A 288,358-nucleotide genomic window follows, 5' to 3' on the forward strand; every position below is an offset into this window, starting at 1 on the left:
CCGTGAGTTCGAGCCCCGCGTCAGGCTCTGGGCTGATGGCTCAGAGCCTGGAGCCTGTTTCCGATTCTGTGTCTCCCTCTCTCTCTGCCCCTCCCCCGTTCATGCTCTGTCTCTCTCTGTTCCAAAAATAAATAAACGTTGAAAAAAAAATTAAAAAAAATATATATATAACATGATAAACACTATCACAAGGTAGTTGAATGGCTTCTCCCAGATCTTTAATGCTGCCAAGATCCAAAAGGCACACAGAGCTCATGAGTTAAGCGTTGTTAAGGCTGAAGTAGCTTTGGTGGGTTTCTCTGGGTCTGTATGAAGTAGAAGCCAATAATAAGGAGTCCCTTCAAGGAATCCATCTGCTGAATGCTTTTGAAATTTTTCCATTAATTTCTTCACCTTTTTATCTGTGATGCCAGGACAGGCGGCTTCTGCCACAGCAATATGTTTCTGGAGTTCTTCAACCGCCTGATTGCTGCTAGCGTTATTCTCATCCTGCTGTTTAAGTTCAGCAAATGCAGGTGTGATTACCATAGACCAATGGCTCAGGGTCTGTGCAAGATCTTGCTTCTTTGGATTGGGCTTCTTTCACATGCTGGTAAAGCTCCATTCAGCAGGAATGTTTTTTTTCCCTGCTGGTGGATTCTGAATCAGAGCCCTCAGAATCAGTTTCATCATCACTGTGCCCTTCTGCCTCCCTTCTCTAAAACTGATCTATCAGTTCTGTCAAATAAGACGTCTTCTTTGAATTTTTTTTTTTACAATGAATTTGTGTTTCAGGAGTTCTTTAGCTGTAGGACAAAATCATGGTTCTTTGTTCAGGCAAGCATCAATAAACTCCTTAAAGGACTTAGTAAAGTCTCCAACAAGAGTTGGGGGATTTTTTTGGAATAAGAAACAGAACTCTCATTGGATGCACATCACAGTTAGGTGGCTCTGCCTTGGATGGTTCAATAGCAGTAATTCCCAATGACCAAATGTCAGCTTTTGAGTTACAAGCCCACCGTTGAAGAAGTTCAGGAACCATCCGAAATGGTATTCCCACAAAGGTATTTCTTTTAATTTGTGTATCTGTCAGCTGGACAGTAACTCCAAAGTCAGCAGGTTTAACATCTCCTTGTTCTGACAGCAAGATGCTGGCAGCTTTTTCTGTCTCAGTGAATTTTCTTTTCTGAACGGAGACAGTGCAGACCTTTCAACATTTCCTTTAGCAGGGTAGCGATCTGGCACTCATCAAATGGACCAGCTTGAGGAAGAGCCAGGGATGAACCACCACCACCCGGGTATTCCATTGTTAATTTTGAACGCTCTAAATATGCTCCATAGCATTTTGTTACATATGAGCTGTCACGCTGACTCAAAACAGCGATTTCTTGCTGAATGCCTGCAGTTTCTTCTTTGGCTCCCTCGGGGCCTGGGACTTTAATAGCAAGCACCTGCTGGGTGCAGTATCAAATTCCTTTGAAAACTTCTCCAAAGGAGACTTTCCCGATGTGTTTTAGTTTTGTGACTAGTTCTTCTGGATGGGCTGTGTTATTCTGCATCCCGGGAACTTGGACAGTCCCCTGTGAGCAGGCCACGAAAGCAACGCTGTTGCACATTGCTCCTGCGGTGGTGGCGCCCTGGGCTCGGACTGGCTCCTGCTCCGGGGGTCGCTCAGCGGCCCTCCCAGGCTTTTTGACCTGGGCGTGGAAGGACACACAGAAGTGGTGTGACTGGGGTGGTGGCACGTCGCCTCTAGCTCAGGGATAGGCGGTTCGTAGCTCAGCTGCCTGGGACTTAGTTTACCTTTCTGACACCCGCCGGCTGCTGCTCCCACGGCAACTCCTCCTGAAGGGGGTTGGGGGCTGGGCGCTGTGTGTGGTGGGGGCTCGGAACTGCCCTTGAATGGTGCCAGTGGTCTATGCGTCGCCGCTGTATAATTACAGGTGTAAAGGAAGGAACGGTTCTTACATCAGAGATGATCTCTTTCACTGTATCAACTTCCAATGGGCCAGTGGTTTTCAAAGCATCTTTCCTGGAACCCTAGCACCTTCTGAACTTCACGGGCGACTGGAAGGAAAGGACAGTGGGCAGAGGTCCAGGCTCCAACTGTAACAGCAATCAGAACAGCTCTAGGCTTATCTGTTTCAAATGCTTTTGTTGTTGTTGGTGGTGGTGGTTTTTTGTTTTGTTTTGTGTTTTTGTTCTATGTATGATTTCATTAAACAAATGTTTGCCCTGCTGCAGCCTTAGGTAAACTCAGTCTTTAGAGTCATTAGTGCCCCCCTCCTGCTCCTTCTCTCCCCCTGGGCCTTTCTGTCCTCCTACACTCTTCATTCCATCTTTTCACCACTGCAGCTCTTGGGAAAGGGACAGATACATTTAGATCCCGCTACTACACAAGGTCCGAAGCATTACCTTTCTAATACCACTCTCATCCAAGTGGAGGACAACAACCGGAAACCGACAAAAGCAGCCCTGAAGATAATAGCAATTGCAACCATCATCCAAGAGACGTGCATTTCTGGTAGATATGGCTATGTGATGTGGCTGGGATGAGGATAATTTTCTGGAATTTTTGGAATTTGCCACGCAAGTGACTAACTGCTCTGGAGGGTCATGAGCCCTGTTCTGAAGTCAACGGCACGATTCCCCATCCTTATTTGGGAATTGAGTTTGAGATGAGCCCTCTCCCGTTTCTATGCTGGTTTCACTCAACGTACTTGCCTTACTAGGGCTAACATTTGCTCTTCTAAGTGTTTCATTTTTCAATAGAAAATATGGGTGACTGCTGGTATGTCTCTGATATTTTGCAACAACAGTCCTTACTGATGTTTAGCTAGTACTTCTCTTTCTCAGCTCAAGATTTGAGAATGTTTAAAAATATATATATTTTTTTACATTTACTTATTTTTGAGAGACAGAGAGAGACACAGAGCACTGGTGGGGGAGGGGCAGAGAGAGGGAGACACAGAATCCACAAAGGCTGCAGGCTCTAAGCTGTCAGCACAGAGCCCGATGCGGGGGCTGAAACTCACAAACTGTGAGATCATGACCTGAGCCGAAGTCAGACGCTCAACCGACTGAGCCACCCAGGCACCCCGAGAATGTGTTTTAATAGACTCCGCAGGTTTTTAGGTGGTGGTGGCGGCTTATTAAAGTTATAGCATTAGTAAGATAATCAACAGGAATATGGGCATGTGAACTTGAAAAAAAAAACAAAAACAAAAACAAAAAGGAAAAGGAAAAGGAAGACAGAAGATATCCCTGAGCATGATCATTTACATAGGTTCTTAAGGAATCACGTCCAACACGCAGGGGAGACAGAGGTATAGAGTACACATTGTCTGAGAAGTTCTAACATGCCTTCGGCTGCAACTGGAATAAAATGCATTCCTCAGAAACCTCCAGGAGAGGAGGTAGTGTGACATGTTCCACACGTGGATAAAATCTGGAAATTACCTTCATTCCCATGGGCTTTCTTTCTGGCCTTAGAAATGTTAATCGCATGTACTAGATTTTGTACTGAGCACACTGCCTGAATGTGTTCACTGTAGTCCCTAGATTTTACTGCGTATAATTCAATTAATGAAGTATTGGATAGATTTTCAGCTAGTACTTTAAGGGCAATTGCTTCTTGAATACTTGAGAGTCCCTAAGAGACATAGAAAAGGTGATTTCATTGCTAAATAAATATGTAATGTAAAGTATCTTGCGGTCTTTTCTTGTTTTGTCTTGTGTTGTGTTTTTGGTTTGCCATACAATCATTTAGCTCTGACATCTTGCCACAGGTTTTGTGTGCAGGTACTCTTTATATGACTTTATATGACTTTAATAAAAATTTCTCTCTGGTGAAGATATCTTGTTTGTCTATCTTAAGTTTATAGCTTAAATTTTATTCAATTAATAGTCATTATTTCCTTGTTCTCAGTTTTTCCTTAGGTAAGGATTTTTTTCAGATTTTCTTTTATAGTTATTTTAATTTTTTAAGATGTTTATTTATTTTTGAGAGAGAGAGACAGAGTGCAAGCAGGGGAGGGGCAGAGAGAGACACACACACACAATCAGAAGCAGGCTCCAGGTGCTGAGCTGTTAGCACAGAGCCCATGTGGCTCGAACTCATGAATCGTGAGATCATAACCTGAGCTGAAGTCGGACGCTTAACCGACTGAGCCACCCAGGCACCCCTCTTTTATAGTTATTTTAATGTCACTGATTTACTAGACTGCCTGTTATCTGGTGCTATGATTTGATCTCTTCTTATGAAGTTTTTCTTGTAGTGATGGGACTTTCTATCATCACATTGTTTTTATTATTCCCTCTTTCCTGGCCATAAAATGCAAGTTGATTGTACATGGACAGCTATACTTTTTAGAACTTGAAACCTCCTTTTGTAAGATTTTGGAAGGCTACAAGAGCTAAGGTTGCCCAACATATAAACTGTTTGACATGGTCAGAGCTTTCTATATTTTTAAGTTCACCAAACACAGATGTTGGCTACGCGTTTGCTACCTTCCTTCCTGCACATTTGTGGTGAAAATTGCTACCCAGATAAGCTGGAATGGAACATTTACTAAGTATCTACTAAGTGTTAACTGCCAGGATAAGAAAGATACATGCCATTTCCATTACTCTTTGTAACAAACCTATATTTGAAGTAATAATATCCTCAATTCACCCATGTGACAGCTTAAGTGTGTATTAAGTGAATCACACGGATTTTATGGGGCTGGGCATTTCTTATGTTTCTAAATACATTTTTAAGACTGCCATAGGGAGATGTGAGCTCTAGGTGCTATCAAACAGCATTTCTGACATCCTGATGTCCTTGCTAAAGCACTATGTCTGAGATTCCATCAAAAATTGGTGTTGCCTTTGATTTGTTCTTTTCTCCTTGTGAAAAGGGGCTGGAGAAAATCCAATGAAGAGGGATATAGATATCTGAAACTTCTTAATGTTTCCACCTCTAATTTTTCTAATAGATTTTCTGGAACTCAATATTGAGGATCCCCTGGGGTTTCCTGGCTTATAGGAAGGCCAGCCATTTATTAATTTAATAAATATTTAGAGAGAACTGTGTGTGTGTGAAATTATTTATTTGCTACGTCTAACTCTCCACTGTCATCTAAAGGATTGGATCCCAGCTGGAAAAGCCAAGAGACCAGCAAATCACTCTAAAAAGGGACATAGAAAATTGGGGGGTATGGCCGGTAAGATGGAGGTTAGAGGGGTGCATGGGGGGAAATGGTCTAGAGAGACCTGCTGGTTGGGGTTGCTAGGGAGTTTTGAAGGGAGATATGCATCTAACCTTCATAGAAACCTATAAAGAATTATTAGTTCCCTTTTATAGCTGAGGAAACTGAGGCTGCCTGAGGCATACAGTTATATCCATGTAAAGCACTGTTCCATAATAGCAGGATGTGTGTTTGTGCGTTGGGGGTGGGAAGGCACAGAAGTGAATGTCAGAAAGATGTCTTTTCCAAACCGTGATAAGGTATATTTAAGGATTTATAATGTTTTATTGTATGAACTACAACATAAAGCCTTTTAATGTGTTGGACCACAAAATCAATATTGAAATACTTCATTTTTTGAATGAGAAAAGCTCTTCTATGGAGTGTATGAATATATTTCTCGTTAATGATTTGAACTTGGGACTATTTTGGGGCTAGTCAGAGTTACAAGTCTTGCTTTGGGGTGGTACTGGACAAGAAATGAGCTTTGAAAAGTAAAAAAGTTAGCAAGGGCTTGAACTCAGGTCTACTGACCCTGAAGCTGATGTTCTTAATGACTGGTCTCACTCAGAGTACAGTTAGACTTACCTCCAGCTTTCCTATCAGAAGCAACCTAATTACCATGCCATCCCCAAGGATGTCATGGCCCCACAGGAGGGGGTCCTGAGCTAATAGGAGCAATGACGAGAGGGGTGTATTACCATCCTTATTTGTTTTAAACCATTGATTAACCAGCTAATGTTTCTTTGTGTTATTCATAAAAAATGCAACGGTAATTTGTAGGTGTTTTCTTTTCATGTTGCGATGTCCTACCTATCAGCAAATCAACCTGCAAAGATTCACTGAGTGGGAAAGGAACGATTGTAGACAGTCTCATTAGGATAATGAGACAACTTTTTTTAAGAAGTAAAATACGTGGTGAAATATAATTTACTAAACTACACCCACTACTGCTTGTTTCAAAATTATAGTTAAAAACCCCACTTATTTGGAATAATGAGTTCCTTGCTGCTCAGTGTGTGATCCTCTCCCCAGTAGCACCGGTATCCCTGGCGGTATCCCCGTTAGAAATACAGAGTCTCAGGCCCACCCAGACAGTCTGTTAGAATCTGCTTTCTAACAAAGTTTATAGGTGATTCGTAAGTACAATACAGTTACAGGAGCTGTGCTCTAAGGCAAATTTAGGCTCTCAGGTGGATTAAAACTATCAAGAATCGTCTTTGCCCTGCCTGAGCTTGCCTGTAACGGCAATGAGCTGAAAGCACATGAACTGGCGATTAACAAAAGGCGGCAAGAGTTAAGTGCTAAGCCAGTGAGTGGTACCAACAGAAAAGGCTCTAAGGGTTCAGAGGAAAGAGCAATCACAGCCAATTACGTCCACCATGGGATTTCAAGCTTCCAGCCTTCAGGCGTTTCAAGTTTTTTTAACGGCCCCTGCTTGCCATTGACGCCTGCAGCCCTAGGGGGCAGTGTGGTATAGTAAAAAATCGAATGGATCTCCTCCCCAGTGTTCCTCTCAGTAGCCCCGTGACCTTGAGAAATCACTTAATAATCCCGCTGAACTTCAGTTTCCTCATTGGAGGACCAAAATAAAAAATACCTTCCTCAGACGGTTGTTGTAAGGATTAAAAGCAAAATATACAAAACGTCCAACACATACTAGGTACTCTATGTCTCTACTTGGTGCCTTCTCCTTGTCTAATCTATACTTAGCAAATTCATACTCACAATGAAGAAAACTATAGTGTTTATTGATGCTCAGAGTGTTAACATGTTATATGGAAGCAAATAAATCTGAAGGAAGTTGTCAGCAGTGGCCAACTTGATGGGCAGCTGAGTTCCCCAGAGGGCGTTGCTGGTAAGCAGTTCCTCCGAATGCCAGCGCAGGAAGGGGAGGGAGAGGTCTAACCACAGTGTTTGCTCCTCGTGGCTGTATTAATTCAGAAGATGCCTTTAGCTTCTTGCTGATTTTCTTACCTTCTGGGGGGCAGTGATAAACCCAAGAGCACGGCTCTGTTGTCGCCATGAGAATGCCCACAGGCTTGGGTCCAAAGCAGTGGTTCTCAAGCTTTGGTGGTACATTAGAATCTCCTAGGGATTTGTAAAAGCTACTGGTTCCCAGGGCCAACCTGAGAACAGCCAAAAAAAAAAAAATCTCTGGGGATAGTATTTTAAGAAAGCACCCCAGGTGATTTTAATGTGTAGCTGAGGTTGAGAGCCACCATAAATTGCGCATTACAGACTTAGGATGACTCTAAACCATTCATTACGGGCTTAGTACTTAAATGCAAGCGAGAGACTTCCACCCCAGAGGCTGTGTCTCCTCTAGCTGTCAACACACGTGGATTTTACAGCTCCTGAGAAAGATTTCAGTGTTAGCTGTTTTAGAGTGTGACAGCTGAGAACAAAACAAAACAAAACAAAACTGAAATAAAAGCTAAGTTTTATACATCCAGATGTTAGATTCTTTTCCCCCCCATTTGAAGGGGGATCTTTGGATCCTGTCTGGTTTCATTCTATATACTCTGTAACATTTGGAATACTTGGTAATAAAGGGTTTATTTCCTTGAAATTTGCTTGCATCTTTTTCTCTCCTTGCGATAGAGAAATCACTTATTTTCGGTCTTTTGTTGGGCGAGAGATTGATTCGTTTTCCCAATATTTGTATGTTTCCTAAATTTTTGATTGGCTCTTTTCACCACAATTAATCAGCAAAGACATTTAAGATTCTTCAAGTGCAATTTGAGCAGCTTAAAACACACTCTTTGGTGTCAGTCAGAAGGAGCTGCCTTCTAAAGCCTAACGCTTCAGAAACAGTAAACATGTTTGAATTCATGTACAGTAAATGGGAATAATAAGAGTAACTTGCTCTCAGGGCTGAAGTGAGGATTTCACTTGTTAACATTTACAAGTGTTATGAGCAGCGCCTGCTGCCTAGTAAGCTCTCAGGAAGCATTAGCTTATTTTATTATTCCAGAAGTTGGGGGGTCAGGGTATCACACCTGTGTTTGGAAATGGGGGGCACAGATGAGTCGGCTGTGTAGCGAAAGGCTTCAAATCGTCCACCTCCATGAAAATCTGAGACTGGAGAATAAACACAATAATGAGATGTTATTTATATAGAGAGAGTTTTATATACATTTACAGATGATCGAAAGAGTTGGTGACATACTGACATGTTTGTGATCGTTCCACCTGTTTCCCCTGGGAGAATGTGTGTGCCAGAGAGTGGCTTGGGCAGTGCGGTCAAATGCTATGAGTAATCAGGAGGTTGTTTTTTTTTTTTTTAATTTTCTTTAATGTTTATTTATTTTTGAGACAGAGAGAGACCGAGTGTGATCGTGGGAGGGGCAGAGAGAATCTGAAGCAGGCTCCGGGCTCTCAGCTGCCAGCGCAGAGCCTGATGCAAGGCTCCAACCCACAAACCGTGAGATCATGACCTGAGCCGAAGTCGGCACTTAACCCACTGAGCCACCCAGGTGCCCCAGGAGGTTTTTGCTCTTATGTTTTCTAACTTCTGTCAAAGAAGACAGAAATCAGTTGAAATAACCAAAACAACTGTGCATCCTTAGCAAATGAGAATGATGTACATTTTTGACATACCAGTTTTATATCATTTTCCCCCACAACTGATTTCGCAGCACATCTTATTAATTTCATGTGTAAAATGTAGCTTGAATCTGTTCGCTTGATTTCTGCTAACACTGCTACAACCCTAGTTCTACCCCGTCCTTCTCTTCCAATGTACAATGACTACAGTAACTGTCTCCCTGTTTCTACTATTCACTAATTAGCAGTCAGAGCAATCTCTGAAAGCGGAAATTCAATCATGCGGCTTCTACACTGTAACCATTTCCATTTCTTTCTAGTGATGTTTGAAAAAAGAATCAGACCTCCTTGGCATGGCCTTCAAGGCCCTGCGTGATCTGGTCCCAGTCCGCTTTTGCAGTCCCACTCTTGACTTTCTCAACATTTTACCTTTCAGCCCCTATGTTCTCAGAGACCAAAATCTCCTCTCCAGCCTTGGTAGGTATACTTCCTGTACCCTGGAATCCTGCCTCCTCTTGGGGCCAATTCTCTCCCTGTCATATTCTTTAAATGGGTCCCTTTCCCTTCCCCCGGGTCATCTCTTCTATGCCATCTCTTCAGAGAGGCTCCTTTTGGTCAGCCTGGTAGGATCGAATCCTTTCCACACACCTGCTTATTATTATTTTCTATTACTGAACCCTGTTCATTTTATTAACAGTACTCTTCACAATTCATTGGCTCATTTCCTTGTTTATGATCTATTCCACTGTATAGACTGAAAGTTCAGCCAGGGCAGACAATGCCTCTATCACAAGGAGATAACATGGCCATTCATGATCATCAAATATCATGGAATTCTTTCCATATTTGGTGGTGCTAATTGTCTGCCACCTGCTATGAGGGGGCTGTCTGCAGTGAAAGCACTCCTACCAACTTATTTTACCCTAGCAGTAAACGATCCCCAATGCAAGCTGTTGGACAAAGTACTGAAGTGATCATAATAATTCTTTAAATGTGTTGGGTGTTTTGCAAAGGGTAAATTTTTCCCACATTGTTTTATTATTTTATTTTAATTTTTATGGTTTGTGTTGAAATCTGAGCTAGATGTATTAAGTCATAGGTGATACTCATGGAAAGTATTGTCAAAGTACATGTTTTCAGATGGTCTGTATTTTTTATTTTGGAGAAATAGGTCATAAACAGAGGAATATTTAAGATATTTGTACATCTTAAAAAGCAACAAAATGAACAAGAATGTACATTAATAAATGGAGCAAAACAGCAACTTTGAGTGTCCTTATATGTCTCTCAATGATCTCATCTCCTTTCTCCCTTCTCCAGAAAGGAATTAGAATTCAAATTTTTGTTATTATTGGCTTGCTTTTTAAAATGCTTTTACCACATAGTATATTTCCCTAAGAAATAAATTATAGAATTTTACTTTTGACCTTTATATAAATGGGATTATACTATATGTTTTTATGTGTCTAGCTTTCTTCTCTCGGTATAACTCTTGAGATGCATCTGAATTGATGAATGTAGGTATAGTTCATCTATTTTTCATGCTGTATAGTATTCCATTGCGAGGTGTATGACACATGATTTTTTCCCCACTCTATTCTACTTGGACGATTGGGTTATTTTTCAGTTTTTTGATATTACAAATAATACTCCTATGAACAGTTTTAGATATATCTGTTGGTGCAAATATATAAATTTCCCAAAGATGTAGACTCATATAGAATCACAAGGTCAGGAGGAATGCTTATGTTCAACTTTACAAGAGAATGCCCAATTATTTTCCAAATTGCACCAATTTAAACTCACTATTATCTCAGAATTTCTTTTGGTTTATATCTTAGTCAATACTTTCAGATTTTTATCAATTTCATGAGAATAAAATGGCATATCACTGTGTTTTCATTTTGCTTTCTCTTGATTAACACTGAGTTTGAATTATCTTTTAATGGCCACTTGTGTTTCCTTATCTGTGAAATGTCTGTTGATGTACTTTGACCACTTTTATAAAGGATTGTCGTTTTCTTATTGCTTTGTTGGAGTTTCTTATATATTCTGGACACTAGCCTTTTAGCAGTTATACATGTTGCAAATATAGTCTCATAGAATGTAACTTACCTTTTACCACCTTTATTGTCCATCTGTGTGTGTGTGTGTGTGTGTGTGTGTGTGTGTTTTCCTGAATAGAAGTCCTTACTTTAAGTGTAGTTGAATTCATTTATCTTTTCTTTATAGTTTGGGCTTTTTGAGTTGTTTAAAAGAAATTCTTTCTTATGCTGAAGCCATAAAGGTATTCCCTGATATTTTTTCCCTAAAAGTTGTACCTTTGATATTTAAGTCTTTGATCCACCTGGGATAGATTTTTATCATTGACAAAGTGAGTATTTGAATCCATTTTCCCCATATGAGTAACAATTGTTTCAGCTTGACTTGTCAGTCCTTTTTCTTGTTTGTTTGTCTATTTAGCTGTGTGATAGTTCTAATTTATATTTGGCTTTTATATATACATGGACTATTTCTGGGCTCTCTATCCCGTTTCATTGGTTTGTCTACCCCTATGTCAGGATGTTGGTGCCTAAATTGCTCTAGCTTTATAATAAGCCAGTATCCATAAGAAAAAAATGCCCCCAGTCTTATTTTTTCCTTCAGGAGTGTTTTAGTTATCCTGAGACCATTGATCTTCAGATCTACATTTCAGAATCAGTTTGGGAAGTTCCACAAAATATACTGATAGGGGCGACTGGATGGCTTAGTCAGTTAAGCATCTGACTTCAGCTCAGGTCATGAGCTTGCAGTTTGAGTTCAAGCCCCACGTTGGGCTCTGTGCTGACAGCTCAGAGCCTGGAGTCTGCTTTGGATTCTGTGTCTCCCTCTCTCTCTGCCCCTCCCCCTCATGATCTGTCTCTCTCTAAAAAATAAACATTAAAAAAATTTTTTAAAATACTGTTCGAATTTTTATGGCAATTGCATTGAATCTATAAAACATTTTGAAAAGATTAATATCTTTTAATACTGCTTGTTTCTGTCCATGAATATGGTATATCTCTTTATTTAGGTCATTAATATTTAAACATTAAAAAATTATTTTCTAAATAAAGTCCTTGCACAAATTTTGTTAGATTCACTACTGAGCATCTTACTTTTGGTTGCTATTTTAAATGATTGTTTTAAAAGTATGCTTTCTTAACTTCTTTTGGTTTATTGAAATAAAATGGGATTTTATATATTGATATTATATCCATCAATTTTGCTAAACACTCAATATTTCTAATATGTTATCTGCAAATGTTTGGGGGTTAACTATGTAGACAATTGTCATCTGAGACAGTTTTGTTTCTTCCTTTATAACCCTTGTTTTAAAATTTCTGTTTCTATTTTGCTTGCTGGGAAAGTATAGTGTGGTGGTTAAGAGCATGGATTTTGGAGTCCGTCTTTCTGGGTCAACACACCTCTGCTACTAACTTGCTGTGTAACCATGGACAAGCTATATAACCCAAGTTTTCTCACTGGAAAAATGGATGAAAATGGCAAAAATGGCAAAAATGTACACCTCATAGGACTGTGTGTGGATTAAATAAATTAATTCATGTAAAGTGCCTGGTACATGTATCCCTAATAAGTGTTAAATGTTATTATTAGACACTCCAGTATGATGTTGAAACGGCATATACTGCGCTATGTTTTTATTTAATCCAGTTTGAAAATACTTCTCTTTTAGTATCTGAATACTTTGTTTTTGTTTGTTTGTTTATTCCTGTGTCAATACCTTGGCGCCTAACTCAATATCCAGAAGGACAGATACTTCCAGTCTTTTTTTTTTCCAGGAGTATTTTAGCTATTGTTAAACCATTGATCCTAATACAAATTTCTTTGCATTTTATAAGTGAAATAAATCATACAGAGAAGGACAGATTCCATATGTTTTCACTCCTATGTGGATCCTGAGAAACTTAACAGAAGACCATGGGGGAGGGGAAGGAAAAAAAATGGTTAGAGAGGGAGGGAGCCAAAACATAAGAGACTCCTAAAACCTGAGAAGAAACTGAGGGTTGATGGGGGGTGGGAGGGAGAGGTGGGTGGGTGATGGGTATTGAGGGCACCTGTTGGGATGAGCACTGGGTGTTGTACGGAAACCAATTTGACAATAAATTTCACAAACAAAAACAAAAACAAAAACAAATTTCTTTGCATTTAAAAGAAACTCCATGAAGTAAGGAAGTTGTATATTACATTTCTTTTCATTTAGTGGTTTCACTAAAAATTCTTAAGTTCCTTTTTTAATTTAGCAAAGTGTAACATTAACATCATTACTTTTGTCCTAAAAAGCACTCATGTCAATAATGTGTGAGTGTTATACCATTGCAGTATTTTAGTTTTACTTTGCTTTTTTTTTAAAGCCTTAAAATGCAGACATTTTTCCTGATTATTAAATTATAAGGTGGCTATTTGTTTACATTTACCCCCATGTTCATCATTTTTGAAGCTCAGAATTTCTTCTTGCATCTTAGACCTCCCTTCTGAGATGACTTTTCTTTTTACTCGTGTTCCTCCTTTGGAAAATTCTTTGTAGTTTCTGTTGGTAGTAAATACTCTCAGGTTTTTTTTTTTTTCTCAACTGATTTTTTTGAAATAAAGTTATCTTGTTTTTGTAATTTTTTGCTATTTTCTTTTAGCATTTTGAAAACATAAATCCATTCTCCTCTGGCTTCCATTGTGGTTATTGAAGTTATCTTTCATTGTTTTTGTAATTTTTTTTTATGCCATTGATCTTTTTTTCCTACATGTTTTTCAGGTAGTCTCTTTTGGTGTTCAGCAGTTACAACATAATGTGGGTTTATCTCCATTTGTTTTTGCATCAGACACTTTGCTGCTGAATCTGAGGACCAGTCTTGCCAATTCTGGAAAGTTTTCCGTCTTTTTTCCCTTTGAATATTTCCTCTATTCTATTCTTTTTATTCTTTCCATATGATAGTCGATATTTTCTACCACTTTGATTGTCTATAGTAAATTCTGGATAATTTCTTCAGATCTATATCCCAGTTCATGCTGTGTCCTATCTGGCTATTTAATCTATAACTGAATTTTTAATGTAATTTTATTTTTTTACTTCTAGAGGTCAAAATTTGGCCTTCTGAAGTGTCTTATTCCATTGCCATACTTTTATTATTTTTCTTAATATATCAAACTCATCTTAACAAACTCATAGTTTTGTGAATCACATTCTGTAGTCTGTTGTTAAGGTCGACCTTTGCTCATGTTACCTTGGTCTTCATGTGCCATGAATTTTGATCATGAATTCATGTCTCTGGGTTATTCTGTCTGGGAATTCTTTGAAGTGTGGGCTTAAAGTAACTTCTCTCACATAGGATTGTGTTTGTTTCCACAGGTGCTAGAAGGTACTACCAACGTGAATAGATTTTCAAGTAAAATTTAGCTTGTGGTTTTGGAGTACCCAGGGATAGAGCTTCTAATTCTAAATGCATGTGAGTATGGGCTCCATTCAGAACTAAGCGAGTAACTTCCCCATCTCACTTTGTCCATCAGGGCTTTTCTGAAGACCACTTACTGCTGTTGTTGCCTTATGGAAGTCCTAACTTCATTCACTTGTCTCTGACATAAAATTTTGCATTTTGCAAGCCCTAGGCTTTGCCTCCTATGATGGGCTGTGATGGGTGACTGATTATATACTTTTAAGTTTGTGGGGGGCGGGGGATAGAGATGAAGTAAGTTTCTAAGGAATTTTGGAATCAAGGCTTTCAGGATTTTGAGGGGCTAGCTGCTGTTAAGATAAGGTTACTTTCAGTTTTAATGAACCATGAACATTTAGGCGCTAAGGCAGCCATGAGTTCCTTGAGGAAGGTCATGCTCTGCATGTTCCAGGTGTCTATCAGTGGGCAGCAAGCTGTAAGGAGATTTACTTTAAGCTCTATGTCTCTTGCCTTTGTTTCCCTCATTAATGGGACCATTAAAACTCAGCATCAAAACCACCAGAGGTTAGCATATCCCCCCAGAGCAGCGCCCACTCTAGATCTTGCTTACCTCTCCGGAAATACCCTTTCTACTTTTTTTCTGACATCAGCAGATTTCCTTTAACTTGCTATTAGCTCAGCCATGTGGTTAAAATGTTGGGAAAAGACTTTTAAACATATTTTTAGAAGGACTTTCTGGATCTCTAGTCTGTTCTATTTATTCTTTTTTGTACTTTCTTTTTGTTTCTGGTTTCTACATTTTAATGATTACACCATTTCACAAAAGTATTACTTTAAAATAAAATAATAGTAGCTAATATTTATTTTACTTAAGTGTCAGCATTCGGAGAAGGGCTCGATATGTGTAATCCAATTTAATGTTCATAACAACCCATCCTGATAGGTACAAAGATTATTTTCATTTCAAGATGGGGAAACTGAGGTCTAGAAAGGTTAATAATTTCCCCCAGCTCAGACTGCCAGACTGTTTTGAAGCTGTACTTCAACTCATGGTAATCCGACTCCATTATAGGTTTTGTTCTTATTAGCTCCCACTTTTTATTGAAATATTTTGAACATATAGAAAAGTTGAAATAATAGTATTATGAACTTATACTCTCAATATGCAACTGTTTTAAACATTTTGTCATATTTGCATTCTGTCTCTGTGTACACATGTATTTCTTGCTGCAATATTTGAAGGCAAGTTTCAGATATGACACTACACCTCTCGATATTGAGACTTCATTTCAAAGTGAGCTTTTAGCTATCTTCAAAGCGGTCCCTTTGGTAAGTTCTTATTGCTTTTCCTGGCAATGGGGGAAAATTCTTTACTTGAGGGGAGGAATTCTGTTTTCTTTGAAATTCAGGGTTTAGCAAAGCACCTGGTACGGTGCATCAATGAATGGTCTGCCAAAAGAGGACCTAGGTAAATACAAGAGGAAAAAAGTTACCTAAGATAAGACATTTGTTCCAGGAAATGGCATGAAAAAGAACTACTTTGAAGGGGCTAGCCATCTTTCCCTGAGGTTCATGTATAGCATCTCACCCTGAGAAGGAAAACAGAAAACATCCTTGTATATCTTTGTGTACGAGTAGTTATCTCCCTGGCATGCACAACTTTGTCCTCCAGCTAGATGGTGACTCCCTGAGTAAAGACTCTGTATCTGGCCAATTGTATGGTTCTTGGTACAATCAAACGAATGAATGAATTTATTCCAATGTACTGTTTATACAGTAAATGTAATTTCTACCTTCGTATTGTCACTCTTCTTGCTACTAAAGCTAATTCTTCTGATACTATTACTGCTTCTGGAACTATTACTATTTCTGCCATCAATATCCCTCTGAGGAAAGCAGGGACAAGCGGGAGGTATTATTCCCATATTATAGCTGAAGAACATTTGTAGTGAATCGGTCTAAACTTGAATCTAGATATTCTAGCTCCAAGTCCGGTATTTCCTCTAGGCCATTCCTTTTGATTTAATATTTGCTGAGCTGTCACTATGTACCAGGAACTACTCTACAGGTTAAAGTAGTTAAGAAACTAAGAGCAGAAGCAGGATGTTTACAGAACTTCTGATTTCACTAACACCTGACATCCATAATAGGACATAACCGGTATTAGTTGCTTTTTGAAACTCAAGCTATTACAAATAATTATGCACATACTAATAGAATGCCAAATATACTTTTATATGAGCATAGATTAAGATATTTATAGGTATCACTTATGAAAATAAGTATTATTTATAAAATGTACTTTGTATGTAGATATATATAAAATGTGTGTGTGTGTGTGTGTGTGTGTTTGTATATAGACTGCAGTGACCTGTGCCTAGCTCTGCCTACCCTCAAGGATGGGGAAGCAAGAGGTGAGGAAACTGATGGGTCAGGGAAGGTCTAAGGCTCCTTGGGGCTGAGATGGGAGATGAGGGCTAAGAAGGAGTGAAGGGATTGCCTTGAGTATCAGCTGGAGTCAGGCTCTCAGTTTTGGGGCTAGTAGGTGCCTGATGTGGGAGTTGGTTGTCAGAATACAGATATGGGGATTGTTTGCACACCTGTTACCTCAACACACCAGCTACGGGGGTTCTGCACATATAGAGGCATGTGTAGAACATTTGCTGAAGACAGCCCATGAAATGGCAGAGGAGCCAGTGAGCATTGTATTGAATGGTTTCAACCAACTGCTGTGTTCTAATCCTGAATCTATCCCTAGATTTATATTATCTTTCCTTTCTGAGAGCCTCCTGCCAATGGACAAACTGCTACTAGATTATTCTCCTCTGACCTCTAAATTGATGTTCGTGGTTTTTTCTTTTTTTTTTTTTATTCATTTTTTTCTTTAACGTTTATTTATTTTTGAGAGAGAGAGAGAGAGAGAGAGAATAAGCAGGGGAGGGGCAAAGAGAGGGAGACACAGAATCTGAAGCAGGCTCCAGGCTCTGAGCTGTTAGCACAGAGACTGACGCAAGGCTCGAACTCATGGACTGTGAGATCATGACCTGAGCCGAAGTCGGACACTCAACCAACTGAGCCACCCAGGCTCCCCTGATGTTCGTGTTTTTAAAGGAAGGCAAACATGATAAAGTTCAGAATCCATGTGACAAATCAATGCTTAATGGTGGTGATCTGGAATATTGGTTCAACATATTCCCTTGAAGACAGAAGATTTGTTCTGTTCTTGGATCTTTATGCTCACACTTGGATATGAATCCGTTACCTCTGGTATTCAGTAATTCTTTGTCTGATGTTTACCTCCCTTATCATCATCATCATCTACACAGCTATTACACAGTTGCAAAGGAACACATATTTAGTATCAGGAAGTAAGTATAAGAACACTACATAACTGCTGAAAATCAACTGTAAATTGGCAGTTTTATTTCATGCAACATTCAGTCTTTTGGCAATAACTATCTCTGTGTAATCTCTAGACTCTCCTCATCAGAAGGAACTTTCCTGGCAAAAATATTATGAATAATATACATGAAATCTTTGAAAAAAAACCTTGGTAATGTCTGTAATTCTTTCTATTCTAGACTTCAAACTTCTTAGAGGAATATCAAATATGGTTGCAGCAACAAGTGTATTCTTAGTGGCATCCTTATTTTATTTTCAAACAAAATGGAAGGAAACCAAAACACTGGCTCAAGTTCAGACCTTAAATGTATTAATGTAGAAATCACCCAGGGCATTCTAGATACTGTGCAAACAAATCAAACAGTAACCATCATCAAACAGTGAGGAAACAAGATGCATTGAGAAATCTTTTATTTAGGCTTTATCCATTTAGGAACCTATAGACTTGATGCTAGGGATACTCCATGCAAGGTAAGAGTAATTGCATGCTATTTTAGGGGAGCAATCAGGTAGCCCTCTGGTGAAAAGTGGCATCTTGGGACCCCAGGTTATTATTTAGTAGGGTCAGACCAGCCAACGTGCTCATCTGCCTGCCACTCTTTATAACCATCTCCCCTGGGAAGGGAGTTAAGACGGAGGGTGGACTTACACCAAGCCTTGACTCTCACTGACTACAGAGTAGAGATGAGAGGATGCTGGAGAGTGAGGGAGAGAAAATAGAAACACACCACTGATTTTTAGATTTTGAATGTTTGAAGTATGTTGGGAGGTGAGAGAGGCTAGGAATGTAGGCCTTCATAAAAGAACTTCATATGATTCTGTTACTTCTTTCTTAAGAACTTGCAGACTATTTCACACTATGGAGTTGAAGGCAGGAAGCTCAATTTTGAATATTTGCCCTGCCACTGAATTCTGGGCTCTAGCTGAAAACTCCTCTCCATCTCCTACATTCGTTGTCTTCCCAGGTACGTGGAGAGAGCTCATCCACCTGGACCACTTCCCAAAGAAAATCAGCTCATGAGAAAAGACAGACTCTCTGGCCCCCTGACTGCCAACAGCATGAATCTCAGGGTGGAAACAAGCTTCGAGCAAAGCTTCTTCTGAGCCCAGTAGTATTCTTACTTAGAACATCTATTCTCCTTTATTGTTCAATCCTTGATTCAAAATGGCCTCATTTGTTAGCTTATTGTTTGTTTTCTGTCTGTGTACCTAGGACGTAAGCACCTGAGGGCAAAGACCATGGGGTGTTTGTTTGTTTTCTGGTTTTGTTTATATATATATATATATATATATATATATATATATATATGTGTGTGTGTGTGTGTATGTATATTCATATATATGTATATTCATATATATATTGTTTTCATATATATTTATATATCCACATATATTCATATATATTTCATATGTGTATATATATGTATGTGTGTGTGTGTGTGTGTGTGTGTGCATAGCCTCTGATGTATCAAAGTTTGGGTGAACAAAGGAACAGATTTTTTTTCTATTATCTGTGCTTCACTTGGGCATCTTCCTTCAGTATTGTCACTTCCTTTTTCAATCCAGAAGAGCCGTGCTCTCTGCAGAGCTGGGGCCCTGTCACACTTACCCTGGCCACCCCCCACCCCAGCTCTGATGAATCTCCCCCCACCTGTGCTTTTTTGAGCTGTGCGAGCTGCTCTGGAAGATGTGTGAGGGCTTGGAGGCTGAGTTGGGCTGAGGTGAGCCGGGGCAGTGCCTGTGACTGACACCCTAGTGTGGCCTGGAATGCTCTTCCCTTCCTGTGAACTGAGGAGCTAGCGTGCTGCAGGAGGCGTCTCTCATCTTGGCCAGGCAGTGGAGTCAGCTATTTCCTGGGTCAATTCTAGCTCAATTTTCAATGTTTGTATTAAAAGGTTAATTGCTTTACACCTGCACATCCCCAGCCTGGCTTCTCCAAGAAAGCTAAACAGTGCAATGAAAGTTGTATTTCTACTCTAATATCATTTCGCTGCATCAAGTGCACAGAATCTCTTTATTGGAGGCCAAATGCACAATCCGTTTGAGAGACAGTTGCTCTTGGCAGCGAGCAGCAACTGCTTGTTCGGAAACCCTTGAAGATATTGCTCAGTCTTTGTGTTTACTGTGGGCTGGTAGAGGACGATTTCTTATTTTCTCAGGGCAGTCTTTAATGAGCACCGGGTGGCTTTTTGATGCTGCCCTCCCACAGACCGTGGGTAAAGGAGGTGCTAGGAATCATACATTTTCAATTGCAGAAGTATTTTGTATCGAACCCTGTCAAAAATAACACTGCCTTTGGGACACAGAAAATCCAATTTGATAGCAATGTTTCTGCTCTTTTCTCTTGGACACATTGTATCAGTTAGCTTATAGTCTTGGACCTCAGCTATTTTTCACCTGGAAAGTGATTTGGGATGGGGTTCTGGGCTGTTGTTGGTGATGGCTTGCAAAACTATATTTATAAGCAGTCTTATCCTAAAATGACCCAACTTAACACCTAGCAGTTTAAAGGGTAGGGAGAAGAAAGGAGGAAAGTAATTAGTCCATATGCTTTTCTTGAAAACTCTCCGTGTGCATAAAGTACTCAGGAATTTCATGAGGACGCTCCTCCATCAACTGTTCTGTACCCCAAACATCCTTGGAAAAAGAAAAAGAGAGATTTGGGGGGCTGCAGGGGAGGTTCTTGTACCTGAAATTTCTACTCTCTAAACTGGAGACAGATGATGGATGAGCGGTTGTTTTCCCAGATAGAGATCTCATCATGAGTTTGTAAATAGTCACTCATATGATTTGTTCATTAATGTATGAGGAAATTGGTTCATTAATGTATTCAACATATATTTAAGTGTCTACTGTGTGTTGAGCAGGACTAAACAGAATAAGACCTGGGTCTTGTCCTCAAGATCTTATAATCTAGTGGGGTATAGAGACAATAAAACATTATAAAGACTAATTCAGATATGTACAGATACAATGTCATCTTGGGGCAATGTTTCTTAGCCTTTTTTACTATTATTATTATTATTATCCTCTGTCCCAAAAGAGGCTTTCTAGACATTTTTTATCTCAAAAACTCCTTCCTACATTAAATTTTAATACCACACATATGTTGTGTATCTGTTTAAGTACTAATGTTTTATCTGTGTCTTATATAAAAAAGGGCAAGATTTTTTGTCCATTTGGGTGTGATGTCACCTCCATTGAGAATGTATGTCCTAAAGAAAGGAGAAGTCTTTTCTCACTCAGGAAAATCCAGTAGGAGCTTATAGAAGAGGGACGTGTTACCTAACATGTTAAAAGATGAGTAGGCATGGGGCGCCTGGGTGGCGCAGTGGGTTAAGCGTCCGACTTCAGCGAGGTCACGATCTCGCGGTCCGTGGGTTCGAGCCCCGCGTCAGGCTCTGGGCTGATGGCTCAGAGCCTGGAGCCTGTTTCCGATTCTGTGTCTCCCTCTCTCTCTGCCCCTCCCCCGTTCATGCTCTGTCTCTCTCTGTCCCAAAAATAAATTAAAAACGTTGAAAAAAAAATTAAAAAAAAAAAAGATGAGTAGGCATACTTTTAGGTAGAAAAAAGGATAGCAGTGTAAAAATGAAAGCAACATGTGCCAAGGTGCAGAGGCGTGAAAAGGGACCATTTAGCATGCAGCATGCATGGGCAGAAATAAACCTCTTTTAAGCTGCATTCTGTTCAAGGTGCTGCTTACCTGACTTGCCTATCATGTGCACCAAGATATTGATTATAATTGGCAGGTTATGCCCAGTCCAGTTAAGTATCTTAACAGTATCTCAAAATATTCTTACTCATGTGGATTTTTTTGGACAAAAAAGAATTGATCAAGAATGTTTGTGTTTGAAATCTGGCATGGAAACTATGTTTATTACATAAAAATCCATGAAAAGTGTGTGTAGGGGGAGAGAGGTAGAGCACAGAGGATTTTTCAGGCTGTGACACTATTCTACATGATACATATCATCACATATTTGTCCAAACCTATAGAATATTCACTCTCAAGAGTGGACCCTAATGTAAGTTATAGACTCTGGATGATAATTATTTGTCAATGTAGGCTCATCAATTGAAACAAATGCTTTAGTGGGGATGGTGATAATGGGGGGAGGTTATACATGTGTGGGAGCAGGGAGTTCATAGGCATTCTCTGTAACTTCTACTCAATTTTCTGTAAACCTAAAACTATTCTAAAAATAAATTAAGTCTACTTTTAAAAAAATCCTTAAAAGCTGTAACTAGAGTAAACTTGTACTTTGTGTGGCTAAGGGTCTAATTATAAGAAGCATGAATTTGGTGTCAAATAGAGTTAGGGTTCAAATTCCAAATACATCAATTAAATTGGTAATTGAATAACCTTGAGTAAACAGCATCCCTCAATTTCCACATCTGTAAAATGGGGGGAAAATCTCTATCATAGATGTATTATGAATACATGCTTACACACTCTTTAAAAATGCCACCTGGGAGAGAGTGGTGCAGAAAGCCTCCCATTTAGCAGGACATTAAGAATACTTAGTGAGAGGTGAACTGACATCTTTGGAGAGTTCTGTGGATAATTTTCTGTAGGTCAGAAAGGAGAATGGGAAATTCTGCCGTTGAAATAAACTTCCTGAATTTAGCAGGGATAATAGGAATTCCAGAAGTCCATTTAGAAGTCAAGGGGGATAATGGGGATTTAATGACGATAATGAAGAAGGGGTCAGATGGTGGTCAGGTAGTCAGATGAGACAAAGTGGATGTGGTTACTGTAATAAACAGCAGAGGTAAAATAGTAACAGTGTGGTTTGATCTATTTTGGCATTGGCTAATCAATCATGGTGTCCTTTGGACTGAAATCAATGGGCAGTCTACTAAAATTGTACTTGATTAAAATAAGTGAAGATCTCTGTATCTTGCAAACAGTAGTCTTGACTTTAGTCACCATGGGTTTGCAGTCCTTCAATTGTTTCCCGGATGGAGCCAGTTCACAGATCAAGAGCCCCTTATATGAAGGGGAGACTAAGTCCCTTTGAGGAAAATCCTGCTATGATGCCAAAAATTATACTGTAAATCTTTCTTTTTAGATTTCCTTGACGTGACCATGGTACTTACCTGGTGTCTGTGCACTGGGGAAGGAGAACTAACTAGACTTTATGGTTTTGAACTGACCCTAAATCTTGGAGACTCAAAACATCTCCATGGTCCACCTATAAGATTAAGGGCTTGAGGAGTTCAGATAATTAATGGAATCTTGGCTTGTGCCCATCTCAAAGTGGGCCAGTTGGTTCCCAAGTCTATCTTGTGGTTATTTTTTCAAGTCTGGAATTTATAGTTATAGGAGACATACTTAGCCACTAGGAGAATTTCCACACTAATTTTCTGACCCATGAAGAAAGGACTGTTTTGGTAGGAAAGATTGCATGGAAGCCACTAGGAAGGCCTGTACCTCCAACTAAAAGTATATTGCATTCTTACAAGGAATGCTGAAATTTGTGCCTTGATCAAAAAGTTGAAGGATGCAAGCATGATCATTCCTACTACATCCTGATTCAATTCACCTATTTCGTTTTTGCAGAGGACAGATGGATCTTGGATCTTAGAGAATGACGATGGGATTTTTGTAAACTTAAGGCAGTGGTGAATCAAATTCCAACTGCTGTTCCAGATGTTTCCCTTGCTGGAAAGGGAAATACCTCTGGCACCTGGTATGCAACTTGGGTAGGCTGTGGGCCCTAGTGATCCACCCAAACTCTAATGTAGGTGTTGCGGTGATTATTTTGAGGATGTGATTAGATAGCCAGTTGACTTTCAGAAAGATAGATTATTCTAGATAACCTGGGTAGGCCTGATTCAATCAGTTGGAAGGTTTCAAGAATAGAACTGAGGCTTCCTTAATGAAAAAAAAGTTCTTCCTACAGATAGCAGCATCAGTCCGTGCCAGTTATGCTATGGATTTGCAACTTTCCTAGCTAGCCTTCCTAAGCATAGAAGCCAATTGCTTGCCATCAATCTCTTAATATATATCTCCTACTGGTTCTATTTCTCTGGTTTAACCCTGACTGATATAGCAACTGATGTAATGAATGCTTTTTCATTGTATGTTTTTTTTTTCAACATTTATTTATTTTTGGGACAGAGAGAGACAGAGCATGAACGGGGGAGGGGCAGAGAGAGAGGGAGACACAGAATCTGAAACAGGCTCCAGGCTCTGAGCCATCAGCCCAGAGCCCGACGCGGGGCTCGAACTCACGGACCGCGAGATCGTGACCTGGCTGAAGTCGGACGCTTAACCGACTGCGCCACCCAGGCGCCCCTCATTGTATGTTTTAATAAATATTATCAGAAGCAGTTTGCTTTCAATACACGAAGTCATCAATACTCCTTCAGTGTACTACCTCTGGATTAAAAATCTCCAATTTTCTGGTATAATCTTGTCCATGGGGACCTTGATTTCTTTGTTATTCCATAAGACACCATGCTGCTCCACTAATTTGATGATATCATGCTAATTGGACTAGTGAGCAAAAAGTAGCAACACCTCTAGACATCTTGGTAAAACACACGCAAAACAGGGTAGGAAATAACTGCCCCCAAATTTAGACGGCCTTCTACTTTGTGAGAGTTCTAGGCATCTCATGGTACGTTGACATATCCCTTCTAAATTGAAGGGTAAGTTGCTGCTTGTAACCCCTTCCTACAACAATGATAGTGGCATAGCACCGAATGCATCCCTTTGGATTTTTGAAGGCAACATACACTCATTTGGGCCTGATGCTCAGACCCATTGATCAAATAACTTGAAGAGCTGTCAGTTTTGAGGAGCTTCAGACAAGAGAAACTCGGCAGCTGGTTGAAAGTGCCAAACTGCTCTGCCACTTAGGCTCTATGACCCAGTAGGTCCCTTTGATGGTACATGAAGTGAATGTGGCAGAGAGGGATGTTTTGTGGAGCCTTTGACGGGACACCATAGGTGACCGACAAAACAGACCTTTCGAATTTTAGATGAAAGCAATGCCACCTTCTGCAGATAACTATTCTTCTTTTGAGAAACAACTTCTGGCTTCCTGCCGGGCTCTACACTTGAAAATGGACCACGAAGTAACCATCATAAACTGCTTGTTACCTGACTCAATAAGATATAATGTTTAGCAGCATTCCATCATCAAGTATAGGTGATATATGTGAGATCAGGCTCGAGCATATCTTGAAGGCTCAAGAAAGTTGCATGGGTGAGTGGCCCAGTTGCCCATGGTCTTCACTCCTGACACATTGCTGCATCCCCCTCATGGGAAGCTCCCCATTAACTGATGACTGAGGAAGAAAAATCAAGGCCTAATTTACAGATGGTTCTGCACAGTATGATGGTATCATGTGGGAGTAGACAGTAACAGCACTCAAAATCCTCTCTGGGATGTCTTTGAAGAATAGTGGTGAAGGGAATCCCCCCCACCCCCACCACCAAGGCAGAATTTTGAGTACAACCCCTGTCTTTTTTTCCTTTTTCTTGGGAGATGAGATGGTCAGAGGTAGGTATTGATCTACATTATTTTAGGCAAGTGGCTAACAATTTGGCTTGGTGGTCAGAGGCTTGGAAGGAACATGATTAGAAAGTAGGTAGCTAGGAGATCTGGGAAGAGATTTGTGGAAATACTCTCTCCAAAACAGTACAAGGAGTTTTATGTTCCATATGAGTGCTCATTAAAAAAAAACCTGAGTAGAGAAGGATTTTATTTGTCAGGTGGAAAAATGGCCTGTTTTGTGGATGTTAGACCATTTTCCCAGACACCCCCATTCTTTCTCATGAGCTCATGAACAAATGGCTATGGTGGCTGGGATGGAGGTTATGCATGGGCTCAGCAACATGGACTTCTACTTACTAAGACTTATTTTTCTACAGCCACTGCTAAATGTCCAATATGCCAACAGAAAACATCAACCCTGAGCCACTGATTTGTCACCAGTTTCTTGGGGGAACCAGGCAGCCACTTGGTGACAGGTTGATTATACTGGACCACATCCATCTTGGAAAAGACAGCATTTTGTTCTCATTGAAATAGACACCCTGCATGTGGATTTGCCTTCTCTGCTTATAATGCATCTGACAAATCTACCATCCATGGATTTGCAGAATGCCTTATTCATGTCATGATATTCTACAAACCATTGCTTCTGACAAAGCAACTCATTTTAAAGGAAATGGGCTTGTGCTCATGGAATTCGCTGGTCTTACCACCATCTCTCTCACCCTATAGGAGCTTATATGATGGGTTGGTGAAATGTCCTTTTGAAGACTCAATTATACCACTCTGAGGGTAATAAAACTTTGTGAGTATGGGGTTATGTTCTCCAGAATATGGAGTATTCTCTGAATTACTGACCTACATATAGTGCTGCTTCTCTTATTTAACATTAAAAGAAAGTTTGTTCATCAGCAGTCACCTGGCAACTTAGTGTTTCTCACACTAGTGAAACAATAGGCAATAAATGAATACATACATACATAAAGAGAAAAAAAAAAGAAAGAAAAGAAAAAAAGAAAAAAAGAAGTGGTTACTATATTGGGGTAATTTATACCATCCAGAAAATAACTATTACACAATTGGCCAGAGAAGTGTACATATGGAATGCTGAAGATTCACAGGGCCACCTTTTAGTACTCCCATGTTCTGTGATAGAAACCATGAGAAACTGCCCCAAACTGACAGAGCCTCTTGAAATAAAAGTCTCTGTCACTCCACAGGCAAGGAACCATGACCAGCAGGCATTCTTGGGGAGGACAAAATCAACATAGAATAGGTAGTAGAAGGACAGCAAATACCAGTATAACTATGGGACCAGTTATAGAATTTGTAGAGGTATGTGTTTTTCTTACTTGTTTTTATATAAATATATTTGTATATGCAATTAACCAATGAAAACATTTCTTTTTCCCTCTTCCCTTCTCTTTCTTGGTGACAGGTTGATTACTGCAACAACTTCTTCTTCCACTAACTAATATACGGTTAATAGTGGTTAATTTTATATCTCAGGATTTAAGTTATAAGATATCAAAGTGAGCATGTGACTCAGGTAGAAGAGGAATAAATTTACCTAGAGATGGATTAAATATATGTATTCTCTTTTAGAGAGAGGGTTAGCAGTTTTTGATCGTGTGACATTTGCATTATATTAAGTAGAAACATATTTTTGCCTTTGCCATCTTTATCTGAAAGTTAAGTATGCCTGAAAGAGTTGTATGTGGATGCTAAGTTGAAAGGGCTGAAAAGTCCTGGATTGTGCTATTGTCAATTTAGGAACTACGTTTTCTAGAATCCCTTGAATGGCTAGATTAGAAGTGCCCCAAAGGGCAACTTGCACAAGATTTAGGAGGTAGAAGTGAATCAGTGGTCATTGCTTTTGGAAGGTTGTAGTGCTCAGATACTGTGACCATCGGATGTGAAGGTGTCTAGTGGGTCTCAGCTGGTCTTCACTCTGTTCCATGTCTAGCTCATCTTCCTAACTGTTGGCCTTGCTGACCACCAGTGGCCCCAGGCCAACCACCAGATGCTTGGATGTGAACCCACACAGGTGGTAGCTGCACAGAAACAACAACTTCCATAGATCCCTCCGTGAGCTCCTCCTTTGTGGTCCTAATTTGGCAGCTAGAAATGTTGGATTTTTGGATTTTTCCACAAGCTCCAAACTACCAACCCACACTACCTAGGCAGGCTGACTAGTAACTCTTGCTCTGACCCTACAAATTTTACTTCCTCAGCATCTCTTACAGAAGCATAAATTCTAATTTCCATAATATATTTCTTTTAAACATTTTTTTATTTACTTATTTTGAGAGAAAGAGAGAGAGAGAGCACCAGTGGGGGAGGGACAGAAAGAGAAAGGAAGAGAGAATCCCAAGCAAGCTCTGCTGACAGCACAGAGCTTGACATGGGGCTTGATCCCACAAACTGTGAGATCATGACCTGAGCCTAAATCAAGAGCTGATGCCTAACCAACTGAGCCACACAGGCGCCCCTCTATAATACATTTCTTCTTCCCATATTAGTCATCATGTCTCTTCTTGAGTGACTGATTTCTGAATGATTATCTTCCTCAAGGACATTGATATTACAATTGTCTCCTCTCTCTTCTGCATCATAAATGATCTCCTCTTGAGTAGATCACTCCCACAGGTGAACAAATATAGTTTTATTCCATTTCAACAACAAACAATTACCCTTAATGCTACATCCCTTTTCAGCCACCACCATATTTATTTGCTTCCAGTTATAGCAAAGTTCTTTAAGACATTTATCTATCATCAATGTGTCCAACTCCTATCCTTTGTTTTCTCTTCTGAAATTCATTTCAATCGGGTTTCCCCCAGCACTTTCAACTGAAATTGATTTCTCAAGTTCCCCAGCGGCTCTCCCAATGCTAATTTCCGGTTGTTTTTTTTTTTTAATGTTTATTTATTTTGAAAGAGAGAAAGAGATAGAGAGTGAGCAAGATGAACAGGGGAGGGGCAGAGAGAGAGGGAGACACAGAATCCAAAGCAGGCTCCAGCCCGTGAGCTGTCAGCACAGAGCCTGACACGGGGCTCGAACACATGAACTGTGAGACCATGACCTGAGCCAAAGTCAGACACCAACCAACTGAGCCACCAGGCGCCCCTCCCAACGCTAATTTCAACAGGCCATTCTAATCCCTCACATCGCTTCACCTGTCAATTGATCATTTTTTCCTTCTTGCAACCCTTTCTTCACTTGGCCAAGGTCTCTGTCTCTGTCTCTGTCTTTCTCTTTCTGTAGAACAGATTGTTTCTTTTCAATCTCTTCTTCTGTTTATTCCTTACTTTTCCAAACTTTATTGGTGGAGTGTCCCAGAGGTCGATTGTTGAACTTTTTTCTTCTTTTTTTACTCTCACCTCTTAGGTGAGTACATTTACTCCCATGGCCTTATTTAATTTCCTGTGTGCTGATGATGCCAAAATTTAAACAGGTCTCAATCCTGGTCTTCAGGATTCTATCTTCATTTGGATGTCTACCAAGAACTTAATAGGTCCAAAACCAAATTCCTAACCTTCTTAACCATCCCCAGTTCTGTTCCTTCCACAGCTTTCCCTCTTCAGTAAATGACCACTTCAGACTTTCAGATGCTTAGACAAAAAACCTGGAGCCATCTTGACTTCTCTGTTTCACAGCCCAGCTTAGAGGCATCAGCAAATCCTGCCAGCTCTCCCTTCAAAATACATCTAGAATCCAATCTCTTCTCACCACTGCTGCCACGGTGGTCTAAAGTGCCATCATATCTTGCCCGAATAATTGCCATCAACTCATAATTATTCTTCCTGGTTCTGCCTTTTCTCTCCTCCTGATCTATTCTCAGGGTAGCAGTTAGAGCCTGTTAACATGAAAGAATCATCACGCCATTCTGCTGTGGAGTTTTCAGTGGCTTCTCATCTCATTTAGAGTAAGATCTCAAATCCTTACAAAATCCTTTAATTACTGGAACAATCTACTTTTATCTTCTTCTCTGTCCTAAAATCTCTGGCTCATTCCATTCTAGTAACACTGGACTTTGTGACATTTTTGAACACGTTAACATACTTTTGCCTCAGAGACTTCATACTTAGGTCCTTCTTGGAATGCTATTTCCCAGGTATCAACAGTGCTTGGGTTTCTGTGCAAATGTCCCTTAATCAATGAGGCCTTTCATAATCACTTTATTTAATGACCAACTTATTTATTTATTTATTTGTTTTTTTTTTTTTAACGTTTATTTATTTTTGAGACAGAGAGAGACAGAGCATGAACAGGGGAGGGGCAGAGAGAGAGGGAGACACAGAATCTGAAACAGGCTCTAGGCTCTGAGCTGTCAGCACAGAGCCCGATGCAGGGCTGGAACTCACAGACCGTGAGATCATGACCTGAGCCGAAGTCGGACGCTTAACCGACCGAGCCACCCAGGCGCCCCTATTTCTGTTTATTTTTGAAAGACAGAGCATGCGCTTGCACACCTGAGCAGAGGAGGGGCAGAGAGAGAGGGGAACAAAGGATCTGAAGTGGGCTCTGTGCTGACAGCAGAGAGCCCAAAGAGAGGCTCAAATTCATGAACCATGAGATCATGACCAAGCCGAAGTCTGACACTTAATCAACTGAGCCACCCAGGGGCCCCCAATGACCACCTTTTTCAAAGAACAAGCTCATACTCTGTGCATTTCCTAACCCCTGTCTGACTGTATTTTTCCTCCATAGAATGTGTGTGTGTGTGTGTGTGTGTATAAAATATCCAATATATACAAAGGAAATCATATACCCAATATTATCCAATATCCAATAATATATCCAATATTGTATCCATTATTTTTAATCCTAGAACATGGGAGTAGTAAAATGTGCATTCTGAAGATCTCCTGCATTCCACACATACTCTTCTCTGACCCAGTTGTGTAATATTTATTCTCTTGATAGTCCAGTACAGAAACAACTTCCCCTCCTCTCCTTCTTTTTGCCTTTCAGTTCATTGGCAGTCAGATGATTTGTCTTTGTTTATAATTTGTTTTTCTTTTGGAATGTGAGTCCCCCCACCCCAGAACGTATGCAGCTCCCCTTTTCTCCCAAAGGACATAGTTTTTACAAAATAGACTTTATTTTGTAGAGCAGTTTTAGGTTCACAGCAACGTTGTGAGGGAGATCCAAAGATTTCCCGTATACCCCTTGCCCCCACACATGCAGAGCCTCCTCCATTATCAACATCCCCCACCAGAGTGGACATTTGTTATACATGATGAACCCATATCGACACATCATTATCATCCAAAATCCCTAGTTTACATTAGGCTTCACTCTTGGTGTTTTATGGTCTATAGGTTTTGACAAATGTATGATGACATATAACGACCACTGTAGTATCATAGACAGTAGTGTCACTGCCCTAAAAATCCTGTGCACTCCATGTATTTGTCCCTCCTTCCCTCCAAACTCCTGGCAACCACTGGTCTTTTTACTGTCTCCATATTTTGGCTTTTTCAGAATGTTATATAATTGGAATTATACAGCATGTAGCCATTTCAGATTGGCCTTTTTCACTTATTAACATATATTTAAGGTTCTTCCATGTCTCTTCATAGCTTGATAGCTCATTTTTTTAAAACTATTTTTTTAATGTTTATTTTTGAGAGAGAGCGAGAGAGAGAGCACGCAAGTGGGGGAGGGGCAGGGAGAGGGAAACACAGAATCCGAAGCAGGCTCCAGGCTCTGAGCTGTCAGCACAGAGTCCAATGCAAGGCTCAAACTCACAAACCATGAGATTGTGACCGGAACCTAAATCAGATGCTTAACCGACGGAGCCACCCAGGTGCCCCAGTAGCTCATTTCTTTTTAGTGCTGAATAATATTACATTGTCTGGATATACCAGTTTATCATTTGCCCACTGAAGGAGAAGTGTTGTTCAGCCTAGTGATGCTAGCTCCTAAAACACCACCCGGCGCATGGTAGGTGTTCAGTACATATTCCTTATCCTCATCATGCAATTATTCTCTCCGTGAATAGCATCACCTTCTGGTAGGTTGTCCAATCTCAGAAGATAAATGTGTACCGAATTTCCAGGGATTTGAGATTCTCCCACCTGTTCTTTTACTTCCACCTCTTGACTGTCTCTTGAATTCATCCTTTCCTCTTCATCCCCAATGTCAATGATAAACTCACTCTTCATCAACTTCTCCCAAAATAGCACATTATCCTCTTGAATTTTCTTTCTGAATTTTATGCATAATCTGTGCTCCTAAAGCACATACCTTATTATGGTGATCTCTTGCTCAAAGTATCCAGCAGATTAAAGTTTAAGCTCATTTGCATATGTTCCCAATTTCTCAAGATCTGATCCTTACAATGGGCGGAGACTTTTGTTCGGCTTCTCTTTTCCTAAACTTCCACCATCTACTCCATGGAGAACTCAAAGCAACTTGTGGCTGTTTTTGAAATAATCAATTTAATCCATTATCAATTCCATATTTAGGAAATGAATTCCACAGGAATCATGGAGGAAAATGGGGTGCTTTTGAAACCAGGGATTGATGGTGTTGGCTTTGGTACTTCTGTGGATAGCAGCTGAATGGTTATTTCATTAGGTCATATGCTAGAACATAAAATCTCTATAAACTCATGGAAGCTTTGTGGTCGTACAGAACTGTGCACAGAAGGATTCTAGAGTCTGCAGAGGAATAGCAGCAAACATGTAGAAACTGGGCTAAACAGTCCTTTAAGGGTCTCTGCTTTAAAGTGTACGTATTGTTCACCTTCCATTTTTACAATACCCATTATCCTTATGTCAGATTTTTATTTTTGTTTGAGTGAAGCAGAAAAAAAAAGATTTTTGAAAAAAAGTATTTAAAATGGCAGGAGGGGAATTCCTTCTGTAAAAAGAAGAGTGAGTTTTTCAGATTCTGTGAGCACCCACTTTGCTTTGAATATTGTGCATATTCTCTCCCTCCCTTTCTCTCTCTCTCTCTCTCTCACTCTCTCTCTCTCTCTCTCTCTCACACACACACACACACACCTATGCACATGCACACACATCTATCATTAAATCTAGGAAGGTGTGGGATAATGTTACGAACCACGTGTATGAGGTAATGCACAGTGAACGGAAGAATGTCAGTCTACCTTCTGAACAGACAGGGAGTTTTTTTTTTTTAATAATAGTTGCAAAGACTAGTAACTAAAGGATCTGATGTAATGAGATACAGCTGGGCTTTGGGAAATTTCATCAACCATTTGATTTCAAGTGATTTCATTCTGTCCTTAACTCGCAGCATTGGGCTTTGATATTGAAATAGGAATAGAACATTGAATCGGATAGTTTTCCTTCTAGTACTTGCCATTTCAAAGAACTTTGCATTATTATTGCATCCCCAGGAAGCAGGTAGGATTAATATCCTTATAAAGTGCTTTGGTTTTCTATTGTTAGAGTATGAGAAATCCTAAAATGATAAATTACTTGGATGTTAGCATAGAGCAAATCCGGGCCAGAACAGTGTTTAACAGTCAGATTTATTAGTTTCCAGGATTATAGTCACTCAACTGATCTATTTTCCTCTTCAGTTTCCTGGGGTATTACACTTTGGGTTCTGTCTGGTTGAAGTTAAAGTCTGCTGAGGCTATTTTACCCAGAGTGAGAAATTTCAAGTTCTAATCCCCATTGTAACTCTTTATAATAACACTAACATTTCTGGAATTCACTTCGTAATCTGTAAAATGAAATAATTAAAATTAATTTGACTAAAGTTAGGGGACTGTTTCAGGTGACTTCTCAACCTTAGGTTAAAAAAATTTTTTTTAATGTTTATTTTTTAGAGCAGAATGTGAGTGGGGGACAGGCAGAGAGAGAGAGAAGGGGGGGAGACACAAAATCCTAAGCAGGCTCCAGGCTCTGAGCTGTCAGCACAGCGTCCAACATAGGGCTCGAACTCACACACAGTGAGACCATGACCCGAACTGAAGTCAGATGCTTCACTGACTGAGCCACCCAGCATCCCTAACCTTAGGGTTTTTTAATCAATGTTGCTTATTCAGGTAGAAAAGAACATGCTCCAGATATGGCACCTCCCAGAGACGTGAAATTGACAAAGTGTTGATGTTCATATTCTTCTCAACAGCACCTTTTTTACTTAAATAGGCAAAGCAATGAATCCCTTTTACAAACAGGACACAAAGCCACTGAATGAATCCCCTATTCCTATATTCCTACTCCTCTGGTACCATAGCTCCTTAATTCCCTTCTTAATTCCTTCCTTCATGAAAATGCTGGGACACTATTCATTTTTTAGTTTATTAATAGTATTGCTCAAGCATTTAACTTTGTTATTTTTATGCTTTACATACAAGACTATGTACCTAATTTTAGATTGGAACTATAAATTCCAAATGAAAACATCTTTATAGAGTTAATGACAACAAAACAATCATACTCACAATATTAACTAATTCATCAAACACTTAGTGCTGTAGGTGGAACTTATATCAGCTTATTTAATCCTCCTAACAGCTTTATGAGGTAGAATCCACAATAATCTCCTCTCCTTGGGCAAAGCAACAAAAGTATACTGATTTTAGTAACTTGCCTATAGTCACAAAACTAGTTATGGTCAGAGCTAGGATATGAAAAACTTTTTAAAACTTTTTAAAAAATATTTATTTATTTATTTATTTATTTATTTATTTATTTATTTAAAAGAGAGAGAGAGAGAGAGAGAGAGAGAGGGAGAGCGCATGAGCAGAGGAGGGGGGGGAGGGAGAATGAATCTTAAACAGGCTCAATGCTCTCAGTACGGGGCCCAGCACAGGGCTCCATCCTGTGACTCTGGGATCATGACGTGAGCAGAAATCAAGAGTTGGATGCTCAACCAACTAAGCTACCCAGGCACTCCTGGAAAACTGGTTTTAAAACCCAAGTTCTTGGTCACTATACTAAATTGTCAAGCTATACATCCTAAATACCACAAACATTCTAAGCCATGTTCATATGGACATATAACTTACACAAAGGAATAGAAATACAGGATGTAGGCATATGCTTTAGAAGCATATTTTATAAATGTGCAGAAGGAAATTATATTTAGGGCCAATGCATATCAAGGGTGGGATTTCCTATGGTTTGGGCTTCACAGTGAGAGTTGATAAGAGTTTTATGTTCTTTCCTGATTGATTAAAGAAGGTTGAAATTCCAAGAATTGTACAGTCAGAATTTGCCCCATTTTCTTCAAGAGCCAACTGCTTTACATACATCAGATTCCAACTGAATAGAAAAGCAACATCTACTTTTGACAGCTGTCCTCTGTGAAAAGCAAAGTAGAATCAATCCAACTATAGCTTTTTTTTTTTTTTTTTTTTGGAGGAGAGAGGAGGAGGGGGAGAGAGAGAGAGAGAGAGAGAGAGAGAGAGAGAGAGAGAGAGAGAGGGAGAGAATCTTAAGCAGGCTCCACATACAGCAGCATGGAGCCCAGTGTGGGGCTAGATCTCATGACTGAGATCATGACCTGAGCCGAAATCAAGAGTTGGACACTTAATTGACTGAGCCATGCAGGTACCCCAACTATTGTTCTTTAGGAATCATTTCCTTGGGAAAGCCTTCCAGGATTCTTCTAGTCTGAGGTAGATGTCCCTCCCATGGCCTCATATGCTGACTTCTGCTGGACTCAGAACACTGTTCAGCAATTGTCTGTGAGCTTGTCTGTTTCCTTAACTGGTCTAACAGACCTTTGAGAGCAGGAGTTGTGTCTTCATGTTTGCAGCCATCTGCTTTGCAGATGCTTTGTCCATAACAGGCATTTAATAAATGTTTATTAAAATGAAATAAAGGTGTGCTGAAATTCGTTTGGAAACTCCTGGAGTTCCAAGAACTCCTGTTATTTCTGTACTCTAGCCATGTCTAATTTTCAATGTTTCTATGGAGTATCTACTTTATGCAGGATAGTATCTGTTATCTACCTAGCATATTTGTATATTGTAGATATTTAGTATGTGTTGTCAATTGAATTATATTGGAATAGGTTTTTCAAATGTATTGGAGAATTGGAAATCAGTTATTTTAGGCTAGGCTATGTTGTAGTAACAAACATGCCTTTAAATGTTAGTGACTTATCACATAAAAATTTATTTCTCAGTCATGCATAATGCACCACAGATCTGGTAATTCTACAGAGCAGCTCCTTTTCAAATGGTGACTCCAAGGTCCAAGCCTATAATATCCCGTAGCTCTGCCATCTAAAACAGGAGGCTTCCAAGTCCCCATAGTAGGAAAAGAGAGCCATGCACTGGTTCCCAAATACTTTGGTTTAGAACTGACACACCTTACTTCTGCTCACAGCCCTTTGGCCAAATCTAGTGATTTGCAAGAGGACAGGGAAATGTGGAAGAAAACAGCAGGAAATGACTCTGCCATACAGGGAGAAAGAGCAAAGTAGGATCCAATGATCAATATTTACGTTTAGTTTTCCGTCTGATGTGTTCATTAAAAAAACGGGAATTCGTGACCTAAAGATCTTGAATACCTGCCCCCACCTCCCCGCCCTCTTTTTTTTTTTTTTTTCAGGAAGGCAAACAGGGTGCAGTTGGGTCCCACAGTGTGGGCTATGGAACTTAGGAGGTGTAGGGGGAGTAAGTGCAGGTCCCCATGGAAGGCCAATGTACTGGAGCAGGCTGATCATCAGCGGCCGTTCAGACATAGGCAGAATCAGGCTGGAGGCAAACTGACCTGGCCGGGCGTACACGTCCTAACCTATTCTCGCGGGATCTCAGGAGTTCCCGCCGGAAATTAGCAGGAGCGAGCTGGGATGAGAAAAACCTGGGCGCCCAGGGGGCTGGCGGGCTCTCCTCCGAGACTCAATCCAAAGGAATCTGGCTCATTCCATTTCTCACACAAAACCCAATCCTCGTGGCCTCGCTCCCTCAACCCAGAGTCACAATGCAGCGGTGCCTCGCCTCAGAGCCCCGGAAAGGTGCATGCGAACGGGGTGTGGCCCAAAAGCCGAGGAACGGAGGCATGACTGAGGCCTGAACTGGGGAGTGAATTGCGCATGCCTGGGCCGCAAAGCCTTGCGAATCCGGAAAGGCCCTGGCAGCTCTGTGGGCGCCGGTTGCCGAGTCTCGGACAGCAGCAGCCCCGAAGTGCCGCCCCATCGCACATCCCTGGTGCCAGTTATTCCACCAGGCAGCTGCGAGGTGTCTAAAATTCATCCCAGGAAACCATTGCTGCCTGTTCCTTGAAGCTTTCCCCTGAATAGCATGCCTCAGAGCATTCTTCTCTCTTTCTGACCCAGCACATCTATCAGCACACTGTGATGGGGAAGATGGCTTTTTCACCCAACCCCTTCACGAGGGGATTGAACAATGCAGTTGTCAGTGAGAGGCGGCCCTCTGCAGTATAAAAACGGGTATGGCTTATTCATTTTATAACTGGAAATTCGGAAAGTCGTGGGTATGTAACGTACAGCATGGTGACTGAAGTTAATAATACTGTATTGCATATTTGAAAGTACTTGGGGGAGTGGGTCTTGAAAGTTTTCATCACAAGGAAAAAAACATTGTAACTATGTATGGCGATGGATGTTAACTGGATTTGCGGTGCTCGTTTAGCAATATATACAAATAGGGAATCATTGCATTATACCCCTGAAACTAATGTTATGTCAATTCTACCTCATTAAAAAGGGTATTGTATTTTATAATTGACAAATATCTAATTCATTAATTGTCATTTAATCATTAATTAATATTCCTTTAATCGATAGCATCCAGATTAATAGTTTTTTGAATGAGTTAGCAAATGAAAGAGACAAATACCAGTTAGAAAGATTTTCAGCTCAAAAGCTGTTCTTTAATGATAAATATCAGGAAATCAGTAACTGTTACTCTTATTAGTTCTGAGCCCCTGATGAGGTCTCCGTCCAAGCAGCGATGTGTGACCTCTCTTCTGTTTTCGAATTCTGGGGAGATTTGGGCAAAAAGAGGCTGGTGATGGACAAGTCTGGTGATGGACCATAGCTTGGTCACTGCTTCTCATCTCAAGAAAAGTGACCTGCCTTCCTTTTATGTACTCGAGAATATTGCTAGTGAAAGCATCTGATCACAGATTTAACTTTCTCATTTGGAGTGCTGAGAGGTGAACTTCTGCAGTTCTTGGGTAGAGATATTAAAACAGAAAGCACACAACAAAGCTCTTATGATAGAGTGTAAGATACAAGAACACTTAAGCTCTAGTTATTTTTATTTGTTGTATCTTATATCAGTTATCTGATAGACCTGGCATAGCCTAGGGCTTCATACATCATGCTTTTGTAGAGACAGGTTCCTCAATCTGTATGTTCACAGCTAAAGGAAACATTGTAGCATAGCAAATGGCCAAGAAAGTAACCTTATCCTGTGTCTTTTGTATTGTCGGAGTTTCCCCAGAGGTCATGGGGAAGTAAGGGCATTCATCAAGACATTTAATTACCAAGCACACAGGGCTGAGCTCCATTTCTCAGGTTCTCATTGGGGTCGTGCCCCTGAAATGGGAGCAGCAATGGCAGTTAGGAAAGGGTGTGCCTGTTTCTCCTTTCGGTGCTGCGGTAAGGGAAGGGGTTGGTAGATGAGACAGTCTGGATTCTTGAGTTACCTTGTGGAGGAGCTGCAGGCAGTTGAATCTCCAGGTCTCTGTCAGACTCTGGTGTTGATGAGAAATAAACTTCCGCTGTGTTAAGACTCTGAGGTTTCAGGGCTAATTGATCACAGCATAGTACAGGCTAGCCTGCTGATTCAGACATGATCTATGCATATCGGACATGCAGATGCACAAAGTTTAAGAGATGTAAGAGTCCTGACAGTCTCCTTTGCCAGAGGCAACCACTGTTTCTGGTTTCTTACCTATCTTTCAGAGATAAGTTATGTGCTAATAACAAAAAAAGTAATAACTGTGGTAATGGCAGCAAACATTTAGTAAGAGCTTGCTGTGACAATTGACCCTAAAAGTTATTCTTCAACCCCAATGGAAAGTAATCTAGGTGAGCAGTATGTGTGTGTGGTGAAGGGAGTTCTTTGTTCCAGTGAGTCATTAAAGGACCCCAACTAAAAGAGGCTTTGCAGTCTTTCATGTGTGTCATTGAGACTGACCTGGCCATTAATATCTGCCTGGCAAAAGGGCAAAGAGCATAAAGGATAGCATGTGAGAGGCTTTTATAGGCCAGGTCTGCCAATCATTGACTAGAGTTCAGTCGTGTCCCCACACCTTAGTGCAAAAGAGGCTGGCAGATATGGTTTATTGTGCCCACAGATGAAGAGGAACTGTGTTTGGCCATCAGCGAGCCGTCTTTGCCTTACTAATGTGTTCATCCAACAGTTCTATGAACTAGGGGCTACTATTATGCCCACTTCACAGATTCATAAACTATTATGCCTATGGCTAGTAAGTGGCAGAGCCTAGAAATGTCTGACACTAGAGCTGGGCTTAGCCACTGTACTTATCCTTTCTTTATACAGAGTAGTATATTATGCACACAGTTTTCTATTTGTAATTGTTTTTTCCCCTTAAGGATATTTAGTTGAGATTATTTAATGCTAGTATATATAAGGCTGTTTATTTATTTATTTATTTTTTGATAGCTGTATACTGTATACATAAATGAGTCATGATTTAAGTACAGTTATGATGAAGATTGTTTCCATTTTTCCCCATTTCAAGCAGTGTTGCAGTGAATATGCTCAAAAGTTCATGTTTGCACACATGTGCATGTATATGGAGAAGAATACTTCCTAGAAGTAAAATTGCTCATCTAGAATGGTATATGTATATTTACTTTTACAGATGTTTTCAAATTTCCCTGTGGTTGGAATATTTTTTATATAAAAAGAATACAGTTTACATTTCCATCAACAAAGTATGAAAATATATATTTCTCCATAGTTATACCACACGAATTTTTCTGCTTTTTGCTATTTGCTAAATTATAAGTAAAAATGGTATTTGATACTAGCTTTTCTTCTATCTCATAACTTTTATTGCTTTGTAATATTTAAGAATACAATGGAAGAAAATGGACAGATTCTTTAGATTGAGGATCCACAGAATACTCTTCTAGGGAAAAAATTGGTATTAAGTGTTATCATTTAGCCAACTCTCATTTATTTTGCAGTAATTGTAACAACATCTCATTTTTCAAGAAAACAATCTTAAGAGAAATGTCAGTAATTTTTCTATGAAAATGGTAAAACCAAACCATAATTTAAAATTGTCTGTCACTTTGGGGATGGCAGCATCCCCTAGTGCCGTAAGAACTTTTCAGAAGGCAGATTGCTCTAAGCACATTTCCATTATGCACAAAATGCACTTCTTCTTTGCTGTGTTGCCTGAGCTGAACACAGGTAGAATTGTATTTCTAATGTGCAGTGAGTTATACTGAAGCCACCGCAGTATTCCCTGCTGCATAGGTCCTGGGGTGTGGTGAGATTGAGGAGTGCCTCTTCCTGTTCCAGTACTTTTTTATTTTTTTTAATTTTGTAATGAACAGCAGTATTTATTGAGCTTTACCGTGTGAAGCTTGTGCTTGGTTCTTAGCCATGCAACACAGTGTGATAAATACCACAAAAAAATGCAAAGATGTATAAGCAGCATATAAATTAGCAACATTTCTTTGTTATGAGTGTATTTTTCTGATTGTTTGTCATTTGTTTGCTTTTGAAGGAATCCCAGCATTAAAAAGCCTTTTGTAATAGTACAAAAAAAATTCAACATTAATTTTTGGCAAAGAGATCATTGGAATTTCACTTTAGAATGGAAATAATGACATCTGAAAACCTTAAGTTTTTAATGATGTTTTGATTTCTTAATCAGATATCAAAAAAAGGATCATTTAATTAGATAATCTTTAGATTTTATATATGCATATATTTAATTTTTTATTGAAGTATCATTGACATGCAACGTCCTATTAGTTTCAGATGTACATCATGGCAATTTGATATTTTTATAGATATGAAATGATCCCCACAATAAGTGTAGTTACTGTATGTCACTATACAAAGTTATGACAATATTATTGACTATATTCCCTATGCTGTATATTACATCTCCATGAATTATATTTTATACCTGAAAGTTTGTGCCTCTTAATCCTCTTCTATTTTTCCCATTCCCATGAGTGCTTCTAGCTCTGGTAACCAGCAGTTTGTTTCCTGTATCTATGAGCCTCTTTCTGTTTTGTTTGTTCATTTGTTTTTTAGAGTCTACATGTGAGTGAAGTCATTATATTTGTCTTTGTCTGTCTGATTTATTTCACCTAGCATAATACCCTCTAGGCCCATCCACGTTGCTAAATGGGAAGATTTCATTGTTTGTTTGTTTTTTTTTACAGCTGAATAATATTCCATTGTATGTATGTATGTGTGTGTTTATAAATATACATATATGTATATGTATTGTTTATCCATTTATGTATGGATGGATACATGGACACTTAAGTTGCTTGCATATCTTGACTGTGTATATAATACTGTGATGAACATAGGGGTGTATATATCTCTTTGTTTTTTGTTTTATACATGTTTATTTGTTTTGAGAGGGAGAGTGTGTGTATGTGCATGTGCACGAGCAGGGCACGAGCAGAGAGAGGGAGAGAGAGAATCCAAAGCAGGGTCTGCACCATCAGCACAGAGCCCTAGGTGTGGTTCGACCTCCTGTGAGATCATGACCTGAGTGGAAACCAAGAGTGAAATGCTTAACTGACTGAGCTAGCCAGGTGCCCCTTGAGTAGTTCTTAATAAAGAAGCCTATTGTTATTGTTGTAGAGATCATGTATTAATACAGAATTAATATCTATCCACCCAAGAATAGGTTATATCTTTTAATTTATTAAGTGTCTCTAGTTTCTTCAGTTGCATTTTATTTTATTAAAAATTTTTTTAATGTTTATTATTTTGTTTTTGAGGGGGGGAAGGGGCAGAGAGAGAGGGAGACAGAGATCAGAGGCAGGCTCCAGGCTCTGAGCTGTTAGAACAGAGCCTGACATGGGGCTCAAACTCAGGAACTGCGAGATCATGACCTGAGCCGAAGTCGGATGCTTAACCGACTGAGCCACCCAGGTGCCCCTACATTTTATTTTATTTTTCTAATGTTTATTTATTTTTGAGAGAGAGAGACAGAGCACGAACAGGGGAGGGGGAGAGAGAGCAGAGACACAGAATCTGAAGCAGGCTTCAGGTTCTGAACTGTCAGCACAAAGCCCACCGGAGGGCTCGAACCCACAAACTATGAGATCATGACCTGAGCCAAAGTCGGATGCTGAACCAATTGAGCTACCCAGGCACCCCTCTTTAGTTGCATTTTAATGTTTTCTTCATCTAAACTTCTTTTGAAGCATGTTAGATATCTTTTCTCTTTGTTTTGTTATTTTTCCATTATATTTTTGATTGGTTATTATTTTTACACAGAAAGCTACTTACTTTTGTATATAAGTTTTGTCCCAGCCATGTAAGAATGATTATTATTAAGAGGCCGTGAATGTAATGTAAGATTACATGGGTCAGTGCCAGATGAATCCCAGCTCTATCACTTACTGGCTGTTATTGTGAGGATTGCAGATAATCTATGAAAAATGCTTAGAATAGTGCTTCATCAGTTTAACCACTTTTCTTAATCAGATATTGGTATAGAAGTTAGCTTGCTTCTCGCTTGCTTTGGATGCTTTCTTGTTTCTATACTTGGGAAAAATTTTAAGATGAATAGGACACATTTTCTTCCATGGTGGGGAACTCTACTTTCATTGGTCAATTCGTTTGGTACTCCAAATCTCCTTTGATAGAATAATGATTATACTAATTTCATAAATGTTATATTCTACTCAGAGTGGTTAAAAAGGTGTCTGAACCAAAATTTAAATCCAGACTTCCCTACTCTAAAGCCAAAGTCAAGATTTAAACATGGCAATATAGTAAAAGATTTATTTGAAAATATATGCCTTTTTAATCACAAAATTTATTCTTACACTTCCACATTCATTTACTTGTGGAATGTTTTTCTATAACATGCTTTAATATAAAATGTGCTTTAATTACACAAGTTTGGTTTATGGGAAGGTCTTAACTGTGGCTCCAAAGGGAGAAAAAAATGAGTAAAAATAGGACTACTGATTTTGACACTTCAAAAAAAATCTTTTCCTCTTTTGTATCTTTCCCATCCTCTATCCCTATTACTATTCATTGTAGCCCATATAATAATACCTGACCTGGGTTACTACAACAGCCTATAAAATGGTCTCTTCATCTCTAATCTTATCTTCCTTAAAGCATTCTCTGCACTGTCGCTGCAGCCATATATTACCAGTATTAACCACATTTCCCCCTTTAGCCAAGTTAGAGCTCATTAGGGCAGCTTGAAGGCTCTCCTCACCTACGTCTCTTACCTCTCCAGCCAAGAATCTCACTAGAATGCTCAAGCAATACCAAATGCTCCAAGTTCTCTTGAGCACACAAAAGTGCTTTTTCATCTTTGTGAATGTGACCCTCATTGCCCTCCTACCTTCTTCTTCCCCAGTAATGAGCACTGTGCTTCATAGACCCGAAGTTCTCAGTAGATGTGTTTCCTGAAAGAATAAACAAATGTTTCTGCTCTTCTTTTTCACAGATCTTTCAGGAAAGAAGTTTTTATTGTGGAAAAGCTTGAGAAGTTTAGTTACACACCAGGAGTCCTGGCTTTTACCAGGATTCTGTCTTTTGACCCACTGTTGGACTCTGGACATGTATCTGTGGGTTTGGGCATACAAGTGTCCAAGCAGATTTTGGGACTGAGACAACTCACTGTTGGGGTAAAATTAGGAGAGCACTGAATAGGCAGGAAAGCTTTACATAATATTTTATTCAAGTCTTACCACCTCCTACAGAGTGGGAATTAATATTTGTATAATACCAATGGAGAACAGTGACACAAATAAATGATATCCAAGGGGAAGGAGAAAAATGCTTCTTATGCAGGGGCCTGAGGAAGGAGGAGGAGAAAAGCCAAAAGTCAGAGTGTCTTCATTCCTGAACCTCTCCCCACACCCCCTCCACAATCAAATCTTTGGGAAGGAGGCAAAGGGTAGGGAAAGCCAGAGAGATTTGGAGTGTCTGGAACAAGGAAGCTTCCTTGTTTCTCATGGCATAGCCTGGAGAAACTGCAACTCTCTTAAGGAAGTCAAACCTTCAGTATATTCAGCATGCATAGCTGCCAGCTGTGGTTGCTTTGAAATGTCTGAAGAAGAGGTCTAGGCAAATCAGCCTGTGCTAGCAGGTTCCTGTGGCTTGTGTGTGTCATCTGGGGAGTGGACCTTTCTCATAGTGCTTGTGGGGTGTGCATAAATGCTAAGAGGACTGCAAGAGCCATAGAGTCAGGACAAGGAGGCTGCCACATGTGGGGACCGACCGTGTGGCTGGAGTCTGGAGGAGGGCCTATCCCTTTCAACACTGGGTGCAAGTTGGAAATGTACGGGACCAATCTCACATTAGCAGGATGATGAGCCAGTTGGGACAAGCTAGACCAGAGCACATTATTGCCAAAACGTCCCTGCCTCAAGTCTGCAAGAACTTAGAAAGTCCCTGGCTAAGAGGTCATCAGAAGGAAGGAGGAAAAAAGATGTAATTTACTGAGATTAAATCCTGAAGTGACTGAGATAATAGCTGAAAAGTAGATAATAGCTGAAAACTGAGAGAGACTCAGTTCTGATCATTGATGAGTTGAAGATGGTTATTACTGTTCAGTGGGCTCAAAAGCAAGATGAGATTTGTTGTTGAAAGTAGTTCCTTTTTTTTTTTTTGCACATTTGAATGGTGGCATGTGTCATCAACCACACTATATTTTTTAATCATTCAGTCATTCAACAACTATTTATTGGTCACCTACTACATATAGTCATGCTTTTTTAAAAAAATATTTTTCAGAGAGAGTGCAAGCGGGGGAGGGCTAGCGAGGGGGTGACAGAGGATCTGAAGTGGGTTCCGTGGTGACAGGCTAATAGCAGTGAGCCCGATGTGGGGCTTGAACTTACGAACAGCGAGATCATGACCTGAGCCTCCCAGGTGCCCCAACTATATTCTGTAATTCTGCTCATAACTCTTGCTGATGTTTCAAAGCCCTTTTTGAAACAACTCTTTCTGTGACCGTATGCTTTCTTGGAGACTCACGTAGGCCTCCTAAGGGCCAGCTCCTGAAACCCAGCCCTACTTTTCCTTACATCAGAGGTTTCTTATTCTTCATGATTCCCCATTTAGTGTTGTTTTCCTGGGGATTTCCATTATTATTTTTCAAGTAATGGTCTTACACATACCACAGGAGATGTGGTATGCCTATGTATGTAAATATCTGTGATATAAATCTGAAATTTTTATTAAGTCATAAACACTGATTCTCCTTGCATTAGCTCTGTGGCAATCCTGCCTTTTTTCCTGGATGTTAAGTTTGATGCAGTGGATGGAGGTTTTTGATAGTATAACTGAAAGCTGGCAAAGGAAAAGCTTCTGCTTCAGCAGAATAAGGTTGAAGAGGTATGCTGGCAGTAGGTTATTTCTCCCGCTACAGGATGGCTTGGTTGTTTTTTGGATATCCTATTTGAAGGTCACACCACCATGGGGAATTCGAAGCATCCTTTATGCCTAAGCAGTGAGAGAGCCAGAGAGAGAAGGGACTGATTGAAATCCCTCTCTGGAGGCCAACTAGAAGAGAACAAAGGGGTAGGATTGGGGTGTGGGGGTGTAGGGTTAAAAGGAGGGAATGGCAGTGAGGAGCAGGAGGGAGTTCCTGGAGGGCTCTGACGGAGAGTCTCTTCTGGTCGGAGAGGGCTTGCATGCTATCCTCCAAGAGACCAGTTGGACTATGACTCCTTTGCAGGAAACCTCCTAGATCTCTGCCCCCGGTGTAGACTAAATTGTTTGAACCGACAGTAAATAACTAACTGGACGCTTTTTAAGAATCCAGCTATGGGCACCTGGGTCGCTCAGTTGGTTAAGTATCTGACTTTGGCTCAGGTCACAATCTTGTGGTTCATGAGTTCGAGCCTGGCGTTGGGCTCTGTGCTGACAGCTTAGAGCCTGGAGCTTACTTTGGATTCTATGTCTCCCTCTCTCTGCCCCTCCCCTGCTCTCTCTCTCTGTCTCTATCTCTCTCTCAAAAATAAATAAACATTAAAAAAATTTAAAAAATAAAAAGATTCCGCATATGTGCTTCATGGACTAAATAGGTTGTAAGATGGTCTTTCCTTCCCTCTCCCTAGCTGATGCCCTGACTCCTTCAGGGTAGAAGGCAGTATGGTGAAAAGTCCTCCGTGGGGCCCCATAACATGGTAGTAGAAATGACATTTTGTTTGCTGAATGTGCTACTCTTCCCTTCCACAGTAAGGGAGTTTGCATCCAGGTAATGCTGTGGGGAGCAGAAGAGTAACAACCACAGCATGGTTTTAAATTCAGTTCAAGAAATTGGCTTCCTCCTCACCCATCTTCCCCTGTCTTATGTTAAGCGTTTGTAGTTGCTTCAGGCTTCAGAATTGTCATTTCATCAAATTATACTTTCATATATTATTATACAATACATAACAATATATTGCCATGCCAAAACTATTTTATTGTTACAGACGTTATGGATATAGAAAGAAAAAAAAACAATAGAATAAAATAAAATCATCTGAAACATTTCAATTCCAACTTCTTGTTTTTTACATGAGATGATGGAACATTGAGGCAAATTCTTTTCTTGTCAGTATGAAGTATAAGTTTCCTAGGACAGTTTTTCTATTTCTTGATTGTGGGATCTATAGTGAGTGTTGTAACCTAGTCCTGCAAAAATACTGTGACAAAAAAAAATCTGAACACACAGATATTTGGGGGGAAACAGGGTACTTTCTACTAAAGACCTGCTATTGGCCTCTGCTTTAATATTCTTTAAGGTTTCATTGGAGGTGGAAGGTGGGTGTTTGAGAATCTTAATTCAGTCTTTTTCTGATTGCATAGACAGAAATTCATGCATAGCCCCTACCGTCTTCCCACAGCCACAAGTCTCCTGTTGCTTTCCCCCCCCCCTTTTTCCCCTTTCATATCTCCTTTTATTAATACTTCTTGATAGTGAATTATTTTATTTTATTTTAATATTATTTTAAAATATTTATTTTTGAGAGAGAGACAGAGCACGAGTGGGGGAGGGGCAGAGAGAGAGGGAGACACAGAATCCAAAGCAGGTTACAGACTCTGAGCTGTCAGCGCAGAGCCCAGTGTGGGGCTCAGACTCATGAACCACAAGATCATGACCTGAACTGAAGTTGGCCGCTTAACCTACTGAGCCACCCAAGCGCCCCGATAGTGAATTATTTTAAAATAGTCACTGTGGTAACTGTCATCCAAACCAAAAGACAGAACCATGCCTGCCATCCCAGAAACCCTTTGGTGAGGCCCTTCACAGTTACAAACACTCCCTTCTGTCATATTAACTATTATCTTGACTTTTATAGTAATTATGTCCTTGTATATATACATTTTTTACCAACAGTGCATCTTTATACATTGTATCGTAGTCTTTTGCATTAAAAAATGATGTCTTTAGATTCTCTTTTAATCTACAGTTTTTCTCCCCACCCCTGTCTCATCCCTTTCTTTTCCTTAAAATTTTCTTGTTAAAGGACCTAGATAATCTGAACTGTCAAGTTTCCTATTGTCTAGATTTTGTTAACTATATATACTTGGCTAAGTTAACATGTTCTATTCTCCTCTCTATTTTCTGAAAATGTGCCACAGGCTTCAGAGGGTTGGTCATACTCATGTTTAACATTTTAGCAAGTCAGTAGAACGTACATATGTCTGATTGTCTCTTTTTGTTATCAGGCATTGAATGGGGGGTGGTTGCAAATGAAGATAATCCATCATTTAAAAAATTGTAATCTGAAATATTTTATAAATAGACACTTGCTCTCATCTGTTATTTGTTTATCCAGTGGTCTAGTCATGTAGGAAAGGCAGAATAAATGTTTCTTTCTTTCTCTTTATTTACATCCTTTGAAGATGATCATTTAATTTTTAATTTAAATATAAATGAATGGATTTATGCATATTTGCTGATTTCAATCCATGGGAATTATTTCCCTTATTGAAGCCAAATTGTCCCATCTTTGACCAGTGGAAACCTCATAAAGTTGTCTACTGAGTCCTTTTAACAGGTCTGGTAGTCTTTGCTTCTTTTTGACAAGGTATTTCAGGATTGTTTTGTACATAGCCTGCCCCGGACATGAAATCAACTATTTGTCCAAGAAGCATTGGCTCCTCTTCATAGGAAAAGACAACTCAAAACCATAGTCTTACTGTTAATAATGCTTTCTAACTTCGGATTTCTTCTTCCATTACTGTTGAGTAGTGTTCAAAAGCTGGTGGCTTGCTTTCTGAGATTTCCTGCATCTGTTTCCTTTTTCATTTCATCTCTGTCTTCCTTGTTCTGTGAAATTTTGATTCACTTCCCACCCGTTTCTTTTCAGCATGTGGGTCTCTTTGAGAAGAGAAGCCTGTCTGGTCAGTTTTATAGGGTCTAGTCTACTCTGTTTCCTTCAGTCCTTGATGCCATTTCCTTGTACTCTCCCACCGTTAGATTGGGCAAAATCCCTCCAGTTTCAGGTGCATTTCTTGTCCTCAGGATCATCAGATACTGTATTGTTTCTCTTTGTTTTCTTCTGCACAAACACTGATACCTTGCAGATCTTGTGGTTGTTAGTGATTTGTTGTCACTGTCTTGAAATTTAGGGTTTGTGGGGGATGTCTTGTCACTTAGCTTGATAGAAATGCTGTCCCTAAATTGTTTTTCTGCTCTGTGTTTATGTGAAGATTTAAGAAGTTTCAAGAACTATGTGGCCACCATATTCCTGGAATATTTCTTTTCTTTAAATTTAAATTTAAATTTTAGTTAACATACAGTGCAATATTGGTTTCAGGGGTAGAATTCAGTGATTTATTTATGAGCACCCAGTGCTCATCACAAAAAGTGCTCTCCTTAGTACCCATCACCCATGTAGCCCCTCTCCCACCTATCTCCCTCAACCCATAGGTTGTTCTCTATCGTTAAGAGTTTCTTGTGGTTTGTTTCCCTCCCTTCTCTTCCCCCTCCTTCCCATATGTTCATCTGTTTTGTTTATTAAATTCCACATATGAGTGAAATCATATGGTATTTGCCTTTCTCTAGTTTCATCCACATCATTGCAAATGGCAAGATTCTATTCTTTTTGATGGCCAAGAAACCAGAATATTCTTTTTCTGATGGAGTGAGAATAGTATGAGAAATAGTGCCATTATTTTGCTTCTTTACATCCAGACATTTAGATCTTTTACTTGAGTTCAGTAGTTTTATGACTAGTATAACTAGTGTTCAGTTGGTGTATAATCATAGAATGAATGAAAAGATGATTACTGGAAAATAAGGTTTTAAAATCATGGGATCACCATAAGCCATATTATTGCTATATGTCGTCCTTTTCTTTCATTTTCCCTTTCTATATTCTTTCTCTTTCTCTAGATAATTCCCTCCTGCTTTCAGGATGGTATATACATCTTTCAATGCTTTATAGCTTTCTTGGAGTAGCTTATAAAGAACCAGTGATGTTCTTCTTGTGCTTTGTCTTAATTCAACCCAAACATGTCTTCAGATAGATAGGTTAGATGCCTCATGGAATCAAATAGTGACTTTATTTGATTAGTCTCATCAAAGATAATTAGGCAAAATTAGTTTGGGTTATAAATATAAATAGCAGTTTGTTTTTGTTTCTCCCCCAGTTTAACTTAAGTTTAGCTATTAAATATTCGGGCCCAGGTTGGAGAATTATGGCAAGAGGAAATATCTGAGAAGGCTGTTTCTCTTGGTCCCTGTAAATAACCTGACAAAGAGACTTGTTGCTTAACCAATGCCTAATGTGTTCATTTGGAATGCTCTGATGCTCAATTTTATTAGGCATTTACAAAACAAAGGCTGTTTTCCCCCTGCATTGTAATTAGCGTAATTAGAGTTTATGTGTGAAGTATCATATATCTACTGTGGAGGTATTTCAGGGTAACAAGGATACTGAATTATCTCACTAAGATTGTTGGTTTAAGTAATTTATTTATGTAGCATATTTAATAATACTTCACATTACAAAATTAAAGTTCCTCCAGTCAAAATAGCATTGAGCTGCGGAATGAATAATCACGGGAATAAAAGGCACAACATAAGGAATAACAGTCAATGATATTGTAATAGTGATGTAGGGGGGACAGCATCATGTATAAACTTGTTGAATCATTGTGTTGTACACCTGAAACTAAGTAACAATGTGTGTCAATGATTCTCAGCCCTTCTCCCAAAGCCCCCAAACCCCAAAATAGCATTGAGTGATTTGGAACAAAAATCTTGCTTGTGCTCTTCCTGCTATTCAGGGCTAACTGAGTCTAATATTTATATATGAAATGGGAAACAGACTATAGCAAGATTATAGAATGATTTTTTTTCCCTGAGAGGCTAACAAGAATAAGCAAAGTGTCATGCCATGCTAAGGTAGAGAACAAATTGTAAATATAGAGAGTGGAAACAGGTTTCTGATTTATATTGCTGCTATCTTTTGGGGATCAGCTTCCATTGTTACCATAATGAGTTATGTTGAAAAGGGCAGATAAGGTTGCTGAGTGGCTGATTGGAGAGCCCCCAAGAGAATACCCAAGAAACTGAGTTGCAGCACATGTTGGAGCAGCCTCTCAAGTGAAAATAAATCCACAGCATGTGGTTTTCTGCCAGAGAGTACTTGCCATTCACTGCATAGTTCATCTGGATAGGTACAAGTGTATTTCTCTTTCAAATCACAAAATGCAAAATGGGAAATGTTATACATTGTGTAGACCAGCACTGGGTCTGCAGTTTTCTAGATCTCATGTAAAAGTGGAATCTAGGCAGTAGCCAGGCATTATATTGGCCTTTTAAAAAATCACATTTTTTTAAAATGCAGTTGAAGTTCATCCGAAGTGGCTCCTGTTATTTCAGACCAATTTTTAATTGATATGCGCAGTCTATTTTCTCTTTACTCCCAAACGCCACTATTGATCAAAAGTTAAATTGGACCAAGTTGCTATGCATAACATATTGTCAGCTCTAACACACTTTTCACCCCCGCCCCGCCCCCCCCCCCCCAGTCTTGGTGCCCTTAATTATACTTAACCACATCAGTGTTCAATTAAATTCACATCAGAGTTAGAGTGCATATGTAAATTTGTTGCTGTTGTGAATTTCAGAGAGAGAACTACTTTGCAAGGACATGCGTACAATTCAGGGCAATAGGTAGAAAATATTGCAGAGGCAGTTGGTGATGTGTGTTGTATGGAGAAGTGGGAGGTTTCCTGTATCCTTTCATTCTGTCTCAAATGGGCGAGATGTTGTGCAACATGTAAAGAAGGCTCAGTGATTATAACTTTTCACCTCTTTCTAGAAATTTTAAATCTCAGTTATTTTTATCATTTACCATGGCAAATATCTTACCCCTGATTGCCACTCTTGCAAATTACTTTGTTCTCCAATTTTGTTCAGTAGCAGAAAGAGCTGCATAGTATTCATTTTTTTTTCCAGATGATTTTCATGAGATGTAGACTGAATTATTTATAACTTCTTCTTGGAAGATTATGACCTAGTGCTCTACTCAATTTTTTTTTGATATAGCTCAGGCAATAATGATTTCTAACTAGTGCACTTTCTATGGATTACTAGCCACTTGAAAGAGTTCAATGTTTCATTAGATTTATTCAATCCTCTTAGAATTGCCAGTAAAAAGACGAGGGCCAGAGGCAGAGGTTGATGTCATTAAAAAGTTTCAAAAATACCTTTGCGAAACTCTTCATATCTGACTGCTAGAACTACAAGTTTCTGCTGAAATTATGGTCAGATTTCCTTTGGTAGAAAATGAATAGGTCATGTTTACAGCATACAACTCTTTTGTATGAGATATGTGAGTGTATTAAAGACCATTACAGACTATATTAAAGATCCACTTCTTCACTGATTTAAACTGGAAATGCCATGGATATCACATATTCTACTACTAGAGATAAAAGTTGATTTCTACTACCCTTTCTTAGTTTCCTATGCATCAAAATTAGTAGTTGCATGGAATAGGAAAACTGTATTGAGATATGAATTGTAACACTTGATAGCTTGTGGATGTCACAAATAACATTTATTTTCAAAATCACTTAACACATGAAAAAAATCAGTAGTCATCTTGAGTCTCTTCATGCTTTTTTTTTTTTCTTTCCCCCAACATGTATCTCAAAGGTAACTTACAGGTAAACTGAGGTTGACAGTATCAGGCAGTAGCCAACCAGGCTTGGTCCCAAGCTGCTTTAGAGCGCATGTCTCTGATGAGGACACATGTATGATAGAAACATGGAACATGGAACTTTCAAGCAAAATATTTTGCTGTCCCTCAGCCCTTCAGCTTACATGTTATGGAGCTGTTGGTGAGAAGTGGCTGTTCTGCTGGGGACCACATTTTCCAAGACCCTCTTGTTAGATTTAGCCGCTGATTGGGTTTAGTAAATGGAAAGGGACTGCAAGTGATGCCCGTGACTTTCAAGCCCGACACGTACTCTTCTGTCCTACTCTTTTCCAGGCTCTTCTTTCCCTCTAGCCAGTTGGGAAGGTGATAACTCCCAGGATGAACTTACAAGCTTTCTGGTAAAGATGGCAGAATTTATGTAATCCTGAGTTCCTATGGCTTCATTGAAGGGCTATTCCTTCTGTTTTCCTGTTCAGTATTATTAGGTGAGAAATCAAGAAATTTTAATTATGTTGGGTCTCTGAAACTTTTGGTTTTATTTGTTACAGCAGCTAGGGCTTCTCTAACTAAAAAAGCATGTGAATTCATCCATGCATATATAGGCAAAACCCAAGAAATGAATTAAAGGCAGGGGGAGGGTTGGCAGAGAGGGAGAGAGAAAGAGGTTTTATTTTGGGTCCTAAGTTGTTGAAGATAACCATGGAAGAAAGGTAGGTTTAATCCATTTCAATTTTAAGGCAAGAAAAGCTATTGTAAACTAGTTTTAGAGTTGGGGGTCAATGTAAGATTCAAGTATAGTCCCTAAAAAAAAAGAGACCAAAAAATTTCAGGCTATCTCCAAACCCCTACTGCTTCTACTCATTAATTCTTGTTTTGTGTTTGGTAAATGAGGGAAATTATAGCATCTTCAGTCACAGGTGTCATATAAGTCAGTCAAATCGCACTGTTGTTTGCTCTTATAATTTCAGTTCGTTATGAATGCAAAGTAGTTTTAGTTAGGGTCCTTCTAAAGGGGAAGTGAGTACTATACATGAGTTTCTTTGGTGCTTTTTCCTGGTCCTAGCTTCCTTGGCCCCAGGTTTTGACAGCGGAATAAATGGGCTGTGCATGAGGCTGTGAAATAAGTGCTGTTAAAATGTGCAGTGTTCAACGTTGAAGAGGAACTGCATTTCAATACATGATAAAATTTCCAGATTACCTTGAAAATTGGGCCTGCTACTGTCCGTTACATTGAAAGAATTCCAGCACACTAAATTACCTGACAAGTTGTGGTGTCTTATGTGCTATATTGATATTGGAGTATTTGTTTTGCTTCAATGGGCACTTAATTATTTGTTTCTTTCTGACAGGGTACCAGAATTAATTTGTAGCATTATGAAGTTTCATTAAACATCCCCTTGAAAGCAAGGGCTGGATCTTGTAACCCTGGTGCATCATCTGAATGTTTAGCCCACAGTTTAAATATATTAAATTAGAGTTATGAGTTACTTTTAAAAGAGAAGAAATGACAGCTTTTCCATCCTCATGGAGATTTCAGGGATGCAAGCTGAAAGGACCGCAACTGTAGGAAATGGAGGTAGTTGTCAGAATCCGGGTTATGATGGGCTCATGGGGACATGGCTTTCAGTAGACACTGGTACCGCTCAGAGGTACACTTTCTGCCTTTTAGCAATTACAAATTATTTTTATGTAAACAAAGCACAAGTTCTGGCAAAAGGTCCTTTTTTGAAAAACAAAAGACGGAATGAGTTGATTCAAAGGTTTTGTACATCCTTGGTGTGTCAAGTTTTCATTAGTAATAATCTATGGGATAGATGTGAATTAATATACGAATATATCATATATATGATATGATATATGATATGATATGATATATTCATATATTAATAATTATGAGCTCTGTAGCAAGAAGAAAAAAAGCCCTAGAAAGTTAAATGTTTTTTATTTAGTGCTGAAATACCAAAAATTTTGGTTTTGCTTCTATCTGAAAGGTAATTGAGAATATCAGAAAGGTAAAATAATTTCCTTTAGATATTCATGAGAGTGCTTTTTTTTCTCTGAAGAAGATGTAGTTGTACATATAAGAAAAACTTACTTTCACTTCCAGAGATACAGTCCTTTACTGGGTAAGCAGTATTTTCTAATCAAAATGACACTAATGGGTCAGATTTAATGGTCAGAAATTTGAAAGCCTAAATGAAGGACTGTTCTTTCATAGAATTGTGTGAGCAATTTTGAAAGATAATGTTGGTGGCGTTTCTAATTTATTTTGTGATGAACTCCTAAAATGCATTTAGATGTGATTCTAATAATGATACTCTCCTGTTACTAAGGATCTCCGAAGAAGCTGGTTTTATGGGAAAATGCCTGTATGAATAAGTCATCCTGTGATCTTCTGAAGTGGGTATTCAGGAGACACGGAAAGGAAAGAAAAGGAAAGAAAAAATACTCCTACATTCATATGGGGAGTAAGTGTTTTTTCCCTATTATAATATCAGAAACAAGCTAGTTATAGATCAAGAAGAATAATGGAGAAAAATGTTACAAAATTGAAGCCAAAATTCAGCCTTTTCTTTGTGCCCTTAGTGGTGCTAGCATGCTATATACTTTATGATGACAACAATAGTCATGACAATAATTATACATGGAGTTGTGATCCAAGATTCCCCACGTGTGCTCCATTTGTCCAGCTTGTTCATTTTGTGAAGTTGGTTTGGACAAAATATTGACAGTATTGAAACCTATCCCCTGCTGTGTTTAGAGGAAGTAGTTTTATATTAGTTCCATAGTTTTATGTGTAGTTGAAAAAGAACGTCTTCTGAAAATGGAGAGCCCATTAAGAATTGTGGTACCTCTATCTGTTCTCCAAGAAGAGCTAACTGATGCCAATTTTGGAAGGAAGAAAAAGGAAGCACATAGTCAGGATATTTGAATCCACACCTCAAATTCATGGTACTTAGATGTTCTTTTCAAAGTTCAGGCGTTCTTATTGTGGGAAATAAACAAGAAACTTTGTCAAATAATATTGTATTAAAATACTGAAGAGTAGCACTAAAATGAAACTAATGGGCATTTTAGACAAAGCGAGACCAGTTACATTTTGCTTACAGTGGGTGTTAATTTTTTAAATGTTTGGATAAAAGCTGGAGATTTTTGTTTATTTCTCACTGGTACATTTGAGATGAAAAACAGAAATCTCTTCTAATATTTCGTAGAAATTAGTGAATGGGATTTTAGTAAGTGGAATAAGTAGTTCTTTATGATAAATTTTGAAGAAACTATTTCAGGTGTTCTTTCAGTTTCAGATACTGTAGGAAAATAAATAAAAGAAATATGGTGTAAAAATAACTATGTGAGTCACTTCTTATACTATTCTACCTGACAGTCGCTATAGGACTATTTTCAGAAGAATTGTTAATATACTACAATCATTTGTAATATGCCCCATTCATGTATACTGAGGCTGTGTTTAAGAGAAAATAAGAATATATCATTGTTCTCTACATAGTAAGTTCTGCAATACAATCTTTTGTATTAATAAGCAATAGTCTATAACAAGCAGCATTTTACTGTTTTGGAGATTATTTTTTGGAAATTTCTTTTGGTTACGGACCTCTGTAAAGAATATTATGAAATCATAGCAAAGCACCTTTGTTCATTTATGAGGTGGAATTAGGGTGGGTATATGAGTATATTTCTTTTATTACACTTACATTTCTCTAGCATTGCTGTACTTTTTCTGTAGATTATTTTCTTAGCTGTATAAAAAGCTGGACAGTGAAAAATACGTGAGTAATAACATGGGAAGCATTCTTACATAATTCTTGTATCAAAATTGTCTATTGGCAAAAAGGGAGAAGCTTTTTACTATAAGAAGAAGGTTTTATTAAAAGAGTAAAAATCTGGGGGCGCCTGGGTGGCTCAGTCTGTTGGGCGGCCGACTTTGGCTCAGGTCATGATCTCGCAGTCTGTGAGTTTGAGCCCCACGTCGGGCTCTGGGCTGACAGCTCAGAGCCTGGAGCCTGTTTCGGATTCTGTATCTCCCTCTCTCTCTGACCCTCCCCTGCTTATGCTCTGTCTCTCTCTGTCTCAAAAATAAATAAATGTTAAAAAAAAAAAAGTTCATAATTAAAAGAGTAAAAATCTGTAATAAGCAAATTATTGTACTATCTTAATATCCTGTAATAGCTCTGTTTCTTAACATCCACCAGGAAATTTTCTCCTGTGATAAAGTCTGTGTTGGACAAACTTTTCACACTGAAGGTCTTGACTTACTCTTTAGTGTAATCTGGTCTCTTACTGGTTTCTGTGGCCATTTGTCCTTTTGCCCTGTCTCCACCCGATTACACCGAGCATCAACTCTGATTGGCAGCAAACACACAGAGATGGAATAATCATTTTTTGTCTGAGTTATCTTTCCAAAGTGCATGTTGGATCATGTCACTCTTCAGTTTATAATCATTCAGAGGTTTCCTCATTGTCCTAAGCTTGAATTCTCAAAGCTCTGCTGGGTTTGCTGTCCTATCAAGTCTTCAAATGATCCTCATCGCCTATGGAATAGAATTTGAGTAGGAAATTCAGCTTGGAGCCAGAGTGCCTTGTTGCCAAATCAAAGATTTTATTTCATCCAGCATGTTTTCACATGAGCTCCAGCCAAAATGAATTCATTGTCATTTCCCCCAAAATGTCAGATCTTTTCTGCTTTCATGATTTTGCTCCTGGTAGTCTGTTCCAATGGATTACCTGGGTAAAAAAGATCTGTGCATATTCAAATTAATTAGATATTGTTAAATTACTCTTCAAAGTGTACCAATTTATGCTCAATAATATGAGCCAGTCAAGGCCACCAAGCAGTGTGTTTTGGCACCAATACTGGGTAAGAGTTCCTATTACTCCATATTCTTCTCAACAGTTGGTAATATTAGATGGGTGTGAAATGTTAACTTGTTTTCATTTTCTTATGCATTTCCCTGATTTCTTGTGAAGATGAGCATCTTTTTATATATTTAATGGTCACTTGAATTTTCTCTTCCATGATTAACTTTAAATAGCATGCTCATGTTTTTCTCTTGGCTTGCTTGTGCTGGATACTGATCCCTTCTAGGTTAAACTGGGTACAGTGTCTTCACCTTGTCTTTTGACATGACATCGTTCCTTTTAATATTGCCATTTGATATGCAGAAATTTCCTAATTTTAATATGGTCTAACTTATTAGTCTTTTCCTTTATGATTATTTTTTGGTCTTTTTTTAATGTTTGTTTATTTTTGAGAGAGAAAGAGCACAAGCAGGGGAGGGGCAGAGAGAGAGGGAGACCCAGGATCTGAAGTAGGCTCCAACACAGAGCCCCATATGAGGCTTGAACCCACAAACCATGAGATTATGACCTGAGCCAAAGTCAGAAACTTAACCAGCTGAGCCACACAGGTGCCCCCTTTGTTTGTTTTTTAAAAAAGCAATATTCCTCTCAATGTTCTAAAATTGTGTTGTCTGTATTTAAGTCTTTAACTACTTATAGAGTTTATTTTTGTTTGTGGGCTGAGGCAGGGAATCCAATTTTTTTTTCCATGTGTCTACTTGTATGAGCACCATTTATTGAATTGTCCCTATTTTCTCAACGTTTTTATTTATTTTTGGGACAGAGAGAGACAGAGCATGAACGGGGGAGGGGCAGAGAGAGAGGGAGACACAGAATCGGAAACAGGCTCCAGGCTCCGAGCCATCAGCCCAGAGCCTGACGCGGGGCTCGAACTCACGGACCGCGAGATCGTGACCTGGCTGAAGTCGGACGCTTAACCGACTGCGCCACCCAGGCGCCCCTGAATTGTCCCTATTTTCTTGGCTGATCTGCAGTGATACTTCTCTCCTGTATGAAGTTACCAGATATGCACAGGTCTGTTTCTGGGCTCTCTCATCCCTTCTGTTGGTTTAGTCATCTATCTCTGCTTCAATATTGTACTGTCTTAAATAATATAGTTTATAATAAGACTTGATGTATGACAGAGTGACTTCCCTATTCTTCTCATACTTCAAATAGTTTTTTGCTCTTTTAATACAAATTTTAGAATCAGTTTGTCAAGATCCAAAGCGAGACAAGTCCATTGGGATTCTGTTTGAAATTGTATTGAATGTATAGATTTCTCTTTTCAAACTGCAGAAAAAAATGGGTCTGATTGCACTTTATTTCCTACCTACCATCCTAGAAATACTTTTGCATCTTGCATTCAAAGAGTCCTACATCTACTCTCTGGAGGCAGCCTTCAGTACATCAAAGGGTATCTGCTCCATTAGGATGACCAATGGGGACTTTCCAGCACTTCCTCTCTAACTAGCTCAAAGGAGGAAAACCAAGCAAGTTTATTCTCTGGTGAGGCACCCCATTAGGAGATCAAATGAAGACTGAGAAAAAGAACAAGTCAGCACAAATCAGTGCAGTTGGGACAGAGGTTGAGATTTCATTTACATTCTTTGCAAGCCTCCTTACTTCCTATCTTTGCCACCATGTAATATCCTTTACCATAGGAAGGGGAAGATAGAGTTAAGAGAAATGGGGAATCATGTTAAGATGGGGAGGGGTGAAGTATGAAATTGATTTATGGAAGATTATATTTCATTGTAATTTTAAAGATTGATCTAATCTATTCATTTTATAATAAATGGTCATACCATTTATAATAAATGGTCAAATGGTGGCTGAGAGAATTTAAGTGGCTTGTTTAAAGTGGCCTAACTAGTAAATAGAAGAGCCTTGATTGTCAAATTATCTGGCCCATTGACCAATGCTCTTCAAATTCAAACATTTAAAAGACTATAAAAGTAATTAATTATTATAATTACTATTATTATTGTATTTTAATTAGAAGAATCTCTGCTCATCACCGTCTCTACTCATTGTACCATTATTTCTGATACTTTCATGTTTTATGAACTTTGAATCTCTCATAGTATAAAACAATGCACTGATAGCTGGCTGGTGCACCTACTGTCTCTCTCTCTCCTCTCCTCTCTCATCATCTATCCAATCTGTCATGGCATAAATAATATAGAAACAACTACTACTTATTTCATGTATGTGGGTATGTACCTGTGTATCTTTTTCTGATTCACCTTAAATATGCTGCTGTTAGGAAAGTATTCATAGGCATTTTTATTTGTTAAATATAGGTTACCTAATGTGAGGTTTGTTTCCATAAGTGTTTTAGTAAATGATCATTTCTACCTGCTTGTCTGTTTTCTGGTAAAATCTGAAACATATCTTCTCTTTTTTATTACTGTTACTAGTTCTTCAGACATAATATTTAACCTATTTACAACAGAAAAATCATGTTTATCTCAATTTCAAAATGATAATATATTTTATTTAAGTGTGCTTTAAAACTTATGTTAGGGTAAAATGGAATTATAATGAAGTCATTTGGTCTAGGAAGGTTGAGTAAGATGGGAATTTGGAGCACATGCTCAGTAGAAGAAATGAAATAGGGAAAGAAATTTCACTTTTGAGGAACAAATGACACAGAGAGGGCAAGACTGCTTTTTTAGGGTAGAATCTTGGGTAAGGTTCCTTTTAAACCATTTTTTTTTAAGGTTGTGGCAGATCCATTAACTTCTCCAGGTTCATGTATTAATAATCTAGTCCCACTTGTCTAACTTAAAAGTTTCTTCCCAGAGTCAGAAACCTACATAGGGAAGGTGACAGGCATTTTTGTCTTTCCCGACTCACTGCTGTCTGAGGCTTTCCGGGTCAGAGAGAAGGATGAGCCAGAACTGGAGGAGAAGGGCTTATCTGATTGGCAGTGGTGTGGTCTGTCATGTGTGCTCTCTGTGAGACGATGCCCTATAGCTGAGCCCTTCTCTTCTGGGGCACTTCTGGGTTCTAGGCACTTCTGGGTTCTGGGGCGCTTCTGGGTTTTGACTTCTTTCAATGCTGGATACTATAATAACCCAGGAAAACATCTTGGCATGTGTAACAGTATACTAAATGGAATATTTCCTGTTGTCTCAAAGCTTTAGAGAAAGCCGTAAAGGTAAAGACAAACATAGTAAAGTATAATACTCCAAAAAGATATGCCAAAATACCTATATGGAAACACCTATGTATGACTTGCGAAGAACTGGCCCGAAGCTAGTTAGGCAACCTTGAACTCATTCCCCAACAGGAGATGGATGGAAAGGGCCACCAGGAGATGGATGAGTAAAGACCGTTGAGTCAAGAATACTTTACGGTGAGGTATAGAAGTGCTGTATGTTGGAAAGTTTCTGCTACTCCCACTGCTACCTCAAGCCAAGTGGTTCCCCCAAGAGAACTGTTTAGAGAGTTTGACATATAACTCTAGTATTTTAAAGGCACAGGGGCTAGTGCCTGAAAAAGTCCAAAATAAGCAGGTAACCAGAGTAGAGTGAAGAGAGAGGGGGATGCACTGGAAATGGTCTGCATTTCCAGCATTTGAAGGAGTTTGGGGGTCGCATTTACCCCATGAGCTAAATGCTGTAAAGGGTGGCCAGAAATGAGTCATCTTGAATGATTTTGACAAGGAAATCTACCTGGCAGGTGCAAGGTACCCACTGCAAGAGTCTGGGTAGGGTTCACATCAGGAAGTCAGGTTGAGATAGGTGAATCAGGGAACAATGTAGTGTTATCAGTTCTAAGGTATCAGGAAATGTTCCGTTTAGTTTACTGTTAAACATGCTAAGATGTTTTCCTGGGTTATTATAATATCTAGCATTGAAAGAAGTCAAAATTTGTTCCTTGGATCAAAGTAGAGCCACCATTGCATAGACAGCATTTTGATGTTTAGAGTTTGCAGCCCTGGGGTTGTGGGTTTTTTGTGTGTATGTGTGTTGTGAGGGATGCATGTATGGTGTAGGGAGAACAGTAATATATTTGTCAGGATTCTCCAGAGAATTGGCTTCTTGTAATTGTTAGGGAAGGGGGAAATTGGTTCATGTAACCATGGGAGTTGTTAAGTCCAAAATCCTTAAGGCGAGTTCAGTAGGCCAGAAATTCAGGTAAGAGTTGATGTTGCAGTCTTAAGTATGAAATCTGAAGGGAAGGCAAGCAGGCTGGAAACAGGCAGGATTTCTGTGTTGCAGTTTGAGGGCAGGATTTCTTAGCTGGGAGATCCTAGTCTTTACTCCTAAGGCCTTCAACTGATTTCACCCATCTGAGACAATCTGCTTTACTTAAAGTCCACTGATTGTAAATGTTAATCACATGTAAAAAATACCTTCACAGCAACATCTAGACTAGTGTTTGACCAAACAGCTGGGCACCAAAGCCTACCAAATTGACATAGAGGATTAACCATCACAGGTATATAACAATATTAGTTCCTCTTTCCTTCTTTATTCTGCTTCTCAATGATGATTGAGGCCAAGGTGTGTCATAATATCCCGAACACCCATTTCCTCTTTTTTTCATGGACAGAGTGACATCATATTACAGCCTGAAACTATAAACTTAATGTGGCTCTGTGATTAACATCTGTCTTCCCTACCAGACTATGGGATGCTTAAGAGCAGATAATGGGTCTGCTTTTAGTTGCTGTTGTATCTCCAGTGCCAAAAGTTATTGTTCTTGGAGAATCAATGAGTAGTTGGAATTGTTTACCCATTTCACTGGGGTTGGAAAGCAGATGGGCAGAGACCTAGGAAGAGACCAAGAATAGGTATTTGGTATAGAGTTCCCCATGTTTCATTTACCAACACCAACCAAGCAAAGCAGCTGGCAGTGAGATGGGATCAAGATTTGCATGGTGAGGAGACCTTTAACAAACACCTTGCTCTAGGACATTGTTTTTCTTTGCCTTGTCACTATATTTTAAAAGAAGCAAAGAGAAATTATGATGAACAAGCAAGGGATTATACCCCTATAATTTATTAACTGAGGATTAAAGGCAAAGTGGAGAAATGTTTCAAAGAACTTTTGAAGCTAAGCTGTTTTGAAACTGAGAAGTCAAGGAACTAAGAAACATGGAGAAAGCATTGTGTATATACCCTAAAGGGATGATGGAATGATCTGAAGGCTATCATGTGTGTTGTGGTCATCGCATGAGGGGAAGTCATGGCATTATAGGAGACAAATCACAGACTTTTCTTCCCTTTTTGTTTTCATATTTTAATTTCTTGAGTTCTTTTACATTATTCTCCTTTAAATACCCTCTTGCTGCCACCTACCAGAGAAACAATAATAATCAATGTAGGATAGAACAAAAATGACAAAATAGATGGGGTTGAGTTTTCTGAAATCAGTATTTTAGGGCCATGAACTTAGCCCAGGACACTCTCCTTTCCCTTCCTCCAACTGCCTTCCGGGGGAAGGGTGTGTGCAAGAGGATGGGTGCAGTGTGGATACCATCATGCCCATAGTGGAGTTCAGAGAGCGGTGGTGGAGGGAAGGTCACACTTACGCATTGCCTGTTGGGTGAAGACACTACAGTAGGTGCTCCATTGTGCAGTATCTCACTTAATCCATGGAAATCAGGCATTAGCACTTATTTGAGAAAACAGGTTCAGGAAAGTTTAGTGGTTTTTGAAGATTCTCAGTTAGAAAGTGGTGGATTCAGCATTGAAACCTATTTGATCTGATTTCAAAGCCTAGTTTTTTCTTGCTCCTCTAACCAGGACACGAGACAATATAGATTCCTTCTTAAATAAGGAATACTGTCGCTCATTCCAAAGGACAAAGTTCCAAGTCTCAAATTGCTGTACTGTGTCTCCCAGGACAAGACAATCCATTCTTTGATATAACAAGAAAGTTACATTTTTCACTTTAATTTATTGCTAGAAGATGAAATTACTCTTAAACATATATATACACCCATGGTACACACTTCCACCCCTGCCATATCATTTATTGAGTGTGCTAAGCACTTTATATACTTTGCATGTATTGTCACCCATAATCTTGCCAGCAGTTCTGTACGGTAGGTAATATTCCTATTTTTGAAGAAGAAAGGGAGACTTAGAAAGGTTATTTGTCTTAGGTCATACAAGTAGTTGAGCTGAGATGGATACCCACATATTTTTGGCTCTGAAGCTAATGCTCTAAACCACTGTATTGCATTCATTCATTTATTCATTCATTCATACAAGAAATATTTATTGAGTGCCTTCCCTGTGCCTGCACTATGCCAGGTAATGGATACAATAATGAAAACCACCAACTTCAGTCCTAAAGAAGTTCATTCAGGTGAGGGAAACAGACACATAAATAGGCAATGGTGACGACATTTAGTAAGGCACTGATGGGTATATATTCAGGGCCATCATATGCAGATATGTGTAGGACCTATACATATTTTCATCATGTTAGCTTAATGAAAAGACATCTAATTTGGCCTTTTTTTTGAGGAGAGCAGATGATAAAAATTACATCAGGTTGGGAGGTATCTGGGAGGAGATGACTCTATATGAATCTTAATCAGTGAGTAAGAGCTTACCAGCTACAGTTAGCTAAAAGAGAGCACTACACATAGGGAGAATTATGTGATGAAAACCACAGAAGAGAGACGAAGTGTAATACATGGGGAAGTGGGGTGGTTGATGGTTGACTTCTTTCAAAGAATAGTTTTTTGTGTGTTAATTTAATGGAGGTTCTTTAGGCATCTCTAATTTTCCTCCACCTATTTTGGAAGCCATTCTGAGTCATGAATTAGTATCTGAGAGAAGAATGAAGAAGGTAGAACGAAAGGCACCACCATTTTTCTCTGGTGCTACTACCAAGTACTTGTGAAATTTTATCTCCTTGAGTTCTCATAACGTATCTTCAAAGCAGAATCCTTCAAAAGAAAGGAAATTGAAGTAAAGCTCAAAGTCTTTGTCTAGTGGGGCGCCTGGGTGGCTCAGTCGGTTGAGCATCTGACATTGGCTCAGGGCATGATCTCAGGGTTTATGGTTCGAGCCCCATGTCAGGCTCTGTGCTGACAGCTTGGAGCCTGGAGCCTGGAGCCTGCTTCAGATTCTGTGTCTCCCTCTCTCTCTGCTCCTCCCTTGCTCATGCTCTGTCTCTTTCTCTATATATATAAAAAATAAGTAAACATGAAAAAAAAACCACAAAAACTTGTCCAATTTAGCAAATTGAAGGAAGAGCTGAGGATGTGAACTCAATATAATCTTTTACTGAAGCCCCATATCTTATTCATTCTCTAATGAGAAGAATATGATTGTTTATATGACATTTTCCTCAACTTTTTCTTACCTAAGTAAGGTGCTTGCCAGAGAAAACCTCAGAATCATTACCACTAAATTCCTGGGTAGGAAAACAGTTTTGTACTTTAATTGTCTGTCCTCTGCATTTGGAGTTTTATTTACTGTATAAGTTTTACGTAAGTTCATAAAAGTCAATAAACTCAATATTCCAGAAATCACTTACAATTTAACATCTAGATAATGAGGGTAACAAAAAGGAAGTTAATTCAGTGTGGGTTTATGATGGTGATTAACTTAGTCCCATTTCTTTCCCTGAAGAGAGGAAGAGTTCAGAAATAAAGCAATGCGAGTCTGCTGCATCCAAGGAGATAGACGCAAGAACAAAAGATTTGTTATGAAACCCTTAAAATCACAGTGCCCTTTTAGCTAATTATGGTAGCTTAATTAAAGTTATTTTAAAGTAATAGTTAATTATGCTTAATTAAGGTAATTATGGAATTAGCCAGGGGAATTTGAATGAACCACAGTGCAGACATGTTTGGCCTCTCAGGATCAAGTATACTAGTTTGCATGGATCCAAAACATCTCCTTGTGTGCATATAGGAGAAAATAGAAAATAAAGCCTAGATTATAGTTTTTACTACACAAAGCCACTACTAACAATACATAAAGTTATACGCATGTTGTTGCAGAGTATACTAGTGTATTTTCAAAAAGTGTAATGTGAGATTGTATTGGATTTGATTTCTTTTAATGTAGGTTTACTTTTGGGAGGCAAAGGAGGATTAAATGTCTAACAGTCAATGGTGTTTATGTTTTGAAAGTCTACATAATCCTTCTCTGTCCATACATTATTCAAATTTACCAGATGCTTTTGGGACTGTGGCTGACTTTAGGAAAGATCTAGCACTTTTTACTTGGAGGTATAATTTGGACTGAAATATCTAGGTCTGGCATTGTTGCCATTCTGTTCTTGATTCGATAAAGGCACAAGATACAGAGACAAAGGTTTAATCTTCCCTGTGCATTGGTAATGTTTGTTAAAAATCTCTCCAGTGCCTTCTTGGCTTTGCTGTGGCTGGAATATATGATTCCGTTTGTTGGGAGAAATCCCAGTGAATATTTTTTATCAGGTCAGTGGTTCTTAAAGTACAGTATTCCAGAATCTTCCAAGTGGTGTGCCTATAGTCTAATTTTAGTCTCTTCAGGGTAATTATTTTTCCCTAGATTAACCTTCCCCATTAGGTTTGTGCTGATTCAAATTTCCACCTAGATTTTCAGGCTCCCTAAACGTCTTACCAGGTTTTCTGCTGAGGAATTATTACTCCTTCCTTTAACAAGGAATATTACAAAAAAGTCAGTGATCTCTGCTTATAACTGAATGTTAAGTAGAGAGTGAAAGCGTACTTTTTATTTATTTTTTCTCTTGAGGGTAGATTACACTGGGATGGAGGAGAGGAACGGAGGCCTCATAGAATCAAGCAATGAGTCCTAATGGGGTGCTTAGGTGTCAGGCTCAGTTCTGCTACAAGTGCTGACATTCACTATTACCTCTCAGTGACTGCATTGGAGGTGGCTGCATTGGGAGTTCCCTAGAAGATCACAGCAACAGAGACTCCTAATAGGGTTTCTTACCTTGTCTAAGACCATGAAACAGTTCATGAGATTCTGTGAGCCCCTCTAGATATGAAGTGCGAAGGATTTATAGGCTTTCATAATGAACATTTTTATCATTGAAAATGTAATATTTATTTTATTCAATTGCCACTTAATAAAAACATATTTTAAGAGTAATACATGTTGGGGTGCCTGGGTGGCTCAGTCGGTTAAGCGGCCGACTTCGGCTCAGGTCATGATCTCGCGGTCCGTGAGTTCTAGCCCCGCGTCGGGCTCTGTGCTGACAGCTCAGAGCCTGGAGCCTGCTTCAGATACTATGTCTCCCTCTCTCTGACCCTCCCCTGTTCATGCTCTGTCTCTCCCTGTCTCAAAAATAAATAAACGTTAAAAAAAAGAGTAATACATGTAAAAGATGAGGAAAACACAACAAAGCAGCACAAGTAGAAATAATCTAACAGATCAGACTGTCCCATGGGCTATTGAGATTGGCTCAGTGATGGTCCTCTGTAGGGTAGGAGCTGAACAGAATCATTTACTGAATTCCTATATGGGTATCCAGCAATGGAAATGCCTTTATTCACAGGGTTGCTAGTTTGACAGGGTATGGCTCGAGAGCTCTTGGTCAGTCTTATTCCAATCCATGTGGACAGAAACTGTACAGAACAAAACACACACAAAGAGAGAAGCAGAGTTGAGAGGAGTGAGAAAGATTTAATGGTGTTATTTGAGCCCAAAGATTTGACAGTTTCTGAACAAATCCATGATCGGCCTTCACAGTTATGTGAGCCAATAAATACCTTTTTTACTTAAGCTTGTTTTGGCTGGGTTTATGTAGCTTGTAGTTGAAAGAGTTCAGACAGTACTTGCTTGTCTCTGTTTCATTGTGAGGTATCCGAGCCTTACATGAAACCCCACTGACCTGAGGAATGACTGTTGTGAGGTTATGGTTGAGCCTAAATGTAAAATGTACACGGAAATGCAGGTGAAACAGAGGGAATTTCTAATATGAGAGAGAAAAAAAATAAGGGAGAGTCAAACTAAATATTTATTAAATACAGAAGGGAAAATGATAATTTTTCAGTGGACAAACCTGGGTGACACCATCTTAACCAAGGATCAAGGTTAGCATTACCATTTAGGACCTGTCAATGTCATGTACTTCTCAATATGAGGCACTGAGAAGGGCTTGCCATCTCTGGTGTCATTTCCAGGAGTGCACAGCTGTGACCTAATTATGAGAAAACATCAGACTAACCCAAATTGGGAGGCGTACTATGAAAATAACGGACTGGTACTCTTTAAAAGTGTTAAGGTGATGAAACACAAGGAAAGACAAGAAAACTGAGGAGACATGACAACTAAATGTAATATAAATTGCAATGTCAATCATCTAATTTAATGAATTCAGTGCAATATCAATTAGATCCTTAAGCAGAAAGAGGACATTAATAGTAAAACTGGTGAAAAGTAAATAAAGTCTGTAGTGTAGTTAATGATATTGTATCAACATTAATTTCTTAGTTTTGATATTTATATTGTGTAAGATACTAATTTAGGGGAAGCTGGTTGGATGTGGAATTCTCCGTCGTATGTAACTCTTTGTAGATCTGGAATTATTTGAAGATAAAAAGTTAAGACACACATTGCACATTGAGAGAAAAAGAGTGGGGGGTTTGACGAGGGTCCTGGAAGTGGCAGAGAAATGATACTGGCCAACCTAGAAAGCTCCGGCACGGGCATTTCCTTAGCTTTTGCAGAGAGGAGCTTCCCAGTGGGGGTTGCTGAATGGAGTCTGTTCCTCTACCTCTGTCACTTCTTTAGGGTCCTGCTTTCTGCCTCATGACTTCATCATGGATTTGGCTAATGTCTGGTAGATCACTGGTCAATATTTCAATATTCTTAGTTTTTAGAACTGTTGAAACTCTAAATTTCTCTTTGTCTCTGTGTTAGTATTTAAATGGAAAGTTGTGAGACGGAAGGCCAGACATCCATATTTTCCCATTTTCTTCATTTGATAAGAATATTTTCTTTTTCTTTTAGTTTTTATTTAAATTCCGGTTAGTTAACATACAGTATACTATTAGTTTCAGATGTACAATTTAGCGATTCAACACTTCTCATCATGAGTGGCCTCCTTAATCTCCATTACCAATTTCACCCATTCCCCTGCCCACCTCCCCTCTGGTAACCATTAGTTTGTTCTCTGTAGTTAAAGCTCCTGTTTCTTGGTTTGTCTTTCTCCCTCTCTTTTTTCCCTTTGCTCATTTGTTTTGTTTCTTAAATTCCACATATGAGTGAGATCATAGGGTATTTGTCTTTCTATGACTGACTTATTTCAGTTAGCATGATACTCTCTAGGTCTATCCATGTCATTGCAGATGTCAAGATTTCATTCTTTTTATGGCTGAGTAATATTCCATTACACATACATACCACAGTTTCTTTACCATTCATCAGTGGAAGGACATTTGGGCTCTTTCCATAATTTGGCTATTGCACATAACACTGCTATAAAATCGGGGTGCTTTTGTCCCTTTGAATGGGTATTTTTGTATCCTTTGGGTAAATACCTAGTAGTGCAATTGCTGGATCGTGGGGTAGTTCTATTTTTAACTTTACGAGGAAACTCCATGCTGTTTTCCAGAGTGGCTGCACCAGTTTGCAGGTAGGAATATTTTAAGTATAAATCAAAAAGCTCTTTATATAATGATTTCATTGGACACAAGAAACTTTCATTATTCTTTATAGTTCCCATGATTAAAATAGCACTTGGAGCACAGTACATTGTCAGTAATTATCTGTGAATGTCACTAAAATATTTTTTGATGTCAGCTGTACATTTTAAATCTGACTAAATAATTATAAAGATGTAGTGAAGTTTATAATGTATATCATTTTATTGAGCATGTAATATGTGCCAGCCACTGTGCTAAATGGTTTATATGCATCCTTCTTTAGTCCTCACAACACCAGCAGGGCACATGTTATTTTTATCATTTTGAAAGATGAGGAAAATGAGGCCCAAAGAAGTTAAGTGACTTGCATCAGCTCAGAAAGTTACTTAATTGCAAGTCTAGGATTCTAACCCTTCATGTCTGACGATGACACTCTGCTTGGTCTCTGAAATTATGTGATGCATTTTATAAGTTTATAAGTGTTATAGGATTTATATGTTAAACATTATGTATTAAAATGAATAATTGTATGATTTTTGTTTGAAAATATACATGGGAGATTATCACATCATAATTTTTTAATTATTAGCAATCTATCAATTTGCTCTGCTGCTCTTATATTTGCTTAAGTTCATTGGAACAAAGTATCCCTTATGTACAATATATTCAGAATAAAGAGACACAGGTAAAGTATATATCCTGTTCAGTCTTGGGTATGGTGCTAAGATTCTTAGGTCTATAAACACACATGTATACACACAGCACTAAATCAGGTATAGTCAGGTTTTCTGTAATATGCAACTATATTTAAGTCAATTTTTGAATGCTCTTAAACACTATTGGAAAACACAAAGTATAGAGTTAAGGAAAATTGCTATAAAACTCAAAAAGCAGATTAAAATATCTTAGGGCTTTGTCTTGATTGTTTTTTTTTATTTTGGTATGCCCATTTTTGTATGTGTCATAAATAAGCACTTAAGGAACTATGTAGGGGTCCTTTTCCTTGCAGTACGTTATTTCCTCCCTAATTGGTCAATGTAGGACAAACACATCATTAAACACACAGAAGCCTCACTATAGCGTAAAATTTCATGTAAGGCAGATCCATTGCAAGCAGTGAGAGCAGTTTGTTCCTTTAAGTGCCAGAAGGACCTTGTTATAGCTTCCCTTCACTTATAACAGAGCCCTTAGCAAGGGTAGCCTTATGGGACCTTTTCAGGATGCCATTTGGTGAAAATGATGATGAGAATTTCTTCTACTTTTAGTAGTCTTGTGTTACTGCTGAAGAATTAGATTTTCTGTTGCTGCAGTGGGCTAGTGTCCAGTTAAAGGATTCTGTGGTCATTCTGAAATGAGAAATGAATTGTTTTATTCAGGATATCCCCCTTGAGAAGCCAAGGTGCTTTGGTGCCATTGGTGTCATTGGATCTCTGGACTCCTCTTGCTTGATGTAAGGTTACAACCACCTGAGCAGGGCTCAAAGGCATCTTCTGCAGCTTGGGACCCATCCAGTGAATCAGAATGGCAAACGAGCGGGAATAGCTGAAATGGAAAACAGCCAGCTGCTGGCCCAACACGATGAGGCTCAGAGTTAATTTGCAGAAAATGAATTATTTCTTTTCAATGTGTGACTCTCTCTGTGAATGGAACATCATGACAGGAAGTGAAAAGGAAATGCTTTATCAGGACTTGGCTGAGTGAGTTATGGGGCAGGTGTGCATGCTTGGAAAACCTGGGACGGATGGATTGGAATAAAATATGATCACTGGTCCAAGCTGGTTCACAGAGCCACAGAGCCATCTGTTAGGGCTCAACCTAGCATGACTGTCAGTCTCCTGTAGGAAGAGACTTAGTATAGGAGTGCAAAGCTGTAGGTATATAGAGAGAGTTCAGGAAAAATGCCCACTTTCAAAAAAAGAAAAACATTAACCACAAAATTAACCAGGGCTAACCATTGGTTTTTAAAGTTAATAGTAACACATGGTCATCCACAAAAGGACAGGTCAGCAATTTTTCACAACTAGACATTTTTTTTTTTCCAAAGAGGAAAATGACTTGGTTAGAATTATGTCTTCTATTATTTTCTGTTACCTTACAGTGTGGACATTTGTGGAAAGGATGACCAAAGTTTTTTCAGGTCAAATTAGGTTCTCAGATTTATTAAGACCAGACGTTTAACCTGTGTAGGTTGGATCAGAGAGAGCCTGGGGCTCCATGTGGCTTAGCCCTAGTCCCTGGAATATGGAGAAAGGACTCTCACAGGCAAGTGTATGTTTAGGGATGCCATGACAGATAAGGTTTAAGCCTATCTAGAATACTCAGTACTGGAGTATTCCAAATTATCTCTGAGGAACTTTCTAAGTATGAAAATGTTAACACCCATCTTTCTCTCTCAGCCACCTCATTAATTCTCTTGTAGTCAAAGATTCCTTGGGATATTACTTGCACTGTACCCCTCTCTCCCCCCCCCCCCCACTGCAATCAGAGGACACAACTCTCTGTTCAGCATGAAGCTCAATAAACAGTTGAATTTGTGAAAGAAAAGCACAAACCTTGTGACTCTATTGAGAAGAGGACGGGCATTTGAGTAAAGCTGACCACTCTTAACACTGCGCTCTTCCTCTGCTGCTACATAGTCCTTTGCAACATATATTATAATTCAATTAATCCTCTAATTCCCACTTAAAAAATTCTCTGAGGTACAGCCTCTTCAGAGGATAAATTACTTTTGTTAGGATTCAGTATTCCTTTGTGGGTGTTGGTGGACCCTACCATTAATGGTCCCTGGAGAGGAGATGAAGAGTTGGGGAGAGCTGGAGATGAACTGGGAGTTTGGAGCAGACGAGATGGACTGTGGTCACGTACAGAACCAATAGTCAGGTTCACAGACATGCAGACACCGATCATGGCAGTGCTTGAGTTAGGGCGCGATGCAGGAGAAACTCAGAATGTTCAAGTGAGTCATGTTGAGAATGTGGTAGGCTCCAGCATGCCTTCATGGACCCAAATCAGTAGTTTGTAACTACTTCAGTTCTCCATCTCTCACCCCTGAGTTGGACTATTCAGCACTCTCACTCAGGGCTTGAGAGACCTCCACTTACGTGATACATGTATTAAAAAGGGGAAAAAAAGATGCATATGCCATCTGCTACCCTTCTGCTTCCATTTCTTTCATTGGAGTGGGATAGTCTCATGGGTATAGGTATATGTACCCTTGGGATGGAAGAGGCTTTATGGGAGATGTGCTTAGCTGCACAGGTGTTTCACATCATAGGTAGGGCTAGAGGAGTAGAGTTAGGATTCAGGGCTGGGATGAACAATCGTCCTGTTTTTCCCAAGACTGAGGGGCTTTCTAGGATGTGGGATTTTAGCATTATAATTGAGACAGTGGTGGAAAAATTGTCCTGCTTTGTCCTAGGCTGATGAGCTTGGGGGTCAACTGACCAGACTGGTGTGGACCCTACTAAACAGAGATAGGGCATTGTGTAGACATTATACAAAATCTCCCCACTTGACTTTTGTGCATCAGACAGATCAGATTCTCTCTAATCCCTGAGGCTGTTCTGTTGAACCGCGTGGGGCTTATTCAGTACTCAGACAGTGACAGAGGAAGCAGGATCTATACTACTGGCTTAACCACTTCATTTTATGTAGGGAAGTAACATTAATACATTAGGACACACATCCGACTGGGTTTCATTCGCCAGTACAAAATTACTTTTTGATTCATGATGCATTTTGATCTGAAACACACCCACTATCAAAATTTTGGTCAGTACTGTGGTCTCAGTCTGAATCGCTCAACAAAAGGAGAGAATATACGTGTGGAGGAAGACTCCCACACATCTGCTTCACCTTTCTCATCCCAAATGCAAGTTTAGACAATCCCCAATAGAACTTTCAGAAATATCCTCTATGATTGTTGTGCAAACGGGTGAATTCAGAGTCAGTAATAAAGGTGAGGGAAGATGGAAAGTGGCGCTCCGAGCAAACCTGAGCTGCCCACAGATTCTGCTGGGCATTGCTGCCTGCATGCCATAGTTTCCCACTGTAGTTTATTCCATTTTTCTCCACGAGTGGCTCTAATGCTCCTGAAGAGCCTGCTGTGTGCAGAGTGGCTTTGTAGAAGGGCTGGATATTTTCTCGTAGAATAGAATTCTGGCTACCTTGGATTTCATGTTAAAGTTCTTTTGTGTACATTCTAAAATACTGTTTGTTTGTTTTTTTTTAATTTTTTTTTCAACGTTTATTTATTTTTGGGACAGAGAGAGACAGAGCATGAACGGGGGAGGGGCAGAGAGAGAGGGAGACACAGAATCGGAAACAGGCTCCAGGCTCTGAGCCATCAGCCCAGAGCCCGAGGCGGGGCTCAAACTCATGGACCGCGAGATCGTGACCTGGCTGAAGTCAGACGCTTAACCGACTGCGCCACCCAGGCGCCCCTAAAATACTGTTTTGACAGAGATTTTCAGTCATCAGTAGCAGTAGGGAGAATAATTGGAAGGTGGACATTTCTCGATTACAGTTTGAGGCTATTACCTAATTTCTGCCCTTAGAATTTATTCAATCATGTGACGTTAGTGATGAAGTCAATCTTTGAAAAATAGTTGGAAAATGTTTTGTTTTTAGTTCATCACCTTTTCAGATTACCTTCAGAGGACGTGGTGGGGCAAAGGCCTTCTTCTGGACTTAGGTATCACAATGTGGCTATGAGCTCCAGAGAGAATTTACCGGAATTTTTTTGTGTGCTAACTATGCAGTACTTCAGTACTTACTGCTCAAAGTGTGCCTGAGGGAGGCAGCATCAGCATCACCTGAGAGTCTGTTAGAACTGCAGCCTCAGGCCCAGCCTCAGACCTACTGAATCAGAATTTGCACGTTAACACAATTCCCAGGTAATTAGTAAGCACATTAAAGTTTGAAAAATAGTACTGTAGAGAATTGGGAGGAAAATGATGGGTTGGCTCTAGCAATGATATATGAATCCAAGCAATCTGTCCTGTAATTCTAAGGTCCCTCGTCCTCAGAATATCTGCCCAAGACTCGATGTATTTGCAGTAGAACACAAATCCTGTTTTAGAAGAGAATTCCTCCAAGCATCAATGTCTGCTGTTTTATGAACATTGGTGCCACTTTTACTGTTCTTGCAAACACATTACTACATTTGGAAGTTGACTTTTGGTCTACTCGAGCAAAATGACAGCTGCAATCCATTTTCCAAGCCATCAGTGCTTTGGGTAAAGTGCTTGTTTTGTTATGTTTGGAAGAGACAAGTCATAAAGGAGCAGAATTTGGAAGGGGTGCGGGCTGCAGTTTCCTCAGGGGAGGGTCTCAATAAACCTCCAGGAAGGAAATAGTAATCATTAGGTAGGTAATTAGGACCTACAAGCACTTAGCAGCAAAAGATGCAATGCCTTGGTATCATACTGTTAGGTAATCAATAAGGCAATGGCGACGCTGTAGTTTGAGGTTGTGGACGGCAGAATTGGAGATGAGACAAAGGCTAGCTCCTTTTATTTTCATGGAAAGCTTTCCTTTTGATCCATGCCAGAATAAGTTTTTTCTAAGATATATTATTATTTTAAATTGAGATACAATTGACAAATTGAATTAGTTTTAGGGGTGCAACATAATGATGTGATAGTTGTATACATTGCAAATGATTACAATAAGTCTAGTTATCACCTATCACCGCATGTAGCTACAGTTTTTTTTTCTGGTGATGAGAACCTTTAAGATCTATTCTTTTAGCAGCTTTCAAGTATACAATACAGTATTGTTAACTAGAGTTGCTGTATTGTACATTACATCCCCAGGACTCACTTATTATATAACTGGAAGTCAGTACCTTTTGACTCACTTCACCCATTCTGCCCACCCTCCCCCCCTCACAGCTTCTGGCAACCACCAATTTGCTCTCTGTTCCATGATCTTGTTGTTGTTATTGTTTTTTGGTCTGTTTGTTTTTGTTGTTGTTGTTTTAGATTCCACATATAAGTGAGAAAAGACATTCTTTTCTGACTTATTTTACTAAACATTATACCCTCTAGGTCCATTTATATTGTCACAAATGGCAAGATTTCCTTTTTTATGGCTGAATAATGTTCCACTGTGTGTGTGTATCTATCTATATCATCTCTATCACTCTCTCTCTCTCTCTCTCTAATCGGTATCCATATCTATCTATCTATGTATCTATCTATCTATCTATCTATCTATCTATCTATCTACACACCACATTTTCTGGATCCATTCATATTTGTATGGACACTTGGGTTTAGGTTGCTTTCATATCTTGGCTTTTGTGAACAATGCAGGGAGCATGGGGGTACATATACGTTTTTGAATTAGTGTTTCTTTTGGAGGAATACCCAGAAGTAGGATTACTGGATCCTAGGGTAGTCTGTTTCTAATTTCTTGAGGAACCTCTATACTGTTTTCCATAGTGGCTGCACCAATTGACATTCCCTGGTGGTAAATTTTTGAAATTACAAAGGCTAAAAACTTGAAGGCATCAGCAAATTTTTCCCTGTTGACTTTGTGTATCCAGGGCCTTTGCGTACCTTTAGAGCTGCTATGTCACATAACTCCAGGGAGTTCCCATTCATCACTATAGCTTATGTGAATGAGGCCTCCAGAGTTACGCAGTACCGCAATTCTGTTTACATTTCTCAATGTGGGCAGTAGGTAAAAAGGATAATCAGAGCTATTTCTTTCATGTAACATCTTTTTAATATAATTGTTCTCAACTCTTGCTGTATATCACAATCATTCTGAGAGCTGTCTGGGGCCTATCGAGTAGGACCTGGAAATCTGTATTTTTATGAAACTCTGGGTAATTCTGATGTGTTGTCAACTCTATGTTTAGTGCCAAGGCACATATTTAAAAAATTAGGACAAGGGGCGCCTGGGTGGCGCAGTCGGTTAAGCATCCGACTTCAGCCAGGTCACGATCTCGCGGTCCGTGAGTTCGAGCCCCGCGTCGGGCTCTGGGCTGTTGGCTCGGAGCCTGGAGCCTGTTTTTGATTCTGTGTCTCCCTCTCTCTCTGCCCCTCCCCCGTTCATGCTCTGTCTCTCTCTGTCCCAAAAATAAATAAAAAACATTGAAAAAAAATTAAAAAAAAAATTAGGACAAGCCTATGCCATCAAGGCATCTGTAGTTTTGTGGGAGAGATGTGAATGTAAATCACACTAATATTTTAGGGCTGTGATAGGGGCAAGTTCCAAGAGCCCTGGAATGATGTGGTAGAGAATGGAGCTGAACTGTTATCTGGGCAGAGCTTTGTGTGTTTGTATGTATGTGCATCTTTAAGCGAAACTGAGACCTCTGTGATCATCTGGGTTAGCTTTCTGTTCTGTGTCCTTCACTGACCTGTTGAGCTCTGACCTCATCCCACCCCTACAGCTGTATGGAATCCTCTGGTCTTCCTCTTTAAACCCTGTTGTTAAGAAATGAGCTACCTGCTCACCCTGAGATATATATAATTGATGATCCTTTGTGTTTTCATGGAGGTTTTTCATTTTAGCAGACAGACCGCAGTGGGACTTGGGGAGTGGCAGCCTGGGTTGGGGAGGTATGTATAGGTGTGTGTAAATGGGAGTGGGAGCCCCCAGAGCTCCTTGTTATCCCACCAGGTGGCTACCTTTTATTACTACATGAGAGTCTGGCTGCAAAATTTAGGAATTTAAGGTAGGAACTGAGGGGTGAGAGAGGAGTATCAGCTGCTGCTAATAGCTTACAGTGGTCATTAGTTGGAAATGAAACACTAATTCAGAGAAGTGCTGAGTAAGAGGAGAAGAGGAAAATTAAGGGAAATGAAACTCCAATGAACAGTTGATCATGTCGTAATTAGCAGTGGAAATCGATGAGGTGAAAATGTCAGCTTGCTCCAAAAGAGGTTTTCCTGGTTTTTAAAATAACCAGTAGGGTCCCATATTCATCCTCCATTTTAGTAATGATTAACATATTCATATTTTTTTGTTTCTTCATCATCACAGGGGCTTTCAAATTACTATTTTCTTGAATGCCTAAAGATGACATTGCCTTATTTTTATGTTACATATGAATAAATGAAGTTTTATGTTTTATATGAATGCCATATATGAGGAATGATCATTGCTCCAAGGCAAACTAGATTCTTGACCTCGATCAAGTTCAGTTCATGGTTTTATGGGTAGTAAAGCCAGGACCTCCATATTTTGGTCTCACAGCTATACAATATGGGCAAGCTGTAGTGACGGAAGAGTTATTTTTTTTTTTAATTTTTTTTTTCAACGTTTATTTATTTTTGGGACAGAGAGAGACAGAGCATGAACGGGGGAGGGGCAGAGAGAGAGGGAGACACAGAATCGGAAACAGCTCCAGGCTCTGAGCCATCAGCCCAGAGCCCGACACGGGGCTCGAACTCACGGACCGCGAGATCGTGACCTGGCTGAAGTCGGACGCTTAACCGACTGCGCCACCCAGGCGCCCCTGATGGAAGAGTTATTAATACGATTCTCAGGCAAGCTTCTCTGAAAGTAAATAGAGACACAGCCATGGGGAGTTCAGCTCTTCTGTATGTGCTGTGACAAGTTAAAGAGTCAAAGATCCTTTCACTTTTAGATTTATGTTCATTTTTTAAATAAGTTTATTTTTTGAGTAATCTCTCCACCCAACATGGGGCTTGAACTCACGACCCCGAGATCAAGAGTTGCGTGCTCTTCCAACTGAGCCAGTCAGGCACCCCAGATTTATGTTCATTTTGGTAGATTATTCATCCTGTGCCTTACCTATAGATTTAGAAAGTGAAGCTAAAGAAGCTTGGAACTTTTCCTCTGAGGCCTCCCTCCCCCGGAAGTAACTGTTGATGGGATGCTGAGGAAGTTCACAGCTGACCTCTTGTGTTGCCTTAGCCTCACCACACCAAGCCACGAATGGCCATGGGTTTCCAGGCTTAAAGTTTTGCTGATAAGGTTGGACAAGTACATGCAAGTATTCCAAAACACTTCAAAATGTATTAATGTCTGGTAGGAGATGAACATGTTGCCTGTCCTGAGATTTGACTTGCAATGATTTCCATGCTTTCCTTTCTTGGAGATGGCATCACAGCAGATGAGAAATACAAAACAAATTTCATGAGCAAGAAGCACTCATGCTCTGAATTATCTGTTTGAGTTCTTTCAGATTTGAAATCAAGGAACCCATATAAGGACGTTGGTAGGTCAGCTAACCTGTGTTGTTTTACTATCAGGAAGGTCAACTGCAGTTTAAACATAAGCCTGACGTATCCCGCTGTTTAAAAGCTATGGGGAAAACACCGCATGACCTTCTGATTTGTTTGTCAAACTTGTCTGAGATGACGTGCATCTCTGCCTGCTTTTATGTGAGAGAGTAGAACACAGCTGGAATTCAAAACACTAAGAAAAATACTCAGGTGAAATATTTGTTGATAGATTTCCCCCTCTCTTTTTACTTTGAAATGAACAAAGCCATCGCTTTACAGCACTGTCAAGATTTGAAAACCCACAGAAAGTAAGATAGAGGTGGTAGTGGGGCATGCTTAGGTACTAAATGAATCATCCATTTAGCAGCAGCTAATTCATCTGTAGAACACTTTATAGGAAACACAAGAAGTCTGGATCTCTTTTGCCATCTTTCAGAGTTAGGGCAGGTCTTCAAAGCAAAAACTTTAATTGCATGGCAAGGTTTGGGATTATACAAATCTAGGCTTCATGAAGATAAGACCACCATAGTAGGAAAATAAAAGAAGTCAATCATCGAACAATATAAATAACATACAAGTGTTTTGAAATCTATCAATAAAAACTAATTAAGTATACATCAGTGCTTATCTCAGGGAATTGGAGCATTGATTATCCATAGTGTATGCAACAGAACTTGGTAAGAGCACTGAAAAGCGACCTCTTTGCCATTTCCCAAAGACCTGTATAATTAAGCAAATGACATTCTTTGATTTCCCATGTGCTGGCCTGGAACACTGAATTTCATAGTTCATTAGAACGCGTTGTTCATGCATTGTTAGAAATTGCAGGTTCCAGCCATGGTGGTGGCTGAAACAGACAGACTCAGGGAGAAGAAGGTAGATTATGAAACCATGTATTTTGGAGTGTTTTTATTTTTTTTTATTATTTTATTATTTTTTTTAACGTTTATTTATTTTTGAGACAGAGAGAGACAGAGCATGAACAGGGGAGGGGCAGAGAGAGAGGGAGACACAGAATCTGAAACAGGCTCCAGGCTCTGAGCTGTCAGCACAGAGCCCGACGCGGGGCTTGAACTCACGGACCGTGAGATCATGACCTGAGCCGAAGTCCGACGCTTAACCGACCAAGCCACCCAGGCGCCCCTGGAGTGTTTTTAAAGTAAAAGTAATAAAGAATCTATAATATGCCTTGATTTGCTTATGCCCTTGTTAATAAAATTTCTAGAGTAACAAGAAGATGTTTCAGTATACTTTATGATAAAGATTTTTTTTAGTGCTAATTCCATCTGTATAATTGCCTAACAATCAGGGGCCACTTTAATTCCATGCTAAGGTTTGATGTATGGGGGAAAATCTCTCTGTCCTACAACAGGTCAAAATTAACAGTTAGTTGTCAGTTTCTATTTTATAGGAAGATTATAATGGGGTAATTGTCGGTGAGGTGTTTGTCTTAATCCTTTCTCTTGACCATTTTAAGATCTCTTTGGTGAAGGAAGCCAACTCAGGAATCAGTAAAAATGGAGTAAGAATTAGACAAAACTGAAATAGTTGTGGAAAGAAAAGATTTAAAACTGTATTCTGCATTGACTATTCACTGTTACCATTTTAGTTTTGGAAAAGGCTGATAATATCCATCCATAATCTCTTTGTAGTCACAGGAAGCTTCTTTCTTATTAATTCTGCTTCAGTAACAATAGTAACTATAATTTATACAGCATCTACTTTGTGCCAGACACTATGCTAAATTTTTCATTCACATTACTCTCTGATATTGAAATCAAACCTTTGAGGTGTATATTGTAATTCTCACTTTACTAAGGAGAATAGTTGACTACACAGTTTGTCCAAAGTCATTGCTAATAAGCAGTAGAGGACTTTTAAGCCCATGTAAGCTTGACTTCAGAGCCCATGCCATTCCAACTGCCATCCATTCCTCCCCACCCACTAAGTTACCCAAGTTTAGGAACAAGCAGAATGAGTAGGTATATTTCTCCTGAGCCCATCTTAGTACATAGAAGTTTGATGTGTGTGTGTGTGTGTGTGTGTGTGTGTGTGTGTGTGTGTGAGAGATAAAAAAAAATGCCTGCCTTTCTCTTTAAAATTCAATGTCATGCATTATTATTAGTTCTTAGAATAGATGACTCACTTATTTTACTACTTTAAAACAGCCAGGGATACAAATGGCAGGACAAATGGTTGCTGCTCATACAGTTTTTCTTAATTTGTGTGAGGATATTTTACTATACTAGTTGTATTTATAGATACAAGAGAAAATACAAGACTAGATGTGATCAGTCTGAGATATGCTAATTATTTATTCTGTGAATATGCATCCACACTATACATAGTAACATTAAAGGAACCTTCACCACACAATCCATCAATATGTAGCTGTCAATCTGTCAGTTAATTACAATTAATGCAGCTGGCAAGGTGGAACTCCAATGCATATTAACAATAGTTTGCATCCTTCAGTCATGGCATTTGAGCCATCATAGACTATGTGATGAATACACATTAAAAATAATGCATCCTTTTCAGCTAAATAATTTTGACACAGTGATGACATGTTTTTCCCTCTTTTTCTAAAGTGCTTATATCATTTCTCTCCTCACTCAGCAAAACAAAAAAGAAAAAACTTTCAAAAGGACTAAGAAACTTCCGACTTAATTTCCATGTGCTGCATTGAATGGTGTCCTAAAAGCAGCTTGGGAAAAGTTTCTTGCTGTCTCTGCCCTGATTTCATTTTATTTTTGTCTATAATAGGCTGAAGTGCTTATTATAAGGAAGAGAATTTTGGCAGAACCTTAAGACAGAAATGGTTAAAAAGAAATGCTGTATATTGACAAATGTTTGCCTCTAAAAGACTTTTTCCTTTTAGTAATTGTATTCACCTAGGCACATGGAACTTTTTTTTGCCTAGTTACATGACATCTGAATGCATAGCCTATGTATGTGCAAGCTGGTATGGACATAGGCAAATGAGATTGTGAGAGCCTGTATTTGAGAAGTCCCACAAACTCCCACAGATGGCCTCAGAGCCTCCCTTACTTCAGTGATGCAAAGACCCTCACGGGCTTCTTTCGGTCCTTTGCACAATGGACTGAACCACGTCTTGGAGTGTCTCACGTGTCCTCAGTGCCTCCAAATGGAGCAGCTACCTGCTCCATCCTCAAGAAACCTTCGCTTTCACTTCCCAACATCTCAGCTGCTTGAGTGGCTCCAGAAACCATGGCCAGATGCTATTCAAACCACCCCATCCTTTCTAACTTCTCCCTCATCTTTTTTGTTTGTTTGTTTGTTTCTGATTTGGATCAAAAAAAAATGTCTCTTGGAAGTTATGAGAGGCAGATTTAGTCTGATCCATTTACACTCTGAGAACTACATATTCCATGGGTACCTAACATCCTCATCTAGGCTCATGTGCTTTTCTGCTCCTGCTCGGGGCAGTCAGCAGCTGATTGTCAGTGAGCTGAAGGTCATTATGTAGAAGTGCCGCTGCTGTGTAATTGCTGGCTTGAGTTTCCTGGCAGCTTGCAGCCATTGGATCTTGTGCCACCCAGAAGCCATTATTAGGAGGTGTACCCAATGCCATCGAGCTCTCACTATCTTAGTCACCTCCTAAGGAGTATGGCAGGGCTCCTCCAAGTATGCTCCAATTCTCTCCTTGGATACGGGGCAGAACTGACCGTGACAGTAATGTTCTTTCCGGAAAAGGCTCAGCTTGCCAAAACACTTAGTTCCTATGCTCTTCTCTGTTTTCACTGTCTTCACTCATTACATTTCAGTAATAGGTTAAACATGAACAAAAAATAAGATAAATTTAGGACTAATGATTAAAACACTGTAAAACCTCCACTCGTGGAAAAAAAAAATTGCATGTTTGATCAGTCTAGTCCAATGATTAAGTCTTTTTTGGGGGATTATTTATAGCAATGTACTCATAAGAATTATTTTCTTTCTTTTTTCATGTTAACGCGTTTACAGTTAAACCCATTGCATTCCATCAAGATTCCTTGTTAAAGGCTGTAACTTACTGTTCTGTCCTAGTCATAGCATGTATCAGTAACCTTCTTGACAATAAATGAATTTTATTTTGATGCTTGCTGTCAGATGCTTTTGAAAGGGCGCATATATGATAAAGATTATTGTGATTCCTCATTGTTAAAAGTGAAAATATAATAGAAGAAAATATTTTCCATTTTTTTATAGTAACTAAGTTGTGGGAAAAGCTTGGTTTTCCCAAACAAAGAAAAATACTATTAAATATCACCTATCTCCTAAAAATTATATTGAGACTCTAATAAAACGGCCATCTAGTAACTATTTATATCCCCTTCAACCATGATCCATGAAAATTGTTCTTTTCATTAATGATCATTTGTTATTGTCTGAATGGAAAGAACAGGGGCTCCTGGGTAGCTCAGTTGGTTAAGCATCCGACTTCTGCTCAGGTCATGATCTCTCAGCTTGTCAGCCGCACATGGGACTCTGTATTGACAGCTTGGAGCCTGGAGCCTGCTTCACATTCTGTGTCTCCCTCTCTCTTTGCCCCTTCCCCACTTGCGTGCTGTCTCTCTCTTTCTGAAATATAAATATTTTAAAAATTTGAATGGAAAGAACAGTATTTTGGGACATAGTTCTTGCAAAGTGACCCTTATGTGTTTAATTCAAAGCATGCTATCTTTCCTTCAGTTGTGATTTATCTATGCCTTGTAATATAGAACAAAGGATAAGTTTTGAATTACACAGCATGAATTATGGTGATCCTCTGGAACACATTACAACCAGAAAGAGCATAATTATTCATACAGGATACTCATTTGCTTAATTTCTGCCTCAATTATTTATTTTTACCTTTGACTTTGTGTGTGTGTGTGTGTGTGTGTGTGTGTGTGTGTGTATGAGAGAGAGAAAGAGAGAATAAAATAAAAACATTCAGCTTCAGAACTTAATATTTTGATCTAGAACTATTTAGAAATTTGCAAACTGTTAGATCACTAATCTCAAAAACCTCATGAATTTCCTCCATTTTAGTAGCAGTGGGAATAAGAAAACCAGTTCAGTCATGGACAGTTTGGCATTTTTCAAATAGGTAAAAAAAAAAAAAAAAAAAAAAAGAAAACTAACTGCCTCAATGCTGATATCTATGTCAAGTCTGTATTTTCTTCCCATCATTTTTTTCTATAATAATCATCTGGAATGAAAAGAAAAAAAGAAACATCTTGTAGTTTGGAAAGTACTTACTTTAAACTCAGTGTACAACTACTTGCACAAAACAGGCCCTATAGTCTAAGACTAGGGAGTCCTAACCTCATCATGCTTCCAGTGCCTTTGAGAGTTTGGAGAGGGCTCAGGTTCTTTGTACCTGGAAGCAAATAATTTTTCTTTAAGGTTTTTAAAGCAAATTGTTCTTTGTTCATTTCGGTAGAGTGTTTTGAAACCCTAAATCTGACCAGAAGATGAGGGAGGTAGGGGGAGGCTCTGTAGTCACCATGAAAAATCCTTCAAGAAGATTTCATCAGTTTGGAAGATGGATTTTTTTGTTGACATTTTTCCTTTCATTTGACTGAATTATGTCTGGAGAAAAAAAGGAAGAGTGAGAAGGCATGGGGGAGAGGGAGAGAAAGAGAACGAAAGAAAAAAACAAGGTTTCTATAGAAGTTTATCTACATAGACTAGAAATGTATAGAATAAAAGGTTAGCCAGTTTATTAACTTTGGGCATTTTGTGGTTGAGAATGATGATTGCTGATGGATCCAATCCATTGAGCAGACGGAATGTACTATGGGTTCATCTTGTACAGGTAGATATGGCCAAAGTCCATTGGCTTCTTGGAATAATGCAAATGAAAATTAGAGGTGGCATGAAATCTGGATATATGAAAAAAGCATTTTACTTCAGAGCTTTAACTGAAATCACTAGCTGGTATGGTATTACTTTTCAACAATTATTTAATTTTTATTTTTTATTTTTTATTTATTTTTTTTTTTTGCTTGCTGTGGGAATCGTGGTGACACTGTATCAACTTACAGTATTTACTTAGAACACTTCACTCCCTCAAACAAACCTCCTGCAGGTTAGTTCTGAGAAGCTTAACATCATCTTCATCACTCTAATTCACTGGAGGAGAATTAAACATGACTGGACCTTGGAAAAGTGACTATAACTTTGTGCTATGATATTAAAAAAACAACCCAGAAAGTCACTGCAATTACCTTATAGGCATACACAAGTAGAGGCAGCTGCCAAATGTATGTGATGTCTGACTGAGCTATAAATCAGCAAAGCATGACAGGCAGTTCCCATTATCAGGGACCTCATGAGACATCACAGTTTCATTGTAGTGGAATTTTGTTATTTTCAGAACCTTGCTCAAATTGTCCAGTTTTCAAGACTACAAATGACATACGTGGCACCCAGTTTCTCCAGAGATAACAAGGCAGTAGAAAAGACCTGCCTTCTTAGAAGTAATAAAAGAGTACAGCCAGATTGTTGGGTACAAGATCAGCATATAAAAATCAATTGCTTGCCTATATCCTGGCAATTACCCATTAGAAAATGGAGTTGCAAAAAGGATCTATTCAAAATTGCAAGAAAACCTATCTAGTATCTGGAAATAAACCTTACAAAGAGTGCAAGTGCTTTAAGGAGAAACATTCAATGAAAAGCAAACTGTAAATATTACATTCACCATGAGATATTTACATTCAACATCACCCACAGAATATACTATTATATTTCAATGTATTTATGTAAAAGAATAAAAATGGACTAGGAGGATATACACCAAATTCATAGTGTCTAGAAAATGAGGATTGCGGGTAGTATTGGATTGATGGTCAAAGGAGACTGTAGTTTTATTTTTGTACTAAAAATAAGACATTTAGTTTTATTTGGGATTTTCACATTCTCTTGCAGAGAATTTATTCATATATTACTTGTGTATTAAAAGTTTATATATGGAGAAAGTATTAGAATAATAGAAACAAATAGATCATAACACTGATTTTGTATGCTAAAAATATGGATGATTCTTATTTTCTTTTTACTTTCTTTTTGTGTTTTCCAAATTTTATTTCCCATTGTCTCAGAAAAATACCTGCTAAAATTTAGTTCGAGAATATTAAGGGCTAAAAATAGAAGGCCAGGCAGAGGAGAAAAGAGCCAGGGGCATGATAACATGCTAGGAAAAAGCAAACCGGAACAATTTGGACACATTGGGCCAAGGTTGAAATTCAATGTTATCACTCTGGAAATTGAGTCAAAATTTTGGTGAGGTTTCCCCAACTTAGTAACTGGACGTAATGATAGATAATTGAAAGGATTAAGGGTAATGAGTTTAAAGAACCTTCTATAGCACCTGCTACATATGAGATTTTTTAAAAGGTGGGAATCTGAGGATGAGAATCTAAAAAAAGAGATGTGAAAAATTTAGCAGTCTTAATCAAGTTATCAGCCTAGGGGAAGCTGAATATCTAGGAAAAATGTATCTTATAACTAGATTTAGGACCATAGACATGAAGAATTAACTAAAAGTGAGTCATATCAAGATACATTAAGTGGTATTAGGATTATTCCAGTAGGAGAAGTAGAGCAAGTTGGAATTCCAACCAGAGGCTGATGGCCAATTAATAAAGACTCTCAGATTCTCTGCTCCATTAGGAACAGCCTATTATTTTGACAGGTGAATAATACCAGCCTCATGATGGTGGTGGTGACATTCTGTATACATACAGATGTATATAAAATATATATGATGGATCGCACTTATTGAATAACCTATTGTACGTCAGCCACTGGTTTAAGAACTTTGCATTCTTAGAGCTTTGCATTAATACCTCACAACAATCTTATATTTATAGATGAGAAAATAGGCCCAGAGAGGTGTAGTAACATGTCAAGGTCACAGAGCTAATGAATGACATCTGCCCATTATTGAGGTGATTCTGAGCCAGTGTGGGAACCTTTATTAGATGGCTTACTCCTAGAGATGATCTACTTTATTTCCTCAACATGGTTAATGATGATTATTATGCCTCCCTTTTCCACTGGTGTACCATTTCTTATTTCTGGTAACTGTCAGATGGAAAACCTGTCCCCTCTAAAACCTCCCCCCTTCCTTCCAACCAGTTAGTACATTATCTGACATCAAGTTTAGTTGCTTTTCTAGGTTAAATAATTATGGATAAAAACCTTTGGTTCCATTGATTAATGAGTAACCAGTACCTAGCTGGGCTGCTTTTTCAAGTAGAATTCCATTTCTTTGTACCTGATGGAAAGCAGCATTATTATCCAGAGAATACCGAGACCATGAATGACCCAGCACTGGGAAGGCAAAAATAGAGGGAGGGAGGGGGAAAAGAAACACTGTAATTCACTTGAGAAATGGTAGCAGGAGAGCATAACTGTGACTGGGCAACCTTGAAAAGTACAATATGTTAAAGGAAGTTAGCAGTAATACTTTTTTTATTGGACAGCTTTATGTAGGCACTGAAGTGATTGGAATCTGGGGAAGGCAGAGACGAAGCCGAAATGCCCAGGGTTGCAAAGTCCTTTATCGAGTTAAGTCAAAATATTAATGGAACTGTTTATGGCTCTGTAGCAAAAGTGGGGTTCATTTCCCTGATGCACGGTGTCCCCTGGGTTTGTCCCGTCACCTCCCACTTCTGCCAGCATCCCTGTCTCTGGTGTGCATCATGAGTAACTGAGTCTTAAGCTTTTCCTTTGCTCTGGCTCCCATGCTCTGCACTCAGGCAGAGCCCTGGAAATCTTATCATACCTTCTACAAGTTGCAATTCCCAGCTAGTTTTAACTGTTCAACCTAGAGTGGAGGCTGAATGTATTTAAAGAGGGATATCAGGGGCTCAGCTATTTTGCAATCAATCAAAATCTTTCATGATCACATTGTAGATTACTTCAGTTAGAAAGAAACCATGGCTGTGACAAGTAGGGGTTATGGCAAGTCCTGCATCCCTCATCTTCTCCTGTCTGGATGCATTTTAAATATGGGATAGATGAATCCTTTCCATAAAGCACGGACATAAAAAAATCAATAATCAATTTACTTTTACCTATGCTGCACAAATAATAAAGCCAAAGAATTTCAGTATTCTTCATAAGAGTTTTCCTTTTCCCCAAATGCAAACTTTTATTCCAAAACTTTTCTTTTAGTGCTATAGCAAAAAGTTAGCTTCAAATAGATGCTAGTATGGTGTTAATTCCCACTGATCTCCTTTTAACAAGTGGGGCTGGTTTGAGGAGCAGTGTTATAGCCACTAACCTGGAGCACAAGGCCAGGGTCCAGGGCTGCGCCACCTTTTTAAGGACACAAATGTCTTATAAGAAGTTTAGGTAAAAATCTTTTCACTTTGTAGTCCTTTAAAATTGAATCCATTGAGTACTGTTTAGCATTTTCTTGACATCCAAGATTCATCTTGGAAATTTCATGTATTGCATTATGCTGAAATGCAATGATTTTTCTCTGGGTGTTTGTCTAAAGTGGTTTACATCTGTACTCAGTGATGCTGGATGGCTATGTCCGAGGTCTGCTGCTCCTCCCCCCCCCCCCATTTCTTCTCTTTTGTCAAATTGTAGTGTTATATTTACTCTCCTTAGTGTGTTCTCCCTTCTGATTTTTTTAAGTATAATTTTGCATAGAATGAGAAACCAGATGACAGAGCATATTAGAAGTAGAAAATAAGAGTAAAGGTAAATGGTGACCGAGGAACTCTATTGAGTAACTTTCATGAACTTTCACTGAATATGTATTGTGTGTTTTGTCTTCCACCTTTTAGTCCTAACAACCAAACTTCTAGAGAAATGACCTGCATTTCCTATCTCTTAGACAATTTCTCATACTCTTCAATACATGGATTGTTTCCCTTTCCTTTAGAAATGAGACTACCTTTACTTTAAAATTATAAATAAAATTAAATTTTCTCTTTTGGTGATTTTTTTTCCCATTCCCTTTGGGGCCTCTTCTTTCTCCCTCCTCTTATGGAACATTTTGCTTTGTCCTCATTTCTGCACACTGTCTTGGTGAGCCATCCGAGGGTGATTGCGTAAGGTCTCTTGGGCATAACATGGGAAAGGAGGATGGCTAGATGTAGCTTTCATGGGCATAAGGGAGAGCCAGAGCTCAAAAGGACTGGTGGTGGAGCAAGCTGTGACCTTGGGGGAGAGAGTGGGTGGCCTGGTCGAGTAGTAACAGGGCAGTAGATGGAAGCTTATCCAAGCACATGCAGATGCTAGAGCTGGACTCAGTTCCCAGATGTAGGCACTGGATGTAATAGAGCAGGGAGAAGGTGCCCAGCAGCTGGCACAGTGGGGGTACTGAGCATACACTTACTACTCCTGCATGGGTCTTCACAAGCTACTTATGATGTGAAGGTGGAGATAATACAATCACTTACTCACATTCAAGGCTGGAGCAGTGACTGGTACACAACTCTGCTAGCCCTCTGGGTGGGCTACCCTCTCTCACTTTATTGATATTTGAGATTGGATCAGTATAGCTTGTATGTCTATATAGAAAACAGAGTTTGAAGAAGGGAAAAGCAAGTACAAACTATTTTATTTAATGGGATAAGTGTTACAAAATGCATGACTGCTACCTTGACACTGATGACTCTCAAATCAGTTTCATTCCAGACAGCTGGGTATAATATAGCTGACTTGTGAAGCACAGTGTGTCCAAAACTGACCTCCTCCTCCTCCCACACTCATTTGGTGGCATCACAACCCACGTAGTCACACAAACCAAAAAGCTGGGAGTCATTCTAGACTCCTCCTTATCTTTCTTTTCCTAGCATGTGGTCACTCAGCCCAGCAGCTCTGACTCAACACTGTCATTTCCTTTCTCATTATCCAACTGCTACTACTCTCTATCAGATTAACCGAATTCCTCATCTGTACTGGGACCTTCATTTTTAAACTTGTCTCTCTTTTATGATGACCTTGGAATGTACTTTCTCTCACAGTCTTTGGTCATACTGATACACTTGTTAAAATACAGGTGACCTTTGAACAACACTGGTTTGAGCTGTGTGGGGCCACTTTCAAGTGGCTTTGAAAAAAAATAAATACAGTACAGTGCTGTAAATGAATTTTCTCCTCCTTATGATTTTCTTAACATTTTCTTTTCTCTAGCTTTATTGTAAGAATATAACATATACATAACACACAGAATGTGTGTTAGTAGGCTGGTTGTATTATTGGTAAGGCTTCTGGTCAACAGTAGGCTATTAATAGTTGAGATTTTGGGGAGTGAAAAGTTACATGTGGGTTTTTGATTGCACGGAGGGTCGACAGTCCTAACCCCCATGTTGTTTGAGGGTCAACTGAATTTGATAATAAGCCTAGAATTAACGAAGTTGTTAAATGAAACAAAAACATATACTTAACCCCGAAGTTATTAAAAATGTGGATAATGCTCCTGTTGGGATCAAGGGTTAAGATTTATTATGCGATATACATGTGTTAGTAAGTGTTATAAATGAAGGCTAGCCAGGAGTGTAAAGACATAAGGTTGAATGAAGACGACTCCAAATTCTAAAATTATGAGTGCTGAAATAATAAATGCAATTGGATCCAGTTAGGGACTAATTGGGATCAGGACTACTGTAATTTCTTGATGCAGGTAAATTAATAAATGACCTGTTATGCTATTTGTTAAATATTATATCAGTTTCACAGCCGAAGCTATTAAGAAAAAGCCTGATAGTTTCAATCATTACTAGTATAGGGATAAGTGGAATTGGTGATAAAAAGCATGTTAGTGAGACTATAGTTTTGTGGCAGAAGCCAGTAATTATTGTCCTTGCTTATAATGGAATTGCTTTTCCTAATTTTATGGAAGTTCCTTTACCTCAACCTATGATATGGTTCTTTACTGAGGGTCCTTTATTATTTATTGAGTGCCTGCTATGGGCTGGGCACTAGGCTGGCATAATGTGGATACAGTGATGGTAAGCTGACATAGTATCTGTTCTCCAACTGAAATCTAAACAAAACAAGCTCCTTTTTTTTTTTTTTTTAAAGTGGGCTCCACACCCAACACGGGGCTTGAACTCATGACCTTGAGATCAAGAGTTGCATGCTCCACCAGCTGAGCCAGCCGGGCTCCCTCAAAACAAACAGCCTTCTAAAGAACAACGGCAGCATACATAATCCTGCCTAACACAATACAGTTGTTCGTATATATAAAGTCCTTTCCCCAAATGGTGAGACCTCTAGTTCCAATAGTCACTGTACCATCTCAGTGACATTTATTCCTCTTCGAGTTTAGTCACAATCCTATCTTGATGTCTTTAACCTGAGGAACAAATTGTAAATTCAGTATCAGCAAAAATTTACATAAAATATTAGGGGAAAAAGAACGTGGTTAATAAATATAATGCGAATATTGTATATATGATACTGTACATATAAAGAGCAAAGAAGAAAGATACATAGCTCCTATAGTCTTTTTTTTTTCCTTTTCCTTTTCCTTTTTAAAAAGGTTTGAGGCAGAGACCAAGTGAACGGAAGAGGGGCAGAGAGAGAGAGAATCTCAAGCAGGGCCTGCACTGTCAATGCAGAGCCCAAAGTGGGGCTCAAACTCAGGGTTTGTGATATCATGACCTGAGCCGAAATCAAGAGTCAGACACTGAACTGACTGAACCACCCAGGCACCGTGCCCTATAAGCTTTTTCTGCACCTGGCCATGAGGGTATAATTGGTACTTATATCATATTAACTATTTTATGTTTTCTTTTTTCCAAAGCCAGTACCTCAGTTTGTTTATAATTTTAATTTAATTTAATTTTTTTAACCTTGGTTAGTTGGGATGACTCCAAACCTCAATCCTGAGGCACTAGGAACCTTGGTAGTCCTGCTTGTACTGGATTATTCTATTTTCCATCAACTTTTGCCAGTAGACATGGCATTACCAGAAAAGAGATGCACTTCTCATTTTCTTTGTGTAAAACAAAATATTGATTACTTGAAGCACCACAAAATCTTCTACTTCTTCTCTTCCCCCTCCCCCTCCTTCCTCCCTCCCCTTCCCCCTTCTCCTCTTCCCTGTCCCTATTTGTTTCATGACTTTAACTGCTTCAAATGCTTTTAAGGGCCATATGACTGCCTCAGCTTCAAGTTCAGTAGAACCAATAAGACAGCTAAACCAGTAAAATCTAAAGTTTTGTGTCATGAAACAAAACTTATGTTTCGCCAATTACATATAACAAGTGCTTCCCCCACCAAACACATGAATCCTATCATCTCTAGAAGAAACTGTACCATGTAATAATTGCTGATCCAGAGCACATACTATGTCGAGTTCTTCACTAGGAGAACACTCCCACTTTGCAAGGTGTTGCCTAGAAGCTGATGCAGTTAACTGAGTCTTCAAGAAGCAAGTATGTTCTGTGAAGTCACCTGCTTTTGTGTGATGATACATGAAAATATAGTAGGTGCCAGCTGTTTAAGCTCACTTTTTTTGGTCCTAAAATGCAGTCCTTGGTCAAGAAGCAGAGCTGCTTGGAATAACATCAATAATAGAGTAACAATAATGGCATTGCAATAAAGGTTTCATAAGCCCATGGATAGTGTTGCTGAGAGAACACTGGTCTTTGTTGCAGTGTAGACAAGTGCTCTCCATGATGACAGTTTATTATAATCATCCTGCAAGCAGATGGCTGGTTAGTTGTTCTAGAATCTATGGTTGCAGATAGGGCACTCAGCAGTTACAGTACCAGATGAACAATGATGATAAGAAAACCATATTGTTGATCCCATTTATTGCATCCACTCATACAACCAGAGCCACTTTTACATGGCCCCATTGATACAACACTGGGGTGGCGCTGAAAATGTGGTAACTGACATCTACAGAGTTGTTCACCCTGTTTACTTGCTTTAAATTTCACCTCTGGTGAATATTTACAAATACAATAGAAGTATTTTCACACTTTGTGTCCCTTCTATAAAGTCCATTCACATTGCTCTTCCCCACGCCTTTTTGTCAGTAATTCTAATTTTTTCTAAGCCCCTTGACACTTAGCCAGTGTGGATCCATATTTCATCTCTTCTTCCATAGGGAGTGGAAAATTGACTGGAACATTCAGTTTTCTATGAAACTGTTCTGACAGTTGCCCTTCACACTGTCTTTTTCAGAGCCAACGAGAGTGTTGGATTTGCATCTACGTGGCTTTTGTTCACATTACCATTGTTTTGGAGGCCTATTAATTTGGTAACTTGTAATTTGTTGTTTTAGGTATATCTATTGATTGTATGGTGGTTGAATAGGGAGGAGCTGATGTTTTTAATTTGCTATCTTCCTACAAATTGTTATGCATGCAACATTAAGCGTTTTTTTTTTTTTTTTTTTGGTATTCATTATAGTTTAACAGAAGAGTGAAATACATTTATTTCACTACAGAATCCATTGAACTCTGCCTTACTTAAAGAAGAATTTTGGGAAAATTAAATTTTCTATTTTGAAAGCCTCACAAAATGGGATTCCATTTTAGAATATCTCATAAAATGTCAACAGAATAAGCCCAGCAAAATGCCCTCCATTTCCTTCAATATAAGTCATATGTCAGGTAAAATGTATGAGCATATGACAGAGTATTGCAGGAAGATTTTGACCTCCACTGTGTGGAGCATTGTGGTCACAGGGATATGTTCTCATTGGTATGATTTTTCTTATTTGTCAACTATATGATGGCTCCAAATTGTAAAACACATCGGTTGAACTTAGTTTTTAACGTGTGGTATTACTTGGAAGATACTGGACTCATAAATTGTATTAAAATCTAAATGGTGTCTTGTAGTCTGTAATATGGATAATATTACTCCAGTGGTGTTTGTTTTATGTTTACTGATTTGTGTATGTGGCCTTCAGAAAACAACACTGAGCTTTTTTTTTTAAGTTTATTTATTTTTCAGAGAGAGAGAGAGAGAGAGAGAGAGAGAGAGTGAGCGAGTGAACAAGTGGGGGAGGGGCAGAGAGAGAGAGAGGAAGAGAGAAGATCCCAAGCAGGCTTTGTACTGTCAGCACAGAGCTGGACGTGGGGCTTGAATTCATGAACCCTGAGATTGTGACCTGAGCCGAAATCAAGAGTTAGACACTTAACCAACTGAGCCACCCAGGAGCCCCAAATGCTGAACTTTTAAAGGGGGGAAAACACTAATAATATCTCTTTTAATTTTTTTTAATTTTTAAAATATATATATATTTTAATGTTTTTATTTATTTTTGAGAGAGAGCGAGAATAAGTCAGGAAGGGCAAGAGCAAGAGGGAGACACAGAATCTGAGGCAGGCTCCAGGGTCTGAGCTGTCAGCACAGAGCCTGACACAGTGCTCAGACCTGTGAACCATGAGATCACGAACTGAGCCGGAGTCAGATGCTTAACTGACCGAGCCACCTAGGTACCCCCCAAAATTTTTTATTTTTTAAATATTTATTTTGAGAGAAAGAAAGAGAGTTTACATGTGGGTGGGGGAGGGACAGAGAGAGAGGGAGAGAGAGAGAATCCCAAGCAGGTTCCATGCTCATCAGAGAGCCTGATGTGGGGCTCCATATCACCACTATGAGATCATGACCTGAACTGAAACCAAGAGATGGACATTGAACTGACTGAGCTACCCAGGCGCCCCATGAGTTCTCTTTCGATAAAGAATTTGTACTTGGCTATCATTTTTGAAACATCTTAATATGCAAGATGGGTTTACAGTTGTTCAAGTGTATATTTCTTTGTACAAATAGTAAGTTGAAGAGAGAGACTTTCAATAGTGAAATAAAATTTCAGTAATGAAATAAGCTTGACAATTCCATTCAACTCAAATATAATAAATGAAATGAACAGTCTACAATTTGTTCTGCTGAAATGCATGTTTATCTAATGTGGATTAGCTCATATGCATTTGGTAAATAGGGCATGATGTCAGCATAACATGGAAGGTAGATGTTATGTCCCAACATGCCAGTGTTTTGTAGCTATCAGATGTAAACTTTTACACAGTTGAGAAGAAAGTCTTAGCAATTAGAAATGCCTTAATAAAATAGCTGAAAATTGCTGCAGAAGTGACTTCCTTTCCTGGAAGACAGTGGCTTTCTGGCTTAGGAAATGGTATGATCTCCACTGTGTGAAGCTATCTGGGGAAGCTGCAAATGCAGAAGCAGCGGGTGAAAATACATTTCTCCAGTGTTGAAAAAATTAATGGAGAAGAATATCCTTGGATCAAATTTTTAATTTTCACATAGTTGGCCTCTATTAGAAATGAATTCTGCAAGGATCGACATCTCAAAGTAGGAAGCATGTGCCCAAGGGTACAAGATTGCAAAGGATGTACTGGAGATGATTTTAGGTGGAAATGCCAGTGGAGGCTTAACTGTGCTAGTGGATTTATCAGGATTGGGATTGGTTTTGTCTGTCATCTGGTTACAGAGTCCTGTGGGTTTTGACTGGTCTGCCACAGTCCTGTTTCTCTCATAAGAACATGAGGTTTCTCAGTAAGGCATATTTAGCCGTAGAGCAGAAATCTCTCTACTTTGGTTAGGAAGGTTGGAGTAAACCTCTCTTAGTGAAAGGGACAGTGATTTGTAAAGTGGCAAATTACTGTAACCATTTCATCTGATAAGCTATTGTGCAGATAAAATGAGATCACATATGTGATTTATAACTTTTAAATCATTTTATTTCTTGTTGGGAAATCTCTCAAGGGTTTCTACTAACTTTTTTTTGGTCATTTTTTAAATATTCAGCAAACCTCTGGAAAGTACTACCTCTTTGTAAAGCACTGTGCTAGATACTGTGGATAAAATGAGCAAAATTGCCATGGTCCTGCCTTTGTGGAGATTACAGTCTGGTGGGGGAGATGGAGTTAAACAGGATAATCACAGAAATTGTTGTTTAGTTCAAAGCTATGAAAGAAATGAACATATAGTATGAGTATATAGTACAGCATCTTGATCTTGACTATGGCATTGAGGAATGCTCTTCTGAGGAAGGGCTAATCACAAATTAGATTAGCCTGAATAGAAGTTAATTAGATGAGTGTGGGTGTGTATGCACGTGTGCATATGTGTGTACACATGTACACATGTGCAGGCTCATTTCAGACATGAGGGCAGGCTTCTTGCAGACAGGGAAGCAGTGTGTACAGAGGACCTATGGTGGAGAAGAGGATAGATCCTGGAGGGAAGGCTTATGTTCCTGTGGTTCCTGGAAGGGAAGGGTGTGACCGATAGGGTCTCGACCTGGCAAAGCCTCATGGTTCATTGTAATGATTTCGAGCTTAAATCTGAGAACAGTGGAACTCACTGAAGAATTTTAAAAGTCATAAAATCAGGTCTGTATTCTGAAAAGACACTTCTTGCTTCTGAGAAGAACAGATTATAAAGATGCACAAAGGGTCTTGTGGAGTCCAGTTAGAGGCTATTATGGTAGTCCAGGACTTTTTCTTCAAGACTGCCATGCTATCCCTGTCACTTTGGAATAGGATGGTGGCAGTGGAAATGCACAGATGTAGGAATTTAAGAGCTATTATCAACTGAACAAACTAAATTGGTTATAAGGGGTAAGGAGAAGACTTGTAACAAAGATTACATCTAGGTTTCTACTTTGAGGAACTGAATTATAGCAGTGTAATTCACTGAGTTGAACACTAGATTTCCGGGAACAGATAGTGAATTTGGTCTTGGACATATGTCTGAGGTACCTTGGAAATTTCCAAATGAAGATGTTGAGCAGCAAGTTAGATATATAGATCTGGAGTTCAAGGAAAAGTTTAACTTGGGTTGGAGTATGAATTTGCAAACACTTGCATTAATTGCTCATTGAATCTATGTGTCCTAATGAGATTGCTAATGGAGAGAGTACAGACTGGAAAAAATAAGAAGGCTGAGCTTCAAGGTACCATTAAGAAGTAGGTAGAGGAAGATGAACTAGCAGAGAATTTGAATGAATAAAGAAATAGGAGGAATGTATGGCATGACTAGAGCCAAGCAAAGTGAGGATTTCGAGAGCCCTCGCTCTTTATTCATGCTAATAGGAATAAATGTTTCAAGTAAGAGGGACAGAGAAGAGAATTTTTATAGTGTAGGTTTCCTGTGCCTTAGTCTCCATGGACAGAAATTGGCAATATTTTAAGTTGTGTGAGCCCAGTATAGACTTGGTTTCTGACACATATAGGAAATCTACATTTTAACCCATCTGTGAGAATTATGTTCAATAAGATGGCTTTCTGATAAATAAGATTTCTCTTTCAGGTGTTTTATATATACAGAGCTGCATTCTAGCTGTATGCCTCTCTACCTGATGCTTATTGTTTTCCTAGGTTAGTTATAATTCCCGTTTGATGTTTTGTAAAACTTAAAAATTGAATGATAAGGCTAAGCACTATGAACACACATAATACTAGACATAGAAAGAGGAAAAATAGTTAATAAATATAGATATATTCAGAAAGCAAGGAAGACAAAATGTATAGCCATTTCTGTCTTTGTGTCTACAGTGGGTTATGTGGCTATACTTGGTATTTATGAGTTCTTTCTTCCAATATCCATTCCATGTTCTTTTAAAATATATCAGTACCTCAGCTGGTTAGATTTCTCTACCTGGTAGAGTGACTCAAAACCTTAATTCCTGAAGGATCAAGGAATTAGTAGTCCTTCCTGCACTGGGTTACTGGTGTGTCGCATTAACTTTTATTCTTTGGACTTTTGCTTTCTGGGTTCCCTATATTCCGTTTCTCTGTTGCAGAGAAGCAACACAATTCTCCCCTTAATAATAAGGATCAATTACCCTAGAAACTTCATAAGCCTCATTTTTTCCAGTTAAGTGGCATGAAGAATCAAATGTGGCTGGGTAGCCATCTCAGCCTCTAGTTAAGAGGAAGTCTTGTCTGCTTCCTGGTAGAAATATCCCTTTTTTGGGAACTAAGACATCAAGAGTAGCACAAAGATGTTGGGACATGGGAAGCAAACACTTTGCAAGTATGTTATTAGGGTTAATAGTGAAGTGAATCACTGCCACTTCTACCACCTAATTCTCAGAAACCATGTGTTGTTTGCCGGTTCAGAGCATGCATTGCATTTTTAGGACAGCACATACAGTGGATATTGTGATGCATCACCCAGATCCTTCCTTAAGGAATAAAATACTCATTCCCTCAGCTGCTGGGGGTGCTTCTGGCACAGAGCCTTTAGCTTTTACCCCTTTTTGGAATTGCTGCAGCTGAAGAAAGCTACCTCTTTCAAGATCTCATCCCTTCCCAGGACCTAGTGCATTGAATGAATGACTGGTTAACATAGGGTTATAAAGGCTTAATCCTCTTGCTCTAGCTCTGGATGATTTTATCTTCAGTACCCTAGACAAGGTTAACTGAGGCTTCTGTTGGACCTATATTGTTAGCTCAGCTTCTGTCTCTGTTCAATCCTGTTTCCTTCCATGTGTTTGATAGACATTGATTCCAAGACTTTCTATTGTGCTAATCAGACTGACAGAATCAGCTTCCCAAGGAGCCCAACCTGCAAGAGACTGTAGCCCACAAGACAACCCAACTAACCAGGCAACCAAGTCTTCAATGGACTAGTCTACTGTTCTATCAAACCACCTGTTTCGATTTTCAGGGTAAGACTAATTAATCCCGTGGATGTGAGCTTATTTCTTTTCTCCTTTTGCTGAGGCATGTGTTCTCTTGTCAGAAGGAATGGCATGTGGAGTAATGAGGGGAATGAAATATTCCCATAGTCTGTATTTGTTGTTGCTGGCAAAAGCATTTTAGGCAGGGAAGGCACAATCATATACTGAATAGGTATATGTTCCACTAAGGATAGATCAATGCCCCTTCCATAATGGAAAAGATCCAATGTAAGCAACCTGCTACCAAGGGGCTGGCTGGTTTCTCTAGGGAATAGTGGTACATTGAGGGCTCTGCATCTCATGGGAAAGACATACAGTGCATTCCAATTAAATTTATGTTGTTTCATATATGTTCAGATTACTTATTTGGAATTATCATCAGAGCTCTTAGAGGCAAATACATATAGATATACGTAGATGTGTAGATATTGTATATAGTACCTTTTGTGCCTTCGATATAAATGTTCTTCCTGGTTTTAAGTTATTTTGTCACTTAGCTATGATAATCTTCAGCGATTTCCAACTATTGTCGGATATTCCTTAATTTTGATTGATCTCCTTGTGATCAGAATGATATAAAAAAACAGACTATGCACTGCCAAAATAAGGAAATACACAAAATTGTTTTTGAATAGGGTATCTGTAACATTTTCCTCTTCTTTTTACTTTTCTGAATTTTTGATTTTTGCTATGAGCAGGTATCTCCTTTATAGTGGGACCAAGAAAATTTATTCCTTCCCCCAAACAAAAGAAAGCTCTTTTTCTTCTTTTTTTTTTTCTCCTATATAGGGGTATGTTATGTTCTAAAACATTTAAATGATACTTTAAAAAGATGGTTTTCCTTTTTCTTCTTTTTTTTCATCCCATGCTCCTGGTGGCAATTTACCATCTGTGTGTGCAGGTGTGGTTGAAAATAGCACAGGAACAACACTTCTTTCCACACTCTTTGGTAGTGACATTTGAATATCTTTGTAAGTTTTTATTATGTTTCTGGCTATTCCTGTCAGTTGCTAGAAAGTGCAATACTTTCACTATATTATTCATTATCTAGGCAATGATTTAAGAATATATTTGTACCCTTTCCATTCTTTCATGAAATTCTATATAATTTTTATCTTGTTTTAGTACAAAGCAGTTGTCTTACTTTGTTACCAAAACTACAGAAATTAATATTCATTTCCTTTATAATGTAATAAATAATAAAAAAAGGGCTATGTACTGCATCTACAATATATATCCCTTCAGGGGTATGTAATTTCAATATGACATCTCTCCTTTTCCTCACAATGATACAATGGATTTGTATCAGTCATTAATGAATGTTCATCAGGAAGCATTCTTAGGGATGTGGCAGGTTGAACTTTTCATAAATTCCAATTTTATGTGACTAAAGCATGAATTAAATGAATCTGCTGTGCTGTGAATCTTGGAGCCTGGACGAAGTATCCATTGCTTGTGGCTTAAGGCTGAATAGAATTTCACTGGATTCCAAATAGTTTCACCAGTTAAAGAAGGTAGATTTCTTTGCTTGATCTTCTAGAGTGATTTAAATAATACAGGTAATTAATTTTTTTAAAATCTATTAGTTTCATGTTTGGTGACCTCAAACATTTGAGGAGATACTATAGATATTTCTTCCATCTTTCAAATGTCATAATTCATGAACTTTGATTGCCATCACAACCTTGCTGTGAAATCAAGGATTATCTATGGTCACAAAAGATAAGATCTTTTGATCTATTTACTGCAGGATACTTGATCTCTTTAAATGGTGTGGAATGTAGCTGCCACATTATGTGTTTAAAAGACACAATTGGCTGAATTCCTGTTGTAGCAATCGTATTCTCCATTTGGAAGTACTGAATCTTATGGAACTTGATAAGCTTCTGTAACTAAAAATTAAATGATTCCCCTAGCCTGAGATGCCTCTTACAAAAAGTGGAAGTTCAAGAATTGTCCCATTTCTCTTGAGGTCTTCTTGGTACAAGGACACCTGAATCCCATTATCTGGCTGAAACAAGCATTTTTGTCCTTGCCTGGGGTAATGGGATTGATGAACTGTTTTGTTTCCAGAAAGCAGGACAACTGCTTTGGTGAGCTGGTGCATAGGACCATACAGTGCACAGCAATCTTTCTGTAGGTGGGAAGGATTTGTGCCCAGTTCTGAAAGAGAGTCATCTGTTATTAACCTACCTTCTTCATGAGGCCTGTAATCAAACTATACCAGGTCTGAAGCAGGAATTTTAAGCACTTTGCTTTTGAATGGATGTAAAGGCTTTTAGATGCTGGATCAAGTAAGAATTAGACTCAAGATAGGCTGTTCCAGATTTTTACTCAAATAGAACTCTTGGCATCAACTTCACTGGCTTAAACTGTGCTTCTGTTGTTGGAAATGAAAAGCAAATCAGAAGACATCAAATGGGAGTCCCATTTTTGGATATACCAGCTCTCTGTTGCTCTGCTGTAGCAACCTGAGAGTCTGAAGAAAGTAGAAGTTAAAGGAGAGAAAATGTAATTATGTCTCTGTGGGCTTGTGAATCTGCTAGTGAAATTTTGCTTTTCTAAAGTAAGCCTTCCTATGAGGCAGCTTTTAGAAATCCTCCCTCTAGAAAATTGCCAGTAAAATGCTATTCTTGTGAAAAATTATATCACTGCATTTCTTCTCTCCCTTTTTAAAGGGAAGATTTTTCTTCAATTGGCTAAGTAGTCACAGGAATTTCACTTAATGTCCATTTTCATGATGTCTTTAAAATATTGAACAATATCTTTTATCACAAGGTTATGAATGGTGGAAAAGTATTTAAATTGAGTAATTTCACTGACAATGTGCTAATAAATGTTGCTATTCAAAACATGTAAAATAATAAGGAGGCTTATTTTAGGGCATTCACGTGTGAAAGGGTAGTGTGCTGCATAGTATGTGCTAATTATAGTGGTCAATCCAACTAGACAACCACCGAGTTGCAAACACTGTTTCTCAATAGGAAAGCACCGAATTTGACTCTAACTGTTGCTCCCAAATCTGAACCACTGCAGTGATGTGGGGGTAGGGACACTGGGAGGTTTCTTTGAGGAGTGTGCGAAGTCATAAAGAAACCCAACAAGAGCTATTAATCTTCAAAATGACTTTAAAAATGCTGTGTAATTCAACTTTGCTTTATACTGTTTGACATCGCACAAAAAGTACCTTAAAACAATTTGCATTGGTAAACAAAAAAAGGGGGGATATATAAAGAAAAAATGAGAAATGGTACAAAGGTTTTCCAATGAGATTTTTAAAAAAATTGATGAAGAAGCTGGCATAAGGAGCCTCTCCACAGCAAAGCTTTGAGCTTACTTCTTACATAGGGCCACAGAAATGTTTTGGGTCTTGCACTGAAAAGGTTAACAGGGGGAAGCCACTAAGAAAGGCATGATGGCACCATTGGCCATATCCCCCCGATTTCACATTTGTGGAAATCTTGGTAGGTTTCATAAGGGTAGCCCCAAATCAATCTGAATATTATGTGAGGATTTCAAAAGGCTGTCCTGAGGAAATGAAAATAGTTGAATAGATGGAATTGAAGATTATTTCCAAAGTCATTTACAATGTCACATATGCAAACACAGAAAAAATATAAGAAAAGAAATATTGCCAAGCAAATCAGATAACATACACACACGCGCGCGCGCACACACACACACACACACACACACACATATATATTTGAAACTCACATTCCTTTTAACAATTTAACTATGGCTTTGGTTCTGGTGATCACTGTATTAATTTAAGTTTTGGAATAGAGTTAGGCAAGCCTGACCCTGGGTAAAAATGAACACTAGTGAAGATTTTTGCTCTGTAGGTTCCTTGTCACTTATCTTATACTTTGGCTCTCAGTTTTAAGCACTCAGTATATTCATGGTGTCCAGGTCAGGTCCATCTGTCACTTGTAGGGCTTATATGTCTTAACACCCAACTTATATTTGAGACTCTCTCTCTCTCATTCATTCATTCAATTCGTTCATGCATAAAGTAACTGTATGTATGTATGTATGTGTATATATACATGTATATATAGGTGTGTGTGTACATCTTATATACACACACATATATACATATATATATATATATACATATATATATATGTATATATATATATATCCTTCCTTTTATTTACCTCATGTTTAAATATGAGGCATTTTTTTTCCTATTCCTTTTGCTTCATGACATTTGGATGATCTAATTCACCAAAAGGTCTTGTTGCATGTTGGTGGATTCATGTTTTGTACCTTCCAGGGAATTCTTGAAGATATGGCCTTGTTCTCCAATGCCAAAATGTTAATCCCCGCTTCAATAAAGGAGAAGGGAGACACATAATAATCATTTCAAATCACCTGTGTGACAGCAAATTCTACCTAAATGTGAAATAGCCTTAAGATTAACCTAGAGAAGATTCTTATGGGAATCTAGATCTTGGAACTTTCTCACTGATTTTTTTTTCTTTCTGCTGAATATAGCTGAGGTGGTCGCAAAGGTTCTGTTATATTGTGGAATATACTTGGATGCTCTTCACTGTAAATTATGTGGGTGCAGTTTGAACCATGGTTTTTAGCCTGAGAATTTCAGAAATCTGAGTAAAGAGCTCTGAGAAACATTGCATGGAAAAAAGCAATCATATAGGACATTGTAAGTAGGATGGCATGGTGGGTGGAATGTCAGATGTTAAGAAATGTGAGTTGTGGCTCTGGCTCACATATGCCAAATCTAGTTTATCCTTTAATCTCTCTGAGTGAGACTCTTCAATTGTAAAATGAGGTGGTCATCAATGCTTCTCTGTTGGCACCTTGCAACGCCATCAAATAACTTAAACCCACTGGATTAGAAGATCTCTCATGCTTTTTCCAGCTGTTCCAAACCTTGATTTCCCACTAGAAATTAAAACAGATTCAATAGGGCAACTTTGACTTATCAATAGAAGATACTTGTGGATCACAGAAACTCTTGTTTTCTGTGACACATCCTTTACTAAGAATCCTATGGTTGAGCTCCTGCCAGGATTTCTAGAATTTAAATTCCTCCAAAGTATTAATAAATATTTAGTATTTTGTCTCTCCAGGAGACAAGCTCCCTTCTCCCTGAATGTACATAAACAAGAGAAACTGACATTGCTGTCTACCTAGGGAATGATTATTCTGTAAAAAGTGCGGTTGGGGCTTTTAGGAATTAAGGCCTTTCTTAGCAGAGAGCCTTGTCTCATGCCTCTCTCAGACAGTCCCGGCTGGGCCAAGTGGACATTTCTTGACCATAACAAGAGGCAAAGAAGGGAGCTATATCTTTGGAGTTTCTCTTTATTTGGACACCGCTTCTGATGTTTTGAGTTTGCCATCTCTTCAAACTGCTCTACACTTTCAGGTCCTCTGTTTCCTGTGATTCTCCAGCTCTTGCAACCCTCTCTTATTCTCTGTGACCTTTCCAGAGATCAGTTTGCAGCAAAGTCACATCCCCTAAGGTAAAGTGCCCTCCCACCGCCCCCAGCTCTTTTAGGCTACCGTTCCTCTAAGTAACAGCTCTTTTAAGGACAGTGTTCAGTTCTCTAGATTAGCTTTGGGAAAGCAAATCTGTATAAATACTCACTGCCATAATCTTAACTGCCCCCTCAGCAACTTTCTATTTTTCTCTGAGGTGGAGAAACGGTCTGTTGATTTCTCCTTTGGCTCAGAGTGTATTCTCAGATACCCAAAGGATTCTAGGATTCTACAATTCTCTCTTTGTGGTGGATAATTCAAGAACCTAGGGAGCTTGGCATAACTCTCCAATTTATATTTACTTCTTTGGGCAAAGCAACACATAACGAATCAAGACTTAGAAACAGCTCTGGGCTTATCATAGTTCCCTGAGGTAATTATGCAAAGTAAACTCTAATAAAGATCATGGGTTATACACATAAGAGCAGCTTAAATCCATGCTTCATTTAAGCTCATTGTGATGAGTGGATATTGGTTGTTTGTTGCCTTCTCCCGGTGGACTAAAAGATTAGCGTTCATTTCAGAGTAGCATAATTTGTTCTTCAAGGGAAGACATTTAAATGATGAAGAAAATCACATCCTGTGGGATGACAGGTGACTTGGACCTTGGACTTTTTAAGTGTGTGTGTTTATAGTTTTTGTTCTCTAATCATTCAAAGCTGGAAGGTAGGAGGGATTCTAATTAGGGATATCTCTTTGGAGAGGGACCATGTATCCTAGGGATAGATGTCTCCTCCATCTCTGGTGCATGAGTAGGAATTTTTTGTGGTCATCAGACCACGATGTAATTTTCCATGAAATAAAGAGTAATTCAGAGTCATAGCACTGATGAAAAGATTGGGAAATTGTCTTAGTCAATTTGGACTGCTGCAACAAAATACCATGGACTGGCCGGTTTGTGACAATTTATTCCTCATAGTTCTGGAGGCTGGAAGTCCAAGATCAAAACATGAGCAGATCTGGTGTCTGGTGAGCCCCCATTTCCTTGTCGATAGATGGAGGTCTTTTTACTGCAACCAGAGATGGTGCAAAGGGCAAAGGAGCTCTGTGGGGTCCCTTTTATAAGGGCACTGATCCCATTTACAGCATGACCCAGTCACCTCCCAAAGGCCATGCTCCTACACCATTACTTTGCAGGTTAGAATTCCAACAAATGAATTTTGGGAGACACATGCATTCAGTCCATTGCAGAAATACAGTTAGGTGTAGTTTTGCTGATTTTGTGGGCAGATTAGTTGCATTATTAAAGGACTTCAAATTCTTGTCTTTGAAGGCCCATTAATGTCAGGCATTGTCTTCCCTAATGCCATTAATTTTCAGGCTCCCATGTCTGTGAGGTACAGGTCAGTTCTATCCAGGCTCCATGTTAATCCTCAGTAAGACAGGAACTGAGCATTAGAAGCCTTATCCACTGACAGATGGAGTCTGGAACCCTGCCACAATATACGTGGCAGTGAGGAATAGACTTAGCTTCTCACACTATGCAAAACACCTCCTGGTCTCTCCCAGGTGTCAGGCAATATCAGTTGGGATCTGGGTTTCTTTGTTCTAATACTTCAGAGATTTGGAACTCATTATCATTTCTGATAGCCAGCCTTACGGTTTAAAAAAACCCAGCAGTATTGATGATGGCTCAGTTTTATTTAGCACATTTACTTAGCACTATGTGGGATGAATTTTTTCAGTCATTTTATGTGGATTATCTCATTGAAATTCTCATCACAATCCAATGAAATATTTTATCCTTACTGTACAGTTCAGAAAATGTAAGCTTTGAAAGGTTAGTTAACTTGCCTGAGTTTACATAGCTGATAAGTTGCAGACTCAGTATTTGAAAACAGATTTCCTGACTTGAGAACATACATTAAGTGTAATTGATTGATTAATTAATTATATAAGGCATCTTTTAAGAAATGTGTTCTTAAACCTATTATTTTTCCCTTTTTTAATTATTGAAGTATAATTGATGTATAATGTTATATTAGTTTCGGGTATACAGCGTATTGATTTGATAGTTCTGTACATTACTCAGTGCTCACCATGGTAAGTGTTGTCACAGTCTCTCACCTGCAAAGTTATTACAGTATTATTGACTATATTCCCTATGCTGTACTTTGAATCTCCATGACTTACTTATTTTATAACTGGAAGCTTGTACCTCTTCTTTTTCTCTTTCACCCATTCCCCCACCTAACTCCTCTCTGGCAACAACCGGTTTGTATTTAAGAATCTGGTTTGTTTGTTCATTTGTTTTGTTGTTTAGATTCCACATATAAGTGAAGTCATATGGTATTGGTCTTTCTCTGTCTGACTTATTTTGCTTAGCCTAATATTCTTTAGGTCCATCCATGTTGTTGCAGATGGCAAGATTTTATTCTTTTTTTTTTTTTTTATGGCTGAGTGGTATTCCATATATATCTCACATCTTTTTTACACATTCATTTATCAATGGACACTTAGGTTGCTTCCAAATCATGACTCTCATAAGTAAAGCTGCAATAAACCTAGGGGTACATATAGTTTTTCAAATTAGCGTTTTTGTTTTCTTTGGGTAAATACCCAGTAGTGGGAATGCTGGATCATACAGTATTTCTATTTTTATTTTTTTTTTGAAGAACCCCCATAGTGTTGTCCACAGTGACTGTACCAATTTACATTCTCACCAACAGTGCACAAGGATTCCCTTTTTTCCATATCCTCAACATCATTTTTATTTCTTGTCTTTTCGAAACTAACTATCCTTACTGGTGTGAAATGATATTTCAGTGTGATTTTGACTTGCATTTCCCTAATGATGAGTTAATGGTGAGTGTCCTTTCATGAGCCTATTGGACATCTGTATTTATTCTTTGGAAAAATATCTATTCAGGGCCTCTGCCCATTTTGGGTTTTTTTGTTTTTTGTTTGTTTTCTTTTTGTGTGTGGTTTTTGTTTGCTTGTTTGTTTGTTTGTTTGTTTGTTTGTTTTTTTGCCCATTTTGTAATAAGATTGTTTGTATGTTCTTTTTTGGTTTGAGTTGTATAAGTTTTTTACATATTTTGGATATTAATCTCTTACTGGGTATATCTTTTGCAAATATCTTCTCTCATTCAGTAGTTTGCCTTTTGTTTTGTTAATGGTTTCCTTTACTGTGCAAAATCTCTTTGTTTTGATGTAGTCCCAATGGTTTATTTTTGCTTTTAATTTTCTTGCCTGAAGAGACTTTTCTATAAGTATGTTGTTATTGGTGATGTCCAAGAGATTATTGCCTATTTGTCTTTTAGGAGGTTTATGTTTCAAGTCTCACATTTAGGTTGTTAATCCTTTTTGTTTTTTGGGGGAAGGAGTATTGGTTAAAAAAATGGCCCAGGTTCATTCTTTTGTTTGCAGCCGTCCATTTTCACCAGCACCATTTATTGGAAACACTGTCTTTTTCCCATAGTATATTCTTGCTTCCTTTGTTGCAGATTAATTGACCATATAGGTGTGCATTCATTTCTGGGCTCTCTATTCTGTTCCATTGATCCGTATGTCCATTTTTGTGACAGTACCATACTGTTTTGATTCCTATAGCTTTGTAGTATATCTCGAAATCTGGAATTTTAATACCTCTGCTTTAATAGAACATGAATTTTAACCAGTCCTCCAGTTATCCATTATATCATAGGGTGCCTTGTATAATGGCCCAGGTGAGAAATTCTTAAAACCAGATAAATCATGTTCCTGCATTTGGTTTGTTTATATCTGATAGAAACACTACCAATCTTAGGTGTACTAACATTAAATTTTGGTTTTATACATTTTCCCTTTGCCCCATTTTGTTTTTCATTTAATAATATTCATTGTGTGTTATGTATTCAGTGTATTGATTAGAGTAATACTTGCAGCTGCTAAGTCTGTCACTGGCTTTACAAAGTAGAAGTTCATATTTTGCTCACATAATTGTTCAATGCTGGGGTTCCTGACTGCCGAGCCTCCTCCCTTATGGTGATTTATGGACCTATGCCTCCTTGATCATGTCAGTCAGCCTTCCCTTAGGTCTGCATAGTCCTCTGTCAAATGGAGAATGAGAGGATGCAGTAGACACATTTGCTTCCCAAGCAACATGGCTGGAAGTGACACTTATCAGCCTGCTTGGCAAGAACCATTCACATGACACCATTTGAGGCAAGAGGACTTAAGGAATGTGATCCTTGGCTTGACATCTGCTTCTTGGAAATAGCTACATACTATGAATGAGTGACAACATGTAGATGTCCTTTTGTAAAATAGTTGGGTATACGTAAATAGTAAAGTTTTTGGAAATAGCAGCTGCAAAGCTGGAACCAGTATGGCTGCATGAATCATAGAAAGCTTTGTGCTTATTGGGCCAAAGTCTCTGGATGCATTATGTAGCTGGGCTTTTGATTTGATATGTGAGTAAGTTCAACCTTTAGGGTTGTGCCAGACAATCTAATGGTCACTTGACGCCTCATATCTGGGGCACTAGACCACCATTTCTGTCCTTATATCTACTGGCTGGGCTCCTCTTCTAAAGTTGATAGAGACACTAAGAACCATAAAGTTGATACCGCCAATACCTGGAGACTTGATGCTGGGAATTTCTTCTATTGATTCCTGGAATGGGTTTCCTTTGGTAGTCCCTGGTTTTCAGTGAGTTCTTACTAGTTGGTTTTCTAAAGCCCTGGCTCCAACTCACAACAGAGAGATGACTTCCCTCATATCTCAAACTGACTAGTAGGTTGCAGTGCGCATCTGGTTTAGCAGATGGTCACCAGTAAGATATAACTTTATTTCCTATACTCTTCTTCTCCTCTGACTGTTCTGATCTAGACCAGCGTCAATGAGTCTTTGGTCCCAAACAGAGAATGTATATAAGCCTGACTCAGTCATTTCCACTTCATGCACTCTTTCCCCCCATTGTTAATGTTTTGTCAGGTTCCCCATACCCCTATCTGTTCATAGACTTGTCACCTCACTAACTCCATGGCTGCTCCAGTCCTTGTGTGTGTTATTTACCAGCCTTTTGTTCCCATCTTACTCAAATCCAGGAATATACTGATAGATCAGAAGAGGGACACATCTTAAGTAAGATCATCCAGTACAGGGAGGTGGTCTAGGTCCATTTGAGGAATGTGGCTTAAATTTCCCCTTGTGATAACAATTCAGTATTCCCAACACGACAATCATGGATATTAGATGAATCAAATTTACTTAACCTTTTCACGTATCTAAACTCCCCAGTTAGGTGGCATTAACTAGGTAGCATCTAAACTCCCCAGTTAGGTGGCATAAGTCATGTATGGCTGGACATATGATTTATTTTTCTCTCATCTTGCAAATAAGGAGATAAAAATGAATGAGAGTACCTAAACCATCTCATACAAATTTCTTTTAGACAGAATGTTTGAGCCAACAAACAAAAATTTCATGCTTTAAAGAGCATAAAGGAAATATTCACTAAAGAGGACTTTCCCTTTTGGATTCTCATCCTGAAGTGCAGGACACAGCTTGGAATATATTCTTGCCTCTGGGTAGGGGACAAGTTGGTAAAGGCTTATCATTTGTACTGATTGTGCTTAATTTTTTTTTTTTTTTTTTTTTTTTACTGTTTTGTCCTTTCCATATGCAGTTAAGTGTCACAAAGGGAACAGTTATTACTCAAAGAAGTAGGGCTTTGTTCTAGGGTTCAGTGTATTATAAGTTCGTGTGGACCCTGAATACATTTCTTTACCATTTGGACTTGAGTTGGCTCGACAATTAAAAATAATGTTAATAATGATGACACCGATAGACCAGCATTGGGTTATGCCACTTGTTTGGCAAACGTTAGGATTTTGCCATACCAGAGGAAAGCCTCCCTGGCTGAGAAATTTATTTTCCATAAGCACTTCATCAATTTTAGCTGGAATGCCAAACAAACTGAGTGTTGCCTTTACGGTGATTTTTTTGGCCCATACAGTTATCTTTAATGTTTGGAATTTGTATGGTGTTAGTCAGGATTATGTTCTCTAGTTCACCATTTCACAGAGCCATTCCACATTTTTCTAGGACATGGAGATATTTTATTTTGTAATCTTTCATGTAAGGGGTTTGAATAAAATTTCCTTGAATACTGTGCTTTATAATAACTTGAGATGTCATTTAAAGAGAAGAGATAATAGAATTAACATTTATTAGGCAGCTACTTTCTGCCGGACACTTTATTTATGTATTATTTTAATTGAAATCCACAGAAAGTTTTTGAGTAAGGCAGTACTTTCCATTTTATAAATGAATAGACTAATAATGTATAAATAGCTCCTGTGTAGTTAGCAGAACGGTGTGTGGAGGACAGGCTCTGAATTCCATTTCTAGAACTTTATTCCTTTCATTCTTAGGCTCCCAAGGTTTATAAAGACTACAGGCAGTAGCATGGCTCTGCTTGTTAAATGAAATCCAACAATAAATATTAGTAATGTGAGGAATAAAAAATTCATTTTGACAACAGAACACATGACTATGTATGCTCCTTTTCTTTTTTCCTTGAACAAAACACCCACTGATTTCAAGGGCACTTTTGTATCAATAAAAAATCTCAATGTAATCTACTAGTCCTTGATTACTAGGTAGGTGTATATATCAAATCATATTTTCTATTTTTCATGTACCCACAGTAAAGGAGGGGTAGGTGGTAATTTTGATGTTTTAATATGATCTTGTTTATGCAATACAGAGGCATGCATGCTGAGTTTTGCAGTTGAAAACAACTAAGGCTGACATAAACACCAGAAACATGGATATTTGCCTGTTATTATACTACCAACACTGCCATTTCCATCTTGCATGAAAAAGATGTGTGTGTGTGTGTGTGTGTGTGTGTATGTGTATGTATATACTTTTATACCTGAAATATATTCCATCCATCACTTACACTTTCTAAGAATCTGTGGAAGTAGTAATACCACACTATAGAACCACTGTCACTGTAAGACATATAAAAGCAGCAAGAGATGAATGGCCTTATTACTGACTGAGGTAAAGTAGATTGACCCCGTGATTCAAATCTGATTGACTTAATGACTTTATTGCATATGGGCAGTGTCAGAAGGCCATCGTGAAACAATCATTTGCCTTAAGAATGTTGCTGCTTTTTAAAAGCATGACTCCAACCTTATCAGAATGTCAGAGTAGCTGTCCTGGCAACTGCATTTGTTGACTGGCAGGAAACCCATCTGTAAGCCAGTGATATGGGGATCTGGCGTCTGTGGAATGTGATTTTATTTTCCTGAGAATAAAGAAGCTATATCCTTTGAAATGAAGAGCGCTGAATTTGTCTTTTAGAGGGTTGTGACTGTTGTGCCTTTTCCCTTAATCAGTTTCTACCAGAACTAAGAAAGAACCTGCCCTGTTCTCTATAATTCAGATGAAGAGAGTTGGGGGTAGGGTCTGACAAAAACATTTAAAACCGGATTGTCAACCTGTTTGATACCATAGACCCCTTTGTAGGCAGTTGAAGCTGGTGGATGTCTTCTCAGTATGTTTTAAAGGCATAAAATAAAACATTTAAGTTTATAAGGGAAATCAATTATATTTAAGTACAATTATGAAAATATATAAAAAAATAAATTTGTGCTGAAGAAATATATGTGCTCTTTGATTAGTGAAGTATTGATGAGTATAAATACTTTTTTAAAATCTGTAAGAACAGTAATATGGAAATACAAGTGATTTCTATTAGTGACAAACTCATAAGTAACCCTAATACTACTGTGATTTGTTACCTGAATTCATAAGTAAGGGGAATTCTAAATTTCAGTTAAATGTTTTTGAAAAATCTGATTTTTTTTCTCATACATTCTCAAATCCTGATTTCTATTCTTTAGCGGGTGTGGGGGGGTGGTCTGTGGACAAAGCCTAGGAGATTGCTTTAGAATGGTCAAGGAGAGAGTCAAGGGATGAGGCTGTCACCATTAAGTCACCATTGGGGAACTTGTGAAGATATAAGAGATATGCATATTGGCAGCATTTGTAAAATAAGAACAAAAGCTTCACTGTACTTCATGATCTTTGGAGGCAGTTTTTAGGATCTAATATTGATTTTTATAAACAAATATTTAAGTTGAGCATTTAAGTTTTATTTCAGGTTCTTAAGAAGATTGAATTCAAGAAAAAGTAATTTCTATCATGTTTATTAAATACCACATCTGATACTATTTTAACTAAAATTGCTGTTGCTGTTTATAGACCCATTTATATATTTATTTATCTGTATACATATATAAGTATCTGGAATAATGTTTGCCAACAGCCAGTAATGATTATAGCCCAGTGGAGATCTGGACATTTGTTTTCTAGAGTGCATGAAATCAGTTCATTATTATTGAAACATTACTTAAACATAGAAGGGAAGGCAGTATATGACAGTTTCTTTAGAATGAAAAGGGGAGATGAAAGTAGATTCATGCACAGAGGAATAGAAGCAGTGGAGGAAGAGATATTGGAATTACAAGTAAAGAAAGGATAAGCGGTAGAATAAATGTTGACAGCAGGCAAAGCAAGGTTATCAAGAGAGTGGGTGCTAAAGGAGAGAGAACAGTTATTTCTTGAGATGAGATCTGAGGCAGTATTGCCCTTAGACTCAGGAAACAGAAGCCCCTTTCCTGAGTTTGGCTTTCCTCAGGCTACATCTCTTTCCATGGGCCAGGAATTCATTGGGTCAAAGGGACGTGCCACCCGGCCCTGCACATGTACTACTTGACCATGCTCCTTTTTTTCTAGGACATGGAAAGGTCTGAGCTGAGTTGTCATAAGGTGGACCCCTTTGCTAGAGTGTATGTCTTTGCCTGAGAGGTGGCCAAGGGATTTTGTTTCGGTGGTGTGTGGATGAACATACAGGTTGGGTGTCCAGAGTGCACACACAAGTTTCTTGAAGTTCAGGATGGAGCTTGGAATGAAGAACTGAACAGGGCAGGCTAAACGCTCGATAGAGCTGGGAGCTTGGAAGCTCTGGCCTACTGTCCTGCTGCCAGGTTCCGTTATAAAACTTGGAGGACTTCACACCTTCTAAATTTCAGCGTGGCCTGTTGAAGCTTTAGGACGATGTTATTGTTGAGCCAAGGGGATAGAACATATTTATTTTAGAGTTTGTTAGATGTATTTCTGTCTTTATTTAAAATGTGGAAATATGGATTTCCATTTCTACTTGTGCCCCAGGAACCAAAAATGTGGTTGTAATTTAGGCGAAGTGTGGAAGACAAGGGCTTTGAAGAGCGAATGTGAAGAATTCATGTTGGATTACCTCCTTGGGCTCAGTAATTCTAGAGTCAAGCTTTTTTGGGGGTGGGGCGAGGGGTGGGATCTTAGACTGCAGAGAACAAGGGCCAAAGGGACTTCGCTAGAAACTGGCATGGCAAGTAGTCAAGCATTAGGAAGAAGCAGGCAGGGCAAAAATGTGAGGCAATATGTACTTTCTTGTGACCTTCTCTGGCAATATTCAGGGGCTGAGGAGTAGGGGCTCAACGCAGTTACTCAGATTCATTCATTTATTTATCCATTCATGTTTACATATTTACTGAGAATTTACGGAATGCTACACACTGTTGTATGTACCAGGGGTACTGTGATAAACACAGTTGACAAAGCCTTGCTTTCCTGAGGCTGAAGTTTTCCTTTTTCAGAATTGCTAGGAATGACACAACTCTCAATGGGCACATAGTAAGGAGAGAAATTGACATAAAGTACCTTTGACTCAGTCATCACTCTATGTAAAAATTATATTCCACTCACAGCATCATAAATGACTAAACACTGCTTAGCAGCCCAGAAATATAGTCCCATGTATTGTCTTATTTTAAAAAAGAATTTTGCCCAAACTATCTTTCAGCCTCTTGCAGGCCACAATTTTCCTCTCTTCTTTTTCTGGATTGGCAGAGAAGCGAGTTAAAGAAAATCCTCCTACGCATTTTCCACTACTACCTTAATGACTATCACTTATCTCAAAACCTGTCTGTGTGTCTAAGTACTTGGGTACATTGTACTACCTTTTCACTTGTTAAAAGGCAAGCTTATAACTGGTCTGCTTTCCTCTGACGTTGATTACTCACATTCTACACACAAGTATGAGAGAAGCCAAAGGCCACAAAATTCCCTGGTGGAGTTCCTGCTGTTGTCGGACTGGGGTGGGTTGTCTTCACTTGTTTCTGTCATGGTGTCATGATAATGATGCTGATTTAACGTAGTTAACTGAAGTTTTAGGTGAGTCTTTTTAAACAGAGTGTATTATCAGGTGCAGCTAAACCCAAACGTTTCATGAAAAGTTTGTTTTGTTTTGTTTTGTTTTTTAACTTCATTTAAAAATTTAAAGTGTTCTAGGAAGACACTGGGCTTTGATACTTGGTATGTGATCTCAGTGTCTCAATGTCCTCATTTGTAAAATGGGAGCAGTGTCTATGCCATACAGTTTGTTTTGTTTGTTTATTTAAATTCCAGTATTAGCATACAGTGTTATATTATTTCAGGTCTGTAATATAGTGATTCAGCAATTCTATGCATTTCTGTGTACTCATCGTGATGAAAGTACTCTTAATTCCCTTCACCAGTTCTCCCATCCCCACACCTACTTCCTCTCTGGTAACCATCAATTTGTTCTCTATAGTTAAGAGCCTGTTTCTCTCATTTCTTGCCCTTTGCTCATTTGTTTTGTTTCTTAAATTTCGTATATGAGTGAAATCATATGGGATTTGTCTTTCTCTGACTTATTTCACTTAGCATTATACTCTCTAGCTCCATCCATGTTGTTGCACATGACAAGATTTCATCTTTTTTATGGCTGAATAATATTCCATCACATATGTGTGTGTATATATACATACATCTGTGTGTGTGTGTGTATGTATGTATGTATATGTATATGTGTGTGTATATGTATATACACACACACAACTTCTTTATCCCTTCATCAGCCAGTGGACACTTGGGCTGCTTCCATAAATTGGCTATTGTAAATAATGCTGTTATAAACATTGGGGTGCGTGTATGCCTTTGAATTAGTGTTTTTGTATTATTGTTTGGGTAAATATCCAGTAGTGCAATTGCTGGATAATAGGTAGTTCTATTTTTTAGCTTTTGAAGGAACCTCCATACTATTTTCCATAATGGCTGCACCAGGTTGCCTTACCACCAACAGTGTAAGAGTGTCCTTTTTTTCCACATCGTTGCCAACACCTGTTGTTTCTTGTGATTTTATCTATTCTGACAGGTGTGAGGTGATATCTAATTACAGTTTTGATTTGCATTTCCCTGATGGTGAGTGCTGTTGAGCATCGTTGCATGTGTCTGTTGGCCATCTGTATGTCTCTTTTGGAGAAATGTCTTTTCATGCCTTCTGCCCATTTTTTTAATTGGGTGTTGAGTTTCATGAATTCTTTATATATTTTGGATACTAACCCTTTATCAGATGTATCATTGAAAATATCTTCTCCCATTCCGTAGGTTGCCATAAAGTTTTGCTGATTATTTCCTTTGCTGTGCAGAAACTTTTAATTTTGATGTAGTCCCAAACATTTATTTTTGCTTTTATTTTCATTGCCTCAGGAGACATATTTAGAAAAACGTGGCTTTGGCTAATGTCAGAGGAATTACTGCCAATGCTCTTTCCAAGGATTTTTATGGTTTCAAGTTTCACATTTAGTTCTTTAATCCATTTTGTGTTTCTTTTTGTGTATGATGAAAGAAAGTGGTCCAGTTTCATTCTTTCGAATGTTGCCATCCAGTTTTCCCAACACCATTTGTCGAAGAGACTGTCTCTTACCCATTGCTTATTCTTGACTTCTTTATTGAAGATTAACTGACCATATAGTTGTGGGGTTATTTTTTGTTTTTTTGTTCTGTTCCATTGATCTCCATGTCGGTTTTTGTGCCAGTACTATACTGTTTTGATTACTGTAGCTTTGTAATATAACTTGAAATCTGTAATTGTGATACCTCCACTTTTGACTTTCTTTTTCAAGATTGCTTTGGCTATTCACAGTCTTTTGTGGTTCCATACAAACTTTAGGATTGTTTATTCCACTTCTGTGAAAAATACTGGTGGTATTTTGATAAGGATTGCTTTAAATGTGTAGATTGCTTTGGATAATATAGACATTTTAACAATATTTGTTCTTCCAGTCCATGAGCACGGAAAATCTTTCCATTTTTTTGTGTCTTCTTAAATTCCTTTCATCAGTGCTTTATAGTTTTCAGAGTACAAGTGTTTTATGTCCTTGGTTAAGTTTATTCCTAGGTATTTTACTATTTTTAATGCAATTGTAAATGAGATTATTTTCTTAATTTATCTTTCTGTGGCTTCATTATTAGTATATAGAAATGCAACAGATTTCTGCACATTGATTTTGTATCCTGAGACTTTGCTGAATTCATGTCTCAGTTCTAGTAGTTTTTTGGTGCAGTTTTAGGTTTTTCTACGTATTGTATCATGTCATCTGCCAATAGTGAAAGTTTTATTTCTTCCTGACCAATTACAATGCCCTTTATTTCTTTGTGTTGTCTGATTTCTGGGGCTAGGACTTGTAGTACTGTGTTGAATAACAGTGGTGAGAGTGGACATCCTTGTCTTGTTCCCAGTCTTAGGGGAAAAGCTCTCATTTTTTCCCTATTGAGTATGATGTTTGCTGTGCATTTTTCATATAAGGCCTGTATTATGTTACAGTATGTTCCCTCTAAACATACTTTGTTGAGGCATAGAATTTTTTTTGAGTTTTTTTGAGTATTAAAATAATTGATGTATTTAAAGCACCTAGTATATTGTTCCCCTGAAATTGCTTGTTAAATTATATGTTACAATTAACATCACTGTTATTGAGCCAACAGATTTTATTGAGCATTTACTGTGTGACAGATACTGTGGCATATCTGGCAACATAACTGGATAAAAGCACTCACCTCACCGAGCTTAAATGTAATAATTACATATAACAATTCCAGTTGTTTTTAATCCAATGTTGTGATGACATTTGCCAGTGTTCTTGTTTTTTAATTCTCTGACCCTATGTAAACATTAAAAGGTATTATCCAAGTGACTCCCATATCACAGATGTATAATAAATGTTTATCAAATGAACAAATAATTAATGCAGCCATGGTGAAAATTTTAAAAAGCTAGAAAGTTTGATAACTACCTATATTAGAGAGAAATATGTGAGATATATTTATCAATATAGGTCTCAATGTATGCTTTAATGGCATTTATTCTGAGTACTATTAAAGAGGCTATAGTAGGAAATACAGGGTAAAGCCATGCTGGTCAGTGGAAAAGAAGGCAGGTCTCCTGTAATTTTACTTATTTTTGAGATACCAGTGGCAATTCTTCTGGGCCATTTTTTTTAAAAAAAGTTTTATTTATATATTTTCTCAATTTTATTGAGGTGTAATTGACATATAACATTGTGTAAGTTTAAATTATATAACCTGTTGATTTGATGCACTTACATATTGCAAAATGATTACCACCATAGCATTAGCTAACATATTTATCACCTCACATAATTATTTCATTTCTTTTTTGTGGTGGGAACATTTAAGATGTACTCTCTTAACAACTTTAAAGTATATACTACATTATTGTTCTGTTGGTAACAAATTCTTTTAGCCTCTGTGTACCTAAATGAGTTTTATTTTGCCTATATTTTTGAAAGATACTGTTTTGTTGAGTATAGAATTCTAGGTTGATAGGTTTTTTTTTTCTTGCCAAGAGGTTTGAAATATTGCTCGATTATCTTCTTGCTTGCATTGTTTCCAAAGTTAAGTCTGCTACCATCCTTATTTCTTTGCTTTTAGGTATATAACATGTTTTTCCCTCCCCCACAACTCTTTTATTAACTCTTTACTCCTGATTTTAGGCACCTTGATTTTACAGCTTGTCAGAGTCCTCTCTCTAAAGGTCTCCCCAGTCAGTGCTCTGTCCTATATACTCATGCCACCTCTGTTTCTTCACCTGATGGAACCTCTTTGTGGAACCTAAAAACTTTCTTACGGCTGTAAGCTGGGGCAATCATAGCACTACTGGATTTAAATTTTATCTTTCTGAGACCATTGTCCTTCAGTTGCCTGATGTACAGTGTCTTTAAAACTGTTGTTGTATATATTTTGTTTGTCTTTCTTAGGTGGTAGCATAAGTCTCATTGCTCACACACTATCTTTGCCAGAAGTGGAAGTATATCCATCTGTGACATTTTGTAATCAGTCATCATATTTGAAAAGCTGCAGTTTTTTCAGGGGCATTGTCTTTTCTTGGACAGAAAGGCTTTATTGTGGAGGGAAATTTCTGAACTTCAGATTTCTATGATATAATAAGGCCCACTGAGGGCTGACAGATCTAGGAATTATAGAAAATCTTGAGACAAAGATTGGTAATTTTTTAAACCAAAAAAATAAATTCTCAAGGGTAAAAAGTAAATGGAGGTCCTGATTTACATTTTATTTTCTAACAAGTGTAGCCATAAATTATTCTGAAACACACGTTTCTGTATTTCTATATTTCATTTTTTTATTTCCAAATTGCCCTGGGACCTTATTTCAACAATGCTTCTATTGCAATATTTCCAAAATGTATTTGGAATTATTTTTTAAAATTTATGTTAAGTTTCAGAAAGTTAATAAAATATACCTTAGTAGTCCATAGCTTATTACCTACTTGTAAGTAGACAGTTTCTATGAAAATATCTAAAAATCATGGTATTGTAATCCTATTTAATTGTATTTATTTTTCCATAATTATCCTTATTATATGTAGCTATTCTATTTTAATTACCTAATAGTTAAAAAATACCTAGGTATTACAGTGTCTAAGGATTTTATGTCTTCACAATGACAACACAACTTTCCATTTATTTTTGATTTTGAAAGTTAATTTACAGTACTTATGCTAAGACCAACATCTGATTTTTCTAGTATTTATAATGAGTTTGTCATATCTATCTATCTATCTATCTATCTATCTATCTATCTATCTATCAGAATACAGAAGCTTGCTCTTTTGTTTATTAAAAAATTTTAAATTGTAGTAGATATATAATATTATTTAGTTTCAGTTGTACAATGTGGTGATTTGACATTTATGTACATTAAGAAATGATCACTTCATATCCAGTTACCATCTATCACCAAAGTTATTATGCTATTGTTGACTGTATTCCCTATGCTATACTTTTCATCTCCCTGACTTACTTGTTTTATAACTGGAAGTTTGTACCTCTTAATTCTTTTCACCTATTTTGCGTATCCCCTCACCCCACCCTCACTTTCCTCTGGCAACCACATTTGTTCCATTTATCAATTTGTTTCTGTTTTTGTTTGCTTGTTTTGTTTTTTAGATTCCACATATAAGTGAAATCTTAGGGTATTTGTCTTTATCTGTCTGACTTGTTTAACCTAACATAATACCTACTATGTCCAACTATATTGTCACCAGTGGCAAGATTTATTCCTTTTTGTGGCTAAGTAATATTCCACTGTGCATATATAACACATTTTTTTAATCCATTCTTCTTTCAGTGAACACTTAATTTGGGAAGCGTGCTATTTTGTTTTTTAAGTTTATTTATTTTGAGAGAGAGTGCATGTGAGCAAGAGAGGGGCAGAGGAGAGGGAGAGAGAGAATCCCAAGCAGGCTCTGCACTGTCAGCACAGAGTCCAACATGGGATTCAAAGTCAAGTACTGTGAAATCATGACCTGAGCTGAAATCAGGAGTCGGATGCTTAACCAACTGAGACACCCAGGCTCCCTGAAGCTTGTTGTTTTGAATGCTGAAAGTTATTTTTACAAAATTTGGGGTAGCATAAATCTCTAATGTACATTTCGTTGCCTTCATTAACAGACCTATACTGAATCCCATAAATGAGAACATTGACTAAAATTAGTTATCTTAACCAGTTACTTCACAAATTTATAAAACAATGATGTTCCCAGGAGCTATTGATATATGTAACATTGTCCCAACACTAAGTTGACCAAAATTTCTATGTTTTTATATCTTTTTGCTTTTACTCTTCTACTTTACAAGTATCACTATCAATTTTTTACAAGCGTATCACAGGGTTACAGTACAAATGTCTTTTGAAATACACTAAGAAACATTGCTTCTACATTGCTTAGTGTGTTAGAAGTTTTACCCATATAATTATGATTTTATTATGTTTTTATTTTAATGTGCATATAGTAATAAAGATATTTGCTCATAGTTATTTGATTAATTTTCTCAAAAGGCTATTTTAACATTCACTCATATGATTGATATGCATACCATTTCTAGGGAAAATAATCTTTTCCAATTTTATGCATGAGAAAACTTTGGGTTACAGATAAACCATACAAGCTTTATCTTTTCCAGTACTTCTAGAATTGCCAATGGAGGCGATTTCAGTAATTTCCTGTAATGCAGGTAAATTACATTGTTGCTTCAGTGTGACTTTATATATTAGAACATTTAAAGAAATCTGGCTATTTCTATTTCCTAACCACTTTTTGTTTTGTTTTGGTGAAGAATGGATTCTAAAGACTCACTATAGAAAGTTTAAAAAATTTTTTTTTCAACGTTTATTTATTTTTGGGACAGAGAGAGACAGAGCATGAACGGGCGAGGGGCAGAGAGAGAGGGAGACACAGAATCGGAAACAGGCTACAGGCTCTGAGCCATCAGCCCAGAGCCTGACGCGGGGCTCGAACTCACGGAGTGCAAGATCGTGACCTGGCTGAAGCCGGACGTTTAACCCACTGCACCACCCAGGTGCCGCTATAGAAAGTTTTAAAAAGTGACTAGAAAATTTGGCTAGGAGGCTACTTGGCACTAATAAAGGATACTTAGATAAATTTTTTAAAGAAATAATCATTTGAGTGTTGAATATCGTCTTTAAGGAATTAAAAGAAAGATTTTCTTAGTTGGAAATTTAATTGTGAACTTTCTAGCAATAAATAATAATAGTTTATTTAGGAAAAAAAATGCTACCACTCTATTTAAAAGGAAAAAGAATACTATTATTTCAGAACATGTTATGAAAATCAGTTTTCCTAGAGTTATCCTTGCAAAAGTTGTTGTTTTAAAAAACACCCATTTCAGAGATGTGCTGACATCAGAGATGCTGAATTTCAAGTAAAGATGGTCTGTTATACAAAGATGCTATGTTATAAACTCAGAAATAAACTTAATAAACGTAAGATAATAAACTTAAGTTGTTAAACTGAAATAAACTTGTAGACTTCAAGTCTACTCAGTCAACGAGAGAAGAAATTATACAATATTTCTAGAGAAAAACAGATTTCCTATCTTTATCATGAGACTGGGTTTAGCCAACTTAATATTAATATGCTTTGAGAATTGACTGAGGATGATAAGGACCCTCTTTCTATATCTAATAATTTGTTTAGTGGAGGTCTCAGACTTTCGCAGGGTTAAATGTTTCAACTTCTTAACCTTTCTAATAAGAACTCAATTTAATTAGACATGCTGTATCATTTGGGTTTCAACTGAATTTTTAAAGAAAATTATGGATGTTTTAACATATTGTATTACAGATTTAAAAATCTTGATTGTGCTTCATTCATTCAAGAAGTCCCTACTGAGAACTTAGTAAATGTCAGATACTGGGCTAGGAACTTCTCAAAGTGATTAAAGAAGTGTAAATTACGTTTCTTGCCCTTGAAGACCTCACTATCTAATGGGTGGGGTGATCAGGAGAGGCACAGAGAACAACATAAGATAAATAATAATTAAATGTCCAAATGCCTCATAAAAGACACATGATATGGAAGTTCAGGAAGAAGGCAATGGTATATCTGTTATAAAATTAATATTTTGTGAATCTTTATGAAAAATTCTGAGTTGACGTAAGTCTTAAAGGTTGAATAGAAACTGGACATATATATAATCTGGCCTAGTAAAAAAATGCATGCCTTTGCTACTTTGAAGTCATTTGAAGTTATTATGTCGTGGAGAGCACATTGAATTAGGAGGTATTTATCAAGATTCTGCACATATTTATCAAGATTCTGCAATAAGCTAGGTATAGGACTAAATCAGCCTCTTGGGCCTCTTAATAAGCTGGTGCACTCAACTAGCAACATAGTATTATGTTCACACTGGCAGTCAGACTCTCAATATACCATAGGCTTTACCCATCACCACATTTTCTTAGCTTTAAGAAAGGATACAGAAGAGGCAACAGTGCAACTATGTGTAGCAACAACATAGTGGAGGCCTTGTATCTTTAAGGCACAGCTTACAAATGTTTTAGGCGCTCCCCACTTAGGATGCATGTGGTCATAAGACAAGAGTGGGTGAGGGCGGGCCATCTCAGTTCAGAGAAGCCCCATTTCTGCAGATATCTTCAATAAAGAAGATTCAATCAAGGATCAAATCCTTAGGTGTCCTTGAGGCAAGAACAGAGGTTACAAATCAGTAATTGATCTTTTCCTTCCAATTTCATCTTCTTTACCTATAAAATGAGGGACTAATTTATATGGAACTTTATAAAAAAATGCTTGCCTTAAATTTTAACATCATTATTTACTAGTAGTGTGAATTTGGACAAGTTCACAACCTAAAGAGTCTCCTTTCTTTCATGGTAAAATAAGTGTGATAATACCTATTATTTACTTTTGTTATATAGTTTTAAATAGTCTAAAATGCTTTTGACTGGATATGGAGAGTCAGAATATTTTAATTTAGGTCTTAAATTTTGTATTTTTCCTCTTCATCTGCAGTTCTGAAAGGATTATTCTTGGTTTCATTTCCATACTGGGTCTAATAGGCTGCTAGGGTTTATTGTAAAATGAAAAAAATTAGAAGGGCAATGGGTTTTAAAAATACATGAGAGAGAAGGAGGTTCTTTGGGAAATGCACAGATTTCCTTGAGTCAGAGAAGAGGTCAGAGAAAGTGGAGAGTGAGGACAAATATAGGTTGCTAGACTCCAAAAGAGTCTGGGAGTTGATGCTTGGAAAGTGGTCTGAGTAGGTGGGCACTCATGATCTGCAGATTTGGGTAATACTCACCAGTACTCCCAAGACCTGTTTTGATTGTCATCAGTAAACTATTGGGAAAGCTCATATGCATTGTCTTAGGAAAGGAGACAGGGGTCCTGGGTCCCTTTTGGTGGAAGGCCTGGTATATGATGGAGACAGAGAATTCCTCCTTTTTTTTGTTTTTGTTTTTGTTTTTTTTTTTGTTTTTTCCTTTCCTGGCCTCAAGAGGTTGTGATCAATCTACGATCTGGCCACTTCAGTTGCCTTGACATTCAATACTGTTTTCTACCATTGAATTTATAGTAGAGAATTTTCCATTGACTACTGAATTGTCTAAAATGATTAAATTGGCCATTTTAGAGGTGTCAACTCAGTAATTTATTAGATTTTCTTGAGATGAAAAAGTGCTCAGTAATTTATTAGACAGATGTAGGTGTAGGGGATACTTTCTATCTTTACGACTCCATTAAAACTTTAATCATAACAATTGTTAAAAAAATAATTACAATACAGTTTCAATACTAAATGGTAATATTTTCCATCAAAAATTTTTCCTGAAGAAATCAGGAAAGTTTGACTAGTTTTAAGAAAACAGTTTTGTTTTTAGTAAAAGGTTTTATGAAAGAATGGAGTCTAGCATTTCCAGCCAACATTTATCTATAGCCTGACTAGATAACCTAAGGGATTTTTTTTTCTTCTTTTGGGTTTCTTTTACAGTTTAACCTATTTATCTCATTGAGAAAAATATGTAAACTAAAAACACATAAACAATTTAGTGGACTTTTTGGGCTGTTGGTAGTTTGCTTAGATGATATGAAGATTAAGACAATATGAAGATTATTTTTATTTCATTCACTTGCATGTGTGGGGATATATACCTTTTGAAGTTGGGTATCCTCCTGTGCTTTGTCAGTACTGTTAATCTGAGCTCTGAAACTCCCATTACATTTACTGTTTCCTTGACTGAAGCAAATCGCATGACAAAGGCACACTGGCCTACTCTAATGGAAGGTTCAGCAAAGTCATGTGGCAAAGAGAATATTATTCTCTAGCAAAGAAGGAGTGAAGGATTGGAAACAATAATCCTTTCTACCATTTTTGGGAAAGAGGTGAATGGCTAGTGCTCCATAAGGAACTGTCAGCTAAACCTAATCATTGTAGACTCAACTAGCTATTGCCTGGGGTGGACTCAGAAAGAATGTGATGTTCTTTTCTCCAGAAATGAGGCAAATCCTGTTTCTAATGCTTAGTGTGTGCATGAGTGTGTGGTCCCCTACATGCATGGATTAGCCCCGGCCAATTTAAATGCCCAGGCTAATCCTCTGGTTTTGTAATTAGGAAAATGGCCCTGGTTCTCAATCCAAAGATATCCCATGGAAATATATCAGCAAAATACATAGAACAGAGATGCCCTGTTTCCCCAAGGCACTTCTACTTTCAGGTTCTTAACTTCTTAGCTTTTTGTATCCCATGCCTGATTGCGATTCTGTACAAAACTACAATGGTAACAGCCTGTCCCAGACTGAATCCCAGCCAGTAACAGCCTCTATCAACCATCTCCTATTTGCACTAGGTTGGAGAAGCAATTATATTATATGCTTAGACTAACCAATGAATAAATACCCTGGAGTCATTTCGAGTGTCACCATTTTCTTTCTATAAAAACTATAAAATTGATCAAGTGAACTCTTGGATCTGTGGGGGTCAGGGATTATAGATGTCTTTGTTATTTTACCATTATAGCCCTGGTCCCTGAAATCCTTTATCTTGGCTGCATCTGGAGAATTAAATGCTGAACCAGTGATGAGTATGAATAAATGACTTGTTTTTTTGGATTAAAAATTAACCGATATTTACAATCCAAAACCACCATAAGCTGGGACCCACCTCTACAGATGTATTTAGTATTCCTATTATAATAAACACTCTTTGGTTAAAGATAATAAGTTTCTTCCTGTTTATATGACAGGTGTTGGGGATTATTTTAGATTTTGACATGCTCCTAAGAGGAAATGCAAACCTGCGCGGTCTGTAGAGGAGGGAGTGAGTGAAATACTTAGATTTGGGGCTATTCCCTTGGCATCCAGGCCTGAAGAAGACTTGCTTACTGCAGTGATGAGCAGAAACTGGGAACTCAGTGAGAGAGACTTGTGAATCCCAAGCCTCAAGTCTAATGCAATTCTGGAATATATTAAACTTGTTTGTGTCACTGTGTCACCGTCATGCTGATACTGTTCTGGGCACATTAGGCCAGTGAAACCACAGACCTTGGCTGCTAGAGTTCCTGCCCATTGCCAGTATGATTAAAGAGAGCCAGGGATTGCCATGGAGCAGGCGTGGAGTTGGTTGTCAGTGCTCTGTGCTTCTAGGCCTTGTCTCTGAATGTGTTTTCTGGAACTCTGGGGCATTTAATCTCCTTAGTATCCATTTCTTAAGCATAGGCTCTATTAGAGAACTAGATTATTTTGAATAAAAAATTTCCTCCCAAAGTGAATCTGGGTTAACTGAGCTCATTTGCCAAGCCCAGGCTTGACCACAAATGTTTTTTATTCAAGTGGAAGATAAGCCAAGGCTTGCTTTCAGAGGCTCCAGAGGGAAGAGCTTTATTATTTCCTTCATGTTTGTAAGATGCATTTGAGGCAGCTTGGAAGAAATCAGACCAGTGAAGAGAAATTATAGGCAGAAAAATTTCAGTCTAATATGAGTCTCCCCCCCCCCCCCCAACCACTGGGACAACCTAACAGATTCTTGAGAGCAATTGGCTGCTCATTACAATTTTCCATAAATATACTATTGGACTATTTTCCATACTGAACTGAACTACATTATTCACTGAATTTGAATCTTAAACTACTTTTAGTTGTGAATTTCCTTGTGGGTAGAGGAAAACCACATTCTAAAACTCAGTGTACAAACCCCTAGAGCAACCTCTTTTCCACTGACAGAAGTATAGCCTTGGGCCCAGGCTGCTAGGACACAGGATCCATCAGAGCTCTTCTCTTCAGGACACTCTGCTCAGGACTCCAGAACTCTCTCAGCCTCTTAGTGACTGCTATGGCTCTGCCTTACTCCAAGGGATTCATTTCAAGATGGTGCAGGGAAGGGCACTGAACTGGCAGGTTAGATCTGAGAGTTCTGACTCTGCCATTTTATAGAACATGAGGAAGACATGTTCTATAGAACATGTCTTTTTATAGAACATGAGGAAGACAATGTTTATCTATACATTCCAAATGTTGGTTTCCTTAAGGTCACTTCTCTAACAACCTAAAAAGGGTGGAAAATGACTTAAGGAGAGCAAGAATAGTTTTTAGTCTCGGTTTATTTTCCTTGTCCTTGCTGTTTTCTTACAGTGGTGTCATTCAAAAGAGCAAAGGCTATTTAGATAGAATACCTAGTTTTCTTTTGTGGATCCAACAGTCTCTTAAATGGTATCCCTGATTCTCATCTTGCCCTCTCCACACTTGTCTCCCATGGTTTTTAGAAGGATCCTCCAACCAGAGAATCTTCTATCTTTGATTCTGTGCTTAAAAGCTTTGATAGTTTTCATTGTCTTTAAGATTAAGTCCAGATTTCTTGCCATAGTTCATAAGTCTGCCCAAGTATCTCATCCCATCTGCTGCATCTGTGCACCTTCCTTTTCTGCATTCCTGGCTAAAATATGCTACATTTATATCAGTTCCTTGAACAAGTTGTATTATTTCTCAACTCTGGGGCCTCTTACATACCTCATCCTTGTCCTTAAGTATTCTAACCTCATCCCTTCCTCTGTCTAAATTCCACTGTTCATTTAGATTTTGGCTTCAAGTCACTTTAACAGCCTTGCTTGACTCCTAGGAAGCACCATGTATTTCTCCTATCACAATACACCGCTGTCTTTCCAGGTATATTTCCTGGCATATTGTAAGCTCTGTGAGGTAAGACTTATATGTGCCTAGCATACCGTTATATTTCCAAAAATGTAGCCCAGTACCTGGCACATTGAATGAATATGTGATGACCTGAGTTTGAACCGTGGTTCTTGAGACTTATTAGCTATGGGGCCTTGGAAAAATTATTTGACCTTTCTACATATCTTTATCTCTAAATATCTTCTTATCTTAAATATCTTTAGCTTTGTATCTTTAAAAACTGTCTTCATCTCATGATCTATAATTCCATTTCTTCTCTAAAATTCTATAGTATTAATATATTTATGTAGCATTTACATATTTACATGCCATAAACTCAGTGTGGCAAAAGCTTACTATTTAATATTAATTTCTATTTTTAGCACCCATTCTGTTTGGTGCAGAATAATATATATATGTGTATATATATATATATATATATATATATATATATATATATAATTGCTAATATAAATATAAGTGGCTTATCATAGGTACTAAGCACATTATATAAGAAAAATCATTTTGTAAAAGTATAAGGAAATAGTATCAGGAAATCACCATTATTTTTCCAATTTATATATTAGGAAACAGAAACACAGAAAGATAATGCTACTTGACTAATGTAATGTCACAAATCCTAGGCATAGCTAGGATTTGAACCCAGAAGATCTGGTTCCAGTGTTGTTGTTCTTAACAATATGTGACAGCACATTCAGTACAGTTAGGAAAAAATCATTTAGTGAATTTCAGGTAAACTTAGTGGAATAATTACATCAGTCATTTATTTTTTTTAATTTTAATTTTAATTTTTAATTTGTTTTACATCAGTCATTTAAATTTAAACTTAGTCCAAGTGGAGAGGGAGAAAACGTGCAAATTTATCATCTTGAGGAGAAGAAAGTATCTTATATCTTGATCTCAGTCTGGGGTACAGTGTCATTCATTCTGTGTGGTCTTCTTCCGTGATGGCATGTAGAAGTGTCTTCCTTCATCTTCCCTCTGACCAGGAAGGTCCATGTATTATCCAATGCTTAGTCTGTGAGATCTCCTCTTGACCCATGGGTTCTATCTTAGAACAACCTCTCCTATGCCTTGGAGAGTCTCAGGACACTTTCAAATGCTCTCTTATTCCACTCTGGTGCCATGGGTATCTCAGGACGTTGCCTCTTTCTCTCAAATTCTTATACCACCATGCACACTACATTTCTGTCATATTCTGCAGGGTTGTGTGGCTTCCACAGGAAACCCAACATTCCTGGGTTTGACTTTGGAAGCAAGGTATCTAGAAAGTGGGTCCACACTACTTTAAGATTCTAAACATTAAAGAAAGCTCAGTGATTCCACTTCATGTGTGAGTTGGCCTGAGATTGTGAGTTCCCTGGGCATAGTATCTCAAACTGAACTTACTTCTGTTCTAATATCTCTTCTTTATTTCCTATATTAATACTTTAGTTTGGAGGAGATGGTCATAGAAATTGGTTTGGACAAGTTATAAGTTATCCCCAATATTTTTGTCTAGCACTTGTATTATGGTTTTATTGACTTGAGGCCAAGACTATTATAATATTTTAAAAATCAAGATTGAGTCTCTTCCTCTGCTTAGGATAATGCTAGCATTTTGTTTTTTACATTTACAATTGAGATTCAGAATTGGAAAATAAAAGAATGAATTTTTAGGCCAAAACTGGGATAAATTACCCCTGGATTCCTGTACTTTTAGAGTCATTCTTAGTGTCTGGTGAATATATTTATTTCCTATGTCATCCAGAAGCCACTGTGTGTCAGTCAAAAAGCATTTTTAAGCACTTGCTGTGGGTACTGCAAGGATAATAGAGCAAGGGTGGATCCTATAGCCCCAGCCCTTGACCCCCTTCTGATATTTCTTAGATGTCAAAGCCTACACTAATACTGTAAAATCATGCTACTTTGTAGGAGTACATTGCCATTTTCATGTGATATATAGAGTAAGGCCTAAAATATATTTTAAGCGCAAAAGTAAATAGATTACACACAGCAGACTGGTTCATGTACAGAGAGGCCTGAGGCTGAAAAGAACTAAGTATCTGATCTCTGAAATGATATAATCTGATGTGTTTGGAAATGACTCCAGTCTATGAAGGATGGAATTGTGAAGACAAATGAGAGAGTCAGCTGCAAATCAAAATGCAAGATAGCAAGTGCATCAATCAGAAGCCCTGGTAACTTAGGGCTCTAGAAAAAAAAAAAAAATCACACATTGAAGATAAGCAATGCAAATGAAAAATAAAGCCGTGCTTATTTTCCTAATATGCTGAGCTTAAGGGAAGAGAATTGAAGCCCAAGGCTTTATAGAGGCAGTCAGGCTTCAGAATATACAATCAACCTAAAAAGGAAAAAAAATATATATGTAAATAGCGTGTTTGCGTGTGGTTGTTTATGTACAAAAAGCCAAACATTTTTCAGGCTAAAAAGAAGGCCAAACAGTAATAACTTTGTTTTTGAAACATTAAGGCCAAGTGATTTGCATTCATCCATTGTGAAATGAAAATAGAATTTGTCAACTGTTCACGAATAGGACATAAATCTTTATGCCACCTACACGGCAGTGATATACAATGCCATGTCAAGTAATAACATCTGGTGGTGGGCAGCTGTAAATAGAAAACTAGACAAGGCAAAAGAGAAATCCTTATGGGCTTCTAGGTATAAGCCTTGGAAAATGGAATATGGACTGTGAGCTTTATTGTTATATGACCAATATTCTATTCAGTATACTGTAAAATATAATTTGGAGTAATGGTTTGTAACCAGGCATAGAGCTGAGAATATCAAATTGTTTCTTAAGAAGAGAAGTAACATTTTTCTGAAGAGATCAGAGAGAAGAACGAACTAAAACATGTTTTTAAAAAGCCCACACCAACTGGTAAAAGCATTTCAGCAACAATATGTTTCATTTCTGATGAAAATTTTAGAAATAAATACTAAGATTGTATCACTGCCAGACACTTGTAGAAATATTATCTATATTCCTGTAGAGGAAAACTGTGATTCCCAAATGTCAAAACATCCTGTGTATTTCACTAAAGTACAGATTTCCTGAGATATTCTCTGTTTATGACAGAGGAAAATAAAGTCTATATATCCTAGAATAAGTTATTGCTGCTCACCTGGTTCACAGTGTATGTGAACAGCAGGCAGACCTCACCGTTGTTCACTTTCCCTAGCCAGAGGACACCTGCTGGCAAGGAGGAAACTGATTTGAACAGATTAAAATCGACAGTGAATATTAAGGTCAGTCCTGTTTTGTCATCCTTACATTTATTTTGCTTTCTCCATGGGAACTAAATGTGGACAAATGGTCTTAATGATGAGAATGGCAGCCTGAACTCTAACGATTCACGCCAGCACTCTGCCGTTCGAAGCACACTGCTTCACGCTACTGAGCTGGGTTTCTTTTCCACTAGCCACTCTGACTGCAGGCTAGTCCAACTGTATCACATCCCTGGTATAATTGGAGCTTGAAAACTGTGGTCTAAAGCCATGCATATGAGACACAGTAATGTCACTTACTAATCACTTCACATCTCAGATCGCATTTTCCTCCAATTAAAATTATATTTACATTATCAGATTTTCATGTGATTCAAAAGTGTGTTAAAATATTAGCTATTGCTACTACTTTGAAAGCATTCTGATGACCTTGATTTTTGATTAGCTTTCCATTATTTCCACATTATGATCCTTTGGACTCCAGTGACCTTCTTTCAAGTTGATCTTCAGAACTGAGTTTCCTGCTATCTGAATTCAGTGAAGTGCTGTTAAGACTATTCTTTTTCTAGCCTCTGTTAAGTAGCAGTAGGCTAGGATCTTTGCAGTTCTACTGAAATTAAACCCTATGGTCTTTAGTATATTTTATGGCACTGCTCAAGATTATATTCATGGCCTCTGATAAGCTGGACTTTAAAGAACTTTTATGGACATATCAAAGTCTGACATTTATTACGTTTTTTCCTCCCTCGGTTTTCTGTGAAATATCTTAGGAACCAATCCGTGAAACACAAGCCCGTTATATTATACTCACTGTCAGAAAAGTGGAAATGAAAAAAGATATGTTTAAATCTACATATCTCTTTGGGAAAAATATTGTGTGTAATCTGGTGCCATCAGGAGAGTTCACTAGACCAGAACCTGTGGGCGACAGTGCATTGTTTTCCAGGGGTTGGTTGCCTATTTCTGTTTCTTTTTTGTCCCTCTGATTCTGTTTTTTTCTAAGTCTCTTTCCTAAACAAGTATAATGTCAGACTCTACAAATAGAAAAATATAAAAATTGTGAAGTAATGTTCTCCTTGAATTTATTGCTGGTTGGAACTTTTTAAAAGTAAATCTTCTTTATGGACCATAGAAAAGACTTCATGGAATCTAGACATTGTATGCAAAGTTGCATTCAATGTGTTGTGTGAGTGTATGAGTGCATGTTTCTTGTAGGGATTTTATTTATTCTTTGTTTCCAAAATATTTATTGAGTATCAATTATATAACAAATACTGTCTCAGCCACTGGAAATAGAGCATTGATGAAAATACTGTTCCTTCCATGATGGAGTTTGCATTCCAGTGGAGGGCCTGGCTTCCCTCAAATAATCAAAGGGGTATGTGACTCCACCCCACCCTCCAGGTGAATACTACGGTTTTATAGCATTAAGACCATTCCAAGCTTAGAAAGAGTAAAGAATTGGGGCATCTGAGTGGCTCAGTCAGTTAAGCATCTGACTCTTGATTTCAGTTCAGGTCATGATCTCACAGTTGTGAGACTGAGCTTGCTTGGGATTCTCTTTATTCTCCCCCCCCCCCCCCCCCCCCGCACATATGGGCTCTCTGTCTTTCTCAAAATAAATAAACATAAAAAAAGGAAAGAGTAAAGAATAGTAAGTGGAACAATTCTTTGGAATTGTCACCTTTCATGTATGATATTTTTAGGCTGCAAAAAGTGCACTCAATAATCTAAGGTATGTTTTCAATATATAAAATATCTCAGAGAGATCACAAATTCAACATGCCTGAACTTGAATTCATCCTGCTCACCCTACTGTACTGGAATTCTCCAGAGAAACAAAACCAAGGCGGATATGTTGACTATATCTATGTCTATGTCTATGTCTATGTCTATGTCTATGTCTATGTCTATGTCTATGTCTATGTCTGTGTCTGTGTCTATGTCTATATCTGTGTCTGTGTCTGTGTCTGTGTCTATATATCTATATCTATATCTATATCTATATCTATATCTATATCTATATCTATATCTATATCTATATCTATATCTACCTATCTATATCTATATATCTCTATAATAGATAAAATAGATATAAGGAATTGGCTTATGTGATTATGGCGGCTGCAAGCTCAAAATTTGCAGAGCTGATGTCCCAGTTTGAGTCTGAAGGCCAGCAGCCTACAGTAGATCCAAGAAGAACTGCTGTCCCACCTCAAAATCTGAAAAGCAGAATTCTCTCTTAATTGAGGGGGAAGGTCAAGCTGTTGTTTTATTCAGGCCTTCAACTGATTGGATGAGTCCTGCCCACATTATAAAGGACAACCTACTTTACTCAGTCTATCAATTTAAATGTTAATCCCATCAAAAAACATCTTCACAGAAACATCCAGAATAATGTTTAACCAAATATCTGGGTACAACATGGCATAGTCAAGTTGATACATAAAACTAACCAATACACTTGTAAATCTCGTCTTTAATGGTAGATCCAGGTTGTGTGAGGTTTAAATCTATACAATTGTTGGGAACCCTCTTTAAGAAAAATAATGCAGGGGTGCCTGGGTGGCCCAGTTAAGTGTACAAGTCTTGATTTTGGCTTAGGTCGTGATCTCGCAGTTTGTGGGATTGAGCCCTGCATTGGGCTCTGCACTGGCTGCATGGAGCCTACCTGCTTGAGATTCTCTCTCTCCCTTTCCCTCTGCCCTTTTCCTGCTCTCTCTCAAAATAAATAACAAATAAACTTAAAAAAAAAAAGAAAAATAGTGCAGCATTAGGCATGAAGTTGAATGTTTATTTCAAATGGGAAATAAATCTCAACAAATTACAAGTTAAAAAAACAATACCACAAACATCACAAAATTCAGAAAATGTCATTATTCTTAGGAGCTGCCTGATGTTTGTAATACATTTCCCCCATCACTTTTTAGCTGTATACTCATTGGTATTTTTTTTTTAACTTTTTTTTTTTTTATTTTTATTTTTTCAACGTTTATTTATTTTTGGGACAGAGAGAGGCAGAGCATGAACGGGGGAGAGGCAGAGAGAGAGAGGGAGACACAGAATCGGAAACAGGCTCCAGGCTCTGAGCTATCAGCCCAGAGCCTGACGCGGGGCTCGAACTCACGGACCGCGAGATCGTGACCTGGCTGAAGTCGGATGCTTAACCGACTGCGCCACCCAGGCGCCCCTTTAAACTTTTTTCTAATGTTCATTTATTTTTGAGAGAGAGAGAGAGAGAGAGAGAGAGAGAGAGAGAGAGAGAGATTGTGGGTGGGAGAGAGGCAGAGAGAGAGAGAGAGAAGAGAGAGAAAATACCAAGCAGGCCCTGCCCTGCACTGTTAGTGTAGAGCCAGACAAGGGACTTGATCCCACAAACTGCGAGATCTTAACCTGACCTGAAATCAAGAGTTAGACGCTTAACAAACTGAGCCACCCAGGCTCCCTCTAACTGGCATTTCTTACAGGACAATGATTTCGTTACATCATTTTCAATAGAAAATTCAATCTTTCATTTTTTTCATTGGTGCATGAAAATTGTGTTAGTATCGAACACTTTAAAATTTTTGGTTGATTTCAATTGGGAATATGTGAATTTTTAAAACTGTTGACAAATTTTGAAAACCTCTCTCAAATTCACTCTTATGTGAATTGTAGGATTTCAGAACATTTCAAGTTTTCTTATGTGGTGATTAATTTTATATACTCTTGAATTGGTGATATGCATTAGTTGGTTTGTTGTCAATATCTGTATTGTGGTGTATCTGTAATGTTGAATCATGAGTTCTTTATTACTTTGTCAATAGCAATATAGTATGTCAAATCAGCCAGAAATTTAAATCCTTTTCCAATGTGTTAATGATTCACTACGTTTCATTAATTTATCAAGTAAGGCCTATTTATTACCTCTGTTTGCATTTATCTTTTTCCTTTCCTGAATAATGCTTTGGGTATGATCTTTTGTTTTTGGTTAGAAGTCACTTTTCAATGTTAGAATAATATAATCTATTGATTTCATTAATAGCTGTCACTTTCATCCCATTACTTTTTACTTAAATTAAAAACAATTAAAGGTGAAAAAAAGATGAAAAGTAGATATACTTTAAATAAGCCCAAATCAGGAGGTTTGTTAATCCTCACTTATTAAAATGTTCCAAAAATTTATTTCCAAGTTGCAAATGCTGACATTTTCCCAGTTGAGCGTTCTCTTAACAGGGTCTCACAAATGCTCATATCTAGACAGTGACATGAGAAAAAATGCTATATAAGGTAAGTTTTAATGGAAAGAAATTGGAAGCTATTTTTACCAATTACAATATCCTGATTTTGCAAAGCTTGAAAAAACATGATTATATGAACACTTTGTTAGGTCTCCAGACCTTGGAAGGGACCAAAGAAGTGAGGGACCCTAAAAATTTGTTGACTTCATGTTAATCTGCCTTTGTGGAATGCCTTCTCTTATTCTCCATGTCAGTGGGCAACATCATGCCAAGCTATGTGGAGCGAATTCAGATACCTTCTTTCTCTTCATATCTAGTTATCAGGTTATGTTAATTCACTCATTCTAATGTGGGTTGCTGCAATGATCTTCATTTTGTTCTTACTGTCAAAGAAAAATCACACTGGATGCTAACAAGGAAGACTTTATTCAAGACTATTGCAGTGTGAGGAGAGATTGAATTTAACTCTGCCAAAACAGAAGGCAGGAGAGTTTATAGGCAGTAAGGTAAGCTGGTGGAAAAGTACTGGAGGATGTGAGTGGGAGGTGGTCTGTGTGATTAGGCCATCTGTGTTTGCTAATTGTGGCCCACCAGGTCAGACTCCTACCCTCCCACAGAGATTAAGGGATAGGAGCACTATCTTTCTTTAGGATTACATTTCAAAGAAATGGCTCCTAGGCCCTTGAAAAAGACATACTCCCTTTGAAACTGACCAGAGGCTTGGAGAAATTTACATCTCAAAGGAGCAAAGAAATAATTTACAATTGCAAGTTTTCTAAAATAAATGCTCTAAGAAAAGGGAGGTCAGGGGCCTAGTCAAGAAGAAATCTGTCTAAAGGTTAACCACACTGAGGGGAATGTTAAGGCCCTTTTGGTCATTAGCTCCTCAATCCTGCCTGTAATATTAAGTCTATATTTCTTGGAATCCCATACAAGCTACTTTATGACAAAATTCTACCTGTATTTTAAATTATTCTTTGTCATCATGTTGATCAGAAATACTCTTTGTTCCTGCTATCCCTCTGCTTGGAATTATCATTCCTCCCTTTCCTTCTGGCCAAATTGGATTTGTTCTACAAAATTAAATTCAGTTATTGCATCAATCAGAATACATTAAGTAGATGTCACTTACAAACAACCCTGAATTTCAGGAGCTTAAGGCAACAAAGTACATTTCTAGTTTATGCTACATGTTCATTGAGTGGGTATGTTGGTGAGATGTGGCTCTAATCAAATCCTTTGCTGGCTCTTAAAGTCTTTTAACACTTTCACATGACTTCTGCTTACATTTTCCTGGCACAAGCAGATCACATGGTTATGTTTTGCCTCAAAAGAGGTGGCAAGTACATTCCTACTTGGAAGGAGGAAAGTAGGAAGAAGGAAACCAGAATAATATGTAAATGGTGTTAAGGACTATCACAGGAAGTCATCAGTGATTATCCATGGACTAGGCTAATGGTTCTAATGCATGGTTACCTTTAAGAATGGTTCCTTTCTCTGAAGCTGATCTTTAAGTTCTGTGTACCAGAATGACCATGCTAGTTGTAAAATAGCAAAAATACAAACATTTTTGTACCAGTAGTAAAATAGCCAGTGCCTTGACCTGCCAGGTCACTCCCTCTGTTCCCAGGCATCTTTGCCTTTTTCCCACATTTCTTCTATCTCTCTGCAATGAGAAATGAGAGTTGCAGTGAGAGTTGAGAAAGGGTCCTTCAGAATCCTCCTCTATTTGTAGGTCTCCATTTTGATGGATTGGTGTCCATGTTCTAAGAGTTAAATATTTTGAATATTGCCCAGCGTCTTTTGTAACAAACATTATTGTAATGTCTACATGTCTGTCTGTCTGTCTTATTAGATTTCAAATTTCTTGGGGCGCCTGGGTGGCTCAGTTGGTTAAGCATCTGACTCTTGATTTTGGCTCAGGTCATGATCTCACTGTGGTGAGAATGAGCCTTGAACCTGGTTAAGATTCTCTCTCCCTCACCCTCGGCCCCTCCCCCATTCACTTGCACGTACATGCTTTCTTCTTCCCTCCCTCTCTCTCTGTCTCTCTCTCAAAAAACGACAACTGATTCCAAATTTCCTGAAGATTGGAATTGTATCCTTTATTTCTGTATCCTTGATGCTTAGTAAAGTGCCTGAATATAGGAGTTGCTCAATAAATGATTATTGAATTGAATTAAAAGTGAATATCCATCTGAAACATCTCTTCAGAATTGAGGAATAAACAGCACAGGTTTGGAACATGAGTCTCTACAGATGAGAATGCATTTGTCAACACTAAAAATTGTCAACATTTTGGGGTAACTGAAGAAGACTGTGGAATCTCTACTTTGTGAGCCTTTATAAGAAGATGAAACCTTTATTTCTCTGAGATGGACTTACTTGTGGCCAGAAAATTTTCTGATAGGGACCCTTAAGATTTTTTCCAGGCCTATACAGAAGTGTAGAAAAAATTTTGTAACATTGAAATAATTTTAATTTCTTTTAAAAGCATATTTTGTGAAGCAATTGGGCCTAGAAACAAAAACGGATTCATTATAATCCATTCTGAATTGCTGTTGAGGTAAGGAAAAAACCCCAGAAGATAACATTAAATCATTGTGGGATTGCTCACAAGGACTACAGAGCTCTAAAACCCTTACGGGTTTATTGATGAAAGACAGTATGATTTCTCAAACAAAAGCAAAAACTTTAGAGAAACCAGAGGATTTGAGGCTTTACCTGAAGTAGTCATGGAAATAAATGTTCTCTTTCTTTCAGTCCATTTGAACTGAGTAAGAAAGAGAGAAGTGCATTTTAATGCTTTTCAAATTCTTTCAGTGTTTCTGCTACTCTAACTTCAGGGAGCTTCAGGAAACAAGGAAATTCCCCCTCTTGACACTGACTGTTACTTTGGCAGCAGTTAATGGTGAACAGTTTGTCTTTAATGTGGTCTAGAGAGAAAGGAGCCTCCTATTGGAATGGGTACAGCAATCCTCTAAGGAATCAGGTCCCATTATCTAGGAAACTCTAGGAAAACATGAGGAAGAAAAAACATGAGACTAATATTCAGTCTTTAGGGTCTGGCGACTGTCAGGTCTGTGATAGGAAGTCCAGTCTGAGCAGAGGTGTGCTGTGGACCATGTCATTCAGTGGTAGATGATCATAGAGGCAGGCTCTGAAAAGCACTTCAAGATGAACAGAAGTTCAAGGAACAGGCTAGGTTGGGAAATTTTTAGGGTGCCATTTGGGTTTGAGGGTTGGGTAGACAGCTATCAGTGATGAGAAAAAAAAGGCTTAAAAAACTTCTGGTATGTTTCACCTAACTGTTTACTTATAGCTTCACCTTGTACTGTTCTTCCTCTTTGTAATGCCCTTGCTTTGGGCACTGAGAAATACCCTACATTGTGTCAGTGGTAAGAATTATTCTGCTGTTCAGTGTACTTTTTTTTTGAAGCTCGTTCATCATGTAATATTATTTCTTGCTGAAATCTGTACTCTTGCATGAGGAAATGCATGGCAATCTCCCATCCCTGAAATATAAATACTTTAAAAAAACAAAAAAAAATTGGCACCTATTGAATAAAAAATTTTTATTTTTATCTCAACTATCTCTAAACATTGCATTTATTTATTTATTTTTTTAGTTTATTTATTTATTTTGAGAGAGACAGAGACCGTGCAGTTTGGGGAGGGGCAGAGAGAGGGAGAGAGAATCCCAATCAGCCTCTGCACTGATAGTGGGACAGGTGCCCCTAAACATTGCATTTGATATTTATTTTTTGTCTCCTTCCTCTTCTTCCCACTACTGCTTGTCTCTGGTTGCTCTGGGGAAGGTTTGGTGTGGGCTGGGTTCTCAGGCTGATGGAGGCAGTTGTTAAATTGGAATGGACGTGGTATCAGGTGATGGGCGGCTGTGACACAAGTGAGACTTGAAGCAGAGATGAAAGGTCAGTAGAGATCAAACTGGACAGACTTTAGCCATGAAAGCTGGCTGAAACCGCAGTTTTAAGGTAAGTTCTATTAATAGTTGTGAAAAAGGCTTAATGTTCTTATACTGATTTGAAAAAAGTGAGCCTATAGTTTGTCCTGTATGCCAGACTTGGATTATCTGGCTCAAGGCATTTCTCTAATGGAGATACCTTAGTCTTAAAAAAAAACTGTGCTTGTTACATGTGGTTTAGTTTTCTGATACCATGTGTCCAGGGTCACAGCTGTGCAGGATGCACACTGCCCAACTCACAGAGTTGCCATTTTTAATGACTACACTGTAAACGACCCCTCTCCGGGGTTATGAACTTTCCTCCGAGTGCAACTTTCCTACCAGAATCCCCTGCTAGTCATGTCTGTGGACTATGGGTTTTCCTTATAGCCCTGTTTTCCCTAGCAGCACATGTACGCAGGCCTTGATAAATATGGCATTCCTCTGAATATTTACTATAATTTGTGTTTTATTTATAAAACACCACCTTAAAATGCTTGCATTTCCTTGGTGCGAGAGTGGGGGTTAGGCTGAATTTAGTGCTTCTCCAAGGTACCTGCTACATGTCCTTTTGTTTATCTGTTGCCCCATTCCTTCCTCTAAGAGTAAATTTAAGAAGGGAATCTTTCTTTAAGGGTGATCTTTTTGGAAAGAGAAGTGGCGGGGCGCCTGGGTGGCGCAGTCGGTTAAGCGTCCGACTTCAGCCAGGTCACGATCTTGCGGTCCGTGAGTTCGAGCCCCGTGTCAGGCTCTGGGCTGATGGCTCAGAGCCTGGAGCCTGTTTCTGATTCTGTGTCTCCCTCTCTCTCTGCCCCTCCCCCGTTTGTGCTCTGTCTCTCTCTGTCCCAAAAAAAAAAAAAAAAAAAAAAGTTGGAAAGAGAAGTGGCATGTTGGGAATCAGTATCTTTTAGTAAGATTTAAGCAAAATATATAGCACCCTATCTATCTTTTAATTTCAAACATATTTATTTTCTAGAAACTTTAAAATTGACATTATTGTTATGATAGTGAACATTTATTAAGCTCCTATAATTCGCTACCAAAACAAAGCATTATGAGTGGTTAACCTTTTAGTATATTGTTGTATATAAACAATGTCTAATTGAAATGATATGAAGGCTATAACCTCTAGTCTTTCCATTCTAGGATACCTAAGCCTGTTTACATTAACAATTAACATTGTGATTAATCTAAATTCTGATGTGAGTTAAACTCCAGCCCTACAAAACCAGAATGCTTTGGCACCAACTGTTATTGTTGTCTGGGTATTTCTAACAAATGCTTTAGAATAATTCCCTTTGGCACCATAGGGATGTGCTCTCTGATAGCTTTATTTAGAATTATTCACATTTCTACTGGAGCACTCCCTTTAGGTTATAGACTGAAAAGACAAAATAATTGTCTTTGGGGACTGTGATGAGTTATTGAGCTCATTTGGTCAGCCCCAGAGGATCTCATTTGGCTTTCAGTGTGCTATACTGTTATGTCCAGACATGAAATATATAAAGAGAAAAAGCATCCCATAACAATCTCCTAGTTCCTACGTCTGCATTCTTCCTGCTATATCCAGAATGTTAGCAGGTGCTTTAATCTACAGAATGAAGACCCCAAACCTCAGAGGCCTTTGGCAGTCTGGGGAACCTCTCCCTGGCTGATGTTACATTGATCACTTTAGATCTCTGATCAGGGTGGGGTCAGAACAAGCCTTAGGAACTTGTACTCTTAGTTCTCCTTATGTTCCACATTTGTGTCTCTATGTGGTTGGGTAATTGGATGATCCCTTAGCTTTGTGAATACACATGACCTATGAATTATTGAAATTCACGTAAGCTTTTGTTCTCTGCAACTTGAGGACATGGGTTAGTTGCACACTATTTAAGGATAAGAAAGACATTTTCAGAAAGCAAACACTAAATTTCTACATTTAAGCCCTGACTCTGAACTCCTGTTGACTCTCATCCCCTCTTGTCTCTATGAGTAGGTAGGTATGGAGCAGAGGTCAAGTAAGACTGTAGAGTTTTGAATTCAAATAGATGTAGACTCCAACCATGCCCCTCCACTTACTAACTTCTTGACCTTAGAAAATGTATTTGACTGACCCTAAATTTCCTAATGTGTATAACTGGGAGTTATTAATGCATACTTAATAAATGTGAGGATTTATTGTGATAATATAAATTCTTGGGACACCTGGGTGGCCCAGTTGGTTGAGTGTGTGACTTCAGCTCAGGTCATAATCTCACAGTGGGTTGGAGCCCCACCTGGGCCTTTATGCTGGCCTTTGTGCTTACAGCATGGAGTCTGCTCTGTTTCCCTCTCTGCCCCTCCCCGGCTCACGTGCTTAAGCTCTCTCAAAAATAAACAAACATTAAAACAATTCAAAAAAGAGAAAGTGTTTAAATGTAAAATGTTAAAACAATCAAAATTAATGCAAAAAAGGTCCAAGTTGAACAAAATATCAAAATTTTAAGTAAAGAGAGAAACCAGCCCTACACTTACATGACTCAACTTTGCCCTATCCTAGCCCTGGAATCAATATTTTACTTCATTTTTTAATAATTCAACACGTGGAAAGGATTTCGTTAGGCCATGTTTTCTTTTTTTTTTTTTTAATTTTTTTTTTTCAACGTTTATTTATTTTTGGGACAGAGAGAGACAGAGCATGAACGGGCAAGGGGCAGAGAGAGAGGGAGACACAGAATCGGAAACAGGCTCCAGGCTCCGAGCCATCAGCCCAGAGCCCAACGCGGGGCTCGAACTCACGGACCGCGAGATCGTGACCTGGCTGAAGTCGGACGCTTAACCGACTGCGCCACCCAGGCGCCCCATGGCCATGTTTTCTTGTATTTACCATCTGAATGCAAATTATAAACACAATTATTATTTTCTCATTTGCTGTGCGCCAGCTGGAATTGTGACTTTTCCAGTTTCCTTTCTTTGATAAGAAGAGTGTTCCTGAGATTCACTGCTACTAGCGTGCATATACTGACCTTGATTTGTCCCTGAAATTCCACCAGAAAAATTCACTTATTCCCTAAATACCGTATTACTCCACTACTGCACCTGTATCCTACAAGAGGCTGCGGACAATTGTAAGGAGGTGAGCAGTAGACAGAACATACAAAAAGCTGGTATAACTTTAAGAAACAGATCTACACTAGGGTATGGGCACATGTCTCTGTGCTTGGTTTCTTTATTCTCATACTCTTCCAGATAATATGCTTTTACTTTTAAGCCATCTTGCTAGAGGACTAGCCTCCATATTCCCTTTCCTGTCTTGAATTTCTCCTTACTTCTTTCTTTCTCTAGCCATAGGGTCTTTAGTAAATATCCCTTCTTTTATTTCTAGTGTATAGAAATAAAATTGATTTTTCAACACCTGTCTTGTATCCTGGAACCTTACTGGATTCACTTATTAATTCTGGGAGATTTTTGTAAATTCCTCAGAATTTTCTATGAAGACAATCATGTCATCTGCAAATAGGAACAGTTTTATTTCTTCTTTCCAATCTATATACCCTTGATTTCTTTTACATGCCTTATTTTACTAGCTAAAACTTCCAACCCTATATTGAATAAGAATGGTGAGAGCAGACATTCTTCCTTGCCTTCTTCTTGATCTTAGATGAAATTAATTTAGTCTTTCACCATTGAGGATGTGAGCAGCAGGTGTTTTCTATATTCTTATTATCAAGTTGAGGAAATTTTTTTCCTCAGAGTTTTTTTTTTAATGTTTATTTATTTTTGAGAAAGAGAGAGCACAAGTGGAGGAGAGGCAGAGAGAGAGAGAGACAGACAGACAGACAGACACAGGCTTCAGGCTCTGAGCTGTCAGCACAGAGCTTGACATGGGGCTCAAACCCACGACCTGTGAGATCATGACCTGAGCCTAAGTCAGATGTTCAACCAAGTGAGCCACTCAGGTGTCCCTCTCAGAGTTTTCATGTTAAAAATTCTGGTTTTGTCAAATGCTTTTTGTATATAAATTGATACAATAATGTGGTTTTTCTTCTTTTGCCTGTTGATGTGATGAGTTACATTAATTGATTTTCGTAGGTTAAACCAGCCTTGCATCCCTGAAATAAACCCCATTTGGTCATGGTGTCTGATTCTTTTTACATATTGCCAGATTATATTTGCTAATATTTTTGTTAAGAATTTTTGTGTTTGTAGTATTCATGAGGAATAATGGTCTATAGTTTTCTTATTTTGTACTGACTTTTCTAGTTTTATATCTGAGTAATATTAGCTTCATGAATTGAATCAAGAAGTGTTTTTTCCTCTTCTTTTTTCTGGAAGAACTTGTACAGAAATGGCATTAATTTTTCTTTAAATATTTGATTGAATTAACCAGTGAAATAATCTGTGCTAGGAGAGTTCTCTTTTTGGAGTTTTTAAATTATCAGTTCAATTTCCTTAACAGTTAGACCTATTCAAATTATCTGTTTCATGTTGTCTGAGTTGTGGTAGCTTTGTTTTTTGAGAAATTGAATTGATCCATTTCTATATTGATGTGTATAGAATTCCCTTATTATCTTTCTGATATCTACAAGTTCTATACTGTCCCAATCCTAGTATTGTAATGTGTATTTTCTTTTTGTCAGGTTTTCTGGAATTTTGTGAATGTTGATGATGTTTTCAAATATTTAACTTTTTACTTGATTTTTTCTATTGTCTTTCTGTTTTCAATTTCAATTTCTTTTTTCTTGCTGTAGGTTTATTTTATTTATTTATTTATTTATTTATTTATTTATTTATTTATTTATTTATTTAGGTTCTTGAGGTGGGAACTAAAATTCTTGAGACTTTACAACTCTTCTCTATTTGTAAACATTTAGTTCTTTAAATTTTCCTCTCAGTACTGGTTTAGCCATATAGTGCAATACAAATTTTGGTATGTTTTATTTCTATTTTCTTTTTTCTTTAAAGATTTATTTATTTGTTTATTTATTTATTTATTTATTTATTTATTTATTTAGAGAGACAGAGGAAGTGGGGGGAGGGACAGAGAGAGAGGGGGAGAGAGAATTACAAGCAAGCTTTGTGCTGTCAGCGATGGAGCCTGATGTGGGGCTTGATTGAATTCATCAGCTGTGAGATCATGACCTGCTCTGAAACCAAGAGCCAATACTTAACCAACTGAGCCACCCGGATGCCCCTGTTTTATTTCTGTTTTCATTAACTTCATATAAATTTTTTATTTTCTTTGTGACTTCTTTGAATGAAGTAATGAGTATGCCTCATTACTGTTCCCAGTTGATTTCCACTGACACCATGGGGTTTATGCTTTTTTTTGCTGGGAGGTAATGGAAGTTGACTCTCCACTAGACTTCTCTGACACCACCCCAGCAGGGAGCTGGCAGGGATCCTTGTTACTACCAGTTGGGAGTAGAAATCCTTCCTCCCCATGTGGTCTCCACTGATATTTCTGGCTGGAGGAGAAGCTTGTTACTGTCTAATAGGATGAATGTCATGCCTTCTATCCAGCTCTCTCTGACACCATCCTGGAAGGGTGTGATGTATTGCTTCTTTATAGCGAGGTGAGTGTGAAACTCTTGGCTCCCCACTCAGGTTTAGTTGGCACTAGTAGAGGTGGGGTCATAATTTTTTTTCTTTTGTATTTGTTGTAGTAGTGTCTTAATTGTCCAAATGCTTTTTCTTTCTTGTTAGACTGCCCCCTTTCCAATCCTTTGACTAGATAAAGTAGACTTTTGTTTTTCCTTTTTTGTTTTCATCCGTTTATGCTTCTGAGTTGCTAGCTTCTTCATCTCCAAATGTGAAATATGTGAAGCGAGAAGGAAATTCAGGGGATTCACCTTTGTTGTTCCTTAGGTCACAAGGTCCCTCGCTGGACTGCCTTCTTCTCTTAAACTCTCAGTTCTATCGTAGTTCTATATGTAAAGTCCATGTTTTTTAGTTTTATTTAGTGGGAAGAATAGGTAAAATTATATCAGTTTCATCTTTCTGAAAGTAGAAGTCTCCCTTTGATGATTTTTGATGCTTTATTTTATATCAACATTATATCAATGTCTTATTTATGATAAGGTATGCTAGTTCTACATGATATTTTATACTAATATAATGAAACTACAACTTTTAAGTTTTGTGATGGTAGTTCACTATTTAAATTGGTCTAGCTTTATAATATATTTTAATATTTGGTTAGATTAATCTCTTTCAAGTTCCTGGTGAACTTTAGAGCTAAAATGTCAACACAACTTCGGACATCATCAAGAACAATATTAGGAGGGGCGCCTGGGTGGCGCAGTCGGTTAAGCGTCCGACTTCAGCCAGGTCATGATCTCGCGGTCCGTGAGTTCGAGCCCCGCGTCGGGCTCTGGGCTGATGGCTCAGAGCCTGGAGCCTGTTTCCGATTCTGTGTCTCCCTCTCTCTCTGCCCCTCCCCCGTTCATGCTCTGTCTTTCTCTGTCCCAAAAATAAATAAACGTTGAAAAAAAAATTTAAAAAAAAGAACAATATTAGGAAACAAATCTTTCTATTAGCCCTCTTTAAAAATGCAGACTACAGTAAGTGTAGTGACATCAGCGGCTATTTGAATTGCCCTTGAAGGATGTGTTAGAACAAGAAAAGCCCTAGAACAGGTAGCCCAAGTAGGTGCAGCTTAGATAATGTAGACATAGATTTACTCAGTAAGTCCCCAAAGATTTGAATAAGAAATAGTCATTGATACCTCAGCGATTTTAGGAGAATTAAGCAGGACTTTTCATATTTGGTATAAAAATAATAGAGCTCTGACTGACGCCTCAATACAACAGCTCACCTTCCATTTGGAGGAATTGGTACTACCACACATAACACAATTTCTCAGGACAGTCACACTTAATTACGTTTTTCCAGGACTGGCCTTTTCTATCCTTTAAAAAACGTATAGTACTTCCATTCCAGTGTAAGTGAAGTGATACATATTTATTGATGTCCAGTAACTCTCTTTCATTGTGGAATTTCTTGGTTAGAAATAAACACTTTTTCTTTTCCCAGCTCCTTGCAATCAACTGCTTTTCTTTCGCTTATGTATTTCTGGGATCAAATTGACAAATCCTATTCAAGTGCCTGTTTTGCCTTAGCATTTAACTTACCTCTGGTCCTTTATACGTTTTGCTGGTTATTCACCTGGCAAAAATCATTCAGCAATTTCCCAATTAACCAATCTGGCAACATGGTGGGGCTCAAAGGCATAACTAACTATGAATGAGAATCTAACTATATCAGAGACTCCATGTCTCTTTTTCACTTACTTGTTTTAAAAAATAAGAGTTGAGCTTTGCTTTGAAATACATTTGACACTTTTTTCTTCTTTCTGGTGAAGATTTCAGGACACTATTGAATTAGTAATGTATGTTAGTATATACTGTTACAGTCATAATTTTAAAATAGAAGTATTCAGGAAGCCAAGCAATTAAGTTTTTAATGTAGAAATAAATATCTTTAGCTTATGTGGGATGAGTCAGTTTTTAGTAATTAGTGTTTAAAAGCTGGAAATTGACAATAATATTGTTCTTTCAAACAATGGTCATGTAACTATATAGTTTACATGAAGATTGAGTTGTGGTAATTAAAATTTGGGGATTGTTTTTATTTTGGTTATTTTATGATTATCTTCCATTATATTTGGAGAATTTAATTCTAACAGTTGGAATTTATGTAAAATTGATTAGAGTGTTCAATTTTTCCTTTCACAAAATATGAGAATTTTGAGTTATAAGATATTATGTAATTAAAGAGCACAATTAATAGTTTGGAATTTTTATATTTTTAAGAAATATCTGCTCATATAAAAAAGACATTTCAGAGTTTTTACAATGACAACATTCTTATTTATTAATATCCTTTTCATTTATATCACTTGAAAGTTATGTTTCAATCATTTGCTTGTGACTGAGAAAATAATTTTCCTAAACATATAATATCCCTGTAAATTAAATGTCTTACCCTTATTGCCATTTGAATTATGATAGTAATTTCTAGTAACCAGTAAGTGAGTGTGTTTTTTTATTTCTTACCATTTATCCATGCAAATAATTAACCTGGTAGCCTCAATTATATACTTTTCTTTAATTAAAAGATTGGAAAAAGTGAATTGTCTTTTGCTTTCCTTGCCACAACCCAATATGATTTCACTAATCTATACAGACTAGTGTGAACATAAGAATAATTCTGGCAATCATTTTATTTAAATTAATGTTTGCAAGAAGTGATTTCCAAAGTTGGAGGAAGAGGGGAGAGGAGATGATGACAAATTCTCCAAACACATGACAGAAAGAAAATACAATTAATGAAAGAATGAAGTACTTCAGAGAAGGTGAAAATGTTGAAAAATGTGTACATTTACATTAACTGGGGGAGGGTCTAATGAATATAGAAACACCGAAATAATGTGCCCATCCTAGGGAGATTAAGTTTACTGTGTTACTGATCCCAAGAAATGACATTGTATCTAAATATAATGGCTAGATAAAATAAAAAAAAATGTTAGTGTAATGAAACCTACATAGAGACTGTGACTCCCTAAACCCATACGTGAATTGAGAACGGGACCAAGAAAGATGCCTTGTTCATGATTTTAAATCAGGCCTTTGAAAGTGACTAAAATGATTATTTCAGAATGTTAAACATTTGTGAATCAAGAAAATAGCCTTATTTTTATCCTCATTAAGCCAGAGAGGGCACAGTTTGAAAGTAGGGGTATAAATAAAGGAACATACACTGTCCTGCATAATGAAATGAAATGAAATGAAATGAAATGAAATGAAATGAAATGAAATGAAATGAAATGAAATAGAATAAAATAAAAACTACAACTGGCAGCCATATAAATCATCAGACAATTAAAAACATACTTATCTTTTTCCTTATGGATCTGGATTGTACTGTCTCTGAGGAACAATCATTTTTACTTTGGGGATTGGTGTGTGTGTGTGTGTGTGTGTGTGTGTGCATGCGCGTGCATGTGGGTGGTTTTTGCTAGGTATGGTGATTAATACGTTACCTGCTTTTAACAACTGGAAAAACAAGTACACTTACCTGAGACCACACTGGTGAAGAGAAGTCAGGTGGGCTGGACTGACATTCACGTTCTGACTGCTCTGTAGAACCTGGTTGCCAAAGCCACCTTGGTTTTTCTTTTGCTGACCCTGTAACAGTTCTTTGTGGACGTGGGAGATGAAATGTTGCAGTGAAATCAATAACTGTATTTTGTGGGGAAGTTTCCTCAAAGAGGACAGAGATTAAAAGATGGAAAGACTGTTCTGTATGGAATTGGTAGAGTATTTATGGGGATAGAATTGAAGATAGGGGAGCACATTTAGAAACTGGGAATATTCACGAGGGATGAATGTTTTATAAAGATTTTTACTTCCTAAATGCTGTTCCCTTTGACTACAAGAAAAGTCATGTTTGCTAGAGAATTTAACTTTTTCTCTTTTAGTTTTTCCTACATCTATTTCCAATGCTTCACTACAATCTGATATGCACTTAAAAACTTGTGTGTATGTTGTAAAGAATAAAGTGACAGAAGTGGAGGGAAATATGTACGACCTACCTCATTCATTCCTGTCTAACATTTATTATACCAATAGAACCTCTCAAAAAGAGTGGTGATCTATTGAAGAGAATGTGTATTTAAAAAAAAAAAAACAAAAAAAATTAAGTAGGGGCCTATGGTAGTGCTGAGGATGATGGAGAGAAGTGGATATATTGATGAAGCAGCTTTTGGGTCATCTTCTGGAAGGTGTTCTAGGAGGGGGATGGGAAAGAGATTGATGGGGTTTCACAGTTAAATAAATATTAATGAAAATTTTCCTCAGCTCTTATCTCGGTTCTTTCCAGTGGTGCTTGACTTGGATAGAAATGGTTCTAGTTATATGAAGCAAATGTAATTCTATTTTATTCTAAAGGAATCACTTCTAATGATAATTTCTTTTCTAAAATACTCTTTCTACCCTAGACATACTTTGGAATGAGTCCTTAATGATTAAAGTCTTTAGAATGTAATCTTTATGAAGGTTTTAATTATGGCTCTTTTATTTGGAGCATCTTTTCTAAAAACAGGAAGAATTAAAACTTCACAGGCTAATTTCTTTTATCTACGATTCATGTTACTTAACTTTGCCCTCGGTGTTATTACAAGGTGTTTCCTTGGTCTCTTGCCTGATATCAGTGTATAATTTATTTTGTTGTTAAAAAACACATTTGGGATGTTTATTTTCTAAGTCAGTTCCCTTATATCCATTGTTAGGACCTTACATAACCTTGCCCTTAGAGGATTTTGATTTAGCTACATAACAAAAGTCTTTCTGTTTTTGTATTGTTTTATCCTGTGGCCTTGTGTCCACTTTGTAATTGTGTATGTTCTATTCCCTGTAGTAGTAATTCCACATATGGGGATTATACACCTTTAGCTGTGAATGCAGACTTTGTACCCAGTCCCTCTTTGGGGAGAGAGTTTAGCTGTAAGTCTTATCATCTCATCAAAAATGCCCCAAACCGGGGCGCCTGGGTGGCGCAGTCGGTTAAGCGTCCGACTTCAGCCAGGTCACGATCCCGCGGTCCGTGAGTTCGAGCCCCGCGTCAGGCTCTGGGCTGATGGCTCAGAGCCTGGAGCCTGTTTCCGATTCTGTGTCTCCCTCTCTCTCTGCCCCTCCCCCGTTCATGCTCTGTCTCTCTCTGTCTGAAAAATAAATAAACGTTGAAAAAAAAAATTAAAAAAAAAATGCCCCAAACCTAAAAAAGATTAAGAAGCCTTGCAAGAGAAAGCCATCTAGAGTTTTTGCAGTACTCAGTGATCCTTGTAAATAGGGATAGGCCAAAATGGTTGAACACAGAAATCCATATGTCAGGGACATCCATTGTGATGGTGAGGGTTGGGGCTGGTGGGGGCAAGAGGAAAAAGATGGGTGCGAGGATAGGTAAAGTCTGACATTGCTTTCTTTTGTGCTTTTTTTTTTTTTTAAAGTACAGTTACTCAGTGTTCATTGACAGTGATATGTGAAACACTTCATTTTTTTGCTAGAATTTGAGATATAATTACAAAGATTTATTTCTAAGAGAAGAAATGTTGATATTTCTATGCAGTTCCTGAACTTGTAATGACATCTGTTTGTTCATTTTTCTTAGCCTTCTGCATTCCTGTTGTGTCTTGGATAATTGGCAGAATTGGTGTAACCCACTATGTACATATAAATAGATTTAAGTGTATTTTTGATCAAAACCTTGAGTTTTCTTTGTGTTTCTTTTTTAAATTTTAAGAGAAACTTGCAAGCAGTCTTTGATGAGTCTATCTTACCCAACTGCCATCTTTACTCTCCTGTATATTGCAAGTATCCGTTGAATCCACTTTTTATTCTTCAAGTTCATCATTGTTGTTGCCTGAGTTTAGGTTGGATTATTCAGTGGCTCCCCAACTGATCTTCCTGCTTATGGCCTAAATTCCATGAATTCACCTGTCATATATCTACAGAACTGAGCCTTCTAAAATGCATACCTAATCTTACAGCTTCCCAGCTGAAAACCCTTCAACGGACTTTTACAACTTCTGTGATCACTTGCAAACTACTTGGCTTAAGCACAGAGGAAGCTCCACGTAAAATAGATTCTATAACTATCTTCAACGTTTACTGCCTTGCACATGAGTCATAGGATCTACATATAGCATCTGGCACGGGTCACAATATGTTATTGCTTTGTAGAAAACAAAACAAAACAAAACAAAACAAAACAAAACAAAACAAAACACCCAACAATAACCACTTCATCTTAATCAATCAGTAGCCAGCATTTAGTGAGCACATACTCAGAAACTGGCATCAAGTTTTGCATTTATGTATATTATCTCATGTAATCACAAAACAGATCCACATAGTAAAAGTGCTATTTTTAGACTCATTTTACTGAGGGATAATAAAACTTGATGATGGATACACTTAGAATAAATGCAAGTAAGTTCAAACCCAGAGGTCTCTGACTCTTCTCATATATTACTTTCTGTACCTAAAATATTCTTCCTCTCCTACATAGTAATCCATCCTTCCTTCCTTCCTTCCTTCCTTCCTTCCTTCCTTCCTTCCTTCCTTCCTTCCTTCCTTCCTCCCTTCCTCCCTCCCTTCCTCTTTTTGAGAGAGAGAGAGAGAGTGCAAGTGAGCAAGGGGCAGAGAGAGAGAGAAGCGGGACTCACCTGTTGCAGTGCTTGAGCTCACATCACAAACCATGAGACCATGACCTGAGCCAAAGCCAGAAGCTTAAAGTCTGAGCCACCAGGTGCCCCAGTAATTCTTTCTTTCAAAATGACCCTAACAGCATCTTCCTTTAGGAATGTTTTCTTTCTTTTTTTTTTTTTTCAACGTTTATTTATTTTTGGGACAGAGAGAGACAGAGCATGAACGGGGGAGCGGCAGAGAGAGAGGGAGACACAGAATCGGAAACAGGCTCCAGGCTCCGAGCCATCAGCCCAGAGCCCGACGCGGGGCTCGAACTCACGGACCGCGAGATCGTGACCTGGCTGAAGTCGGACGCTTAACTGACTGCGCCACCCAGGCGCCCCTAGGAATGTTTTCTAACACTCTTCCCACTGTGATATAAATGACTTTTCTCTGTCTTTCTAAGGAGCCCTAGGAATGCCTATATTATAATATTTTTCATGATGTCCTAATAAGCTTATTAATTTACTTTTACTGTTTGGCCATTTATGTGCTCTGGAGACTACATTTGTAAATTTGTTGGCAATTTTAAGTAGTTGTGTTATTTTATTCTATTTAATTTATTTATGTTTAATGTTTTATTATTTAATTTTGAGAGAGAGGGACAGAGTGTGAGCAGGGGAGGGGCAAAGAGAGTGGGAGACACAGAATCTGAAACAGGCTCCAGGCTCTGAGCTGTCAACACAGAGCCCAACATGGGGCTCAAACCCACAAACCCAGAGATCATAACCTGAACCGAAGTAAGATGCTTAAGACTGAGCCACCCAGGAGCCCCAATTGTTGTATTATTTTAGAGTAGCTTATTTTCAAGTCTAGTCTCCAGACTAGCAGAATTAACCTCACCTGGGAATTTGGAAGTTCAGATCCTTGGATCTCACCCTAGATCTACTGAATCAGAAAATCTGGAGATAGAGACGAGCAATCTTTGTTTAGATTAGTCTTGCAATAATTTGATTTATGTCAAAATTTGAGAATCACCTATGCACTGGAAATTGATTTCTGTGACCTTAATCCATTTTTTTACAGCAGTCATATTACTGTCATATAGGGTCTAAGTAGAGATATTCATAATAAATCCCAGTAACATCAACAGTGTTGTCATTGTAAATGTGAATAATACATTTTGGCCTAAATAGTCTTGGATAAAAACTCTTTGCATAATATTATTACCAATTATGGATAAAGGGTGATAATAGAAAACCTTGTGCACTGTGGCCATTGATACCTGTAAATAGATTAATTGGAGGCATCTTTCTCTGGATCATCTAAATATGATCACTTTCAAGATTACCAGATATCAGATGATGCAAGCTGCTGTGACAGTTTCTGGAATTATTTTACTGGTGTTTTTGTTCCTTCCCTCTATAAGTGATGCTTCTTTTGTGTAGTCTGCAAATTACTTTCTTGACCTTGCAAATAGTACACTGGTGCACTTTTTATAGTAGAAAAGGCCAGCGGTGTTGATAAGAGTGGTATCATCAGCTTTCCCAGCAAGTGTGAGTTTGCTGTCAATCTAGATTGAAGATCAATTATATTTTACAGAGTAGACGTTGATTTTTGAAATATTCTCTCTGGATAAGACCTTTACCTGGATCATTAAAGGTCACATTTGGTTTAGCCAAGGGGCACTGAAAGAATGTCTTACAAGATAACTTTGCTATGATGCCTAGTGTGTGCATGTGCATGTTTGTGTGTGTGTGTGTATGTGTATGTGTGTGTGTGTATAAACAGCCTCTTTCATGTGAGACATTTTCAAATTTGCAGAATTGAAATAAAATAGTCTTAATATATATGGCTCAGCAGTCTACAGAAAACATTTCTGGTCATTACTTTTTTAACTGCTCCAAGTTAGTTTATGTTTCCCCTATGTTTGCACCCATCCCTCCCCATCCCAACATGCCATGCTTACTTCTGGTACAGTATTTATGAGACTATATTATCCACACTACTTAATTGTTTAGATTTTCAAAAAGATTCTAATCTCTCTGAGGGGAGGAATTATGATTTACCAGTCTTTCTAATCTCTCACCAAGTATACAGTAGCTATTGGATAAGTATTTGTTGTTGAATATAATGAAGTGAATCTGTGATGTGAACAGCAATGTAATCATCCTCTTTTCAGTTTTGTTTATAAGATTAATAGATTAATTTGATGATAAAGGATTTCCTTACAATTTGTTCATGATATAAAACAACTTAGTTTTAGATGAGGTAGGGGACTTTACTGGTGTCCATGATCACAATATAAAGGTTTCCTATCATAATTTCATGACAAAATAAAATAATTATAACTGTCAATCTTAGATTTTATACTAGCTTAATAAGGTATTAAACTTACTGATGTTCTCTCAACAATCTGTTGAAGCTTCTAGGTGAAGGCAAATATATTTTGGCACATTTAAGGACAAATCAATAAATCTTATTTTAGGGAAGAAAGGGTGGTATATTTCTATTTACATTTTCACTAGTATTTTTCACCCTTCCATTCACCCCAGGCTGGTAAGTTATTCTGGATTGACAATAGGCCACTCATGTGTTCTAATCTAAGAGACCCTGATGCTTCCTTTGAGAGTGTCATAATTTTTTGAAAAGTAGTGATATGAGTAACCAAAATAATAAAAGCCTTCAATTCAGTTAAACTCAACATTTATTAACAGGCTCCTACAATCTAGGCACCATGTTTATGAATCCATATATGATTAAATCATACTATCTTAAATGATGTAGTTATCATTAAGATACTCAGAGATACTTAATGGTATCATTATCACCAAGATATACAGAGCTTAATGGGGAAGACAAACATGGCTGCACCAATTTGAGTTGCTTTATTTAAATTATTGTATTGATTCTTCTATCCTATTAATTATGATACAGTATTCCCTCTCTGTTGTATTTTTTTTCCCTTTCCTGTTTTGCATCTTTCTTCATTGTGTATTGCTTTGTCTTCTTCAAAGGCACTCACACCTACAAGCCCATTTCTTCTTTGTATGAGATGTATAATATTAAATTATGCAGATAATTACACAATTTCAGATCTGTGTTTTAACCCCCTTGGGAATAAGGAAAATGGATAACCTGGCTGCTGTCCAGATGTTATCACTTAATGGACTGTGTTCTTACCCAGTTCAGGCAAATTCATGGTTTACTGCTGCCAACCTAGCTATGAATTGCTTTAAAAGTGGTCACAATTGTCGTAGATGTGTTCTGAGTTTTTTCGAGGGAACCACTCAAGAGGTTAAGGTGCTTGTCCTAAAGATAGGGTTATAGGAAAATAAGATTTGTTACTCCAAGGCTGTTTTCACTTCAATAGAGATGCTCTGTAGGTTTTTTGTAAGCTTATTACCTGTTTGGTTTAAGATCAAGGTCCATGGCACATTATCCATTACAACATTTTGAATCTAGTTCTTTAGAATGAGCAAAGGTAGCCTGGGGAAGGCAAAGAGATTTGGGTCCTTCCTTAGAAGTATGGAATGTTTGATATGTAGGAAAACTTTGAGAGTCTTTTCCTGTACCAGTGAATTAAAGATAGTAACCGACTTAAAAAAGAAGATCATAAATAGGAAATGCAAGTTTCTATAGAGGAAAATTTGTACAGATGAAATACTGAGTAGAAAGTAAGAAAAATATGGAATAGAATTTGATGTTTAAAAGAGAAATCTTTATGGTCAAGGTACTTAATGACAAAATGTGTATTTTTCCAGAAGAATGTTAAGAAAATCTTTTTCTTCAATAATGAAACTTTGGAGCTAGGAAGAAATCCAAGGTATTATTTTTTCCAACACTCATATTATATAAAAGTGGAATCTGAGACTGAATCAGCCCTCTGACCAATTGGTGAATTAGGGAATTTGGGGGAGCTCAAAGGGGAAAATTATTTAATCTAACTGCCCATCTGAGGCTTGAATCAATTTTTCACTAAGTATTAGAATTTGAGGTTGGAAAGGTCACTGTGTGGCTTCTTTGCTGTTCTTTGATCTGATATATGAAACCTTTCCATGGCATTATTCTTAAGAGATAATAAAATTGCCATTTAACACTTCCTGTTATTTGTGGTAGTTATGTTTTATAAAGTCACCCTGAACACTGAATCAGTGCCCCTAAGGGAAATACAGGGACAGGTTCCTTCCAGCCTCTGGTCACATTTTTGTTAAACGGTCATTGCATAGTTTTCTTTTTTTTTTTTTTTTAATTTTTTTTCAACGTTTATTTATTTTTGGGACAGAGAGAGACAGAGCATGAACGGGGGAGGGGCAGAGAGAGGGAGACACAGAATTGGAAACAGGCTCCAGGCTCTGAGCCATCAGCCCAGAGCCCGATGCGGGGCTCGAACTCACAGACCGCGAGATCGTGACCTGGCTGAAGTCGGACGCTTAACCGACTGCGCCACCCAGGCGCCCCAACATAGTTTTCTTTTATGTATGTTTCTGTTTAATAATTTTTAAAACTTATTTATTTATTTTGAGATAGGGAGAGAGCATGAGCTGGAGGAGGGGAAGAGAGAGAGGGAGAGAGAGAATCCAAAGCAGGCTCTGTGCCAGATGCGGGGATGGAACTCATGAACCATGAGATCATGACCTGAGCCAAAATCAGGAGTTGGATGCTCAACCAACTGAGCCACCCAGGCTCTGCTTGTGTGTTTCTGTTTAAAGATACCTTATTTAATATGTATTGTTGATTCATTAACATTTAACTCATAGCCAAAAGCACTATAACCCAGGAGGATTAATATGTGTATTTTCTCCATGGGACACATCACAGCCTTCTTGTGCTTAGGAACACTAGAGAGCACTTCGGTACTGTGTTTGGGGAGCCATTTTAACAGCAAAATCACCATCATAAAGCATGAAAATATGAAATATGTGGCATGAAATAGACTGAGAAAAGAATACTTGTTTACAGTAAAAGAGCTGAAACAAAAAGGCCGTAGGTTGCTTGTTCCATTTCAACTGGGAACGTGTGCGGCAGATGACTTCAGTCTTTCACAGCTCTCTGTGTGAACATGCCAATGAGTGACCATGACTGTGGAATCAGTGCGAGCATTGATTTTGGGGCTACAAGTAAATTTTAGCAAGTAGGTGAACTCGCAAATTCGGAACCTGTGAATGATGACGTACACTGCCCACGGTGGGAAATGAATGGAGTTGAGGCCGACTACTCACGTCCCCCTTTGAATACCCCACCTTCCTATGAAATCTGTCCCTGAGCACTATATAAGTAGGTTTAAAATCTTCATCTCCTGTAAGCCATTCAAAGATTTGAAGAGAGCCACCGCCAATCTTGTTTTCTAAGGTATTTTCACCATTTACTCAACTATATCCCAATCACACTGAGTTTTATAATTTCCTCATGAATTTGATAGGACCCTAGGAAACTATTAACTCTGGATTGGTCCATTGTCTTGAATCCTCTGCCCTGATCCACCCCAACCCATGGAAGTTCACTCACTGCAGTAACCGTTCAATGAACAATTACCCAATAAACAAAGGGAAAAACCCTCTAATTAAAGAAAATTAGTCATGGGGCGCCTGGGTGACTCAGTTGGTTGAGTGTCTGACTCTCGATTTCGGCTCAGGACATGATTCCAGGGTCGTGGGATCAAGCCCTGTGTTCAGCTTCAAGCTGAGTGTGGAGCCTGCTTAGGATTCTCTCTCTCCCTCCCACACTGCTCCTCTCCTCTGCTCGTGTGCTTTCCCTCTCTCTCTCTGAAATTTAAAAAAAAGAAAAGAAGAAGAAAATTAGTCACTTTTGTCTTTTATTTCATCTTTCAGAGTCAAACCCCACCTGTTTCCTCTGGAAAGCGACATAGTGGAGCCAAGGCCTGGAATCTGGGTCTCTTAAATCCCAGTTATGTGTACTTCCCATCACATTATGCTTCCCGCAAAATAGTTCTGTAAAATAATATTCAGTTTCTAGTTGAAATTTAAGAATATCTTCAAAAGATTAACCCATTATATACATTTATTTGTAAAAGAGGCATCTTACTATAGTCTTGGTACTTGATGACAAAATACATATTTTTCCTTTATAGTTTCAGGTTAAAACAACTCCCTTTCATTGGTGTTTTCCTTTGGTATCTCAGAGAGGGCTATTGACTGGAGGGGATCAAATAGACTAGCCCAGACTGGAAATGTGGGTCTTTGGACCAGTCTGTCCAGCAGGTATGTTTCATTGGGCCCACAGATTATTGCTATTCACAGAGTATTTAAGTTATTTATTTAAGTTATTATCTTATTCTTACAGTTAAGTTTGTGACTCCTATTTTACCAGCTAAAATAATTGGTATTTTTTATGTCACAGTGCCATAAAATATTTTCTATCTATGCCAACATATCATAGTATTAAAAATGTGTAATAGTATAGTATTTGGGAATCTTGTTGCATATTATAGGTTGAGCATAGTATTCTTACTAATATTTAGTTGGAAGGAAAGGTCTAATTAAGTTTATACGTCATTAATAAAAGCCACTCTCTTTTGTGCTTCCTATTCTTGGCAGCTTTTGTATTACTCATTGTCAGTTTCTTCTCTGTAGGTGAGCATCTGGAGGCAAGCTTCAACACTTACCACCTCCTCAGGTGAGTTATAGGAGCAATATTGAAATCATTTTGCATTTTCAAAGGCATGCCTTCGAGCCTCTGTGCACAGTGCTCAAGGCATGTTGTTGAGTTTGAGGAGCATACAATCCAAAGTCCAAAAGTCATTGCTACTTTGCTTCTTATTCAGTCTCTTCAAAGCATAGCCTTTGTTTAAACACAGCACAAAGCCTGTAGACAATGGGCAGCAGCTCAGTGAAACAGTGGGGAGAGGAGTAAGATCTGGACCTAAATCAGAAACACTAGTAACAGCAGTGGCAGCACCAGCCACATCTGCAGCAGCAGCAGCAGCAATCTCAGACCCTTATCAGCCCCTTCCCCCTCAACATCAACGAGAGGATGGGACTGCCTTCCTGGCTTCCATGATTGTCTTTATGGGGACTTTAGGAAATTTTTTTATTTTTAAGAACACACTTGATGTTCATGTCATAATTTTACTTTTACTCAGGTGTTTCAGTGAGGGAGCAAGCATTCCTTGTGATATAATCCATAGCGCTGCCTTCTCTGAGCCAGATACTCACCACCGTGGTTTTGACATGTATGTGTATGGAGCTTGATTATTACAAGTCCAGACTTCTGCTGTGTGAATGAGTTGTAAGGATTAGCTTTGTGGTTGTGCTTTAGAAATATGTGGTGATGCATATTCAATGACTTTGTGATGGCGCTATTGCAAATAAGTCATGTTGGTTCATGGATATTAGCCTTTTACACAATATGATCATTAAATACATGATTGTGATGTCAAAGCCTCATTTATTTTCTTCTCTGTGTCATATTGGACATCTACCATTTGTTATGGAAGAATTGTGACTCTAACATTTCACCAGATTGGAGCACAGATTATATCTCATCTTTTGTTATTAAAAAAATTTTTGCCCAAGTGAATGATTGCTTTCTCTCTGGGCTCATCTAGTACTATGTGGAAGTTTCTTGCAGCTGTTCTTAAATACAAAATTTAGCACCCATCACAAACATTCTAAACCACACATGAACATGGAGTAATTTTTACATTGTCCTTTGGTCAGAGCCTTTTATTAAACTGAAGTAATCAAACATATCTAATAGCGTTGGGTCATTCTAGTAGGGACAGTGGTCTCCAGTCATTTTTCTTTGACCTCTACTGCGTAAGCTTAGGATATTGTACCTGAAGTAACATCCAACCCCACAGTCACAATTAGAGTAGTTTACACAACCACAAAGCTTCATTGCTTGCTTGTGTTACATCTTAATTGTGGGTCATTCATCATCTACAGCTCAGTTTCACAGTGTCTCTACTAAGCTGACAAAGCAGCCCCTCTGTGCAGCGTTGCAGGGCTTGTGGCAGAGAGAAAGAAGAGACTCGCTAGATTTACAGTGTCTCTTAAAGCTTCTCCTCAGAAGTGACATATTTTACTTGGACTCATATTTTACTGTCTAAGCAAGTCACTGTAAGCATGCCTGACATCAACAAGGCAAGGCAGTACAACTGTTCCACAGGGAGGGGCATAAAATATTTGGAAACTGTAATAAACTCTGTCTTAGCCTACTACATGGTCACAAAAGTTCACTCATCTCCCTTCTGCACCTAAAATACATGAAATGATAGAGTTCTTCTCTAATAGAGACAATCTAAAAGTTCCGTCCTATTAGGCTCAAAGTCTGGGATTATATGACAGTTTCCACATCAGCTGCTGGTGTGGTCTTTCTTGAGCGGGAGATTTATTAGAAAAGAAAGAAACACACAAAAACAAGTCACTCCTTCACCCCCCATATTCTCCTACATAGTCGGTAGAAGAATAGGGACTGCATATGACAAATAGCTCCATCTGAAAAAGAAAAGAGTGGAAGGCACAAGAAGTCACCATAACAATTCTGAAATCATGTTGGGATGTGTGATGGGGACCCCTAACGCGAAGTTGGGAATAGTTCTCGCTCATGCCCCCGTCCATTGCTCTACATGACTCTTGGGACACTTGACTCCATTCTCTTGGAGGCCCCTCCGTTTTCATTTATGTTCTTCTGTCATGCTAGCGAAGTAATTGGAGAGTATGCTATGCTTGAGGACTGAGCAGCTTTCTTAGTCGGCTTCCTCCTCACTGAACTCAAAGGAACATTTCAGTTATCAAATAGTCACAGTCTCTCTTCGTCTAGATTCATGACTCTTTTGATGTTGCAGTTCTCTTAAGAACTGAATCAGCTTTGGGGCCCCTGGGTGGCTCAGTCAGTTAAACATCTGATTTTGGCTTAAGTCATGATCTTATAGTTCGTGAGTTTGAGCCCCGTGTTGGGTTCTGTGCTGACAGTGTGGAGGCTGGACTCTGCTTCAGATTCTTTATCTCCCACTTTCTCTGCCCCTCTCCTGCTCATGCTCTGTCTCTCTCTTTCTCAAAAATAAACATTAAAAAAAAAGAACTGAATCAGCTTTTTATTAATTTGTTGATAAAATCAGTGTTGATTAACAGCTATACCAACAGCTCCTTTTGAGACATGCCTGTCTTTCTCAACTTAGTCATGGCTACAGTATTAGTTTTCTATTGCTACTATAATGAATTACTACAAAACTTAGGGTTAAAAAATATCCTTGGGGCACCCACCTGAGTGACTCAGTCAGTTAAGTGTCTGACTCTTGATTTCACTCAGGTCATGATCTCAACCGTTCATGAGTTCGAGCCTGCCTTGTTGGGGGGCTCTGCACTAACTTAAAAAAAATAAAAATGTTAAAAAAAATCCTTAACAATAGTTAATAGTCTTTTTTTTCTTTTTTTTTTTTTTTTAAGACAGAGAGTACACATATGTGCCAGTGCGGGAAGAGCAGAGAGAGGGAGGGAAAGAGAGAGAATCTCAAGCAGGCTCTGTACTCCTCCATGTGGGGCTTGAACTCAAGAGCTGGTGAGATCATGCCTGGAGCTGAAGTCTGACCCTTAACCAACTGAGCCACCTAGGCACCCTGAGAGAGAGAGAAGAGAGAGAGAGAGACGGAGGGGGGGGGGGAGGGGGAGAAAGAGAGAGAGAGAGAGAGAGAGAGAGAGAGAGAGAGAGAATCTTAAACTCTTGAGACGTGGGGCTCCATCCCCCGACCCTGGGATCATGATCTGAGCCGAGATCAAGAGTCATGCTCACTGACTGAGCCCCCCAATAATAGTCTTAATACCAGTTTGTCATTGTACAGGTCTAGAGGTCAAAAGTCCAAAATGGTTATCACTGGGCTGATACCAAGGTATTGGCAGGATTGTGTTTTTTTCCCTGGAGGTTCTAGGGGAAAATCTGTTTTCTTGCATTTTCCAGCTTCTAGAGGCTCCTTGCATTCTTTGGCTCATGGCCCCTTTCATATTCAAGGATTACATTTGTATCTCTCTGCTTCCCTCATCACATTTCCTTCTCTGATACATCTCCTGTCTCCATTTACTTACAAAGACCTTTGTGATTACATCAGTCCCATTCAGATAGTTCAGAAAAATCTCATTTTAAAATCCTTAGTTTAATCATATTGCTCTGTAAAGTAATATATATTTTCACTGGGGATTAGAAGGGACATGGACATATTTGGGAAACATTCTGCCTATAACAGGCACCTTGTAGTTGTTGGATGTTCATAGGAGAGCCATACCTTTAGTCTTTTTTTCTTGAACCATTTTGTAAAACAGAAGAAATTTGCTGTTTACCGTCTTAATTAATACATAGCTATTTTTTCCTTTTTTACAAAAAGACTCTAATTTGGTCTTTAAAATGAAACTGAGTTTTAATCAGCCTTTATTTTCAGATTTATTATTTACCAGTTAGAAATAAAGACAACTTGCATCTTGTGCTTCTTCAAGGCCTGAAATTTCTACTCTCTTTTGGCTCCCCATACCTCTCAATTCTCTTGCAAATTGGCCACTTTCTTCCCTCTGTTCATCTTCTTGTAGCACCTTGCCACAAGCAGCCAATAGCAACCAGTTCATGCTAGCAATATTCTTTTTCCTTATTCTTTGTTTGAAGTCACAAGATGATCAGGTATGTTATCTGCCCTTCAGCTTAGTGGAGGGGACAGTTCCACCAGATATTTGCTCCTGTGTGGCACAGATTGTTTTCTTTCTCCAAAAATAATTTTCCTTTCTAGTAGCCCAGTATCTGGCACTACATATTTTAGGGTATTGTTCTGGCTGCATTTTGTTCTTTGTAACCATTTCTGTGTCTGGTTAGCTTAGACTAAAATAAATTATGGTAACAAAGAATGTGGAAATTTCAGTGGCTTTAGCAAAGATTTATTTCTTATGTTTGGTACCTGCATATCATGTTTTTTCGACTGCACCTTATATCTACATCTTTTTCTCTAAGTTTGAGGGTTGATGAAAAAGCCCCATCAGGGAAATTCTGGACTTGTGGCAGAAGGAAGCATGCAAAGTGCCTTCACACTTCTGCTGAGAGGTGGCTTGTGACACCTCTAATGACATTTTTTTGGTCAAAGAAACTCACATGGCCAAGCCCTATATTAAGCACCCAAGGATCTGAGTCATGGTCCTTTCCCTTACTAACTCTGACTGTGGGCAATTTTCCTAATCTTTCTGAGATTCTGGTTCCTTATATTTAAAATAGGGTTAAGGATGTCTGCCTTGAAATTGAGTTAACTTGACATTGTATATTGTGTAATTACCAGTCTAGCATAAGACTCTTGAAATATATGGTCTAATAAACTGAGCAACATGAAGGATTTTACTCAGGGTAGACTTCTCAAATTTTTAATGGCAAAGAGGAATTGGAGTTGATTAAAAAGAGGAAGGAAGACATTCACATGGAGATTAAGCATTAGTGATGACACAGGTTGTAGGAACATGTATATATATATATGTATATATATGTATCTCCTATATAGTACGGCCTTTTAAGAAACATTAAAAAATTTTTTTAATGTTTTTATTTATTTTTGAGACAGAGAGAGAGAGAGCATGAGCAGGGAAGGAGCAGAGAGAGAGAGGGGAGAGACATAATCCGAAGCAGGCTCCAGGCTCTGAGCTTTCAGCACAGAGACTGACATGGGGCTCAAACTCACAGACTGTGAGATCATGACCTGAGCCAAAGTTGGATGCCCAACCAAGCCACCCAGGTGCCCCTAAGAAACATTTTAAAGGACTAGAGACGCGGCTGGGGAGGAACAGAGGAATGAGTTTACTTAGATGGACCTAGTATGTGATAACTGTTCAATATCCATATTTACTTCTATTGCCCTAAGATTGGATATGATATTTCTGGGGCAGAATAATTACTTATTACTTAACTGGGCCTGTTTTCTATGCCTAAATTTCCCTTTTTGAGGTTAGTGGGATGAGGGCCGGATGTCATCCTACACACTGGGAACTGCCCGCTACGTGAGGAAGCCTAAAATTAAGAATCTGGGGCTTCTAAAGAGAGGGAACAGCTATTGGCCATACCCTCTTGGGAGATGAAGAGAAATCATTGCTCCCTACTAGAAACAAATTCTTCTTAAGGAGGATCATGAGTTTTTATTGTTTGGAATGTAAATATATGTCTCTAGTGGGAAGAAAAGACCATTATCTCTGACATTTCAACCCAGGGTTTGTTTAGGGTTTTATTCCCCCTTGAAATGTAAACACTTCACTCCTAGAAGGTAAATCTTTCAGAGTTTCAGGATCAGTTCAACTGTGATTAAGCTTTGTCTTTTAGCCCAGGTAAATTGCAGTCAAATTTGCTTAGCAAGCACAAAAAAAACCTAACTGCAGAAACATGAAATATGTTCTTCAGAGCCCCGCAGTGTGAGGTGAGATAGTGCCAGGGCTGAAAGGTAGTGGAGGGAGTATTTAAGATGGCAATAGCAACAAAATGCAAATCCTTGTGGAAGAGAAATTTTGTGGTGAAATTAAGTTTGTGTTACGTTATTTTCGTGTTTGTAGAAAAAGACTGATCAGGGACATAAATTTTGAGACTGTGTGGAAGTCTTGGTTTGAGACATTAAACCCAGATAATACAAAGGGCATAGAAAAAAGCGAAGCAAGGAGTCAAATACATTTCATTTACTGCTAGAAGGAAATGAGTACGTGGATGAACACAGTTGGAAAACTTTTAGTGGGTGGTCAGGTCACTGGAATGGGAGGAGATAAGAATCCACGGGTTACCAATATGTCAAAAAAACCGATTTAAAAATGACAATTTTTTCATTGAAGTATGACACAAAGTATTGTATTAGTTTCAGATGTGTAATATGATGATTCAACTGTGGTAGAGCCCCCCCCCCCCACCTCCCCAAACCTCAGGAATATGGTGGAAGCCTCAAGACAAGGGAGGGCAACCTGGCTACGTGCATGTGTGTGACATTCCTCAAGGCTCTGTAACATAGACTGCCCATTCAGACTGTTACCATATATGGAGACAAAGGAGCAAAAGTTGTACAAAAGGCAACCCCCCTCTGTGCTCTGGGCTCAGGCTTTTGGGTATTAGCCTGCTGAGCTTGTGCTGGTGAGAAAAGCTGCTTCTTGGAAAGAAAAGCCTCTGTGTCCCGACCCTCTCTCAGGACTCACTGCTACACAACCATTCTATACATAACTCAGTGCTCATTAAGATATGTGTGCTCTCTGGATCTTCTTTATCTATTTCACCTCTCCCCCTCTCCTCTGGCCACCACCACTTTGTTCCTTGTGTTTGAGAGTGTTTTTTTTTGTTTGTTTGTCTCTTTTTTTGTTTGTTTGATCATTTGTTTCTTAGATTTCACATGTGAGTGGAAATCACATGGCATTTGTCTTTCTCTGATGGACTTACTTCACTTAGCGTCATACCTTCTAGGTCCATCTATGTTGTTGTAAATAGCAAGATCTCTCTCTCCCTCTCTTTTTTAACGATTAAGTAAAATTCCTGTGTGTGTGTGTGTGTGTGTGTGTGTGTGTGTGTGTGTGTGTGTATACACATGCCACATCTTCTTTATCCATTCATCCATGGCGAGACACTTGGATTGCTTCCACATCTTGGCTATTGCAAATGATGCAATAATAAATATAGAAGTGCATGTAACTTTTCCAATTAGTGTTTTTGTTTTCTTTGGGTAAATACCCAGTAGGAGAATTACTTGAGCATGTGGTAGTTCTATTTTTAAGTTTTTGAGGAACCTCCATACTGTTTTCCACAGTGGCTATACCAATTTACATTCCCTCAGCAGTTCATGAGGGATCCTTTTTCTCCACGTCCCTATCAACTCTTGTTTTTTCTGGCCTTTTTGGTTATAGCCATTCTATCAGGTATAAGGTGATATCTCATTATGGTTTTTTCTTGCATTTCCCTAATGGTGAGTGATCTTGAATATCTTTTCATGTGTCCATTGGCTGTCTTCATGTCTTCTAAAAACATTTTTTTCCTGCTTTGTTGAAGATTAATTGCTTATATAGTTCTGGGTTCATTTCTGAATTTTCTGTTCCATTGATCATATTATATGTTTGTTTTTGTGCCAGTACCATACTGTCTTGATCACTATAGCTTTGTAATATAACTTGAAATCTGGGGTTTTGATGCCTCCAGCTTTGCTTTTCTTTTTCAAGATTGCTTTGGCTATTTGTAGTCTTTTGTGGTTCCATACAAATTTTAGGATTATATATGTTCTAGTTGTGTGAAAAATGCTGGTGGTATTTTGATAGGGATTGCCTTAAATGTGTAGATTTCTTTGGGTAATATAGACTTTTTTTTTTTTTTTACAATATTTGTTGTTCCAATCCATAAGCAAGAATGTTTTCCCATTTCTTTGTGTCATCTTCAGTCTCTTTCATCAGTGTTTTATAGTTTTCAGAGTACCAATCTTTTACCTTTTTGGTCAGGTTTATTCCTAGGTATATTTTTGGTGGGTTTTGGTGCAATTGTAAATGGGATTGATTCCTTGATTTCCCTTTCTGCTTGCTTCCTTATTGGTGTATAGAAATTCAACAGATTCCTATACATTGACTGTGTATCCTGCAACTTTAGTGAATTCATGTATCGGTTCTAGTAATTTTTTGGTGGAATGAAATTTTGCCATTTGCAATGACATAGATGGGGCTGTAGAGTATTATGCTAAGTGAAGTCAGTCAGTCAGAGAAAGACAAATACCATATGATTTTGCTATTATGTGGAATTTAAGAAACAAAACAAATGAACATAGAGGAAAAAAAAAGAGGCAAGCCAAGAAACAGACTCTTAACAATGGGGAACAAATTGATGGTTACCAGAGGGGAGGTGGGCAGGAGGATGGGTTAAATAGGTGATGGATATTACTGAGAGCATTTGTGATAAGCACCAGGTTTTGTGTGTGAATCACTAAATTGTATGTTGTAGATGAATCACTAAATCCTGCACCTGAAACTAAAGTTACACTGTATATTAACTAACTGGAATTTAAGCTAAAACTTGAGGGGTGCCTGGGTGGCCAGTCGGTTAAGTGTTGGCTTGATTTCTGCTTAGGTCATGATCTCACGGTTTGTGGGTTCAGGTTCCACATCAGGCTCTGTGCTGACAGCACAGAGCCTGCTTGAGACTCTCTCTCTGCCTGTCCCCTGCTCATGCACTCTTCTCTTCTCTCTCTCTCTTTCTCTCTCTCTCTCAAAATAAGTAAACATTAAAAAAAACTTTAAAAAAACCCAGTTTTTTCTCCATACTTGAATAGTTTTTAGAAAGACAGAAAGAGGGAGATAAGGCAGTGAAATGGGTATGTTCTTAAAGGATTTGAAACTGGGATAGTGCATATGTCCAGGTTGTGGAGAATGGGGATGAGGAAAGGTGGGTTTGGAAACTCATGAAAACATGAGATGAAGTAGGTAGTGAGGTGAAAAGGAGCAACATCATATACAGTGGTTTACTGATCATAGAGAATCAAAGGCCAGGAACGTAAATGCTTAGGGAGTGAGAAGAGATGAAAAAGAAGAAAAGATAGAATGACACATGAATGTTTATAAAATGATTGTGGGAAGAAATGCAGATGGCAAAGCTAGGGTCAAAACATTTGGGTTTTAGGACTTAAAGTTACACACATACACACAAAAACAGCGTTAAGATTTTATAATCTTTCTATTTTAAGATGACTTTTTTTAAAAAGTATTTATTTTGAGAGAGAAGGAGAGAACATGAACACACACAAGTGCAGAGAAGGAGTAGAGAGAGAGGAAGAGAGAGAATCCCCAGCAGGCTCCTTGCTGTCAGCGCAGAGCTCAATCTCAGGAACCTTCAGCTCATGACCTGAGCAGAAGTCAAGAGTTGGATGCTTAACTGAGTGAGTCTCCCAAGCATCCTGATAACATGTTTTATCTTTAAAAAAAAACTTCAAAAAATGTTTTTAATATATTATTGAGACAGAGAGAGACAGAGCATGAGCAGGAGAGGGGCAGTGAGAGAGGGGCAGAGAGAGGCTCAGCAAAGATCCCGGCACGGGGCTCAAACTCACAAACCAAGAGATCATGACCTGAGTGGAAGTTGGATGCTTAACCGACTGAGCCACCCAGGTGCCCCAACATGTTTTATCTTAATACCAAAGTAATACATGCTAATTAATGGAAAGAAAAATGTTGATGGAAGGAATATAAAAAAGAATAAAAGTTTGTCATAATCCCACTACCTAAAGATGACAACTATTAATATTTCCATATTTTTTTCTTAAAAAAACTTTTTAAATGTTTTTTTGAGAGAGAGAGCAAGAGAGCGAGCATGAGCAGGGGAGGGGCAGAGAGAGAGGGAGACACAGAATCCAAAGCAGGCTCCAGGCTCTGAGCTGTCAGCACAGAACCCAACGCAGGGCTTGAAGCCACAAGCGAGATCATGACCTGGGCCAAAGTCAGACGCTCAACCGACTGAGCCACCCAGGTGCCCCTCCATGTTTTTTTTTTAAATCTGATCCATATATGTTTACCAAATGGCATTATATTTCACCTACATTCACCTACACACTTGTAAGAAATCATTTACTCTTGCTGTTAGATGTTTTCTACAGCATCACTTTGAATAATACCTTTTGTCTTTCCTAACAGGTTTTGCAGATAGTTCTTTTCTCCTGAGGTGAATAGAGTGGAAGAAATAAGTACATAGTTACATTCCTCCACTTCCAGGTCTAGGTCATTACAGTCAAGGCCTACTACTTTAAGTTGCTGTACTTGGCTCATCACTCATGTCTGTTCAGATGTTCCCACAGACAGTTCAGGACAATACCAGAATTCTTCCCTTTTGTGGGAGGGGGAACGTTTTCCATATTTACAAATAATGTTCTTTTTCTTTTTTTTTCAAAAATTTTTAAATCTTTGTTTATTTTTGAGAGGAAGAGAGACACTGCAAGTGGGGGAGGAACAGAGAGAGAGGGAGACACAGAATCTGAAGCAGGCTCCAGGCTCCAAGCTGTCAGCACAGAGCCCGACAGGGCTTGAACTCATGAATTGTGAAATCATGATCTGAGTCGAAGTGGATACTTAACTGACTGAGCCACCTAGGAGCACCACAAATAATTTTCTATATGCATTATCCATTCTATTTTCATACCAGCCCAGCAAGGTAGATATTAGTATTATTTAAATTTTGCAGATGAGACACTTAAAGCTCAGAGAGATGGAATAACTCTTCTAAGGATGTGCAGTGCATAAGTAGTGAAGCCAAAAGTGAAATTTATGTTCTCTTTCTTGAAACTCCATTCTTGTTCTTTTACTCCCTAGAGGAATAAAAAGAAAGGATTATTTTTAAAATAGTCTGAATCTCATCTATAAAATTGGAAAGATTGCAAATGTCATGAACCCAGTAACTCACATATTAACAGGGTAGTTAAAACAGCTGGTAGAAATGGACAGAAAACAACAATTGTAGAAGCCAAATTTGGAGGTCAAGTTTCTATTTGGCACATTTGCTAAATCATTGTCTGATGCCCTCACCATTTTGTCCTAAAATATGTTTCCTGCCCCTGGTAGTTGGTGTTATGGTGGTAAATGAGGGGGTTGGAAGGAAATGTCACAAAATGTCACACTCCCAGGGCTTAGGCTTGTTATTGGGCCTGGAAATGGTATCCCATTCCCTACACTTGTAGGGATAAAATTCCTACGTACAGCTTATCCTGGGAGTTGCTAGGGACATGGAGAATAACAGAAATTATATCTATTAGAATCATAAGGAACTTAGGACCTGGCAAGTGATATCTTGATTTTATGTGCTGGCGTCATGGAAAAATTAAATTTAGTATCATAAAGCCAAAGGAAATGCTAATGAGAAGTTATTACCTAATAATATTTGCAGAGCCTTGACAGGTATTGAAGGGAACATGGAGGTGGACACACTTCCTGTTCAGGATATAATAGCTATAAGAGGGCTAGTAAAGCATGCTCTTGGGACAAAATTGCTTATCAGGATAAGGTTAATTACCTGTGTGAGGACATTGACAGAAGTGACATTGACAAGAACAGAAATGCAGAAGGCCTTGAAAATCATGCTCTTTACCTGCTTGGAGGAAGAAATACAGGGAGATGTAAAACGAAACCATTTGCCACAATGCATAAACCTACCTCTCTTTTCTCTGCTCCCATCTATTTCTAAGACTGAAAAAGGACCGTTCTTTTTTTTTTTATTTTTTAAAATTTACATCCAAATTAGCATATAGTGCAACAACGATTTCAGGAGCCTTAGTGCCCTTTACCCATTTAGCCCATCCCCCCCCCCACAACCCCTCCAGTAACCCTCAGTTTGTTCTCCATATTTTTGAGTGTCTTCTGTTTTGTCCCCCTCCCTGTTTTTATATTATTTTTGTTTCCCTTCCCTTATGTTCATCTGTTTTGTCTCTTAAAGTCCTCATATGAGTGAAGTCATATGATTTCTATCTTTCTCTGACTAATTTCACTTAGCATAATACCTTCCCTTATGTTCATCTGTTTTGTCTCTTAAAGTCCTCATATGAGTGAAGTCATATGATTTCTATCTTTCTCTGACTAATTTCACTTAGCATAATACCCTCCAGTTCCATCCACGTAGTTGCAAATGGCAAGATTTCATTCTTTTTGATTGCTCATTAATACTCCATTGTATGTATGTGTGTGGTATATATATATACCACATCTTCTTTATCCATTCATCCATCGATGGACATTTGGGCTGTTTCCATACTTTGGCTATTGTTGATAGTGCTGCTATAAACATGGGGGTGCATGTGTCCCTTTGAAACAGCATACCTGTATCCCTTGGATAAGTGCCTAGTAGTGCAATTGCTGGGTTGTAGGGTAGTACTATTTTTAGTTTTTTGAGGAACCTCCATACTCTTTTCCAGAGTGGCTGCACTAGCATGCATTCCCAGCAAAAGAACCATTCTTAACTGTACAGTTCAGTTGCATTTCATTTTTTTTTGATGTTTATCCTGAAATTGAAGACAGTAGGGACCTTAGAAATGATTCACTAAAAACCTGAATCCAGTCCAGCATATCCAAAGTGCAGTGTTTTAGAATCTTTCCGGATTGACATTGGACACTGTGTAACCATTTATTACTCTTTATTATGGAAGGCAGTAGTCTGTGAGGACCATCCTGACTAAAATATGTTCTTTTTTTTTTTTCTTCAAATAGAATGCCAAATAGAATTGGCAGTGCTCCCTGAAAATTAATTCGGAGTGTACGTAACTATTTTAAAGGCTGAATTTACATTACATATTCTTTCTGAACAAGATAGCATTAGACCACATAATACTGCAGTAATAAAAATGTATTTGATGTTAAATAGCACACATTTATGGAACACTATTTTGATCTAGGCACTGTTCTAAGCTTTAGCACGTATTAACTAATTTTATCCTCATAACACTTTGAGGTGGGCACGATTATTATTATTCCTCTTTTATAAATGGTAAAAGTAAGACACAAAGAGATTAAGATTGTCCCAAATTACACAACAGTTATGTAATAGAGGCTAGGATTGAGCACAGAAAATATGATTCCAGGTCTTAAATCCTTAGCTTCCATGCCCTCTTACATCTCTGGGCACATAGTCTTAGCTGTTTACCTGTATGCAAATTACAACGTTTATTTTCCCATTGTAATACATTACTTGACTAACGGATTTACCATTTATAGTCAAGTAATTGTAATTGCAGTACTGCTTATTCTATTCTTTCTTTTGCCTGGAAGGTAAATTTATTTCAGACTATATCACACTGACATGTACGTATAGAAAATATGGCAGGAACGTACCAGGAAGTAAGGAGTTTTGAAGTCAGTGATGTAAGGCTTCAAATGCAACATGTATAATTGCTGCGGTTCCCAATCTTATTATTGGTAGCTTCCAGAGTCTCTATGCTGTCTGTTTGCTCACTAAGGTGATATTATCTTTCAGATGCTCAAATGTGAGGCTCAAACATTTCAACTCTACTTCTAATTAAATCATTGAAATACATGTTTTAGCATATATGTAGAACACATTTCTGATGGCTTTGTTGGGCAGGTTAGTTAGCTGGGCAATTAGCTAGCAAAGCAGGAAAATCTTAGGCTCAGCAATCAATTTCCATCCCAGGTAGAACATTTAGTACAATTCTGTGTTTGGCAATTACTTAATCTCATTGCATTGCCCTTTACCCGTATGTAAAATGGAGATACTTCTCAACTCCTCACAGGTTGTGACAATGAGAACAATGTTATTATTAGGACAGGTTCTTCAAGTGGATACTGCTTTGATTGTTAACGTATCCATTTATGAATGATTAATGATACTGAAAATATGTGAGGCTTTGTTTTATAATAAAACATATTAATTGGTAAAAGAACTGGATTTGAGTTCAGAAGAATATTTTTTAAAAATGTTGGAAATTCCTAATCTTTCTATGCATGGTTTAGAATCTTGATCAGTGGTCTCATACATGTGACCTTTACATTCTGTTATTATAAAACATATCACTTTGTATTATATTTAATTTCTTTACATGTAGGCCTATTAGATATGACTGTGAACTCTTGGAGAGAAAGGAACAACACCCATCAATCTTCCTAGCTACAATATCTGGCACATAGCTACAGTGCAGATGCTTGTTATGTGATTGTGTAATAAATGAACAAACCAATTTTAAGGACTCAGTGTAGGTATCAGTTGAAACACTGTGTTATATTGGAATACTGTAATATCAGTTTTGTGATAGTACATGTAATTAATCATACTTAACCGAACTGAGAATAGCGTTGGCTATTCTTGTTTTCCTGTATACTTCATGCAAGCTAGGCTCTTTTGGGACATTCATGCCGAAATAATGTGGTTATGTCTTTTGGTAATGAATGGATGTTTTCTAAGGAATCGTATTAACAGAGTAAGTGATTCAACTGAAGAAAACAATGTATAATGCTCTAAAGATTAACCTAAAGAAAAGTTTCTGAGGGTAAAAAGCACATTGTTCCATTATTTAAATTAAGTTGCCATAGTAATTTTCTCAAAAGTTAAATCAGTGATAATCCTATTTGTAGTACAGATAATTGATAATTAAAATGCTTGGCAACGGAGTTATAACCCAAGAGGCAAAAATTGTGTACTTTACCTGGCACAAATAAGGCTATAATGGGAGAAAATAACATTTCTGTCATTCCAGTCTGACTTGCATGTGATAACACTGGAGTGTATGATGGGTCATGTATTAAAATTAGGGGTTATGGGGAGAAATAGAGACTTTAGTATCATTATCCTTTTCAAGAGCTAGCTCTCAATTAGTGAGATGGGATCCATTATTTTTCCCCCTGCTTTACTCCTGTGGCCCATTACCTTTGCTCTACCTGAACTGAAGAGAACATTCGGGGATTTGTGGCAATCTACTGAAATTTTTATAACCTGAATTGACTTTTCAGGTTCAGCCAGCAACACCCAGGATATTAAACTGACACTTCTGAATTTCCCAGGGCAGCTAGCACACATCTGCTCTTCATTTCCACACAGTTTATAGAGTGACTGTTTTCTAAATCACAGGGGTCTGCAGAAAGTTGTTACTGACAGGATTTCTGAGAAGAAGAGTAAAGGTGTGACATATGCCACAGGATTGTCCCAGATCCTTGATAATGTTGGCAATCAGGCTGTTGGAAGATCCTGCACCATTATTGGCAGGCCGGTTTCAATCTGCCTTCAGTGATGCTGAACAATTCAAATAGGAGAGGCAAGAATGACCAAAGAAATGACAGTAGTGAAAGTGGCATTGTTTTAGGAATGATCTAGAAGAAGTTGTTCGGAATGAAGCAGAGCAGTCAGTGCAGGAATGTGTTGTGGTCCAAATGTCTTATTCCGTGGGGGATATAGAATTGGGTACACACTTTGACATTGGCAAGATTCTGAAAACAAGGTTAGTTTCCCAGATGAGGCTTCAAAAGTCATTGAAAGCCATTAAAATGAAAGTCATTAACATGAAAACCAGTAGCATGTATGAATAGGGAAGCTATATGGAACTATAGTTAAAACTTGAGATTAGTTTTTTACTAGTTGTATGACCACGCACAGATTACTTAAGTCTTGGTAGATTTTCATTTTTTCAACTATAAAATGATTATGAGAATAGGACCTTCCTCAGAGATTAGTTTTGAGGGCTAAATAAAACAATGCAATACAGTACATAGAACATTTCCTGAAACATGTGAAACACTCGAGAAATTTTAGTTATTATCTCATAATGAACATAAGATTATGATTGTGTCTAAAGAGAAAAGAGCTGCCTGGAGAGTTGTTTTCAGTTTTGAGAAATGAAAGGAGAGATGCAAACAATCACTACCTAGTTGCTCAAAGAGCTGTAAAACTGATCACATTATGTATGATAAACCCATAAGACAGCCCAATTTATTCCACTAAGTAATGAACTTATATTAACAGACCGTGTAGAACAGTATTTTGTTTGGTACTAAGAAATCCCAACAGTTGAGTTCATTTTCTTGGGTTCTAACTAGTATCTTGAGCTTGTATTATCTTGAAGATGACCAACTTTAGGGGAAAATGTTTTTACTACTTTGACTTGCCAGATGCCTGACAAATACCCAGTTCTGTATCAGAGAACTGACAAAGTCAAAAGTGTTTTCATGATACTAATATGTTATTTGCCTTTTTTCCCTTTCTTTTTAATTTTTATTCTTTCTTTTAAAGTTTACTTATTTTTGAGAGAGAGAGAGAGAGAGAGAGAGAGAGAGAGAGAGAGAATGCATGCATGCCTGAGGGCCAGAGAGAGAGGGAGAGACAGAATCCCAAGCAGGCTCCATGCCATCAGCACAGAGCCTGATGTGGGGCTCAAACTCACAAACCCTGGGATCTTGACCTGAGCTAATGACATGAGCTGAGATCATGAGTTGGACGCTTAACCAGCTGAGCCACCCAGGCACCCCCTCCTTTCTTTCTTTAATAAACCCACTGGGATTTTCCAGAGGCTCTGTGATGCATAATGTGGCAACAACATGAAAGACCATCTAGTTCTCTATTAAGATAGATACTACAGAGAATTGCAAAAATGTTAGACAATACAACTCTGCTCACTAAAGTGTTTGGTTTTGGAAAACGTAGTTTTTCCTTTTTATGAACATTTGTTATTTATGTTACAGTAATGAGTTTGTTATTGTTATTTTTTAAATGATTACATATTTTAAAAGTTCTCAGCTGAACTGTATATCAGGAGAAATATCAATATGTAAAACCCAAATAAACAAAAGCTCTTCAGAGTCCTCGGTAATTTTGACAAGTATAAAGTGGTCCTGGACTGAAGAATTTGAGAACTGCTCTTAAAATGAAATGTTTGTGAATGCAGGAACATTTACACAGTTTTGAAAGCTTCTCAATAGGACAGAGAGAAAAATGCTAACCAAGATCAGAGATCGCATTTTGTTTTGTTATATTCATATTGAATGCACCTTTAGTGAACCTCTGTATATATGAGATACACAAATGACCTCTTCACATCAGCCTATGTGCTAAAGTAGCTAAACAGCTGTCTTCCTCCTCGGCTCTACCTGTCTTTGGTGCTATCATGGACCCTACAATTGCCCATTTCTGGGCATTCATTTGTTATTCCAGTACTTCATATAAAAAGCAACAGCTAGGGGGTGCCTGGGTGGTTCAGTTGGTTAAGTGTTCAACTTCAGCTGAGGTCATGATCTCACATTTTGTGAGTTTGAACCTCGTGTTGGGCTCTGTGCTGACAGCTCAGAGCCTGGAGCCTGCTTTGGATTCTGTGTCTCCCTCTGTCTGCCCCTCCCCTGCTCACACTATGTTTCTCTCTCTCTCTCAAAAATAAATAAACATTAAAAACAAAACCAAAAAACAATGGCTAGGCACTTTGCCACTTCCTGAGCCAGTAGAGGTTGAAAAAAAAAAAAGGAGGTAGGTCTTTGTCTTCATAGAGCTTACAATATAAAGCAAGAAACAGATGTTAAAAAGAAAGTGCATAAATAAATATGTAGTTGAAAATAAGTATAAATGCTAAGATTAGCGTGTTTATGAAAGCCAAGCCAACATCGTATGGAATGTTTTTTTACTGTTCTTTTTATTTTAAGTTACTCAGTCTAGGTCCAAATTCTGAGTAACCCTATTTGGTCTAATAGGATATATTATTATAGTAATGTCCCCAGTGAATCCCTCTTCCTCTTATACCTTTATGTAGTCTTTCCCACATGATTCTTAGCTTGGCAGTGAATCTTGCCTTGGCTAATAGAATACAACAAAGACTTGAAGAATGCTTGTGCATTTTTGTGAGCAAACTCTCTTAAAACTGGTGAATTATAGAATGTGTGACTCTTTTTTAAAAATGTATTTATTTATATTAGAGAGAGAGAGAGAAAGAGAGAGAGAGAGAGAGAGAGAGAGAGAGAGAGAGAGAGAGAAAGAGAATGAATATGATTGGAGGAGGGACAGAGAGAGAGGGAGAAAGAATCCCAAACAGGCTCTGCACTTCCAAACATGGAGCCCATGGCAGGGCTCGAACTCACAAACGGTGAGATCATGACTTGAGCTGAAACCGAGAATCGGATGCTTAACCAGCTGAGCCACCCAGGTGCCCCTAGAATGTGTGACCCTAAACAGAAGGCAGGACCACCTTCCACCCTGAGCAGCTAGAATGTAGAGCATGACTTATGCTGGGTAATAATGACCTAATAATTACCTCCTAATAAAATCCATCTGAAAACTTGGTAGCTGCAAACAACACTCTTTTTATTTGCTCATATAGTCTTACAATCTGGTGACTGATACCTTTTATTTATGGGAAATTATAATTGTCATCACATCTTCTTTTCTCTTTCTGGAACTGCGGTTTGTTGTATGTTAGATATCCTAGATAGATTCCCTAATTTTCTATCTTTTTTCCCCATATTTTTCTACTTCAGCCTTCTAAAATATTTCTTTTACTCCCTTTTTCTAGTTAAATTTGGGTTGGGGTCTCATTTTTTTTTTTAATTTTTCTAAGAGCTATTCTTCGTTTCTTTTATAATGTCCTATTTTTATTTTTTGGTTATAATATTTGTACATTTTAAAGGATATTAATTATACTGTATTTGGTTATTTCATCTCATCCTTGCATTACTTTTATTTCTTTTAAGTTACTTGGTATGTTTGTCCCTACATTTTATGTTAAAGACTTTACTAAAATGTCTGGTCATTACTGTTCTTGATACCTACTTAAGAGTAAACATTGAAAAGATGATTGGAGGTTCTGAGTATTTGGGTAAGGATTATTTGAAATGTTGGTTTTGCTCGAGGATGGTAGGGTATCCAGGCTTTTCACTGGAGACTTCCACATCAAGATCTGCAGTTTTATGTATATATGTATGAATCAGGAACTTCTCTGGTTCAAATTCTCCAGAATATATACCTCCCTCTTCCTGTGGTTATGGCACAGTAGCCAGACCTAATGAAGATTTGGAAACTTGTATGTACTTTTTATACAAATTTCAAACAATCTCGCTGTCTGCAGTTCTTTACCCACCCCCATGAACTCTGTAGTACCTGGTTCCTCCATTCCTTGGAGGAACCAGCTAGCTTCTTGTAAATGTACTCTTCCGCTAGCAGTTTGAGTTGACCTTTTGCTGTGAAAATTTATTAGCCATTTCTCTGAGTTCAGTCTTTATATAGTTTAGTTTCCTACTACAAATGTTTTCAGTTTCGTTGAAGATAAGAGTAGGATTTTTGTTCCTTGTGCTTATTAATTTGGGAAGACTTGAGAAAACAAGGAGTGAAATACTCTAATTTTAAAACCCATTTTATTAATTGTTTTTTTACTGCCTATTAGATAAGTCTCTGAGCATGGCATATGGGCCCTTCAATCTGACACTCTCCCACCTGCCCAGCCTTCAGAGGTTATATATTTTTATAGGCAACTTAGTCACATGTAGCCTGAGTACCAGATTTACTGTTAGCATTTGTCTGAACAATTCATGCACATTTCTGGCTTATTTTCTTATTCTTCTGCACCTTTATTAGTCCAGCTGCCTAGAATGCCCATGAGACCAAATCTCTGGCTCATTTCTTTATCAACAGGGATAGGTCTCTCTTCTGTGTGCTCACAGAACACAACCAGTGTGACAACTACAGGATTTGAAATTATGTTTCCTTAAATGTCTTTCCAGCTAGACTGTGAAATTATTGAGGGCCGGGTTGTAGTTAATTATTTTTATATTCTCAATGCCTAACATATGTTTTGTTTGTTCATTTAATTTTATTTTAGATTACCTTTTTTTAAATTGAGGTAAAATTGGTATGTAACACTATACATTGACCCTTGAACAATGTGGGCTTGAACAGTATGGGCCCACTTATATGTGAATTTTTTTCAATAAATAAATTGAACATGTCTTGGAGATTTGTGACAATTTAAAAAAACTTGCAGATGAACCATGTAGCCTAGATATTGGTAAGACTTCCAGTCAACAGTAGGCTACTGACAGTTAAATTTTTGGTGAGTCAAAAGTTATTCATGGATTTTCAGCTCCTCCCACATTGTTCAAGGGTCAGGTATACAACATTATAATTTGATATCTCTATGCAGGAAAAGATGGCCACCACTAAAATCTAGTTACCATTTATTACCATACAGTTGACACCCTTCACCCATTTTGCATAGGCCCCATGCCACATCCTTCCCCTATGCTGACCACCAATCTGGTTTCTGTATCTATAAGTTTGTTTTTGTATTGTTTGTTAATTTTTTTTAATTACACAGATGAGTGAAATCTTATGATATTTGTCTTTTTCTGTCTGACTTACTTCACTCAGCATAGTACCTTCAAAGTCCATCCATGTTGTTGCAAATGGCAAGATTTCATTTTTTATGGCTGAGTAGTATTCCATTGAATATATATGTATATACCACATCTTCTTTATCCATTCATCTATCAGTGGACATTTGGGTTGTTTCCATTTCCTGGCTATTTATAAATAATGCTGCAATAAACATAGGGGTACATATATCATTTTGAATTAGCATCTATGTATTCTTCAGATAAATACCCAGAAATGGAACAGCTAGATAATATGGTAGTTCTGTTCTTAATTTCTTGAGAAATCTCCATACTATTTTCTGTAGTGGCTGCACCAGTTTGCATTCCCACCAACAGTGTACAATGGTTCCCTTTTCTCTACATCCTCACCAATATTTGTTATCATTTTTGTCCTTTTGATGATAGCCATTCTAACTGGTGTGAGGTGACATCTCATTGTAGTTTTTATTTGTTTCCCTGATCATTGGTGATGTTGAATATTTTCCCATGTGCCTGTTGGCCATCTGTATGTGTGTTTCGGTAAAATGTCTATTCAGATCCTCTGCCTTTTTAAAAATTAAGTCGTTTTTTGTTATTGAGTTGTATGAATTCTTTATGTATTTTGGGTATTAATTCCTTGTCAGGTATATGATGTGTAAAAATCTCCTCTCATTCAGTAGGTTGACTTTTCATTTTGATGATGATTTCTTTAACTGCACAAAAGCTTTTACTTTGATATAATCTCGTTTATTTATTTTTGTTTTGGTTTCCCTTGCCTTTGGAGTCAGATGCACAAATGTATTGCTAAGACTAATATTGAGGAGCTTACCACCTATGTTTTCTTCTAGGAATTTTATGGTTTCAGGTCTGATATTCAAGTCTTTAATCCACTTTGAATTAATTTTTGTCTGTGGTATAAGATGGTGGACTAGTTTCATTCATTTGCATGCATCTGTACAGTTTTTGCATCACCATTTATTGAAGAGACTATCCTTTCTCCATTGTGTTCTCCTAGCTTCTTTACAGTAATTGTTCATATATATGTGAGTTTAATTCTGAGCTCTCAATTCTGTTCTATTCATCATTATGCCTGTTTTTATGTTAGTTTCATACTGTTTTGATTACTATAGCTTTGTAGTATAGTTTAAATTAGGGGACGTGATATGTTCAACTGTGTTCTTTCTCAAGATTGTTTTTGCTTTTTGGGATCTTTCTTAATGTCATACACATTTTATAATTATTTATTCTAGTTCTGTGAAAAATGCCATTGGAATTTTACAGAGATTGTATTAAATCTGTACATTGCTTTGAGTACTATGAATATTTTAACAATATTAATTCATTCAATCCATGAGTGTGGACTACTTTTCCATTTATTTGTGTCGTCTTCAATTTTTTTCATCAGTATTTTAGTTTTCAGTGTACAGGTCTTTCACCTCAGTTAAATTTACTTCTAGGCATTTTACTCTTTTGGATGCAGTTGTGAATGGGATTATTTCCTAAATTTGTCTTTCTGTTAATTTTTTATTAGTGTATAGAAACACCACAGATTTCTTGGTGTTGATTTTGTATCTTGCTGCTTTATTGAATTTATTGATTAGTTCTCACAGTTTTTTTATTGGAGGCTTTTGGGTTTTCTATATATAGTATCTTGTCATCTGCAAATAGTGACAGCTTTACTTCTTCCTTTTTAATTTGGATGCCTTTAATTTCTTTTTCTTGCCTAATTGCTGTGGCTAGGACTTCCAATACTGTGTTGAATAAAAGTGATAAAAGTGGGCATTCTTGCCTTGTTTCTGATCTTAAAGGAAAAGCTTTTAGCTTTTTACCATTGGGTATGTTAGCTGTGGGTTTGTCATATATGGCTTTTATTGTTTTTAGGTGTATTTCCTCTATACTCAATTTGTTGAGAGTATTTTTTTAACATTCTTTTTTTAAATGTTTATTTTTGAGACAAACAGAGATTGCGAGCAGAGGAGGGGCAGAAAGAGAGTGAGAGAGAGAATCTCAAGCAGGCCCAGCACTGTGAGTGCAGAGACTGATGTGGGGCTTAATCCCACAAACCGTGAGATCATGACCTGAACCGAAATTAAGAGTCAGCCATTTAAGTGACTCAGCCACCCAGGCACCCCTGTTGAGAGTTTTTATCATAAACAGATATTCAGTTTTTTAGATGCTTTTTGTGCATCTGTTGTGATAATCATATGATTTTTGTCCTTTATTTTGTTAATGTGACGTACCACATTGATTTGCAGATATTGAACCATTCTTACATCCCTGGAATATATTCTGTACGCTTGATCATGGTGTATGATTCCTTTAATGTATTGTTGAATTTGGTTTGCTTATATTTTATTGAGAGTTTTTGCATTTTTGTTCATCAGTGATATTGGCCTGTATTGTGTATGTGTGTGTGCATGTGTGTGCACGTGTGTGTGTGTGTTCGTGTGTGTGTGTGTGTGTGTGGTGTTCTTGTCTGGTTTTGGTATCAAGGTAATTCTGGCCTCATAAAGTGAGTTTAAAAGTGTTCCCCCCTCTTTAGTTTTTTGAAAGAGTTTGAGAAGAAAAGATGTTGATTCTTCTTTGAATGTTTTGTAGAATTCACCAGTGAAGCCGTCTGGTCCTGGACTTTTATTTGCTCAGAGGTTTTTGAATACTGATTCAATATCCTGACTAGTAACCAGTCTGTTCAGAAATTCTGTTTCTTCCTGATTAAGTCTTGTAAGATTATATATTATTAGCAATTTATCCATTTCTTGTAGGTTGTCTAATTTCCTGTAGGTTGCTGGTGTAAAAATAGTAGTCTCTTATGGTCCTTCGTATTTCTGTAGTATCACTTGTAATCTGAAAATAGTGAGAGTTTTACTTCTTCCTTACCAATTTGGATGCCTTCTATTTCTTTATGTTGTCTAATTGTGGTAGTTAGGACTTTCAGTACTATGTTGAATAAAATTGGTGAGAGTGGGCGTCCTTATCTTGTTCCTCTTCTTGGGGGAAAACCTCTCAGTTTTTCCCCTTTGAGTATGTGGGTTTTTCATATAAGGTCTTTATTACGTTCCCTCCAGATCTACTTTATAGAGGGTTTTTATAATGAATGGGTGTTGTACTCCTTTGACATTTATTACAAGGATGGTTTCATGGTGATGAACTCTTAGCTTTTGCTTATCTGGAAAACTCTTAATCTTTCTTTCAATTCTGAATGATAACCTTACCTGGTAGAGAATTTTTGGTTGAAAGTGTTTTCCTTTCATCACTTTGAATATGGTGTGTTGTTCTCTTCTGGCTTGCAAAGTTTCTGCTGAAAAATTTGCTGAAAGCCTTATGAATTTTCCCTGTATATAGTAAGTTATTTTTCTCTTGCTGCTTTTCAGAATCTCTCCTTACCTTTAACTTTTACCATTTTAATTATAAGGTGTCTTGGTATGGATTTCTTTGGGCTCATCTTATTTAGGACTCTCTGGGCTTCCTGGACCTGTGTGTGTCTTTTGACCCTTTTTCTTTCTCTTCTTCTGGGACTCCTATAATGTGAATGTTGTTCTGTTTGATGTTGTCCCAAAGGTCCCTTAAGTTATCTTTATTTAACAAATTCTTTTCATTTTTGCTGCTCTGTAAGGGTGAGTTCTGTTGCTTTGTCTTCCAGGTCATTGATCCAATTTTTGGCTCCATCCAATCTCCTTTTGAACTCCTCTAGTGTATTTTTCAGTTCAATTATTGTATTCTTCAGCTCTGTAACTTCTGTTGGAAATTTTATTGTATTTTCTCTCTATTGAGGATCTCACTGTGTTCATTTACTCTTCTTCTGAGTTCATTGAGCATCTCTATAACCATTACTTTGAACTCTTAATCCGTTAAATTGTGTATCTCCATTCCATTAATGTCTTTTCCTGATGTTTTGTTCTTTCATTTGGGACATATTTCTCTTGTCTTCCCATTTTATTTGCCTCTCTGTGTTTATTTCCATATATTAGGCAAATCAACTACCTCTCCTTGTCTTGAAGGAGCAGTTGTGTGAAGGAAATGCCACATGAAGCCTAGAAGCACTATCCTCTGTGACCACCAGAGCTAGGTGCTCAAGGGGTGTCCCTCGTGTGGGCTGTGTGCACCCATCTATTGTAGTAGACCATGTGTCTGGCATGTGTGTGTGCAGGACTAGTGCCTCTTTGTGATGCATGGCCATGTGTGCTGCACAGGGGTGGGTGGGCTTGGTTTCCTGCTGGCCACATCACATGGCCATGCTGGGATATGATGGGTGACTGGGACTGGTGCCCAGCCTGGCCATGGATCACAGCTGTGTCAAGGCACAGGTTGGGCTGGACTAATGCCTGTCCTGGCCATGACATACAGATATGCTGCAAGGGGTGGGTGGGGTTCTTAGCTGAGTGTGGTCACCAGCTCTAACAGGTTAGAGGGAGTGTTCCAAAATAGCACCCTCTGGTGGTGACCTTAGCAAAGTAGGATGAGGTTGAAATTATGGTGCCTATCAGTGTCTCAGGCCCTGGGAAAAGTCTCAGTATTTCCTACCTCTCTAGCAGTCACTTCAAGATTAATTAGTGGGTGCCCTTCATATATATAGTCAGAGGACTATTTCCAATTTGGTGTTTTGGGTTGGATCCTGGGGTGGGCGAGTCTGCACAGGAGTCCTTTAAAAGCATGTTTTTCTTGTCTTGCAATTCTTTGGTTTTCCTGGATGTAATGTTTGTTGGTTTCAAAGCCTGACATTTAGAGTGCTTGTCTTTCTGGTGCAGGATCATTGATGCCTGATGTGGAGCTCAAACCCCCCACTCCTTAGGGAAAAGTTCCATATTTTGTTATTACCCCCAAAAGTTCTATATTTTTGAGAGATCCCTCCTAATTGTGGATCACTGTAGTTGGCATTGGGGTTTTTTGGTGAGATGGTGTCTTTGCCTGTCCTAGTCCTCTCAGTGCTGTTCTTTTTGTTCTTTGTTGTAGAGGCTTTCTTCATCCAGTTTTCTGGTCTTTGTCAGAGGAAATTGTTCCATTTGTAGTTATATATTTGTCAATCTGTGGGAGGTAGTGAGTTCAGGATCTTCTATGTCACCATCTTGAACCTCTCTCCTGGCATATGGTTTTAATGTGTGTAAGATTAGTTAATTAACAAATTAATTAATTAATTAAAACTTTGAAAGTTTACCTTGGTTATTCTCCCTTGGAAGATGAAGTTCTGCTATAGTGTAGGTGTTATCCATCAAGGCAACAGTGATTATCAGAAACGTCTATGGAATTTTAGAACTGGAGGTTTGGATTCAGTTGATCACAAGTGGGTCAGCACCTGCAACTATGGTAGATTACTGTGTGCCAGGCACAGTACTAAGCAGTTTACATGCATTGTTGTTTGCAGTATTCAGCTTCAATGTTATTTTGGTTAATTTTCAACTAGTCTCACGATGTTTTAATTTGTGAGTAAAAATTTTAATAAGGCTACTTAATTCTATAGTTTCATTATAACATGAATTTTTGTGAAGTATAGTGATCAAAGTTTGGTTACAGGTTCATATTCTCTAATTTTTCATAGGCTTAATTGGTGTTGGTTTTAACTGACTGAACGCTCTTGAAGGCATGTATTATAGCATTAAATCTCCCGTACCTATTACAGTATTTATCAGTGTTCTTCAGCACCTGAGACAGTGCCTAATACACAGCAGGGGATCAGTAAGTAGCTTTGAATGAATGAATGAATGAATGAATGAATGAATGAATGATGTAGAATGATGTCTTCATATAATGCAGAGTGGGGCTCATAGTGCTATATATTTTCAGAGCTGAAGTGGTAGGGAAAAGCCCGTGGAAAGGATGAGATTTTAGTTGATGTTTAAAGATTGTAGGTGTTGGAGAGGTGAAGAGAATAGAGGTGTAGCCTTAGAACCTCTGAAGCTGATCTAATTTGAATACTGAAAGACCCTTTATCCCCAAATATCTCATTTGCTCATATGACAGAGAACTTAATTTCCCATATAGAGCAGTTCATTCACTTAAGGAATTGTGTATTTAAATTACACACACACACACACACACACACACACACACACTCACACAAATTCTTTGGGAGGAGTGACACATTTGCACATTAAAAGTTATTGCCTCATTAGTACAGATGGTGTGTTCTACCCTAAGCAGGCAGCTCAAATTGGTCTGGACTAATTTGGCTCATGGTGGGAAAGGTGGAAGATTCTATGAGGGGGGACACCTGGCGCTGGCTTTGAGGCACCTTTGCCTTAGTGTACTTAGTGGGGCCACCGAGAAAGCCAAGGAAAGCATAGAAGTAGAGAGGTGGGACATTAAAGACTAGTACTTTTCTACAGAGGACAGTTTCCCATACCTGTAACTTTCTTGTAAAAAGATACTAGAGATTTATTCCTGTAATAAAAGTACAAATGATTAAAATTTGGAGATTATTCTGGAAATGAGCATTTTTGAGGGACCATTCATTTCTGAAAATAGATGGGCAGTTTTAATAGTTCTAGAAATATATTTCTTTTGGAAAGGTATTTATTTTTAGGTAAAGAAACAAAAAAAAATCAAGCTAATTAGCATGGAAAACACATTAAGTTTGACTCATCCTTTAAAATGTAGCAAATGGCATAAGGTAGATTCCACGATTAATTCATCTTTTTGCCCCCAAATGTTTGGTCCAGAGGATAGCATGTTATAAGCCCTCAAAAATATTTATAAATGAATGAAAATAATTGTGTCTACAGTGAGAATCTCCAGTATAATGAATGGCTCATTTTGTGAATTGAATAGTTTATTGTGTTTGTGAGTGACTCGGCATTCCGAAGCATTTCTAAAGTCTGCCCCTAATGTGGAAACCCACAGCAAACATTGCGGACCCATTGGTAGAAATGGAAGCCAGTGGGAATATTGTAGAAAACAAGAGAAATCTAAAACAAGAAATTCATTGATCAGAAAATGTGGTTATTTCAATAGGTGAACTGGAAAATAACAGAAAATGTATTATCTATTATAATGCTTTGTAAATGTGCATCTATACCTATACCTATACTTTAAATCTAGAGCTATCTCTGTCTCTGGTTCCTGGCACAGAGCTCCTAACTTTTATAGTTTCTTGAGTAATAAGAGTATTAGGAACATTTTTTCTTCTATTATTTGGTCTTTGACTCTGTTCCTGACCTAAATCCCTGTTCCCAAATCCCTTGGAATTCTGTGAGTTCTAGGAATGCCACCCCCCCCCCCCCCAACCTAATGAGGTATCTCTTGGTGGGCTCCTGGATAGCTTTAGGAAGGGGGCTAGTTACCAGAAAGATCAAGCCATGATTAGAAGCTTGGAACTTTAAGCCCACCACCCATCCTCTGGGAAGGGGAGAGGGCTGGAGATTAAATAAATGACCCATCATTCCTATGTAATAAAGCTTTCATAAAAATCCTTAAAGTATGGGGTTCAGAAAATTTTCTGGTTAGTGAATACTTCTGTGTGCTGGGAGAGTGACCCGCTCCAACTCCACAGGAATAGAAGCTCCTGCACTTGGGACCCTTCCAGATCTTCCTCACTGTATCTCTTCATCTGGCAGTTTATCTGTATCCTTTATCATATCTTATATTATAAACTATAAATATAAGTGTTTGTCTCAGTTCTGTGAGCTGTTCTAACAAATGATGAAATCCAAGGAGAGGGTCATGGGAGCTGATATGTAGACACGTTGGGTAGAAATTGTGGTTAACCTGAGGACCTCCTACTTGCTATTGGCATCTGAACTGGGGGGCTGTCTTGTGAGACTGAGCCCTTAACCTGTGGTGTATGAATTAACTCCAGTTATTGTCAGAATGGAATTAAATTGTAAGACACTCAGCTGATGTCAGAGAGGATTGCTTGGTCTGGAAAAAAACCCACACATTTGGTGTCAATAGTATTGTGTGTGAGTAAAAGAGAAACATGGTGTTTTTCTTACACACAAACAAATGAACAAAGTACAACCCCTCCCCCCCCTCCCCCCGCCGCCCCGCCTCTGCTGTATATAGTTAGGGGATGGTATATTTCTAAAGCTAGCCTGGTCTACCATTGGTCTGAGGTTTTCCTCTTGATGACTTTCCTTTCTGTTATCAACAACTTTTAACACATTAAGCATGACTTTTTATGCGTTATTTGCTGAGTGTGATAACACGGGCTGCTACTGTTAGTTCTCAATACTGTGTAGAAGCATGGTAACAAATCCTGTTCCCAGAATGAGTTGTCATGTGCTGTTCTGTTCCCAGAGTGAGTTGTCATGTGCCGTTCCTGTGAAATGAGCCTGTGTCTGACCGTCGATCTGGGAAGGAGAGCCCCTGCTCTTGCTGACTTTCTGAGTGTGTCAGGGCAGAGATTTCGGGTGAGGCCCTACCAACAGGCAACCTCTTCCTAAATTTTTTTCTCTTAATTTGTGATTAGATAGTTTTTAATCTCTGGAAACTTGTATTATGTATCTGGAGAGACAGAAGAGGATATGCCCTTGCAGGCCTGAAAATAAATGGATTTGAGGAAATAAAACTGAAAAAGGGATCATTAGGAAAGCAGCAAGCTGTTGAGAAAACTGCGAGCCAGATACTGTCGTAAAGGCTTGAAATGCTGCAGCAGAGGTGTTTTTTTTCTCTTTCTTTTTTTTTTTTAATTTTATAGCTCTCTTCATTCTGAAAGGTCATAGCAATAAGGGAGATGAAGGGTTATTCTTTATGATCTCTAGTAATTTAAATTACTGTAAACAAATAAATCCTGGAGATGAGGAAATGTTTATTAGCCTTAGGAGACTTAGCAAGAGTTTAGTTAATATATTGATACACCAGGTGGTTGAAATTAGAAGACAAAGATCAGTCCTACGGAAGCATTAATATCTTCACAGAACGCACAGCACAAATTCTTATGACAGTACATGACATCTTCTTAAGAATAAGAAGTACTGTCTTTCAAATAGAAGCCTGACCAACATAGGAAATAATCAGTGAACATGCAGTACCTGTGCATGGACACAGGAGTTTGCAGAGACTAGAGAAGCAGTTGGCAAATCTGTAAAGAGGATCTCGTGTAGGGCAATTGCTATCAGACCTCCTATTTCATGTATGCTTTTGACTTGAATTATAATCTCTAATTCTAGAAAAAAACATGTCCTCAAATGAGTGGAGGGATACATTCTCTTAGTTCTTAAATAAAATTTTATATACATACCAATTGTACTTCCTTCGAGATCCACATTGGAAGTATACTCCTAAGCATATGTGGAAATCTGTACAGAACATTGGAGAAGCACTTGGTATGCTGTTATTCAATGATGACAAATTTTGCCTTGCTCTCCCAGAAAGGGAACAAGTATTTTTAGATTATATAAACATCCAGAGAGAGTGATGGGCTTGTAACTATACTGGAACTGGGAACCAAAATGGAGTAAGGGCTCAAACCAGACAACCTAAACCTCCAGATGTTCCACATTACCCCAACACATTGTAATTCTCACACATGTCAAGGTTCTCACTTTTGTATCTCCATTGTATGTGGGTCCTCCAGATGGGTTGTGTCCAGTGGAAATGGTGAAATGTAAGGATTGTTTTAAGAAAGGGGAAATTTTGTCTTTCCTTTGGGTTTAAGAGGGAAGTTAAAATAGGTTCATTTCGAATAAATCAATAATAGAGATGATTTCTGGGGCAATTACAAGAATTGTATGTTCTTAGTGAAGCAGCTGTCTCATCTTAATTGAAGAATAAAGTTCTCTGTGGTGTTTTCCATTTGTATGTTCAGATCTTAAGACTTTAAATTCACTGGGATCCAGTAAACCAAATGGCTTCTCTGTATTGTGGCTTAGAGGCTTGACTCCTATGGTAATCAGTGAAAGGAAAATTAAGACTAGGAGAGCCTACTGGCTTCTGAACAAGAAATTATTATGTTTAGATAGGATTAAGTTGGTTAATTACAGAACCCAAGGACTCTGTTTCCTCACCTGGAAAACAAGAGCAGGGGGTAAGTCAGCGGTTCTGGAGCTTGGCATGTATCAGATTTACCTGGAGAACTTGTTAAAACACAGATTAATGGATCTCACTCCCTAGTTTCTGATTCAGTAGGTTTGGGGAGTCCCGAGAATTAAGGTTTCTAATAGATTCCCAGGCCATGCTAGTGCTCGTAACATGGAGACCACACTTTGGAGGACCACCGGGGTAGATAATGTTTATGATTTCCTTCACACTTACATGCTGTGAGCATAATGGGGCAAAATAAGCTCTGTAGTTTTCCTGCTGGAAAAGAAATTCTGCAAAAACCATTTATCTGCCTCGAGGATATTTGTGTGCAGGGAATTTCTGAGTGATGTTTAAGGTTGTCATCTAATGGCAGCTCTTGTGTCTGTTTATATATGTCAGAGATGCATAAATTTGAGTTGAACTTTAGAAGGTTTGTCTGTGTGCAAGCCATTTAGAAGAAATATTCACCTGAATGGAATTGTTGCAAAGTAATCCTTGGGATCAAACTCCGGTTAAAGTAGCAAACATTTTCTTTTACAAGACAAAATTATATTATTGCTAATAATAATTACAGTTTATATTTATCTGAACCTAAATATCTTAATTTGAATATCTAAAAAATGTCATGAAAATGAACTCTGTGTTTTACTCAACATTCCGATGACCTTGGCTAAGTAGCAAATAACGTGATGTGTGTTTTTTCCTGAAAATACTTAGGGACAGGTAGGCTTGTTTTAGGTAACATTATAATCAGCAGTATATGTGAGGTTCTATCTTGCTTCCTGCTACTTGTTGTGGAGCTTTCTAATTAAAGAAATATGTGGCTTTAATAGTCTGTGTTTGGGGAAATTTTATTTTGTCACTTTTGTAATGCAATATTCATGCAACCATTTTTATGATACATAAACAATAGATGATGCTTTTTATTTTGTAAATTATCTGGTGACTTCCAGTGTAGCAGTGAGAACTTGGGCTCAAGATGAACAGACAAGAGCATCTACCCCCAGTTCCTCCTTAATTGTTAGCTGTAACCTTTTTTTCCATTCATTCATTTTATTACCTGGGATATAGGACTAATGATAATCTACCTTGTAAAGTTTCTTTAACAATCAAATGGAATAATGCTGATCGTACCCAGTACATAAAATGAGTCCATTAAATGTTAGCTATGATAATATCTGCCCTGTTTGAGGAACTTTACATACTCTTTCTCTTTTATAAGACATATTAAGTCCTCATTTTAATAGTTATATGAGGAAATATACAAAATCATAAAATGTCATTTTTTTCTTACCTTTGTATCAGAATTTGGGTCACCAGTCTGATCTCTAGTTAGGATTAATTAGATATATTCCAACGTGAAATCAGACAATCTTCCCTTCTTTCGATCCTTCATCTGTTCAAATAATAAACATCTTTCTTTTTTTGTCGTCTTGGAGACATGGACCTCAAGGAGCTTACTTTCTAGTAGAGAGATGAGTAGAGAAACAAATAATCCAAACCCAGTCTGTTAAATACTATCACTGAATAAAGTCTGGGAATCCAGAAGGGAGAATGACATATTCTGCCTGAAGATCAAGAAACAATTCAGGGGCTCTGTGCTGACAGCTCAGAGCCCGAAGCCTGCTTTGGATTCTGTGTTTCCCTCTCTCTCTGTCCCTTCCCCACTCACACTCTGTCTATCTCTCAAAAATAAATAAACATTAAAAAAAAAAAAAGAAACCAGGAAAAACTTGGCATTCCTACTAAGTTTTGGAAGGTGTTTGCCAGGTGACCAAATTGAGGCTAGGGAAAGAATAACTTCTTAAGTAATAAACTTTATCATTTTTAAAAAAGTTTATTTATTTTGAGAGAGGGAGAGAGAGAGAGAAAGGCAGAGAGAGTGGGAGAGAGAGAATCACAAGCAGAACCCAATGTCAGTGCAGAGCCCAATGTAGGGCGCAAACTCAAAACTGTGAGATCATGACTGGAGCTGAAGTTGGACGCTTAACCATCTGAGCCACCCAGATGCACCTCAAGTAATAAACTTTAAAAGCTATTGGGGCACCTGGGTGGCTCAGATGGTTAAGCGTCCAACTTCAGCTCCAGTCATGATCTCATGGTTTGTGAGTTTGAGCCTTGCATCTGGCTCTCTGCTGTCAGCGTCCATCATGCTTCCGATCCTCTGTCCCCCACTGTCTCTCTGCCCTGCCCCCCCCAAATAAATTAACATTTAAAAAAGCTATTGAAGATGTGACAGAGGTTGCAATGTTAAAAAGTGGTAAGTCTGTGTGTCGATAGGATAGGGGATTGGAGGAGGAGGAAGACAGAGATGAAAGACAATGCTGGATATTCAGAGACCAAAATCTGAACATGCTCATCTGTCATGCAGAATAATTCAGACTTTGTCTTGAGAGTGGTAGAGGAGATATCGAAGTGTTTAAGAAAGTTACTGACATGATCTGATACATGTTTCACAAAGATATGCAGAAAAACCCAGTCTAATCCATACGTTCAAAACAGCAATCAACTAAATGTATCACCCTTTTAAAATTTCCAAAGAGACAACATCTTCAGCAGACTTCTTTTTGCTAAGAGTTAAAGAATTTCCTCTTTTTAGTTGTGAAGGAGAATGATAATTTCATTAGGGTTTTCCTTATAAGATGCTAAAATGATAATATTCATTTAATGAGACATTAGATATTGCCTTTAGAATTATAAAATGTGTTGAATAGCTGCTGAAAAAAAAACAGGTGTAAAATATTGACTTTTACATCAAATGCTGTGAAATTCTTTGTAAACAAAGCTTTTTTCATGAAAGAATTTATTTGCTGCCTGTACTTACTGCTCACTTGAAGTCATAATTGTCCTTTATTACATCAGATTTTGTTCCATGGAAAGGATTATGATGTTGTAAACAGAATATTATAATTTTGAGTTAAGAAGAATGAGGAACAGATGAAGTCCTAAAAATGCAGATTCTATTTTTATGCAGATATCTTTAGTTTTAAAATACGCAAAAGAAAAATATAAAAATTTGTCCATTAAAAGTCCTAAATAAGCAGAAATATCTTACCTGAATGAATTTTCAAGTTTTCACTAGGCATCTGAAACCCTTAATAAATGTAAACTTTTTCAGTTTGAAAAACTTAAAAGTTATACCTTAGAAGATGTGAAATACCAACTTTTGTTTTATGAGAATGGCTTTAGATTTATCATTAAAAAATTAAAATTACATTTATGCTTCTATCTCACAACTACTGCTAACCAGTCAATGGAAAATAAATTAAAAAGTCTTTGGTGAGTGGGAGAAATGAAGAACAAATATAAGAAATTTTTGCTTACCTGTCTTTTGAAATGATTGGGAGTCAAAATTTAGCAGTGATATTTAGAAAGTTTTCTTTGAGAATTTTTTTTTTTGTCCTGAGGTATATTCTCTTGAATATTTTTCAATCCCTTCCTACACAAAACCACAGGATCTCTTCGGTCTATTTTAACTTAAGATTGGAATGCTACATTATTTTGATGTATGTGATAGAGATAATCTGCCACGTGCTCTTTCTTTACAGGAAATTACTTTCCATGCCTTTCTGCAAGTTGAGGCAAATTGGAGCCCTGAATATTTTAGAATGACTGTAGAGGCAAAAAATGAGAGAAGATGTGATTGGATTTTTATCATATCTTTAGACACCTCCAATTTTATAGTCAGAGACAAAGCATCATGGCTCTGAATGTGAAATTGCTTTCTTTTATATAAAGGCTACTGATGGTGAAATAAAGTGCTCATGTAATAATGATTTGGTTTGTTAATAAGGCCTGATAATTTTGTTATGCAGTAGAACCATTTAGTTATCAGCTATTTTAACCTAAATAAGCTAGTGCATTATCAGAGATGTTTTAGTTATCATTTATATCAAATAACATCTGGCATTTTAGAATTATTCTTCTGCGTCTATACAACCACAGACTGCCCTACACCTAGACCCAATGAGAAAGACTCCAGAGACATGGTAAGCGTGGATTATGGACTCAGAAGGCAGAAGTTTAAGGACTATTTTGCCACTTATTAGAGGATGACTTTCAGCCGGTCTCTAACTTTTCTGCTGTCTACTTTATTCATCTTTAAAATTGAAATTAAAATAATCAAACTCATAGAGTTATTTCTGAGAATAAAATTAGGTCATTTATGTGAAATTTCTCTGTAAACCCTAAAATCCTATATAAATGTAAGGTACTATTATAATTATCATTTTATTTTTACTGCTATAATCCCTTTTCTTTAAACAGTTGTCACTGAGGATACTAAGTTTTGTATCAAGTCTGGTTATTCAGCCCTTCTGGCTCAGAAGTTTTGGAGTTAGTCTTATAGAATTATTGGTCTTGTCTGATAAACCATCCAGACTTTGGAATCAGATAACTAAGCATTTCATTGTCTGAGGATCTGAGTATATATTAATTTTGTATTGTCACACAACAGAAATCTGCATTAGTTATTTGTTTCTTCATTACAGATTAACCCAAAACTTAACAACCTAAAATAAACATTTAGTATCTTATAATTTCTGTGGATCAGGAATATTATGGAGGAAGCTTAGTTGGGTGTCAGGGTCTCCTGTTAGGTTTCAGTCAAGCTATTGGCTAAGGCAGTGGTCTCATCTTAAGGCTCAGATTGGAGGGATTGATCTGTTTCCAGGCTCATTCCCATGTTTGTAGGCAGGTCTTGGTTTTTCAACATATGGGCCCTTCCATAGGCAATTTGAGAGAGAGAAATGGAGAGACAGACAGAGAAAGAGGGAGAGAGAAGAAACCAACTGAAGATGGAGGCCATAGTTATTTTATAACCTAATCTTTGCAGTAACGGTCTATTACTTCCACCATATTTTATTAATTAGAAGAGAGGAAGACCAGCCTCTTCTCAAGGGGACTACACAAGGACACCAACAAGCAGGAATTATTAGAGATGATCTTAGTGGTGCCTGCATCATTTATCCTCTGGTTTCCAGAATTCATGGCCCTCTCAAATGAGAAATACAGTTACCCCTTCCCAAAGCTCTATCTTATTTTATTATGGCATTAGCTTAAAAATCCAACATCTTAGCTCTAAACCAGGACCAGGTGTAAACAAGTCTTCTGGGTATAGTTTCTTAAGTATAGCTTTCTGAATACCACCCCTCCTAATCTATGGACAAGTGAAACAAAACCAACAAGTTGTCTTTCCCTCATACCCCTAACATGTAATGATTGAGCAGGCATAGTGTAACTAGTATAAGCATTCTTGTTCAAAAGGAATAAAATGGGAGCCTCAGAGGAATTTCTGGCCCATAAAAATTCTGAAACCTAGCCAGGCAAATATTAGAATTTCCTCCATTAGGTTTCAAAGCCTGGGAATAATTCTCCATGGCTCCCAGCTCCACAGTTTGGGCTCTTGCTATCATCTTCATATTTAATTTGTCACCAAAGGCAACATATGTATGTAGCTGAGCATCCCTTTCAGTCTGCTGCCTGTCAGTAAAATTCTAAAGATCTGATGTCCTCTCCTGATTGTATGCTATATTCTCCTCAGGCAAAATGGACATGTTGGTGCATAAATAACCCTTAAGACCTTTCTAGGTGTTTTGTATACTTTCTTGGCGTTCATTCCACTTGACAAAGGCTTTATCACAAATTTCTTCATGGTAACCCTTCTCTCCCTTGGGACCTTGCTGAACAGATAAGGGACAATGCCCTTAAGCTTCATAGGAACCCTGTTGCTTGATTGGGGAGAGCTGCATGGCAGACTGTTAATCTGTTTTCAATTTATTCTATGTTCAAAATGATTGAAACTAAGCTGTGTTGTTTAGAGATTCCCACATAAATACAGAAAACATAGGATCAACTAACAAAAATATTAGAATAGTAGCTACTTCTGGGAAGAGGGAGAGGGATGTGGGAAGAAGTATAAGAGGGGCTTTAAAGTTGTTTTTTGGGGTGCCTGGTGGCTCTGTCAGTTAAGTGTTTGACTTCAGCTCAGGTCATGATCTCACAGCTTGTGAGTTCAAGCCCTGTTTCAGGCTCTGCTGACAGCTCAGAGCCTGGAGCCCACTTGAGATTCTGAGTCTCCCACTCTCTCTGCCCCTCCCCTGCTCACGTTCTGTCTCATTCTCCTTCAAAAGTAAATAAACACTAAAAAATATTTTTTATTTGTTTTTATTTTCTCATATATTATTCTGGATGATAGATACACTGGTATTTGTTTTATAGTTTTACTAAGATGTAAATAAATATATACATATAGATACTTGATCTCCTCTTTTCTACATGGCTCATATACAAGAGCAAAAAAGAAAAAAAGTATAGTAACTAAAATGCAATAGAGGAGTGGTTTCTGAAACTGAAAGAAAGTGTAGGAGTTTATGTCTTAAAATTGAAGGTAGAAAGAACGTCAAGAGGTGAAGTTGTAATGCCATTAAAAGCTTCAATCATATATAGTTGTTAGGTGACTGAACTGAATTAAATTAATATGCTTGGATTTTTGGCATGTTTTATCAGCCATTTACTAATGTTTTTCTAAAAAGCAACCCATTCCAGGAGAAGAGCATTAAACATAATAATGCTGCCATTCATCACATCCAGAGCAGCGGCTTTCTCCTTCTGCTCAGTTTTGTGTTCCATTTTTGCTTTGTGAAGCCAAAGGAAAAAGACAAGCAGCAGAGTTTGGGGCAAGAATTAAGCATACTTTATTGCAGAATTTTGAGAAAGTGCCCTCCTCAAGGACAATTATTCTGAATCATTGGTGAAGTTCTGTAGACTTAATAAGGGAAAGAGGGAGAAAGTTTCACTCTTTCATGTATTCATATAGAGAACATGGTTAGCTAATGATATTAAAAAGATGGGAAATGAGCTATAGCCAAAATTTTCTTCCCAAAGCATTTTAGTTCTGATTTGCCACTCTTTTGATGAAAATTCATCAACCTTCAGCGACTCCTTGTTTGCTCTGAGTAAAAGGCATACTTTCATGATGTGACATATGCTTTCCTCTCCAGGCCTACGTCTTGACTTCCCACCCTACTTCCATGACAGTTTGGCTCTGCAAGCTGCCAGCTTATCACTTTTCAGGAACATACCAAACCATCTCTCTGTTCGTGCTCATGGACACGTTCTTCTCTCTGCCCCATCAACATTTCACCGGCTACCTTCTGGTCACCCTTTAGATGTGGAAGATATTGGATACAGAGAGAAAGTGCTCTTGTCTCCTCCCCAGGTAGTTAGATGTGGTCTCTGATGGAATTGGATTGACCTTGCCTTCTACGTTATTTGTTTCCCAGCGTTAACTTTAAATTTCTTAGAGGGCAGAAACTAGCTCTGTAGTTTTGTCTTTATGATCTTACAGCGCATTGTACCTGGTAAGCCCCTCATAAATGTTTGTTGGCTAAACAGATTAAACAGATAGATGCATTTGGTGGTTGATTGGTACAGTTCAGAGGCTACTCTAATGAAAAAGGTATAGAAAATAGGGAGTTGAGTGGAGTGATTAAGCATGTGGGCTTTAGAACCTGACTACCCAGAATGGAATATTGTCTCTACCACTTAATAACTGTGGGTTCTTGGGAAAGTTAGGTAAACTTTCTTGCCTTAGCTCTAAGGTGAAACCCTTAGCTTAAAGTGTTTAGTAATAATACTAGCTTCATTGGGTTGTTGGAGTGATAAAATGAAGTAATATATGTTAAGTGCTTTAGACAGTGCTGAGACCTACTAAGTAACTCAGTACACTTAAAATTGTTCCAGATGACAGATCACGGCATTTAATGAACACTCATGAGGGCCGATGAAAGTAGATCCAGGAAAGAGAAGAGCAAGAAGTCCCTTACCTGTGCACACTTGCTTGAAACTCTCATTTCCCTGATTATGCTACTGAACATAGCATATTGAAATTTTTGTACTAGTATGTCTCTCCATTTTATCCTGAAGATCAGGGTGAGAAGGTCCATATCCTTGTCGAGTACTGCTGCATCACCAATGCCAATGCATAGATATTCGTCAACAAATATTTGCAAATGATCAACAAGCAGAGCTTGGTGAAATCATTTGATGCTTTTATGGCCTGTGTTCTAATAACCTAGACGGTAAGTAACTGAGAGTCTGAAAAATTCTAAGCTGAAAACAGATATTGCAACTACCATGTCTCTTAACAGGGATCCCTTGAAATTCTCTCGTCTTGACGTTTTAAGTGTAAATGTGCCCTTTACCTATGTGTGCGATTAGGGATGACATAAGTGGGGATGGGTCCACCAGAGGTAAAGTCAAGGAAGAGTAGGGGCAAGGCACTGAACCCAGGAGCAAGGTCCTAGTTACATGAGAATGACAGTCGTGTCGACTAGAGAGAACCCCAAGTACATCGGGGGAAGGGTGTACACATAACCACCACAGCTTCACATTTCATTACAAGATTAAAGAAAAAAAGATGAGTGGGTTTAGGGAGATAAGGCTGTGAGTTAATAGCTCACTGTTTGGAGAGCCCCATATATAACAGCCCAGGACACAAACTTATTTGATGAATGATATCTTCAGGGAATTTCCAGAAAAATAAAAGTTTTCCAATTAGTTTCCTTCAGATAATGTCACTGCCTTATAAAAACACATGGTAGTTTAATTCATTTTTCATGTGTAGGTTTGCTGCAGATTTAGACAAAGGTGAGTGAACCCAGCTTTACTCTCAGGATCCATATTTCAAAATGTTGTACTGGTTCTTAGACAGGTAACTTCCACCAGCCAGCCCTCAAGGTGAATAAGAAACACCTTGTTGGCTCTTTGGAACACTAACTCTTTCAGGGCATTACACTTCATCTCTAGTACACTAATTGGCAATGTGGGAACCTGAAGCAGTAATGTGTCTCCTAGAAGAGTTGTTACCTCACACCCAGGGAGTAGTTTACTTACCTAGTAGAATCATAGAATAGCAGAATTTGGAGGAATTTTGAGCCATAATCTATACCGGCCTTGGCCAGAGGAGCACAGGAGAGACAGGCTCATTGCATGTAGCTCTAATCTCAGAGGCAGCCTAGTAGTTTTAAAATCGTCTTCTATTTACTCCCTTCCCTCTTTTTGGCCAAGAAAATCCAGGCTAATTCTGGATGGGAGCCATCACATCATGACATTTTCCTGTTGTGTGAGTGAATTTTGTAATGTTTTCTTTAATGTCACCAGACAGGTAGTATGATTCTGACATTGTTCATCTTGGGGGGGAACTTTCAGAAGAATTTTGTTTAACCTGTTTCTAAAGTGCATAGATCTATTTAATTTAAAATTTCGTGCTAGAATCATTACATATTCACAGCATGTAACAAGCTCCAGCCTCAGGTATTTTTCTTAACTTTCTAATGCTGTGTCTTAAATGGATTAAGTCTTATTTTACTCAGAAAACACTGTGGCATGTTCCTTAAGAATTGGTTTCCTCTAGCCAGTTGGTCAGAGGTTTGAATCTGGCTCTGTCTACTAGCCTCATGGATTGGGAAGGTTTGATATAGCTCCTTCAAGACTCACTGTGCTTCTCTAGGATAATAATAACATCTTATTTCAGAGGTTGGTTGTGAGGATTAAGTAAGAGAATGCTTTGTGAAGCTTCCACTACAGTACGTGACACATTGTAAATCCTGGGTACATGTCAGCTATTGTCATTCTCATTATTACTATTGCACAGAATAGTCAGGGTTGAAGATGGCTCTGCAACATAAAACTATTTTTAAAAAACTAGTAATGTAAGGGAAAAGTTCCTTACTTTCATAAACTTGAAAGGCTACATAAAATAGTTGATATTTTCATTCTAAATTGTTCTAATGTAGTCATAAAATGTAATTTTAAAATTTGCTTGTTAATCTTCTATACGTACATAAAATCTTCAGAAAGTTGAAAGTTTCTGGTAATTTCCACTTTCTGCTGATTTTTTTTTTCACTTTCCACTGATTTAAACTAACTTTAACTCAGTACAAATGAGAACTCTTTCCCAGAGTTTGTCATTCACTCATCTTTCTTCCATGCTAACAATCGTAAATCATAGAATTTTAATACAGGGGAGAGAGGATTGGCCTGGTTATGATATGACAAAATATAAATCCTTAACTTGGTTAGTTTATATCTATGTTTCTTGAGCAAATGTTTGCTCTCTCTTGATCCTATTTGCTTTTTTGTAAAATAAAGATAATGATACCTCACAGAATTAAAAAGAAAATAACTGGGTTCAGTTGGTTTGACAAAAAGCTATTAGGAACTATTTTAATGTAAAGCAAATTAGTCTTCTGTAGTGCGGACCAATCCTCATGGTGGAGATGAAGTGAGACCCTGGGCAGTTAAGCTCTGTCCAAGGTTGAAGGGCTGGCTTAGATAATGTCTGGCCATATCCTGGGTCTGCTACACCAGAGCTAATCAAAATATGCTCTCACCAGCATTTTCTTCATGAGATGTCTGATGGGAAAGTGTTGTATGGACAAATACATTTAGGAATGCTGCACATTACAACTCCCACACCCTTGTACATTCACGGTGCTCATTAATTTATTAAAAACCAAGAATTCCCCTAGTGGAGAAACTTATTTAACATTGTATATTGATGTTTTTCAAACATATTTGATGTTGGGACCCACTGACGTCCCTCAGAAGAAAGTATATGCTAGAGAGAGCTGATGGCCTGAGGATGGAAATGATGAAATTATTATAGTACTAATTCATGTCATTGTCTTCAGAAGAACTCAGACACCCACATATGTACAGACCCATAGAAAGATTGGTATTCTATAGGGGGTCAGTCACAAAGATTGAGAACATGAGAATAGAAGCATAGTTGGGGAGTAGATGACCTCTCTTTTAGACTTTGTGAGTTTGGCTTTTTCTGAAACAGTCAAGTGAGGATTGTGTGACTGGAAGTTGGGTGCATGGGTCTGACTCTGAAGAAAGAGATCTATGTTGCAGACATAGTTGGTTTTCACTAATTGATACATTTAGTCAACAAATTTGTCATACCTTAGGACAATGGAAGCTTTGGCAGTACATATGTGCAGAAAGAGTGTGTTTTCATTTAAAAAGAGAATGGGATCGCAAGAGACATGCAAGAATCTCTGACACTTAAAAAGTAGGCATAGGAAGAGGAAGGGTCAGTTGCTAATTTTTAATTGCTGTTTATCCACTATTGCTTTTGTATTAATGACCACTAATACTTTTGTCTTAATGACCAGAAAACACTCAGGAAAACTTCAATATGTCTGAAATCCAGTAGCTAGAGAGTGGCAGATTTTGATTTCCAACACAGGCCTCTTGATACATGCTGACTTAGATTTTTTCCCCTGTACATACTATTAACATTCTCTTTTGCACACATCCTTTAGAATCTTGCTCTCATGGGATTTACATAAAAGATATAGAATACTGTAAATATCAGTGTTGTGGTTTTGGGTTATAAATTACATAGGATTTGGCAGAAGGTTATCAGTGAGTCTTTCCATCCCTCTTACAGAACCAGTAAAACCAGTAAGGGTGTTACCTAGGCTGAGAATAATGGATGTGTTACTTTGAACTATTATAAGAGGTTAGGAGAAGAAATTAGTGTTTCAGCAAAGTAAGAGTTAATTGATTGCATAGTATGATGGTCTTTTTTTCCCCTTTGTGTTTTAATTTTTAAATTTATTTTTGTAGCACAAGGTATTAGATTTTAATGTTTAAATAGGAAATAAGAGGAACTTCATGTAATACATATATATGTGTATATATATATATACATATACATGTGTATATGTACATGTGTATATGTAACATGTATAACATGTTTACACATATATTTACTCATACTTGTTTATATGACAATAGAAATAGAAATAAAATTCAGTGGTCAATCTAAGAACCAAACTATATATATCTAAGAACCAAACTGTTTCTGGATTGTATCTTCATCACTTACATTTTCATTGTCAGTGCTTAGGTTTTGTTATTAACCCTTTTCGAAATAGGTATTTCCCATCTGCAATGAAATGGAAATGTTTGGGTTTGCTGCAAAAGTGCTGAATGAAGTGGTGGTCTCTACAATGAAAAACTTAGAAACAGTTGTTTTGGTGTTTTGAACCATCTCAGAAAAGCACATGCCAATCTAATAGCAAAAAGAACATTTTTAAAAGGAAAAATATCTGGGCTGGTTGTTGCACATTGTCATGCATTAGTAATAACTAGACAATCGATTCTGAAGAAAAGGAAAATGTATCGCTAATCATTAGTCACTGATAAAACACTGTGCCAAGCCAAGAAATTCCAACTATGTAGAGACTGCGGTCTTTAATGTTAGTTTGCATTTCCCTACCCCTTGTGTAGTTTTCCTCCAACTGCTGTGAACTCTGCCAGAATATAATCCCCATTCCCAACTGTACTGGTTTCCTAGGGCTGCTATAATGAAATGCCAAACACTGGGTGAATTAAAACAATAGAAATTGGTGGTCTCACAGTTTTGGAGTCTTGAAGTGTGAAAACAAGTGTTGGCAGGACCATGTTCTCTGTGACTGCTTTAGGGGACAGTCTTTTCTTGCCTCGTCTAGCCTTTAGAGTTTGCAGGCAAACCTTGGTGTTCCCTGGCTTGTAGAAGCACCACGCAGTCACCTGGCTGTCTTTTCCCTGTGGGTCTTCACATCATTTCCCTTCTGTTCATGTGTGTCTTTGTGTCCAGTTTCCTCTTACTAGAAAGATAACAGTCATTTTGGATCAGGGCCCAGGCTGATAACCTCATTTTAACTTGATTCCCTCTGGACTCTCTGTTACCAAATAAGGTCACTTTCTCTGGTAATAGGGGTTACGACTTAACTGCATCTTTTTGGGGTACATGATTCAACCCATAACACCAATCTTTGGAATTTTGCCTAATGACATCCTCTTCCTCTGCTTCTCAGATCCTCCTGCTAGCTGAAGAAAGGTTGGCATATTACCTGGCTTTCTCACTTAACATCTCTCTCATTTCAATAAGGAACTAGATATTTCCTTCCAATCTCCATACAAGTTTGTTATATCCTTGTTGCGTTAGTGGTTGTTAATGCTTGGTGTTGGAATCCCCTTAGAAACTTGTGTAATCATTCTGGGCTGTGATCTGGGAATAAGTTTTAAAAATGCGTCCAGGTGATTTAATACACAAATAATGCTGGAACCCTATACAGTAGGAATAGTCTTGAATTTATGCTGCATATTCTTTTGATACTTTGCTCTGAGATCATTATTTCCTCTTACAGTGTTTTCCCTTTTACATTCTAGAACCTTATGAAATGCTACAGCATATGTGTTTCAGCATATGAATAATAGTGAAGAGCCTTAGATAAATCACATGGGGAAGAAAAGATAATCAGACATGTAAGAAGAATCATGTTGGCTATGGGAGAAACATTTAAGTTCTAGTTAGGAGGAGGCCAAAACCAATTAATTTGCCTATTCCTTTAGAAATGGGCTTCTTTGAGATAAAGAGAAGGACAAACACATAAAATCAGGCTCTGCAGAGTGCTAGAGGTGTCAGATCAACAGGCCCGAGATAGTCCCATGAATCTGATAATGAGAGGGGAAAATAAAAAAGGAAGGTACATGTGCCTTCATAGTAAAATGTGAATGCTGAGGCTTGAGAGGGTTATTCTTTTTAAAAATAAGTGTATTTTAAGTTTATTGTGGCTTAGAGAATAAGAGTACTAATATACTTATATGCAAATAAATGAGCTCATTATGTATGAGGGGCTTATTGGGGTAATATAGTATACATTGTTTTCCATTTTGTTTCAACATTTATTTCCTCTTTTGAATGGGAATGAGTGTGTGTGTGTGTGTTTGTGTGTGTGTGTTTAAACACCTAAAGCTATCATTGTTTCAACACCCTAAAACTACCATGTTCCAATACTGTTTTAACTTTCCCTGCTTTCTATACAGTTGATAAGGAATTAATATATTGGACCAAATAATATTACTATTTTGAAGTATTTGCCCAAGGCCATGAACATTAGATGTTCTGTTTTAACTGTGACTTAGGAGAAGGCAGGTCTGAAAATGTAGGGTCAAGGTAGGAAAAAACCCTTCTCGGAACAATGGTTGAAACCTAGTTTTACTTGATTGATGAGCTAGACTACTGTTGATGACTATCTAACATTCTTCACATCTCTATCCCAGGGCACATAACATGTTTATGTCAATTCTAGTCATAGTTCCTAAAGCTGTTATAAAAATAACACTTGCAGACATTTAAGTTATGATTTACTTAAAGATACCCTTGCTCTCTGCGCAATACAATTTATTTAGTTTGGTTTGTTCTGAATTATTTTTAAGATAATTCCATTGCAAAGGAGGATGCATTGGGAAGTCTTTTGATTAGATTCTAGAAAAAAAATAAGAGAGTGACTGACGAATTCCCCAAAAGGTATGTTAATAAAATTTTGGAAAACCTCTGAAGGATTATATTCTCTAGAGAGATATGACCATCTATTGGACACATTAGCTTTTAAAGTCACTTTATTTTTAAGTTTAAATAGAGATCTATGAAAAATGCTGTTTTGAATCCTGGAATTCAAATGCAACCTTTTCCATTGTTAATCTTTCTTGAAGTATAAAGAGATAAGAATAAAGAGGAAATTATTTCATCTTAAATTTAGCTCCATGTACTTTCTTTTTTCTTTTTAACTCACTTGCCTTTTATGGACACTGCCTAGGAACTATTATAGAGAATACAAAATAACTGTTTCATGTAGTTTTTACATATAGGAAACTAGAATACATGTGAAGTAACTATACATATAAAACACCATGTTTAGGAAAATGCTGCAGAGAGGGAATGTCATCAGTCTTAAATTAAGAATGTTAACTCCACGAAAGCAATAATCATGTTTACCTTGCTTATTTATGTTTTGACGGCACTTAACATAGTGCCTTATGCATTGTGCATATTTAATAAATGTATCTGGATTGAATGAACAAGAAGCAAATTGGGATGAAGAGATTATAAATGTTCTGGGAAGGAGGATTGCAATTTGAATTGGAATGGAATGGAAAAGCTGCTAAAGACAATCCAGAAAAGCTGAAAATTAAAGTGGACCTTGAAGAACATTTAAGGTTTGAACAAAAATAGAGTGGAGTCTGTATGGGTATGTATATGTGTGGGTGCATGTGTGCTGCTGTGTATGTAGAAACAACGTGGAAAAAAAATCAAAGTGGCAGGTGTAGACATGTTGTGGACAGAGACAAAATAATCATGCATCAGTGGAAGATCTGGGGAGTTAAATAGGAAATAAAGCTGAATAGTTTGGGTAAAATCAATATACTGGCAAGCCTTGCTCTTCCATTTTGGAAGTTTAAGCTTTACACTAAATATGTATTTGTTACCATTGTCGGTTTTAGGAAGAAGTATTTATATTCTTAACATATTTGAAGTCTGAGTTGCTCATAAACAGAAAATGCTGTAAAAGAACGTTTGGCAAATATCTTTAAACTTTTCACTGCCTTAATTATGTAAGAATCATAGTTATTTTTTCCCAGCAATGTGAGAATTAGCATTTTGTTGTATATGTCATATACATATATAATTTATACTTATTATATATGTTTATTACATATGTATATTTTCTTTTTATTATCAAGTAGTTTAGGAGATGATCCCTTGGCTCCAGATCAAGACCAAATGACCAATTAAGGGGCTTTTGCAGTCATGCTGGAAGCATCTAGTAAACTTGGGACCAGGTAATGTAGAGGAAGTGGAAAAACAGGGAGAATGAATCAGCATAGTTTAATAACCAGAATAAGAAGTGGGAAGGATAAGAAGAAGCAAAATATTACTCCAAAGTTTTGATATTGGGTGCTGAGGAAATGGTGGCTTCATTCTTCCTCTTACTATCATATCTAAATTTTCTTTCCTCTCTGCTTGGATGATTTGGTCAGTGTTTCCTGCCTGCCTGCCTTTCTCCTAAGGTTCCTTCTATTTCCTGTCTGGGTAGGGTGTCTGTCTTACATGATCTTACAGTATCCTTTGCAGGTTAATGTGATAACACTCATCACACTGATTATAAATATTTGCTTATATCTGTCTTCTGTACTGCATTCGTTCAGTGTAAAGGTTAAGTATTTCTAGTGTCTAATACTAGTTATTGTGTGGTAAGGTGTAAGTTGAATTAATGAGCTTTTTTTTTTTTTTTTTTTTTTTTGCAATAATTCCTATGCTAGGACTTGGATATATAGTACCTAGAAATTCAGTTGTAAAAAGTTCTACCGTGCCGAAGATTTCTAACCTCTTCTCTTTTTTGTTGTAATTTGTGTAACACTATTTCAGCTTTAAATGATATATTAGGTTTACAGTGGAACGAGAGGAACATTTAAAGTTTTTTATTTTTTTCTTTAGGGTTCTGTGAAATCTCAGAACAGAGAAATGCTAAAGATAATGGCTGCCACCAAATTTCTAGATTTTCAATGGTCACTTTGGTCTTTTATTTCTGAGCTATCTGGAAAATTCAGATATAGCCTCCAACATACTGAATATTTACACTTCAGGGAGCACTGGTGAGAGTGAGGTATGAAATAATGAACTAAGAAGCTCATATGTAAGTATCTTATTTTAAATTTTTTTTTTTAAGTTTATTTATTTTTGGGACAGAGAGATACAGAGCATGAACGGGGAAGGGGCAGAGAGAGAGGGAGACACAGAATCGGAAACAGGCTCCAGGCTCTGAGCCATCAGCCCAGAGCCTGACGCGGGGCTCGAACTCACGGACCGCAAGATCGTGACCTGGCTGAAGTCGGACGCTTAACCGACTGCGCCACCCAGGCGCCCCTGTAAGTATCTTATTTTAGATAGTATAGATTTTTTAAAAAAGCATGTCCCTTTCCTTGAATTCTTAAATAGTATTTTATTTGCCTGAGCTTCAGCTAAAAATGAGGATAACAGCTGTTATATTAAGACATTAAAGATTCTGTATGTTTAATCTCTATGTGTATGACATTTATGTTGCTAAACTAATTCGAGAGCTTTTCTTTCTAAAATAAATTGCTAACATGGAATGTATTATGAGTAAAGAAATCCAAACATTACAGAGACAGATTTTAGGGACAGTATTGTTGACTATGGAAGGAATATACAAGATACCAGATTTGCCATTGGCTAGTTTTTGACCTTGAAGATCGTTGTTTTTTTTTTTTTTTTTTTTCTCTTCTCTCTCTGGGTCTCAAGTTTTTATCTCTGAATGGATATGTAATTAATTTTGTTGTTTGCTTGTTTCCAAGCAGGGATATTAACAAGTTCTTTTAATTTTTTAATGTTTATTTATTTATTTTTAGAGACAGAGTGAAAGCACAAGCCAGGGAGGGACAGAGAGAGAGGAGAAAGGGAGAATCCCAAGCAGGATCTGTGCTGTCAGGGCAGAGCCCAAAACAGTGCTCTACCTCATGAAACATGAGATCATGACCTGAGCCGAAATCAAGAGTCAGACACTTAACTAACTGAGCCACCCTGGCTCCCCAACAAATTCTTTTTTTTTTTTTTTAATTTTTTTTTTCAACGTTTATTTATTTTTGGGACAGAGAGAGACAGAGCATGAACGGGGGAGGGGCAGAGAGAGAGGGAGACACAGAACCGGAAACAGGCTCCAGGCTCTGAGCCATCAGCCCAGAGCCTGACGCGGGGCTCGAACTCCCGGGACCGCGAGATCGTGACCTGGCTGAAGTCAGATGCTTAACCAACTGCGCCACCCAGGCGCCCCTCCAACAAATTATTTTTAATGTAACTTATGAACAATGCAAATTTTCTCAATAGGAAATATTTACTATTATCAGTTTATGAAGAAGTATTGATATTCTTAACATATTTGAAATTTAGGTTGCCCATAGATAGAAACTACTTTAGAAAAGGTTTGGAAGGGGCCCTGGGTGGCTCATCTGGTTGAGCATCTGAGTCTCAATTGAGGCTCAGGTCATGATCTCACCATTTGTGGGTTCTAGCCCGTATTGGACTCTGTGCTGAGGGCGTGGAGCCTGCTTGGGATTCTGTCTCCCTCTCTCCCTCTGCCTCTACCCCTACTCCACTCATGCATGTTCTTTCTCTCTCAAAGTAAATAAATAAATATTTAAAAAAATAAATGTTTTGGCAAATAGCTTTATACTTTTTGCTGCCTCAATTATATAAGATCCATAGTCTTTATTTTTCCCCAATGATATAATTATAATTAGCATGTTGTTATATAAATTATCCAATAAGTAGAAACATGGCATTTCTTTTTTGTATCTTAAGACTTATTACATTTTTTTTTTTTTTTTTTTTTTTTTGGGACAGAGAGAGACAGAGCATGAACGGGGGAGGGTCAGAGAGAGAGGGAGACACAGAATCGGAAACAGGCTCCAGGCTCCGAGCCATCAGCCCAGAGCCTGATGCGGGGCTCGAACTCACGGACCGCGAGATCGTGACCTGGCTGAAGTCGGACGCTTAACCGACTGCGCCACCCAGGCGCCCCAAGACTTATTACATTTTAAGTCAATTTTCCAAAGATTTTTCTTCACCAGCCTCTTATATTCTGCCATAAGATAAAAATTCTGAATTGAGGTTTTTGTTTGTTTGTTTGTTTGTTTTTGTCAACATGTATTACCTGTAATGTTAAACAGCTAATTACTTCAAAGACATTATTTTTGGTAAAGAAATGCTTATCCACCCATAATTATTTATTGAGTGTCTGCTAGGCATTTTTGTAGATCCTGGAGTCATAATCATTGATAGACAAGGTTTCTGCCCTTCTGAAGCTGACATTCCAATAAGAAGAGAGTAAAAACAATTTTTTGGGGGGGGCGCCTGGGTGGCGCAGTCGGTTAAACGTCCGACTTCAGCCAGGTCACGATCTCGCGGTCCGTGAGTTTGAGCCCCGCGTTGGGCTCTGGGCTGATGGCTCAGAGCCTGGAGCCTGTTTCCGATTCTGTGTCTCCCTCTCTCTCTGCCCCTTGCCCGTTCATGCTCTGTCTCTCTCTGTCCCAAAAATAAATAAACGTTGAAAAAAAATTATTAAAAAAAAACCAAAACAATTTTTTTTTGGAAAAATAGTGGTAGGTGCATAGAGAAAATTAAACAGTTAAGGATATTACTGAAAATTTAAATAGGGGAGTCATGAAAAGCACCTCTATAAAGAGAGAAGGGGTTGTAGGAATGAGGTCTGTAGACATTTGAAGAAAGAACAGCTGGGGTAGGAGTCCCAGCAAAGGCAAAACTCTCAGGCAGAAGCATGCCTGGAATGCTCCAAGAAGTGCAAGATCCATCTGGCAGAATTGGAAGAAGTAATTTTGAGAAGAATTGTGGAAAGGCAAATTATGTGCTGTTGTAAAGAATTTGGCTTTAATTTGAAATGAAATGAGAAGCCACTGGATAGTTGTGAGCAGAGTAATGGCATGATCTGTCTTGAGTTTTGCTAGGATAATTGTGGCTTCCTGTTGAGAAGAGACTGTGCAAGGGTAAGGGTGGAGGGACAGACACCAGCTAGGAGGCTAATGTAGTGATCTAGGCAAGAAGAATCCTGCTTGGACTAGAATGACAGCAGTGGAGATTACAAATGGTAGAGTTCTGGATAGATTTTGAAAGTGGAGCAAAATGGATTTGATAGATACAATTCAGTGGAACAGAGAGAAAAAAGAGACAAAGATGACTCTTAGATTTTGCCCTAAACAATTGGAAGACATCATTAACTGAGGTGGAGAAAATGGAGGGAAAAGCAATTTTGGAGGGAAAATCAAGAGCTCATTTTGAGATGTCTATTATAGTCTAGGTGGAATTAATTAAATAGGAATTTGGATAGTATAGGCCAGAGATATATAAATTTGGCAGTTGCATAATGTTGATATTTTAAATTTAAGATTGGATAAGATCACCAAAAGAGTGAAAGTATTTGGAATGAAAGGTGGAGAGGTTCTTTTGAGGCATTCTAATTCTGAGAATTAGAGAAAATGAGAAGTAATCAACAGGATGAGGCCAGGGGAATGAAGGGTTCTGAAAGGTAATTGTAGAATCAGGTATTTTAACGGGCATTAAATGCTTCTGCTAGGTCAAGTAAGATGAGACCCAAGAGTTGGCCATTGGAATTAGAATTTGGAAATCACTGTGGTAGAGTGATGAGGGCAGAAGTATGATCATAGTAGGTTCCAAAGAGAATAGAAGGAAATGAATTGAAGACAAATAACTCAGGGAAATTATCAGATAATTTTTTATTGTAATTTTTAAATCCTATGTATAAAATGTTAATAAAAATTAGTTACTAGTATTTTTAACTTATTGCAGTGTTTATCTTCATGTGACTGTTCTAACTTTCAAAGGAATCATTTTACGCAGCTTTACTTCCTTTTCAAGGGTACTTCCACTGACCAAACTGATTTTGAAACATATTTTTTTTGCATTCCTAGAAAAAAAGAATCTTTATTTTATTATATTTTTTAGACAGACAGAGAGGGAAGAGTGGGGGGGGGGAGAGGGGCAGAGAGAGAGAGAGAGAGAGAGAGAGAGAGAGAGAGAGAGAGAATATCCCAAGCAGGCCCCGTGCTCAGCACAGAACTGAATGAAGGCTTGATCCCATGACCGTGGGATCAGGACCTGAGCTGAAATCAAGAGTCAGATGCTTAACCAACTGAGCCACCCAGGAACCCCAGAGAATCTTTGAAATAAAAAGAACTTAAGATATCATCTCTACCAACTCATTTTGTTAAGTTTTTCCTTCTACTTTCTGATTCCTATTTACATCGCACTCATAATTATTGAGGAAGAATTCAACAAATCAGATAATTATTTTTTTAATTCACATCTTAATGGAGATAAGTGAGTAAAAGGGGGTTTTGAGTGCTTTAATTTCATTTTCATTCTCATCCTCATCGATGCTTCTTAAATGTGGCCATTAACATGTTAGAGTTCACAACACAATTTTCCAAGATAAACCACAAATAAATGACTAAAGTGACATTATGGGTATCTGGAAATGGGGAGGAAGCCATACCCTTCAGCACTGCTCTTTTCTCAGATTCCCAAGAACCCTAAAGGGGACATTAGAAGAAGGAACTCTAGGGGTGCCTGGGTGGCTCAGTCAGTTAACGGTCTGACTTCGGCTCAGGTAATGATCTTGCAGTTTGTGGGTTCGAGCCCCGCGTCGGGCTCTGTGCTGACAGCTCAGAGCCTGGAGCCTGCTTCAGATTCTGTGTCTCCCTCTCTCCTGCTCACATTCTGTCTGTCTTTCTCTCTCTCTCGCAAGATTAAATAAACATTAAAAACAAAAAAGAAGAAGGAATTCTCATTATCCACAGATATTTTGGTATTGTGTAGATACAAATTGATGATAGAAAGTGGGTAAGAAAATATGAAAATATATTTATTCATGAATATATGCAAGTAAAATTAAGAATACATTTCTCATAAGATTCTCTAGTTTTAGTACATATAAAATTATCTTTTTGGGGTTCCTGGATGGCTCAATCAGTTAAGCATCCAACTTGGACTCCAGTTATGATCTTGCAATTCATGGGTATAAGCAACATATTGGGCTCTCTGCTCCTCCCCCTCTCACTGTCCCTCTCAAAAATAAATAAACATTAAAAAAAATAAACTGCAATGATACAACATGGCTTTAAATTAAGAAACATGCTGTTGAAATTATATTTGTAAAATGAATAGATGCTTCCTGTTGTTTTCATTCTCACTTCCCTCACCCATTCTATTTTAGATCAGAACATATCTATCCTTTGATTTTATTAATTCTTATATATTGCTGTTCTGGATTATAATATGCATTTTGAAACTAAATTGGGATTTACTAAAAATAGCATTTTAATATCTTTTGCAGTTCCTCAAACATCTGTCAGATGCCTTGTACACACAGATTTTATGTCAGATCCATGTATAAGATTGCTTTTGATTGACATGAAAGATTTTTGTACTTGATTTGAAATCATTTTATTACTATATTCAGGCTTTTTAAAAGTCTGGGATGAAATGAATAGTTTTACATCTAGTTTTAATATTCTTCACATTTTTTTTCATATTAGCTGAGATCTAATGTTTGCATGTAATTAAAAACTTTATTAATATGCTTCACAATTTTACTTTTTGTTTTACTGTGGATCTGAGATTTGAAGGCAGATTCTTGCTAATACCTCTTTCCAGAGACTCCTGAAAGCCATGGGAAGAGAAATAGAAATTCTTCCAATTATCATGGTAGCTTTTGAAGAGGATAATCTTGTTGGATAGGTAGTGGTAGGATAGGATTTCTTGACACTTTGTTAGGGTTAAATGGAGCTACATGACTTCATTCTGGCCATAGTGGATCAGCCTGTACCAGACTTCCCTTCCTGCCTGTAACTGTAAGGCTAAGCAAAATGTATAAACCAACTGTTTCAAGATTTTTGAGATAAGAGAAAAACTTGAGAGGTCTCTTTGTAAAGTCTGAATAGAACACATCCCCTAGCAAATCACAGGAAGATAGACTCCAAACAAAGCATAGCGGCTTTAGTGAGCAAAGGAGGCAGATGTTAGAGTTGGGTTGGCTGAAATGGCTTATATTTGGAAAGTCCTAGATAGGACGGAGTTCTGCAGAAGGGAGCATCCATGAGGGTTATATTTTAAGTTCTTGGCCAAAGGCTAAGGTGCCCATTTACAGGGTACATTTCTATGTGTTCTAACCAACAGTAGTTGCTGGTAGCCTGAGAGCAGAAGCGAGATACCAGAAGTTGTTGGAGTTACAAAGTAGCCAGAGTACTCTTTCAGAACTCTTTCAGAGTTCCCTGGGCATCTATTTGAAACTCCAGAAATGCCACATGTTTGAAGAAAGGACAACATACTACTGTGTGGATAGGATTAAAGATAAACTTAAGATAGTTGCAAAGAATAGAACGAAATCTGACATGATTAAAAAGAGCCACCAGGAATTTAACTGGCACCAACAACAATCTCAACTGCCTTTAAAGGATCTTTCAAGGAGTCAATACAATCCATATTCCATACAGTGTTCAACATATAATAAAAAAAAAAAGAAACCCAGATTTACTTAAAAATTCAATTAAAAGGAAAACTCAAAAATGGGCAGAAGACTTGAACAGACACTTTACAAAAGAAAATGCTTGGATGGCCAACCAACACATAAAAGTACACTTAATCTAACTGGTCATTAGGAAAATGCAAAATAAAATCACAATGAAATACCATTTTATACCAAGTAGAATGACTGAAATTAAAAAGACTGTAAATATCAAATTTAGAGGAAACCAGATTGCTCATACATTGCTGATGGGAATATAAAATGATATAACTGTATTGGAAAATTGCTGTGTGGTTTCTTATGAAGTAAATCATATCTATTCTGTAACACAATAATTCTACTTTTAGGTAAACATCCAGGAGAAATGGTAATTTATCTCCATACAAATATTGATGCACAAACGTTTGTAGAAGCTTTAAACCAGTAGCTAAATTCTGTAAAAAGAAAAATCAAAACATTTACCAACTAGAGAATGGATCAACATATTGGTATATTGAAACAATAGAATACTACTCGATTTAAAAAATGAACACAAAACCATCGATGAATCTCAAAAAAAATATTAGGCAAGTCTGTTTTCATCCATGAGGGAATAGGCTACAGAACTATCTTGTCAGGGTAAATAAACTAAAAATAGTTCTTTCTCCATATTGCAGCATAGGACTATGATTCCTGAGAGAAGGGACATGAAAAAGGTAAGCCTTCCAAATCGACTGGAGGCAGTTTTTGCCTGCAGGCAATTTTCGTTCTGTTGTACAGGTAGTGAAAAAACAACCGGAGCTTGGCAGTTTTGCATGGTTGATGAGAGAAAGGTCCGAATTTGTAGAGACCAAGATGGCTGAAATTTGTGGGGTCAAATAGTGAACAGAAGGCAGCTGCAGAAAGAAAAGCACCTAGAAATCTACAGAAGCATACCCTTAAATCTTTAATTGCATCCATACATGCCTAGGGTACAACTCTAGAGGTCAGGAAAAGAACAACCTCCAAAAAAGAATGAATTCTGAGGAAGAAAGTGTATTAACTGGACAATTTCACTGAATGGGATTAAGAGTAGGTTAGACTTTCAGTTAAAGTGATCAGTGAAAAAAAATCTGTCAACCTAAAATTCTAGACCCAGAGAAGTATTTTTCAAAAATGAAAGTTAATTATAATTTTTCTTCAGACGAAGAAAATTTAAGCTGACAGAATTCACTGGCAGCCAACTTACACTACAAGAATTTTTTATCTTTAAATTTCTTCAAGCAGAAAGAAAATAATACCAGGTAAAAAGTTGAATCTATACACGGGCCAGAAGAAAATAGAAATGGTAAATATATAGGTAAAAGAGACATCGGCATTATTGTAAAAATACCTTAAAAGATAATTGACAGTTAAAAGCATAAATAATAATGTATTATGGAGTTTCTAACATATTTTTGGTTTTTTTAGTATTCACCTTTATTAATTTTCTCCAGAGTATTCTGGCCCAGAGATACGGTTCTTATTAAATACTGCACAGTGAATAATAAAAGTGTTGCTGCTCACCTTATCTTGTCCCAGGAGAAGTATGATTACCTCTGCAATGAGGTAATGGAAGTGAAGTCATATGTCCTACAAAAGTAGCTAGATATTCTATGGATGAGGGATGAAGAAAAATGATTTTTCTCTGCTTATAAAGAGGAAAAGAGATTAATACCCCATTAAGAGATGGGGTGTTGGTATGGACATATCCTCTATATAATAGACTTCTGTGGAACTGTACACTTAAAATCTGTGCATTTCATTGCATGCAAATTTTATCTTAACAAAAAGTAGCTAGAAAACAGAAAGCTTTATTTAACTTTTATTTCTAAGTAAATAAGTAATAGGGAGTTTTCTATCTAATGGTTTATAAGGAGAATTTATGGACCTAAGAATTTTTTTCTTTTACTGTGTAATAAAAGACATCATTATATATTTCACATTTCTGTTACTGATTCTAAGTCCTTGACTGGTATTTTAAATATTTGCAAGGATTGTCGTGTCTCTAACAATATGGTAAAACATAGATTTTGAACTTTAACATGGCAAAAATGGTCATTGAAATATCAAATACAGTCACAACAACAAAAGTCAACTTGTTAGTCACTTTGATGAAGAGTTTTTCAATAATGGCCTTATGGGTCGGTGAGAAGAATGGAAGAAGAATGGGGGGATAGAACTTCCCCCTTGTTCTATCCTGTATCATGCTTTTGGGTAGACACAATGTCTGTGTATAAAATATATATTGAAAACATACAGTTGTAACCATGCCATATCAATAGCACATGTTTCTTTCCCAATGACTTCTTACCATGCTCTGGATAAAGTCTACTTCTCATGATGAATATGAACTCAATTCTGCTTTCTCTTCTTCCTAGCCCTCCCAATATTCCCATCCCTCTATTGAATTGTTTCATGGCATGCTAATTTCTTCCAGTATGCTTTTTTTTATAAGATGTTTAAAAAAATATCTATGACTCCCCTATTTCTTGTCCACGTGACAAATCCGAAATATGTTTTAATTCTCAGACCAAAGGTCATTTCATTGAAGAATTATGTAATCCTCTCTTGACATAGGCAAAAAGTTAAATATGCTTTTATCTATGTCCATTATAGTGTCTTGCACATATCTCTTCTAAGCAGCTAGTGTTTTATTTCAGTCTTTGCTTATTTATCTGCCCTCATGCTCAGCCCTGAGCACCATGAAGATGAATCTTCACTGTATCCTTTTTTTCAGTAGCACCTATATAATTTCACACATTTAATATCTATAGCTAGACAATGTATACATTAGATTTTCATTTCACTTAGGTGGTTTGTTTCTGGTTAGGGATGTAACCATTTATGTTCATGACACACTTTAAAAAACATCTTAGAAGTAATGAAAAATTTATCAGACCCTAAACTAGAGAAAATGAAAATACACTGATGGAGGGAAAAAAAAAGATTTGCTGAGAAATAGGGAATGGGGACTATTATTGTTTAAGTTACTGTATTCTTTTCTTTCCACAAGATTGTTTTGTGAAAAAGTAATCCACTAGGTTATATCTGGAAGCCAAAACTTAGATGCCAACAGACCATGATCACCTCAACCAGAGTAAGTGTTGTTTCACATGGTACAGTAGAAGCCAGGTTATTGAGGAAGAATCTCGGTTGCTGGACAGTGTCTTATTTCGTGGCCTTTTAAGTATGCAAAGTTACCAATTTCTTTAAGGAGGATTTTAGACTCCTTAAAATATCATACTACAATTGCAACGAAAAACTCAATTTAAAGTTTCCTGTGACTCCTCAGTTCCTTTAGTCTTACTTTAACAACTGCACATTTCTTTTCTATTTTTGTTAACGTTCATTCATTTTTGAGAGAAGGGGGGAGGGAGGGGAAGAGAGAGAGGGAGACAGAGGATCCTAAGTGGGCTGTGCCCTGTTAGCAGTAAGCCCGATGCAGGGCTCAGACTCATGGACCATGAGGTTATGGCCTAAGCTGAAATTGGACGCTCGACTGACTGAGCTACCCAGGTGCCCCACAACTTCACATTTCTTAAGATCTAGAAGGAAAAAATGCTGTAGGCTTAACTGGAAAAATCCAACTTAGGTGTGGTTAATACGTATCTAGAGACCACAGAAGATCTCACTTGAGACTATGTCAGACATGCCTGATCAGTCTCACTACTGTTTCCTATTAAGTGCACACTCATATTCAAAATTCCTCCTAACACAGACCTACAAGCAGCTACCATCAATCATGGTCCAGTGGAAGATTGGAGAAAACCCCTTTGTCACACAAGGACATTATAGAGAAGCTAATTTTTCTTTACAATAGCAATGAATTCTATAACTCACGGGTTGCAGTCACTAGAGTCACGCTATGGGCAGCAGAAACTGTGCTAAACTGCTGAATCTGGATCAAGGCTACCTGGTTTCATACGTAGCCTGTGACTTATGGGTTGTGTGACCTTGAAATTATTTAACTTCATCCCCAACATTGGGAATAATAATAACACCCTACCTCATAGGACTGCTGGAGGGACTTTATGAATTAATATCTCTAAATAAAGGGGAATTATTTGTAATAGGAAGGACTGAATAAGTGTTTATTAAATAAATTGACAGTTCTAGCTTTTCAGGCTTAAGTAATGACTTTCCTAAAGATAACTACCATTGAGTTGAAAAACAAACAACAATAAGACAAGGATGATGGATTTTTTCGTATGATAGAGCCCATGTAAATATATATCTTATGAATATACTTTAAAATCATTTTGCAAATTTAATTCTATAGAAATGTCATCAGATGGCAGGAATCCAGATATTTTAGTAAAAATGATTAAAATACTGAAGAGACTAATATTTAAAAATGACGCTTGAAAGATAAATACTTTTGCAAAGAGCTGCATCTAGTGGGTAAATGAACAAAGGAAATGTGAAGTTGAGCTAAGGGAAAGCGTCAAGTGTCAGGAAGAAGCACAAATGAGTAATTTGGGGGCTATGTGGTTGAACTCACTCTTTACAGTGAAAATAATCTTCCAGCGTTTAGATATGTTGTAATGCTGATGGTATGGGAGTAATTTGGAAGTAAGATAGTTCCCTTTTTGTACTGATGTGAGGTTAGGTGCTCAGAAAGTATTTGAATGTTCAGTGACTGTTTTTGGAAGGGGCCTCTGAGTTTGTATACGGCCAGAGAGCAAAAACAGACTACTGATTGAATTTAGCAGACAGAGTGCTTTGAAAGGGAATTTTTTTTTTCTAATTCAGTTTGGTTAATTTGGGGTCTCTTAGGAATCTGAGTGTCTGAAGGAGTTACCATAATAGTTATAAGAATTACAAAGGTATCTTTTAAAATTCGAAACAAGAATGAAGGCACTATAGAAAGAATAGCTAAGAAAATGAATTGTAGACATGCCTTATATTGGCAGACTTCAAGGGGTCTAAGAAAATATTTAAATAGAACAGTATGGGAACACTTTTCAGTGATAGAAATTTTGAAGTTTTTGGTCCATGGATGGGGATGAAGATTTAAATTTTTTTTCAGTGTCAGTTTAAGGTGCTGGAGCCTATTTCATTGTTAATACACTAATAAAGATTATGCCCCTTTAGAACATGTAGTCTTAACCCCATTATAGATTTATTGATCTGTACTGTGGCCTTTTGGGGCATTGTTTTAATAAATAAACACATATTTCAGAAAGTACATTTTATGATTGATATAAAGCATAGGCCAAGTGGCCTTGACCATGGATTATCTTGAATTCTAAGTACATTTCCACAAGCATTTGCCATTATTTTCACTAATGGTAGAATTAGCCTTTATAAATGAGTTATTTTAATGGACTTATAAAGTCTTTCAGTGTTAGGACTTTCAAGTCCTTAAATGTATTGGCTCTGTTTCTGCCTGTGAGTGAGGTTTTTCTTTCAGAAGAGAATCAACTCTTCAACCTACTAAAGGCTTTAAAATACTATAAATTATTGTCCTAATTGAATTTAAGAACCTGGGTTCCTGTGTTAGTCCAGATCCTCTGAGAAGCAAATGCCGAGGCAGCGTTAGACATGTAAGAGTTTTCTTAGGGGAAAATGGGGAGGGAGGGAAGCTAGGAGAGGCTGGGAGACCATTAGACTGTACCATTAGGATGTAGCTCTGACCCTGAAGGAGAGAAGTAAAGAAGGAAGGTTGGTGCAAGAGGCTGAGACTGCAGCACTGCTCTGGTAAATTTGAGCAAGACTGGAGAGTCCCCAGGCCAAGGCTTCCCCATCTCTCAGGAGTAGGCCTTCCTTAGCAGGCTTGCCTTGTTCCATCACTGGCTGGGAGCATTGCTAGAAGGGGGTGATGGGTTTCAGAGCAGTAGCTGGAGCTGTAGGTCAATTATGCTCTCCATAGGGGAGACCTGAGAGGCACGTCTTCATGGTCACCATCATCTTTGTAGGTGAAACATCTATTACCCAGGAAGATTAGACTTCTTATTTATGTGTATTTCCACCTCATCCTTATGAAATCAGGATAACTAACATTTATTAATCTGTATATTAGGCACTAAACTGTATATTAGGCACTTTTGTGTATGTAGTCCTTGTTCACCTTTATGGCAGATATAAATATGTTCGTGCTAATGATAAAAAATTGAAGCTTGGGGCTACTTAATAATGGGACCCAGAATGCATAGTTAATAATGGGAGGATGATTTAAGTCCAGATTTCTTATACTCCAAATTGCCAGCTTTTCCTGTGAAATGATACTGCCCATATTATTTGAAATGTGCTGGGATATAGAAATGTTAAGTGACAGGTCAGAAATCACAGACATGGTTGACTTACCAAAACAGTGACAAAAACAGCATTTATACTGCCTTGTCCTATTCACACCTGCCCTCTTTTGGATAATACCTCTGGCTTTTACTTTCTATTTTTCATTAAAACCTTTCTGAGAATGTTTTTTCTGAGAATATTGCCCTCTCCTATTATCAAGAAAATGGTCTCTGCTAATGTGACAATAGGTGCTAATGGGCACACACCCCATTTCCTGATAGAAGGTCCTTTTATGTCTGACAGGCTTTTGTACATGGAGAAGCACATTCATGATTATTTGTACTTTAATGCTTAGTGTATTAAATACATAAATGTGATAAAACATTTTAAAACATTTTTGGCTTTTAAAAGTAGATTACATATTTTAAATTCTATTAAAATTCAAATATAATTATGAAATTATTATCCCTGACACATTACCTTAAATAGAAGGCAAAGAACAAACACAGTTATCACTCAACTAATTACTTTAATTCTATGCAAACCGATTCTGTGATTTAATCAGTAATTCCATTGGTTCTCTGTTTGCATAATCTTTCAAGTATCATAGCTTTAGTTATTTTGATATCTTTTAAAGGTTTGGCGATATTACTTTCATATAGTTCCAGAGTTGTAGTTTTCTTAATTGACTCCAAAGAATATCTTCTCTGAGCAGTCAGAGTTTGGGTTCTTGGTTGGAACTTAGATTTTCCTTGTTTCTCCCAAGGTGATTAAAAACTGAGCTATTGATCTTCAATCTGAACTTCTTTTTGTGTTGTTAAAATTTCAGTGTTAGGTCAGTAATCCTTTTTTTTTTAATTAATACCTTTGACATAGGTTTTAGTTGTTTGCAAATCTGCTATCTTCTTTGTTTTATCATTATGAGATGCTGACTTTATTAAAAACATGTGTGGCTTATCAATTGTGCCACTTAGTTTTTGTTATATTTCATAGGATATTAAGGATTGAGTAAATTGACTTAATCCTTGTTTAGGGTACATTTATTTCATTAATCACTTTTGGGGAGCCTGGGTGGCCCAGTCGGCTAAGCCTCTGACTTCGGCTCAGGTCATGGTCTTGTGGTTCATGAGTTCGAGTCCCGCATCGGGCTCTGTGCTGATAGCTCAGAGCCTGGAGCCTGCTTCAGATTCTGTGTCTCCCTCTCTCTGCCCCTCCCCCACTTGCTCTCTTTCTCAAAAATAAATAAACATTAAAATAAATTATTAATCACTTTGGAACACATGGTTGAAGCTCTACTTTGTCATTGGCCTGATTGTGTTGAATGCCCTTTTTTTCCCACCTGCCTGTTATATATGACCAACAGAACTGATCAGTCTTTTCTGTTGTTCATAAATTCCTACCTTCGAAAAAACTCAGTTATTCACTATTACTTTTTCTTTTCTGCTTATGCAGGGAAAAGCAAACACAGGTCTATATTTTAGAAATGTATAATTAACAGAATAAATATATCAAATATGTACACACACGCATACATACACAAGACCTTCCTCTGTTAAGATAAGGTCATCTTAAATTTTTTTGTTAATATTTATTTATTTTTGAGAGAGAGAATGAGTGAGCAGAGAAGGGGAGGGGCAGAGAGTGGGGGACAGAGGATTTGAAATGGGCTCTGTGCTGACAGCCGTGAGCCTGACGTGGGGCTTGAACTCATGAACAGCAAGAACATAACCTGAGCCGAGTCATGCACTCAATGAACTGAGCCACCCAAGGTGCCTCTTAAGTTGTTTTTTTTTCCCCCTAAGTTTAGGTATTTATTTTGAGAGAGAGCACGAGAGCATGAGTGGGGAAGGGGTAGAGAGAGAAGGAGAGAGAGAAAATCCCAAACAGGCTCTGCGCTGTCAGCACAGAGCCTAATGCAGGGCTCAAACTCACGAAACATGAAATCATGACCTGAGCCAAAATCAAGAGTCAGAGTCAGAGGCCTAACCGACTGAGCCATCCAGGAACCCTGGTTGTCTTATTTAATTGTATTTTTTCTACAAATATTTATCTTTACAATTTATATTAGCTTTTCTCATTTGAACATCATCATGTACTGAAGTACTAATGTCCTTTTGCAGGTTCATCTTGTTCCAGAACTTATACAGAAAGGTAAAAGTTACTTCACTGGAAGAATCACTTTTTAGTTGGCCCCATTGCCTTTATAACCATGACTCGTTCTATTCACTAGCATTACTAGGATATTCTAAATTTGTCATGGAGTCAGTTACCCTCCACAGAATTCTGGTTCCTTTTAGTGGAGAATGCTGTTAGAGAACAAATCCACAAAAGAAGGGTATATAGGGGAGTTAATGAGAACCAAAAGTAATGTTGATGTTACTATTGAGCCAACTTTAGTGACAAAGCTTAAAAAATGTTCTCTGTTTATGGTTATGAGTTTTATTGATTTTTTTCAGTTTAACTTGTTACTATTGCCTGCTTTTTTGGGATAGTATTTCCATTCACACTTGATTCTCGACCTCTTGGGTGAGGTAGTTGCATTTTTATTACGACTTTCTGCATTAAAATGAAGGTAGAATTCTGATGTCAGGAGTTTGAACAATAATGCTTCACTCAGGCCTCTTGAGTTAAAATATCAACATCATTCAACCATGGATAATAGTTTCAGTATCACTGCAGACTATGCATAGGAAGGAATGGCAGCTTCTTTTTCCCCCAGATCATGTTATATTGGTAGTTGTCTACTCCACAGCTACTACCCTATGCAATATATCCAGCACAGGAGGGATTTTAAAGGTACAGAGATTTTCAAAGTTTCCTACAATAGGCAGAAATATTCTTCAATTTGGAGTCTTGGAAATTGTCAATGCTTGCACATTAATCTGTCTTCTCCTTCTGATTACATTTGTTTCTTGATGAACAATATGGGGTGTAAACAAAAGATAGGCTGCGTGAGGGTGTGGAAACATTTGTGGCTAGAATCTCTCAAAGTTTCCTAGGGAGATTAAAGAGATGATACCCAATTGCTGATGATGGGCTAGTAAGAAGCTAAATAATTGAATGGAGAGGAGTTGGAAAGAAAGAATTAAAGATTAGGCAGACAAATTCAGAAAGAATAAAAAGAACAGCAGTTTACTATATGGACTCTCAATGCTGAATCAAGAGTTGCAGTGAATCAATACCTAAGGGAATGGCCAGAAAAGCCAAATGATCTCTGTATATACTTTTCCCCAGCATTACAACTAAAACCTACCTAATTACCATCAACTTTCTCTAAAATGCAATTACATATACAAGCAGTGCCTGACTTTTAGAGGTTTGACTTTCTTAAAACCTACATTTTCATACAGCAAACGTGGTAGCCTCTTTTGTAAGCTGAATTTCACCATTTATACAGCAGCTGGAAAGAGAACGTTTTGAGGTATTAGGTGCCACTACTCGCTTAGTCTTTTAGAATCATTGTTATGTTGTCCACATTACATGTGTTTGCACAACTGTTTGAATCTTAAATTGAACTTACCTTACTTTCTATTAGAAAAAAGAAAAAAATAAATTTGATAATGCAACTTTTCATAAGAACAGGCCACGTATATGTGCTATAATTGGGAGAAGGTAGGAAGTCATCTGCCATGTTGAAAGAACAGCAAATCTTTAGCCCCACTGGACCTAAATTAAGAAAGAAAGGGGATGATATTAAAACCACAAAACACCAGAGGGGTGCCTGGGTGGCTCGGTCAGTTAAGCAGCCAACTTTGGCTCAGGTCATGATCTCGTGGTCCGTGAGTTCCAGCCCCGTGTTGGGCTCTGTGCTCTCAGAGCCTGGAGCCTGTTTCAGATCCTGTGTCTCCCTCTCTCTCTGCCCCTCCCCTGTTCATGCTCTGTCTCTCTCTGTCTCAAAAATAAATAAACATTAAAAAAAATTTAAAAAAACAAAACAAAACACCAGAAATACATTGTCAAGTACTGTGAATAAAAGAAATACTTAATTAGGGATTTTATATATATGTATTTTTTTTTAGCTCTTTGGGACTGAAATCTTTTTTTAACATGAAAACTTGATGATTAAACTTCATCTTTGTGTTAATAGTTTTAGTCTGATTCATGAGGTCTTAGAGCCTCAGCCCTCTTCTTAATTGTTGTTTGTGAGGACTGCTCCAGTCAGGTTGCTTCTTTTCCTGTATTGGTTTCATCACGAATTTGGTATGCATTAGAAAAAATATAAACGGTGACAATAACAACCAGGCATTTTTCCCCTTTAGGTGAAAATCTGAGGAAGCCTCCAATATTGTCATTTTAGTCACAATTTGGAAGGCACTTTAAGATACAGGCATACCTCTGAAATATTTTGACTTTGGTTCCAGATCACTGCAATAAGCAAATATCATAATAAAGCCAGCCAAATGAATTGTTTTGGTTTCCCAGTACATACAAAAGTTATATTTACGCTATACTATAGTCTATTAAGTGTAAAATAGCACCATCTAAAAAATGTGCATACCTTAAGTAAAAAAACACTTTACTGCTAGAAACACTATCATGTGAGCTTTCCTTGAGTTGTAATCTTTTGGCTGGTAAAGAGGCTCACATTGATGTTGATGGCTGTTTGCTGATCAAGGTGGGGGATGTTGATGGCTGGGCGGCTGTGGCACTTCTTTAAAATACAGCAACAGTGAAGTTTGCCACATTGATTGTACCTTTCATGAATGATTTCTCTGGAGCACACAGTGTTGTTTGATAGCATTTTACCTATGATAGAACATCTTTCGAAATTGGAGTCTGTCTTCTCAAACTCTGCTGCTGCTTTATCAACTAAGTGTATGTAATATTCTAAATCCTTTTTCATCATTTCAATAATTTTTAAATCATCTTCACCAGGAGTAGCTTCCATCTTCAGAAACCACTTTCTTTGCTCTTCCATAAGAAATAACTCCTCACTGGGTTGCCTGGGTGGCTCAATCAGTTAAGCATTGGACTTCAGCTCAGGTAATCTCACGACTTGGGGTTTGAGCCCCATATTGGGCTCTGTGCTGACAGCTTAGAGCCTGGAGCCTACTTCATATTCTGTGTCTCTGCCTCTCTCTGCTTCTCCCCTGCTCATGCTCTGTCTCTCTCTCTCTCTCTCAAAAGTAAATAAACATATAAAAAAAAGAAGTAACTCCTCATCTGTTGGAGTTTTATCATGAGATTGCCAGAATTTAGTCACATGTTCAGGCTCCACTTCTAATTTTAGTTTTCTTGTTGTTTCTACCATGTCTGCAGTTACTTCCTCCACTGAAGTCATGAACCGCTCAAAGTCATCCATGAAGGTTGGAGTCAACTTCTTCCAAACTCCTGTGAATGTTATTTTGACCTTTTCCCATGAATCACAAATGTTCTTTATGACTACTTAGAATGGTGAATCTTTCCAGAAAGATTTTTTTTTAAATTTTTTGTTTATTTATTTATTTATTTATTTATTTTGAGAGAGAGCAGGGATAGGGCAGAGAGGGATAGAGAGAATCCCAGGCAAGTTCACACTATCGGCATAGAGCCTGATGTGGGGCTTGACTCACGAACCATGAGATCATGACCTGAGCCGAAACCAAGAGTCAGACGCTTAATTGACTGAACCATCCAGGTGCCCCAGAAAGTTTTAATTTACTTTGTTCAGATCCATCAGAGGAATAACTATAGCCTTATGAAATATATTTCTTAAATAATAAGACTGGAAGGTCAAAATGACTCACTGATCCCTGGGCTACAGAATAGATGTTTTGGTAGCAGGTGTGAAAATATTAGTCTCATTGTATATCTCCATTGGAATTTTTGGGTGACCAAGTACATTGTCAATGAGCCGTAATATTTCGACAGGATTTTTTTTTTTTCTGAGCAGTAGTTCTCAACAGTGAGCTTAAAATATTCAGTAAGCCATGTTGTAAACAGATGTGCTGTCATCCAGGCTTTGGTCCACTTAGAGAGCACAGGCAGAGTAGATTTGGTATAATTCTTAAGGGCCCTAGGAATTTTGGAATAGTAAATGACCACTGGCTTCAACTTAAATTTCTCTGCTACATTAGCCCCTAACAAGAGAGTAAATCTATCCTTTGAACTTTTGAAGCCACGTATTGATTTTCCTTCTCTGGCTATGAAAGCCCTAGATGGCATCTTCTTCCAAAAGCAGGCTATTTCATCTATATCGAGAATCTGTTGTTTAGTATAGTCATCTTCATTCATGATCTTAGCCAGATCTTTTGGATAACTTGCTGCAACTTCTACATCATCACTCACTGCTTCACCTTGCACTTTTATGTTCTGGAGATGGCTTCTTTCCTTAAGCCTCATGAGCCAGTTCTTCTAACTTCAAACTTTTCTTCTACAGCTTCCTTAACGTCTCTCAGCCTTTATAGAATTTAAGAGTTAGGGCCATGCTCTGGATTAGGCTTTGGTTTAAGGCTTGACCTTCTATCCAGACAGCTAACACCTTTCCCATATTAGCAATAGGCTGTTTTGCCCCGTTATCATTCATGTGTTCACTGGAGTAGCACTTTTACATTTCTTTCAAGAACTCTGCCTTTGTATTCACACTTTGGCTCACTGGCAGAAGAGGCCTAGTTTGTGGCCTGTCTCCACTTTTGACATACCTTTCTCGCTAAGCTTAATCTTTTTTAGCTTTTGATTTAAAGTGAGAGATGTGAGACTCTTCCTTTCACTTGAACACTTAGAGGCCATTGTAGGGTTATTAACTGTCCTAATTTCAATATTGCTGTGTTTCAGGGAATAGTTATACCCGAGGAGAGGGAGAGAGATGGGGGACAGCTGGTCAGTGGAGCAGTCGGAACACACACAGCATTTATCAGTTAGGTAGCTGTCTTCCATGGGCACGGTTCATGGTGCCCCAAAACAATTATGAGATAACATCAAAGATCACTGGTCACAGATCATATGACAAATATAATAATATTGAAAAAGTTTGCAATATTATGAGAATTACCAAAGTGTGACAGAGAGATATGAAGTGAGTGAATACTGTTGGGAAAATGCTGTCAATAGACTTGTTTCATGCAGGGTTGCCACAGACCTACAATTTGTAAAGAATGTAATACCTCTGACACACAATAAAAGTGAAACACAGTGAAATGATGTATGCCTATAGAAATCCTCTGTTAGTTAATGTAATTTGGGATAAATAACCAGAGGCTATAGGAAAACATTTTAGAAAGATGAGCTCTTAGGGAAGACTTCTCTTTGGAGGACACCGAGAAATTTTAAAAAAGGCCATTCTTATCATTTTACTTTTTCTTATTTTGTTAGAAATTGTTATATATTTAAATTAGTCATGCGCAGAGATAAAATACACACTTGATTATTTATTGCACCAGTGGTGGGCACATGAGATCTTGGTGAATTCTTGGATTTTAACAGTGGCAACAAAATGAAGCTTTGCTTGTTAGAAATATATTCATAGAGGGGTCATAATTTAATGGAATTAAATTCATGCTTGTATCCAGTGGCAATTTATATTCATTTTTCCATTTCCTTTTTTTCTTTTTTTCTATAAAATAACTTTCTGTGAAAACGTTTCATTTGATATATACCAAGGTATTAACAAGTCCATTTTTTTTGTGCAACGTTTTAAACCCTGTTAACTAATGGCACCTCCTTCCTGTTGAGAGTAGGAAGAAAGTGAAATTACTTATTGTGTTGGAAGAAACTTAGTAGTAATTGGACTATTGGTGATTGAAAACTGCCTGATAAGAAATATGACTCCATTTCTAGACATGTTATAAAAATAGTTCTACTTGTTTGGTTGCTTTATATTTTTTTAACCTAGTTGTAGCACTAACCTCTCTACTTAATAATTTTTGTAGAATTTTAAAACTGGTTGTTTACTTCAAGCATCATATTTCATAGGTGAAAAATAAGAACAAGTTAAGGAACTGGCTCAGATAGACTAAGTGACTTATCTAAAGATACACAGAAATTTCATGGATGATTTCAGTTGAGTTGACCCTTTATATAATATGACACAACAGAGGGCTGTATCACAGCAAAATACAGGAGGGTAAAAGAAGAATAATATTTTATGCTTTACATTTTAGATTCACTAAGAAGATCTCCTCAAGACAAAAAAGAAAAGTCATAAATAGCACAAGCTTTGGAAATAAACAGACCCAGGCTCTGGATTATGTGGACTAGAATTTTGGTCTGTGGGTGTCATTATCTATTTTGCATGCTGGTAAAGTAATTTCTTCCTGAAGCTTTGGTAGAGCATTGTTTGAAAGCTTAGTTATTTATTCAACAAATCTATTTGAGCATCTAATGTTTGCAAGGCATTGCAGCAGAAACTGCAGGTAGAGTGTTCTGGATACGAGTGAGACACAAGCCCTACTTAGAACCACACCTTTTATGCTTTTTTTTTTTTCACATTTACATCTATATTTTAGTGGCTGTGCATACAGACATTAGTAAAAGAAATAATATAATTTGGGACCAGAAAATATATATGAGATAAAGAGAAATCAGAAAGCAGTATAAAATCTAGTAATAAGTTTTTAAATTATATAAAATGATGATTAAACAGGTTAAAACTGTACTGAGTGCTTTTATATTTGATCATGCAAAATTTGACATGTCTAAAACACAATGCCATGTTTTATCAGCATAATCCAGATGATGTTTATAGGATGGAATCTAAGTAGGCAAGTAAAAGGAATCATTTGAAAATTAATGCATGTAGTGCCCAAGGAGATGTTTTTAGAAAAAGTAACTTTGTTGTGATTTGAAGTATAAGGTTTCCATAGAAATAGTTTGAAGTGAATGTTATTGGATATAGTTTCAACATACCATGCTATTACAGGTGAAAATCACTTACTTATTTTAGAGCTTCTTACTTCATTAAAATATGTCATTATTAAAGTCCCTTGATACACACCTTCAGATATTGAAGGAAAAAATAGTCTTCAGCACACCTGGTTGTATATAATTGTCCTTGATTCTAATAGCAAAATTAGCAGAATTGCTCTTTAGTTAAAGACATTCATATTATAGTCACTGATCTCTTTGCTATTAATAGTTTTAAGCAGTTATATAGCACTTTTATGGTGGCCTACTTACAAATATATTTAAAAATTGCATGTTTTTTACAATATGAAATAGGAGAGACTTGACACTCACCTCCTTTTTCCCTATGTCCCAGCATCATTATGTGCCATGCAAAGCTCCTTTCCTCTATAAAGCTGTAGCAAGCTCTGGGGCAAACCTCCTTTTGTTTGGCCAAAGTAAATGTATAAGGGCATGCTGGGAATAATATTCTCATATAAAGACTCTCATATATTTTTACTTCCTCTGGGAAAATTTTTTTTACTTCTGGTCAGGGTCACGCCTTACAATGCTGTCTAGTTTTCTCATCTCTCTTTTACCTCTTGAGTTGAATTCATGATAGTGTGAGGTAGAGGTGGGCCAAAAGCAGGACAGGTAATTAGTTGGAAGATGAATCAGATGCCAGCCAGAGTAACTCTTTATAAAGTAGGGTTGAGGAGCAGGGAGCATCTGGTGTCAACTCTTGATTTGTCTTTAGGAACCTAATAGCAGTATGTTCCCGAGGCACTCAATCTTTCTTCAGTTGGTATATAATTGATATATAACATTGTGTAGGTTTAAAATGTATAATGAAGTGATTTTATATGTGTATATTTTACAAAATGATTAACAAAATAAGGTTAACTAATATATCCATCACCTCAGGTAATTATATTTTTGTGTGTGTGGTGGGAACTCTTAAAATCTGCTCTCTTACCAACTTTCAGATATACAATACAGTATTATTAACTGTAGTCACCGTGCTGTACATTATGCCCCCAAGACTTATTCATCTTACAACTGGAAGTTTGTACCATTTGACCATCTTCATCCATTTCCCCCATGCCTTGTTCCCACCCTTGGCAACCACCAGTCTTTTCTGTTTCTTTGAGTTTGGTTTTTTAAACATTTCATGTAGAAGTGATATCATACAGTATTTGTGTTTCTCTTTGTGACTTGTTTCACTTAGCATAATACCATCAAGTTCCATCCATGTTGTCCCAAATGGCAGAATGGCAAAAGTTCCTTCTTTTTCCTGGCTGAATAATATTTCATTATATATCATCTATATCTATCTATCTATATCTATCTGTCTATATCTATATCTATATCATCTATATTCTCTTTCACATCTTCTTCACCCATTCATCTATTAATGGACACTTAGATTGTTTCCATATCTTAGCCATTGTGAATAATGCTGCAGTGAATATGGGATTTTATTTCCTTTGGATATATACTGAGAAGTGGGATTGATGTTAAAATGTCCAAAATACCCAAAGCCATCTATAGATTCACTGCAGTTGCTGTAAAAATTCCAATGACATTTCTCATAGAAATATATATAAAAAGTTCTAAAATCTGTATGGAACCACCAAAGACCCCAAATAGCCAAAGCAGTCTTGAGAAAGAACAAAGCCGGAGGCATCACACATCCTTATTTCAAATAATACTACAAAGATATGCCATCAAACAAACCTCCACATTTATGGTCAACTGATATGTGACAAAGGAGCCAACAATACTCAATGGGGAAAGGATAGTGCTGGAAAACTGGATAATCCATCTTACATTACTCACAGAAATGAACTCAAAGTATATTAAAGACTTAAAAAGAAGACTTAAAACCATAAGACACATAGAAGAAAACAAAGGAGAAAAACACCTTGATAATCATTTTGGCAATGAATTTTTGGTTATAACACCAAAAACATAAGTAACAAAACCAAAAATTAGTAAGTGGGACTAGTTATTATCAAAGTAAAAAGCTTTTGCACAGCAAAAGTAACCATCAAAAAAATGAAAAGGCAACCTATAGAATGGGAAAAAAATAATTGCACGTCATTTATCTGATGAGGGGCTAATGTACAAAATAATGTACCAAATGATTTTAAAAACTCACATAACTCAGTAGCAAACAACAACAGCAACAACTTCCCAAACCCAAACAGTTTGATTAAGAAATGAGCCAAGGAGCTGAATAGATGTTTTTCAAAAAAAGACATATAAATGGTCCACAGATACATGAAAAGGCACTCATCGTCACTAATCATCAGGAAAATGCAAATCAAAACTACTATGACATATCACTTCATACTGTTAGAATGGCTGTCATCAAAAAGACATATGTTGGCAAAGATTTGGAGAAAAGGGCACCCTTGTGCCCTGTTGGTGAGTATTTAAATTGGTTCAACCACTGGGGTGCCTGGGTGACTCAGTTGGTTAAGCGTACAACTTCAGCTCAGGTCATGATCTCATGGCTCATGAGTTCGAGCCCTGTATCGGGCTCTGTGCAAACAGTTCAGAGCCTGAAGCCTGCTTTGGATTCTGTGTTTGTCTCTGTCTACCCCTCCCCTTCTCATGCTGTCTCTCTCTCTGTCTCAAAAATAAATAAACATTAAAAAATAAATAGGTACAACCACCATGGAAAATCTTATGGGGTTCTTCAATTTTTTTCAAAAGCACTCGGTTTTAATTGCTGTAGAAAAAAAATAATTTATCAATGTCATTTTATCCTTTAAAAATTTTGAGTTTTAACTTGAATAAGTTAAATAAATTCTTTTTTGTATCAGTTTATTTATTTATGTATTGATTTATTTATGTAATCTCTACACCCTACATGGGACTCGAACTCACAACTCCAAGATCAAAAGTCACATGGTCTTCCAGCTGAGCCAGCCAGGAACCCCTTAACTTGAAGGGTTCTTATCAAGTGATTTCATTCACAGTTTAAGTTAAAATTATCTTGACAACTGGGTATAGAGCAATGAACTCCATTAACTGGAAAATAACCAAAAAAATCAAGAGAGCCAACCATCATTGCTGTTATTTCAACTAACTTATTGGCTTTTGACAGTTCAGTTCACCCACCAGACTTGAGTTCTAATGATCCATTTGGCTATTAGCTAGGTTTATTAACATAAAAAAGTCATTCAGCTTCTTTTGGCCTCAGTTTCCTCTTCTATTCAATGATAATTTTGTATTTTAGTTCCAAAGTTCTTTAAAATAACCTCAAGATCTCCGATTATATGGATGCATTTCCTCCTTGCAAGTTCCTAAGAATACTCTCCCACTAGCCTAGAGAAGTAAGAGACTGTTTCTGGGTTAGTAGCACTGGAATCTTCAGTGAATATTTTTAAAAGGCAGAATTCTGGAGATTCTTAACCAGTAGGTGTAGACTAGGACAATTTTAAATAGCCCCGTATATTAGGAGCTATTTTAAAATAGCTTGCCAGGTGAGTGTGAGACATAGCCATATTTGGGAAGCAGCTGAATTGTTATAAATCACGTGCCATGTATTTGGCAAGCCCAGGTGATGTCCCAGCAGTCTGTCTTTACTAATAATGCTGGAAGGAATGCTCTGGAGAGTTATGTGAAATCAGTTCAACTTATCCTACAGCCTAGGATAAATTCACATTATATCATTTTTAAACATTAAAGTATATTCCCCACATGACTGAACTGGTTTAAATATCAATCCAGGCTTGAAAATGGAATCAATTATATGACCCTAGCTTGAAGGATGGAGACATAGAATGGTAGCTGGTAATTTAACATCTGAGGAGACTGAATGGGTTAGAGCTGATTTAAAATCAGTAAAGGCAGCAGGAACAGATGGTTTCAGCATCACATTTTATGTGTTTTTAAAGGGGAAAAAATGTGCTATATCTACACGAGACATTTTTATTCTCTTGAAAAATGCAGAGTACTTCTTACAATAATGACACATTCTAGAACAGTATAGACATGGTAATCCTGAAGAAATGAAATTATTTATCTGTGGGACAAATACAGGTCCAGCAGCCACAGACTTTCCCAGAGGCCTCATTAATGCCCTTCAAAACAAACACACAGGAGGGAAAGGGCATTTCACTTTGGTGACAATTTAAATCAAACTTTGTTTCTACAATGGTCAGCAAGAACGAGTGAGCATTTTTGTATGTGTGTTTGGTGAGTGTCTTCTGAGGGTTTACTTGGAAGTGCATGGATCTCCCCTTATGGGGTCACTGCCCTCACTGATGGTAAACTGGAAGGGCCTGACCTGCTTTTAGAGGGTCCTGGCTCTCCTTGAGGTTTCCCCAAATACCAAACCTCATTTCCTTGTCTACAATTTGTATTGTATTTTATTATGTCACTTCATTTCCAAAGAATGAATCCTTATATTTATGAGCAGTGTCAAAAATGAAGCTTTTTATTATTTTATAGTTTGTATTAAGAGGATTCATTTGGCAGTATTCAAATCTTAAGCCAAATTAGTGCAATTTATTTCAATGCACCAATTTCATGGTTCGTTAATTCATTGTTATTATTGCTAACTTTCACTCTAATTTTGCCTGAAACTGAACAGTAAGTAATATCTGATAAAAAATTGCATAGTAACTAAAACTTCATAGCATGAAAGTAGAAATGTATATACTTAGACAAAATGAACAAATAATGAGTTTATAAAGTAAGGAAGGTTTTTAATTAGAACAAAATCAAACACTTCTGTAAATGAAAAGGTAATTTAAATGTCAGCATTGAGCCGGTTGCTTATGGTAGAAAATTGTCTTGTGATGGCAGTTTAAGCACAGAGCCTGGGAAAAGAATTTTAAATCTGCTTCTTTGTAATATTAACTTATCTTTAAAGGAGGTGTTATTTACATTAAAATTTTTTTTGGACTACTTCAACTGCAGCTATTAGGAACTAAAATGTCCATCACTGTTAGTTACAGCTATGTATCTTTCCACAGTTGATAGTTTGCAACTATATATGTAATTTTTTTTATGATTGGCATTATTTACTCTGCCTCAACTTTTCTGTGAGTAGATAGATTTGCTTTCCAAAAGCTTCTTGTGTTATGATAAATTGACAAAGAGAAGAAAAAAAAGAATGAAAAAGAAAACCCTCTTATGTAAAATAGAATTTTCCAACATGAATTTAATTATGAAAATAACTTGAAAAATACTACTGATAAGGAATTTAAAAGATCCAAGTTATTACTAGAAAATTATATTTCAAATGTTTGCTTTGAAAAGCATTTCACATTTCAGCGATACTCTTTAAAACGTTCATATTAAATGCTCCTGTATAGCCCTTATTTTCTCCTGTTTGAATTCAAACTTCTTTTAACATCATTCACTCTCTCTTCAACTCTTTATCTCTCTTTATTTAAATCACCACTGGCCCCTTAATTGAAGAGTCAAACGGATGCTTTGGGTTCTTGTATTATGTGGCTTGTCCCAGTATTCCGTGATGCCAACCAAGCCTTTGTTCTTAGAAGTTTGTCCTCTCTTAACTTCCGTGACATTTCTTCAGTGACTTCATACTTCTCTGAATGAACCTCTTCAGTTTCATTTGTTTTCTTCTTTCTGTTCATTCCCAAGAACTGACATCTCCTAAGTCTAACTTTCATTTCTCACATCATTTCATTTCTCTCATTTCGTTTCTCCTGGGCAATCTTATCTGCCTCAATGGCTTCAAATGTAGCCTGTAAGTAGAAAATCCCTAAGTTGGTATCATGGGCTCAAGAGCACCTATTGTTCCAGATTGTATACTGGAACATTCCATATGGAAATATCAATTTACCTCATCCTTCACATGCCTGAAACTAAAATTGTTTCCTTGTCATAAATCTGCTTTTCCTATTTATTTCTTATCTTAGCCAATGGAACCATTGTTTTCTTCGGCCACTCCCCAGTTGTCCCCATCTTACCATGACATTGGTATCCACCAGGTTACTGGAGCCAAAAATCAAGGCATCGTCCTTCTTTTCTTTCTTCAGTTTAGTTCATCACTAAGACTACCTTGAGAAAATAATCTACATATTTCCACTTCTCTCTCTTTTCATAATCCTGTGGGATTTAATGTCTAGTGTTTAGAAACAACACTACTCAGTGCTACTGAGACTGAAAATATTGGGTTAAAGGGGCACCGGGATGGCTCAGTTGATTAAATATCCAAATCTTGATTTTGGCTCAACCTATGATCTCATGGTTAGTGGGGTTTAGCCCTGCATTGAGCTCTATGCTGATAATGCAAAGCCTGCTTGGGATTCTGTGTCTCCCTCTCTCTCTGCCCTCCCACATTTGCTCACATGCTCTCTCTTTCCCTCTCAAAATAAATAAAAAAAACTTAAAAAAATATTGGGTTAGATATGGAGCAAAAGGGATCATCTTTAAGATTTTACCAAATTTTATTTTATTTTATTAAAATGTTTTAATGTTTATTTATTTGAGAGAGAGAGAGAGAGAGAGAGAGAGAGAGAGAGAGAGAGAGAAACAGAGTGTGAGCAGAGGAGGGCAAGAGAGAGGGAGACACAGAATCTGAAGTAGGCTCCAGGCTCTGAGCTGTCAGCTCAGAGCCAACATGGGGCTCAAACCCATGAACTATGAGATCATGACATGAGCTGAAGTCAGATGTTCAACTGACTGAGCCACCCAGGTGCTCCAAGGTTTCCCCAAATTTTAAATGCAAATCAAAACCACAATGAGATATCACCTCACACCTGTCATAATGGCTAAAATAAAAAAAATCAAGAAACAGCAAGTGTTAGTGAAGATGTGTAGAAAAAGGAACCCTTGTGCACTGCTGGTGGGAATACAAGCTTGTGCAGCCACTGTTGAAAAGCCCTACAATTCAGTAATTGCACTACTGGGTATTTACCCAAAGAATATGAAAACATTAATTCTAAGGGATACATACACCCCTATGTTCATTGCAGCATTATTTACAATAACCAAACTCTGGAAGTAGCCCAAGTATTCATCAATAGAGGAATAAAGAAGTTATGAGACACACACACACACACACACACACACACACACACACACACACACACACACTGGAATATTATCCAGCCATAATAAAGGATGAAATCTTGTCATTTGCACCCACATAGATGGATCTAGAGAGTATAATGCTACACGAAAAAAGCCAGTCAGAGAAAGACAAATACAATATGATTTCACTCATATGTAAAACTTAAGAAACAAAACAAAGGGAAAGAAAAAGAGACAAACTGAAAAACAGACCATTAACTATACAGAACAGATGGTTACCAGAGGGGAGGTGGGTAGGGAGGTGGATGAAATAGCTGATGAGGATTAGAAGTACCCTTGTCCTGATGAGCACTGACTGATATATGGATCTGCTGGATCACTGCATTGTACACCTGAAACTAATAGAGTGTTGTATATTAATCACACTGGAATTAAAATAAAAAAATAAATTAAAAAAAAAGGTTTTCCCCAAGTTTTGACTTTGGCACAAAAAATTTTGAATTTAGTTCTCTTTCTCACATCTCCCTCTCATTTCCAAAGGAGGGAATTGAGAGACAGACAGAGAGGGGGGTGGGGCGGGGGGGGGGAGAGAAAAAGAGAGGCTGTAAGTATACATTCATAGATAATATTCGTAAATCATAGGTAATACTATCTCAACTCCTCCGCAAGAGCAGAAACTAGTGTTCAGCATGGCATTTCTAGCATCTTAAACAATGCCTGTGTATATCGATACTTGATAAATATATGTTGAATGAATAAAAAAGAATATATAAAATCTTCTATGTTCCTTTCCCTGGGCTTGTTTGCTGCTCTTAATGCACTCATTACATGTCTTTTGTATCATTATCAAAATATTTTTCTTTCTCTATGACCATACTTTTATGTTCATGTCTTACCAACTGTCATGATTGAATGTGTTTCCTGTAAACTGATACTGAAGCTCTAACCCACAATGTGATGGCATCAGGAGGTGGGGCCTTTGAGAAGTAATTTGGTTTGGATGAAAGCCTAGTTCCTGACTTCTATTCATTCTTTCATGTATCTCTTCCTCATTCAAAAAACATTTATTATGTTCCTGCTATGTTAAAGGTACTTCTTCAGGTCCTGCAATATAGAAATAGTTGAAGAATAATCTCTGCCTTTGGCAAGCTTATAGACTAACAGAGGAATTAGTCTGTAAATAAACAAATACAATACAATGTTCTGGTATGAGAGAAGATTGTATATGGCACTGTAAGGTAGGAAATGTGTTGAATTTGCATTTGTTGAGTTAAAAAAAATGGATCAGTAGCATTTGCTAAATATGTGGCTTTCATTATCAGATTATTTCCATAACAAAAATGTATCTTTTTATATTAATTTTACATATGAAAATATATTGAGTACCTATTCATTCTAATTTCTGCCTAAATTAAGCTCTATAATTCCAACATCTAACTCTAATAACTTTTTGAGGTGAAATAAAAAATAATAATTTAACATTTTTTGTCTTATTCTGTGTCTTATGTAGCTGTGCTATACTCTCCACAGCCCTCTAAAATGAGGTTTCTTTTCTTGAAAAGGAAACCATACCTTGGCAGTAGAAAGTCATAAGATGACAAATGGGTTTAAGTCATTTTAGTTCATAGAATTATTAAGATTGAAAATGCCTTTGAACTAGATCGTTATTAGTGTCCTTCTAAATAAGAGATTCTATGACTCAGATAACATGAAGAAAATTCTAGACTAGCTTGATAATAGTAGGAATTAGTACATAGATTTTTTTTTTTCAGTATTTTTCTATTGCTTGGTTCTTACGGTTACTTTGTTCCCTTGATAGTAGCCTTTTTCTGTTAAAATAAAGGCTGCCTGTTCAACATGATTATAATAAAAGCTTATATATTATGTTTTCCCTGATGACCTCCCAGCTACAGCAGCATATGGACCTCCTTGTATGGCGAATGTTGTTGTCAGTGCACTGTAAATGCTCTTTGAGCCAGGCTGTGGCCATCTCCTTTAGGTATTTATCAGCATTGATAAAGTTTAACAGCATTGATTCTAACCTGGATCCAGAGGAATGTTATCTTTATAGGTGACTGCATAGGCATTTATGAACCTGCTTTTGATTGAGACAGGTTAAGGAACAGGGTTTGAGGCCTGTTTGACATTATAGGGGATGAGACTGGAACTCTGTTGGGCCTTTCTACTGCTGGGAGTAATGGTTGCTGATCATCAGAAGCTAGAGGGACACTGTAATATTGGTATTCATCACCCAGGATAAAAGCCTGGCGTTTGTTAACTCTCTGATCCAGACTGAGCAATTTCAAGGTTGTTCCTCTCTATCTCCTGTGACACAGAGCTACAAAGTTCTCCAGAGTTGGGATTTTTATTAAATCACCTAAGTTAGAATTAGTGTTAGTTACAAACCACTGGGACTATCAGTCATTTCACTTTTTTTTTTACCATGTCCAACCATCATTTTATATTTGCTTCCAGAAGCTGGCCTTATAAATCTTAATTGAAGGTTTTCTTAGCTACTGAATTTAAGCTGTCACCTATTATAGCTTCGTTGAAATGTCTATGTCCATTAAAACCTTACTAAAATGCAGTATCTATTACCTTTGTAGCTCACGTTGCATTTATCTCTACAAGCATCATTAATAGGGGGAGGGTAGATATCTGCTGGCAGCGTAAAGTTCCCTGACAGGTGGCGGTAAGCAGCAATGGCTGGCTTTTCTCTCCCCACAGCTTTAGTTGTATCTTTAAATTCCTGGAACTGTAGTTTGCTAGATACAGGATATCTAGAATACATTAAACAAAAGTCAACCTTTGATTTTCATTCCAAGTCATAAAGGGGTAAAATACTCATGATCTTTTTCTCAGATGATTCATATTTTAAGAAAGAGCATAAAGTAGTAAAAGTTCAGTTTGTTGGCATAATTCAACTTAGTCTTTGAAAATGTAAGAAAAAAATGCATACCTAAATTCATGAACAAAGGAATGTGTGTTGATTCTAAATTGCATTTCTGATATTTCCATGTTGAAGCGGATGGAATTTAAATCCAGTATGTCTGCCTTGGCATTATTGAATCGTGTTTTAAGCATTTGCTTTCTATAACTAGATTGACTAGGAAATGAACTTGAGAAGGTGAGAATTTCAGATGAAGATCTAAAAGTATGACTAAGTGAGAGATTTAAAGTAGAGAGCTGAAAATTATGTAAAATCGACCTTCAGAATACTGCAGCATCAAATATTATCACTGCAGTGACACCAATCAAAAATATTGTCAAATTCTTTAGTCATGGGGAATAAAAGAATCAAATAGGGTACTTGGATATAAATCAGTGACATGTTCCAGCTCTAAACAATTTAGATACTATTAAAGTTTCACAGTTGCTGGCAGGCAGGTCCCAATAAGGGTTAAAACACTTACCAATTGTGATACTCTGTCTTGATAACCTTATTAATCCTTCAGAGGCACTAGAGAAAATAGCTAACAATGGAGAACAAGTTATAACTGATGCAATGTGTTTTATCCAGTTGTAATCTCTTCTCAATTATTCAATTAAAACCTTTCAGATTTCTTGGTATCATTCATCTCTAAGAGTGTTGGCAGTATTTCTGCAGCTGGTCATTATCAATTTCTCCTCTCCTTTTCTGTCAGTTATAATCAGAAGCCCTTCCAGGGCAGGACCTTCTTTGTGTGCTTGCTTCCCTTATATCCCTCATACCTGGTGCAGGGCTCTACCCAGGGCTCTATGTAGAGGGATTTGTAAATGCAGTTTATTGTGTTGGTGGAGATATTTCTGAGGACACATCAATGGTTAGGAGTGAGTAGGAAGACATTTTTTATTTTTCATTCTTTGGAAAGACTATGATCTGGAAGTGTAAATAAATATGCATTATCCAATCTGTCTATATCTTTTTTTTTAACACTTTTTTTTACATTTATTTATTTTTGAGAGACAGAGTGAGACAAAGTGAGAGTGCGGGAGGGGCAGAGAGAGAGGGAGACACAGAATCTGAAGCAGGCTCTAGGCTCCGAGCCATCAGCACAGAGCTCGACGCGGGGCTTGAACTCATGAACCACGAGATCATGACCTGAGCCAAAGTCGGATGCTCAACCGACTGAGCCACCCAGGCGCCCCCAATCTGTCTATCTCTTAGCAATGTTTTTAACAGAAAGCCATCGTCTTTCTTTGTTATCATGTTATTTATGCATATAGAAAATTCCTGTTATATTTTTTATCGTGAATTTCAGAGAAACTACTACATTTTTAATAGATATTTTACTGTTTTAAAAACACTTTTTAGAGGGGTCTTTACCTAATTCTAACAGAGATGTTTTTAGAGACAGTAAATACATACAGTGTGTTATACAATTTTTATGTAGTAGAGCTACATGAGATTAATTAAAAAACAATTACTGCATAAAAGTTACTGCTACTTATTCATTCATTCATTCATTCATTCATTCATTCGACAAGCATTTATAGTCTGGGTGTAGCAGTGAATAAAAGTGTTCCTTATCCTCATGGAACTAATGTGCTTGGCGGGGGGGTGGGGGTGGGGAAGATATAATAACCAAAACAAATAAAGGATATAGAATATAAATTATGGTAATTTCTGAAGAAAAACATAAAGCAAGTAAGGGTGATCGGGAGTTTAAGGTAGAGGTGTTGTAAGTTTATGTAGGCTGTCAAAGAAGCCTTTATTGAGAAGGTGGCATTTGATTCAAGACCCTAAGAAGGTGAGGAAGCTCACCATTCAGCTCTTTGAGCATGAGCATTGTGGGCAGTAGAACTGAAAGTGCTCAGAGGTAGGAACTGTTTGACAACCAGCCAAGAGGCGAGTGTGACTGGAATTGAGCAAAAAGGGGGAGAGTAGACAAAGGTGAGGTCATAGAAGGCAGAATGGTTGTGTAATGCCATGCTGGCCCTTTCAAGACAGTTTTCTTTTATTTCAAGGGAGGCAGGAAGCCACTGGAGGGTTTTGAATATAATCTGAAGATATTTTTAGAACTTAGAATAACTGAATGTAGTAGCTTATTAAATCAACAGAATTATTGAAGAGGGGAAGATTCTGAATCATATTCTTCTTGGGAATTCTTTGGAATGAAAACTTCCTTTGATAATACTATCAGAAATAGATTATATAGAATCTTTTATATTTTATACAAAACTTAGATGTAATAATTTAAAGGGTGGCCATATTCAGATACTCTTGTAGTATCATTGCTCTTTTATTTTAATACGCATGATGTGGATCAAAATCTGGAGGGTCCTAAATGATGTGAGGTAAACTATTATCTCTAAAGCAGGGGACCCTCACAGTCTCCCATGGAAACACATTCCATTGCATAGATATCAGCATAGATATTGTTGCTGCATAGATATCCGCACCAAGAAACTCCCTTTAGAAGGGATCACTAACGATTTGATAAAAGCAACCGAAAAGTGTGGACAAGAGTCAAACCAGTTTTCCCTTTAAAATTTTTTTTTCAACATTTATTTATTTTTTGGGGGGGAGAGAGAGAGAGACAGAGCATGAACGGGGGAGGGGCAGAGAGAGAGGGAGACACAGAATCGGAAACAGGCTCCAGGCTCTGAGCCATCAGCCCAGAGCCCGACGCGGGGCTCGAACTCACAGACCGCGAGATCGTGACCTGGCTGAAGTCGGACGCTTAACCTACTGCGCCACCCAGGCGCCCCCCAGTTTTCCCTTTTAGGCGAAAGAACTCTGGAGTCATAGGAAACTATACTCATCTATCTACATATCTATGACAATGAATGAGTTACTTAACTTCCCAGAGCCAAGTTCTTTTCCTCTCTGAAGTGGAAATAATTTTCACATCATATTAGGAAGATTCCTTTAAAAATTTAACTAGAAGCTCCCTAAACAATGCTGGCAGTGTTAAGTATACAATAGATTTTGGTTTATTTCCTCCTCGTCCTGACCATCTTACTCTTATTTTTTTGAATCTTGTGATGGGAGCATTATTGTTCTTTTTTTCCCTCCCAGCTTAATTGAGATATAATTGGCATATAACACTGTATAACTTTAATGTGTACATGCCCTGATTTCATATACATATATATTACAAAATGATTATCACACTAAGGTTAGTTAATATATCTATCTACCTCACATAGTTATACTTGTGTATGTGTGTGTGTGGTGAGAACTTTAAAAATCTACTCTTAGCAACTTTCAAACATACAATACAGTATTATTAACTATAGTCACCATCCTGTATGTTACATTCCCAGGACTTATTCATCTTATAACTGGAAGTTTATATACCCTTTTTGACCACCTTCCCCCATGTCCCCCACTTCTCCCATACTGCACCCTTACCCCTGGCAACCTGAAATCTGTTCTCTGTTTCTAGGAGTTTGATTTTTAAAGATTTCACATGTAAGTGATATCATACAATATTTGTCTTTTTCTGTCTGATTTATTTCATTTAGCATAGTGCTCTCAATGTCCATCCATACTTTTAGATTTGGCAGGGTTTCTTTGTTTTATATGGTGGAATAATACTCCAGTGTGTGTGTGTGTGTGTGTGTGTGTGTGTGTGTGTGTGTGTGTGTGTTTGTGTAAAACCACTTTTCTTTGGAAGAAAACACTTAGGACTTACTCTTTTAACAACTTACCTATATATCATACAGCAGTGTTAGCTATAGTCATAACTCTGTACATTACATCTCCAGTACTTACTTATCTAATTGTAAGTTTATACCTTTTGACTGCTTTCCTCTGATTCCTCCTCTGCGATACGCACCTCTGGCAACCACAAATCTGATCTCTTTTTCTGAGTTTTTTTTCCCTTTTTAGATTCCACATATAAGTGAGATTATATAGTATTTGTCTTTCTCTGACTTATTTCACTTAGCATAATGACTTCAAATTCTATCCATGTTGCAAATGATAGAATTTCTCATTTTTCATGGCTGAATAATATTCCATTGTGTATGTATATACCACAGCTTTTTTATTCATCTATTCATGGATACTTAGGTTGCTATCATGTCTTGGCTATTGTAAATAATGCTTCTGTGAAGATGAGGGTGCAGATGTTTTTTCAAGTTAGTGTTTTTGTTACCTTTGTATATATTCCCAAAAGTCAAATTTGCTGACTGGTATGGTAGTTCTATTTTTACTTTTTTGCAGAACCTCCATACTGTTTTCCAATGTGGTTACACCCATCTACTTTTGAGCCAGCAGTGCGTGAGTGTTCCCTTTTCTCCATATCCTCGCCAACACTTTCTACCTCTTCTTTTTGATGATAGCCATTCTAATTGGTGTGAGGCGATAACTCATTGTGATTTTGATTTACATTTCCCACATGATTAGTGATGTTGTGTACCTTGCCATGTACCTGTTGGCCATGTGAATATCTTGTCAGGTCCCTTGACAATTTTTTAATTGGATTATTTGTTTGATTGCTGTTAAATTGTGTAGGTTCCTTATATATTTTGAATACTAACCCTTTATCAAGTATGTGGTTTGCAAATATTTTCTCCTATTTCATTCATTTGGAGCACCTTGATTCTTCCCCTTTCGTATCCTACTTGGGCATCATGGCATTTATGTCTGGAAGGAAGCATGAGGGGCTTCTACTTCAACAGTCCATCTAAAGCTTAGCTGCCAACTAAATACAAATTATAGATTTGTCAACCAGAAATTGAGAACTTAACTATGTCCATAATATTAGCCATCTCACTTTTGGAAAATTGAGGTAGTTTATTGTAGCATTAAGTTTGCATTTATTAGGTCAAAGTCCATCTTCTGGGGCCAGTCAGGAGAAAAATTCTAATATCTTTAGATGTGACAGCCTTACGAGTTTTGAAAGCATCTGAAATATTTGTAGAATTTCTCTTCTGACAACATCTTTTGCCTCTTCAACTAATCTTTGCATAACATGGCTTTGTTTCTTCTCATCTTTTTGATGACTTCCCTTTGAATGTATTCCAGTTTACCTCCCTTCTTGAAGAGTGTGGCTTAGATGTGGTTTGATATAGAGGTGATAGAATGGAATTATTATTTCCCTTGATCTGGACAAAATATTCTATTAATGCAGCCAAGAACTGCATTAGCTCTTTTGGCACCCACTACTCAGTGTTGATTTATATCAAGCTCCCTGTCAATTAATCCTACTGGGACTTTTTTATTTATATTCTTGGTAAGCTAAGCCTTTGACATCCATATAAGTTTAGTTGCTGTTTGGAATGAAAGAAAGGATTCCACATTTTTTCTAATTAAATTTCATCTTGTGAGTCCATTGTTCCACCTTTTGGGATCTTTTTGGGTCCTGATTCTATCATCTTTTAGGAATTAATAATTTTAGAACTGAGCTCAAATAGTCTAGTAATATTCTTTTAAGGACTATTCTTTAAAAGCCTGCCTTCAGAAACTACCAAGGAATTTTAAAAGCTGGTTTATTATAGAAAGTAAAAGAATTGATCTGGGTAGCACCCATACAGGATTTCAAGCCTGGGCTCTGCCACTCTCCACTGGAATTTACTTAGTTAACAGATTTAGCAATGTGACACATTATCCTAGGCACTTAGGACAGATCAGTAAGTGATACAGACAAAAACACTTGTGTTTCAGGAGCTTCTAGCAGAAGAAGAAACCTTGGAAAAGTAATATATATATGCTCTCCATACCTAAGTTTTCTTAACTGAAAATGTAAATAAATATACTACTCCATAAAATTGTATATTTGTCAGTGTTCTCCAGAAAAACAGAATAAATAGGATGTATATATACACTTAAGAGTATAGTAATTTATTATGGATAATTGGCTCACGTGATTATGGAGGCTAACAAGTCCCCTAATCTGCAGTCAGCAAGCTGGGGACCCAGGAGGGCTGACAGTATAGTTCTAGTTGGAAGGCTGACAGGCTCAAAACCCAGGAACAACCAGTGTTTCAATTTGAGTCCAAAATCAAGAAAAAGCTAATGTGCCAGTTTGAAGGCTGTCAGGGAAGAGGAATTCTCTCTTACTTGGTGAACAGTCAGTTTTTTTGTTCTATTTTGGCCTTTGATTGGATGGGGCCCACCCACGTTAGGGAAAGCAATCTGCTTTGCTCAGTCTGTCAATTTAAATGTTAATATCCTCCAAACACTTCCTCACAAAAACGTGCAGAATAACGTTTGGTCAAATATCTGGATACCTTGTTGTCCTGTCAAATTGATATATAAAATTAGCTACTACAAATGGTGGTGAGGATTATTGCAGTTATTGTATATAAAGGGTTTTAGCATAGTGAACTCTTAAGTAATGATGGTTATTATTTGCATGAAGTGCTTTTTTCAAATCACCTCTCCCCTGTTAAGAACGGAGTCATTGCTCTCTGGTGCTCACACAGTAATTTTGACACTCTATTGGAATGAGATTCCATTTGCTATTTGGTCCTGGGAAGTAATCAAGTTATAGTGTATTGTTGGCTAATAGCTGTTTCTCTGCTAGTGCCTATTTCAGGGCTCTGTGAAAACTTACTCTCTGCCTCACATGTTTGAGGCAAGGGAATCAACTGCAGACATCTTGCTGCCATCTGGACAAGCCTACAATGATGAAATAGTTATGAAGGTGTCTGATTCTTTCAATAATTTTTGGCAGTGCTTCCTTTTTAAAGAAAATACAAGATTTGGAAAGGTTTAAAAAAGACTGAAAGGTAGGTTCTTTCCCCCCCCCCCCCCCCCTCACCTCTTTTCTGAACTCACTGCAGGAGTAGTTCACTTGACTTACAGCTCACTCAGTAATTATCATTTCAGGGTAAGACTGACTCATAATACTGCCAAATAATTCATACGTGTAAAAATGCCGGTTGCCTCATTTACTTGTTACACTAACACTTGTCAACCTCAGCAGCAGCTTTCAGCTCTGTTAAATGTTGTTTAAATGTGAGGGATCTAAAATGAAATTGAAGCACCCTGCATTTGATAATAAATCAAATATGAATTTAATACTCTACTCAAAGGCAGCATGGTTAGTAAGGCTGGAAAGTAAAACTGACAGATTTTATGCGTTGACTGCAGTGAGGATTTGATTGGGATTCTGATTATCTTTTAAAGGTTGAAATCTAATGATTTTTAAGAATTACATATGAGAAAAATATTTTGGAGTAAATTATATCGAACTACCATTAATAAATGATGAAAATATGTGAAAGAAAAATTACTTTCTAGAGGGAAACAAGCACTATCAAATTGTAAACTTTGTATTTTGTTTTACTTTTCATTATGAGAAGTTTCATCCATAGTAAAGGTAGAAATAAAAATATTTGTGTCAAGTATATTCAAGTATATTAGTATTTTGCAATATTTGCTTACCTACTTTTTTAAACTTCATTTTTAAACTTATGTTTGGTCTGTATTTTTTTAAGTTTATTTATTTCGAGAGAGAAAGAGTGAGTAGGGGAGGGGCAGAGAGAGAGAGAGAGAGAGAGAGAGAAAGAGAGAGAGTCCCAAGCAGGCACTGTGCAGTCAGTGCGCAGCCTGACGTGGGCTCCGTCTCATGAACCATGAGGTCATGACCTAAGGCCATACCAACAGTTGCATGTTTAACTTACTGAGCCACCCAGGCCCTACGTCGGTCTGTATTTTTAAGGCATCATTTTAATTAGACATAAAAAACTTTACCTTTTTCTAATGCATAGCTGTAAGTGTAGGACATTTAAAAGCAGAAAATATTTTACTTTTTGTTTTTCCTGGGGAGAGGTAAAGTCTCACCAAAGTTAAGCAATGTACAGAAATTGGTAGCCTTTACCGTAATTTAATTTTTTTACTTTAATGTTTTGGTTTATTTATTTTGAGGGGTCGGGGGGGAGGCTGGCAGAGGGAGAGGGAAGGAGAGAGAATCACAAGCCTCACATGGGGCTCGATCTCACAAACCACAAGATCATGACCTAAGCCAAAATCAAGAGTAGGATGTTTAAGTGACTGAGCCACCTGGGTGCCTTATACTATAATTTTTAATAATTTTTAAGTGAGGAATTGACTACTTCTATAGTTTTCTCTGGTTGTTTTTCCTAATTGCTCCCATAAATGAAAATTCTTCCCAAATAGGTGAGTATGATGAGTCTCAATAAGAAGAAGCAAAGGGTACTGCTGTTCTAAGAAAGCCTTTAGCAAAGCTTTTCCAGGACGTACCTTTGTGTACACAAGGCAGGTAAGGGCTAGCTGACAGTGTAGTGGGGTGGATTTGTGGCCCCTGGTGGGGGGCAAATGGCAGTGTTAGAGCCACATGGATGATGTATGAATTCTGGGTCTGATTCTTAAGTGGTCAGTTGCCTTTGGGCCGATCACAGCTCTGCTAAGCCACAGGTGTCTCCATATCTGTAACGTGAATGTAATAATATCTGCCTCATGGGACTGTTGTGAGGAGTAGCTACAATAGGGAAAAGTTTGTTGTAGGTACTCAGTAATGGCAGCTAGCCGATGTTGTTGTTTTTTAAAATGCTATAATAGAAAGCATATTCATGAAGTTTGCAGACATAGGGAGGTCGTATCAAATCTCTCCTTCCCATTTGCTGCCGTGTGTCCTTGGGCGTGTCCCTCAGCCTCACAGTACCCCCAGTGTCCTTGGCTCATAAGTGGGTTTAACACAGTCTACTCCCTCAGCATTGTTTTGGGGAGCTAGTATAAATGCCGTGGCATATAGTGACTCCTAATAACTTATTCAAAGTCTTTTGCAGTGTTAATTGACCAGTTTCAATCTCTCACGGTATATTTGCAGTTTAATGATATGAGGCTTAGTCTTCTTGATATTTTTGCCAATATTTTGGTAAAGATGTAAAGAACAGGTATATAAAACTTGAAAATAGCTAAGTTTAGACTAGAAACTTATCAGTAGTCTAGAATGTAGGTTAAAACCAACAAAATAAAATTTATAGGGGAAAAACTGATTAGCATGGTAGTTTTAGCTGACTCTCATTTTGTATAAACTTTTTGTTTTTTTTCTAAAGTAGGCTCCAGGCCCAGTGTGGGCTTGAACTCACAACCCCCGAGATCAAGAGCCGCATATTCCACTGACTGAGCCAGCCAAGTGCTCCATGACTCTCATTTTCTTAAGAGCCAACCATGTGACTACCAAAAAAATATTTTATTTTAGGCTAATTAATTCAGGTGTGAACTGTGGACTAAGGGATATAAAGGTTGCTCTGTAGCTAAACTGGTCAGACCAATCTGGAATTTTGTGTTTTTACCAGGATTCCACGTTTTATGAAGGTGGTAAAAAGGCTAAGCAAGGTTTCTCAATTTTGGCACTGTTGATATTTTGAGGGAACAGCTGTCCTGTGCATTGTAGATGATTAGTAGTATCTCTGGCCTCTACCCACTAGATGCCAGTAGAATCTTCAGTACCCCCTCCCGGACCCAGCATGACAACAAAAAATATCTGCAGACATTGCCAAATGTCCTCTGTGAGGCAAAATCACCCTGGTTGAGAAGCAACCTCCTGCTGGAGGATAGTGAAAATGAAGGTCCTAAGGAAAGTGAAGGGTTGAGAAGGTGTGATTAAGAAGGATGATAAGGCCAGGTGCCCTTCATTCCAAAGACTCCACTAGTTCCATAATTTTATTTTGTTTACATTTTGGTCTCTTTTAAAATCGGTCTTCCTGGGGCACCCGGTGGCTCCATCAGTTAAGCATCTGACTCTTGGTTTTGGCTCAGGTCATGATCTCGTGGTTCATGGGTTCCAGCCTGTTGGGCTCCATGCTGACATTGTGGGGCCTGCTTGGGATTCTTTCCCTCTCATTCTGCCCCCCCCTCCCTCAAAATAAATAAATAAGCATAAAAAAAATATAGTAAAATCTGTCTTTCCATTAAACTGAACTGTTGGCGGTCAGGGCTTGTGTTATATTTTTTAATTTTTGTTTTTAGCATGAGGAATTGCTCATGGTACATTCTAGGTTCTCAATATTTTATAAAATAAAGTGAACTAAACTGGAGAAGAAATGACTTGATGTGGACAGTTACTGAAAAGACATTTTTAGATACTTGGAGAGCTGCCAAAAGGAAGATTATATTAGACTATTCTATGGAAGAGAGATGGGGTGCTTCTGCAGAGGGCAGAGCTAATAGCAATGGAAAAAAGTTATGGAGACATATATTTCACTTCATTTTAAGGTCACACTTTTAAACAATATCTTATTTAGCAGCAGCAATTTTTGAAATCATCTTGATTCACATTGCAATGAGAGTGTTGTGTAATGTAGCTACATTATTACTAGGATTCTGAGATATGTAACTTTGTGAGCTTTATGAAAATATTCATGAAGTACAAAATTTTTGGTTTCTCTATTTAAAACGGTCTAAATTTGTATTAACAACTCTTAAATAATTGAAAATAAAGCATGTGGACAGAGACATAAGAAAAAAGTAAGAGAAAGGAAAGAAAAGAATATTTCCTTTTTAAATATATTTTGGAACTTTTTTGATGTGTAGTGAAAATAAGAGGAAACATCTATTGAATGCTCACTGTATCACCGTCATTATGCTGTGCTTTAAAAATACATTTTCATTTAATCCCTACAACACCTCAATGAAATAGGTATTTTTATTTTTCCCATTTGTACATGAAGACAAAATAATTTTTAATTACAGAAGATAAGCCTTTAAAAAAAACTAGTAGAGTTTATAAATAAAGTATGTATTTTCTTCAAAGTTGTTACTTTGGAAGTAGGTATTGAACTTTTTATTTATTTCAATAATTTGTCAGTCCTGTTAACAATTTTGGAATTGTATTGGAATTCTGTCAGCACAGAGCCTGATGTGGGGCTCAAACCCACGAACTGTGAAATCATGACCTGAGCCGAAGTCGGATGCTTAACTGACCGAGCCACCCGGACGCCCCCTTTATTTCCATTTTTAAACAGAGTTGCCAGACTTAGTAAACAAAAATACAGGATATCTAGTTAAAATAGGAATTTCATGTAAACAATAAATTATTGTTTTAGTATAAATATGTCTCAAAGACTGTACATACATAATAAAAATTTTATGTTGTTTAAATTCAAAGTTAAATTCAAATTTAACTGAGTATCGTGTATTTTATCTGGAAATCCTGCATAAGAGAAACATAGGTGGATTAATCCTAAAGCTAATGAAGCTTAAGTTTTTAGGGTCCCTTACTTACAAGAACATTTTAATCTAATGTTGTAATTGTAATTGTATAGTTTTTTTCTTTAAAGGGCTTTCTCCCCAATTATGTACATCTTAAGCTCCACAAAGCCTGAATCTGCCCCTGCAGGGGAGTAATATGAGGAGACAGTAGACAAGGTGAAGGATGAAGTAAATGCAGCCAACTCAAGAGGATTGTTGATGCCCTTGTCACGTTCGGAAATTATTTTCCAGGAGCTGATTAAATAATCAGTGGGCCTTGAGGCACCTTTGTAGTTGAAACTTCACTGTCATTATATAGGCAAGAGACAGAGGAATAAGTTTTGCACTGTTGATATAGCCTCAGAGTGAGTAATCTAAATGCTCTGAGAAATTGAGTAAAACTTCTTTTTCCATGGATACAGTCAGCAGGTGAAGAGTCAACAGTTTCTTTTCCACTCATCAAAATAAGTCACCTTTTCAGATATTGTAGACTTTAATCCCTAAAGGAAATTTTAAAATAAAAATGAGAAAAGCAAAATAGAATGGTCTCTAGAGGAGCAGATCTGACTTGGTGCTAAGGTCCATTTATAGGAAAGGTAAAAAGCAAATATGGTCTCTCTTCTTTATGTAGTGTGCTGCTTTGTCTAATCACAGAATTAACGACTGAACTAACTCTAGTGCATTTAATAGAGATGCTTGTCTTTTTTAAGTCACTCCAGATACCACCTGGTTTTCAGAGTCCACAGTTTTGGGATGTTGAAATGGTGTTGACTGAGTTTTGGGGTCAGATATTTTGGCTTCAGGAAGGACACAAACTGTAGAGAAGTTCCCATTCAGTGGCTGATGTGCATTAAAGGATTATACAAAAATTACATATAAGTCATGGACTCTTTTTCATTGAGAAATGAATTCAGCAAATACCAGTTGTGTGTCTCCTGAATGTCAAGCACTATGTTAAGAACGGGGTTGCTTTGAGTTTTCAGTATTTAACTGTGAACTGAGTACTTAATTAGGCTTTTAGACTATAGAAGTGAACACCATATATTTGGCAAGATAGAGCTGGTCCTACACTATGCATAATATGGCACTGGATAATTGTTCCCAATGTTTTACTCCTTGGTCTTAGTGCCTAGTGCTCACTAGTATATGTGTAATATATACCATGACCCCATTGAATGGGCTTGACTATTTTAACCACTGGAACGTCAGTGGGCATGATGCAACAGAGGCTTCAAATGTGTTTGTGTAGTTTGGCTTGCCTTCTTGTACTATTGTGACCCACCATGAGAGGGATGTGCACCTGGAAGCCACTGGTCATAGGAGAATGGTAAAAAAAAAAACAACAAAAAAACAAAAAAACAAAAACCCAAAAAACCATAAAGGAGATAAACCAGTGGTTATGGTTATAAGTCACTGAGATTTAAGGTTGTTTTTATCCAGCATTATGATGGCAATAGCTTATTAATACAAGCAGTATCACAAATATACAAATAAGTATACCATAAGGTAGATTGAGATGTGTTTAGACAGAGATACAGAACACATTATGATTTTTGGTGGTAGGTAGGCGTACCTTTGTCTGTGGTATCATCAGATGTTTGACAGAAACCGTCTTCAAGCTAGGCCTTGACAATTTCTACTGGCAAAAAATGTCCTAAGGATTAACAAATAGTTGAGGTCATCTAAATCTTTGTGGATGGGGCAGAATTGGCTCATCTATCAAAGACCTTTCTTTGGATCATTTCTTTGATTATTCAGGATCAAAGTCCTGAATATGGTGTTGACTTCCTTAGGAAGCTGTAAAGAGTATGAGTCTTATGAATGAGTGCTCTGCATAACAGAAGCTTCTGAAGCCATCCCAGAGTCCCTCCAAAATCTTACTTTTGTTTATGATGGGAACTGGAGGAGGAATCCAGTAGCCCAGCACTATTTAGAACTCGTACACTCCAGCATTCTGCAGCTGGCCAACAGAGCAGCCAAGGCTACTAGGGCCTGTTTTGTTCTATCTGGAGAACCATATGGGGTTCTTTTAGATTTAATTTCTTTATTCTATGCCTCTGCCATATAGGTTCCTCATTTACTTTCTCTCTTAATCTGCACATGAACCTTTTGACATCAGTGTTATCATTCCCATTTTATTGGTGAGAGAATTGAGGACCAGAGAAGTTAAATGACATGGTCAAGTTACTTATCAACTAAATGGCTTGACTTTGTTTCTTTACATCAGATCATTAAGTACCTGTTCTTTAATAGGAAACTGGTCTTATTTAAGGTCCTTATGGAACTTGTCTAGAAGCAACTTGAAAGTATACAAGATGTTCTTGAGCAATTTTATACATAAAAATGCTAATTATAAAAGCTAGGTTTATTAGGTAAACCTGTTTTTTTCCATGGAAAACTCCAGAAGGGTGTGGAGAAAGATTGTTCTGAGCTAATCAATCTGTGCTCACTGGTTTGGCTTCTAGAAATTCTAGCCCACATGAGCCTAAATTCACCTCTTAAATTTTTGGAACTTGGCTTAATATTTGATTAGTTTTCAAATTATTTTTACAATTTGGGAGTAAAGAAAATTATTTAGCAGTTGGTGTGATGAGTTGTTTCTTTCCTGGGGTCTTTAATCTGCTTCATTTATTTGCTACCTGGTACGGTGCAAGATTTTCATTCATTATATTCTGTAAGGTTTTATGCTTCTTTACCTCACAAATAATATCTCTCCCTATGCAGGCTGCTGTAAGCATTATCTGTTAAAGCATACCTGCTAGAGACCTTAAAATTGGAATTCAGAGCCTGGAAGTAGGGGGTCCTTTATAGATAGGCTAGGACTTTGAAATTAGTTTTTCCTTATGATTCAATAAGCCTTGAATCTTGTGACCCTGATTTAATATTTATTGAGTTCCCACAAAGTGCTAAACCTTCAGGATGCAGGACAAATTCCATTTTTTTTGGATTAAGTTTTTACTTGATTTAATTTGTCTTATTTATATTTATTGAAGTACCAGCAATATTGTTACAGATGTACTCACAGATCCATTTCACATGGATCATGGTCAAGTAATGAAGAAAAAGAAAAACTCACACATCCTCATGCACACAAACTATGAATGTTCTATAGGAACATTAATTTGCCCATTGATTCCATATAACTGGTGGCTCACCTTTTTCCTTGCAAAGTATAGAGACTGATAATGCTTTGATTTCTGGTTTTATTGTAGAAGTTTAATATGATCTTTGAGACTTCATGGCCTTCCTATTATTATGCTAATCAACAAGACTGCTTCAGGTCCATTTTGAAAATGAATCCTCTTCTCCATTACAAAAAAAAAAAAATAACCTCAATTTTCCCACTCAAATTTGTCATCTTAATGTGAAACATAACAACTTCTAATTTGAAGACAAATTATGAAGGGATTAATCAGTAGCAGTTGTTGCCTTCTTAAAGTTCTTTCTCTTTATAGATAAATTATAGACATTTACCATTGGCAGCTCTTCTGTAAAATTGTGTTGGGGGTCCCAGGTCTGCATTTAATGTCAGAGAAACAACAGGCAGTATTCAAAGTCAATAGAACTGAATGTCTCCAGTTCAGCAATGTGGAACTGAAGATCATTAACGGATTGAAAAGTTACAAAATAAAGTTTCTAAAGATATTTGGAACACTGAGCATTCTGCATAAAATCCATAATAGGACTAGTGGTCAGTGTTCCATAAAATGCCTGCGTTAAAATTAACTGTTGGTACTTTATTTTTAGAACTTGATTTTTTGTTCATTGTGGTTTGGGACAGGCCAGATGTTAGTCCAATTTCTAGTTCTTTATCATTAAAGCTGTAGATGTAATAAAAAGAGAACTCCTTAACCTGAAAAACAAGATGAACTCGTTAAAACGGTCCTATGTACATTATGTGACATAAAAAACATAGAAGTATTAATAGGATAAAAATAAAAGTTATAGTTTCAATATTTTTCTCCAGTATCTCAGTTCATCATCTTGAAAATCCCTGAAGTAAGTGAACCCGATTTAGAAGCCACTGTTTCTGAGCCCCTAACTCAACTTTGTGGTATTTTAGATAATCTGGAGGGATCCCAGTACTTGTGTTTGCTATTATTATATAGCTGAGCTCAGGTTTATAATTATTCTTCTTTTGTTTGTTTGTTTGTTTCTAGAAGATAGCTCTTATAAAAACTTAAATATAAACACCTAATTGTAGAAGAAACTTCAGTATAAGCCTCTGTGTCCATCCAGGTGACTGGAGAAGCAGAGGAAGTCAGTTTGCAGAAAGACAAAGAGTGGGAAGAACTCAGCAGACAGGAAAGTGGAACAGAGTGAAGAGACTGGGAGCGGGTCTAAGTCCCTGGCTTTAGTTGTTCAGAGGTCCTGTACCATAATAAGTAATAAAATCCTGTACCATTACATCGAATTTCCACTTTGGAACGTAAGCCAGTTTGAATGGGCTTCTAGTACGTCTTCCGCAAAGAGCATGAGGGAGGACACTGGGCAGCTTCCACAGCTTATGGCCCTTTGGAGATTGTAGCAGGTCAGTCACTCTGGACCTTGACCTTGTGAAAAGAGAAAATTTAACAAGGGCAGAAGTGACCTTGCTCTGGAAAGATCACAGTTGATAATTTTAGTTCTTCAGTTCTGTAAGTAAAAAAATGAAGAACTGGTGATACTCTCACATATTTAATTTCTGCTTCTAAAAGAGGAGATTCAGTTTAGTAAAAACAATTTTTGGAAGCATAATCATCTGAATGCAATTTTAATTGGCATAAAGGCTCTATCTATTGAAACACTTTAAGAGGTTCTTGCTTACCATGAAAGCACCGATGGCATTGACAGTGGCCTTCCTTAATAAAATACCCAGCTGACTTGCATTGCCATCTGGCCATGGCCGTTTGGGAGACAGGACTCAATAGGCCTAGTAAAAAGTCTCAGGCGGCTTTTTGTTAGTCCTAATTTATTTGAATTGGTCCAGAGGAAGAATAAAAATTTCATATAATCAGTCTCTTAAGTTGATTCTTGATCTTTATTCATTTCCAGCCAAAAGGTTTTCTTAAAGCTTCCCTTTGAAGGGAAGGGACAAATAGAAATAGCAGTGGTCACAGTGGTCAGGCTTCTCCTGTTCCCACTCTGCCCTGCACTGTGTAGGTGGCCAGTCCATGCTGGGCATTCTGGCCAAAGGCAGCTTCCGGAACTTTTCTGTGTCCCACCTGCTGTTCTCTGCACTGAGATCAAATGAAGTGTGATGACACCTTCACATCCTAGCAGATTCAGGGCAGAAGTCACCTGACCTCTTGTCTAGATGCCCCTGTCCCAGGCTAATTTTCCCCAGCCCAGCAGAGAAACTTTAACCTTTCAGAGGAATGAGATCAGCCACTGAAAAGTATTATTATAGAATGAGAGAAGAAACAAAACCAGAGCATACACAAAAAGTTTTAAAAGAGAAAGAAAAAATAAATTTCCTAATTAAGTCATTTTTAACAGTTTCCCAAAAGAGAGCTTAAGTGTTCTTGTTTGCATGTTTTATAAGAATTAAAGGAGGAGCTGAAGGGCATTTATGGATATTTCATGATGGAAACTGAGGTTGATTCAGGGTCTTCTTTTAAATTGCCTTTGGCAGTGCTCTCAAACAGCGGTCACTAAAGGTGTGACCCTTGTGTCACCTTTTGTGACACCTTTTGTGTCGGGGGCCACAAGTTTCAGCTTTCTGGTTTACTCTGAGTCTTCAAATCACTCTGGAATTAAAATAACTATATTAATCCAGTGGTTCCTCTGAGCTACTTTAGGAACTAATCTTAATTTTGTTTGATTGTTTGTTTTTGTCTCAAGGATTCAGGTTTTTTTTTTTTTTTCATTAATTTATTAAGTTCTCATTATGTAACAGGCACTTTTCTAGATGTTGGGGAAAAAGCAGTAAACAAAGATAGACAATATCTTTGTTTGCAGAATGCTTAAATTTGGGAAGAGACAGGCAAACAGGTATATAATAAGATAGATATGAAGTGTTTTTCACAAAATTATAATTGACTAATATGATCAAGTGACTCCGGGGTTAAATTAGGTTGGCCTCCTGCTCTGAAAGAGTAGCATAAATGAAGAGCTAAAAGAAGAGAAGGAACTAGCCCCACAAAGTCTTTGGGTAAGAGCATTCAGGCAGAGGAAGCAGCTAGTGAAGGTACTAGAGTGTTCAGGGAACAGTAGAAGGCTAGAACACGGGTGAGAATGAAGTGTGAGGCTGGATAGGTCAGACAGGTAGGCATGGCCCAGGTTGTATGGGGCCTACCAATCCAGGTGAAGAAATTTAGATTTTACTCTGGTGCAGTGGGTGTTCCCTGAAAGGTTTTAAACAGAACGATAATATAATTTGACTTACGTCATTATATTATAAAAATCACTCTGAGTTTTTGGTGGGTGGATTATAGAGAAACAAGCAAGGGAACATAGAAACCAGTTAGGAGGCTCTTTGATATTTTACTCAATAGGTAATGATGGCTTGAGCTATGATACTTGTGGGAACCATGGAATATACACATGAGCCTTGGAAGTTGAATTGATAGGATTTGTCAATGCATTACAAGGTTTGTGTTTGTGTGCATGTGTATATGTATGCATATGTGAGAGCATGTATACTTTGGAGTGAATGCTGTTAAGAGATGAGTAAAGATAATTTATGGGCTTTTAGCCTGAGGAATTGGGAGACTGGTGGTACCACTTACCAGTATGGGGGAGAAACAGGCTTAGTGGAGGTAGGTGGAAAGACATCAAGATTTTTCTTTAGGATATGTCTGTTATATATCCAATTTTTTTTTTCTGGAAAAAAAAATACAGGCATGGGATTATAGGAAAGAAAAGTGTGGGACTCATCAGGATAGAGATGATATTCCAAATCATGAGACTAGAGAAAGTAACCTAGGGACAAAATATTTTTTAAAAATAAGAAGTCTAAGAATGAGCACTGGGCTCTCTGACATTTAGAAGTCAAGCAGAGGTGACTTGAGAATTCCCAAAGGAGGCAGAGAAGTGAGTCAGAAGACCAGGAGACACCAGCATCACCACATTTAAAAAAAGGAACTGTATCAAAAAAATATGTCCCAAACTGCAGGGTCAAGAAAATATAAAGAGAAGTTAGTACTGCATGGAGTCAAGGTCATTGCAGACTTTGACATCAAAAAGAAAAACAAAACAAAAACAAATCCTCAAGGAATGTTGGAGTCAAAAGCCCTCCTTCTCTGCATTTGTATTTTTCTTGTAGAGTATAGTTCTAGCTGAGTTTAGAGGCAGCTTATGGACTTAAAAGCACATTATTAGAAAAAGAAAAATAGCTAAAAGTAATTAGCTGAGCATCCATTTAAAGAATTCAGAGAAAAGAACAAGAAAAAAAATCTGAAGAAAGCAGAAGGAAATGATCAAAGAGCAGAAATTAAAGAAATCAAATGGCAACCTGTACCAGAAACAATAAACGAGGGTAAAAAGCTGTTCTTTAAAAAGGCTAAAGGAGTTGACAAATGTCTGCTGAGACCAAAGAAAGAAAAAAAAAAAGGAACCTATTATCAGTATTAGAAATGAACAGAGTAATGTTGCTATAGATGCTGAAACATTAGGAAGATATTTGAACACATTTATTAAATAAATAAATAAATAAATAAATAAATAAATTTATAGACAGTAAAAATAGAAAAGAATTTTCTTATAATTATTGAAGAAATCAAATAATTGAAACTAATGCAAAAATAAAACTTTATGCATGGTGAAATAATGAAAACTGTCTCACTGAGTTTAGGAACAAGGCAAAATTACCACTTTTACAGCTTTTAATTATAGTTATGCTTAGTTTTATTTAGTATAGTAATGAAAAAACAACTATTATAAGGGTTGGGATTGAAGAGATAAAACTTTAATTATTGCAGATTAAGTGATTGTTTACATAGAAATTCCAACATGATGCATATATGAATTATGAACAAAGAATAAGGGAATTTAGTAGGGTTGCAGGTTCAAGGTCAGTAGTCACAAATCAAATGTATTCCTGAAAACCAGAAGTGAACAGAAGCTACCATAGGGAATATTAAAAATTTACAAAAACAGCAGAGAAAAGATACTGGCAACACTCCAGCCAGGCCAAAAGTAGCAGGTGCAGGGTAAAGCAAATGGGAGGGACGCTTTGAGCTAGTGTGGCTGCTGTTGGCAAAACTACGGAAGGTAGCACAGCCTGCTTTGGGACTAGAGTCATTCAAGCCTTGGGTGAATGCCCCTCGAGAGGGGCTACCTCATGTGGAGCTCATTTTTAATTGTCTTAAAATTATGAAGGAAGGTTCCTGATTCCAGTACAGTTGCCAACCTGAAGGTTTTCTCCCCACTTTCCTGCTGATTATTTCAAATTTATTAAGATGCTTTTACTGTAAGAGAAGGTACTCCATTATTTTATGTACTAATAAGAGTGATACATGCTATTTAAGCAATGAAGAAATGGTTTATTTTCAAAGTTAGAATGATGTTTACTCTTTGAAAGAATTCTTTTAGACTTATTTGGTCAAAGACTGTAAAAATAATCACTCTTGTACATACCTAAAACTAAAAATTTTAATTAAAGAAAACTGGTAAAAATTGCTAAAACTTTTTCATATTTGGAGGTCAACTCTTTTGTATCACTTTCAACTTAGCAAAATCCTCCATATTTTTGCACATACAGTAGCTTATGCCATTAAGAGCGTTGTAGCATTTCTTAAAAACTTAAAAACTTGGAGGTTTTCTTCCAAGTGACTAACTTACAAGTTTTGAGGCTCGTATTTTTCTCTTTGACTAATTTATAGTTTTACTTTATCTTCACTGAATCATGTGTTACTAGATAGATGTTAAACAGCCTCTGTTCAAAATCAGTATTAAATTTCTGACAAATTGGTGGTTTCTATCTTAATGATAGTTTTACATGATTAATAGATATATCAATCATACCAGTCCCTGATTGTTTTGAAATGTCTTCCATTGATTTTGAGGAGTTTTGTACTTTGTCATGCCTTTAGTTATATTGCTTGGCATGTAGTAGCAACAATATAGTATTCTTTTGAATATATGATAATATATGTTATTATGATCAAGCTTGCGTATGTATGCAAAAGCAATGGCAATTTGTGATGAGTTTACCTTATCTACACAGTGATAAACTTTGTTGGTTTCAGAAATGTTAAAATGTGAAAACTGCATCTTTCAATTAATATAATATGTATTATTGCTGCTGTTCTGGCCTCCTTTTGCGTAAGAAAAGTTCTACATGAAACGATAGATATATATTTCTTCATAATGACATTATTGCATTATTTACCAAGCAGGTATTGGCTAATTTATGTTCAAGAAATACATAGCACAGCAGAACATGCTTTTTCCCCCTTCCCTTATAGCTAAGGGAGTTGCCTCATGGTAGTTCTGTCCAAGAAGATGTAAATGGATTTATGCTAGGGTTTTCTGGGAAAGTTTTTGCAATCCAAAGTGATATATTAACCAAGTACAACACATAACCCACTTGTCTGGCTTTAAATGTGGACATGTTGTCTGGAGCTGCAATGGCATCTCACAGTCAACCACTGGGTAACACATGTATGAATGAGAGCCAATACAAGATGGCCCTTGTATTGTAATACAAGAGCAGAGCAATACATGACACACTGGATTAAGGGTAGTTTTAGTGAATGGAGAAGGTAAGCTGTTCATATCTTGACTTTTATGTGAGAAAAAGCAACTCATTTGTTTAAGGCTCTAATAATTGGAATTATCTGTTACCTGCAGCTAAACATTTTGCTAATACAACTTGTCATTTGACATGATCAAATGACTAGGTTTCTGCCTTTTCATTCTAAAATTTAACCATGTGCTGTCTCTTATTCCTCCTTCTTATTAGAACCTGTACTTCCTGATATACTCTTTTCAATTCTCTTTTTTTTTCGGTTTTCCCATAGCAGCTTGCAATTCTCACATTCTCTAGGTCTTACCTGCCCCTCTTACCCAAATCCTAAATATTGACTTCCAGATCAATTACTTGTCACATTGATCTGTTCATCTGATTAGAGGCATTGGGCTTAACCATTTCCAGAGTTGTTCTGTGTTTGTTAACCGAATTGCATATTGTTTACTTATTTTCAAAGAATAATCTCTCATGAAATTTAATTCAAATGACCAGCACAACTATGTGCAGTCCTTTTTATCTTCTTTGAGATATTGAGTGACCAAAATGTATCCAAACAAGCTTTTAATGGAGAGTTGGAGATTCAGTATAGAAAAGAATTTTTTTTTTTAGGTAAGGTTGAGATAAAAGTTTTTAAGGTAGAGCACTTGGGTAACTATTTCCAGAAAGACTATTTCCAGTACCAGAAAGCAGAGGAGAACAAGTTTCTGGTGTAGGCAAAATAAATTTCATTGCCTTCAGGTCTGAGCAGATCAATATTCATGGTAGCCTTTACTGTTGTTCTGTAATCTAGGGACCTTGGCATGTAACTCTTCCAATCAAAGCCATCATGCAGTAGGTAAAGACACAGGGATAAGTGCTTACATTTGCTGACTAAAATTGAAATTTTGCAAGTTTAATTTCATAGAATTTATGTTGAACTATTTATCCCAGTTTCCTGAGGAAATCAAAATTCCTTTGCTTTTTTTTAAATCTTCTCTTAATGGAGAGAAAAAAATTGAGAAGATAATTTATTCCTGAGGATTATTTTGTTATTTACATTTATATCTAAATAGATCTAGATCATAAAGTAATAATAATAAAAATATTTTTAAAACTTTAATTTCTCTACATACTTTTAAAAAAAATTAATGTTTATTCAATTTTGAGAGAGAGAGAGACAGAGCATGAGTTGGGGAGGGGCAGAGACAGAGAGGGAGACAGGGAGGGGCAGAGACAGAGAGGGAGACACAGAATCTGAAACAGGCTCCAGGCTCTGAGCTGTCACCACAGAGCCTGACGTGGGGCTTGAACTCAGGAATGGTGAGATCATGACCTGAGCTGAAGCCAGACGCTCAACCACCTGAGCCACCCAGGCACCCTTCTCTACACACTTCTAAAGATCAGAAGTAAACTGGAAAAATAATACTAAGTTTGCGACACTAGCTGAACTGGCCAGTGTGAAAAAACTCTGCATTGCTAGAGGATCTGAAAAATGTGTATGTATTTAAGGTATTAAGAGTCCTGGGGTTTCGTCAGTTGCATGGCTGCTTGAGAAACTTTGGAGTTCTGGAATGGCCAATGAAAACCCTATTTGATCAGAGACTTCTTGAAGGAGCCAATGAGGATTGTGGGATTTTTTTTTTTCCCTAGACTTTGGGACACAGGGATTAAAGTACTTGAATCATTGGGGCCCCTGGGTGGCTCAGTTGGTTAAGCGGCTGACTTTGGCCCAGGTCATGATCTCACAGTTTGTGAGTTCGAGCCCCATGTCGGGCTCTGTGCTGACGGCTCAGAACCTAGAGCCTGCCTCAGATTCTGTGTCTCCCTCTCTCTCTGCTTCTCCCCTGCTTGCACTCTCTGTCTTTCAAAAATAAATAAACATTAAAAAAATTAAAATACTTGAATCACAAGGAGGAATGATGGCTCTCTGAGATTAAAGATGGGAAGGCCCCACTGGGCCTGTTCTGACTGAGGAGAGAGTCGAAATGTCTAGGCTCCATTCAGAGAACCAACTTTGTAATTAGCAGAGTAGGATGCTGAGAAGTACCAATCAACTCTAGCCTCACCCAACCAAATCCAGGCAATCCCTGATCAATCATTGAACATAGTGGCCATAAAACAACTGAATGTTTAAGACTGTCCTTTGGGCCCCTAACTTTATGGGGGAATGATCTTAGTAGAAAGAAGTCAATGTTAACAATGATGGAAGAAGCAGGTGAAAAGTCACCAAGAACATAGTATAGTATATCAATAGGCTCCCTCCCAGAGAAGGGAAGGGCAGTTGTGAAGCTTGAAAAAACTCACTTTGATGGGAGCAAGAAATCAAACATTATTCAAATTAAGGACATTCTAGAATTTAGGGAATTGTAAACAATGTTTAACTCTTTGCTACAATGAAGTATATTTCTAGAAGATTGTTTATTTTTCTTTTAAAAAATTTCTGTTTCTTACCATAATGTTATATGTAATATATGTTTTATGTTATTTGAATATATTAGCATTTTAACGTTGGCCAATAATTTATGAACTTTTTTTTTTTAATTTTTTTTTCAACGTTTATTTATTTTTGGGACAGAGAGAGACAGAGCATGAACAGGGGAGGGGCAGAGAGAGAGGGAGACACAGAATCGGAAACAGGCTCCAGGCTCTGAGCCATCAACCCAGAGCCTGACGCGGGGCTCGAACTCCCGGACCACGAGATCGTGACCTGGCTGAAGTCGGACGCTTAACCGACTGCGCCACCCAGGCGCCCCAATAATTTATGAACTTTTTAAAGAGAGAAAAAGAGGGATGCCTGTGTGGCTCAGTCAGTTAAGCATCCGACTTCTATCATCGGGTCATGACGTCATGGTTTGTGAGTTCAAGCCCTATGTCAGGTGAGTTTGAACCCTGCATCTCTCTGTCTGTCTCTGTCTCTCTCTCTGCCCCTTGTGGGATTCTGTCTCTCCTTCTGTCTCTTCCCCTTGCTCACTTGCATCCTCTCTCTCTTTCTCAAAAGAAAAGAGAGAGAGAGAGAGAGAGAGAGAGAGAGAAAGAAAAAGAAACTCCAGTTTAGGAGAGGCAGTCCAAGTAGAAGCCTGCCTTTCAAAGGCTATTTATTGCCCCTGATGAGATCCTCTTAGCTCCCGAAGCATATAAACTATGACAATATTGGCGTGCACCAAGAGAATAGCCAAAGGGAGATTGTTTTGAGAAGTAAAAACAAAGATCCTCCCACCCAACTTTACTGTCAGAATATACTGACATTTGATTGAAAGAGAGTTGAATTTTAAGAAGTAAGTGCCCCCATTTTCTAGGGATCTACATTCTTTCCTTATTTAGTTTTCTAGCAAAGCAATTTTGCAAAGGCAAAGGTAGAATAACTTCATTAATATCTTAATAGCAAAGGATCAACTTCTGATCTACCTTATATGCATAATGAAAATGTGTTTTTGTTAATACTCAGTCATTTCTTGACAACGTAAAAATGTAGGTGTGTGATACATAAGTTAATTTTGGTCCTTCAAGCTGATGACACCAATTTGACAGCATTCAGCAGCTTTTGTTTTAGTATTTGACTTCATAATAGCTAACTTACTAATTTAGGGGCATTGAATATTCATGGCACAATTCTTATAAAGCTTATTCATAATATATGTGGGCTCAAGACATTCTTTCCATATGGATTATTTTTCATGAACATGTTTGAACCAAAAGGAAAAAAAGTCTACTTTTTGAATTTATCATCACAACATAATAGTGTTAAATAAAAAAGATATGAGTTAAGCCTAAGGAAATGATACTTATTCAAATAGCTAACTAGAAAATCATAAGGTAAATATTTTAGACTAGGTATAAGGAGTCCATTCCACTCTTTATTTTAATTCCCCCCTCAATATTAATTTGCCAGTGCTTGATTATATGTGTAATTAATTGAAAAATGAAATTTTATTAATATGAATTGGAATAAGGATCTCTCCAATTCTGTAAATGACTTCACGATGTGTACATTTTATTGCTGTACCCAAATTATTACATTTTCTAGGATGTGTTCTGGTAGAACTTTAACAGATTGTAGTGTGTCTTTACCACTTCTCTACCTAAGGAAACTAGCAGGTGAGATATACTCTTATTTCTGTAAAGATGATCAGAAAAGTAAAGCAGTGTAAAATTATTTAAACACTTCCCTCTTTAAAAAAAAAACAACAGGAATTAAAAATTTTTTAATGTTTATTTTTGAGAGAGAGAGGGAGACAGAGTGTGAGTGGGAGAGGAGCAGAGAAGGAGACAGAATCTGAAGCAGACTCCAGTCTCGGGGCTGTCAGCACAGAGCCCGATGTGGGGCTCAAACTCACAGACCATGAGATCATTACCTGAGCTGAAGTCAGACACTCAACTGACTGAGCCACCCAGGTGCCCTCAAAGCAGGAATTTTAATGAATTCATTGAGAGGTTGTGAATCAGCAATCATAGTCAATGATGAATAGAGGTGTGGAGACAGTGTTCCTACTTGTTTTATGCTGTTTGTATAAAAGGTATCAAATTAATCTATATTGATGACTGGAAAGTTGCTGACTCATCTTTGCATATCTTTAAAATTTCCCCTATATTTGATGGATGTTGAAGTTTTCTCTCCGTGGTTATTTAGTGCAATTCTCTCTATTGTTAAACACTTGAAAAATCACACCAGACTTAAAAAAAATACTATAAACTTCCCTTAATATTGATCTGATTATTGAGTACAAATACTTATAAATTCTCACAGTTAATTACTCAGAGTTTCTATAGATGAGCTCTAGATACAGATATTCCCATATTTAAAAAGGAAAATCTGTCTCTCCAAATTTTAGCCTGCTACTTTTTGGACTACTAATTCTCAAAATTTTTGTGTAGCCCTTATAAGAAATTTTGAAAAATCATATTTTCACACCTAAGTTGCCATTTAAGATGTAACTGTCACTGGCCGAAGCAATTTACACATGTAATGAAATTCCTATCAAAATACCAACAGCATTGTCTCATAGAACTAGAACAAATAATCCTAAAATTTGTATGAGCTGACTACAAATACAACAAAAGACCCTGAATAGCTGCATCAGCCTTGAAAAAGAAAAGCAAAGCTGGCAGCATCGCAACTCCAGACTTCAGGTTATATTACAAAGCTGTAGCAACCAAACAGTTTGGTATATGGTACAAAATAGACACATAGATTAATGAAACAGAATAGGAAATCCAGAAATAAACCCGTAATTATAAGGCCAATTAATCTTTGCGATTCAAAGAGGGAAATAATATCCAGTGGGAAAAAGTCTATTCATCAAATGGTGTTGGGAAAACTAGACAGCTACACGCAGAAGCACGAAACTGGACCACTTTCTTACACTGTACACAAACAGTCAAAATGGATTATAGACCTAAATGTGAGACCTGAACCAATAAAAATCCTAGAAGAGAGAACAGCCAATAATCTCTCTGACATCAGCTGTAGCAACCTTTTTTTCTAGATATGTCTCCTGAGACAAGGAGAATAAAAGCAAAAATAAACTATTGGGACTACATCAAAATAAAAAGCTTCTGCACAGTAAAGGAAACAATCAACAAAACTAAAAGGTATCCTATAGAATGGGAGAAGATACTTGCAAATGATAGCCAATAAAGGGTTAGTATCCAAAATATATAAATAACTTATATAACTCAACATCCAAAAAACAAATAGTCTAATTAAAAATGGGCAGAAGAAATGAACAGACCCTTTTTTCCAAAGAAGACATCCAGGTAACCAATGGATATATGGAAAGATACTCATCATCACTCAAAATCAGGGAAATGTAAATCAAAACCACAACACAAACCTGTCAGAATGGCTAAAATCAACAACACAGGAAACAACAGGTGTTGGTGAGAATGTGGAGAAAGGGGAACCATCTGGCAACTGATGGGAATGCAAACTGGTATAGCCACTCTGTAAAACAGTATGGAGGTTCCACAAAATGTTAAAAATAGAAGTACCTTATGATCCAGCAATCACATTACTAGGTATTTGCCTAAAGAATACAAAAACACTAATTCAAAGGGATACATGCATCCCTATGTCTATAGCAGCATAATTTACAATTGCCAAGATACAGAAGCAGCCCGTGTTCATTGATTGATGAGTGGATAAAGAGGTGGTATATACAGATACAATGGAATATTATTCAGCCACAAAAAGAATGAAAACTTGCCATTTGCAATGACATGGATGTATCTGGAGAGTATAATATTAAGTGAAATAAGTCAGAAAAAGACAAATACCATTTGATTTCATTCATATGTGGAATTTCAGAAACAAAACAAATGATCTAAGGAAAAAAAAGAGAGACAAATCAAGAAACAGGCTTTTAACTGTAGAGAACAAACTGATGGTTACCAGAAGGAATGTGGGTAGTGGGATTGGTAAAATAGGTGATGAGGATTAATATGTTTGGTTTGTTAAAAAAAAATAATAAAGATGCAGCTTTCAGCATGTTGCAAATGTTGGCATTTAAAAAGAAAACTATCGTATTATCCTTTTTAAAAATGTCCAATGAAAAATAAATGCAATAGCAATTTAATACTTATATTGTTTAAAAAATAAACATGAGTATTCTTTAACAGAAATTTTACTTATTTTTCCCTGTGATGTTATTTTTATTCCTTTTACATAATTTTACCTTAATGTTAAACGTATTTATGCTTGATTGATCACACTAATATATTTTACACATTAAAACTATGTATATAAATTAAATTTGTCTTTCTTATGATTAGTAAGTGTTTAAGTGGTCAAAATCTTGAATTATCATTGCACTGATTACAAGTTCAAAATAATCAAAAGAACATAAACTTAAAATTTTTTTAAATAAAAATCCATTTAAATGATATGTTGGACTTTTTTCAGTTAATTTATGTATCCCTAGCTGAATAATAATATATTATTAGAATGAGATAGTTCACTATCACTTCTATCCTATTTCTCTTTTTTATTAATATAAATATTGAAAGCACTTCATAAAAAGTGGATATGAATAAAACAGTCACTTTGAACTTCTTCTTTATCTGCATGAGCTGTAGGTCTTTCTTCTGTAAAGTTGGGAGAAAGCCAGTTGGGAAAGAGGCACCAGCATGATACATTTTAGGCTGATCAAGTGTTTGAAAAAAATATAAAAGAACCATTTGCTAGGGGAACCTTGCTGGCTCAGTAGGTAGAGCATGCACCTCTTGATCTCAGGGTTGTAGTTCAAGTCCCACATTGAGTGTAGGTAGGGTTAGTTAAAAAAAAGATACTTCTTTGTCGTCGCACCTAGGAGATGGTATACGCTGCTTTAGGATGAAGCTGAACATCTCTTTCCCAGCTGCTGGCTGCCAGAAACTCATTGAAATAGATGATGAATGCAAACTCCGTACCTTTTATGAGAAGCATATGGCCACAGAAGGTGCTGCTGTTGCTCTGGGTGAAGAATGGAAGAGTTACATGGTCCGAACCAGTGGTGGCAATAGCAAACAAGGCTTCCACATGAAGCAGGGAGTCGTGACCCATGGTCTTTTCCACCTGCTGCTGAGAAGGGGCATTCCTGCTACAGACTAAGGAGGACTGGGGGAAAGAAAGCACAGATCTGTATGAGGTTGTGGATGCCAATCTCAGTGTTCTCAATTTGGTCATTGTTAGAAAGGGGGAGAAGGATATTCCTGGACTCAGGATACTACTGTGCCTTGTTGCCTGGGCCCAAAAGAGCTGGCAGAATCCACAGACTTTTCAGTCTCTCTAGAGAAGATGATGTCTTCTGATATGTTGTGAGAGAGCCCCTAAACAAAGCAGATAAGAACAAGAATGCCCAAGGTCTAGTGTCTTGTTGTTCCTCTATCACAAATATCAGTGTTGTTCTGAAAAAAAAAAAAAAAAAAAAAGCAGTGTACTAAGAAAAATAAGGAAGAAGCTGCAGAATATGCAAAACTTTTGGTGAAGACAATGAAGGGGACCAAAGAAAAATGCCAGAAATAGATTGCTAAGAGACAGAGACTATCCTCTCTGAGAGATTCTATCTCTGAGCCTGAGTCCAGTCAAAAATGAGCTTTTCTAAGAGTAATAAATAAGATCAGACATCCAAAAAGAAAAAGAAAAGAAAAATGTAAAAGTCAGTTGAAACTCTGAAACTGGATTTTTAAATAACTTTTCAGTATTCCATGACTCTTCAAAAGTCTTTTAATATGGGCTTTTAATATAGTCTTTTAATATCAAAACCCATGTTTGATAATCACTACTTTGGAAACGCTCTAAAACCCTACTTATCAATATATTTAAGAGCAGGTTGCCTATTCAGCTATAATACAAAAGGAGCAAGTAAATTTTCTCATCTTATTATCCAAGACTATTGGTTTAAACATGGAAAGGGTAGTGGTAGGGAATGAGATAGGGAGGGAATATGGATAATTAGAAAGATCATTGGTTACATTGAAGACTTTTAGGTTTAATTTTCTTATGAGAAATACCATCTCAGTTAACCAAAATTCTTTATTTTGAAACCTAAATCTAAAAAGCGGTTGTAGGGGCGCCTGGGTGGCTCAGTTGGTTAAGCGGCCGACTTCGGCTCAGGTCATGATCTCGCGGTCAGTGAGTTCAAGCCCCGCGTCGGGCTCTGTGCTGACAGCTCAGAGCCTGGAGCCTGTTTCAGATTCTGTCTCTCTCTCTCTCTCTCTGACCCTCCCCCGTTCATGCTCTGTCTCTCTCGGTCTCAAAAATAAATAAACGTTAAAAAAAATAATAAAAAAATAAAAAGCGGTTGTAATTAGTAAAATACTATTTTCCTTTCCTTTTTGAATGCTCTTCGTATGTATTTTCTCTAGGGTTTCATGAGAAAGATAGAAGTGAACTGAGGCAGAATTTGAATTTTTCTTATGTCTGTTGGCTTTAATAACATCAATTGTTACAACAGATGGCATAATTTTTAACTGGCGGGAGATACTTAGGAACTCCAAAATATTACTAAGAAATTTAACACTGCCATAGTTTTTGTTCAACCTACACTGAGATTGATTTGTATTTTATCATAAAGTCTGAAGCGATAGTTTTTTTGTGTATCAGTGAATTTCCTCTATCAGATCAGTGAATTTCCCTTCTACTGATAGCTTGCTAAAGATTTTTCTATCATGATTATGTAATTGAATCTTGTCAAATGTTTTTCCTGCACCTATTGAGATGAACTTATTTTTAAAAAATTTATTCTAACATGGTGAATTATGTTGATTTTTGAATGTTAAATTAACCTTGCATTCCTAATATAAAATCTACTTGCTCATGATGTATTATCCTTTCTATATATTGATGGATTCAACTTGTATTTTGGTAACGTCTTGTGTGTCTATGTTTACGAGGGATATAAGTCAGTAAATTTCTTATAATGTCTTTTTCAGTGTTGTAATATCAAGATTATATTAACCTAGTAAAGTAAGTTCTGTTTGCTGAAAAGTTTCTGTATGCTTGGTGATATTTCCTATTTATTTTATTTACTTTATCCTTTATAAATGTTTGATGATAGAATTGATGATATCAACTGGGCTGGGATATTTATTTGTGAAAATTTTTAAAAATATTTTTTTATTCAATTTCAAACATACAGATAATTTGAAAGAAAAGTATCAGCATTTCCCAGATACCTTTTACCCAGATTTACTAAGTGTTTACATTTTGTCTCACTTTATCATATATATAAGTTGAGATTGTTTTATGTGAACCATGTGAGAATAATGTGTAGGCACAGTGTCTTTTTCCCTAAATATTTCAGTGTATGTTTCCTGAGAACAAGGACATTCTCTTACAAAAGTTGCAGTTGTCAAAATCAGAAAACTTGACAATGATGCAGTATTGTTATCTAATCCATAGTCTGTACTCAAATTTTGTCAATTGTTCCGGTAATGTTTTATATGCATTTTTTTCTATTCCAGGATTAAATTATGCATTGCATTTATTTTTATGTCCCATTAGTTTTCATAAATTGGGGAAAGTTCCTCCTCTTTTCTTTGCTTACTTGACCTTGATATTTTTGAAGAGTACCAGTTATTGCTATTAGGTTTGTTTCATCTTTTATCATGATTAGATTCAGGTACATATTCTTGTCAGTAGTATCAGTAAAGAGATATTATGTTGTTCTCAGTGTATATCAGGAGGTGTATGATGCTGGTTTTTCCTAATATTATTGTTGACTTTGATCACATAATTAAGGTGGAATTGGCCAGGTTCTTTACCGCAAAGTTAGTAATTTTCCCCTTGTAACTTATGGGAAACATTTTTGAGACCATGTAAATTTGCAGTTCCTCGCCAAAATTTTACCTATTAGTTTTGACCATCATAGATGCTTTTCTAACTTCATCTATGCTATATTTATTAGTTACCATTTTACTATAAAGAAGTACATTTCCATTAATTAGAGTCTCTATAGCCTCAGATTCTTATTTCACTTAATGAGTTGGACCCATTATATTATTACTTATCTTGATGCTTATTTTCCTAGATTTTGTTCTACATTTGAAAATAATCAAGAGTAGTTAATTTTTCCAGGGATAAGATAAAGAAATGGTTATGCCAGTTGAAAAAGAGTCATCATTGAAGAAGTAGGCTTCCTCATGATCCTAGAATTTCTAACTTTCCTAAGGTCAATAATAAACTATCAAGAACACTGTAGCATATAAGGGAAAAATCTGTGCACAGATTATTAGTCCACAGTAGTTCACATATTCATATTTGTTATGACTTAAGTTGACATTTAAGTGAAATTTTTCTTTTACATTTTTTTCTTCACCAAAATAGTCTAAGTTTCTATAAAAAATTTTTTTTAATCTTTATTTTTGAGAGAGAGAGAGAGAGACAGATGGGGAGACAGAGGCAAGTGGGGGAGGAACAGAGAGAGAGGGAGACACAGAATCTGAAGCAGGCTCCAGGCTCTTGTCTGTCAGCACAGAGCCTGATGCAGGGCTCAGTCATAAGCGGAATTGACTGCAAGGTCATAACCGGAGTTGAAGTCAGAAGCTTAACCAACTGAGCCACCCAGGTGCCCTTCTAAGTTTCTTTATGTTAGATCCCTTTAAAAAAAAATGTGTCTGGGGGTACATAACCCTGTAGAAGTTGCAGGTTCCTCAGTAAATCCCTAATGGATGATGTTGTACCTAGGAGTTGACCATCACATTGAGGAGTAAGGTATTAGGAGACAGGCACAGATATTTTTACGTTTGTATTTATAAGTGTCTGAGAACAACAGACAAATTGTTAATAGTCTCTCCTATACTGTGTATGGATAGAGATTATATTTGGTTTATGATTACAGCTGTTTTCAGTAGAAGAAACAACCCTTGATAGTAAGGTGGAGAAAATAATGATGTGAATAGCAAACATTGCAGTGGCTCTGGAATGTTAAAAAAAAAAATCATCCTCACTTTTAACACTATGCCTCCTGAAATTTCACATGAAAACATTGGTTAAGTTACAGACAGCTTTAAAAATGTAAATCTTCCTGAGAGGAATAATCTTTCTTTTTTTTTTTTTTTTTTTTTTTTTTTTTTTACCCCCAGCCATTAGCATTTTAGAGTGAATGTGGTATAGAACTGCTTTCATGTGTAGATAATTGAAATCAAAGAATGCAAAATAGAGGTTAGGAGACAATTTTTTGATATGTGTTAGGAGATAATATACTTTGAATTTTCTAGGTAGAAAGATGAAATGGAAGTAAGGTGAGAGTGGCCCTGAGGATATTTGAGGAAACCAGATGCACATTTTAGGATTGAATGCCAGAGGCAGGAATAAGGTTGGGCCAAAACATCCGGAGAAACAAATGAGGTGTAGAGTTCTGAAACTGAGCAAAAATGTATCTACTCCATACTTGTGCCTGGGGCTGATCTTCCTCCTCTCACATTTGCCTCTTGACTTCCTGATCTGCTTAAAGCCTTTGCTACAATAGAGTGCTTGCTGTGTGCAAGGCTGTTGGCCTGGGCTGTTCCCGATCCATCTTACTGCTATGACAAATTGTCCCACTTGTCATTCACTGGATCCTTAAAGCCTTGCTTTACCAGTTGTTCCACTGCAGTTATTGGTGTATCCCTATTTCAGCCACACACTCAGGATGAATGTCTCTCTAAAGAAAGGGTATAGTTAATAATACTGTATTGTATGTTTGAAAGTTACTAAGAGTATATCTTAAAAATTCTCGGAGCCTGTTTCCGATTCTGTGTCTCCCTCTCTCTCTGCCCCTCCCCCGTTCATGCTCTGTCTCTCTCTGTCCCAAAAATAAATAAACGTTGAAAAAAAAATTTAAAAAAAAATTCTCATCACAGGAAAAACAGTTGTATGTATGGTGATGGATGTTAACTAATTAATGGTGATAATTTCGCAATATACACAAATATTGAATCTTTGTACTGTAAAACTGAAACTAATATTCAATTATATCAATTAATACAAAAGGAAGACAGTGCCTTATCAGGGCTGTTTTAGCATCTCAGTCATCATCCTCACTTTTTACGAAAAATGTTAACATGACTTATCAGTATAGTAAGAATGGTTGAATAATAGCTGCCCAAGCTGATTAAGTCCAGTAAAGAGAATTTCAAGTGGGTTCTTATCTGATTTTTATAGATTATGATAGAAAACTATCTTAACTAAAGGCAATAAATATTTGGGCAAGCCAATATTTGCAATCAGAAGATACCTTGCAATCTAGAATCATTGTTTAATAAATGGGATCTTTCGTGACTGTGATTTTTGTAACCACCTTCCTAGCTTGGTGCCCAGTGCTCACTAATGCTGCTGGGGAGAAAAACAAAAGAATTAGTACAACAGTGGAGCAGCTTTTAACTTTAGTCACCATAAAGAAAAATGATTACTATTTTAAAGATGTTATGCTGAATTTCAAAAAGTGCATTAAAGAAAATAAATTAAGTACAAAATAAAATACTGGTGGTTTAGCAACAGAAAGGGGTAAAACTTTTGTTTGAAATTAATAGTGCTTTGTGAAAATGCAAAAGCAGCTACTTTTTAGTTATGTACATTAAAGTGATTTTCATTTGTTTTCATTTTTTGAAGTGTTTGGAAGAAAGCAGACTTAACACTATGCAATTAGATTTTTGTCTTTGGAAACTGCAATTTTTGCTGAAGAGTAAAGTACCAAAAGGATATGTTAGAGCATGAGCAAAATACCAGATGGTTATTAGGATTTTAATATTTCTTAGAATAAGACTATGTTCATATTTTTATTATTTTTATTGCTTAACATAAACAAAATCAAGCAAGCCAGCTATTTCTTTTAATTACATACCCTATTGATATTTTGGTGAATTTGCTTACATTTAATAAGACCAGAATATTGCATTTTCTTTGTAAATCATACAACATTAATAAAGTTATTTATAATACGCTATTTTATTACATGACAGTAGGAATTTTATTGGGTTGTATATGATCAAATCATGAGGTTTGGCTTTCTGAGTTATTTAGATACTATAACTCTGAGATAAAGTGCATGGATGATGTATGGAGAACAAAATTCCCTTCAACTCTACACCATCCCATTTCTGTTTAGACAGAATCACAGCATTGACACTAAAAAGGAACAATCTTGTAGGCATTTATTCAATTAATGAACATTTGTTGAAAGCCTCCCAAGAGTAGCCACCTCATTCATATTTTAACTCCGTGCCAATCTTGATTCTGTCTTATGTGTACTGGAGGGTATTTTTACATTTGAGTATTGTGGTCCTCTAATCCTGCCCTGTTTTGGTGATCAGAATATCAGGCTTGATTGTAGATAGACACTAATGTATTTAAGACCCTATGTCCTTTACATTCTAGTATGCCACCTTCTGGCTTCATTCACCTATATAATTAAGATAAAACGTTTTTTCCTGTGCTCAGCCATCCTCTGCATGTGTGAATGACCTGATTCTCACCTTTTTTCCAGAGCATGTAGCTAAGGTAAGTGAGATATAAGCATTCACTCATTGACTACTGCATCAGGTACCACGGAGAGCTCTAGGCTGGAATCCCATCCATAGTGATGGGTAAGGGAGGCCCCATAAACACAATGAATGGATGGACACATCTCTATAAACTGAGTACGTGCATGCAAGAACTGCAACTGTAAAGAGACGATACTCCTGAATTCCAGATGATTTTTGGAGTGTTTAGTATAGATGATCTCGAGGCTTGTTTTGGGGTATATTAAGAAAACTTGCATTAAGGAGATAAATAATAGAGCTGTGAATTAAAGGGACTGAGAATAATAACAGGAACTCAGCACATAAATCAACCCATATTGTTAAATTAACGAATGATATATATTTGCTTGCAAACAGTGGAGATCACAAAATTCACATACATGCAGTTAAGTAAGAGTGGGACAATTTGGGGAAAGTATAAATTATGAGTAAATAATGATTGAAAAATAAGCTGGATTTCTTTCATGGGAAAGGATCGTATCAAGAGCATTTAGATAAACTGGCTTTTGTTATTGGTTTATTTGTGCTTGGAAAAGAGTTTGGAAACATAGAGTGTAGTTAAATTGGGGGCATCATGAATTTGGACAGATGTTGGTCCAAATCCCAGCTAAGCCATGTACTAGCTAAAGGTGATTTTAGGGGAGAAGGGTGAACAACAACTTCCATGTGTTTCAGTGCCTTATTCCGTAAGTGGAGGATAATGTCTACTTTTCAGGATGAGATTCGAAACTTAATATGTATTAGATGCTCACTGAATAGTTGCTATTTTATGACTGAAAGCAGCTCATGATTTTGGAAATGATAGAAAGGTAAAGATTTGAGAAAGATAAGGACAACAAAAGAAGTGGTTGAAAAAAAAAAGATGTAACACTAGTATTATCCCATGTAAAAGGAGTGACTCAGTAACAGTAAGCATGCCAGGCAAGGTGGAAGAGATGGTTTGATGATAAAACAGTGTTTTAAGTTGTATAGACTATGACCTGCATAGTCCAGGAAATATGAGACTAGATATATATAGATTTAGAAACCATGTAATTGATAAGTAAGACTGAAACATAGTTATTCCTGGAGGGTCTCTGAAGGAAGGAGTGTATGTAGTAGAATCATTGACAGATTGGGAATGAATAAATCTATCTTCTTCAGACATTTCGACATTTCCAAATCTCTTTCAAGTGTTCAAATTATCTCTATATAAGTTTTTATATTATTTTTTTAAATGTTGTATTTATTTGATATTTAAGATGGATTAGATCTGAGAGTTATGGATGGTTTGTATAATTAACCTGGATTTTATTTTCTGCACTCCTGACTATCAGATATTTACTGAATTCTCTTGCCAAAATGAATTTGTGATTAGGCTCTTTGTGTGTTGTGCTCTCTGTTGTTTTTGCTGAGTCAGTGGGTTGCCTTACCTCTTTTGCTTAGACTAAAAATCACTACCCAGAGATACCATCATTCAACTGTTGTGATGCTTTTTCTAAAAAATATTTTTTTAAGTTTACTTATTTTGAGAGAGAGAGCGCACACGAGCAGGGGGAGGGCAGAGATAGAGGGAGAGAGAGATTCCCAAGCAAGCTCTGTGCTGTCAGCAAAGGGCCTAATGTGGGGCTCAAACTCACAAACCGTGAGATTATGACCTAAGCCGAAGTCAAGGGTCCAGTGCTTAACTGACCGAACTACCCAGGCACCCCTCAACTGTTGTGATACTCTTAAATAAGGCCCAGATGCAGGAAATTCTTAGTGAATGAAAGTGACTAATAGGATTAAGTATCTACTTCACCACCACTAATGGATACTTAATTTCTACTCTGGTGGGAATAATAAAAATGGTTATGGCATACATCCACATTATGGAATTTTAAAATTTAAAACACAGTAGGGGGGCCTGGGTGACTCAATCAGTCATTGAATCCAGCCCCGAGTTGGGCTCTGAGCTGAGAGTCTGCTTAAGACTCTTTCCCTCTCTCTCTGCCTTTCCCCTGCTTGTGCACTCTCTCATTCGCTCTCAAAAATTAAGATTAAAATAAAATAAAATAAAATAAAATAAAATAAAATAAATTTAAAATATAGTAAAAGACATAATTACTTAAAAATTTTAAACCTTATTTACAAAAATATACAAGAAAAACAGCCAAAAGTTTTTCTGAAGGACAAATAAAGGGAATTTATGTTACTTTGTATTAAAATAAATAATTTAAAAGAGAAAATAAATATAGCAATGCAGTGTTGGCATGAGAATGAATAGATTTATGAAACATAATAAAAAAAATTAGAAAGACATTCCAACAAGTAATTATTTATTTTTTTTAAGTTTTTTTTTTTCAACGTTTTTTATTTATTTTTGGGACAGAGAGAGACAGAGCATGAACGGGGGAGGGGCAGAGAGAGAGGGAGACACAGAATCGGAAACAGGCTCCAGGCTCCGAGCCATCAGCCCGGAGCCTGACGCGGGGCTCGAACTCACGGACCGCGAGATCGTGACCTGGCTGAAGCCGGACGCTTAACCGACTGCGCCACCCAGGCGCCCCTAACAAGTAATTATTTATAATGAGCATATTTGCACATGTAATTGGATATTTAAATTTCTTCTGTGCATTGCTTATATTTCATTAGATTGTTTTCATCCTCCTGATTTCCTTGTCCCCTTGTCTCTCTATCTCTCCCTCTCTTTCTTTTCTTGTTTCAATAGGTTTAAAAATTGTAACAGGAATGAATGATTGAGGTAGGGAGAGAGTAAATTTATACTGTAATATTTCTCTGTCGTAGACTCAATGGACAGACATTGGTCATAGTTAAATTGTATGAACTGAATAGACTTTTCATTACTGACATTTACAGGAAGTCGATATTTTACCACTTTTTTGACGATCATGGTCAGTAGGATAGTTTCTGACAAATAAGATTGCTCTTTCAGATATTATATGTAGCATATGGTCATCTAAGTAGATACAGAAAAAATAGATTTGATAAAATCCAAGTCCTATTCCTGATGAAAACCTCTGAGAAAATTAGGAGTAAAAGGGACTTTCTAATGTGATAAGTGTCTATGAAAAACATACAGCTAACATCATAGGTAATGATAAAAGCCTACTTTTTGAAACTACAAAACATTGCCAAGACAAATTAGATCTAAACTAATATAGTGACATCCCTTGTGGCTGACTAGGGAGAAGGAATTTTGCAGGGAGGAGCAGGAGGAATCTTCTGGGGATGATATATTTATTCACTATTTGATTATGGTTATGGTATCATAGATGTATACATATGTCAAAACATCAAATTGTCTTTTTCAATATGTGTAGTTTATCTTATGCCTATTATACTTTAATAAGATTGTTATATTATTAGTATTAGTATTAGTATTAGTATTATTTTCTATTCTGTAATAGATATCTTTACTGAAAGACTTGCCTTTAATCACAAGAAACCAGAGTTCAAAACCCTGTAATTTACCTGTATTTACCCTGTAAATATCCTCCCTTCACTGCCAGTTTCTGATACTACCAAGACTCTCTCAAGGAAGTATTTTCCTTTGGTGCTATAATGAGTAAACTCAGCTTTGTGTGGTTGACAGCTTATTTTAGTGGTCAGTTGAAATAGAAATCTCTTGTCTGTCAGGTACGTTACAAATATTTTCTCCTAGATGAAGGATTGGCAACATTTTAGGGGTTGTGGGCTGTATGAGCCTGGTGGCAATACTCAAGTCTGCTCTTGTAGTAGGACAGCAGCCATAGATAATATGTAAATGAGTCGGTGCTGCCGCCTTCCAGTAAAGCTGTATTTACACAAATCAGCAGCCATTTCATGGGCTATAGCTTGCCAAATGGTCCTTGAATAGTATTTGTCTTTTAACTTTATTTATGGTACATTTTAACATATAGTTGTTTAAAATTTTATCAAATCTCATTTTTTTTTTGTTATTCCTAGGCTTTGTATCTTTCCTTTTATAAGATTGTACAAATATTTTTCTATAGCTTTTCCAGTATTTTATACATGTTTTACATTGAAATTTTTGGTATGCTATAATTTACTTGAGTGCATGATGTGAAGTAGAGCTCTCTACTTTCTTTTTTTCCCAAATGATCCAATACTGTTTATTAATTACATGGCCTCACCTTGATTTGAAATTTCATCTTTTTATAGAATATATTCTCCTAATATGTAGATTTATTTCCAAAATCACTGTTTTATTTCATTATCTATTTTTTCCATTCCCAGCTAATAAAATACTCTTTTATTTACTTGAGTTTCATGAAAAATTTTACTTCTGGCAGAAAAGACTGTTACTGTTTTCACTTATCTTGAAGGATTATTTTTCATTATTTGTGAGTTTTCTTTGCTTTTGTAGGTTTTTTTCCTTCTCATTATATATTCTGTTGTCGGTTTATTCTTTTGTGTATAGGAAACTATTAAACTTTTCCTGTCAAATTTTTGTCTTACTAACATACTAAACAATGTTACTAGTTATAATAGTTTTCCAGATGATTCTTGTGGATTTTATAGCAGAACAATCATAACATAGACAAATAGTGACACAATTTAATCTTTATTTCCGGTGTTTATTTCTCATTTTTGTTCTTCCTGCATTGGCTAGGAGTGACAATAGAGTGTTGGGTAGTAGTAATAGTAGCAGGCATTTTTTTTTCTTGTTCATGTTTAAAATTAGTTTTTTGTCATTTGAAATAAGCCAAGCAACACTTTTCTGTCTCAAAAATATCCTGGTCACTCTTCTATATATACCACGTAAGTTTTAGTTTTTGTTAAATGCCTCTTAAATTTTCTCTAAATTATTTTGATGAGAATTATGGTCTTAAAATATTCTATGCTTCTATTCAGGAATAGTATTTCCCTATTCTTTTTTATGTTTCTGATTAATTTTTTTTGTTAAAGTTACTGCAAATCGTTTTACATGTTATTATGGTGTTATTATTTTGTGACTGATTTTTAAAATGTGTTCTAGTGGACTATTTGAGGTCTATGAAAGATGTACTGATTCCTATATTTAAAAAAAAGTAAACATAATAAACTCTCATATGTTTTATCAGTTATTTAATCATTTTGTGGGATTTTTTTTAAATTTTTTTTTCAACTTTTATTTATTTTTGGGACAGAGAGAGACAGAGCATGAACGGGGGAGGGGCAGAGAGAGAGGGAGACACAGAATCGGAAACAGGCTCCAGGCTCTGAGCCATCAGCCCAGAGCCCGACGCGGGGCTCAAACTCACGGACCGCGAGATCGTGACCTGGCTGAAGTCGGATGCTTAGCCGACTGCGCCACCCAGGTGCCCCTGTGGGATTTTTTTTAAGTTAACAATAGCATCATGTACAAATAATGAGAGTTTTGTCTTCTTTTTGGATAATTACAACTTCTACCACATTTCCCCCTTTTTTATATATTGCTTTGGCTAGAGTATTTTTAGTCTTAGTGGTGTGATAGCAACCTTGCTTTGTTCCATTTGTTATAACTACTTTAATATTTATTTGTTAAGACTACAGTTGGATTTCGGCCAGATATGCATCATAATTTTAAAGATTTTTTTCCCTTTTTTAATCCTCTTAAGGATTTAAAAAATAACCAGGATTGATATTAAAGCTTAACACTTTATTGAAATATGTATTTATTTAATAACATTTATTGAGATAATTATATGTTTTTAAACTTTTGAAATATCGATAATGTGTTCTCTGAATTGATTTCCTAATTTTGAGGCACATATCTATATTTTTAAATCTCTTCTATTGGATTATGGTGTGCTATCTACTTAGTACATTTTCAGATTAGAGTTGTATGATATTTTGTAAGGCGTTCATGTCTGTATTTTTTAATGAAATTACTCCACTATCTTCTTTCTTGTGCTATATTTGTAAAGTTTGGGTATCAAAGCTGTGTTAATTTTATTTGGGAAGTTTCCCATCTTTTATTGAGCAAAATGACTTTAGTATGTTATTTGTAGATTCTGTCTCTGAGTAACATGTATATATTCGAGGTAGCTTGTTTGGTTTGTACTTTTTCCCCTGAGGCTAAATATCAATTTTTTAGGTACTGAAATTTAAAATCCATTTGGTTTGGAGAATTCCCAAAAGATTAGCATTTTGCCTAGAATTTAAAAAAAAATAATTTTAGGCCTTGAGAAAGAACTGCCATATCTCCTTAGAGTGTAATTTCAGTGTTTAGGAGTCAGGTGAAACATGGCATATTCACTGAAATATCTTTCATAAGCCAGTGGGAATCCTCAGTTTACATGAATGCTTACACAGGTGTTAAGTTGGTTCTGTCATTTAACTTAAGCCACTTTAAAACATCGATATTTAGATTCAGTTCAGAGATACAGGGCTTGTGTCCCATTTGGAATTGTCATTCCCTATTTTCTTAGAAGATCTGAATGTACCCATACATGTGTTATGTGAATGTGTTTGGATCCATCTACCCTTGTGGTTAAATTATGTTTTGGGAGGTACATTTCAAACCTGCAAACCTAGGTTATCTCATGAGAAAAAAATCAAATTATTAACTGTTAGATAATATTGTGCGATATGTTATAGATAAGAGAATTAAATTTATAGCATTAAAGTTTCACTATACATGTATAAAATTATTAAAGAAATATTAGAAGAAAATAATATTAAAGAACCTAACCAATTTTTCCCTATTACAAATTCTATGTATGTAAGAAATAATGAGAACTTCGTTACTAAAGGACAAAGTTTGGATACCATCAGACTTACAAAAGAAACTTTATTTGCAATTTTAAAGGTTCACCTGTCAGTATTTGAAAAACAACTACAATATTGTTGCAATGCAAAATGCTTTGAAGAGTAAGTATCTCAGTATAGTTCTGTTGCTTCTTTTACTTTGTTGTGGTTCCTGAAAAGAAACCAGCAGGAGTTCATCCTGGTCTTAGATTGTTAGATATGAAATTTTGCCACAGAATTGTTGATCTCCAGTATGTATTGTTGGATATGTGCTAGTCATTGAAAATGATTTCAGAATAAAATAGACTTTTCCTTGAAGGCGTTAGGAGTCTCTGTTTCAGTGCCAATTCCCATTCTTCCCTAGAATGATTGCCAAGGTATAAATAGCTGAAAAAAAAAAAAGAAGAATTGGGTGCTAAGTACTTCACTACACAATAACTCTATCATCACTTTACAGTAACAACTGACAAATGATCCATTACTGTCAGAGGAAAGGTTTTTAAGTCATTTCTTGACTACATCTATTGAGGATTTTGAAGGCAATCAGTAGAGATACATTTTTTCTAGTGTGTTTATTCCTTAATCTATAGTCTTTAAGGATGTGCCAATTATAATTTATCCACTACCTATTATGAAACCCGGATAACAAGATAATGCAAGTAATTAACAAGGTTTGTACACTACATAAAGGTACTGTGTTGCCTGACATGTTTAAGCTACTAGAGTGAAGTTACACTGATAACATTCTATTTCTGTTTCATCCCTGAGGACAATAACTATTCCTTCCTAATCCTGTTTAGATAAGGGTGAAATTCATGGGTTAGTTCTCCAAAGATCAAGAGTTTAGGTTTTCACATAGCAAAGAGCTTTGTGAGGAGAACATCTCCATTTGTCTGCCAAATCTTTTTCTTATTTCCCCAACCCCCCTTTTTTCCCCAGTACAATTGCCTTGTATTTCCATTCATCAATCCAACCAGAGTAGAATTAATAACATTTCCTTTCTATTATTCAGTGTTTGAAATAAAACAAGATAGACTTTGTACCTTATAGACCTTGTAGGACCATAAATGAATGCTTCCATGTTCTCTCTTTGATGAATCTGAATCTGGAATAGATATTCATTTAATTTAAGGAACAACTAGTTTTTTTTTTTTAACGTTTATTTTTGAGACATAGAGAGACAGAGCACGAACAGGGGAGGGTCAGAGAGAGGGAGACACAGAATCTGAAACAGGCTCCAGGCTCTGAGCTGTCAGCACAGAGCCTGACGCGGGGCTCGAACTCACGGACGTGAGATCATGACCTGAGCCGGTCGGCCGCTTAACCGACTGAGCCACCCAGGCGCACCAGGAACAACTAGTTTTTAAAGATGAAGAGAAGAAATACAAAATTTCCTTTGAATAAACAGAATTTAGGCTGTCACATAGTCTTTAAGATAACTCTACGCTTCAGTATAACTAGAACGAGGAGCAATATTCAGAGTAAGTTGGGGTGTGAAGTGAACTTGAGTGTGTTGTAGCCAGTGAGTAGGAGCAATGGTTCCCCTTGGTGTAGGTTTAATGTCCTTTTCCTGTGAGCCTAATATAACATCAATTGTGGATTTGTTTTGTCTTCCTTTTCACATTACTTGAATAAAAACACAAAACCATGAAAGACAGCTTGCTAATGAGTTCTTCATCCTCTTAGCTTCTCTTAGATTCTGATTATTGAAAATGAATGGTGCCCCACAGTACACTTCTTCTCTCACCAGTGTGTCCTCAAATAGGGAGGGGAAAAATGATATATTTTTTTACATTAGAAAATAAAATAAACTTCAGTACTTAAAATGAAAGTGATTTACATCTTTACCACTTTAGAATTACTGTATATATTCAATTTCAGCATTTTTTTCACTAAGCCTTCTTCCTTTTTAATTTTTATGGAGGTTTTGACTTTGCTTTACTAGATTTTGTACTTAAATAATGTAGGCTTCCCTCCATTCATAGATTTAATACAGGCTTATGAGGTCAATATTTTAACCTTGGTAACATTGCTTAATTCTTCTTGACTATTTTAAAGTCAACATACTTCCTTTTTCCTTTCCAGGTAAATAAAATTAGTAATGTTTAGACTTTTTGACAATACATCACTTGAATGAACTCAACATGTGCTTTTAAGAAAAAAGTCACCTTGTGAAAACTTGTTTATAAATAGAATTAATGTTAGTTTCTAGGATTTTCAAAAGTTTCTTTATTCATATTCAAAGCTGGCTCAATCCTCAGTTGCTGTTTGCTTATGAACTTGATGCAGTGGTTTCAATATGATTTGACAAAAATCAAGAAAGATTTGGTTGAGTTTTACAAAAGCATGCAGCATGAATTTTGTTCTGTTTATTACTGCTTATTTAAAAGAGCTGATACATATGAACAAAGACACTAGTTTTCTTGATTTGAAGATCAGAAAGAAACAATTTCTCAAATTAGAATCAGAGCCAAGATTTATCTGTTGAGTAAACTCAAACCTACTTTACAAATCTTGGTCCATGAAATAAGGAGTCTTTCATTACTTGATATAATAAATGTTAACAATATATCAATAGCATAAACTGTTAAAAAATTACTACTGTTAATTTCTGTTTACGAATATTTGCTCTTTCCAAAGATAAATTATTATACATAAATGCCTATACACAACCATGAAACACAGGTATATTATATTATTACTTTCATATTAGTATTGTAAGTCCGTGATCTTACATTTCAGTTCATTGCTATGCATGGGAACTCCTCTGTGCAGGAGGACTCTGAAATCAACATTAGAATGGAACTAAAATTGTCAAATTCCAATGGGATAAGGCGCGTTGAGGTAGAGAATAAAATGAGGATGACACAGAGGATCTGATAGGGCCAGTATTTTCATTCCTGTGTAGTCAGTTAAAGGGAGTAAATAGGTGGTTCAGGGATGAGAGTAGCAACTGACCAAAAATATCTTACCATTCCCCTCAGCTTGGCTGAACTTTGACAGACCGCTGACCTCCTTTTTCTTAGAACACTTACTTTAGAAAATTTGTGATGGTAAATTCTTTTTCTGGCCATTTTATATGCAAATATTCTTGAAAGACACACTAGTTTTACAACCCAGGAATGTCTTTCTCGGGGACCTGGGAGCCATCTCTTTGAAGTGTAATCATCAAGGTGGTTAAGTGCCCCTCTCTCTCAGTCTGACTTCATTGGGAGCCAGTTAGAAAACCCTGATGGCCAAAACACAGAGAAAACCATTTGCAAACTGATGAATAACTCAATGTGCTCAACACATCTCATTGATGAACTCCCCCTACCCCACCCGACCCCCAGCATTCTTCAGTACTTTTCCACTAGCTACTCCAGCACTTAAGATCCTTCTCACCTTTTGTGTTAATGGAGTTAAGCATAGTCTGAGTTCTGGTCTCTTTTCTCTATGGACTGTAGCCTTGTGTCTTACTGAGCTCATGCCACTGTAACAAAATGCCATAGACTGGGTGGCTTACACAGTAGGAGTTTATTTTTCATGGTTTTGGAGACCAGGGTGTTAACATGGTCCAGTTTGCATGAGGGATCTTGTCCTGGCTTGCAGATGGTTACCTTCTCACTGTGTCCTTCATGACCAGGGGCAGGGGTGGGGAGGTGGGACGGGAGAGGTCAAGAAGGCTCTCTGATGTTTCTTTTTTTGAAGGGCATTGGTCTCATCATTAGGGCCCCACTCTCATGACCTCATCTAAACTTAATTACTTCCCAAAGAACCCATCTCTAAATACCATCATATTGGGGGTTAGAGCTTCGACATAGAAATTTGGGGGAAGACTTTTGTCAGTGCAATTTTTGCTTTGATACAACCCACTGGCAGCAGAGAATGATTTCATAGATGAAAATAGCCTTTTATTCCCTGTTCTTGGTGTCACATTGGGTTGGGGATAGGCAAAGGAAAGGATGTACTATGCTTTTCTCAGGCATTTTATATTTCCCATAGGTAATGCAAATTTTAAGTAAAATTATGAAAAGGAAATTTTTCTTTGGTGCCTATCCATCTCTCCTCTTTCATTCTACCCATCTCTTGTATTTGGTGTAGGGGGAGGGACGAGAAAAGTCAGGGAAGGTGTCCTGGAAATAATGACATTTGAATATAATAATAGTGGGAGAACAAGATACATTATGTGGGCAGCAGTTAGGAGAAAAGCAACAGCTAATATAAGGAAGACGGGTGAGCTAATAATGATAACAGCAATAACAAAGTTAGTTATAACATTTATTTAATTTCTGCTATGTGCCAGGCTCCGTTCTAAACACTTAATGTGCATTAATTCATTTAATCGTTATAGCAACCCCATGAGGTACATACTATAATTATTCCCATTTTGGACATAAAGAAATTAAAATGAAGGGAGTTAACAAATTTGCTCAAGGCCATAAAGCTAACAAATGATAGAGCTGGGATTTAAATCCAGGCATTATTGTCCCAGTACCCATGCATTTAACCTCAAAACAGCACTATCACTGACTATATGTTATTACTCTAGAGATAAGTGTACTTTAATCAGGTAAATGGCCTCTGATGGTGGCATTTTGACCATGAGTTCAAGCTAATGAGGAAAAGGTATTGTTAAAGGGGCAGTGGGGTTGGATCAGTCTTTCAAAAACACTTTTTAAATTGAAGGGGTACGTGGGTGGCTGAGTCGGTTAAGAATCTGATTTCTGATTTGGGCTCAGGTCATGATCTCACAATTCATGAGTTCCAGTCCTGCGGTGGGCTCTGTGCTGATAGCACGAAGCCTGCGTGGGATTCTCTCTCTTCCTCTCTGCTCCTCCCTAACTCGTGATCTATCTCTCAAAATAAAGAAACTTTAAAAAGAGGTGGGGGGAAGCTTCTTAAATTGTAGAATATTATAACTACCTGTTAGTTTTGAAGGAAACATCAGTGCTGAAAACAAAGTTAATAATAAAATATATACCATATATATATATATATATAGTGTTTTATAGCTACAAAATGCTTTAACCTGTGTATTTTCCTTAAAATTTTATCAATGACTGTAAAGTAAGATTGAAGAAGTTACTATAACTTTTGAGGAAGTAGTACAGCTTTTCAAAGATGACAGCTGATTAGGGGGCAAGATTCAATATTCAAATATAGACTGCCTGATGCCTGATTCCTTAAACTTTTCACTAAGTTCAACAACGACTGGGTATAAAAGTGATTTCAAAACTGAGATTTGAAAGTTGGAAAAAAGCTGTTAAAGATACACAAGTATATTACACCTGATATCTTTGAAAACAATTATTACTATTGACTGTAAGACCTGTAATTGGGAGTCATTGAAGTATTTTTGGAGAAAACTCTAGTCATCAAATTACTTTTAGACAATTGAGAAAAAAACACAAGTGTAATTGCTAATCAAAGGATACTCTGGGGAAAGACCCAGCCACTTACAATTTAATTAGGGACAGTCAGCATGAAATCAGAGAAAAGAGATCATAGCCAAATTTTGAAGAAAACACACTTAAGAGGTAAGAAAGTAGTCATGAACTGGCTCCTATAATTTCAAAGCTCCCTGGAGACTGCTGGCTGAACTGATATCCTTTGATACTGATGAATTCTTTTCTAGTTAAAATTCTGTTTCTTTCTTTGAAAATTTAGAGATTAGAAATATCTAAATTGAAACATTCAATTATAGGAAGCAAATTATAATGGGTGGGCTTTATGATTGCTGTACTAGAAATATGAGACTAGAAGGCAGAATTAAATATTTAGCTAAGGTGAGAGAACTCCATAGCTGAGAAATGTGATGCAGAAGAAACACTTTTTTCTCCACTTTGCATATTAAAGACCTGAAGGAAAGAATGTGCTATTTATTGATAAAGTGTTTGGGGCAAAGTAGTTAAACTCACAACAGGTAACCCAAAGTACTTTTGAAAAGGTCATGGCTGAGAACATTTTGGATTTTGAAAAGGTATGCAAGTTGACAAAATGCAGATTAGTGACAGGAAAAGAAGGATTTGTAAACTTTATGAGATCACATTTGAGGAAAATTGTATAAATATTTAAGAAAAAGCAAATGCAACATTTTCACAGCTTGTGGAATCTTTTAGTATTCTGATTCTTATCCAGTTAAACCATAGAGTGTGAAAATAATAAAATACACAGAAATATACACAGCAAGACAGTGATGATCTGTCTCTTTCCCTTTATTTTTCTGTCTCATAGTCTCCCTTGCTTTCCCACTTGATTTTCCCAAGTCTGTCAGAATGAAGACAACCTCAGGTAATCTTTCTTAGAACAGAAATAAAAGGGGCTTTGGTGTGTTCACTGCCAGAGAGGGATAAGGGGCTTTGAGAAAATTATGTAAGTCAGTGTGTGTGTGTGTGTGTGTGTGTGTGTGTGTGTGTGTGTGTACGCACGGTGTGGGAGAGAGAGAGAGAGAGAGATTTTATCTTATACACATACTCATCCCTCCCCTCTCTCCTTTACAGTAAAGCAGTGGTCCTCAACTGTGGCTTCATGAAAATGAGCAGGGGAACTTAAAACATTCCCAGTCTGTGCTCTAGGCCAGTTGCATCAGGAGCTGTACAGGTAGAAATCAAGCATCCCATCATTCCAGTGAGCAGCTAATTTTGAGATACATCCTACAAAGTAGCCAAATGTGGTGATTGTCTGTCCCTCCCTGCTTTAAGAAAATTCTGGGAATTTTAAGAAAATTCTGGGAAAACATTGGGGGTGTGGTTAACCCACTTTACATCTTTATAATCTTTTGATAAGTAGCAGTAAAGAAAACCCTTGCATTTATTCTTCTGTGTGGCTATTGTAAACCTATTGTCTCCCCTCTAGGAAAATCTCCAGTGGTAAAATAACAACTGTATATTGACTTAAATACTAATTACACCAGTTGTCTGCTTTTAAAAACTCTTTTGCTTATATAATTGAATACACGAAGCTTATCACATTGCACTTCTGTAGCTTTCTTTATCAGCAAAATTGTTTCTAGTCCCATGTTTTTGCTTTAAGGTTTCATTTATAATCCAACCTTCATCTCTCCCCATTAAAGCCCAGAATTCTTGTCTTTCTCCTTAATGTTTGGCTGAGTATATGTTTTGTGTGTCATTACTTTAGCCAGTGATCACAGAAGAATGTAATGAGTAGGTAAACACAATGCTTTTTTTTTTAAATAAATGTTGACAAAACTAATAGATAGTTGTTATAATATTTGTATACATTTTTAAATTTTCATTAGCGGTTTTAAAACCATGGTATATCTACATCCTGTCATGTTACATGTGTGCTATCTCTTTTAATGTTAATATGGAGCATAAAGGCATTTATAAGTAAAATGTATGCTTCTCAGTTGTTTATTTCTTTGAAGAATTTAATGTGTTTTGAGTATTTACTTATCTAGCAAAAGTTTGATAACATGAAGTATAAAAATTGCTGAATCAGCTATAAGAATTGGGAGAATCAGTGAAGAACATTCAAGTAAATTGAGAGGAAAGAGGAAATAGATTTTAACACCATGATTGAACACAGGACAAGATAGAGGATCCTAGAAAGGAGAAAAATGGTTAGAAATGGAAAAAAGAATGAAATATCTTAGTACTCATCAAATAGCAGTATAGTAAATGAACAGTCAACCAGCTACAATGAATTTGGAAATGCATGACCTAAGAAATATACTTTACAATTGCTAGCACTGTAACTAAAATAACGTATTAATAGAAACTATTAATATATGCTAGAATGAAAGGTATCTCATCAGGTAGAGCTTACTTTGTATGAATTCATTCCTCTGTACTTATCTTTTCTACAAGAGTTACTGAGTTTGTGATGTGAGGTTGTTGCTATTATTTCTGTTCTGAAACAGACACCATCTTGCTTTTTAATTCTTTATTATAGCTATTTTCTATCCTCCTTACTTCTGCTAGTCACTTGTTGCTTATCCCTTGTGGTCTTTTTCCTTCTCTTTGGGTGAAGCTTAAACATGTTACATTTTGGGGCGCCTGGGTGGCGCAGTCGGTTAAGCGTCCGACTTCAGCCAGGTCACGATCTCGCGGTCCGTGAGTTCCAGCCCCGCGTCGGGCTCTGGGCTGATGGCTCAGAGCCTGGAGCCTGTTTCCGATTCTGTGTCTCCCTCTCTCTCTGCCCCTCCCCCGTTCATGCTCTGTCTCTCTCTGTCCCAAAAATAAATAAACGTTGAAAAAAAAATTAAAAAAAAAAAACATGTTACAAATTTTGTTTCAAATTGTGGCATTTGACTGGAGTTCCAAATTCTTGAATGGTTTCTGGTGGGAAGTGTCCAACTAGAGAGTTCGCCTCTTTTTATATGAAAACCTCTGCTGTTCTAGATATTCCCCTGTTGGTTACAGGATGATATTGACTTTGAGAAAAAATCAAATTAACAGTCACTGGGTATTCATTATATGCTACGCAGAGGTACTGCTATATATGGGGGTAAGGGAGAAGGTTATAGGTAGAGGGAGCTACACATGGGGTTGTAGCTAGTTTTAGCCTACCACCAAATCATAGAGCATTCAGTACTGTTTGCACATTTTCCCCACAATTAATTATTTTGTTTTGCTTTGTTTTATAACCTTGGTTTTATTTAAGCTGTACATTTGTGTCAGCTGTATAGTTGTATAAGAACTATACACATAGGGGTCTTATATCTACTTATAAGTCTGCATGTACTCAAGTAACATTTTGAGGTGCCTGGTGGCTCACTTGGTTAAGCATCCAGCTCTTGGCTTTGGCTTAGGTCAGGCTCTTATGGTTTGTGAGATTGAGCCCAGTGTGGGGCTCCGTGCTGGCAGTGAGGAGCCTACTTGGGATTCTCTCCCTCTCTCTCTCTCTCTCTCTCTCTCTCTCTCTCTTTGCCCCTTCCTGCTTGCATGTTTGCTTGCACTCTCTCAAAAATAAATAAACATTTAAAAAACTTATTTATTTGAGAGAGAGAGGGTGGGGGAGAGAGAGAGAGAGAGAGAGAACGAGCGGGGGAGGGCAGAGAGAGAGGGAGATACAGAATCTGAAGAAGGTTCCAGGCTCTGAGCTGTCAGTGCAGAGCTTGATGTGGGGCTCCAAATCATGAACTGCAAGATCAAGACCTGAGCCGAAGTCAGACTCAACTGACTGAACCACCCAGGCGCCCGAACATTTAAAACATGATTTAAAAAATTCAAGCCAACACTGGAATCTGTGGGACTTTCTTCCTTCAAGTGGCATATGCCCCTCTCTCCCTCACTGCCAAGGCTTCTGGAAGGCTGGCTTGAGCTCTGCAGGAAGTCCCCAGGGGGTTCCACTATTAATCTTTGAAGTTTTAGTGTCATGTGGAGGAATTAGAAGGAAATCTCTTATTATTTTTAAAAACAGTGACTACATTAGTATTTACTGCCTGCTCCAGGGTGAAATGAAAGTATCTTAGGGAAAATATACACTACCTTAATTGTTAAGAATAGGATGATATATATAAACATAAGATTTAGAAAAGATAGGTATTTATAGATTGAAGTCATAATTATTTTTTACAAGTACGAGTGCATTTGAAGTTATCAAAGGCAACAGCATTGAACATTGTAACTGGAGCAACTGTCATGTATCCTGGTCTGACCCCTGTCTTTCCTGAGGATTTTGATTTTCCTAAGAAGTCTCCTTTTTGGCCAGCTCATGCATTTTTCTAGTCAAGCTCATACATGCATTAAGTCCTAGGAGGCAAAGATCAGTCTCAAACTGAAAACTACTATTTGAATATGCACAAATGTAAAAGAGGCTGTTATGTTTTATTTCCTCCATTTAAAAATGTTCTTGTCCTTCATTTAGGTTCCTGGTCAATAATCGACACTAAGTTAAGAGGAGGGAAGAGGTCAGACAATGTGACAGAAGGAATACTTGCAATAAAACACAGACAGAAAATTGTGCTAATAGGTTAACTCCCTACTAATGTGAATAAATCCCTCTGTGAACTTTTTCTGTGATTGCTTATGTGAAGTAATTATTGTCTGGCCTAAAACCTTATAGTTAAACTAAAACTGGCAAATTTTTATTGAGTACTGTGATAATGTCATGTTTCCAGTCACAGTAGCATGATGTTTTATGGTTCCAAGGCATTCGTTCATTCACCCCTTCATTGTTTTGACAGCATATGTTGTATGCTCGTTATGTTCCAGTCAGATATATGTATAAATAATTGCACTACAGTGGGGTTAGATTCGCAGTTTGGACCAGGACCAAAGGGAGTAAAAAGCGAGTGTCATCAATTCTGCTTGGTTGTGTAAGAAAAGGCTTTAACAGAGGAGAACACACATGAGATTTGGTCTTGCAGGATGAAAGTCTTAGAGTCTATCAGGGGAACAATAAGAGGGAACATTACAGGCAGAATGAAAGTTTGTGCAAGGGATGAAATAATGGGGCTTGTTCAGGGAACTGTAAATAGTTCCACATGCTTGGAGAGTCCCAGAAGCCACTGACTTTGGTGCCAGAAAAGCTGGACTTGAACTTAGCTCTGACATTTATTGTCTATATAAGTTGGATCAAGTCTCTTGACCTTTCAACACCTGAGTTTTACTTGTTAAAAATGAGAATAATAGTATTCACCTCAGACTTTTTTTTTTTCCTTCATAAGGTTTGGATGAAATATGGCCTTTTATAGAATCTTGTCAGTTTCTGGCCCCTGGAAAGTACCCTCTAATTGCAAGTCGTTGTTGTGGTCCACATGGTCATCAAGATCATTGTTGCTTTTCCGATAGGAGAAGAAGGAGATAAAGTTGAAGAGGTGAGGAAGGATCAAGCCATAGAGGACTGTGGTGTTCTGCTAAGAAATCTCATCAGCGTACTTCTAAGCATTAATTTCACTGACAATAACCTCTTGCAAAATTGTATGAAATCCATCCTTAAAGCTTACTGTCCTTTATCTGCAGAGTTTAACCTTCTAATTGTGTTTCTTTATCAACCTCCCCTTTACTGTTCCCTTCTTTTCACACATTCTTTCACCTGTCATTTTTCTTCTATGTTTAGTCATGTAATATTAAGTGTTTTCAAAAGATGCGCAAATTAATTTTCATTTGCATCTTCACTTGTAGTCATTTCTGTGAATAAGGAATCAAACTTTAACTTGACAATTTTATCATAAAACCTCTTCTTCAATCTTAATTTTTTCATTTATTTTACTTGCTTAAGTGATTAGCAGTTAAGAAAAGGGAAAAATACTCTTGCTTTATTGGAGCTACAGGACTGACGTATCTATATTAATTATGGGATATAAATAGAATTTTCATTATATGTTGTCAAAAAACTTGTTTTCTTATTTTAAAAATACCCTGCAATTTAAAAACGAAGACAAATCAGTTGGTTCAGATTTGCTGGTCTGAACAAAAAAAGGAGCTGCGTATGGAAGCTACCAGGAAGATATTTATGCATGAAAATGAATTTGATTCTGAATAGCATCCTGAGAAAGTGTATGGTTTTTGCTGTATTTCAAGGCACTTGTTTCCATAACTCTCACCAATGATATATTTGCATTGCCAAATCCCTCCTAGCAAACTAGCAAAAACTGAAAAATTCATCCGATGTAAAGATGTTTGAAGAAAAATATATAATCTGGACTTGTTACACTTTGCAAACTGAATATGCAAGAATATGGCCTTTAAATTTTTCTCATAACGGAATAGTTTTTAAAAATTGTTTGAAAGATAGTCTTTTTTTAGGCTTATGAGGAATGTACATGTAAATATGAAGGAATTTATAAAGTAGGAACATTTTTAGCATTGCCATTTAGATATGTTGTAAAATTCACCCATTGTAAAATATACAATTCAATAGTTTTAGTATATTGAGTTGTGCAACCACTATCAAAATCTGAATTTGGAACATTTTCATCACCCCATTACCCTGTGCCCATTACAGTCACTCCCCATACCTGCCCCAGCCCTAATCTCTAATGCATTATATATGCTTTCCATCTCTTTGAATTTGCCTAATCTGGATAGTTGTATAAATGGAATCATACAATATGTGATTTTTTTTGTAGTTGGCATCATTTGCTTAGCATAATATTTTGAAGGTTCATCTGTTACATAACATGTATCAGTAATTGATTCCTTTTATTGCTGAATAATGTTCCTTTGTATGGATATAACACAGTTTGTTTATCCATTTATCAAATGATAGACATTTGGATTGTTTCCATATCTTGCTTATTATCAATAATGTTCTAATACTCAAAGATAAATTTTGTGTGGATATATGTTTTTATTTAACTTGGCATATATATAAGAGAGGAATTGCCATGTCATATGATTAAGTATATACTTAACCTTTTGAAAAACTGCTGAAACTGTTTTCTAAACCTAATGTACATTTTACACTCTCCCCACCAATGTGTGAGGATTCAATTTCTTCACCTACTTGTTGTGGTCTTTTAGATTATAGCTATCCCAGTGGGTGTGATGTATTATCTTATTGGTGGCTTTAATTTGCGTTTCTCTAATGCCTGATATTGATGAGCATCTTGTCATGTGCTTATTGACCCTTGGTATATCCTCTGTGGAGAAATGTCTATACAGGGCCCTAGCCTGTTTTTAAAAATTGGACTCATTGTTTAGTTGTAAAAGCTCTTTATTCTGAACACCAGTTTCTTCTCAGATGTATGATCTGCAGATATTTTGTCTTATCCTGTGTGTTGTCTGTTTATTTTCTTAATGGTATACTTTGCATCACAAACGTTTTTAATTTTGATGCCGTCCAATTTTTGTATTTTCCTCTTTGTTGCTTGTACTTTAAGGTGTCATTTCTAAGAAACCATTGTCTAATCCAAAATCACAAAGACTGACTCCTATATTTTCTTCTAAGAGTTTGATAGTTTAGCTCTCATATTAGGCCTATTATAGATTTTGAGTTTTTGTTTTATTTGTTGGTATGGTATAAGGAAGAGGTCCAACTTCATTTTTTGTAAACAGATATACAGTTATCTCAGCCCCATTTGTTGAAAAGACTTCATTCTTCATTGGATTGTCTTGGAAATCTTGGCAAAAATCAATTTATCATAAATGTAAAGGTTAATTTCTGGACTCTCAATTCTATGTCATTGATTTATTTGTCTTAATCCATTACTAGATGACTGTCTCAATTGCTGTGGCTTTGCAGTAGGTCTTGAAACCAGGAATTGTGAACTTTCCAACTTTGTTCTTTTTTTTTTTTCAAGGTTATTCAGGCTGTTCTGGATCTCTTGAATGTTCATATGAATTTTAGGATCAGTTTGTCATTTCTGAAAAAAAAAGTACCTAGGATTTTGATAGATGTGGTATTGAATCTCTAGATCAATTTGGAAGTATTGCCATCTTAACAATATTAAGTTTTCTGATCCATGAACATGGGATATAAGTTTATTTGGAACTTTTGATTTTTTCAGCAATGTAGGTTTTAGCATTCAAGCCTTGTGCTTTATTAAATTTATTCCTAAATATTTTATTACTTTTATTTTGTAAATAAAATTATATTTTAATTTCACTTTCAGATTGCTCATTGCTAGTGTATAGAAATACATTTTTTTGATATCCACCTTATATCCTG

The 288,358-nt window shown here is 37.3% G+C and overlaps 1 long non-coding RNA gene and 2 pseudogenes across 2 annotated transcripts; 2 read left to right on the plus strand and 1 right to left on the minus strand.

Moving 5' to 3' along the window:
* Window positions 1–252: 252 nt before the first annotated feature.
* Window positions 253–31,268, minus strand: LOC101097292 (annotated as a pseudogene).
* A 4,574-nt stretch (window positions 31,269–35,842) lies between these two features.
* LOC123384379 lies at window positions 35,843–223,137 on the plus strand. 2 transcript variants are annotated; one of them, XR_006595399.1, is made up of 7 exons: window positions 35,843–36,486; window positions 154,710–154,839; window positions 155,212–155,254; window positions 208,985–209,023; window positions 211,342–211,425; window positions 216,686–216,716; window positions 222,644–223,137. It is a non-coding gene; the product is annotated as an uncharacterized LOC123384379 (long non-coding RNA). The 2 variants fall into 2 exon arrangements; XR_006595398.1 differs by lacking the exon at window positions 35,843–36,486 and adding an exon at window positions 149,342–152,444 and having other exon boundaries at window positions 154,450–154,839.
* A 38,150-nt stretch (window positions 223,138–261,287) lies between these two features.
* LOC123384378 lies at window positions 261,288–262,704 on the plus strand (annotated as a pseudogene).
* Window positions 262,705–288,358: the final 25,654 nt, after the last annotated feature.

Source organism: Felis catus, chromosome A1 (assembly GCF_018350175.1).
Source record: "Felis catus isolate Fca126 chromosome A1, F.catus_Fca126_mat1.0, whole genome shotgun sequence".
Taxonomy (NCBI): Eukaryota; Metazoa; Chordata; class Mammalia; order Carnivora; family Felidae; genus Felis; species Felis catus.